The 235,946-nt window shown below is 43.8% G+C and overlaps 1 protein-coding gene across 1 annotated transcript; it reads right to left on the bottom strand.

Annotated features, from left to right (window-relative positions):
* Nucleotides 1-6,344: 6,344 nt before the first annotated feature.
* On the bottom strand, nt 6,345-228,928 carry TMEM163 (transmembrane protein 163). Its single transcript, XM_069473310.1, has 8 exons — nt 228,656-228,928; nt 223,228-223,347; nt 99,346-99,389; nt 97,861-97,952; nt 55,854-55,950; nt 15,001-15,112; nt 8,735-8,876; nt 6,345-7,361 (listed from the first exon to the last, which is right to left on the bottom strand). Exons 1-8 carry the CDS (start codon nt 228,861-228,863, stop codon nt 7,301-7,303), a joined length of 876 nt encoding a protein of 291 aa, XP_069329411.1. The 5' UTR covers nt 228,864-228,928; the 3' UTR covers nt 6,345-7,300.
* Nucleotides 228,929-235,946: the final 7,018 nt, after the last annotated feature.

Genomic DNA, 235,946 nt, shown 5'->3' with positions numbered 1-235,946 from the left:
AACACAGCCAAACTCTGCAGGGCATTGTTACAGACGGCAGCTAGAGGATAGGCACCCCCCGGGCACAGGGGGATGTGCCTGTGTTGTCCAGAGAGCCCAGCCAGGGACAAAAGATGGGGTGGACCCCTTTCTTCCATGTCCCCACCCCTGGGCACATGCCTTGGCCCTAATTTCTGGTTAGAATCCCTTTAGGAAAGAAATGGGGGCTTGGAGGATTGAGGAATTTTGCTACTTTCTGGTAAATTCTCCCTCCCTCCCCTGTGCCACTGTGAGGAGAGAAGCAGAGATGAGGGGCTCGCAAAGCTGCTCTTGGACTTGAAAGGCCCCAAAGATGGTTGTCTTTGAACTGAGATTTGGACAGGGTGAAGCTGGTCTTTAAAAACTGGTGGCATGACTGGAGATGGGCCCCTGACAGTGGCCTTGTGTTATGTTCCCTCTGATATCACCAAAGTCCAGGGAATGGGCCTCTCGGAGAACGAGATGTTCGCTGTTGGGAGCAGGGCAGCTCAGCATGAACAAGGTGTGGTGGCTGTCCTGGCTGCTTACCTGTGCGTGCATCTTGCAAGGGCTAGGAGTCTGGGGCTGGCTCTTCCTTTAGGTGGGATTGTTCTAACAGGGAGGAGCCGCTCAGCGGTTGGCCTTGTCACACACATTGGACCCCACCCTCCAACCTGGAGCCCCCATGCTCTGCCTCTTTGCTGGGCCTGGACAGAGCCTCCCTCTGCCCGGGCCCAGCAGTGAGAAGGGCAGAAATCCAAAGGAAACCTTGCTGGGTAGAGGGAGTTTCTGCCCCCCAAAGCATTGCTTCCTTCCACGCTGTGTGTGTGAGTTCGTGGGTTTCCTGTGAAACCCCTGACACCTCCAGGCCAGGGGGAGGGATCCCTCTTCCACCTCTTGCAGATTGTCCCCCAGAGGAGCTGTCAGCATCATCCAGCCCTTGCAGGGCACCTTGGCTGCTTGGTTCTGTGCTCCACGCCTATGCCCTGCGGTTCCTAGCACCCTGCCTGCTGTCGGGCTGGGCGCACAGCAAGGTGCAGCCTCTACCGGGCAGAGCAGAGGGCCACGGCCAATGGCTGGGTGGGCGTTTGGGGAGTGAGGGAAAGGAAGAATTCTGCTTCTTGGTGACCGGGGGGAACGTGGAGCCCTTAAGTCTGGAAAGTTAGGTTCGTGCTCCTCCTCGGTTTATACCCCGGTGCATGGATAGTCCCAAACGTAGAGCCAGCCTTTGTCCTTAGGCCCTGCTGAGTGTGTCTGAACTGCACCTCCAGTCCAAAAGAATGCAGAGGGGCTGGGGCGGAGCACCCGGAGTCTCTTCCATCATCACAGGGGCCCCTTGAGACCTGGCTAAGCATAGCCTCTGCCCCGGCCCAGCAACGAGAGAGCAGACATCCAAAGGACAGAGTGTGAGAGAGAGAGTGCGTGGGTGTGTGTCATTCTTTCAAGCTTTGCAAGGGCAGTTTCCTTCAGTAGGAGGGCAGCAGCTGGCATCCTGGCTGTGAGGAAGAGCTTTTCCCTGGCATGGGCCTCTTGGCTGCACCCTAGAGTGTGGGAATTGGATGGAGTGCCCGGACCTGCCATTCCTGGTCCAGCGCTGCCCTCTTCTGGGCTCTTCCGGGATCTCCGAGCACGGAGGCGGTCAGTGCGGGCGTTCTGCCAGCAGGGGGCGCCCGCGGGCCAGGACTGCCTGCCCCACCGCAACGGGTTCGCGCGCTCCGTGGAGGGCTGTTTAGACAGCACAGCAGCTGAGGAAGCGGGAAGGAAAGCTATGTGGTCCCTGCCTCGTGTCCCAAAAGCTGCAGGGATCATCTGCTGTCTGTGCCTGAGCCCAGGGCCTCTCCACCTTTCTGTTCTTGATTTCCAAGGCTTTGGAGGCAAAGAAATCCACATTGCAGTTGTTAAGGGCATTATCCATAGCGCCAGTAACCTCTAAACGTATGCTGGCTTCCAGGCTTCCCCAGACTTGGTCCAGGTCTGGTCATTGACCCTGGGGAAGAAGTTGGGAGAGGAGCTGCCATCTGCCCTGTGTGGATGAAGGCGCCCCTGACGGTATGCAGTGGTTTTGCCCTAGCTGGTCTTCATAGAATCCTAAACCGATTTGTAATTGATGACAATGCCACGGGGAGAGAAATCCTAAATCCAGATTAATGTTTTCCTGTGCTATAAACATGCCTTGCCTGGTTCTTGGATGATTTTCCCCATTATGATCCTAAGCTCTTAAAAACTTGAAGGAAAACATTTATCTAATTTACTGAAAGAGAGAGCTTTCTTTTGAAAGGTAAATGCTTTCAGGAGTTAAAACTCCTGAAAGGGGAAACACTTCTTTGAATGCCAGTAAACACCTCATTTATGTCATGTATGCAGTTTGATTTGCACATGTATAAATGGAGATGCATTTTGCATTTTTGCTTTGATTGGGTTTTCGTCACTGCTTACTATAGTTTGCTTTTTTGGGTGTTTGGAGATATTAGAGTCTGGGTTTTTTTTTGTTGTTTTTTTTTTTTTTTTTTGGGCGAAATTTGTTTTCCTGATGTGCTTTTTTTACTTTTCTGTGGGGTTGGTGTTTGGAATCTGGGTGCTGTTGAAGGACGATAGCAGACTCCTCCAGCTTGGAGACAGGATGTGTCCTTGGGTCACTGAAGCTGTTCAGGCTGGGCACAGAAGCACCCTCCAAGCCCCCTCGGCCACAGAGCGTGTGCATGTGCATACACACACCCCTCCCCAGGGAGGACACGAAGCCATGAGAACCCCAGGGAAGGGGCTGGCTTCCTCCAGAGCATCCCACGCCCGCCTGGACTGCTGCTTTGCCGTGTCTTTGGGTCTGTCTCGGGACTGCTAGTTGCCAACGTGCTGGCAGCCTGTGCTCCCTGCCGCCCGTGCGCTCGCTAGGGTGTGGTTACACCAAAGGAGTACCAGGTCCTGCTGAGCTCAGAACTAATTCCACTAGCTAGTATCATGAAAGGGAAAGAATGTGCACCCCTGTTTTTGTTTCCTTAGTGAATGCAGGATTTAATGAAGGTGATTACTGGCTTCCCCTTTGGGAGTAGAGTCTTAGTGCAACTCATTGGTATTGAAGACAGCAATGTGATGGATGAGACTGAAAACTGTGTGTTTTAACAGGTGGGTGTGGGCTTTCTAGAGCAGACCAAGGTGGTTTACCTAGATTATGTATATAATTAGACATTGCCACCCTCCCCCATGCCCCAAAATTGATTTGTTGTTTTTTTTTTTTTAAAAAGTCTATTTTGTTAACGACAGGCTCTGTTGTATGTGTTACTATCCCAAGCCTGGATTGTTTTATTTATTTAAAAATATTTTGATTTCCATATTGGCTTTATTCTAATCCCATCCATCACTGTGGGGCTGCAGAGCATCTTCAGGTGACTAGATGGGGGGACATAAATAGACTGATACTCATTTAGGAAGCTAGGAATTTCATAAAGGTGAGGGTGAGTTGTTCTTATTCTTGTTGGCTTCAACAAAAAGTAGAAAGCCAGGTTTTTATAGCAAAAGACCAAATTAGCTGTATAGTCTTGGATGCAGAAAAAAAAAATTACCCTAGCTTTCTTAGCACTTAGGGTTTTGTGAGGATTTAATGTTTAGCACAGTGCTGGCACCTAGTAAGCCCTCGTAAATGTTAAATATTGTTGTTATTAGTGTTTCGTAAAACTTGAGAAAGAGCTGAGCTCACTCCCTACCTGTTGACTCTAAAACAATACCCACATGAAAATATTACTCCACGTTGATTGAATGTTGTAGGAATTCCTGGTGTAGAGTGTCCAAGTTCTGTGCCTACCCTGCTGGCTGAAACTTTACTGTATCCCTCAATGCACTGATTTGAAATTATGCCAGACTTCAGCCCCCAGTAGAAACAAGGCTGCAAGAGTGTGTAAACTGGAGCTGAAAAGGATAAAGGTGACCTTTGGTCACCTACTGGGCCTCACCCCACTGATGTCTTCCGGAACATTCCAGGAGTTTTAAGGAATATTTTTGAGCTACAAATTAAAATGAGTTCTCTGACACTGTGCCCCTCGAATCAAAGTTAACACTATTCCTCTGAAATGCAATAACGGAGGCTTTGCTGTGTTACTCAAGGGGGAAGGAATGACCACTTGCCCGTCCACATTCCCCAGAGTGTCCTTTGCTGCCCCTGCTGGCTGGGGCGGCCCCTCTGGGCCTCGGGGATCAGACTGCCAGGCTGGTTCCCTCTCACGTTTCCATCAAATTATACGTCGATCCCCTGGCCTGTCCCAGAGAAAACCCACCCCAGCCCATGGGGGAAGCCAGCCGAGGCAGCAGGGCAGTGTTTTGGCCTCCTTCAGAACAGCTCCTAGAGGCTGTTCATGGTTTAATGTTTTCCCAAATCACCTATAATACCAGTTTGCTTTTTGTTTTGGGGGGGGATCTCGCCTCTTACTTCCCCAGTGGACTTGAAGTTTTATCCCCTGCCCTGTCGTGGCACAGCTCTGGATAGATTGCAGCTGTGGGACGTGGGGAAATTTGCTGGAGTTCGATGTCTTTTTCAAATTCCTTTGGATTCTCTTCGGCTGATCCAGCAGTCTTATAGTTCTACGGATCTAATGATCAGAATTTACCTTCTTCAAAGCATCACTCTCCATTCCAGATTTTGTGCAGCCTTAAGACTGTCCCTTACCACCGCCCGGACCCCCACGCCGGGGTGGCATGGCAAAGGGACGAATGGGGGGGCCTGTGCTTATGTGTTGGGCAAGGCCATCGTCAGTGGGGGTGGGGGTCAGGGAGAGTGTCAGAGCACGTGCGGTGCTTGGAGGTCTAAACGCCTTGCAGGTCAGGAACCTCAGCGCAATCTGTCACACCCGCCAAAGCTGAGAGGGAGCAAACTTAGGAGGCATTCTGCTCACTGTCCTGCCCAAGTATTAACAAGACAATAGCATAATCATTGATGCCAAAGGAGATGGTGATGTGTCCCTTCTACTGTAGTCGCTGTCACAACCGTGATGTCTTTAAGCTAATGGACATTCGCACCTGTGTCTTCAAACAGATCCTGGTACAACCGTTTTCTACTGTTCACTTCTGGGGTAAAGTAGCGCGGGATTCTGCAAATAAGATGTCTCTGTCCAAATGTACTGTACTGGCATAGAGAGCACTGCTTTGTTTTCCACTGTTGTAGAGAAAACTAGGGAGAACTTTATTTTTCAATAAACTTTTCTTGTGTGACAGGTGGAGGTGATTTTGCGGGGGCTGGGTGGGTGCAGGGTCACCGCCAGAACAGAGCTGAGCCGCTGTCCAGCTGCGTCACAGTTTGCAGACACTGTCGAAGCTGCTGGGGGGAGACAGGAAGGTGTTTGAGGAGTAGGGGCAGAAAAGTGTCACTACTGCGTGTTCGTCCCCTTGCGTCACACCCACCAGTACTGCTGTCACAGCCCTCTCCCTGCCCTGCGTCCACCTGGAAGGGAGCTGAATTAGAAAGGGAACTATTAGACTTTTTTGAGGTAAGTACATTGTACCAGACGTTTAAAACATCATTCAAGATAATCGTAAAACATCCCTGAAAGGACTGGGCACCAGCGCCCAATAGGCCTGGAAGGCATTTACCTCCTTCAAAAAGAACAAGTTTTGGACGAGCGATCAGTGGGCCAGGAGCCCTCGGTTAGGCAAATGCTCTGGCATCAGAAGTAAGGTCAAGTCCTGCCAAGCCGGCAGCTTATGTGCGGGTGACACTGAAGCCCCTGCCCAGTCCCTGATTAGCACGGCCTTTCTGAAGCCAGAGAACCTCCTGGCTTGATCAAGCCACGTAGTTCACACTGCGTGTCGGGGGGACATAAGTCCTGGAAAAGGCGCCAAGGGACCACTGAGTGCCTGAGTTTGGGGAATGCTACATCGTAGCTTGCCCCCGCTGAGCTTCCTCGGTGTGTATTAGATACCAGTGAGAGAACGTGCAGGAAAGAAACCTGTAGAAGCCTACACTTGGCAAACCCTGCTTGCTTCCGTGTAACATGTTAACATCCCATGGACTGCCCCTCGGAGCACTGCCGGGGGGAATCTCACTGAGAGCATCACACTGGACCACGGTTCTATGACCTCAGAGAACAAACTGTCTCCCCTTCACCAGCCCGGTGGGAGATGGGGCGGGGCGAGGCCCAGGGAGCAGCTGTGTCCCGGCCTCCAGTCCCACCGAGCGAATGTGTGGTCGGTGGGGGTGGACCTGGGCCACAGAGGCCACCAGGCCCATCTCGACAGTCCTTCAAGGGTCTCCATGCCCCCCAGGTACACATGACCTCTGCAGCCACGTTGGAAAGCCTGCCCACGACGGGACTCCTGTGTATCGGTGCCATGTGGTGACAACTCTGAAAGATCACCTCCCTGTACCATACAAACAGGTAAAGGTCTTTATTGGTCAGACACTGCTGCCCGGGCGAGCAGTGGTGTGAGAGGTACAGAATGTTGCGGGTTGGGACGTGTCTACAGACTCTAAACCTAACATTACATAAACCGAAAACATTTTGTTCCTTACAGAGGAGTAAACCATTTCTCACAGACTGTGATGTGGAGCATTACCACTTAACACAGCATATAGATATATGCATATACAGATAATTATTTATTACAAAGAAACTGTAGTTTCACATCTCTCAAAAATGGACCGTGTTTTCACGTGAATGTTCAGGTTCTGAATGTACGAGAAAGGGTCATGTGCTTATTTAGTTCGTCCATGCAAAGCTCATACAGGTATCACTAAGTACTTTAAAAAATAGAATGGTCTCCTTTTGAACAAACAAATCTGTTGAGGATTAGTAAAACTGTATGAAACTAATGAGATACGGTGATGGGAATTAGGAAACCACATACTGATGGTTCTGGGGAGGTAAAGGGGACACAAGGGCACGGTCTTCCCTTAAAATCTGCCAGGAGAGCAGAGACTTTGGAACGAGGAGGTGGCGGGGCCACACGCAGTCCCGAGGGGGTGGGACTGGTCAGTTGCTAACCGTGTCAGGCTCAGAGCACCACAGCAGGCCTCCTGCCGAGCAAAGATGTAGCCTCCCCAGGAGAACCATTTACTCCAGAAAATAGAGAATGTCAGTCCCAGCTGGAGAGGGGAAAGCGTGTCCCCTCCTAAGGGTGGTTTGATGGGGACAGCGGGGGAGGGGGACAGGGCCGATCCACCTGCGGGGGCAGACCTCGTCCCGTGACGATGAACGGTGAAAGAAAACTTCCAACAAAGAAACTGGATGTTCAGTTAAATATTGGCACCCTCAGCCCACGTGGAAACCTCGGGTCGTCTCGGTGGTCTCGCTCAGATGCGGAGCAGCCTGCACCGGCCCCTTCACTCAAACATCTCGTAGTGACGCGTCTGCCTCACCCTGGGCACCATGTCGATGAGGAGTCTGCAAAGAGACAGACAAGGTCACCTGGACGCCAGGCCCTCCACAGCCCGGGGGCGTGAGAGCTTGGGCAGGCGTGGAAGAAGTTGTTGGTATTTTGGATTTTTTTTTTTTCTGCATTAACTCACATACCGTAAAATTCACCCTTTTAACATGTAAAGTTGAGTGGTTTTTTAGCATATTCGTGAATTCATGCAATCATCTGACTATCTTAGTTCCAGAACATTTTTATCATCCCAAAAAGAAACCCCCACACCACTAGAGCAGTCACTCCCTGTTCTCCCCGCCCCAACAACTAATAATCCACTCTCGGCCTCCGTGGATTTGCCTATTGCAGATACTTCACATGAAAGGACTCATCCAGTAGGTGGCCTTTTGCGACTAGGTGTTTTCACTTGATAAAACGTTGAGGTTCACCCCCGTTGTAGCAGGTGTTAGCATTTCAGTCCTTTTCATGGCTGAGTAATAGTCCATTGCACGGATCCTACACAGTTATCCATGCATCGGTTAATAGACTGTTGGGTTGTTTCTACCTTTTGCCTGTTATGAATAACACGTACAAGTTTTCGGTGTGGATGTTACATTTTCGTTCCTCCACAGCATCTCCCAAGGAATGGAATTGCTGGGTCTAATGGTAACTCCATGTTTAACATTTTGGAGAACTTCCCAATTGTTCAAAGGAGCAGCACCGCCGTGCATTCCTACCAGCACCGGATTAGGACTCCAGTTCCGCTACATCCTCACCAACACTTGTAATCGTCCCTCTGATTATAGCCATTTTAGCGGGAGACGGGAAGTGTTTTAATATTGAAGAGCCCCGCAGCCTGTAGAAATGGCTCCCTCAAAGGCCAGCTCCAGCCTGGGTACTGAATGCAGAGTCAGCGATGCCCACACGGCCCTTCTGCAAGAAGTTCTCTAAATCTGGGGGTGTAGCCTCTGGCCACGCAGTGCTGCTTGCCCCCCACACTCACGGTAGCTGCCCCCCCATGTGTGGTGGGGGGTGCTTTCCACACGAGGAAACCACAGGAAGATGCTCTCGCCTGGGGCACTGTGCTGACCATGAGAGAGGAAGGAGCGTGAATGTTCAGGACATGAAGGGGGGTAAAGGGACCACCCTTTAAGTGGATCATAAAGACCTCAGACAAAGTAAAGGAGTTCCTTTGTTCCTTAACAGCCCTATACCACTTTTCAAAGTCCCTGCCTCACTTCTGTGCCAGCCACAAGCACATGCGTCACCGGCTGGGGGCTTCTCCAGTGCCCTGACATCAGTCAGGCTCAGGAGGTGCACAGGTCCAAGACTGTGACAGCTAGGGAAGGGGGGTGGGAAAGTGGCACTCGGCCACAGGGAAGGCAAAGCTTAACGCGCAGGGACGTACTTGACCCCGTAGGCAAATATGGTGAGGCCGATCAGCACCCCGATGCTGCCGTCCAGGTACCAGACCGCCGCGTTGTGCTTGAACACTTCCGCGCTCAGCAGAATGGAGAAGCCCATCACGCCGCCCACGAGGGAGTTGAACCCTGCAGAGAGAGCAGAGAGAGTCTGGTGGCAGTGCAAAGCAGTCTCTCTCAGCCACTGAGAAAAATGACCCCCGTGCCAGGCGTGCCTCCACGCTCTGGAGCACGTACCGGAAGGAACGCTGCCCAGAGCTCTTCCACGAGTGATAGCCACGACCTGGATGCCTGTGTGGCACATCAAGTCTGCTCAGCTGTCACCAGGGACCTCCCAGGATGGAGCCGTCACCCTGCACCAGTCTGCACTTGCTTTATTCCTCTTCCAAGCACTGACACCCGTGCATGGTTCGCTGCTGGTCCCTACCCACCCCCCGACTAGAACACAAACTTCCGGAGAGGCAGGGACACGGTTCCCTGTTGACGCCACGGTGCCCAGAGCTGTGCCTGCCACACCGCAGACATTCCAGTAGGGGGTGACTCGAATCTGTCGAATGTCTGCTGGGCCAACTTCCAAACTGGGTGTTTCCGATGTGCTGTCACCAATAAACCTCAGTGCCATGAAGGAAACTAGTATCGTCATCCCATTTCACTGACAAGAAAACTAAATAGAGTGACGTTAAATAAACTGAGGTTATCCAGATTGAGAGGTGCTGGCTGGGACTCTACTTACAGTAACCTAAGGGTTTTCCCCCCCTCCAGAGGGAGACACGTGAGGTACCTTATTTGAAGTACTATGTGAAGTATTAGCTACGTGGCTGGAGAAATGGTCCTATAATAAACACAGCACTGGAGCTAACAGATACTGATCACCTTCTCCTTTCCCATGTCATAAGTGCCCCCAACTCATGTACCACACCTTCCGTTTTGCCTGTGAGTTTGCAAAGGCCACAGGGAAAGGGAATGGCGTCTGGGGTCTCCCTGTGAAGGGAGGCACCAGGCTGTCCCCAACCTCAGCATCACAGTGGCCCCGAGAGAAGCTCCAGGTCCCTGGTGCCCTGGCCTGTGCAGGGCCACCACCTCTGCAGCTCCAGGCCCCGCCTCCTTCTTGGGCAACTGTACCTATCTGCTCAGGCCGTGCTTTTGCTGAACGCAAGAGCCCTAATTCTGGCTACAAGCAAGAAAACTGAGCTCAAAGCACTTGTATTTCTAGTAAGAGCAGGGAGAGGAAGACTGGGGGGCAAGGGTGGTCTGAACAAAGCTCTGCAAGAGCCCTGCTCAGAGGACCCAAGGAGGGACCGCGGTGGGCTGTTCCCCAGTAATGGGAACAAGGTGAGCCAGGGACCTGCAAAGGCAGCTTAAGGCCTGGCCTGTGATGCTCTACACCTGCCACAACAAAGGACTTGTGTCTTGCCAGTCTTCTCCCTCTCTCCTGGGTCATTCCCCCGAGGACAAACCTTCAAACTCCTGCCTAGACCCCACCCCACCCCAACTATGGCTCCTATCTGCTCCTGCCCCCCACAAAGCCCACTGACAAGGGTCTGCCCAAGCCATCTCTGCACCCCCCATTCTGCTCAGGCTCCTCCTCCCCACGCACTCCCTGAGCTGTCTGTGACTCCACGATGCCACACGTGATGGTGATGGGCACCTATTCTACCAGGACTCGCTTCTTGCGTCATCCTGAGAACTCCCCTCTCCAGCCTCATGCTCCCCTGGAACTCTTCCCGCCTTCTGCTCTCCCTTGCCGGACCCCACTCTGTGTCCCTCTGGGGTGCCCTGGGCTCAGTCCTCTGCCCTGTCCCTGTCTACGCTCTTCTCCAATCCCACAAGCCAGTGTCCCCTACAGTCCTGCGCTCTCCCTCCGGTTCAGGCGCTCACGCAGCATCTCAGACGGAACACATGCACGACAGAAACCTTGGCTCCTGCCCCAAGCCCTCACCCTCAGCTGCCTTCTCTATAAATGGTGCCACCACCCACCCAGCTGCCTGGGCCAAAAACCCATCAAGTAACTCTTGCCAGTGGTCACCACCACAACTCATCCTCAGCCTCTCTTCCTCCCACACCCCACTGCCCCGCCCAACAGCCAGAGACTCTCCCCCAACAAATGTCCCTATTTCAAATGCCATCTGAACTCTTCACACCAGCTGACCTGAGGCCGCAGCCCCCCACCTCAAGCCCCCTCCTCCTGGTTGGTTGTGCTCCAGCCACACGTGACCCTGTGCCAGCCACCTTGCCCTCCCTGCAAGGCCACCGTCCACCTGGACCCCTCTGCCTCGGGTCCCCCCACGCACGCAGCCCAACTTCTCTGCCCCAGAGCCCCCACTGCACTTCCCTCCACCCCTCCTGCCTCGTCCTCACTGCACCTCGCTATTTTTGCCATTTTTTAAAGCCACCTCTCTTGCTTACTAGAAACGTAAGCTTAAGGACAGGAACTCTGTCTCTCTTCTTGCTGCACTCAAAGTCCCAGAACAGGACCTGGCACCCATCAGGGACACAGATGACTGTTGCATTAATGCATGAGTTAAACTTGGAGGAGGAGGAGGGAGACAGGCTGGCACGCGGCCCCGCCTTAGCTCTGCTGTCCTGGGGGAGAGAGCCACCCCCGGCCAGGCTCCCCCGACTGCTCTCCTGAGAGAAAGCCCCGCAGCCCAGGCCCTCGGGAAAGATGCAGCAAGAGCATAAGCTTCCCCAGACGGCCACCAGAGGTCAACGCAGCTCCACCATGTCACCACTCTGCCTGCCGATGCCCCGTCCCAGCCTGCAGTCCTCACAGCAGGTCCACCCCCGCACGCTGCCCACGGTGCACAGCCAGTGGATTTGTGGCATGTTCACCTGTTCACCTGCATCAGCTAGGAGGGGCTCCTACCTGCTCTGCCTGGCTCACCTGTGATGACAGGGCCTGACTCAGTTCAGCTTCACTTCTAAGCGCACACAGGAGTGCACAGGGACTGGGGGGCAATTCCACGGCTGCCCTGCACACCCCTCGGAATTCCAGAGCCTTCCCAGCCGCAGTCTTCCCACGTCAGGGGCCCGAGCCCCCTACCCAGAGCAGCACGCGTCTCTGCCGGTCACTCACCTCTGGAGTCCAGTCCCCGCAGCTGAGACCACAGAGCTGCTCTACAGAGTAAATGCTTATCTGTTTAACAGCATACAATGGCACAAAGCAATGGCTGAGGCCATCTGGATTAGAGGCCGGCTTTACCAACCAGATCAGAATCTCTGTAATGAACCACAGTAATTTTATGCAGAATATTCTGATTAAAAAGTTTTCCATGTGCTTGGAAAATCCTCGCAGGCTCTGGGTATTTTAGAGTTGGATGTGAGCGAGAGAACGGGCCCGCATTTCAGAGGGGGTGGCTGTGGGTGGGACAGCCCCCTGGCCCTGGTTCAGCTCCTGCCCCCATGTCCCCTCGCCATCTTCCTCTGTCTGATTTGCAGTGTTACTTTGTTGTACAAAGTCATTCTACCTTAAATCATACAAAGCAAGCTTCAGCCTAGGCGAGCAATAAACGCTTGTTGACCAAATAACCAAAGCAACAAAACCAAACGAGACAAGGGCATGGAGTGGGGAAGTCTGGATTGCCCACAGTCCCCGCCACCCACGGCCTGCTGCCCCCCTTCCCTGCGATCTGCTTCCTGGCTGAGGACACACCCCAGCAGCAAAGGCGAGCCAGAGGTCACCTGGCCCAGTTCACACACGGCCCTGGCTCGGGAACACCTGCCCAGCCCGCCCCGCTGGAGGAGCAGTGTGCCCAACTCGCTTCCTTCCTGCAGAGAAGGTGCTGGCTCTGCCCAAGCCAGGCACTCCAGAGCCCCATCCTGCCCCGCCCACCTTCCAAAGTGAGGAAAGAACAGAGAGAGGATAATTAGATTGTTCCCTAGTTCTGCTAATCAATGAATGAGTAAAGCCCAGATCCCAGAAGATACAATTAGCAGGAGGCTGCAATTACTGCCGAATATTTTGCTGCCAACACCCCCGAGAAGAGATTGCAGAGCACACCAAGCACAGGGTAACAGGCTGGGGGAGGGGGGCGCTGCCTCTGCCCTCTGGAATAGCGCGCTCTCTCCGCCCCTCTCTGCAAACCCGCAGGGCGCAGTCAGTCCTAGCTGCCCAGGGAGAAAGGCACCATCTTGCAAAGGAAGAAACAAATAGCAGGCCCTGCTGGAAAGGGGTCACTTGAGGGAGGACTCTGAGGGCTCTGGGTCACACAGCATGCAGCAGTGCTGGACTCGGCAGGGTCCTCTGGCCCTGCAGTGACACTGTGCCCAGCCTCATTGTGCACACAGGGACTGGGGCCCCACCTCAATCCCCTGGAACCAGAATCTTCAGAGGTGAGCCCCAGAAATCTGGGTTTTTAACACACATTCCAAGCAATTTTGGTGTTGCCAGCCTGGTGGTGGTCGACTGACTAGCATCTAGGGTCCCCTCATTTTGCAGCCAGGATGTCAGGTTGTGTAATCCCCAACTTCCTCAGGCCTGTTCAGATGAACCCCCCACCCACATCCATGCGCACAGGTGACACTCTGCCCCAGGCAGCCATGGTTAAGAAGCTGGAGACCTTCCCAGAGACACCATAGCTGGCTCAGGAGTGGGGAGTGGCGGGGCACAGACACTACTGGCTCCTGGTCAAGGACGGCCAGCCCACGCATCAGGGGCCGCAGACCTCCCTCCACCCCAGACATGCCCACACATCTGCCAGCAGTTCTGCCTGCCTCTGCAGATGGAGTCTCGGGCCTGAGCTCAGTCCCAGAGTGGAAGCATCGCTTTGACATCCTGTCCCCCGCCACACTGTGCAGAGTCCAGCTCCACGCCTAGCAGGCCTGGGCATGGGAGGAGACAAGGAGCCTACACGCCGTCACCGTGCTCTGACACCTGGGTGTTCACACATTCCACATATGAAAGAACCTTGAGCGTTGGGGATGGGGCAATGTTTCTTCTCTTGAAAAAAGAATCCAACTATTTCTGCCCTGATTTGTGCAAATGTGCCCACCCACCCACGAGCTTTTACCCTATGACCACCCCCCACTTTACTGCAGACCCCCTGGATTCTGCACATGCTCAAGAATGAGTCAAAATAAAATGACCAGGTGGCACTGTTTGTCAAGGGTCTTCATTATAGGTCAACGCTAGTTTGGGGCCTGAAACACACTTTCCCCATGAAGGAGTTCAGGAAATTTCACCCCAAAATATGACTCCTTGATATAGAGAATTTTGAATTAAAGGTCCTTAGAGATCAAGAGGTATTGGAAGGGGTTTTTCCCTCTATCTACATAAAGCCAGACCCATCAAAAGAACAATCACTTCCCTTCCCCTTCCTGTTATCTCAATATATTACAGGAAAGAAGATCAAGAATGCAACAGGGCTGGCCCAGATCTAAATATAGTACCTGCCTCTCAGGTTTAGTTGCCAAAAAGAATCATAAGTCAATGTATTTCCCCCCATCCATTCATCCTCTCAAATATCTTTTCATCCTCCCTTGTAACCATTTATGGCTCCTAAACAGAACCACCTATATTCCTCATCTCCCCTTCCCCTTATATGTCCTCTAAAATGAGGACCCCAGTAGGGTATGGGGTAATCACTCTGTGATTCTCCCCATGTGCACGGTACATAAATCTCTTTCTCTTATTAATCTGCCTTATTGTGAGCTGATCTTTGGAGAAAGTTCCCCCTCACCCCCATACCTGCATGCCATACCCTTCTCTCTGTCACCCCAAAGCCCGCACAGGAAGCTCCTCTGGACCCCCAGGGACACACACGGACTTTCCTAGCTGGTTGGGACTGTAAGCAGAGGACACACGGGATGGTTTCCCCAGTGCAGGCACCTGGTAGTTGCAACCTGAACTCCCAGGTGAGCATCTACTAACTGGAGGGAAAAACAAGCATGGAGAATTCACAAAGGATACATTTATAAACTCCAGAAAAGGCATTTACCTGTTCTGCAATGCACATAAAACCCAAGACTCCAGGAAGCCCTTTGTGCTTCATGATTAAGAGGCTGGGGAGCCCCAACCCCCCATTAGTAGGTCAGGGTAGAGATATTCATGGAGAGTGTATTAAATTCTCAGGGCACATGACATCTGCCCTGATATGGAAGCCCTGAGAGTCATTAAACAGGTGGAGGAGTTGGTGAGGATAGATTCCAAACTACTGAGTTCCCCTGCAAGACAAGCAGCTAAAAGTGACGCAAACAGCACCTTCCCTCGCTGTGAGCTCAGCGCCCCGAGATCAGGCACACTGGCCTTACTCACCATCTGTTATGAGTGCTCTGCTGGTCAGAACCTTCCCCAGCATGAACTTCAACACGGCCAGGATGCTGCAAAGAATCCCACTTAAAATGGAGACACTGAACAGGAAATCATCCTAGAAGAGAAAGTTCCAGATTTCAACAGTTCACCTCCTGCTACAGCAGATCATCTGCAAACCACTTGCCTTAAAGATCAGCTTCGTTCCAAGTACAAATAATCAGTCGGGTACGCTGCCACTAGGTGGTGGTGTGCTGCACGCTTACATACCTCAGTTACGTGTGTCACTGGGAATTAGAAAAGATGATCAAAAACAGATAATCTACATTTACATTCATTTGGAAAACCATTATGCATTTCTTTTCCTGTAGGAGATTCACCTTCCCAATATTCTGCTAAAATGAATGGCAATCATTCATCAGTGACAGAGTTGGTCAGAATGCTAAGAACAGTGTCTTCTAAACAGAGTTTTCCACAAATAATTCACAAAGCAGTTGATTGAGAATTTTGGAACACATAAGTACACCATTGGCCTAAAAACTCCCCGACACAGAGCCAACTGAATTTGCTGCAGGGTCAACGATGGCCGGAGCTACTTACACCCGTTTTTGTTTTGTTTTGTTTTGTTTCCTTAAATTCACACAAGGCAAATGAGAGCTCAAATACACCCTTCAGGGTAGGGAAAAAGGCATCTAAAAATATAGTCTGCCATTGACGTTATCTTAACACTTCCTATAAGTTGTTACCTTACCTTTGCAAGCAAAGAGTGAGTCACCTACACAAAAGCCCTATCTCCTGACATCACGGCCCATCCGGCTCTGCTGCTTCCGGCTCCCATGTGTCACTCCATGCCACTCAGCCTCCAGACTTTGCAACGTTAAAATGCAACTGCCAGGAATCTGATACAGCGTCATATATACGCAAAGAAACAGGATTTTCCTTCAGCATTTTATTAATCAAATCATTAACCTCACAGCAGAACCTACGACAGCCTGTTTGCCTGAGCCCACTCTGAGCAAAGCCATTTGAAAAATCACCTCGCTGGAAACAGGATATCCGTAGAGTATCAAAGCATCTCCCCCAAATACTGATCGATGGCAGTGGTGGTTTCTAACAACACTCTCACGATTGCTTTGCTACTTTTTCCTCCAAGAGGTGGAGATTAATCCCGCTCCCCATCCCCTGCCCTTCAGTATGGGCTGGGCTTGGTGACTCAGATCTGACAAATACAGTACAGAAAGGGAAACATCGTAATTTCACAGTGGAGAAACCCTGCAGACACTACCTTACCCAAGTGGTCAAGGTTAACAGTACCTCTGATAAGTTGTGCTGGCATCACGTGCCCCCTGGTAGGATGTGACAAGAAGGGCACTTCACCTCCTTGGTATTCTACCCCCAAATCCATAACCTCAGCTTAACTGTGAAAATAACATCAAACAAACCCAAACTGAGGGGCAGTCTGCAAAATACCTGACCACTACCCCTCACATGTCAAGGTCATGAGAGACAAGAACAACCGAGAAACTGTCACAGATTGGAGACTTAGAAGATGTGACACTAAATGCAACATGGTGTCCCAGACTGGATCCTGAAACAGAGAGAGGTCATCAGTGGAAAATCCGAGGCAATCAGAGGAGAGTCTATAGTTTTGTTAGCAGTGCTGTGATCTCATGGCGTCCAGCTGAGCCGCAGGGTCACGCTGGCGAGGGGAGGGCACCCGCTGGATCCCCTCCTTCCGCTTCTCCGTGTCCTGAGCCAGGCATGTGTACAGCCCCTTCTGCAGGTCACCCTTCTGCAACCACCCTCTTGGTCAGAGGTGAGTTCAGGCCATCCCCATCCTCGCCCTCCACTCCACGCCCAGGTTTCCTGCTGCCTGTCCCTGCTGACCCCAGGCCCAACGCCAGACTCCAAGGCAACAGCCTGACAAGGACGTCTTCACCAGCCACCACTGTCGTGTGAGGTCCCACCCCTGCCATGAACCCCTTATTCTGTATCACAGCGGCCTGCTCCTCGGCTTGAACCCTGACATACGATTCATAGGCATGCGTTACAGGGGTGAAACAGTGCCCAGCATGGAGTGAATGCCACACAAGTATTTGAAAGCTGTTTTGTAAATGTGGAAAAGCCAATATGCCAAAGGCAGGTTTTTCCTGTATGTGGATTACTTCTAACGACCACCCTCTGCTCCCCAGACCAGCTCTGAAAAAAACAACTACTGTCCCCTGTGGGAGAACAGAGACTGTGGCCACCTTGGAGTCTCACCCCGAGTGCAGGGGATGGCTCGACACTGCTGAGCTGATCTGCCTCCGAATACAATGAAGCCTGCAGAAGAACCAGCGAGGGCCTGGGCTGGCACAGACCTGCCAAGGCCCCTCTCCCCAAATCAGCGTTCAAGGTCCTAGAAGCAGCTCTGTGATCTCCCCACCCAGAGCCCAGCTGGCTCCCCTGGGGTCAAGCGCTCCTCCCTCCACTTGGTTCTCCACATGCCACATCAACCATCAGCATGAACATGATGTCACAGAGATGTAGTCATCAGCCTGCTCAGGGCATCAGCCCCTGTTATGGACTAGATGTCTGGGTTCTCCCCAAATCCATATGTTGAAGCTCTACCCTCAACATGATGGTATTTGGAGATGGGGCCTTTGGAAGATAATTAGGGTTAGATTATGCAGGGCGTGTCATAATGAGACAAGTGCCCTTTATAAGAAGACAACAGAAGACCTCTCTCTCTCTTCCCCTCCACCCCCCACTAACATGAACCAAGGAGAGGCCACGTGAGGACACAGGGAGAAGGTGGCCGTCTGCAACTCAAGGAAAGACGCCTCACCAGACACTGACTCTGCTGGCACCTTGATCTTGAACTTTGAGTCTCCAGAACTGTGAGGGACAAATTCCTGTTGTTTAAGCCATGCAGGCAATGGCATCTGTCTCTGGCAGCCCAAGCAAAGACAGCCTCCAAGTTTAATCAAAGAAGTAGTTTTTGGGAGGACTCCTTCTCGAGAGTCAGGAAGCCAGAGCAGACATGGCTTATGATGAGAAATTGCAACTCTTGTAGGTAGGCTCCACTGATGACAACCTTCAGTGCGGCCACACCTATCACTTAGTTCTCAGACCCGTGCTGAGCAGGTATCTGACAGATGCAGAGAGGCTAAATGACTTGCCCAGGGTCACTCTGCTAGTGGCAGGACCTGGAATTGTTCCCAGTTGTAAACTGTACCAGGATATCTCATCTATGGCCTTATAATCATCTCTCATGTCCCTAAACCATGGACTCCATGAAAATAGAGACAGCCATTTCCTTGCGAGGTGGTCTGTTCCCACTCTTACCAGCACTGGGTCTCTAGTTTCTCACAGTTGGATCTTCACTGAATGATAAAAAAAATTCAGACAAAAATATTTAAGGGAATTAGCCACTCATTCAGAGCCAAGGATAAATGTTCATTAAAGGTAAACTCTGCATGAATTATGTCCATGCTGGCAAGCTCCTTCAAGACCTTGTAGTGGTGAAGGCCCTTTATAACCATCTCAAAAGCCACAAAAGTTTGATATACTTGGTGATATAAAAATTAAAACATATGCAGGAGAAAGGTCATATTCAAATACAAACTAGGACAAAGATCACAAAGGGTTAATCTCCTTATTATATAAAGGGCTCGTAGAAAGCTACAAGAAAAAGACCAAGAAATAATAGAAAATGGATAAAAGGCAACAGTTAAAAATAAAATGATTTTAAGCATATGAAAGAAGCTCAAACTCACTTATAAAAGAAATGAAAATCAAAACTACAGTAAGATCTTTTTTTACCTAACCAAAAGTATTACAAAGCTATGAGAAAACAGGCTGTCATACAAATCTGGTGGCAGTGAAAACTGGTCCAATCTGTACGCAGAGCAATTTGGCAATTTCTCTGAAAAGTACAAATCTACCCTTGCAAGCCATCCACTTACGTAAACCTATCTTACTGCTATACCTGTACACGTATGAAAATGATGCTACATACAGGAATATTCACTGACAAATCCAAAATTAAAGACAAAGATTATAACACTCCTCTCTGGGTAATTAATAGAACAAATTGACAGAAAATCAGTAAGTATACAGAAGACTTCAAAAACACTATCAACCAACTTGGCCTGACATTTCTGAAATATCTAGCCTACAAGAGTGGGATTCTTTTCAAGTGCACATGGGATATTTATCAATGTAGACCACATTCTATGCCATTAAATGATCTCAACCAATAAAAAAAATTGAAATTATACAAAGTATATTCTGACAACAGTGGAATTACACTAGGAATCAGTAACAGAATAACAATGATTCCACATATTTGGAAATTAAACAACCTAACACTCCTTAAAAGCTCATGATTCCAAGAAGAAATCACTAGGGAAGTTAGAAAATATTCTCACATGAAAGAAAATGAAAAAAGGGAGCACATTGAAATTAGTGGTATGTAGCAAAAGTAATGTTTAGAGGAAAATTCATAGTAAATGAGTTATAAGAAAATATTTAAAAGGCCTAAAATCAATGATCTAAAGTTTCACCTTTAAGAAAGAATTAAGAGAAAATCAAATTAATCCCAAAGTAAGGAAAAGGAAAGAAAGAATAAACACATGAACAGAAATCAATGAAAATGGATAAACAATAGAGAAAAGATCTTTATAAACATCAATAACATTAGATCAACCTCTAAGACTTATCTAGAAAAAAAAGACACAAGTTAACAATATCAGGAATGAGAAAAGGCATGTCACTACAGACCTAACCAGGATCTATTAAGAGGATAAGGAAATAATGTAATCAACTTTATGCCAATAAATTTGACAATTTAGAAGAAATGGACAAATCGAAGCTTATTCAAGAAGACATGGGTAACCTGAAGAGCCCTGTATCAATTAAGATACTGAATTTGTAGTTAAAACTCTTCTCACAAAATTTCAGGTCCCAGTGGCTTTACTGGTGAATTCTACCAAACCTTTAATCATTTAAGGAAGGAATAACACTAATTCTAAAACAAACTCTTCCGGAATATGAATGAAGAAGAAACAATTCCCAATTCATTTCTGAGGCCAGCATTACCATGACACTAAAACCAAAGCATTGCAAGAAAACTATAGACCAATAGCTCTCATGAACTCAGACCTGAAGTCCTTAACAAAACAAATCTAGTAATATATAAAAATGGTTATACAACATGACCAAGTAGGGTTTGTCCTGGGAAAACAACACTGATTAAACATTCAAATATCAATCAAAGTATTCCTCATATTAACAGACCAAAAAAAAAAAAAAAAACCCATGTAATCATCTCGATAGAGGCAAAAAAAAGTCTTTGACACAATTCATTACCCATTCATGGAAAAGGAAAGGAGGAAGGAGAACACCTCTTGGCAAACTAGAAATAGAAAGGAACTTCCTCAATCTGATAAATGGTATCTAGGAAAAACCTATTGCTAATATCAAACAGTGGTGAAAAATGAGTGTTATTCCTCCTAAGATCAGGAAAAAGGCAAGGTTTTCGTTACCTCTGCTCAACATTGAATGGGAGGGACTAGCCAATACATATACAGGAAAGAAAGAGGCAAAACTATTTTTATTTGCAGACTACATGATTTTGTATTTAGAAAATCCTCGGTAATTTACCATACACACATACAAAACCCTACTTACTAGAACTATACGTTAGTTTGGTAAGATTATAGGATATAAGGTCAATAAGTAAAAATCAATTGTATTTCTATACACTAGCTAGAAATAATGGAGTTTTTGAAAATACTGTTTAAAATCACATAAAAATACATAAAATCCTCAGGGATAAATTTAACAAAATATATGCAAGACCTACACATTGAAAACTACGAAGTATTACTGAGATAAATTAAAGAAGGTTTAAATACATGGAAAGATATACTGTGTTCAATATTATTAAAATATTGGTTTTCCCCAAATTGATCTGGATACAAAAGCCCTCCTACCCCAAATCCCAGGCCTTTTTTAAAAATCAGTAAATAAATAAATAAAAGTAGACAAGCTGACTTTAGAATGGAAACGGAAAGGACTTATTATAGGCAAAGCAATTTTGAAAAACAAAAAGGAACAAAGTTTGAAGGCTTGAACTAGGCCTGATTTCAGAATTTGTTATAAAGCTACCACAATCAAGACACATAATATTGCCATAAGGACAGACAGACAGACAGACAGATCAACAGGACAAAATAAAGTCCAGCAATAGACCCACTCATACATACAGTCATTTAGTTTTTGACAAGCACAAAAGTAGTCCAGTGAAGAATGTCAACTCTTTACAACTAACAGTGCTGGAACAAGTGGGTATGTGTATGGAAAGAAATAAATCCTGATCCTCATCTCACGCTAAACAGAAAATTTGAGATGGACTGCAGATCTCAAAGTAAGAGCTGAAACTATAAAACTCTAGGTTATTTATGAGCTTGAGTTAAGCAAAGATTTCTTCATACAAAAAACAAGCATTAACAATTAAAAAAATTGGAATTTATCAAAATTAAAAATTTTTGCTCCTTGAAAGACTATTAAGAAAATGAAGGTGAGCCACAGACCAGAAAAAAAAAATTTCTTTTTTAGTTTAGAGACAAGATCTTACTCTGTCACCCAGACTGGAGTGCAGTGATGCGATCATAACTCACTGCAGCCTGGAACTCCTGCCCTCAAGTGATCCTCCCACCTTAGCCTCCTGAGTAGCTGGGACTACAGGTGTGCACCACCATGCCCAGCCCTTTTTTTTTTTTTTTTTTTTTTTTTTTTTTACTTTTTGTAGAGATGAAGTCTCACTCTGTTGCCCAGGCTGGTCTTAAACTCCTGGCCTCAAGCATTCCTCCCACCTTGGCCTCCCAAAGTGCTGGGATTACAGGCATGAGCCATGGCACCTGACCATGCAAAACAGATCTGATAAAGGACTTGTATCCGGAATATATTAAGAATTTCTACAACACATTGAGAAGAAAATGGAGGACTCAGTTTAAAGGAGAGGGGTCAAAAGCTTTGAACAGATGCTTTACCAGAGAAGATATACAAATTGCAAATAAGCATGTGAAAAGATAATCAACATCATTATTAAATAGGGAAATGTAAATCAAAACCACTATGAGTTACCACTACATACCCATCAGAATCACTAAAATTGAAAAGACAGATAATCCCCAGTGTGGTGAGCATGTGGAGCAACTAGAACTCTCACATACTGTTCGTGGGAATGTAAATTGGTACAGTCACTTTGCCAAAGAGATTGGCCATTTCTTATGAAATTAAATATAGACTTATCATCGGACTCAGCAATTCTACTCCTTGGTGTTTATCCAAGAGGAATGAAAGCATGCATCCACACAAAGACTTGCACACCAATGTTCTCAGTTGCTAATTTCATAATAGACAAAAACTGGAAATCACCTAACTGGTGAATGGGTAAACAAATTGTCGTCTACCCATATAATGGAATATTACTCAGCAATTAAAAAGAATGAACTACAGATACATTCAGCAAGAACAGGGCTGCATTTCAGAAACATTATGAGATGTGAAAGACGACAGACACAAGAAACTAAATACTGTATGATTTCATTTACAGATCATTCCAGAAAAGGAAAACCATAGTGGCAGAAAGCAGATCAGCTGGGGAGAGGAGGTAACTAACAACTACACAAGGGCATGAGGGAACTTTGGAGGATGATGGCAACATTCTGTATCTCCATTGTGGTGGCAGTTCTCTGACAATATGTGTCTGTCAAAACCCACCAAACTGTACACTGAAAGGATGAATTTTATTTTATGTATATCTTGATAAAATTAATTTTTTAAAAAAATTTATCTCAGGGCCTCCTAGGTGACAATTACTGATATTTGCATAATCCAGCTTATGCACATTATCATTAGGTATGTGATGTTCGTTACCATGATGTGAGGCAGAGAACACAGACCAAACTACAACCGCTGCAAGGACTAAACCAGAGGCTGAGAGGTCGGTGGGGATGTCAAAACCACAGTAAACGAAGCCTTTTACCAGCAGTTTTATGGAAGATGCGGAAATGTTTATTCATACAGCAGTTTGCATCTTGACCCTTCTCTTAGTCTGTTGGAGCTGCTATAACAACAAATTGCCATAAACAATGTAGCTTTTCAAAAACAGAAATTAATTTTCAATTCTGAAGGCTGGAACTCTATGATGAAGATACCAGCAGACTCCGTGTCTGGTGAGGACCCACTTTCTGGCGCATAGACGGTGACTTCTTCCCGTTTCCTCACAAGGTGGGAGGGATGAGGGAGCTCTCTGGGGTCTCTTTTATAACGAGCACTAATCTCATTCACGAGGGCTCCGCCCTCATGACCCCATCATCTCCCAAAGGCCCCACCTCCTAATACCATCGCCTTGGGGGTTAGGGTTTCAACACATACATTTTGGGGGGACACAAACATTTAGACCATAGCAAGCCTCAATAAATGTCAGGAGCATAAGGTTAAAATGCTAACTCAGTAAAGACCTTCCTGGGGTAGCAGGACCAGGGACAGGAGATCTAATGATCAATCTGGACACTGGAATGTGCTCTAGGATGGGAAGAAACACCGCCCCAGGGACAGTCTTCTGGAGCATCAGCTGCTGCCTGGCCTTTGCAGGGAAGCAGGTCACCAGTGAGGGTGAGGCTGAACTGGCAGGAAAACCACAGGGCTCCTGGGTTGAGCAGACCCTCAAGGCCTTGCTCATGCTCCAAGACACCAGACCTGAGCTGGGTCTGAACACACCCCTCTCATCCCTATGAGTGGTAGTGGGGGCAGACAAGGCTGGCCTGCAACAGCCCCCATGCCCATGACTAGGGCTGCTGAGCTCCTCCCTGGGCAACAGCCCACAGTCCCTGCTAGAGACAATGTTTATGTCCTTCCAAAATTCATATGTTGAAATCCCAATCAACACATGCTGGAATGAGGAATTGGCCCCTTTGGGAGGTGATTAGGTCATGAGAGCATAACCCTCATGAGTGGGGTAGTGTCTTCTTTGTAAAGAGACCTCAAAGGACTTCCTTGGCTCTTCCCCCATGTGGGGACACAGTGAGAAGATGCCATCTATGAACCATGAAGAGGGCCATCTTCAGACACTAAATCAAATCTGCCAGCATCTTTTATTTATTTATTTATTTATTTTTGAGAAAGGGTCTTGCTCTGTCACCCAGGCTAGAGTGCAGTGGCATCATCACAGCTCACTGCAACCTCAGACTTCTGGGCTCAAGCAATCCTCTTGCCTCAGCCTCCCAAATAGCTGGGACTACAGGCATACGCCACCACACCCGGCTAATATATTTTTCTATTTTTAGTAGAGATGGGGTCTTGCTCAGGCTGGTTTTGAACTCCTGAGCTCAAGCGATCCTCCTGCCTTGGCCTCCCAGAGTGGTAGGATTACAGGTGTGAGCCACCGAGCCCGGCCTCGGCCACCCATTTTGATCTTGGACTTCACAGCCTCCAGAACCGTGAGAAATAAATTTCTGTTGTTTATAAGGCACCCAGTCCACGGTATTCTGTTCCAGCAGTCTGAATGAACTAAGATAGTCCGGCACCCCAAACTGCAGGGCAGCTTAGAAAATGCCACCTCAGCCTGCTCCCGACATGGCCCTACAGTCTAGACTGCATGTGACAAAAGCCCGTGGTCAGTACTTCTGAGTGGAGTGTCCTTTCCAAGAGCCAGTAATGCTCAAACTTTAATTTTCCAACTTCGTTGGTCCCAAGGTGTGAAAAGAAACACCTTATGCTTATACGGGAATTCCACGAACTGACAGACCCCTGGGATACAAAAAGCGTTACATCCCAAACTCTCTGGTCTACATGCCAAGACTAACCCTGTCTTACCTCAGAAAACAAGTCATAGAGACACACACACTCCTAGGACCCCAAATCTGAGCCCCACCAGACAAGGGAGAGCACCCCTTCTGTGAGAACATGAGGTGGTCTTAAAATCATACAGCATTACGACTGGAGAAGGGTTAGGGGGCATCTAATTCATCCTGCTAGTAATGAAAATGGGGCTGAGATGTGGGGAAAGGGGGTGACTCCCCCAAAGACAGCAGAGAGAGAGTGACAGAGCCATGTTCCAAGCTCAGGATTGTCAGCCATCCTCCAGCTCCGCCTTGAGCCACCCCTTCCAATTCTCTCAGCCCAGGCTGGAATGCGGAGAAAGCCATAGGGCTCATTTAGAATTCAAAGGCAATTATCGGGGAGCTGGCAAAATCTGACCTAGGTGAGGATTCTTGTGCGGACCTGCTATAGTGGTTATTGTACGCTAGCTCAGGAGGCCTTGGTCAGCCAGACCTGGCCTCCCTTGGCTTTTCTCCTGGAAGACACAGAGCCCCTGCACTGCCTTCCACCCCCAGGCTGGGGAGGTGGCAGGTGAGTCCCCACCACCTGGTGTACAGTGCCAGATGATATCTTTTCCACCTCCTGGCAGACAAGCCAAACCCAACCAGAGCCCCCCGCCCCACCCTCCTCCCTCTTGCCACTCTCCTCTCTCTGCTCCAGCCACCGTGGCCTCCTCCCTGTTCCTCACACTTGACCATGACAACCAATATGAGTGACTGAGGCAAGAATCTCAATCAGTCGAGGTTTATTAAGCCAGTTTTTGGGCACGTCCTGGAAAAACTCAAGCCACAGACACCTCTGTAGCTATTTCTTTCCAAAGAGGTTTCTAGGAGGTTTAGTATTTATCTATTTCCCCTAAGGGGGAATGGCACAGAGGAAGAGGGGTGGGCAGGTGCAGGGGTGATGGCTCTCACCCTGTCTTGGTTCTGCATCTGGGAAGATAAGCTTCTAATTGACATGATCTGTGTGAAACTGAACAGACTTCAGTTTCAGGAGCTAGATTTGGATTGCAGACCTAACTAAAGTTACAATTGGTACGGCCCCATTTATGGGAGGATACACATCTTGAAAGGTTTCGAGGCCATGAGGGATTTGTGGGGGCAGTCATTTGGAGATGCCTTTTGCCTTTATTTGGGGTTCTGACCACTGTATAATGTTTTGACACAGGGTTATGAAGTAACAGCTGTTAATTTGGAAGGCAGTGTTGCCTGACTCAGCCTCCAGGCTTAACTTTCCCTTGGCATAGCAGTTAGGAGTCCCGATAGTTTTTATTTCCTTTACAACAGGCACACTCCTACCCCAGGTCCTTTGCACATGCTGGTTCCCACTGCCTGAAGGCCCCCCACAGACACAGGGCTTACTCCCTCACCTCCGTCATCTCTCTGCTCAAATGTCACCTTCCCAGTGAGGTGATCCCTGATTGTAATCCCTCTCCACACCCTGATATTTTTGAATAGCACTTTTCACATGCAAGAAGATGTGCTTAAATTTAAAATTACTTTAAATTTGAAATTAATGAAATTGAAAACTCAGTTCCTTTTTTGACTAGCCACACTTTAGTGCTCAATACAGCTACTGGCTATCATATTGTAGAATGCAGATACAGAACATTTGCTTTATCACAGAAAGTTTTATTGTATAAAGATTTAGAAACAAGTTGGTTCTTCCTTCTGACCTTGGGATAAGGCCGCAAGTGCCTCGAAAGTGGCGTAGACAAGCTCAGGATGGGAGCAGCTAGAAATCATGACCCAGCAAATGGTCAAAAAGTAGTAGTTAGGCAAGGAGATGAGACCTTGAACTTGGCAAATCACAGGGCTAAAATTCATTGTGATTGACTAACACCCTGCCTCCAAAATGGACTTAGGGATTAGGTTTTTAAAAATTATTATATACTTTTTTATTGAGGTATATTTAATATACAATAAATGTACAGATTACAGACATTCAATTTGACAAACTCTGTCAATGGTAACACCCATATAACCACCCCCAAAACAAAACATAGGACATTTCCAATTCCCTAGAAAGATCTCTTCATGTCTCCTTCTCAGCCTCCTGCAACCACTTTCTGACTTCAATCACCATAATTTCTTCTATTCTTGAATTTCATATAAATGGAATCATACAGTATTTTTTTTTTTTGTTATTGTTTGGCTTCTTTTGTCAACATCATGCTTTTGAGATTCATCCACACTGTTGCAGGTATCAGCTGTTTGTTCAGCACCGTCCTTGAGTCTTATTCTAGTGATTGGTTGCCCAGCCCTCCCCATGAAAGGCTTGTTACAATTCAATCTAACTGCCTCCTGCTGACACCAGGCTTTCCATTTACGCTCCCAAGAAGACGGGCAATTGTCGATGCAAGGAACAGGCGAAGAGATGGGGGAAGCTGATGGGGTCTAATCCTCTCCCTTACTTAGGAGACCTGCCTTCCTGGGAGCTGTATCTTCAGGTCAAAGGGTCAGAGTGACAAAAGCTGAGGTGGAGGAGCTTCTAGCACCACCTCTCCCATCGGGGTCTACCCGCAGCCTCCAAGACGGCTGGTCCAGTCACTGAGCAAAACCTCAGCTGTCAGGATGTCTCAGCACAACTTTCCACCCCCTCCAACCTGCTGAGCTAAAAGTGCACCCCACCCCCTCCCCATCACCCCCACCCAATACCCCATGCACCACAATACAGGTGGGAATGCCAATTAACATCTGTAAGTCAAATTCTGTCTTCTGATGAACTCTCATCTTCAAAGAAGACGGGCAAGCCTTGTTTCTAGCTGGGCATGAGCCAGCACAGGTCGAACACTGCAAGTCCAAGTTTCTCCCCCTGCCACCACCCCCATGTTCCCATACAGTCTCATCTCAAAGCATTTTTATTCAGTGTTGCTCACAGGAAAATCTTGTGTTGAAATAAGATTTTTTTTTCCTGAAGTGCCAATTGTCACCTCCTACTTTGAGCTTATTCCTTATCAGAGGTGACACCAGCAGTTGCAATTCCAGATCACAATGAACTGTGGCCACCAACACCAGAGAGGTGTGTCTGAAAACCCAACCCATCCCTCCCCCCAAGACCAACATTTTCCTTTTTCATAAGATGTGCGACAGCAAGCAGGAATACTCGCTGGCTTATGCCTGCAAAAAGGCGTCCTTCGCCTTCCTAATGAGGACAAATTCAAACCATTTTGACACCACATGTGTTAGAGTATTACCCAGGGACATGCTAATGCTGGCTGAATAATAAATGAATATTGATTTACGGCCCCAGGTGAAATTAAAACAGTCACTCTCCTCTTCAGAACTTTCCATCACCACCCTTCCCTCCACCCCAGCGGCAGACGAGAAAAGCTGGCAGATGTGGAGGAAATTACACCAAGCACAAACCGTCAATTTCCCTTGGTTATTAAATTATATTGACAAATTGCCAGGGGTTCACATGCAATGGCTTTACAATTTTTAAATTAGCATCAGACCGTTTTGATATCAGGAGGGTGAAATTGATGTTAAGACAAGCAAGTTAGCAGCCTGGAGGTTCTGTCGTAGCCTGTGGACACTAAGGTCACAGTGGGCTCTCCGGTCCCAGTGCCTGTGGCCAGGCAGGTGGCCTGCCAGGTGAGGCCCTGCAGGACGTTGTGAAGGAGCAGACACCCAGCTCCAGGGGCACCATGAAGCCAAGAACAGTAGGGCCTCGGGAAGCCACAGCAGGGACCGAGCAGCATCTGCTGAGGTGCTACGGCTGCCTCAGTGACAAGGAGGGCACTCTGAGGTTCGTGGCTGCCACTCCACGATGTAGTCTGGCTTCTGTTAGGAGAGGCATCCCTCAGACTGCTGTTTTCTGATACAAGATAAGGAATGCAGAGGCTCGGGGACAAGCACTCCAATCCCTGAAGGTCAGTCACCATGGCATCTGAGATGAGCCACCCTGGCTGGGCTCACACACCTCCATCCCCTGGTGACCATCAGGCATTTAAAGGATACCTCTGGGGTTCCCTAAAACTGATGCCAAGCATAGCATCCCCTCAGCAAAACCCTCATAGCAGAGGCACTGCCATGCTGAATAGCTCTGCTCTCCAACAGGAGGGGACCTTCTGGCTGCCCGCTTTTGCTCCTAAGTTGGTATGAACACCGCACCAACACCCCAGTATCAAACTAGAGAGTTCCCTAAGTAACAGTAACAACACAGGCCAACACTATTTCCTAATGCCCATTAGACAGGAGGCTCTTTTCCAAATGCTTAATAAACAATTGAACTTTATTTTAAATATAACCATCACAAGAGCCCTACTAGGTGAAAATTACAACTCTAAAAAGAAAGGTTAACTCATCCTCCTAGGGTCAGGTCACACAGCTAGTCAGAGATGCTGAAGGCATTCAGACCCCCATCTGGCTGGCCGAAATCCACTGTCTTTCATACCCAAAACAACGTAGGATGCTCTTTCTCTAAGGTTGCCTGATGGCCCTGAATTTCAGTTTTTACCAAAGAAAAGAAAAAGAATAATTCACAATGCTAAGAACACCCCTTTATACTTTTAAAATGCCTTAAAAATCAGAAGGGATTCTAGTTAAAGACAGTGGACTGAACACACACACTTGGCTTTTTAAGCCCTCTAAACGGCAGCACAGGGATTTTTAAGGCAAGACTCCACAAGGACGATGAGAACAAGAGGACAACAGTCACAACATTGTGTGATCTGGGGAAGTAGACACAAGAGTGGTAGCTGCCTCCATGGAGCAGGGAATGGTGCAGTCCTAGGGCAGAGAGGAGAGGTTGAAAAACAAGATGTCACAACACTCCCACCCCAGGAAGACTCAGGAATGGATGTCACTAGGCATTCCTGGAATGGGGTTGAAGGAGGTGGAACAAAAAGCAAGAGCATTAATTGACTATACATCTTTAAGATGTCCAGACCCCCCTCCCACTACTGCTCAGAATGTGTTGACTGCTCCCAGTAGGGGAGAAAGTACATTCATGACAGAGAGTAGAACAAAGGTTCTCTTTACCTGCAGACTAGGCTAGGCTGAAGGCAGGGTCACTGCACTGAAGAGAGGGGGAGATTAGAGGAGTTCTCCTACTGTGGGGAATTTGCCCCACCCAGGAGAACAGAGAAAATGACAGTAAGTGCATAAAATAAAATATATAGACTTATGAAGGAAACCAATTATATTAGCATATAGTTAATAAAATACAAAAAATTGTGCTATAGTAATGAAATGCTTCTAAAGTAATGCATTAAATTGCAAAATCTAATAGCAAATCTAATAAACATAGTAGTTTTCAGTTATGATAAGCACAAATATTTTGAGATATCTGCCAAAACTAATCTCAGATGAAAATATCTGATTTTTCTTGGTGACAAAGTCACAAGTACTCTAATATTTATTTGTTGCCTTCACAATTGACAAAAATGCTAAATTTCAGATAAAGTCTAAATGAAAATAGGCACATTTTTTTAATTCAAGTTCATGGATTCCCTAAATTCTATCCATGTATCCAAATGCCAGGTTAAAACCCCTGCCTTAGAATTAAGATCACATTTAACAAGCATCAACTATACACAATCATACATATATTTTTCTTAAATATAATCAGCCAGCCCATAATCTTCAGACTTTTGGGAAGTCATCTAATATGAAAGACAGACCATAACAAATAGAATGACGTCACTTGGCAAAAATGGTATTCAGGGAGTAAAAAACTTTCAAAAATTATCATTAACATCATCAGAAAGAGGAGAGATATTGTAACTGTCAGACAAGAAAAGAAGTTTTAAAAAAGAACAAATAAAGAAAAAAGAATGTTCTTAGAATTTAAAAACAGGCCGGGTGCAGTGGCTCACGCCTGTAATCCTAGCACTTGGGAGGCCGAGGCAGGTGGATTGTTTGAGTTCAGGGATTTGAGACCAGCCTGAGAAAGAGCGAGACTCCATCTCTACTATAAATAGAAAGAAATTATCTGTAAAACTAAAAATATACATAGAAAAAATTAGCCGGGCATGGTGTCATATGCCTGTAGTCCCAGCTCGGGAGGCTGAGGCAGAAGGATTGCTTAAGCCCAGGAGTTTGAGGCTGCTGTGAGCTAGGCTGATGCCATGGCACTCTAGCCAGGGCAAAAGAGACTCTGTCTCCAAAAAAAAAAAAAAAAAAAAAAAAAAAAAACATAGTAGATATTAACTCAATAAAAGCATCAGAAGATAAAGTTGAGGAAATCTCTCAAGAAGTAGAGCAAAAGGAGAGAAAATAAAATATAGGAGAAAAAAAGAAGAGAAAATTATAGGACTAGTTCAGGAGGTACAAGTATGAATAACAGGAAGCCCAAAAAGCTAGATCAGAGAAAACAAGGGCAAAACAAAGCAAAACATGTAAATAATCTCACAAAAATCTCCCAGGACTGAAGAACATGAGTTCTAGAGTGAAAGGGTCTGAGTACCTAGCACAATGTGTTAAGAAAAAACAGGCAAAACAAAAAAATAAAAAGGAAAACCCGCACCAAGGCTAATCACTAAACTTTCAGAACATGAAGGACAAACAGAAGATCTTCCTTTCAGAGAGGAAAAACTGGAATTTATTTTTTTAAACAAAGAATTAGTTAAAGATCAGATGGCAATATGAGGATGGTTTTATCTTTGGGTTCTCCATTCTGATCCATTGGTCTATGTCTCTGTTCTTGTGTGCCAGTACCATGCTGTTTTGGTGACTATAGCCTTGTAGTATAGTTTGAAGTCTGGGAAAATGGTGCCGTGCTGATTTGTTCTTTTTGCTTAAGGTTGCTTTGACTGTTCAGGGTCTTTTCTGATTGCATATGAAGCACAGAATTATTTTTTCTAGATCTGCAAAAAGTGACAATGGTATTTTAATGGGGATCGCATTGAATCTGTAAATCATTTTGGGTAGTATAACAGTTTAACCCGGTTGATTCTGCCGATCCATGACCATGATATGTTTTTCCAATTGTTTACATCTTCTGCAATTTCCTTCCTCAGTGTTTTGTAGTTCTCCCTATAGAAGTCTTTCACCTCCTTGTTAAATATATTCCTGGGTATTTTATTTTCTTTGTTGCTATTGTAAAAGGTATTGAGTCTTTGATTTGATTCTCAGCTTGATTATTGTTGGTGTATAGGAATGCTGCTGATTTGTGTACATTGATTTTATAACCTGAGACTTTGCTAACTTTATTTATCAATTCCAGGAGTCTCTTGGCAGAATCTTTGGGGTTTTCTAGATATAAGATCATATTGTTAGCAAAGGGCAAGAGTTTAAGATCTTCTTTCCCCATTGGAATATCCTTGATTTTTTTCTCTTGTCTGATTGCTCTGGCTAGGACTTTCAGCACTATGTTGAATAAAAGTCTGGTGACAGTTGGAAACCTTGTCTGGTTCCCGTTCTAAATGGGAATGCTTTCAATTTTTCCCTGTTCAGTATAATGTTGGCTGTGGGTTTGTTGTATATAGCTTCTATAATTTTGAGGTATGTTCCATCTATGCCTATTTTGTTAAGAGTTCTTATCATAAAAGGGTGCTGAATTTTGTTAAATACTTTTTCTGCATCTATTGAGAGCATCATATAATCTTTGTTTTTGCTTCTATTTATGTGGTGAATCATATTTACAGATTTTTATGTGTTCAACCATCTTTGCATCTCTAAGATGAAGCCAGCTTGGTGGTGGTGGATTATTTTTTTGACATGCAGCTGAATTTGATTTGCTAGGATTTTATGAAGAATTTTTCCATCTATATTCATAAAGGATATTAGTCTGTAATTTTCTTTTTTGGTTGAATCCTTCCTGCCTTTGGTATCAAGGTGATATTGGCTTTGTAGAATGAGTTGGGGAGGATTCCTTCCTTCTTGATGTTATGAAATAATTTATGCAGTATAGGTACCAGTTCTTCTTTGTAGATCTGGTAAAATTTGGCTGTGAAACCATCTGATCTGGGACTTGTTTTTGTTGGGAGATTTTTTTATCACGCTTCAATTTTATTACTTGATAGGAGACAGGAGAAAAATTTCAAAAAAGAATATCGAAAGTGAACACTCCCCTAATGTTGCATCAATGTCTTGCTTGCTGGAAGGGGCATTTTTGAGGCAAGAAGGTAGCTGACATTAATCGAAAGATGATGATGGAGATGGTGCTGGAGAGGATGGAGTGGGTGCTGGAAAATCAGAGTTTGATTCTGTTGCTGGAAGAAGGGAGCTTAGCACCGAAGTTGGTTTCTCAAAAAAGGCTGTTTGCACATCCTGTTTCTTTTTGTCATCATAAATGGCCTTGTAGCAGCTGATGTTCTCACTAACTACATGGTAAACCATGTAACAGCTCAATATTAAGATCTTGCTCTTCAGGCTTAGCAAATTCTACTTCAATGAGATGAAAGTCTTTAGTCTTTTGTCTTTTGTCATAAATTTTCTTGGCTCTGGATTTCCTGATTCTTTGTGTTGTTGTGTTCCTATCAGCTGCTTCTCTATCTACCTATGAGACTAGCCACTAGCATAAAGATGCTGTACTAACAAACCACTTATGCCACGTGGATTTATTTACATGCGCAGAAGAAATCAGTTCCCAAATTATTAATTAAATTGTTCAATTATAAATTATCCTCGTGGGGAGGTTTGGGAGCCCATTCGTAAGTACAGAACACCATGAGTCAGGTTGTCTGCAACCCGGGGACTACCTGTGCTTACATGGCAAAGCATAAGTTAGGCCAGAATCTGAAAACCACTCCTAAACCTAAGAAATACAATGTAGAAAAACGCTATGCAGAACACACTTCTATGAAAATGGCCTTCGCCAGCTCCTTACATAAATGAATATTTCATCTCTCTTGCCATTTAAAATTGCAAGTGAAAAATGATTAAAATTAAATGCCAACAGCTAAAACTAAAAAGGAAAAATAAACAAATATAAAACTCATTTACCTACCCCCAAAACGAACTATGAAAAACCCCTAGATAAAGTGGGTAATTTGCTAGAAAAACAAATTTTGAAAATTGTTCCAAAAACATAAACAATATCCTCTCCAAAAGCCAACAGGTCCAGTTTTGCAGGTAAGTTCTACTACAATCTAAATGAATAGATAAATCTTACATTAAAGCCAGACATCAGAGCACATACAAAGAAGAGATGCTGCCTAAGTCATTATGTGTGGTACAAAGGACAGGCGCTTTAGACCAATGTTACTTATGAACATACATGCAAAAATCCAAAACAAAATAGCAAATTGAGTCCAGTAATGGATTTAAAGAATAATACTCTTTAACCAAATAGGGTTTCTCCCAAAAAATTCAAGCATGCCTTAATATTAGAATATCAGTTAATTTGAAATGTTAACACCTTAAATGAAAAGAAACATCTCAGTATACACAGAAAAAAGTATTCAAAATTCAACACTATTTATGACTTAAAAACCAAACAAACAAACCTCTTAGCAAATAAGGAATGGAAGAGTCTCTCTGAAGCCAGCAGCATACCACTTTTAGTGATGAAATTTAGAAGCAATTCTGTTACAGTAAGAACCAATGGAAGGATATATGTTATCACCCTTGCTAGTCAACACTGTACTGAAAATCCTGGCTCATAACATGAGAAAGAAAAGAAAAAGAAGCATGGACTAGCCCAATGGATTAAAAAAACACAAACCAAGTATCTGCTGTCTTCAAGAAACTCACCTAACCTGCAAAGATGCATTTAGACTGAAAATAAAAGGATGGAAATCGATATTTCAAGCAAACAGTAGCCAAAAGAAAGCTGGTGTGGCAGTCTTAATTTCCAATAACTTAGCTTTCAAACCAACAAAAGTAATAAAAGACAAAGAAGGTTACTATATACTGGTTAAAGGCACAATTCAACAAGAAGACATGACCATACTCAATATATATGCACCCAATCTAGGTACACCTAGATTCATAAAGCAAACCCCACTTGATCTGAACCAAATGATAGATAACAATACTGTAATAGCTGGAGACTTTAACACCCCACTGACAGTACAGGACAGATCCTCTAAACAGAAAATAAACAAAGACATAATGGACTTAAATAGAATGCTAGAACAAATGGGCATGACTGACATCTACAGGACATTCTACCCAAAGTCCACAGAATATACATTCTTCTCATCAGCTCATGGGACATTCTCTAAGATTGACCATATCCTAGGACATAAAGCATGTCTTAAAAAATTCAAAAAAATAGAAATTATACCATGCATCTTCTCAGATCACAGCAGAATAAAAGTAACAATGAACCCAAACAGAAACCCTCATTCCTACTCAAAGTCATGGAAGCTAAACAACTTTCTCCTGAACAATTATTCTATAAAGGAAGAACTCAAGATGGAAATCAAAAGTTTCTTTGAATTAAATGACAATGGAGATACAACTTATCAAAATCTATGGGACATAGCTAAAGCAGTCCTGAGAAGAAAATTCATATCCATAAATGCCTATATCAAAAAGACAGAAAACTTGCAAATAGACAACCTAATGAATAGACTCAAAGAGCTGGAGAAAGAAGAACAGAATGACCCCAAACCCAGCAGAAGGTGAGAAATTACTAAGATCAAATCAGAATTAAATGAAAAGGACAACAAAGAAACTATAAGGGAAATTAATAAAACAAAAAGTTGGTTCTTTGAAAAGATAAACAAAATAGACACACCTCTGGCTAGACTAACCAAGAGCACAAAAGTAAAATCTCTAATAACTTCCATTAGGAACATGAAAGGAGAAATCACAACCAATGCCACAGAGATACAAGATATCATCTATGAATTCTACAAAAATCTTTATGCACACAAACTGGAGAATGTGGAGGAAATAGACAAATTTTTAGATACACATAGCCTTCCCAGGCTCAACCAGGAAGAAATAGAGTACCTGAACAAACCAATGTCAAGCACTGAAATCAAAACAGCAATAAAAAACCTTCTCAAAAAGAAAAGCCCTGGTCCAGATGGGTTCACACCCGAATTTTACCATACATACAAAGAAGAACTGGTGCCCATCCTACATAAACTATTCTCCAATATTGAGAAGGATGGAATTCTCCCCAACACATTCTACCAAGCCAATATAACATTGATACCAAAACCAGGAAAGGATGCAAAAAAAATAGAGAACTACAGACCAATTTCTCTCACGAATATAGATGCAAAAATTCTCAATAAAATACTAGCAAATTGAATCCAAGTGCTTATCAAAAAAATAATCCACCATGACCAAGTGGGCTTCATCCCAGAGATGCAGGGGTGGTTCAACATATGTAAATCTATAAATGTAATTCACCACATAAATAGGAGCAAAAACAAAAACCATATGATCCTCTCAATAGACGCAGAAAAAGCATTTGACAAAATTCAACACCCTTTTATGATAAGAACGCTTAACAAAATAGGCATAGATGGAACCTACCTAAAAATGATACAAGCCATATATGACAAACCCACGGCCAACATCATTCTGAATGGGGAAAAATTGAAAGCATTCCCACTTAGAACTGGAACTAGACAGGGCTGCCCACTGTTCCCATTACTTTTCAACATAGCATTGGAAGTCCTTGCGAGAGCTATCAGGCAAGAGAGCAGAATCAAGGGAATCCAAACAGGGACAGAAGAGATCAAACTCTCACTTTTTGCTGACGATATGATGTTATATCTGGAAAACCCTCAGGATTCAACCATGAGACTCCTGGAATTGATTAATGAATATAGCAAAGACTCAGGCTACAAAATTAATAGACACAAATCAGAGGCATTTATATATGCCAATAACAGTCAATCGGAAAACCAAATTAAAGATTCAATACCCTTCAAAATAGCAAAAAAGAAAATAAAATATCTAGGAATATACCTAACTAAAGAGGTAAAGGACCTCTATAAGGAAAACTATGAAACACTGAGAAAAGAAATAGCAGAACTTGCAAATAGGTGGAAAACTATACCATGCTCATGGATCGGAAGAATCAACATTGTTAAAATGTCTATACTACCCAAAGTGATCTACAGATTCAATGCAATCCCTATTAAACTACCAACATCATTCTTCACAGATGTAGAGAAAATAATTATACACTTTGTATGGAATCAGAGAAGACCCCGTATAGCAAAAGCAATTTTAAGCAATAAAAACAAAATGGGAGGTATTAATTTGTCAGACTTCAAACTATACTACAAGGCTGTGGTTCTTAAAACAGCCTGGTACTGGCACAAGTGCAGGGACACAGACCACTGGAACACAACAGAAAATCCAAATATAAAACCGTCCTTATATAGACACCTAATTTTTGACAAAGCGGGAAAGAACATACTCTGGGGACAAGAATCCCTATTCAATAAATGGTGCTGGGAAAATTGGTTAGCCACATGCAGAAGACTGAAACAGGACCCATAGCTTTCACCTCTCACAAAAATCAAATCACGGTGGATAAGAGACTTAAATCTTAGGAATGAAACGATTAGAATTCTAGAAGAAAATGTAGGAAAGACTCTTACAGACATTGGCCTAGGCAAAGAATATATGAAGAAGACCCCTAAGGCAATCACAGCAGCAACAAAAATAAATGAATGGGACCTGATTAAATTAAAAAGCTTCTGCACAGCCAAAGAAACAGTCACGAGAATAAACAGACCACCTACAGAATGGGAAAAAAATTTTGCATACTACACATCAGATAAAGGACTGATAACAAGAATCTATTTAGAACTCAGGAAAATCAGCAAGAAAAAATCAAACAACCCTATCAAAAAGTGGGCAAATGACATGAATAGAAATTTCTCAAAAGAAGATAAAAGAATGGCTAACAAACATATGAAAAAATGCTCAACATCCCTAATCATCAGAGAAATGCAAATCAAAACCACAATGAGATATCACTTAACCCCACTGAGAATGGCCTTTATCAAAAAATCCCAAAACAACACATGTTGGCGTGGATGTGGAGAGACAGGAACACTCATACACTGCTGGTGGGACTGCAAACTAGCGCAACCCCTGTGGAAAGCATTATGGAGGTATCTTAAACAGATTCAAGTAGATCTACCATTTGATCGAGCAATCCCATTACTGGGCATATACCCAAAGGAAAAAAGGTCATTCTGTAACAAAGACACATGTACCCGAATGTTTATAGCAGCACAATTCACAATTGCAAAGATGTGGAAACAACCCAAATGCCCATCAATACGTGATTGGATTAGTAAACTGTGGTATATGTATACCATGGAATATTACTCAGCTATAAGAAATAACGAAGATACGACATCTCTATGGTTCTCCTGGAGAGAGTTGGAACCCATTATATTAAGTGACATATCCCAAGAATGGAAAAACAAGCATCACATGTACTCACCAGAAAATTGGTTTCCCTGATCATCACCTAAATACACATCTGGGAACGACACCAATCGGATATCAGACTAAGGTGGGGGGTGGGGGGAGGGGATGGGGGTATGCCTACATAATGAGTGCACTGCGCACCGTTTGGGAAATGGTCACGCTTAAAGGTGCTGACTCGGGAAGGGGGGGTGGGGAAGGGAGGGATATATACCTACATGATGGGTGCAATGCGCACTGTCTGGGGAACGGACATGCCTGGAGCTTTGACTTGGGGGGACAGGTGGTACATGGGCAACGTATGTAACCTGAAATTCTGTATCCCCCATAATAAGATGAAATAAAAAAAAAAAGGAAAAGAAAAAGAAACATGGAATTCGAAAGGAGAGACAAAACTATCATTATATAACAAATCCAAAATAATCAATTGATAAACAGAACTAATACTTTAAAAATCAGCAGTTACAGGCTAACAAGATAAATATCCAAATATCATTAGCTTTCTTATGCAGTAATAATTTAGAAAATTAATATAAGCACTTAAAGTAGCAATAAAACTCACAAAATATAAAGGAATAACCCTAATAAAAATTTCACTGAAAAGCATAAAAGAAAAGCTTACTGGAGAAAGATGGAATAGAAGAGAGGACTCAATAGTGAAAACAAGCCAATACTCTCAAAATTAGTAAGTTTAATGCAACCTCACACCACACCCCAACAGTGTTTTTCCCAACAGGATTTTTCATTAGATTTGACAAACCAATTTTGAAATCCGTATGAACTATACTATAAATGCAACATTAGTCAAAAGCACTTTGAAAATCCAAGAAAAGATGGTGAGCAAACATTGAGTCATTTTAATTACAGAAAGGTTAAAAGTATGGCTCTCGAACAAAAGGGACCAACAGATCCACAGACTGGAACAACAAATCCAGGGACAATCATGCGTCTACGGGAACTTGGCATAGAATGAAGGTGGCCTTTGAAATCATATTAGGAAAGTTGTATATTTGTCTGAGAAACGAAATCAACAAAATTGGGTCCCTACTTCATCTTAAACACAAAAATAAATTCAAGATGAATTAAAGACACAATTTTAAAGTCTAATTGTTTACATCTATTAAAACAAAACATAGGTATATATCTTCAGGCATCAAGGCAGTAGCTTTCTTATCCTCCCCAGCCCAACAAAAACAAATCACCACAACCTCATAAAGAAAAAGATTGGTAAATTTGATCATATCAAAATGGAAAGGGGTGGGGGGACTTCTTACAGCAAAAGATACACAAAATTAAAAGAAAAACTAATTAGGAGAAATTATTTGCCACTTATATATAACAAGAATGGTACTTGGAACATAAAAATAACTCCTGAAAACCAGTAAGAAAAAGGTAACAACAATAGAAAAATGGGCAAAGCACATAAAGCAGCAATGTACAGAAGAGGAAACACAAATGGACAAGTACTTATATAAAGGTATAATCAGCTCCCCCAATAACCAGGGCAAAGCAAATTAAAATGAGATACCATTTTTCACCCATTAGTCTGGAAAATTGTGAAAAGTTTGAAGATATCAAGAATGGTGACATTCCAAGAACATCAATTGGTGCAGCCACCCTGAAGGGGAACTTGGCAGTATCTATAAAAACAAAACATGGGCATACTCTACTACGCCAAAATTCCACTCCTAGGTATTTGCCCTAGAGAAAGACCATCTGCACACATTACACATTGCCATGGCAGTACAACAATGTTCATTCTAATCTCTTTGTAACAGTAAAAAATAGGAAACTATCCCAGATGTCCATCAACTGGGGAGTGTCTAAAGCACATGAATTTATATGATGAGCAATTAGCATTATAAATATCCTAGATCTTAAAAACATGTTGAATAAAAAAGTTGCAGCATGTTATGTACAATATCCACTCATGGAATAACACACACAACAATGTCATATTTCCTATGGATATAAATATGTATATAAATACAAAAATCGGGGGTGAGGGTCAAAGGAGCCATAAACAAGGTCTGTCCAGGAAGTATACAGTCATGTAATATGAAAAATAGAGACATTTATTGAGGAAGCTACAAGATACAAGAAGCATTGTACCCAGGACAATGATGCCTCAGTACCCTTCAAAGTAGGTGCCTTGGGACCTCACACAGTTCTCCCAGCGTGTCTTAACCTAACCCATACACGTTCACCATTCTCAGGTGTTCTGCTTGTTGCAGGCCTTCCAGAACATGGATCACTTTCAACAGATTCTCGATCATCTTTGAATCATTTGTGCCACATTTTTATTTGTCCTACACTCATTGCCCTCTGAATCATCTGAATAGTTTCTGTGGAGGAATGTTCCAAGCTTAATGCAAAATCTGAGGCAGATTTGTTGTTCTACTCGCCTAGTCATTTTGAATGCAATGGCCACACAGTGCACATGCTCACTCAGTGGCATCTAGCGCCCCACTGACTAGTACAGTGAAGTCACTGCCTGGTTACATCTGTGTCGTGCAAACCATCTTTGTTATATTAACAATGGCTGGATACTTTCTGGACAGACCTGGGGGGCGGGGGGACTGCCCCACCTGCGTATCACCTGTTCACACTTATTAGCACCATAGCACAGAGGTAAAAAAGAAGTCAAGGTCATGAACATGGGGGAGTAGTCTGGGACAAGCCCCCTTTGCTGTCTTTCTCCCACAGGTATGTAAAAATGTCCACAGAAAGGTCTTAGGCAGCCTGTGTTTGGGATTCCCCAAAAGACAAACTCCTCATGGTTACACCCCTTTCCTAAGTGCAGCACTAGCCTACTTGCCTGGTACGGCCAATGGTCACGTGCACATACGAATTCAGTCATTCTACAAACATTTATTGAGCTCCTGCTACATGCCAGGTGCTGTATTAGGCACTTTGTTGGACAGCAAGTTTTAGTCCTCAAAGAGTTTACAGTCTACTCCGGAGAGACAAGTAGACCAAAAATTATGCCACAGTGTACTGAGAGCTACTACAGCAATCAGCATGAGCTGTCATCAGAGCACAGAGGACAGATACCTACATTGGGGCTGGGTGGTATTTGGGGAATGCCAAATGGAGGGAGGATAGGGTTAGCTAAACCAGACGGCTAGCAGGCAGAACTTGGTGGCAATGCTCACAAATTTTCACCAACGCTGCTCCTCACCAGCAGTACGGGGAAGTGTCAAGGCCCGTGGCTCTTCACAGCTGGTTTCCCTTACAACCCTCTTTGGATACACCACCCCACTTTGGAACAGCTAACTGTACAGAAAATAAAGGAGCAGGTCTGCGGGTCCCTCCTAACACAGCCAAGGACCTGCAGCCAGCCTGGGTTCCATGTTCAGCCTCTCCTTGCAAAGCTCTGTAGTGAAAAGATCCTGTATGCAGTTCATCTTAGTCTCAGAATTTCTCAACTCTTGCAGGAAGACTGGGATGATCAAAGAACCCACTTTTTTTTTTTTTTTTTTTTTTTTTTTTTTTTTGTTGAGACAGAGTCTCACTCTGTTGCCCAGGCTAGAGTGAGTGCCGTGGCGTCAGCTTAGCTCACAGCAACCTCAAACTCCTGGGCTTAAGCGATCCTCCTGTCTCAGCCTCCCGAGTAGCTGGGACTACAGGCATGCGCCACTATGCCCGGCTAATTTTTTCTATATAGATTTTTAGGTGTCCATATAATGTCTTTCTATTTTTAGTAGAGACGGGGTCTCGCTCAGGCTGGTCTCGAACTCCTGACCTTGAGCAATCCACCCGCCTCGGCCTCCCAGAGTGCTAGGATTACAGGCGTGAGCCACCGCGCCCGGCCCAAGAACCCACTTTAATAGGATTGTTTAAGGGTTAAGAACTTTAACAAGTGCCCCAAAGCTACTTCCCAGAAAAGTATCAAATGTTTCCCTCACAACTCAGTAATGTGTGGCTTTGTTACAAAATACTCATATTCCAGTCTCGGGTAGAATATTCCAAAGTGATAGCACTGCTCATGTGATAGAAGGATGGAGCACAATTTATAGGAGGAGCCTTCATCACTGGAAAAACTCACTCCCCACTGCTCTGCTGTACTAGGATGTATTGTATGTACCACATAAACAGGGGTATTTTAATCAGAGCTTGAGAAATAAGAAAAAGCATTCAGTATGATTCTCTCCATTAGCTAAACAATAAACAAAAAAGCAAGAGAAGTGTTATGAGGATTGCATTGTTCATATTACCCTTAGGGAAGTGAATGAAAAAAATATTTGCCTTAAACTGTTAAACAAACACCTTTCAAAAAATGTTTTTCTTTCTTCAAAAGATAAGAAAGTGCTCTCAAAGCCTTGCAGAGAGGAACAAGTGCTAAGTTTGTTCTCACATTCCAGAGGGGAAAAAATGAGTACCAAGAAATTAAATAAGTTTCCCAAGGTCAAGTACAGAGGCTTTTGAATAGCAACGTACTCAGCCTTGAACACCATCGTTGATAAACACCAGTATCTTTAAACACACAGACACCCCCAGAGCAGGCTGTGGGGTGGAGGGAGGATGGGGTGGTTCACTCCCCTTCAGGAGAGTGTGGGAAAACCCTGGGCTTCGATTTTTTCCGGAATCTTCTGAGAGACAGAATCTTCTGGGCCATATTTCCTCCATCAGGAAACTGAGCCAGTTGTATTAGCTTTTCATGAAGGCTGACTTTCAGATCTCAATTCTGTGGTACTCCAGGAGGCAATCCATGGACGAGAGCGAGCCTCCACCAGTTGTCGAGAGACCTGGTTCCATCCGCCGTGTCTCTGACATTGACATTATGTAGTCCAGAGGAAGCCATCTTATGTCTTTATCTGAGAATTTATTTTCTCATTATAAAATGGTGGTGGGTCTAACACCTCTGCCTTCTTCAGAAACACGGTGAAGGTCTAATGAGGTATCAAGCTAAAAAGCACTTTTTTGAAGTGGAAAACACAAAGAGGCATAACAGACAGTATAGAGCAACATGGCAGACTGCTCACAGCCTGCTTAAAATCCATGGCTTCCAGAGTGAGGAAAAGAGAACCAATCAGGGACTCTCACACAGTCATTTCCTAGGTAACGCACAAGCTGACAAACAAATCATACTGTATGCAAGACACCAACAAGATAAGCTGCCCCTGCTTCCGGAGGCTTAAACTCTCTGTAGCCTGAGCTACCACCCTGCACTTCACCGGTGTTTCTGGCAAGTGCATGAGACCAGTCATGTTTCAGCAAAGGCTCCTAGTGACAGCTGCTATATTTAGCCTACTATTTACACTTTCCCCTCTTATCATACACTTTGTCTTATTATTGTCTATTTATAGTATAATTTTTAGCAGTGAGGTCAACATCCCATGTGCTGAACATACGGGTCACAGACAGGAAAATAAAACCTCACTTCAGTCTGGGCATGGTGGCTCATGCCTGTAATCCCAGTACTTTGGAAAACTGAACTGGGAGGATCGCGTGAGCCCAGTAATTTCAGACCAGCTGGGAACACAGCAGGACCCCATTCCTACAAAAATTTTAAAATTAGCCAGGTGTGGTGGCGCATGCAATGTAGTCCCAGACACTCAGGAGGTTGAAGCAGGAGGATCACTTGAGCCCAGGAGTTCAAGGCTGCAGTGAGCTATGACTGCACCACTGCACTCCAGCCTGGTCAACAGAGTGAGACCATATCTCTAAAAAACAAATAAATAAAATTTAAAAACACCCTCACTTCACAGCAACTTAAACTATTTATCCTATATGGATCTTAGCAGGATTCTGATCTGGCACCGTGATGTGAGGTCATTTGTGGCCAAGCACAGGCCCTGGACGCACTTGAACTGAATATATTTAAAGAGCACGTTGATCAGCATTAACATATCTTTATATAGCAAAACTAACACCAAAAGCAAGAGAATATTTCCACCACCCCCAAGTTTCCTTGTGATTTTGTAATAATTCCTCCCTCCCTCCACCTCTATCCTCAGGCAACTGCTATCCGCTTTGTCACTATAGATTAGTTTGTATCTAAAAATTTAAATAAATGGAGTCATATAGTACATACTCCTTTTTGCATTGCTTCTGGTACCCACCTTAACTATCTTGAGATTTTTTTCCGTGCTGTTGCATGGGTCAGCAGTTCCTCTTTATTGTCGACTCGTATTCTGTTGTGTGAATGTACCACAATTTCTTTAGCCATTCACCTGTTGATATATATTTAGGTGGTTTCCAGTTTTTGACGTTAGAAATAAAGCTACAATAAACCTTTGCATCTGATTCTTTATGTAGATGTGTATTTTCATCTCCCTTGGGTAAATACCTAAGGATGGGATGGTTAAGTCATGTGGTGAACGGATGTTTGACTTTTTAAGGAACCTCCGAATTGTTTTCATTTAACTTCCTCACCATCAGTGTGTAAGAGTTCCAGATACTCTACACATTTTTCAGTCTTTGAGGGTTTTTCTTCTTTCTTTTTTTTATTTTAGACATTCTAATGCAGCAGTACCTAACCTTTTTGGCACTAGGGACCGGGTTTCATGGAAGACAATTTTTCCACAGACTGGTGGGGGCAGATAGTTTTAGGATGATTCAAGCACATTACATTTATTGTGCACTTTATTTCTATTATTATTACATTGTAATATATAATGAAATAGTTATGCAACTCACCATAATGCAAAATCAGTAAGACCTCTCAGCTTGTTTCCTGTAACTAGACAGTCCCATCTGGGGGTGACGGGAGACAGTGACACTTGAAGCGTGTTGCTCACGTCCAGTCTACTCCATAGTCTCGTTTTGGTTGCTGTCACTGCAGAAAATCCTGCTTCACAAAGATAGGATGTTGTAAATAGAAACAGGCTTTTGAGTGCTTTTGTGGCACTCTCAGGATATTCCGCTTTGTCTTTAATCCAGAACATATGGAGATTTGAAGTTGTCTCAAACATACTTTTAAGGGGCCACCGTCATTTGCGATCTCAAGCAGTTGATCCTCATCTAGCACAGACAAAGTTGATTCACCCGGCTTATTCACAAATGGGTCGCAGATCCATTCTTTCCCAGTTTGGGGGTCTTTTGTGGTTGGGAAGTAATGCTCAAACTCTTTGGAAAGTTGAGGTAGGTGATCTTGCGCCAGCTGGGACAAAGAAGGCCCTGGCTCAGTCTCTTTCAAAACCTCTGCTAGTGTTTGAAACATGTCAAAAATCCCAATGTTCGCTTGTTGCCCCCATAATTCCAGTTTGACTTTGAACGAAGCCACTTTATCTGCCTAGGTAAACACAGTTGTCATTCTCCCCTGAAGTGACAGATTGAGCTCGTTGAGCAGGTTGAATATGTCACACAAGTAAGCAAGGTTTGTGCCCCATTCTGTGTCACTAAAATGTGCTGCAATTGGTGACTGTTTTTCTAAAAGAAATCTCAGGAGTGGCTCCCATAGTAACTCAAGAACTCTGGCCAGTGATCTGCCTTTAGAAACCATCTCACTTCTCTATATAAGAGAAGACGTGTGTGCTCTGTGTCCATTTCCTCACAGAGCTGCGTGAACAGATGTTGAATTAAAGGCATGTACTTTAATGTGGTTAATAATTTTAATCACATCCTGCAAAGCATTGTTTAGTTCAGGTGACATTTTTTGGCTAGCCAACATTTCTCCATGGATGTCACAGTGTGTAGACGCACACTCAGAAGCAACCTCCTTGACCCAAATAGTGAAACCAAAAAGCCATCCAGTCATGGCAGCTGCTCCTCCCATGCAAAGACCGACACAAAATGACTAATTCAGTGTTCCTGATATGTAATCAAAGACTTGAATAGTTCTACAGCTGTGGTGCTGGTTGGCCACAAAAGTGCCCATAACATATCCTCATGCACATCCTCCTGAAAAATATGTCACACAAAAACAAGCATTGTTGCCTTGTTGTCAACATCAGTAGAGTCATCAACCTGGATTGTGTACCACGGTGACTCATTAATCCTAACAATTGTGCCTCAATATCCTCTGCTATTTCATCAATTCATCTAGTTATGGTGCTGGCCGAAAGAGGAACATGTGCCACCTTTTGGATTGCAGCCTCTCCTAAAAGTTCACTGCAAATGTCCTTAGCAGCCGGCAGGATCAGCTCTTCACCAACAGTGAAGGGCTTCTTAGCTTTAGCAATGTGGTCAGCCACTAAGAAGGATGCTCTCAGTGCAGACACATTTGACGAAGTGGTGGCCTTCAATAATTGCTTCTCATCTTTGTGTTCACGTTTTTTTCTTTTGATAAACTCCAAAGGCTTTTCTTTTAATGTGGGCTGCCTGGTCTCCATGTGGTGAAGCAGTTTTGAAGGTTTCATGGCTTTGTTGGACAGCCGGTCACCACATATTATACAAAATGGGCTTGGAGAATGTGAATCACCTGTTGCAATGAACCCATAATTTAAGTAGGACTCTTGGTATTTTCTTTTAAATGCATCGTTCATTTTGTTGGTAGTCTTAGAGTCTTCTGCTGTCTCATCATTGGGTCTTTCCCCCTTTTCAAAGAAGCTCTCCAGTGACGTTGGTTTTTACTCATTTTTGTTAGGGTTAGCTTGTGGCCTTACCAAAACTGTGACTGAGACAAGTGTGCAGTGCGGGAAAGAAGTGCGGACAAAAGTGGCAAATAAAATAATGGGCACGTCACACACAGACTAAAATAAGTATCGGATTCTGACTTAAAGCCTGCCACCAGATGCAGCTTACTTGTCACTTGCCACTCAATGATAGGGTTTTGATGTGAGTCTACAAGCAACTGATTTATTATGGTCTCTGTGCAAACCTCTCTGCTAACCATAATCTGTATTTGCAGCCGCTCCCCAGCACTAGCATCACTACCTCAGATCATCAGGCATTAGATTCTCACAAGTAACACACAACCTAGATCCCTCGCATGGCAGTTTACAGTAGGGTTCGTGTTCCTATGAGAATCTAATGCCACTGCTGATCTGACAGGAGGCGGAGCTCAGGCAGTGATGCAAGTGGTGGGAAGTGGCTGTAAATATAGAACCTTCACTCACTCTCCCGCTGCTCACCTCCTGCCGTGTGGCCCAGTTCCTAACAGGCCATGGACTGGTACCAGTCCACAGCCCAGGGGGTAGGGACCACAGTTCCAACGGATATGTAGTGGTTTTAATTTGTAATTCCCTGATGACTAATAATGTTAAGCATCTTTTCATGTGCTCATTAGCCATTCATTTATCTCCTCTTGTGAATTTCTGTATAAATCTTTTGCCCATTTTCTTACTGGGTTGTTTGCCTTCTTATTAAACAATTCTTTATACATTCTGGATACAAGACCTTTGTCTGATATATGCTGTATCTGCGCTCTCGTGTCATTTTCTTAATGATGTCTTGGAAGAGCAAAGGGGTTTTTATTTTAATGAAGTCCAATTTTCAATGTTTTGATTCATGGTTCATGATTTTGGTGCCATATTTAAGAAACTTTTGTCTATCCCAAGGTTGTAACAATTTTTCTCTTTTTTTTTCCTTCTAGAAATTTTATAGTTTCAGGTTTTACATCGAGGCTTATGATCCATTTTGAGTTAATTTTTGCGTAAAGGTTGATGCCCGTGTTTGTCCGTATGGCTGTCCGGTTGACACAGCACCATTTGTTGAGGAGAACTTCCTTTCCCCCACTGAATTACCTTGGCACCTTTGCTGAACACCACTTGGCTAGCTATGTGCAGGTCTATTTCTGAACCCTCTCTTCTCCCTGAACTCACTCAAACCACTAGTAATCCACTTTCATCTGTGCTCGGTTCTCTTCTGTTTCAAAGCTGGTAGGTTCTTGGCTCCAGGATGAATCAGAGGCCCATCTTGCTGAAGTCATGGAATTATTCTGTCTGAAGTAACAAGAGTGGGACGCCACTGATGGTCTGACACCATGATTTCTGCCTTCTCTGTGCAGTGCTGGGGAGATGGTGATGGGCAGATGCTGAGGACTTTGACCACGTATAATTGTTTTTTTTAAGTATTAGTTCAATACAACTCTCAAATTAGAGCTACACTTGACAGCGTGTCATCCTGGAAGATGAACTTCTCTACTGCTGATGGTGCACCCAGGAATTAACAGGTTATTGTATAAGAAAGAGATTACAGCATTACCTGCCTGAGCTGAGAAGAGCATCCTTGAAGGCATTTCCTGGACAGTTCAGTGCAGCCTAACCTTCTAGACCTAGAGGCATGCAAGCTCCTTAGAAGTCTCTTCTCTAGTCCAACAGCAATAATGTCAGCCAACATTCCTTCAACAGTTATATGCTAAGCACATCCCCTATATCTTTTTATGTTCTTAATAATCTCATAAAGAAGATATCCTTATTATTTCCATTTCACAAAGAACGTGGAGGCAGGAATTGAAAGATTAAACAACCTGCAGAGTTGGGATCTCCCAGACTTTAGCTCCCATATCCTTAACCCAGTGCTACATGGCCTCGGAGCACTCACTCGTGCCAAGGGAACCTTTAGAAACTCACTCACCATGGTACTTGCTTCAGAAGCCCCCAGGCAGACATGCTGATTGGGCGGGCAGCAACTCTAGGAAACTACTCACCTGGCCCCAAACTGGGCCTTGACTGCACTCCCCCACCATTCTCCCTCATTTCCTCCTCTTAAATGTTTTCTACCTCCACAGGGTGCCATGACCAATCTACTGCCAGGGCAGGCTGGGGGGAGGCAGGGTTTGGACTTGGGTGTCAAAAAGGGGTGCAAAGGAAGGGATGAGTGTCTTCAGAGAGAGCAATGGCAAGAGTGGCAGAGTCAGGGAGTGGGGCCCGAAAGTCAATGCCTGGGAAGGAAGTAGCAGGCAGGCAGTGACTAGGAGATAACAGAAAAAGAAGGAACGAGTGTAGATGCAAGATTTCCAAGGAGGGCAGCACACAGGAAGCTCAAAGCCTTAACTGCGGGGAGGGGAGAGGCCCTGAGTAGGCAGGAAGGACAGGGGAGAGGACAAACCGTAGCTTGTACTAAAGACAGGGCTGTGGGAAGAAGGGAGGTGTGCTGTCTCTATCCTCCTACAAGGCAACACTCACTGAGAGCGAGAAAATAAACACCTGAAGAAAGTATAAATACCTCCTACCAACCCAAGATACAGGCCGAATGCTAAACACTTTGCATACTGAAAAGCCTACAAATCCAAGAATCACAGTGACCTCTGCAAGTAAGAAATCCTCGGGAAAAGTTCTTGGCTGTGGACTTGCAAATTGTTAAACAAAACTGGCCGGGCACAGTGCCTCATGCCTGAAACCCTAGCACTTTGAATACCGAGGCAGGAGGATTGCTTGAGGCCAGGCGTTTGACACCAGCCTGGGCGACAGAGCAAGATGCTATCTCTAAAACAAACAAACAAAAAATGATGGGAGGCCACTGTTTTGGACCGAGCTCCTGCACTAAGCCCAACAGACCAGACCAAAACAAAATGGAGCCACTCATGCTAAACGTCACATAATCGAACTGAGACTTTAAAGACACAGATGGATCTCCAAACAGACTAGTTTTTCCCCAGAATAGAAGAGTCAAGTCTAACTAAGTTAGCATAATATGGAAGTCCCCTCTGCTTTAACCCATGCAGAGAAGTAACCGGAAGTAACCTGATGTTAACCAGTTGGCTTCTCTTCTACAGTGGTTTCCTCGCTCCTGCCTCCCCACGCCCACTGTCCTGCCCTTGCCCAGTGGGAGCTCATTCTATTTTGTGGGGTACAGGCTGCCCCAATTCATGAACCACAAATAAAACCCATTTAGCTCTACAACTAAATTGGTCGTAATATCATCTTTTGACAAAATCCAAATCTAAAATATGCCTGCCAAGTTTTATTTCCCATTTTGTTCATGAGAGTGGAATACCATCTGAGGCCCTGGCAGAACACCGTGGATCTCAGAGAGTCTGCAGCACCAGCCCAGCCCGCAAGAGTGGGACACACCCGGCACCACGTGTTGCAGGGATGCTCTCCCTGCAGGACGTGGCCACCCCGCCAGACACCACTGCCACCACCTCCAGGTACCAGAAACGAAACAGAGCTAACGACTGGCTGCAGGAAAATGAGCGACTGAGAGGAGCTCCCGTTTGTTGCTGGAGTGAAGCTGCTTGGTCTTAGTAGACAGGATGGAATTTGGGGCAAAAGTTGAGGGAGGAGATAGACAAGCGGAGCTGGGAAGGGCGATATTGCTACTCAAGGAAGAAGAAACTAACAAAATCTTGCTGGGCATCATTGTGGACTTACAACAAAAAGTCACTTTCCTTTTCTTCCTTTTGCCTTCTCCTGCTTTGTGTTTTCCTCTCTTCCTTCCCTCCTTCTACTCAGAGACTCTAGTATAAACAGGAAGCAAAGACACGATTGCAGACACAGGCTCACACAGAACCTGTGGCCGTGGCCCTGCCTGGATGCACTCCCTCCCGTGCCTGGTCCCTCTCCTCTCCAGCCTTGCCAGCAGCCACCCTTCCTTCAGATGTCACGCGCAGGGTCTGCTCCTCCCGGAAGGGCCTCACACTCCCCCACCCCAGGCTGGACACAACAGCCTTCTCTGTGTGCTCATGTGATCGCCTCTAGTACAGCCCTTACCACCACGCAGTTAATGAATCAGCTTAGGGGTCTCTCCCCAGCTGGGAGCTCCCCGGGAGCAGCAGCCACATCCTCTGAGAATTAAAGCACTTTGCAGAGCGATGAGAACACTCTGGCCATTATCCCTATCAGACTTTGGACTTTGAATGCCCCGTGCCTAGGCAGAGGGTTGGTCTGGAGATGAGCAGACGTTCAAATGGCAACAGTTATTATCAGTAACAACATACTGCTGCGTATCATTTACTGCCAATGTGTGACTATTCATTATTGTAACCATAATGGTAACCTGTGTTATGGCTACATGGCCACTTAAGGAGATGGGGCCCAGACACTGGCCACGAGCTCACGGTGAAGAAGTCACGACTACTCAGGGCAGAGGCAGCTAACGGGGTGGTCACCAATCAGGACACAGAGAGAAAGCTCAGGGTCAAGAATGGACTTCCAGAACCAGGGAATCAGAAACGGTATCATCTTCTTCCCTTGTGAAGCGTGTGAGAGTTTATAAAGCACCTCCATGTTCATCACTGACGGCTCACCATGTCTGCGGTGGAGTAGGTGGTACGACGCCCCTTTTACAAATGAGGAAACTTGCTCAGAGAGGAGGAGTGATTTGCTGAAAGTCTCCTAGCCCACGAGGGTGAGGTAGGCTCAGAGGTCGGGTCTTCCAATGGCTTGTCCAGTGTTCTCCAAGAGATTGGCCCAAAGTGAGCTGCTGCTGTCTGAAGTCTGAGAGAGAGCAACACCAGCTCTGCCCAGGGAACCAGGGCAGGACCCCCAGAGGCCAGGGGGCCCCCCCTAAACCAAGCATGAGAGCAGCCACAACTGGACGTGTGGTGTCCACGGTCAGGGGGAGCCCAGGAGGCAGGGAGGCGGGGCTGGGGAGCCCAGCCTGAAATGACCCAGGTTATGAACTGGGGTGACTCTGATGGGCAACTCAGCCTCACCGTGCAGGGCAGCTGCGGCCTCCACAGTAGCATCGCCTCCTAAATAACTGCCCATTCGGTCCTCATCCTAAACCTCTGATGTAGGTGTCATCTCCGCTTTGCACATGAGGAAAGCGAGGGAGACAACGTGACATGCCTGTGGCTGTGCAGGTGAGAGGAGGCAGAGGGACTGCACCGGGGACAAGTCTGCCCATGCCAACCTCCCGGCCACCAGGCTCAGCAGCTTCACTGCAGCACCACCTTCCACGTGTCCCAGGCACCCCGTGATCCCCCTCACCCCTTGCTGTCCTACCGCAGGCCCAGCTGCTGCTCGGTTCCCCTGCTTGTGGGTTTCCAGGGACGAGACAGTGGGGCCACACCCTGGTCGGCGGCACAGAGTGCCAGGGGCCCATGCAGAAAGGGGTGGAAGTAGCAGGAAATATCCAGGAATGCTGCGGACCCTCCCTGTGGGACAGCCCTTGGCAGCACTGCCCTCGGGGAGTGTGAGGAGAAGAGACAGGAGGGCCAAACCCCAAACACCAATGGGCAGCAGGGCCCTCGAGGCCCACAGCACCCGGGCCAAGATATCCCTGGACAAGGAGGGCAGGGTTCCAGTCCAGACTCTGCCACCACCAAGTTGACAGCCTCAGGAAGATCACTGCAGCTTTCAGAGCCCCCCGGTTCTGGTGAAAAGCAGCACGCCACCTGTCCAGGGTGTGGCTGGCGGGGATAAGGACAGGAAGAGTGTGATGTTTCTTTTAAAGCCACCTGTATTACCCACTCCACGATGTGTACCCCTAGCAAAACATTACACTGTACACCATAAAGGTATTTACTTGTCAATTAAAAAAATAAAAATAAATTTAGAAAAAAGGTGTAGTTGGTGAGGCAGACAGAGGGTAAGTAGTGTCATGGATTGCTGGAACCTGCTCATTCAGGTTTAAAACTTTTCTTTCCAATGAAATGATGTCTTTTGCAGCAACTTGGATGGAACTGGAGACCATTATCCTAAAGGAAGTATTGCAGGAATGGAAAAACAAACACCACATGTTTGGAAGCTAAACGATGGGTAACAAATGGGCACAAAGAGATGTAAAGGACATTGGAAACCAGGAAGGGGGGAGGGTGGGAGCCTGGCGGGTATGATGAACAGTATTCTGGGGATGGGCACAATAAAAGCCCGACTTAAGCATGACACAAGCTATCCACGTAACACAAACATTTGCACCCCCTTAATATTTTGACATTTAAAACTAAACAAATAAAACTTTTCATTCTTGCTAAAATAAATAAATAGGTAGCAACCCATTGGCATAAGGCCAGTACTAGCACTACTACATTTGTGGCACTGCCCACTCTCCTCCCAACTTCCAGAACTGTAGCCCATTCAAGAGTTTCAGAGAAGGCTCTTCGGAACCTGTTTCATTAACCATCCAAGGCGACCGAAGGCAGGGTGTGAGGGAGCAGGCTCATGCCATCTGCTCATGAGACCCTCCAGAAGATTCTATAGAGCCCCATTCTGGGGCTCCTGGGAGAGCCGGGCTGGCCTGATTTCTCCAGCAAAACCCCGAGGGGCAAGCGACACCAGCAAGGCTCGTAGCCAAGAGACTTCACGGTTGGGAAATTCCTAACTACAGTCCTCTTATTCAAAACTTATCCATTCTTGCAATTATTTCCAGTCTGAGAACCATGCAGCTGAGTTAAGAAGGCTGCTGGGGGAAGGAAGATGTCGCTTCTGACAGAATCTATGGTCACAGCTGGACAGAAATCCCACGGAAAACGCAGTTCTGCAGTTGAGGGTATGGGTGGGTGCAACTCAGAGCTAAGTCTATGACATCACGGCCCTAAAGAGCAGCCTCCCTAGTCTCACCTGGATGCTACATGCACAGCCTGGTTTCCACCAGCAGTAGCAGCACCCCCACGAGCAGCCCAGTGACCCACATAAAATAATCCACCCACTCCCCACCAGAGCAGTCAAATGTTTTAATTAGTTGTCCATTTATTTCACGTTAAACATAGGTTTCTACTTTTTCTTAAAACCTCGGGAGATCTGACAAGGAGTCCTCCCTTCCATGTGGTGCACATCCGGCATGACAATTCCTGCATCCGGGAGCATGCTCACTCTCCAGTTGCCACAGACCCGGCCCATCTCTCCCATTTTTGTTTCAGGACAGGCTTCCGTGAGCATTTGAGTTTGTGACTCCTAATTTAGATGAGGCTTTGTGGACGAACGCTCATTTGGAATCACAGCAGGCCAGGGATCAGGGCCCGGCTTCCGCCTGCTGTCTTCGGCAAACTTCCAGGGCAGAGCAGGGGAATCAGGAGACCCAGGATGGAACCACCATGGGCTGTGACCCTGCAAGGCTGACCTGGCCTCCGTGCCGCTCAGCCGGTTAGACGGCCTCCCCCTCTGGAAACGGGAGCTCACCCAGCTTGAAAGCTCCTCTGAAGTCTTAAAAATCACAAAATACAACCAACAAAACCACTTTATACCTTTTTGGAATTCTGACGAGATGACCGTCAATAGATGTGGTTTTTAAGTCCCAAACGAGAACTGATAAAAGTGGTAGGCAGGAGTTCTCTAAGGACAGGGACAGTCCTGGTACAACCATGGAGTTCTTCACCCTCTCTGAACCCCACATCAGGCATTTATACCGTGAGGTGGGATTTCAGCCAGGGAGCTGCTTCTCAGAAGAGTATTTGCAGCATGGGATAGTAAGAGTTTGTTCCCAGCCGGAAGTGGTTCAGCTATCAAGAGAAAAACAAGGAGGCCCCTCTACAAGGGCCTGTGAGCACAGCTATCTATCCACACCAAGGTAGTCCTGCCAGAAATTAATTTTTAATGCCCAAATAAATGAATGTGTCAACTGGCACAGTGCTGAAAATTCCCATTTCTCAGAGTTGAGGCACATTTCCTCTCCCTGTAAAATGCAAAGATGTTTCCTGACATCTACCATGTATAATCACACTTGGCGCCCTCTTGTCTTCCCTAAGATTCAGATTCTGGCAGGGTGGGACACAGGTGAGCAAGTCTGGGGGAGAAAAAGGATGGAAGAGTCCAAGACACTAGGCAACCAGGGGGATCAGGGCGAGACTACGGTAATTAGGAGATGAAGAGCACAGAAGTGCAGTAATAGGAATATCTGCTTGAGCTCTCTCTTCCGAAAAAGACTAAATGCCATAAATAGGTACATTCCTATCCCAGTATTGATCTTCCCCCCGTCACTGAGATATGACAGAATAATCTTCTGGCCAACTGCAGGGATAAATTACAGTTAAGATCCTGGTGAATTATTAAAGGGAAGGCTTTAATCTCAGTTTTACAGGGTGCAGCAAAACAACTTAAAGCAGCCACTGTAATGCCTCTACTAAATGCAGGAGAACGCCCCCTTCATATTCATCCTTTCTATAAAAACACATATCCAAACACATACAAATACATCACCCCAAAAAGGATTAATTTATTTTTCTAAAAGTGAAATTAAAGGTCTAATCATTTTGGCCTTACATTAGGTGGAAGATGTAGCCAAGTGCAAATCAAATCACATCCTAAGAGAAGAGCCCATATTTTGCATTCAAATTGCTGCTGCAACTTATATACAGGGAATTATTGTAGCGGCAGCATCTTCCTCCCTTGTAACCAAATCAGCTGCCTTCTATGAAGACTGCATGATAGAAGATTGTAAAAAATATTTCTCTTCTCAGCATTCATAATGGGGCAGGGGGAAAGGATCAGAGTGTGGGTAAAGACTCTCACCTAGAGGACAAAGCAGTCAAAGATATATTTTAATAAGAAATTGTGTCCTCCAGTTTCTATATCCAAATGTCAGTTGTGCCAGAAAACTCAACGTAAATAGATTTACGTATTGAATTGAAGTGCAAAGGAAAAAACAGTTCGTAGTGCAACAATCGTTGAATGGACGCAGAACAACAGATGCAAACAACATGGATTGGATCAATCTGCTTCACAAAAGTAATCCCATTTCTCTTTACAAAATGGACATCTTGCTTTTAAAATTCTCAAGCGACCAAAGGAGAGGGACACAGGTTCCCGTACTTGCCCAATCATTTGCATTCCTGCAAGGAGATCTTCTGGACCCCCAAAACATTGTCTGTTCTCTCTCAACCTGCGCAACTCCCCCAGATAAACCTTCAGTGGGAGGCAGGGCAAGGGGCTGGCACTACCAGGAAGGATTATGAAAGAAGAAGAAGGACCTTACCACTTCTGGGAGCAGCCTAGTTGAGAGGTCATGGATGGCTTTGACCACTATACATATGGATGACAGAAGGAATATCACCCCCAAGATGACACAGGCTCTGCAAAAAACAAAACATTGAGAATCTTAACTGGGAGAGCTTCACACTGCCGAAGAGTCAGCACAGTCAACAGTGACAAGGACACAACCAGGGAATGGACTCAACTGAAAGCTGCCACACCCCCAGGGTGGCCACCCGCAGTCCCAGGATTGACACTAAGTCACCGCTAGGAAAATACAGTTCAGGGTGTTATCACCAAAGTCAACCTCATGGGAAACAGAGTCACCATCCTGCATCACCTCACAGCATCCCATGAATCCTGGTGTGGAAGGGTCTTCATGGCCATGAAATCCACCTCCACCCCCTGGCCTGGCAAACACAATATTTCATTCCTGCTCAAGCTGGAAGGTGCAGAGATTAATAGCAAAAAGTAGAGGGTCGTCATGAGACGTGCCAAGCTCTGCCGTTTAACTTGATGCATGATCTTGATCAAGCAACTGAACTTCTCTTAGCCTCAATTTCCTCATCTTTAAAATGGCAATATTTCCCACCTAAAGATGACATGAAATGATACCCAAAGCATTAATGTTGCACAAACAAAGGAAAAGTCTACGCTGAGTGTCTCTTTTGGATATGACGTGATAGACACCTTTGGATTTTCCCAAAGATAAGAAGGAGGAGTGATTAGGCAATGACAAAAAAGACGGAGAGATTCTAAAAAGAAGAAATGAGGGGAAAGAAGGAAGGATGAGGTCACCCAAGACACCTGGCACAGGAGGCAGTGGGAGCAGGTTGGGGATGAGGCTGGGGGTGAAATAGGCGGATACATGGCTGGGAACGGGAGCTGGGGGTGGGCAAGGAAGTCTGAGGGACTCGGGGCACAGGAGAAGCCCTCTGACAACCCAGACACAACTCTCAGGAGAAAGAAAGATGGAAAGTCCAAGGAAACACGAGGAAATGAGGATACTAACACAGGGGTCAAACTACCAAATGAAAATGAAAAGGGAGAGAAAGAAGAATACAAGAACGGCCACAGTTAGGTCCCAGTCTGAAACCTCCACCATTTGGCAGCTTCTTCAGCCTTCTTCCCCAGCTAGCAAATGAAGCCCCTTTTCATCATCCAGCCTGGATTCCTGTCTCTGGACTAACAGCATGGCTCCAAATCGCTCACCTAACTCAAGTGGCCCCTGCTCATACACCTGCAGAGAGAAACGACCCCCCAAATTTATAAGTCAGGAATAAAAGCAGGGAAACAAGGCTGCTTGGAGTCCACTCAGTAGACTTCTGATCCACACTCATAGGTTTTACCTTTTCAAAAACACAGAGAAGGAATCATTGCAGGTTAGGGCAAAACACACAAAAAGAAACAGAGATGGAGGGAAAAGGAATGAATGGGTTAGGGACCTTGGCATGGACTTGAGCAAATGAACATACATATGGATGATGGAAGGAATATCACTCCCAGATGACACAGGCTCTGCAAAAAATATGGGAGAGCTCCACATGGCCAAAGAGTTGGCACAATCGATGGTGACTAGGACATAGCCTGGGAGAGGACTCAACTGTAAGCTGCCATACCCCCAGGGTGACCACCCACAGTCCCAGGGTTGACACTAAGTCACCTTTAGGAGAATATAGTTCAGGGTTTTATCACCAAAGTGAACCCCCAGGGAAAGAGACTCAGCACCCTGCATCACCTCACAGCATCCCATCCATGCTGTGAGCAGTGTGGCACCACCATCCTATAATTCTGGAAATAAGTACACACTGCCATAGCTAACATGACACAGTGCACCTGGGGCAGGTAACCACAGTCCTAAGGGCAATCAGGGACAAAGGGGGCCACAGCTAGGAGAGAGTCATGGGGGAGTGCGTGCCTATCGGAAGGCCCTTCCGTGACCACATACTGGAGCAAGAGTGGGTGTTCCAGGGATACGCGAGTCGATGCTCCCAAAGCAACTGGCTCCTGAGTACCAGCTGTGCAGGGTGGAAGACAGCTATGGGCCAGTGGCACTTGGAGTAACCATTTTTACCTGCGAGCAAATGAGCCATGAGAGGTCCCATTGCCGAAAGAGAGCCTAAAGTCAAGATAGGCCTCCAAGGTCAGTTTCACAGTGTAGTTTTTTCCTCCATTCACAATACACCCGAGTGACTCACAGAGAGTATCTCTTTGATTCACTCTTTTAGGTAAATCAGCCACCATCTCAGCACTTCTCAGTCCTGACAGCACACTGTACCCACCTGGGGAATTTTGTTTTTAAAGTTGTCTGGGGACCACTCCAGTTCAATTTTATCAGAATCTCCAGGGCCATGTGTGTGAACCCAGGCCTCTGCATTTGTTTAAAAGCTCCCCAGGCAGTTCTAATGTGCCAGTGTTGAAAATGTCTGGCCTAGACCCAGGTGAGGGCCTGTCCCTAGGAAGCATCCAATGGCGGGTAAAAGCTGGAAGACAGTCAGGGAGGGAAGGGACGGCTCAGTTGGGGATAAGGGAATGGGTCCCTAAGAGGCCCTTACTGCGTTTGTTCACTGACCAGCTTTCTCTCCCTGAAAAACAAGTGGGACAGCCACCACTTGTGTGCTAGATGCTATCAGCAATTTGTCACCGCATCCTCAAGGGAGCTTCTGATCTCCATACTACCCTGGGGGACAGGGGAACAAATGTCTGCACTTCCTCTGCTTCTCTGGGACAGGGAACATGGTGAGGCTACAGGACTGTACCTCTCTCCAGGTCCCTGCAGGCATGCCGCAGTAATGCACAAAAGGTGTTTACATTCCTAAGGAAATGTGTGCAAAGGATGCAATGGCCTGTAAGGGAAATCCAGTTGTACAGGCAATAGGTTTCTTAGGCCAAACTAAAATGATTGCCGGTGGGCTTCCGCCAGCCTTTCGGGGAGGCATGAGTCAGTTCACTTGTGTAACCAAGGTGTTATCTCCTATGTGAACCCATGTGATCACGCTTTCCCATGGCATGTTGCCACTATTGTTCTGAGCCATATATAAGTGTCTCCATGTTCTCGGCCATGCTCTGGCCGTGGCTGCATCTCCCTCGGACAGTAAAGAACACGTCTCATCTCCGCGCTGCCGCCCGTCTTTTCTTTCAACTCCCAGAAGCCTGCCCCAGTGCACTTGCGAACCACGGAGCCCACTCCCCACATGGCATTGTTATGTAATTTTGTGCTTACATATCTGTCATCAAAACTACACTATAAATTGCTAAGGGCAAGACCTTATTTTTTTATTTCTGTGTCTACAGTAGCAAGAAGCAGGTGCTGCAGTGCACCTGAAGAGTGGATGTAGTCATCAACTGATTAATTAAACACTAACTGATCCGTAAGTTTCATCCCACGGAATCTAAGGTGGAACCAACCCTTCTTGCCTGGAAGGCAGAAGGAACACCTCAGCCAGTTCCCATGGAATAGCCCACATTGTAAAGCAATGCTGAAATTAAATGAAAATCAAAGGGAATTTGTGATTTGATTTATTAAAGTTGAATATCCCAGAACCGTAACCCTGTTGTCTTCACCAATATACCTATGGATATGCTCAAAAATATTTTAAAAACTCATTTTCACCTTCTTTTAAATGTGTTGCAAATTCAAAAACCACAGCCACCCCTCCTTCAACCCTGCTGGGAGCCTGTGTGCTAGAGCCAATCCGCCAGCCTAAAGCAGCTATTATTAGCACAAGGTGCAATGCTATTTTTTAACGCTTTATTAATAATATATTTATTGTGTTTACACAGCAGCTTTCTCCTCAGGCACTCAGAGTTCCACATATCGGCTCGTCAATCCCTCGGAGGCCACTCACCAGACCCAGGCTTTTGTTTCTCTGCTATTGTGTGTGTGGGGATGGGGACAGGTGTATTTCATAAACACGAGTGGTCAAAATGGGGGGAGTCAAGGAATTGGAGCCTTGCCCAAGGTCACCCAAGGTCACCCAAGGAGTGTGAAGTCCACCCAGAAATAGAATCCCGCTCAGGTGACTCCATCCCAGCAGCCAGCCCTGTCAACCATTCGGGGCAGTCACATGCTCACACCCCCACTGATGCCCTGGGATGGCAGAGGTCTCCAGGATGCAGTGAAGACCTGAGTCAGGAGCAGACACTGCAGATGTGACGGCCTCTGCATCCGCGAGTGTGAGCTGCCACCAGGTCTGGGGGGCTGGAGGGAGTGGTGGCCAAGGGTGATTGCCGGGTCAGCACTCCATGGCCTCCACCTGGCGAGGCTGGCCTAGCAAGTGGAGAGGGCTTTGCAGAGCCAGGTCAACAGAAAGAAAGTAGACTCCTCCTCCCTCCTGTCCAAACCCCTGAAGAAGAGAACTTTATGAGTCAGAAGAGGCAAATGAACTACCCCTCCTCCAAGGTATCCTCCCATCAACTTAGGCTGAAACAGAATTGAAATTCCCAGGGGAGCAGTGGTCATCTCCCTTCATTTGTGCTGTAATAGGCCCTCCAGGTGATTCCGACGCACACTCACGTTTAAGAACCACTGAATTGGCCAGGCGCAGTGGCTCACGCCTGTAATCCTAGCACTCTGGGAGGCCGAGGCTGGAGAATAGCTCTAGGTCAGGAGTTCGAGACCAGCCTGAGCAAGAGCGAGACGCCCCCCCCCACCCCCCCATCTCTACTAAAAATAGAAAGGAAATTATCTGGCCAACTAAAAATATATATAGAAAAAATTAGCCAGGCATGGTGGCGCATGCCTGTAGTCCCATCTACTCAGGAGGCTGAGGCAGGAGAGATCGCTTAAGCCCAGGAATTTGAGGTTGCTGTGAGCTAGGCTGACGCCGTGGCACTCACTCTAGCCTGGGCAACAAAGCGAGACTCTGTCTCAAAAAAAAAAAAAAAGAACCACTGAATTAAGGCACATTTGATATCTGAACGAAAGCTAGTAAAATCCAAACAAATTGTTAAAGCCACTTTAAAGAAATTATTAGAATTGGTTAAAGCCACTCCCCACCCTGTCTCCTAAAGGCTACAAATTACTAATTGTGCACAGCACTGTAAACCTCTGAACAACCTAGAAGCAAGCACTAATTTTCGCCTCTGAAACTACAAAGGCAAAACCTACTGACAGACATTCACATCTAAAATGATGTCCCCTTGTCAATTGTAGGTTTAAAGGCCTGTGGCTCACATTAATAAAGCCAGAGCCCTAGCATACCAATTCCAAGTTACCTCCCATCAGATCAAAAAAACCAAGCAAGAGAAATTTCTCCAATCCCCCTCTAATTTACAAGAGACCTAAAACACAAAGTTGCCCTAGTGCTTAACCAAGTCAGTCCAAGAGTTTAAAGTGTAATGTTTTATTCATCATCTTTCATCCTGGTCTTCAAAGCATTTGTAATCTGGGACATTGTTCAAATGTGACGCAAATAATGAAAAATGAAATAGCCAAGTGGTGTGATCGCACAACACAGTACTTACGGACACACAATTCTAATGTTGGTTTTTTCCAGCTAGGCCCTCTTTCCCTCCACGTGTTCTACCATTTCAGATAAAGCCACAAACCGAAATCAGTTTGGAGGCAGGATAAAAGGATGGACATGTTTTAAGCTCTGACTCGGTAGGGCGGGGAGGGGCAAGGGCAATATACATAACCTAAACTTTTGTACCCCCACAGTATGCTGAAATAAGAATAAAAAAAAAAAAGGATGGAGAAAGTGAGCAACGAATGGATGCGAGCCATTCCGTTCTCTATGACGGCCATGCCAAATAGCACCATTGACTCCGCCCCTCCCTCATCCCATCACCGTCAGACCCTCCTTCCTCCCATACTTCAGGAGCTCCTGCCCTTCGCACATTCTCACCCATCCTCATCTCCCTCCCCTGGCTCTAGACCCGAATCACCTCTCTCCTCTGTCTTAACTTCATCCACCTGCTGCGCTGTGACTAGATTGTGGACAGGACAAGGTTGACTTGGACCAGGGATGGTCGCTCAGGCCGGAGCTCTCCAGGCAGCTGGGCCATTCCCTCTCCACGGTTAGGTCATGCATCTCCTCACCATGCAACCCCAAAAACCTTTGCTTCTAACTGGAATAATACACCAGCTGAATAGAACCCGACCAACTGAAATCCCACTTAGGTAGGACTTTATTCCTGGCTTCAATTTCAGGGACAAAAGTCAACATGAGTAATCTGTTAAACAATCAGACCATAAGCAGAGCAGTCCCATAGCATTTTCCGCGATGCCGGAAGTGTTCTATGCTGTGCTGCTCAATATGGTAGCTGCTAGCCACGTGTGGCTATTGAACACTTCAAATGTGGCCAGTGCAACTGCAGAAATGAAATTTCAATTCTGACTACTTGTAATTAAAATTCAAATGCCCACATGTGGTTAGTGGCTACCATACTGAACAGTTCAGCTCTAATGGTTGGGCTGAAAACATAGAGGCTCGCCTAAGGGGTCGCAGCCCACAAGCCACTCCTCAAGATCAGGTACGTTTATGTGGGCTAAAGGGTCTGCTCTAGGAAACCCTGTGAAGGGGCATCATGCCTTTGGTACCTCCCACCAAACAATGCTTCATTTCCCTCCCTCCAATCAGCCCCCCAGGCCCCCAGGTTTGCATGCCAACTCTCACTCTTATTCTCAACAACCTCATCAACCAATGTCCAGACACACACACTACTCCACCAGGAGTGACTGCATTTTAGAAAGGCATTTGAAACTTCAGGCATTTATATTTTAAATTCTCCACACCTGGCCCTGAAACTAAGGCAAACAAAATCTATATCCACCTCCAGAGAGCACCAATCTAGGATAGAAAACCTGGAAATCATTGCAGGATGGTCATCCCTTGTGAATGTGAAAATAGGCAATGGACCAGGAATAAAATGGAGAAAGGGCTTAGCATGACAGACACAACCTGGGGGGTACTGGGCTAGGAAGGAAAGACGGCTCTGCAGCATGACAGCCAGGCTGGGCGTGGAAGAATGGATGAGGATTTTCAAGCAAAGAAACCAGAAGGCTGTGGAGGGTACTCTAGATGGAAGAAACTTCATGAACAACAGCATGAAGACACACAGCACTGCAGGGCCCTATTTCAGTGGAAGTTCCAAGTGGAGAAGCTGTTTCTGGAGCATTGTGCCCAAGGGGAGCAGCAATGCAAAGGCCACCGGACGAAGGCCCCGAGTGTCCTGGAAGCTCCCTCGAGATGGCAGGCACATCACCCATGGTACCTACACACAGTGGATCTCAGGTGCTATATGGACCAGTGTGTTGTATTTAACAGTAATATTTTAATGTACATTAGAAAAAAACCTGATTATCACCCCATAACTTCAAAGATATTATTGCTTAGGGAAAAAATTAAATATGAATACATTTAAATAAATATTAAGTAAATAACAGGACGGGTGGTACCTGGATAGGAAAAAAATCATTGAGGTGGAACACACACGTCTGAAGTTGGGGAAACATATGGCGGTGACAGGAAGTCACTGAAGGGTTAAGCAAAGGAGCCCCACGATGTGATCTGGGCTTTGCAGAGACCTTCTGACTGTGGCTGGGGTTGGGAGGGTTGAAAGGACAGAAAGAAGAGGCAGGGGAATCTGCTGGGTGACAATGTCAGTAGCCACGAAAGCAAAGAGATGACTCCCTGCACAGGGGCCATGACAGCTGAGAAGAATCAATATGGAAAGACGCCGAGAAGAGACGACAGAACTGGCAAGACTTAGGACTGACTGGACGTGGGCAGAGGAGAAGGACGCAAGTGCAACCCCAATTTCAAAACTGGCTAAAAAGGCAGAGGTGGTAGCACATCCAAGGTCAGTAGTGAGTCTAGCTGGGGGCTTGCTAAGCTTGAGAAGGAACGTCCAGACAGCCAGATACATTGACCTGAGCCCAAGACGCATCTCGTGAGCCTGGGTCCCCGGGTCTCACACTGCTGGGGTGGAGGGGAATGGGCAGAGAGAACATCCCATTTACAAGTTGCCAAATCTACCCAGGACCTCTACTTCCAATATACACAGCAAGGGGAATGCAGGCTGAGACTCTTGCTCAAAGAGCCCAGGCTCTTTCAATCAGTCAACAAAACGCTGACTATTATGTCCTAGGCAAGCAGTCAGCAGTGAACAAGACAGACCCACTGCCTGCTCGCACGGAGCTCACATCCAGAAAGACAGACAACGAACACGGGACTGAGTGAGCATGTTATGTATAGAAACATAAAGCAGAATAAAGGGGGAGAATACTGGGAGTATTATGCTATGTCCAGTAGTCACGCTTCTCTCTAGTAAGGGGACATTTGATCAAGGACCTGAAAGATAGGAGAGCTAGCTCTGCGGCTCCCTGGGGACAAGCCCTGTGTTTCCCTGGCAGGAAGGCGCACTGCACATTTGACAGCTGGTGACGAGACCAGCATGGCTGGAACTCAGTGGCCTGCAGGGCCTTACAGCATAATAAGGACTGTGCTTTTACACTGAGCAGGACAGGAAACCATCAGAGGACTGAGCAGAGAAATGATATGATCTGACTCACATACGAAAAGCACACATTGCTCTGGCTGCTCTTTTGAAAACAGACCATCGAGGGACACGGTTAGAAGCCGGAAGTCCAGGGGAAGGAAACTGCGGTGCTCCCGGGAAGAACCGATGCCAGGGTGAGCCAGAGAGGGGCAGTGTGGGGAGGGGCGGGTTTTACAAGCTCCTGCAAGACCCAGAGCAGACAGGCGGGCGGACATTCCGTATCTATGACCTAGTGAAGTCAGTGCACTTGTGGGTTTTAGAAGATTTTAAAACTGCTCTCAAGGTAAACCTATTTCTCAGGAGAACACAAATATTCAGAAATCTTACTACCTCAGTAAACTGGTTATTCAAGGTGAACCCACTTAAATATTTTTAAAAACAGGGCAATTTCCTGCATCAATGTCAAATGTTTCTTAAATATTTGCTGAACGTATAACTGCTTATCTACGCATAGAACATATCCAGGCAGATGACCAAAGAGAGTGATAACAGCTTCTGCTGAAAACACACGGGGGACAGGGAGGCTCTCTCTTCCCTGTAGCCCCTACCATGGTTTCTGTAGTTGTGTGTGTTCATACGCTGCCCATTAAACACAAATAAACACAATCCGGAAGTTGACACTGAGGGAAATACTGAGTGAGGGTCTACCACGTGCCAAGAAACCTGCTGTGCATTAGCTACAATGACAAAAAAGACACAGTCCTTTTCTTCCAAGAGTAGAGAAAGGGGTCATTTAAATCACACAGGAATCTCCCTAGAGAGGCTGAGATTTCAGCTGACTTTGAATGAACCAAAAAAAGTTAGCTTGGTCAGGGAGCGCAGAGTGTGTTCTGGGGAAAGGCAAAGCGAGTCCAAAGGCACATCAGGGTTCATTCATTCAGCACATTTTCACTGCGCACCTGCCCTTGCCAGGAACCGTTCTAGGGGACAAGCCATGCAGAGATCTGGGGGAAGAACCTTCCAGGCTCTAGGGCAGGAGTCTGCCTGACTTGGAGGGACATCAAGGCAGCCAAGGAGCCGAGGGCAGCGAGAACGGAGCATGAAGTCAGAGGGTGAGGGGCCTATCACATAAGGGTGTGGAGCCATTGTAAGGACTCGGCACTTACAAAGATGGGAAACCACAGGGGCTCGGACTTGCAAATGACACAACGGGGTGTGTTTTAACAGGACTGTCGCTGCCTGGCAGAGGCAGACACAGGGAGCACGGTCAGGAGGCTGTTGCCCTGACCAGGCCAGGTGAGAACGTGACAAACGATGTCTTGGGTCAGGATGGCGGCACTGAAGGGGAGTCGTTGGAGATATTCCGATTCTGAGTTTTGGTCTGTCTATATTTGGAAGATACAGTTGACATGTTTTGTCAATGTATGATGTGAAACAAACAGGAGTTGAGAATAACTCAAAGCTTCAGACCTGAGAAAAGAGAAGGATGGAACTGCATCTCCTAAAGTGGGGAAGGCTCCAGGAGAAGCAGGTTTTGTGGGAGAAAAGATCAGGAGTTCAGTCTTGGACGCAGTAAGTTTAGGGTATGTCTGTGACACATCCAAGTGGAGGTGTTGAAAGTGGAGGCAGTTGGAAATACGAGTTTAGATTCAGATAAATGCTCAGGCCAGGACATAAATTGAGAATTATCAGCACACTTGAAGCCTCAAAAGTAGACAATTTTGTTTCAAGAAATCACACATGCCCTAGTAAGGCTAGAATGAAGGTTCCATGAGGGACCCTGGCTGGGAAGCTGAGCTGAGAGGTGGGCCAGGCCCAACCCTGCAGAGCCTCATGTGCTAATAAGCTAAGGGTTTAAGTGCTCTTATGAAAACCATGCAGAGCCTCTGACAGCTTTGGAAATGGTGAATTAAAATGATGAGATTCCCATTTTCAGAAGGTGACCCAGGCAAGCATCTGTGGGGCCTGACCTGCCCCCACGCCCCCGTCACTGGGAACGATCCTCAATCCTCCTCTCAGTCTCCCCTGACTGACACTCACAGTCACTGCCTTGGACAAAGGCTCCTGATCCAAGACTCTCTGTCCTTGGACCTTCAAGCCAAGGTGGATAACAAGGACTAAAAATCGAGATGATTCATCCCACAACGCGGATGGCTGGGAGGCCAAGCTCAGCTGGGACTGTCAACCAGAGTGCTGAACCAACATCCCCGGGGAGGGCCTCCAACATGGCGCTGACTCCCCCGGGGCACGTGTTCCACGAGAACCAGGCAGAAGCTGCAAGGTCTTGGAAGTCATGCAGCATCCTTCCAGAGCATTCTGCAGCCTGTGAGTCATAGGCTTGCTGAGATGAAAGGGAAGAGGAACGGGGCACCACCTCTCGATGGGGGAGCGACAGGGTAACACTGCAGAAGAACGTGTGGGAGGGGGGCTATGGCTGTGGTCATCCTCAGAAAACACCATCTGCCACAGGAACGAAGTGGCCCAGCGCTGCGTCAGTCACGTACCAGGTTAGCAAGCCCTGTGCTCTTGGTGACTCTCTCACACTAGGGGCAAAGTAGTTCATGCACTGAGCCAAGTTCTGGACGGACGTCAGAAGAAAACGAGGAGGCCAAGTCCCAGTGGGCCTGTGGACATTGTGTCATTGCTCACAGCAGTTTGCTCTCAGCTACGCACCCCTACCTCTGCCACATGATTGGCAGCCCCCTGTGTAGGGGAAGCGCACATCCCACCCACTGTCAGGCTTGGCCATGTGACTTGTTTTGGCCAATAGCACATGAGGGGAGATGATCTCCACTGCGCCTGGGCAGATGGCCTAACTGTGCACAGTTGGCTTGGCCTCGTTTCTGCCCGGTGGTCCTCAGAGAGGAGCGGTTCCTCCTGTCTAGAATAAGAACTCACGTGGAACAGGCCACCACCAAACCTCGGCCTGCATAGAAAGTGACTGAAAAATGTATGTTTGTGGGACAAGTCGCTGAGATTTGAGGGGTTGTTATTGCAGCAAAGCTGGCAGATACCCATTCTTGATAGGGACGCATCATAAGCAGTGGCAGCAAAAGCCTGTCTCAAAAGCACAGTACTTGGAACCAGGGGAAGGACCTGCCCGCCTCAGGCCCCTTGGGGAACGCCTGTCTGCTTACAGCAGAACGGAGTCACCCGGAGTTTTAGTCCATCCTGAAAAGCAGGCAATCCCAATGCCATGGCACGCACAGAAAACCACTTCTCGGATGAACAATCTCACCGAGTCGCAGAGACAGACCAGAATGGGCGCCCCCGTGGGACCCACAGCACCCCCGCCCAGGGTGCAAGCCGCGGCACCCTCTGATCGGTCTCCATGGGAAATGACAAGCTCAGCACCTTCTGAACACGGGCTTCTCCGCAGGACCTGGTTAATTAAATCTTTTCTTTCTTTTAACCCCTGCAAAAATACTCTTATCATTTCCTTAGTAACCTATTCTCGAGTGTTTCTAACCTTAATTACTGTATTTAAAGTAATTGGCTTAAATTGCTCATTCGCTTTGATCCACTTCTGGGAATCGATCCCTAAAGAAAAACCTGCTTGCAGAAGAATGTTCACAGCAGCAGTTTTTATATTTAAAAGTGGGAAATTTAAATGTACCACAAAAGCAGTGTTTAAGTAGCTGTGATACATCAATTCAGTTGACTATCTGGTGCCATTTAAAAAAAAATTGTTGAGAGATAACAAGTGTCCAAAAGATAAAATATTAAAAAGTAGGATATAAAATTGTACATATACAAACTAGAAAAATGTAAACAATATATCTAAACCTGGGGGAAATTTTTGAAAGGAAATATTCTATAAAGTAACAATGATAAGATGGACTTTGTTCCTTTCTACTTTCCCGGATGCTGTACTTTTATAGTGAAAAGAAAATTTCTAGAAATGTCTTTTCCAGCTATATCACCTTTAACATTTCCCTTTATTTGTACCCTTCACAAGATGTGAAATACTGGCCTCTATCAAGTCTCAAACTTGATGGTGTAAATTAATCAGGTTTTCATGAGCATATCTACTCTATGCCCTGTACTTTGAGACTGCTCAGGTGCATCAGCTGTGGTTTGAGTGGGTTATAGCACTACTTCTGGGGAAAAGTAGGAGGCTTACACCCAAGCTCAGCTGCTCATGTCTCCCTCTCCAACACTCAGTTTCCTCATAAGAAAAATGGGAGTGACAAAAGGACCACTTCCCCCAACTGGTAAACATAAGAGGGGGAAAATTTCATTACAATGATATTAAACGTATATAAAATATTAAAGATAACATTTCTGATTTAATCCTCTGGCATCTTCCTCCATCACTGGGACTGCTCGTAAAAGCCATGAGAGCATGTTGAAGCTGAGGCTCAGGGCCAAGTCCCAGGGGTGTGAATTCCCTGGGCCAAACACCCCTCAGCATGTGGGTAAGGATCTGTCGTTTGCAGAAAACTCTCCTGGACTCCTTGGTGGTTTTCATCCATGCTGCCGTGTGGAATATGCATCCCCTCTCCCATCTCACAAGCTAAAAGGGCCGAAGGAGGGGGTTCAAGGAGAAAGAGAGAACTGGGGAACGTCTCAGATAAGTCTGTGACCTACCCAGGGTTATAAAGCTAGTCAAGGGCTGGGCTGGCACTCAAATCCAAATCTAAGGCTTGCAACACAGACGAGCTGGAATTTCCTTTACCTGGGTGTCTGCCTATCTAAACATACACACATGATTTTTGCACATGGTTTTGTGTGAAATTTTTTCTCACCGAAACAGCAGTATTACTGGAGTCACTATGTTGGAGGTGGGGCTCAGGACTTCTGGGTTCTAGATCCATCCTCGTCATTAACTTGGAGACAAATAGGAAAATAACTCTAGACCTCAATTTCCTCATGTTGAAAATTAACAACTTTGACTTAATCACCCAGGTCCTGACACTGTATTAATAAATTTCTAGTCTAGCTGCAGCAATGAGAATTCTGGCTCATTAAAGATTTTTATTTTAAATCAACAGGTTTAAGGCACAGATTTATTTGCATAAACAAAATGTAAGAATTGAACAGTAGATATTATTTACCCACTGGCAAGTTAGGGGGGGAAAATATGTTTCCCACTTAGCAATCCGCAAATTGTAAGTTTCCTTTCATATATCACCGCAGAGTTGTCAGACGGCAAAAAAAAAAAAAAAAAAAAAAATATATGCACCACGTTTTTGGCTGAATCTTACTTATGTCTGCAACTTCTCTGTGACCTACACACTCTACTATTTTGAAGGGCTGACATTTCCCAGAGTAAGAGAGAAAAAAATAGATAATCCAGAAAGAGCATGTTTAAAACAAAATGTTATTCATCCACTGAGTTAGGAAGCGGAGTTTCTAAACAGAATGATCTAAAATTATTTGAAGAATATCGATACACTGGAGCCTCGTTACATTGTAACTTGGGGAAAGCACATTAATGATTAATCCTAAAGCTTTCACACGGAGGGGCTAGTTCCTAAAAATGCTGGAACTTTAAAAATACACCAGTGACAGAGAAATCTGTTATTAGATTCACAAAATGCTAAGGCTTCCCTATAAAATACAGATCTTCCCATAAACAGACTGTAGATTTGGTCCCTAAATCAGTAGCACAAACTAAATACATTACCAGTCACACCATCTCCAGAGAGAAATGCCATCGTTTACATAGCCATTATCATCCTGCTTGTTTTAGAAATGGGGAAATTAAGGAACCTAAATGTTAACTTGCTGCAGTGCTGAATAAATACAAGGACATCCCACAGTAAAGACAGGTAGGGAGGATGTTTTCTTAAACCACTGGAGGTCACATACATGACTGCAGGGGACAAGGAGGTAGAGCAGATGCTTTTGATGCCACATCACATTCCCTTGGCCAGCTCAGATTTCCTTCCACGGCCTGGTGGGCGGCTCCCCGAGCTCTCAGACACTGTGTCACTCAGCGCCCACTAGGGTGGCATGGTGTCCCTCAGAGCCAGAGGTAAAATCAAGGCCCCGCAGCCTACAAAAGTGACTCTGGTAACTTACCTTAATTGGCTTTTCCATTTTTCCTGTCTAACTCTCCCTACTTCACCCCAGCTTCCTGGATCACCCAAAGAATCACTGCCAATCAACGGCCTGCAGCCAGGTCCTCCCTTGCCTCGGGGCCCAGTCCCAGGCCGGGGACATTCCAGGAAGAACTTAGGGCAGGGACAGTCATAGTATATTGTCAAAGAAAGAGCAAGATTGGGCCAGCTGGTCACGCCTGTAATCCTAGCACTCTGGGAGGCCCAGGCAGGAGGATCGCTTGACGTCAGGAGTTCAAGACCAGCCTCAGCAAGAATGAGACCCCATCTCTACTAAAAATAGAAAAAAATTAGCCAGACAACTAAAAACAGAAAAAAATTAGCCAGGTGTGGTGGTGCACACCTGTAGTCCCAGCTACTCGGGAGGCTGAGGCAGGCGGATCAGTTGAGCCCAGGAGTTTGAGGTTGCGGTGAGCTAGGCTGATGCCATGGCACTCTAGCCCAGGCAACAGAGTGAGACTCTGTCTCAAAAATAAATAAATAAATAAAAACAAAGGGATGTACAGGAAAAAAACCTTGTTATAATTTATCTAACTCTACATCTTACCCCATTAGAGAAGCCAGGGAGGGAGAGACCCCTATAACAAGACAACCTGTCATTCTATACTTGATAGAGCCACACATTCACGCAATAGAGAATCAAATCACTGTCCTAAAAATGACCGATTGTCAATTAGTTAAGAATGTGGACACCACTAATAGGGAATTTTCATGCACAAGAGTTTCCGTGAAGTCCATCGAAATGCAGTAACAGTGGAAGCTCTGACTGAGCCTTCACTCTTGCGACGAGAAGCGTCAATAATGTGCCGCTCAAAGCACAGCCCTGGAGCCAGCATCTGGCTGCACCACGGCACCAGCGCTCACTAGCAATGCAAGATGCCAGGAAAGCTATTCTTTTAAAGTGACTTATTTAGATGATGCACAAAATGCAACTGATCCAAACACACAAATTTCTCTCATTTTCTTGGCCCACATCCCATCTTCCTATGGCAGGACCTATAACTCACCCTTAAAGTCCACAATGCCTTCTCATCTACAGACTCACTTCCAATTACTAACCCTGTGAGTCAACACGGGCAGATACTGAATTCATCTTTAGGATTAGACTGTAACAGGCAAGGTCACCCAATTGTAACAGAGGGAATGGCCTGAAAAGGGTATAATGTTTTATGAGTTGTCTCTTCGAACACCACCCCCCCACCACACACTCTTTTTGAGAATTAAAACCTGCATCCCTGCTCAAGGACAGTAATCAGAGGGGCAGGGGAGTGGCCTTTGTTCTTTGTACCATAGGAGATGGCTCAATGGAATTGTCCAGGCAGAGGTCACCAGATTGTCTTCCTCGGAGGTGCTATAGTTAAACAGCAACAGCCCGAAGCTGAAAACTCCCTTTAAAAGCTCGATTTTTCTGCTTATAGATAGGACAATGGCCCTTTAAGACGAGAGTCTACCATCCTTCTCATTTGCTGAGAAACTAATAAACTTTTCTTTCCTTCTTCTCAAACTACTTGTCCTCATTCTTCTGATGCAGCCTCTGGGACAAGTGCCAAACTTTTGGTAATGTACTCACATAGGGACCAGGACAGGGTAAGTCTCTTCACCCCCAAATTGCCTGCTCACCAGACCCATCTATGGGGCTCATGAAGAATTCAGATTACAGGGCTCTGCCTTGGAGTTTCTGACTCCATAGTCACCATTAAAGCCTAGGCAGGTGCCATTTGTTAGCTTTGTTTTGTTTTTACAAAGTTCTCCAGGTATCCTTTATGAAGCAAGAGGCTTGGGAATTTTTTCCTAAGACATAGGCATGGCTCTAAGTCATGTCCCATGGTTCTCAACCTGGGACAATTTTACCCTCCAGGGAACATGGGGTCATTTGCAATGTCTGGAGATATTTTCTATGGTCATATTTGGGGAGGGGAGTTACTGGCATCTAGTGGTAGATACCACAGATGCTGATAAACAGCCTACAATGCGAAGGACTCCTCTCCCACCCCTCAACAAAGAATTATCTGGTCCAAAATGTCAACCACACCAATGTTGAGAAACTCTGCTCTAAGTCATTTTAGGATGTGGCTTTCTCTTGTTGGGTGCCAGGGAATGGCCATCAAGTTCCCAAGTCCATCAAATGGGGCCAACCCACAAAGCCAAGAGAACCAAATTGGGTCACACATGGACTGATGACTAATGAGGGAATAGTTTTGAAGGAGTAGTGATGAATTCACAGAAAGGCCGCCATAATCTCCGTGCACACAGGGTGAACCTAAACCTCATTTAAGAAGAGCATACCAATGATCCCAACCTTGGAGACATGTCAGGGTCAGAGCTGCTCCTTTTGGTCAGCAAGTGTCAGCTTCACCTGCTGAATACCTCCTAAGTGGCAGGCACAGGGCAGACGCCTCACCTATGTCAGCCTATTTACTCCTCACAACTGTCCAATAAGACAGACATTCCAACAGTTGAGGAAACCCAAATTCAAAGTGAATAAGAAAAGTGTGTAAGGCTTCCAGACTGGGCTGTGGACTCATCCACTCGTACCCCATGGGCGGGGCCTGTGCTCCAGGCACCACCGTCCTACTGCTCTTCTTATTCTGTCTTTGCTTCTCCAGAGCATGCTCTGAGGCACCTGTTACATAGTGCATTCTGTGGCCCCATCCCAGATCTGAGGATGATTTCTACAGGAGGATGGGCTCAGACTCTGGAGTCTTTATATGTTCCATGAATGATTCTTGAGCATCCAGGCGGGGTGGGGAACCTTGGCCTTGGGGCCATATGTGGCCTTCTGGATCCTCGAGTGCAGCCCTTTGACTAAATCCAAATTTTCCAGAACAAATCCCTTTTAATAAGTTTGAATTCGGTCAAGGGGCTGCAATTGGGGATCTGGAGGCCACAGGTTCCCCACTCCTGGTTGGTCTGGGCACACTTACTGCCAGGCCAGCTACCGGGGGTTTGTTTTCCACAGAAGGGAGAGGCTGGCTCTGAGACACAAAGACCACCATCTGATATCCCTTAAGAGAAATGAAAACAGAACACACTGGCTCAGTTGATCAAAGAGAAATAAAGCATTTGAACCTGCTTCCTCTTATTTGAGGGAAGCTAGCTCCCAGAGAGCTCCTAAACTCTGAACTAAGCAGGTTAGTCACAGGCACTAAACTATTTGGGAACTAACAGCACCTGAAGTGCCAGCACTTCAAGGTCTTGTGGACTCATGGATTGGATAATTTGCTCCCCAAAAGTCCCACAACCACAAATTACGAGGGCATGTTTGTAAATAACCCACTGTGCCTGTGTTAGGGGCCACAAATCCAGAAATGACTTTACCAACAGTGGCCTTTATTTTGCCCAGATCAGAAACAGCCTTGTAAGGACAGGTTGCTAGTCGCACAGGATGCATGATTATGGGCACAATAAAGAGGAAAGTTACTATTCCCATCATAATTATTCTACTGGCTTATCTAAGGCTCATCCCAATTTGCCCTATTGCTGCAAGTGCCCCATTTTGCTCTAGTTTGCCAGCAGAAGGATTTTGAATTAAAGTAACCTGCCATTCCCTTTTTTAAACAAGGGTGGTGGGGATTGCATCCTATGCAGATTGAAAGAAAACTGCCCTGTGGCTTTGAGCAGCCCTTGCAATGCCCATCCCCTCCCTAATTACCAGTCCACTGGCTTTCTGACAGATGGGAAAGAGCCACACCGCCCTGGACAGAGCTTGTATAATGAGGTCCTGGGTAATCACAATTCCACATCCAATCTGCCCCATTAATGCCAGAGGTGGTTCACCCAAATTAGAGAATTTGTAGATAAAACTGATGCATGGGTACACAGTAATTTTATTAACCATTAACATGCTTTGTGTAACAAACACTTCCAGTTCAAAACCGTGAAAGATTTTTGCAACATTCCCTGATCTAACAGCCTGTGGGTGGGTTTGCAGGTGGGGGTCAGAGTGCGTGTGTGCTGTTACTGAACTGCAACTACACTGAGCAATGAAAACATCACCAGCCAGTCAATTAAGGGAATTATTCATGGGCCTGTTAAAAGGTCACATGCCAAAAACTTCATGTAACAGGAAAGAACGGAGGTATGGTGCTCAGTTGTTTTGTTGTCTTATTAACCCAGAGATGATTAGAAATGGGGACAAGCAAAATTTCATTTAGAAAAAAAAGGCTAAAAATAATAAATAAATAAAAAGCTATTACTGAGGTCTTTCAAAAGCCATTGTTGAGAAAATCTAGAAAAGCATTCTGTCTTCCCCAATGAGCCCCTCCTCCACCCTCTCCAGCGTCTACTGCCACCATCCTGCCACCTCTCTCAGCCTTAGGCAAAGGAGCTGATGGTTAATTTAATTCATCTTGGTAGGAATTACTCTAATCGTAGTGAGGCCTCTTCCAGGAATTCAGGACCAGTCTAGAGGCGGATAAATGGTTTTATACTGATCAAAAGAATAAAGTTTAAACAGAGAAAGGTGAAGAAGTGGGAGGGGTCCTGAAAGCCAGAGGTGGTAAGTAACCTTACCCCAGTGGTTCTCACTCAGATTTTTACCCCCCACCCCCACGCCTGGGAGACATTTGGGACTGTCTGTAGACATTTTAGGTTGTCACAACTGGGTGGGTAGGGGGTTAGTAACATTTAGCAGAGGCCAGGGAAGTTACTAACTAAACATTCTACAATGCACAGCAAAGAACTGTCTGGCTGAAAATGTCCACAGAGCTGAGGTTGAGACACCCTGTTCTACCCCAACATTTTAGAGCCCTGCAACCCAAAGTGTGGTTCTTGGACCAGCAGCAGAGATATTAAATATATATCACTCCAGATCTCGTTGGAAGGTCAGGTCCTTCCCCAGACTTCCTGAACCAGAACCCACCTAAATTTTTACAGCCCAGAGCGATTTGTAAGTGCATTAAAATGTGAGCTGCCCTCTCTTAGAATAAGGGTTATCAAAGCCGGTCTCACACTGGACTCATCTGCCTAGCTTGACAGTTGGGTCTCACACGCAGTATAATTGGTCTGGGAAGTGGCCTACAGGCATTAAGAGTTTCAAAAGCTTCCCAGGTGATCCCAATGTGTAGCCAAGTGTAAGAACCACTGTCTGCAAATATGTTAAATCAGTGCCAAAGTGTGGCCCCCAGACCTGCAGCCTCAGCGTTACCCCGGAGCTTACCAGACATGCAAATTCTCGGCCTCACCCCACCGTCCTGATCGGAGACTCTGGGTGGGCCTGCAGTGTGTGCTTTAACAAGCCCTCAGCGGATTCTGAGGCCCCTGGGGTCTGAGCAGTGATGCATTAAGTGATACGTCCCCAGCCTCCTTGTCATTTATGATCATTTACAATCAGATCACTTTGTTCTTTGGCAGGTGGATATCACAGTCACTTTGGGATTAAAGAAGTCTCCACTTTGCAGAAATTCAACCACAAAATCAATCTCTGGGCAGTACTGTAAGGGCATTGGTTTCCTTCATTGTGACATTATAAGTGTTGTATGAAGATGACACCTCAGGGAGTGGATGTTCTGCTTTTGAGACTAACCTTCTGGGCTAAAGGGACAAGTATACTACAGTTTGGAACCACTCACAGGAACTTTCCAAGTTGGTATCTGGGGAAGAACTCATTGAAAAAAGTCTTGCCTTGCCCTGCCCAACACTCCCCAGAGCCAGTGCTGCAGAAGCCTGCCTCTGCCATCCGGCCGGACTGAGAGAGCGTCTCTCCCTAGTCAGTCTCCCAGCCCTGTGGTGAATGGTGGTTCAGAGAAGCTCTCCAGAATCTTTCTGGGCAATGGGGTTAAAATAAGTGGAATGGGAGGCAACAAGAAGAATAGTTTGAGAACAAGGAGGCAGGAGTGCTGCAGGTATTCATACCACACAGCAGACTTGTTCACCAGGCTACTGGAAGAGATTCCTGCAAGGGGGAACAGAGAATAAGACTGGAGAATTGGTTTGGTCCAGGTCTCAGGTGAGCCCCAGGTGTGACTCCAGTGCCACCCACAGTTCTGGGCACTGAACCTCTCATAGCTGCTTCACAGCTATGATTTTCCCTGTGTGCAGTAAGTCAAAAAACATGGTCACTTTCACTCTTGGCATTTAATACTAAGTTTTCTGAAGCCAATGGGGAGGAAGAAAGGCGTTTTCCCCCCTTTGTAATCAAAGAAAAGAGAAAGGACACTTCAGGATACATTTAGCAGGACAACTGAGTTTTATAAAACCACCCAAGATTAGTAAAATATTTTAAGTAAAATAGTTAACCACATCAAAAGCCTGAATTAAAATCTACAATTATGCTAGAGAAATCAACTGCCTGACAGGAGCCTTCAGGTAATTAATAAAGTTTCTCCATCTAAATTAGCTACTTCTAAAATCATAGGTGAAGCTTCTTTACCCCCAGCAGGGAAAACAGCCCAGCAATCCAGAGTGGGGACGGGTCCCTTAGGAAATCACTTACAAAGCATCATCGTTTCAAGTTCCATGTCTGCTTTTTGTCCTAATTGGGCCATTATATTTCAAGAAGAATGTGGCAAGTACTCATACTCCAATCCTTGCTTTTACAAACTCCCAAAAAATGTTCACTAGGAAAACCTAATAATAAAAACTTAAATAAAATACCTCTAAATGACAGCAAGTTTCCATATATGTTGTTCTAGATGGATAAATAGATGATGCCTCCCATCATCCAGTCTAAGCTATGACACCTGAACAAAGTCCCTATAAAAATACCTCACCTCAAAACAAAAAGGGCCAAATAATTAGTTTTCTAGAGCATTATCAATTAATTCTGGTAATGACATCTCCTGTGTTTCTCCTTTCCCATCATAACAGACTATTTTTCAGACAAGACTATTAGGTACAACTAGAATCAAATCTTATCTTCTGGGTAATGCAACATCATTAACTCTCTTCTACCTCCCCACTCTCACTTCACCTGACTCCTCTACAAATCTATCTGCTGTGCATGCTTATTTACATACATGTATACACATATATGTACATGTATACATGTGCTTATACACATATGTTTACATATAAATGTGTGCTTGAGTATGTCTGTGTGTGTATACACACACACACACACACACATATAGAGAGAGAGAGGGAGGAAGGAGGGAAAAGAGGAGTGAGAACTTTAGAAAGTTTGTAGAAAATTTTAAAAAGATTAAAAAAAACAACTTCAGAAAAATGCTCCGGAAGAAAATATAACACATCCTTAACAACTGCAAAGGATACTTCCAGGAAAAAAACAAGTCCCAGATTCCCAAACCCTCCTATACTACAGCTTGGGGCTGGGGAACGAAGGGGAAGAACAGCTATGGCAGGAAGTTTTCAAGGTGTGAGGGCTTTATCGCTTCCAGAAGAGTATGTGGCAACGAGACCCACAAGGCTCTTCAATTCCTGCTCTTCCAGCGTCTCGAGCAAGGCTACAGGAGTGACCTGTCTTGACCTTGGGAGTCATTCTGCTCCTGGCTGAAACCACGATCGCTGCCTGGGAAAACGGCACAAAGGAGGGAAAGGATGCCCACAGAAACATCACTGACAGCATGAGAAGCTGTCTGAGGAGGTGAGATTTACGAGGAACATACGAAATCATCAGTTAGTCAAAGACACAATCAAAAGACTAGCGCAAACATATGTATTAGACATAGGTCTGAAAAGGGCTGAGCCTTGAAAAACATCCTTTTGATATTTAGGCCAAAAGAAAAAAAAAAAAATCTTTTCAAGTCCCACTGAGAGAAAAATTCTCAGATTGGCTACAGCCCAAGACAAATGGTCAACGTTAACGTGAGACAAAAGACGGAAGAGCACCACATCCTAGTTTCTTTCAACTGCACAAGGTACAGAAAAGAAAATTCATTATGAGGACACCGAAGTCCAACAAGAGGGACTCAAACAGAAACACCTGATCACTCTGACAGCATCCATGCCCTAAACCCCGTGATCCCAAATACTGAAAGATCATTCAATGTTATGATGGCAAAACTGCCAGCGCTCTTAAGAATCAGGGCAGACAGGAAACTAGTCTAAAAGGCCAGAAATAGGCCTTGATATTTATAAGCAGATCTTAGAAACGAAAAGGCTTACTTCAAATTCTTTGATGGCTTATTCAATAGATTTATTATAAATATTCCAAAATTTAAAAGATTTTGTCCAGCTAACCTAGGTTCACCAGGAATAAATCAAACTGCCCTAACTTCATTTGCTTTTTAGATGGCTTCTCTAGCCTAGGAAACCAGAACGTTGCATTGGATGGTATATTTTGAATTTATCACAGCATCTGTCAAGAGTTTCTTACTCTTATAGAGAAATGAGGGTACAGTGAGGTGAACTAAACTCTGGTTAGACAAACATTCCAGAAAATCCTGATTAGACAATGAACTTGGAGTGAGATTTCTAGGCTCAAAAGCATTTGAAAAGTGAAGAAAGTCATAAAGGATATTGTTTTGCCTCTTACATTGTCAACTCTTTGAAAGGACAATACCCAGTGCTAGTTGGAATATATCTAAATTGTCATCATCTTCTCACAGGACAACTTAGTAGCACATATCACACCTCTGAGTAGAAATTCCATTTCAAGAAATTTTCTTCCTAAGGAAATAATCAGATAGATGCAGGAATGTACAAAGCTCTTCACTGCTGTGTTATAATGGGGAGAGCCACACATTTAAATATTTAATGAAAGGGGAATAGTTAGTAATGATGAAGTCTATCAAGATTTTTCAATGACGAAGAAATGCTCACTCTAGAAAGTTAGTGGGAGAGAAAGCAGGATGCACAATAGAGCACATTACATTAACTCGGTTTTTATAAAAATGTATGTAAACCTGTGTATGTGCTTAAAAGAGACAGAAAAAAAATCTCTAAAAGTTAGCCATTTTCTCTGGGTTGATTTTTTTATTTTTATACTTTGAGATTGATTGTTCAGTTTTTAAATCGTGAATATGTATTCATTTTAAAATCACGAAGTGTTATTTAGAATATACAGGGTGTCCCAAAAGTCACCATACATAGGGAAAATGGGAAACTGCAGCTAAATGTACCTTTATTTACAAAATATTCATTACAAAATTTTTCCTTTGTAAGTCTGCATTTTCCCTATGCATGGAGACTTTTGGGACACCCTGTATATTTTTACAATTGGTTTTTAAAAGCCATAAAAAGGAAAGTTTCAAGTACCCACGCAGAGGCTGAAGGGCCACCATTTGGAGCTGCAACAGAAATGCAGTTGGGCAGGTTCTATGCTGGAAGGAACAGGGATGGCCTTGCTGCTCCTCAAGGCCACTTCCCCTGTGGCAGCCAGTCCAGGTCCTCACAGGAGGATCGTACTCATGCAGCTTGGGAAGCCCCTGTCCCCGCGTGAGTCTCACACCAAAAGCAAGAGATATATACAGGCCGGGGAGAGGGAAGCATCTGTTCTTCCCCCTTAAAGTTCCTTCTGCAAATGCCTCTTTTGTTCAGATGCTGCAGAAACACCCCATCCTCCACTGTGGATGACACCCTCTGATTATTCTCTCTAGAAGGCAGTTAGAGGAAAAAATGCCCCTTGATTGTGTAAAATGGTCCCCAAAGAAATTCAAAGAAGGTCTTCCTGGATGAATCTACCCAAACCATTTTTAATTCTAAAGAAGAAGAAGAAAAAAACCTGAAAGACTAGTTTAAGGGTTTTTTTGTTTGTTTGTTTGTTTGTTTGTTTGTTTTTTAAACTCAGTGACACATGCCTTCTTTGGAGCTAACTCTAAAAACCTGGGCTTTCCTCTGGGGTTGGACGGGGAAATCAAAGTAATTATTTCTGGAAAGCAGCTAATGTGCAAATGTATTTTTGCTGATGATAAAATTCCCCAACATACACATGTACGGGGGCAAGTGCGTACACACAAAACACACCCCTCCTTTGAAATGGGCTAATCCGATATCACAAAGTTTAGGATCCAAAGAGAAACTGATTTATATTCTTTGCTGCATTTCCTCAACTATGTTTTGATTCTTCCTGGCCTCAGCTCCAACAGCTTTTATCAGTTTATATTATTAATATGGGGTTTTTTGTTTTGTTTTGTTTTAAAGAGACAGGGTCTCATTATGTCATTATGTTGCCCAGCCTGGCCTCAAACTCCTGGGCTCAAAGGATCCTCCTGCCTCAGCCTCCTTTCCCTGAGTAGCTGATGACAGGCACACGCCACTGCCCCAGCTCTCAGTCTGGTTCTGAAGTAGAGCAGAGAGTAAAAGGGTTTATGTTTGTCCTACTTTGCCATTAGGGCAAAAACCCTTTTGAAAGGCGATTGAAATATGTACTTTGTCTAAAATCCTGAACCTAGCCCCAAAGCCTTTTCCATGCAAGTACTCACCTCCCTTGCTAGTGAATGGGCAGGAAGAGGACCGACTGTAGCAAGGTGATGTGTAGATGCAGAAAAAAACCAAACTCAGGTGATTTTCCTATTCTCTCACTCAGCAACAATCCTCACAGATTTCTGTAACCTCTGGTCACGAAAATGTGTTGAGCGTTTTCTCTACACACCGAGCAAGCAAGCGATTCGTCGGCGGACACCAGCCGAGTATCCTCCAATTCAATTCTGACTCTACCTGGAGAGAGTGTCAGATCCCACAGGGTGAGGGTGAGGGCTCCTCCTACAGGACGGCCCCCATTTCTGAGGCCAGTCCCAAGCCCCGGGCTGTTTCACCTGTGCTTCGGACCCACTGGCTACAAATCAGGGTTTCCACAACCACCTCCTTGGGTTTGATTAATTTGCTGGAGCAGCTCACAAAACTCAGGGAGATACAGACTTAAGTTTCCTGGTTTATTATAAAGGATATGACAAAGGACATATGCCCTATGAAGATACACAGGGCAAGGTGTAGGTGAAGAGGTGCATAGTTTCCATGCCCTCTCGGTGTACCCACCTCCAGGAACTGTGTTCAGCTTTCTGGAAGCTCTTTGAACCCTGTCCTTTTGAGTTTTTATGGAGGCTTCATTGCCAGGCATGATTGATTAAACCATTGGCCATTGGTGATCTACTTAACCTTCAGCCCCTCTCCCTTCTCCAGGGGTTGGGGGTGGGGATGAAAGTCCCAACCCTCTAATCAAGGCTTGGTCTTCCTGGTGACCAGCCCCAACCAGAAGCTACCAACGGGCTGCCAGCCACCACTCAACTCATTAGCATATAAAAAATCATTTATCACTTTGAAGATTTCAAGGATTTTAGGAGCTGTAGGCCAGGAAATGGAGATGAAGACCAAATATATGTTTTACACTAGCACAGGTAGGATGGACCCAGCTGGTTTCAGAATAAGATTCAGGTATATACATTCAGCACAAGACCATGATCTTGTATCCTTGACAAGCCAGAAGTGAGAAGTCTAGCCCATCTATATCTGGGAGTTGGCCATTGAGGCAGAGATGCCAATCTGGGCCTAAATCCTGGCTCAGCTATTAGAGCTGGATGCACCATGAACAACAAATTATTCTCCAAAATCTGCACACAAGGCCTAATGTCGAAGCAACACACAATAAGCCCCAAGTGCTGTAGAATTCATCCCAAACATCTCAGTAAAGCCAATCTTCTTGGACTGTCTTACGGATTGGGTATAAAAACAGATGCAGAAATATTACTCTTATATCATTTTTCTCCCAAGATCTTTCATCAGCCAAATCCTCCTCCCTAAGCTCCTTTGCTTTTGATAGGATGTGATATTAGCAGAATGTAGATTCGCTAATAAGGAAACGTGTACTTGATCCTGAATGTGCTTGCCACGGCCTCAAACAATCACATCTCTGGAAATGCAGAACTACCGGTTAATTATGCAAAGGGCAGACCCAGCTTTGTGTAGTCTATTGTTTGTAAGCCTGTCCCTGGCTTTAGTTACTCATGATATTGGGAAAAGCAACCTAATACAGACCTGCAGCTGTGCCCACACAGTGAAGGGCGCTTGGGGAATACTGCCAGCTTCGTGTGCATACAAAATAGGAGAGCTTACATTCCCTACATATGTTCCTCATTCTTCCGTGCATTTGTGGCTGGCAGCGTTTCCAATCACAGCAGCCACTCCATGAACAATCAGGATTACAGATCAGTGGCCAACAACAGCCCCGCCACACTTGGGGACTGACAGGTCCCCAGTGTAATGTGCACCCTTGCCAACAAACCAGCTTTCACTCCTAGTCAGAATAGATATTGTGCTGGGACGCACTTAGCGTTTTTAAAACTCACAGTTTATTTGTCTTTTGTTTTTTTTAAAAAAAAAAAAATACCCCACAGCTCAAACATAGGACCTAAAGGAATAAACAAAGAGGTGTGTGCAGATTCACACACAAGCGGTAAGTGGCATCACAGCATAAAATAGCAAAAGCTGGAACAATTCAGATTTCCTAATAGGTTGTTAAATACATTATGGTACAGCCAACAGCAGAACTCCGTGAGAGCATTAAAAAGAAGGGGTAACATACATAGACCAGAGATTAAACAATTTTGGGGGATTTGGGGGAAAGAAGTAGATTCTAGAACAGTATGTACAGAAAGATCGTATTTTCACTTACACCTCGTCGTGTGTGTGTAAAGCATATGGGTATCATATTTTATTTGCAAAGAAGATATCCTGGAAGCACATGCACCAAACTGTTCATTATGATTATCTTTTATGGAGAAGGGAGGAGAGGATAAGGGTAAACATGAATGAGAGAAAATGTTCACTTTAAAATTTATATTAATTTAAATGTACTTGTTCTAAAAAATATGCGCCACCGTTACCATCGGTGAAATGAGTGAAAATATTTTCATTTGTGAAGAAACACAGGCCCTCACATATTCACGAGAATGGCAGGGCTCTCATAACCAACCACCTGAGCTCTCCGACGTTAATGACAGAACCAGATCACTCCACCCCGGGGCCTTAATAACTCGCCCATGGCTTCCCACTGCTCCTGTAATCGAACTCCCCCCACGGCCCCAGCGGCATCCTCCCTTGCTCCCTCGCTAAGCGGGCCCGGCCACAGGAACCTGTTTTTCTGACTCCCGAGCACACCACGCTGGTCCCACTTTAGGCCCCCTGTTACAGCTGTCCCTCTGTCCAGGCATGCTTCTTCCCCAGGCTACTTCCTGCCATCCAAAGCCTCAGTTCAAGTGTCACCTCTGCACTGTAACCTTCGTAGACCCCAATGTGGAGTAGCCCTCCTCACGTGCTCTAGTTTATTTTCTTCACAGATCTCACTACTGTCTGCAATTACCTTATTGCATATCTCCTTTAGGTGCATGAGAGCAGGGAGCTGCTTTGGTGCCTCAAAAAGCACCCCCACCCAGTGGGCACTCAGTATTCTCTCAGTGGATGCAAAGCACGGAGAGTGTTAGAACATGCATCTCTTGATAGGAATCTGATGGGTAAAATCAGACTTTTTTCAAAACAAATTTTACCTTCTCACGTATGAAACAAAATGCACGATACAGTGACAGAACACCTATCCAACCAGAAACCAAGGCCTAGATCACCACTCACCATTCCAGCAACGCAGACCACCTAGAATTTAAAACACGGATGGAGTTTAGATTCACTAACGTGTCGTGGAAGTCCCTCAAGATGGTGTATCCACTAATCCTTCGTGGGGTTGGAAAAGGCCATAAATTCTGTGACCACCGTTCCTGAGTTGTCGGCCCAAATAGCCAAATAAACCCCTAAAAGGAGCAGATATTTTGTCAGATTGGTCTTAACTGAAACCAACAAAATATATTGCTCAAAATAGGGGTAAGAAGGGAGTATTGAGACATAGGGACCTAAATGTGTCATTTCCCAAACTCCCATCTGTTCTCTCCGACAGGACCTGTCAACAGGCCTCACATGGCTATTTTTGAAGGACACTCAATTTCAGACTCCGATACACGCCTTCCTATTCCAGAAGGACACACCTATATTAACCTAGTTTTTCTGCGATATCAGCCACCGTCACCTTGGAAGAGGAGAAGGATTTGAATGTGGATTTAAAAAGCAGGTAGCATTAGCGTACTGTCTGTTTATAGGTGACTTCCACACCACCGGTGTATCATGCACACCAGTTTGCTCATCAAACACATACATGCGAAAAGAGAAAAAGATTTTCATGGCTGAAAATGTCAAGGCACAAATTTTGGTGGGTGCTGACACCCACACTAATGATCCCTTGTAGCAACAAACACGGTAACACTTTGAGAAACAGTAATTTGCCTGCTTTGTAGCCCTAAGACAGCTCAAGCGCAGGGTTTTTCACTCTTCCATTTCAAGCACGGAGCAACCTGCCTATCCAAATACTGAAGTCCTCTCAGAGGTGTTCCCCTCTAGTGGCTTGTGTTTAAGAAGTCAAAGGAGAGGGGCAAACGGGAGCTGCTCGTCAAAGAACAAAACGTTCACTTGTACGAAGTGAGTAAGCGCTAGAGGCCTGCTGCCCAGCACAGCGCCTACAGCTAACATGCTGTATCCTACACTTAGTTTGTTAGGAGGGGAGATCTCACGTTTGCACCATGATAAAATAAGTTTTAGAAAAGAATTTAAGTGAATTTAATTGCATTTTGGAACATATATATTAATACTACTTCTATGTATATTTTTTCTGTATATATTTGTGTGTATATATACATTTAGAGAAAGAGAGAGAGCACGTGCAAATACATACACTTTTCAAGTCTTCATGAGACTTCACGAGACCTTTACAAGGTCTCTTCTAATCCTTTTCCTAAGATAGGTAGTATGAGAAGTTTCAACCTCAACCAACAGATGAGGAAACATCTGTTGGTTTGGAAACAAAGTGGAGTTATACTATGTGTGACAGAAACAGACCTAAAATACAGATTTTTTTTTTTTTTTTTTTTTTTTTTTTGTACCTGCAATTTGGAGAATGACTTTCTTCAGGGCTAGAGGAAAATGAAAGGAGTCCCCTCACCAACCTCCTCCGGCTCACCCTTCCCGGGGGCTGTAAATCCGTGAGAGGGGCTGACGAGCACTGAGGTTCTCTCTCCCTCCTCTTTGCTTCTGAGCCCACAGTCACACCTGCCCTTGGCTCACTGTGAATCCATGGGGCTTCCCGCCCGGGCAGGGCACACACAGCACTGCCTAGAAACGAAGGTGACACCAGGCTTTGGAGTCCCGGAGGGCGTGCTTCAAATCCCTGCTCCGGCGGCTTTATCCTGGCTTTGCCACTCTGGGCAGGTCACTGTGTCCCTCTAAACTTCCGTTTCCCTCCTATAAAGTCAGAATAGTGAAACCTGTATCTCATAGGATTGTCCTCATGAGAGAAAACATAGAAACTACTTAGCATAGTGCTCAAAGCATAGAAAGAAAATCAGTAATTAAGACTGTCCTCAGAGTTAAGCTTTGACTCCCAGGCCACGGTTCCCTGCCAGACCGTAAGATCCACAGCTCCATGTCTGGGGCCTATAGGCACTCAGAAAATACGGAATTTAAAAAGAATAGGAAGCCTCAATTATTAGCAGATGGTGACAGTATCAACATAGCCAAAGAAAAACCTCATAAATCAGAAAGGGAACTGATCCAAAGGTGGTTACAAGGGCAAACAGGACAGATCACTCCAAAGTGTGTTACCCAAAGGAGAAGGAATCGTAGACAGTATCCTGGTCTCAGAGTTGGTCCCTTTTAGACCCAAATAGCATCTCTAATATACAGACTGATACATCAAGTTCTCAGAGGCTGATGCCACTAAATACCGTATCTACCTAACCCCTGCTGTTCCAATGCCCAGGATTGCTGCCTGGGTCTACCCATGGTGGGAAATGGAAGATCCCACACAGATACTGTCTCAGTTGGGCTGCTAAAACAAAATACCACAGACAGGGTGGCTTAAACAACAGCTATTTTCTACCAGTTCTAGAAGCTGGAAGTCTGAGATCAGGGGCCAGCAGGGCCGGATTCCAGGGAGGGCCCCTTCCTGGCTTCTCACTACTTCCTCAAAGAGAGGCGAGAGAGCAAGCTCCAGTGTCTCTTCCTCTTCTTATGCCCTCATGGGGGCTCCACTCTCATGACCTCATCCAAACCTAATTACTCCCAAAGTGCCCACACTCCTAAAACCATCACACTGGGAATTAGGGCTTCAACATATGAATTTGGAGGACACAAACATTAGTCCATAATAGACACCCAGACAAGATCTTATAATGGAGGCACTTTGCACCCACTAATAAATTGATATCCTGTTTTTACATGTCAGTTCTGTGAGCTTGATTAATCTGAGTCCCCTGACTTTGTGCCATTAAAAATGAAACCTCAGTCTCCGAACCCCAAAACCAGGCTCTGCAGAGTTGTAACGAGGCCAGGAGGACAAAGCACAATAAGGTGGAGGCCCCTGGGAGGAAGCTTTCTCCGAACAGTGACATGCTACTTTAATAGCTTGGGTAAACAAACTTCTAAAGAGTCTGTGGGAATCAAGACAAAACTCAGAAGAGGGAAGAAAAAGGTGATTTTTTTCCAAAAGCATAAAAACTCTCAAGTGCAAATCAAAACCACATAGAGATACCATTCACATGCAGTAGAATGGCTAGAATCAAAAAGACAGTAACAAGTGTTGGCAAGGATGTGAAGAAAATGGAGGCCTCATACACTACTGGTGGGAGTGTAAAATGGTGCAGCCACTTTGGAAAACATTTTGACAATTCAACATTTTGACATAACAATACGTGTTAAGCATAGAGTTATCATATAAGCCAGAGCATGGTCTGAATGTCTATGTCCCCTCAAAAATTCCTATGTTGAAATCCTATTGCCCAGAGCAATGGTATTAGGAGGTGAGACCTTTGGGAGATGATTAGGTCATGAAGGCAGAACTTCATGAATGGGATTAGTGCCCTTATGAAAGAGACCGCAGGGAGCTGCCTTGACCCTTCTACCATGTGAGGACACATTGAGAAAATGCCATGTCTGAACCAGGAAACAGGCCCTCACCAAACACTGAACCTGCCTTGATCTTGGACTTCTCAGCCTCTAGAACAATGAGAAATACATTTCTCTTCCTTATAAGCTACCCAGTCTATAGTATGTTGTTATAGCAGCCCAAACAGACCGGGACATACAGCAGTTCTACTCCTAGTTATATACTCAAGAAAAATGAGAACATATTTCCACACAAACACTAGTGCACAGATGTTCACAGCAGTATTCTTCATAGTAGCCAAAAAGCAGAAACAACACAAGTGCCCATCAGCTGACCAATGGATACATGCAATGTGTTCTATCCATGCAATGAGACGTGCTACGGTGGTAAAAAGGAATGAAGTTCTGACACGCCACACTACACAGGTCAATGCTGACAATGTTATGCTGAGGGAATGACTAAGCGACAAAGGACCACAGAGTGTATGATTCCATGTATATAAAATGTCCAAAATAGGCAAGTCTACAAGGACGGAAGGTAGACAGTGGTGGCCTTGGGCGGGGTGGTGCCGGGCGATGAGGGCTGACGGGAGTGGGGCCCCTGTGGCACTGAACATGCCCGCAATGCACCGGGGTGGAGGAAGCATGACCCCGCGAATACACTGACAGCCACTGAACTGTGCCCTGGAATGGGAGACTAGTGTGCCATGTGAATTGCATTTTAATAAAGCTGTTTTGTGGAAACCACCGATCTCTATTTTGCCTGGAAAGCCTGTTAAAAATAACCCCATTTATCAGGTACCCGCTATGGGTAGACACGGTGCCAAGCAACTTTACTATATTATCTCATGTGTTTCTCATAACAATTTTATGAGGTAGGAAGAAACTATTAAAAAACAACACTCAAGTATTCCTTTAAATGCCTCCTATTTAGCGAAATGCTAAATAAGCTGATTTATGGTACAGAGAGATGCTGGTAAAATCTATACTGCCTAACAGCTCCATGGGTACAGCTCCTTAGAAAAAGGCAGGAGATGGAGAGAAAAAAAAAAAAAAAAAAATCACCAGAATTTCATTCAAAGCAATATCATGGAGCCCCAAAGGCAGGCTGCACGCACCATGGTGGGTCCTTTCATAAGAGAAGTAACGGCACATAAAAACACCCGGCGGGGCTGATGGTTTAAGTACAACAGCACCCAGTAGCACAATCACAGGAAGGCAGTATCAATGCAGAGGAAATAAGAGCTTTATTCTTTGTTCCCAGACTGGCTTGCTTTTTTTTAATGTCCCAAAAAGGGAAAAAGTATGTTTGATAGGATTGCAAAAATAATATATGGACCTTATACAATTTTTCCCCCCAAATTCAAAAAGATAAAAAAGAAAGTAAACATCAGCTACAACCAAGATCAACATTTTGGTGTTGATCAGCAGTCAATGGCAAGGACTATGCAAAGTCAAATTGAATTAAAAATGCCCAAGAGCGAACACACAGGATGAAATCTGGAGACCAAAGCGAGAAAAAATACGCCATACAACTTCTCTGACCCTAAAACTTCAAAGACAACTGGGGAAAAAACAAGCCCCCAGAGCTTTCCTCTAAAAATAGGACACCTCAGAGAAGGGAAAGAGCTTGCCCCAAATCCCCACTGACAAACGGTCACAAGGGGAGAAGAATGTCATCCTCATCTGTCTTCCCGAAATCTGGCCACTCCAAAGAGGGCTCCTGAACTGAGGTCCGTTCACCTCCAAGCACAGGCAGCAGTTCACTGAGGGCAGAAGATGGAAAGATGACAAACACCAGGACCAACGTGGGGTAAAACAGGGTCCCCCTTCCAGGGTGCTGGGCCCTGGCACTCTCGGGACAAAACACTCTACTCTCGGCAAATGCTTCCTGGCAGCAGGTGCCAGAGGAAAGGCCAAAGCTGAGAACAAAGGCCAACTCCTGCCCCTGATGGCAAAGCCACAGGGCCCTCAGCCCAGTTTCATGAAAGCAGGAACCAACGCTTCAAAGGGCACAAAAGAAGTACAGGCTGCAGCTAAGGCAAAGGAGACTCATTTGCAAGGACTTTGAGACACAGGGAGGGCTGCAATGCTTACCGTGACAGCCATTTGCCAGGGGACCCAAGAAATGAATGCCAGCTCCTAGGAAAGCCTACCTGGCCGCTAGGCTGCCCTGCGGTGGGCACAGTTTAATCTGTGGTCAAGTGCCAGCCGTTTCCCCACCTTGCACAGTTAGAACCAAAGCCCAAGACTGCATTTAGAGTTGCGTAATTTTACAGTCCTTAATTCTTCTGGATCCACAGCGACTTTGCTTCTCCCTCCAACTAATTTTGGGCTACAGCTACTTGCTAGGAAGGCGCATTTCTAGGAGGAAGGACAGGGCAGGCAGAAAGACAATATGGTCAAACCAAGACACGCAAATGATCATTTGCAGAGACAGCACTATACGTAGTCATGAGCAGACTGCAGAGCAAACAAGACCTATGTTTAAATCCCAGTCTATGCACTACTGGCCACGAGCCTTCGGGAACAATATTCACCTTCTGTGCCAGGTACTCAATAACACCTCTACCGAGCACAGAGCCCAGAATAATACCTGGCACGAGTCAGGTGCTCCGTAGATGGTTATCACCATCATTTTAATAAGGGCTATCAAAACTTTATACATAAGATGATGAAATTTTATAGTTCAATCTTTCATTCTGCAATTCTTTAATGAACACCTACTAAATGCTAGGCATTAGTCTAAGCGTTGGGGATAAAAAGAATAAGACATTTAAGGAATATCCTTGCCCTGGTGAGCTGAAAGTCTTGTAAGAGAGATGGACAAATATACCAATACATAAATTAAATACAGGTAATTAGATCTACGAAGGAAAAAAACATCGTGCTGCCCAAAAAGAACATGGATGGCGGGGCCAAGGCAGAAACTACCTGGTCAATTATGAAGTTGTACTGCCTTAGTCACCTGAGTTCTAGTAGCCAGAGTCTGGGAACTGCCCCAACATGGAAATAAAGGCTTCTCACTCCCATCTGAAATTCTGGCAACCCATTTCCCAAAAGAAATGCAAATGCCCCAAAATCGTATGAGAATACGTTCAACTGAACTAAAGAAAGGCACATTAACATGGAGAATTCGGTTTCCCACCTGGACAACCCGTGAAGATCACAAAGAATTATAACACTTAGTACGGCAAAGGCGAGTAAACAGACATCTTCATTCCCTGCTAGTGAGGACGTAAATTACTGTGACCCTTTTTGGAGCACAGTGTGACACAGGTCATCAAAATTATATTGGCGTGTTCTCTGACCCAGCCTTCTAGTAATCTATCCTAAAGAAGTAAGAGAACAAGCATTAAAATACAAATGTGTAAGGACAGTTATTTCAGGTTGTTTCTAACCCCAAGGCATTGGAAATAACCCATATCTTCAGCAGAAAACTGCTTAAAGAAAATAGGCTAAATCCATACATAGCATACTGCATAGCTGTCAAAAATAACATAGCTTTATTTACCCTAGGATGGAAAGATGTCCAAAATATGCTGTTAAGTAGAGGAAAAACCAGTTTGCAAGAAAGTATATGTAGGTCATCTCTATTTATGTAAAAAAAAAAAAAAAAAGCAAAATGGATATATGTGTAGCCATGTGCATGTGTTAGCTCTGGGTATGCCTGGGCGGCCCTCTGATAAGCGAGTTGTACTGTATTCTTTGCACCTCTATGAATTACCTTAGCTTTTAACAATAATTATGTATTACTTTCTCTTGCCCCCATGAACCAGATTTCTTGGGGTAGGGACGATGGGAGTGAAATCAAGGAATCCAGGAACAATCTTTTTATCCCTCACTACAACCATCCCTTGTTGCTAGGGCAAAAGAAACTTTCTAAATATGCTGCAGTGTGTGGTTTTAAAGTTTCCTTTACAGATTCTTTTATTCCATGCTCTTGAAAAGCAAAATGAAACAGTAGCATAGACAATTTCAAACTATTCCAGTACAACAAATAAAAAATATTTTCACAATTCTAGGGATGGAAAATAAGCTACTTAACATTTTGGGGGCAGGTTCCATTCAATTCCATGTTTAATCTTGACCACAATGTCAGGCGGTAGCTGTCACGACCCTCCTCCCCCCATGTTCACAGAGGAGAAAACAGAGCTTTTGAAAGATTAATGAATCACTTAAGGTCACAGAGCACGTGAGTGGCAGAATGAGCTCTGTTACAATACTCGTCTCAGGGACTGTATCAGTGTCCGAGGGCTGCCATAACACAGCACTACAAACTGAGCGGCTTAAGCAACAGAAACTTATCGTTTCACTCAGTTCTGGAGGCTAGAAGCCTGAAATCAAGACATCGCCAGGGCCAAGCTCCCTTTTACACATTTAGGGTAGACTCCTTCTCCGCCTCTTCTAGCTTCTGCTCTTGGCTGCAATTCTCGGCATTCTTTGGCTCATAGATGCATCACTCTAATCATCTACCCCCATTGTCACAGGGCTGTCTACTCCCTGTGTGTCTCTGACTCTCTGTTTTCTCTTCTTGTGGGGACACTTGCCATATTGGATTAGGGCCCACCCTAATCAAGCATGACCTCTTCTTCAGTTGATTACATCTGCAAAGACCCTATGTGCAGACTGGAGGGTCTGCAAATATCTTTTTGGGGGACACAATTCAACCAATAGCAGGGACCAAGTCTACACTCTAGTACCTCCTGCCCACAGCACCAGCACGCATTAGTGCCATGTCTGTGTCGTGGCTGGTTTCATATGTCTTTCCATGACAGTGGAAGACAAACTCCTTCTGCCTTTAGGCAAATCTACATCCAAACTATTCAAGGCAGGTGAACTCATGTCCTGCTATCAAGGTGCCACCTTCTCACCTGGAATCTCATCAGTCATTGAGAGCATCTCTGAAGTTATTTATTCTTCTAGCTCAGGTTCTGCTCTTGAATTAAAACACATTCAAGCACTTTGTAAAGTTAAGAGCGCTAGACAAATGTGGAATAAATGGGATTCACTTTCCCAGAGCCTCTGATTTAGGGCCAGATCAAACATCCCTTTCGAAGAAGGGGGAGATGTGATACTATCTTAATATGTTCTTGGTATAAACGACTTATTGCCTTTGCAGTCCAGTTAGATCGAGCACCAAAAGCAAATTACCAATGCATCATTTCTTGACCGAATCCCAGTTCCTTTTTTAATTTCTGGAGTTGTTTCCGAAAGCAGCCAGGATGCTACCGAAGCCAGTAATCAAAAGGCTATCAAGCCATCCTGTCAGCTGGTAGTTTTCAGGCCAAGGCATTTGGCTCAGCAAATTGGAGGAGAAAGCAGAGCAAGAGCCCTGGGTGACAGCCAGGGTGCCCCACTGACTTCACACGAGAAGACACACACACAAAGGATTTATGCCTCTCTAAAGACATCGTCCCAGAGCCCTCAAATTCACCTTCCAGTGTGATGCGGAGCAAGATGCTATTGGGAGGTGCATTCGGAACAGGAGAACAACCTCTCAGGCTGTGTTGCTGACGCGGCCTTGTAGAATTAGAAGCCTGTCAAGGTGAACGACGCCTCCCACCTGCTGCCATGTCCCTGTCTCAACGAGCTGACTGAGGGCCCACAGAGACAGCTGGGACTGGGGCGCACGGCCCCACCTGTGCTGCAATCATATGCAAAATGGCAGGGGCCCCCAACCAGTGTCCAGCTGCACCTTCCATGGCAAGCACCCGATGGCCCTCGCAGCTGACGGCAGCAGGAGGCTGTCCTTCCCGCAGCCTTACATGGTACACGGGGCTGAGAAAAGTTAAGACAGGCGTGAAAATCCCTGTGTTATTCAGCTCTGCCAAGTTCCTCCCACACTGATTCCTCCCCATGCCTTCCTCCTCCTCCTCCTCCTTCCTTCCTCGATATCTTTCTCTCCTTTCCAAATGCCCTGAACTTCGATTTATTAACAGCTTTGTTTCTTAAAAATAGGCTAAAAATTATCAAACTAAAGAGGCATTGTCTGATACAGTAGCCACTAGCTGTATGGGACTGTTTAAATTCTTTAAGATTAAATAAAGTTAAAAATCCAGTTCCTCAGAGGCTCTAGGCACATGCCAAGTGCTCAATGGCCACATGTGGCTGGAGGCTGTCACAGTGCACAGCAGATACAGAACATGTCCATCATCAGCGTCTGTTGGACAGCTCTGGTCCAAAGGATGTGAAGAAAACTGTCTCCCCTCCTTCCTCTGTCCCCAGTCCCTTCCTGGCGGGGCGGGGACTCTGCTGCCAGGCTCCGCTGTATCCTTGCAGAGATCCTTTATATGCCCAAACAAATATGTGGATGTTAAACTCTTTTGTTAAAACAAATGAAAAAAAACCATACACACTGATTTGTGTCATGCTTGTTTCACTTAATGAAACTTGGGAGTCACAATGTAAGTGTACAAATGGTACTTCATTCTTCTGAGTGGCTGCATGGCGATCCACTGTCACCAGGCCAACGTCACCACCCCCACTCTCCTGTCACACCCTGCGTGGCCCTGCTCCCTTCCCTCTCACTCTGCTCTCCCAGTCTCCACAGCCTCAAACCCTTTCCTGACTGTTCCTTTCCCCTTCTTGCCCTAATAAAAACATAGCTGTCCCCCAGGGAAGCTTCTCTCCTCACCTCTGAAGTAGAGGTAGCTCTCTCTCATCTCAGAGCCTCATCTTCCTGGTGGCCACTGCAAACCACTTCTGCAGCATCCTGCCAATCCCTGGCCTCACACATGTCCCTGACCTTTCATCCCACTCTAGCTCAGCCACCCTCTCCCAGCCTAAGTCTATACCAATAACTGAAACACCCCCTGCTCTCAGATTAGCACCCCACACCAATAATTGTTCAACTAATCAAAACTTTTAGTCCATGGTGGCTATTCATTACTCTTGCCACTCTCCCTCCATCCCTCCATGCCCAGCTTGCATATTCTCGTCTATGCTTAGAATCCCTTGCTTGAAAACATACTTGACTCCCTTGTCCCTCCTTCTATCATAAAAAACTTATCTGGTGAAAGTCCTATCCGTGCGTAAACCTGATGGTCTACCTTCTCCATACCTCTATTCCCCACCACTAATCAAATTTTGAGTTAAAAAAAAAAAAATAACTAGTTGGTAGGATTATAAAATGGTGCAAACACTATGGAAAATAGTATAGAGGTTCCTTAAAAAATATAAAGAAGAATTGTCATACGACCCAGCAATCCCACTTCTGGGTATATACTGAAAAGAATTGGAAGCAGAGTCTTAAAGAGACATTTGCATACCCATGTTCATAGTGGCATTATTCACAACAGTTAAGAGGTAAAAGCAACCTAAATGTCCATTGGTGGATGAATGAATAAATGATATGTGGCATATACATACAACGGAATATTATTCAGCCTTTAAAAAGAAAGAAATTGTGTTACACACTACAAGATGAATGAGCCTTGAAGACACTATGCTAAGTGAAATAAGCCAGTCACAAAAAAGACAAACACGGTATGATTCCATTTATATGAGGTATCTGAAGTAGTCAAATTCATAGGAACAGAAGGTAGAATGGTAGGTGCCAGGGGCTAGGGGGAAGGGAAGATGGGGAGTTGTTCAATCGGCACAGAGTTTCAGTTCTGCAAGATGAAAAACTTCTGGAGATCTGTTTCACAATAATGTAAACATACTTAACACTACTGAACTGTACACTTAGTTAACAAATTTTATGTATTTTTTATCAAAATAAAAAATGCAAAAAAAAAAAACTATTGGGGCTACACTCTGCAGTGGTGCTGAAGCCATCTCTCTCCTCCTCTGAGCATCACACTCCTTCACAGCCACAGTGAGGACACACAGCCATTGGGTGGCTGAGGAAGGTTTCGACTCTCTTTGCATTGGCAATTCCAAGCCAATATTCATTCTGAGGCTTTGGGTCCAATTCAAAAAAAATAAAAAGAGTTAACTAAGGGCCAGTTGGATATTTCCAAATTCCCTCTAATATTATTCTACAACAACTAACTGAAAGCCAATAGCCTTTGTGGCTATGCCCCTCATAACTTATTTATGTTCATTAATATGCAAGCATCAGCTTCTCAGCTGGCAGTGATTTTTATCAATTTTAAATTTACATGGGGTGAGCCAGAAATCAAAACTTCAAACCAAAGCCAACAATATAGAGGATTGTGAGTATCATTTTAATCCCTAGATTAGGAATCTCCAAGTGAATTGATTGCCATCATCACATGAACAATTACCTAGGAATTACCAAAGCAAGCCCTCTGTGAGTTTTTGGCTTTTGCATAATAATATATGCTTTTTAAAAAATGGTACCTGTTTAGGGATCTTTAAAAACAGTGAAACCAAAAACATTTCTTGTCATCGATTTTCATCTTGGAAAACCTCCAGGCCACCTGGCAAATTTTCACACAGATCCAAACATTAAAGAGAAGCCACAATAATTTGTGGCTTTGTGACTAATATGTATGAAATGCATTTCGGTAGAAAGGAAATCAGATAAAAAAAAGCAAATTAGAAGAAAGAAATTGGGAAACTCTGAACGCAATTCCTTCTGGAATTGCAAATCAAATTTTGTATTATTAACTCTAAAACAAGAAAGAAAATGCAGAGGAAGAGCTTTCTCCTTGGACGGCGCTGCCCAAGAAAAACAGAATGCGAGCCACATGCTCAATTTTGCATTTCTAGATGCCACATTAGAAAAGCAAACATACATTTAAAAAATTAATTTTAATAGTTTAACCCAATATTTCCAGAATATTCTGATATCAACATTAATCAATATCTTAAAAATTATCAATAAAATGCTTACTTTTATTCTTACTAAGTCTTTGGAATCTGGTGTGTATACTTATAACACATCCCAGGTCAGACAAGCCACATATTAATGCTAAAATATTGCACTAGTGGCAACCGTATTGACAGTGCAACTATAGAACCAACAATTACATGTTCTTCTGGTAAGACAGTGGCTGGATCTTGAAATGTGAGCATATCTCTACATGACACTCTCTGGACTGTTCTCATTGAATTCCTCAAATACTTAGAACTGCTTGGTTGGATGCATTAGCTGCTCCTTCAGCTAGACCAGTGTTAACTCAATTTCAATCACCATGGTATAGGTTGAGTATCCTCTATCCAAAATGCTTGGGACCAGAAGTGTTTCAGATTTCAGATTTTTGGGGATTTTAGAACATCTGCATACACATATGTGGAATTTTCTACTGTGACATCATGTTGGTGATCAAAAAGTTTTGAATTCTGGTGCATTTCGGATTTTCAGATTAAGGATGCTCAACCTGTAACATCATCTGAAATTTTTAAAAAATCTGCTTACAGCTATGCTATTGTTTTCTTAATTTTTTCAACCACAAATTAACTCACTTTTAAAAATTAACTTTATCCTAAATTATATCATCTGTGATATCCCAAGTTTGATACTTTGTTAAAAGAGTTAATGCACATTAAAATAAATATTTAACATTTAAAAGAAGTTTTTCTGTGGACTAACTAAAGCCAATAATGGAGTGAAATAAAATTTGCTGTCATTACTAAATAAGTTATGGTGTCAACTTTCAAAAGGTTTCCACCATTTGGCACATTCAAACTCAGACACATTGTCTGTATCCCTTGGCCCCAAAGAGATATCTCAACATTAGCATGTTTGAGTATGGCTTAACATCCCATTCAAGAGACTCTTCTATGCTCCCAACTTCCACCTTTGCTCCTCCTTTGCTCCTCACTCACCAGCCCCCTCCCCCCCCAAAAAAAAAAAAAAAAAAAAAGAATATCTTCTATTCTATCTGGGCACCACCACAAACCACACAAAGGGGAATTTACTCATTTGTAGTCAACTGTCCAAAAGCTGCGGAGTCAGGGTAAAACTCTTGCCCTGATATACACACAAGCGTATGTATACATATACACATGTATAAACACACATGTCTAGATACACAGAGATGAGTTAATATATGTATATGCGTACGTGTGTGTGTGTGTGTGTGTGTGTATGTATATTCATCACAGTAATCCTGTGATTGGTTGGTTTCTTGCTTTTCCAGATACGGAAATGAGGCATAGAGCAGTTAGCTTCCCACTGTCACAGAGCTAGTAAGTAGTGATATTCAAAGCCAAGGAGAAATATGAGGTGGAAGTTGGAAAAGACATACGTTTTATGGTTGCAAACACAAGTCCCTAAAAGTCCAAATCTTCACCCATGGGATGTGGAAGCTGGGTGAGCAACATCGTCCAGCACACAAAGGGATGGAAGGCAAGCAGAGTGACTCGGGGTGCCCATGAGATGTCCCTGTGAATTACAGTGGGGAGCTCATCTCGCTTAGAAGGAAGGAAAAACAACACAAAAATCCAAGAGAACATGGGCTCCACGAGCAAAAGGAGAGAGAATGGATGGATGGACAGACGGACAGAAGGACAGATGATAAGCAAACAAATATTTGCCCTGACTCAAGAGCAGAGAACAGAGAGAACTGTAAAGGTACAGCCTCTCTCCAACCATCCCAGGAGGGGCCTATCACGTGGCTGACATCACACCAGCTGCTCTCAGAGGCAACCTGGGGACCTTAGTCTCATCACTGGGACACAAGCTGCAAGGTGAGCTGTGCTTAGAGTCTAATTATGTGGCCTTCATTTGCAAGGGTTCTGCAGTCTGGAAAAAGATAAGAATCCACTTACATGTACTCCCTATGGGCAGAGTGTACAGCGGCCGCATTGCTGTAACGCCACAGGACAATCGCCGATGACAGGACATCAAGAATGGCATCAAACTAGGAGAAGAAGAAACAGTATTAGTGGTTTTCCAGAGTTAATAGGGCATGACTGTGAAGACACAGGGCAACTGTGCTGTGACTCAGAATATCTGAACGAGTGACCTCAGAGCAAACAGGCGCCCTATTGTTGCAACACAGCCACTGAGAGCCCTCACGGTGGAGCCTGCGGAGTGTGGAGCCCGGGGTACCCAATGGGCCGGCCTGGTGGCAGCACTACATCCCTCCTAACACCTTGTGTTGCTCCCCTGCTCCCACGACCTGAGAAACCGCACTCTGTTGCGTGGTGGGCTCTGCTCCCAGGGCCCCCGGCTCCCAGCACTCTGGAGACATGGGGCGGGTCTGGGGGGATACACTGTTCCGAAATACCTGGAATTGGTTTCCCCATGACAGGCAAGATAATTGTAGCACTTTCCTGCATATCCTAAGTAGAAGATTCGGGGTAAGAATTCTGTGTTTCTGGCTCTCAATGGCATCGTTCTACCTGGGGTCCAGGGATAAGGGTGGGGGCCACCCAGGGGCTGCAGGAAGTCTGCCAACACTTGGAAATTGTACACAAAGTTCAATGCTTTGGTTTGAATGAGAGCGAGCGCCTCTCGTAGCAAGCTAGAGAGAATGAGGGAGAAAATGTACGTATGTGTTTGTGTGTTTCTAGGGTGGCGTGTGAACACGTGGCGTGTCTGGTGCCTTTTTCTGGACAGTCCACATCTTTCATACGATTCTGAAAAGCATCCCCCGTGCCCCGCAAACATCAAGACGTCCTCACAACAAAGGGCAGAAGTGGGTTTGGGAACAGGTCCGGGACACCCTAAAGCTACCGCAGGAGGGGTGTTGAGGGGCGCTCTCTGAGTCATCGCACCATGCCACTTCTCCACTGCAAAGTCACAAACACTGGCAATCTCTTGAAGGGGTGCGGGAAACTTCACCCAGTTTTTCAACACGCCCAGCCTGTGAAGCAGAGAGCTGATTTCTCTAAGCAACTCCCCTCGGGAGGCAGGCTGAGAAGCCAGGTCACCTCTAAGGGGGCTACAGACTGATTTATCTCAGCACGAGTTGCCCAATCTTAACTCCCAGCACGTCTGCCCACACCAGCAAACGCCTCACTCCAGTGCGTGCCAGGCCTACGCACAACCTGCAAGGGCAAAAGGGGCCAGACTCCCAACACATCCTCTCACCCGACCACACTGCGGGAAATGCGGTCCCCCAATTTGTGCTTGAGAATGACACGGTCTCCTTGCCGTTTAATTCTATTAAATTGTAATTTTGTCATAGAAGTAGTTTCCATAGAAGGCACATTCCTTATGCTAAATTCTCATATGCTAAGCACCCTCTCATTTGAGGGCTCAGGAAAAACGTGCAAAACTTCATGAAAGTACATTTTCAGGTTACTTACTGCAAACCCAAAAGCAGAGGCGCTGTACCTCATAACGGAGACAGCTAAAAAGAAAGAAAATATTATTCAGAATATTTTAAAACGTCTCTCATTCGTGAGTATATTAATACATTTGACATGGCCTTTTAAACATCAGTGGAAAAATTCCAAGAGAATAAAAGTAAAAATTAACTGTACTTGTAAAATCTAAGAATTAAAAAAAGTGAAGCATGAACTCAAAAGCTTCCCCGCCTCCACCTGCAACAACTTCCTCTCCAGCGTCTTTTGAAGCACCCAAGGGCCAACTTCAGAATAAAATTGCTTAAGCAGTTGTCAATCAAATGACTTCCGAGACTTTGAGAATTCAGCAACCGGGAACAGAGAATCAGGAACTACATCAAATTTTTCAAAGTGAAACTATGAAACCACCCTGACTGTTCCCATAATAAGGTAATTAGTGGTGGTGTCTAAGGCACACACCATTGCTGCCATGGTTGAAAAAATCTTTTGCCCACCAGAGTTTAAAATCTAATGTAGACACCATACAGCTGTTTAGAAAAATAACAAATGATCTTAAACAATAGATATCTACAAATGTAGATGCCATGATTATAACTAAGGCATATTTTACAAACTCTATATGGCAAAAGAAAGATATATTTTATTCATATTTAAAAATTTGGGGCAAGTCAGTTGGGCAGCATTTTGCCTAATTCTATGCTGTCCCAAAGCAGCTACAAAGACTGTTCTCAATTGATGTAATAAAGGCAGATCTCCAGATGAAAGTCATATTTAACAAGCAAGTGCACTCCCTCCAGCAAAGACTGAAACCCCACCCCACGGGTCAGCAGAGCTTTGAAGCGGCTTGCGCCCGGGCCCAGGTGCTGCAAGTGCTCATTCATGGAGCACGAGCCGCGTGGGCGAGAGGCGCAGAGGTCCACACCTACGTGGACTTCCATTCAGCTCATCACAACGTCCCTTTTCTAGGACCCACTCGCTGTCCTGTCCACAAGGCCCAGAAACAGACCCTGGGCAGCCATGCTGTGCTGTAACCTCTAAGGAGGTCACCTGCCCCAATGTACACCAAACATAGTTCATTTTCTGTGATTTAGGAATTGAGATTGAAAGAGTCTAGCTGGTCAATTTCTGTGGTTAGAACTGAAATTCGTAAATACTGGAGCTGTCATCAGCCCTCATTGGCTATGAAGACCAAGGAGCAGAAGGCAGGTACGGGGTACACACAGCACTAGGGGGAGAGAGACACACTGGCTTCTTGTTCCCATGTCCTTCCTGAAACTCAGCCACATTCTGCTCCTCGGGCTGCGTGAAGCAGATACAATCCGTTAAATCCCTGACCACCTGTTTCTGACACAAGTTGCTCCAGGTGCTCCTGTTGCTACTCTTACTGGCACAGGGAGGGGACAGAGCCAGCTGTGCACAGTGACGAGCTACAGCTTTCATGGGCCACATAGGTGTGGCAGCGTAAAGGGACACTGGATTTTCTCAAAGAACATCAACTCACAGGCCACCCTGACACGTGCAAAAAGGGGCAGCTGACCCTGGCAGGGCTGCTCTGGAAACCAGGATGTCCTGCAAAACACTGAGCTGGCTCACAGTAAGCACTCAGTACCTAAGCCTAACAGAATTCCAGAGAAACAAGTCAAAGAGGGTATCTGTGTTTTTGTTTTTCGTTTTTTTTTTTTTTTTTTTTTTTCCTTACAACCTGTTTTTAGAATACCTGAGCTGGGTTTTTTGGGGTTTTTTTTTTTTTTTTGGTTTTTTTTTTTTTTGTGGGTTGCTTCTTTATCAGCAGTGGAAAACTTCTAACTCCTAACACCTTGCATAATGTTCAATATCTACAACAGACCAAAGAAGAACTGCCTGCTGGAGCTCCCACTCCGTCTCCACCTGCACTCTCTGGCCTGGGCACCCTGGAGCAGGCACGGCTAGAACAGCGCTCCCCTCCCCTCGCCAGCATGAAGACCACCTATTTTACAAGCAGTAAACCATCACTTCAAAACGTTTTCACCTGAGCCATTTGGTAATGCCAGACATTTACACAGTGGGCTACAGACTTCAAGAGGGGCAGACACCCACTTGATTCTACTGAGAACCCCGAGGAGCCTTGTTTCGGGGATCTGGAATCCAACAATGGAGATGGCCCCGGAATGGTGGGGTTTCCCCGACTCCACCGGAGTCCAGTGTCTATGATTTCAAACACTCCAGGGATTGTACTGGAAAATTCTGCTTGTGTGAGTTAAGCCTGCCCAGCGGATGGATAACCTAGAGCATAAGTGGAATATTAATATTGTTCTGTCCCCCGTGCACCAAGGAAAATGCGAGCAAGACAGGTCCAGATTAACCTCGAGTCCTTCAGAGAGATGAATAATTTACTTATAAATTGGTTCCATCTAATTTTCTTGATGAGATGGAGAGAGGGAAATGCCAAAAATTGCACGGGGCCTCGAGAGTACTCTGAAGGGCCCTCCACATGGCCTTGGCCCTGGCAGCTGCCTTCTGTGGCCAACTCCTGGGCTCTTGCTACTAAATTACAGCAAAAATAGTCATTAGCACAGGACCCAAATGGAAGAGTTCAGATGGCCTTTTAGAAATTTCTGAAGTAACTTCATTTTCTTTGTCCCATAACTCACCATAACACATCCTAATTCGGAGATAAGAACAAACTCAATAGAAAGGGTCAGTCTGGTTTAGACAGCGCCTGCTCCCATGGAGAGACAGAGCAAACTGGTGTTTTCATCAGGACGTTTTCAACTTCCTTTGGGCTAAAGATGAGGCCCACCTGGGGACAGCATCCTGGGCTAGGATGACCGCCCCAGGCAGAGATTCCACGGTAGGGACCGAGGGACTGTGGAGCTCCACACACATGTGGCTGAGTGCAGTGGAAAACCTACCACAGGGCCAAAAAGTCTGGTGTTGCCTTTAAGAAAGGTGCTAGATCCAACAGTGGACCACAGACAATTATGCTGCAGACCAGCCATGTACATCAAGGGATGGGCAACCAGGCAGCTGTGCAGAGAAGCTGTCCCATGAAGGCTGCGCTTGGTCCCACCTCTTACTCCCCCATGGCGAGAGTGGAAATGCACTGCCATGTGATCAGGCTGCACTTACACGTCCAAAAATGCATGCTTAGGATGCAACTGGCTTCTCTCTCTGTCCCTGCTGGCTTTTTGTTTTTTTTATTAAGACACAGAGTCCTTAAAAAGTTCATACGGAAAATGAAGATGTGTTGTTTGAGGTCTGCCCAGCACCCATTCCCCATCTTGGTAAAAGTACCCCATTTTCCCCTGGGGAACAGCCCCTGCCCTATCCTCAGGCTGAGTGATTTGGGTGGGATGACATCCCTATGCTAGTACATCCTATTATTGTCCCATGTCTAAAGTTAATGATTCAAAGACGGCACGATTCAATTTGAGTCAATGAGAACCTGTCCAAAGTTTTTTGCTGAAAATACTGGGAAGGAGATATCTTCCTAAAAGGGGATTTTAGAGCTAGTAGGATGAAAACAGATTTATAGGTAGTGATTTTGACATAAATGGATAGACACTGCCTCAGAATAAAGCCAGCACAAGAAGAAAGTAGATATTAAAGATAAGAGACCCTGATCAAACCCCTGATAACATAGACTGAACCTCTGGAATAGGCCCTTTGTCTGAAATCTTTCCCTCCACTCCGCAAATACATTAGCCAATAATTTCCTTTAATTTGCTTAAGCCAGTTTGAGTTTCTATCACTTGCAGCCCCATCTGAGTCTTAATACAATATACCTTGACCCAGTAATCCCATGTCCAAGAATTTCTCTAAATGTCTAAGAAATGAAAAAACACCTTTTAAAAGGTTTATAATAGGTTCGTGTGATTTATAATAGCAAAATAATAGATGCAGTCTAAATGCGCAGAAGCAGGGCAACGATTAAAGTATGGTCTACTCAAAGAACAGGCTATATGCAGCTATTTTAAAATGTTTACAATGTTCACTGTTGCTTAATGCTTATATTAGCATATTAGATAGAATAATTTTTTTTTGAGATAGCATCTCCACCTGTCACCCAGGCTGGAGTGCAAGTGGTGCCATCATAGCTCACTATAATCTTGAACTTCTGGGTTCAAACAATCCTCCCACCTCAGCCTCCTGAGTAGCTGGGACTACAGGTGTGCATCACCACGCCCAGCTAATTTGTTTGTTTTTTGTAGAGAGAGATCTTACTATGTTGCCCAGGCTGGTCTCAAACTCTCGGACTTAAGCAATCTTCTCACCTCAGCCTCCCAAAGTTCTGGGATTACAGGCGTGAGCCACTGAGCCCAGCCAGAACAGTAATACTGATAATCAACAGATAGGAGGCATGTTGGGTGCCATGGGAAAGGATCAGTCTGGGATGGGGGAGTTCTAGCTAGTGTGGGTGCAAACCGAATGGGAAGTCAGAAGATGCTCCATTGAGATCAGGTGACACTTGAGCAATGACTTGAAGGAGGGGAGGGAGTAAGCCATGCTGTTACCTGGAGGAAGAACCTTCCAGATCATGGGAAGTGTCGGTGCAAAGACCCTGAGGTGGAGCATCTGGTATGTTTGAGGCCATTTAGGATAAAGTCAAAAGGGATCAGGAGGAGAACTATGTGAAATAATTAGGGCAAGACACAAAATGATGTATGTAATATGACTAGCTTTACAGTACAATCGTGTTTAAAAAATACATGTAAAAACACTAGGAAAAAATGCCTCAAATGTATTAATAATAGTGGTTAATCCTTGAGGCATGAGACTATTTGAGTGGTTTTCTTTCCTTCCTACTTTTTTGTATTTTCCATATTTTCTACAACTATTGCGTATAACCATTCAAATCAGAAAAAGAATCAATTTGATTTGGTGAAAAAATTACCCAACTCACAAAAAAAAATAACCAAAGGTCTAAAATAGAATAGAAATCAGATTTGTGATGCACATCTGCGAACAGGCTGCACTGTGAGCTCAAGAATGCTTCTGGCGAACAGCAAAGCACATTACCATACACGTTTTATTACATCTAAGTTTCAGAGATCCATCTTTGTAGGTCAAATCACCTGCACAAATGAGTTGCAAATGGCCCAAAGGGCTCATGGGAGTACTGTGGAGGGTCAGGGCACTAGGGTGCGGAATACAGCAAAGTGTCACGCCCAGTCCAAGGGACCTGCTGCCTGCAGCTAGGATGCTGCCTGTCCTATATTCTACTTTCATTTATGTGTCAAGGGGGTAATAACAACTATACTCCCAGAAGCACACACACAACAGAAGTCTTAAATAAATGTTTGCACAGGTCTGGTTAAAAGACCAGACCTTCGTTAACTAAGTCACACTCCCACCAAGCCAGAAAGCACATCAGCTGGAAACTCAAACAGAAAGACAGCTGGGAAATGGACCAGACCCAGGCAACTCATTGTTAAGGCAAAGCAAAATGCAAATCACGCAGCTGAATCAGCAGCAGGCTTTGAGGGAGGGTTGTGGGAGGTTGAGACAAAGCGCTTTGGAAATGCATGGAGAGGTGAGGGTGCCAGCAAGGCTACAGGGGCGCAGGATCAACACAGAGAGCCCCACAACAACGTCAAACAAAGAAGGCCATTTCAGGCACTGGCTAGATTTGCAGCAACAATGAGGACCCATCTGTCATTCTCTCCAAAGCCAGGCAATAATTGTCCTGAGCCTTAGCACTCTTTAACAATGCCCCAGGCCCCATAACACCTCCAAGTTGCTAAATTATGGGACCAGTAAAGCTAGGTTAATAAATCAATCCCACTGTAATTAGATTGCCTCTATCACTAGACACCTGGCAACAACCTCACCCACAGCCATGTAACTAACCCAACTGGAGAACCATCTTTCCAGCACCCGCCTTGAGCTGGAGGCTCTCGTGCCTGCCAGGACCTAGGCAGCAGAAGAGGTGAAGATGAGAGGGGTCAAAATGTATTTACGTTCTAACTCACTTCAACAGAACCTCCAGTAGCCTCCAGACTCTTCCTCTCCTGCCCAAACAAGATTATGACATACTATAAAAATTAGTGATAGGATGCTGAGCCCAGTTATCGCTGAAGAGGAAGAGGGAAAAGCTGTTTTGAAAAACAAATCAACAAAACTATTGCTTAGCCCATTCAACTACTCATCTTCAGCTGTAGCACAGTGAGTGGCTTGACATTTTATTTTCTTGTCTGTCTAGAAAGACTAGAATTTGCCATAGGGGTGCCTGAAGTTAAAATCCAGTTTTTGTTTGGCCTACACAGTATTATTCCAATATCAGAATTGGCTACTACATTGGTTTTTAAATCAGACTTCACATTCAACAAAAACAAAACAACAACAACAAAACCAACCTGGACTTTTGTCTTCTCTCAAAAACTGAGATCTGCCCTCCCTGGGCTGTCCCCTTCTCCCAGCAGGGCCACATGCTGCACCCAGATGGGGCATGCGCTCTTGGGTACCTACCGCTCCTGCAGCGTGAGAGCCAGTTGGCCTGCCTCACCTCCGCCATCGGCCTGGCCCCTGTGGAAGGCTAGAGTATGGGGCCTTACAGTGGCCCATGAGCAACTTGAGGAAAAGGACAGTAGCTTTACCTCCACATCTGCCGTCTCCAGCAAAGCATATTCATTGCACTGCATGAACAGTAGCCTCTAGCGTTTCCTACTGTAAGGTCTGGCTCTCTGCAAATTACAAAAAGCTGTAGCATGGGCCACATTCTCAAAGCCAAAACCTTTCTTTGAGGGCTCCTAGTCTTCCACAGACAACCCTGAGAACCATTCATGAGTCCCAGGCAGGCTATGGGCACGGCCCACTCACCCTGCAGGGCTCTGTCTGTCTGTGGACAGGTGAACCCTTGCCAATACCTCAGGGATGATCAAGTCTGTCTGTCTGTCTCTCTCGCTCTTTCACATGATGAAGAGGTGGTTATGTACAAAAAAGTGACTATACAGCCCCTCTCCCAATCTCATACCCACAATAACCTGTAAATACCCACAACGAGCATAGGCTTGAAGAAATTAAAAAATATTGCCCTTGATCTGCTGCTATGGGGGCAGGGAGTGTCATTTCAAAGTGTCCTGGGCAACCATGATGATGCCTCCTACCTGTACCCCTGCCTCTCCCTCCACATCTGCCCCCACCCGTTGTCGGCATGCAACCAGAGGACTTCTGCACATCTCACTGGCGTCAAGGCCAAGGTCCTTATGATGGATGAGGCCCCCATTCCCTGCCTCCTCCCCTGTGGCTGCACCTGCTTATTCCACTCCAGCCACCTGGGGCAAACTTACCCCTGGCTCACTCCCTCACCTCCTCAGGTGTGCACTCAAAGCTTACAGGCCTGTCCTGCCCACCCCATTCAATACTGCACCTAGCCCCAGCTCCCACATCTCACCCTCTCTCAACCCCTCTATGTTCTCTCTATCCAACGTATTTATTACTTACCACACTGATTGATTTATGAATATGGTGTTTCATCTGCCCCACCCCACTCCCACCTATTAGAATATAAGCACTGGAATGGCATAAGCTTTGAATTTTTGTTCCCTTAAGTCTCCCAAATGCTAAGATCAGTGCCTGAACACATGAAAAGCATTCTGATTGATTGACTGACATAACACCTTGCCAGTAACTCCAGCTTGCAGCAAGCAGAGTCTGCTGGGAGGAGGCAGATGGGACTGAGGCTCAACACCAAGAGGCCCAGCTACATGGCCAGGCAGCCCTTCTCCAAGCAAGTAGAGCAGCACCAGCACTTTGTGGGGCATAATGGAGAAACCACCTCTAACAGGATCGTTCCTTTAGGGAGAGCTTGAAGCATCCGCAAACCGCAAAGACCTAGGACTATGGAAAGTGTAAGAATAGCCCTGACCCACAAAGCCACGAGCCCGAAAGGGAAAAGACTCCAAATGCAAACCACCCAAGGAGACTCCAGCATGGACCAGGGCACCCTCGCCTCCCTCCACCACACCCCTAGGTTAGTGTAACATGAAATGCATGTGACTACCATTCTGGAGCAGAGGTCATTTTTCCTGGGACGTGGGCAGGACAATTGCCACTGAACAGGGAGATACCTGGGTTTCTAGAGGTTCTCAGAGGTCCCACACAGGAAGCACTGGCTCAGGGGGAAAAAAGCCAAGACTCCAGCTTTTAGTGCTGAAATTTCTTCAGCATCACAGCGCACTTTCATTTTGCTTCTTCTACAGACCGGGACTAGAAAGGAGAAAGAGCCCTTGCAGTTGTGAGTACCCAACTTTTATGAACATTTATGGACTGTCTCCAAAGAAGTAAATGGCCCAGCCTCACTTGTTGCCACACGTGTTCCACAGACTTTGCTCGCTGGAACTAGTGGAAGAGCAAGGTTCTTGCTGAACGTCCCTCCCACGTCTCTAACACTCACTCTGACATACAATTTTGCAACCCCTGTGCCCGGGTTGCCCGTGACGGCAGCACAGCTATCGAGCAAGCAGTCTCCTGCCTGCGGGAGGCACTTGGCCGCTGTCCTGCAGCCCACCCTGTCCGGACCACCGCACACAGCCCGAGCTTGCCAGCCGTCCTTTCAGTCAGTCAGGCGCTCACAAAGCACCCAGCACGTGTCTAACACTGTTCCACTGAGCTGAGGATCCAGCAGTTACTCGCCCGGCAACGTGATAACACACACCTTTCACAGCCCTAACTGTCCCTCAATCTCAGAGTGCTGCTATTGTAGCCCAGTAAATAAAGCGCTCATTGGATAAACAGAGGCAGGGACAAAATTCATAGAACAGAACTTCCACATTTTGTCTTCTCTCACTCCCTGTTCTGAGCACCTGTGTGGCCGCTGGGAAGGTGAAGCTTGTTTCCTGTTCCCGTTCTCAGCCCATTATTTCTGACGGGCTCAGCGTCCCTCCTGTGGCCCCAAAGCCCTCCCCCCCCCCCCCCCCGCCCCTGCCTCCCTTACCTTCTCCCAGCCAGCGCACAAAAACCTGAAGCCAAGGGTTACATCACATTTGTCTCTATCCTCCTTGTTGGTGCTTAATAAATGCTTGTCAAACTAAACTGAACAAGACTTGAGGAATCTCTAACCCCCGATAATAACTTCTGATTTTTATTTAACAAGCTTTGATTAATTCATGCCGCAACCAAAAGCTAATGCTATGGGCAGCTAGAGCTAGCAACGGCATGCACATTGTCATCCAAGGTCATCCTTGCCAGGCCGCTAAGATGGCCCTCAGCCTGGCACTGCTGATACCATACTACACACTGAACCTGTCTGCTTTACAAAGTCGCTAAAGGAACATTTTAAAGAACAACATATTGTGAAGAAGAGGAATATACTGAATCCCAAGCCTTCAAAGACCTGGCTCATCTGAATTGAGTCAAAGTCATTAGAGGATCATTAACATTTTCACTCAGGAAATAATAGTTACACATGGGGGAATAAAGTCCTTCCCCTGCCCCTACCATTCTCCTCTATAAAACCCATCCAAGCAACGTGAAGCACGGAAAACTAGAGAAAGAATACAATGATCAAAGCAACTAGGACATAGCCAACCCCCCCAAAACCCTAAATGATAAAAGATGTCTACCAAATACATTAAAATTTACACCACGCTAAGAGAAGATGCTGAGAGCTGATAACTTACCTCAGTCAACTCTCAGGCAGAGCTCGGACTTTCCCACAGTGAGACGGCACGGTCATCAAGAGCCCAAACTGCCACCCCTCACGTGCAACAGCAGACTCGGAGCTGAGCTGCCGCATCTACTCCCGAGCCCTTTCCCCTTATTCCACACGCTAGAAAGCGAGGGAGTGAAACCAGAGGAGTCACTGCTCAGACAGCCACTGGGACAAGACTCCCACAGGAATCAACAAGGAGCCAAGCAAGGCTCCACCATCAGCCAGGCAGTCTCTGGCTTCCAAAGCAGGAGGACGTTCCTCGAGTTGACCACAGAGGCCAGGTGTAAAGTGCCCTGAGAGAAAATACTCCAGTTAAAGCCGCCTGCTGCTCCCTTCATGCCCCGCTCTCCACAAAGCCACAGTTACTAGGGCAGTGAGGTGCTAGCAAACTGGCAAGGGAACTGCAGAGAATTAAGAAGTGAATTCAGCAAGGCCACGGATACTAAGTCAATACACAAAGAGAGTTATTTCTATATTAGCCACTCATGGGAAGGAAATGCAATTTTTAAAAGTTACTATTTACAAAATGTTGAGTACCTGGGAATAAACTAATGAAACTAATAAAAAATGTGTAAGACCTCTACCTGGAGAAACAATAAATTAGTATTAGGAGAAATTAAAGATTACTAAATATATGGAGGGAGATACCGTGTTTGTGGATTGGAAGTCCCAATGTTTTCAATCAAAATTCTAGCAGATTTCTTGGAAGAGAATTGATAATTATAAAGTTTATGTGGAAAGCAAAAGAACCAAGAACAGCCAAGACAATCCTGAATGACATCAAAAACTGGAAGAGAGTCACTACCAGATATCAAGATTTCAAAGCTACAGTAAATAAAATAGTGTTGGCACAAAGATAAACAAAAGGACCATAGGAAAAAAAGAAGACCCATACACATACAGTCACTTGATTTTTATATAAGAAAGGCACCCCTGAAGCACATTGAGGAAAGAAAGTTTTTTTCAATAACGTACTGGGCCAAGTGGATATCCATATAAAATGACTGAATTGTGACCCCACCTGACTCCATATACAAAAAACTAATTGTAGATGAGCTGCAGATGTAAATATGTAGGGTAAAAAACAACATACAAGATATTGTAAATATAATATTGGAGAATTTTTATAATCTTGGGGAAAGGAAAAGATTTCTTAAACAGGACATAAATGCATTCATCATAAGGGAAAAGATCAGAATTGAAGTACATTAAAAGACCCCATTAAAAGAGCAAAACAGCAATCTATAGAGAGAAGATATTTATAATACTTATAAATATACTAGGGGACTTATATCCAGAATATACAGTCTTACAAATCAGTAAGAGAAAAACCACCCAATAGGAAAATAGGCAAAAGATTTAACAAGCCCTTCATGAAAGATGATATACAAATGACCAAGAAACATATGAAAATATGCTCAATTTCATTAGTAACAAGGGAAAATAAAATTAAAACTACAAAGAGATACCACTACATACCCAAAGAATGGCAAAAAAGAAAAAAAAAAAAGCTGACCATTTCACATGTTGGTGAGAATGTAGTACAACTGGAACTCTCAAAAACTGCTGGAGAAAGGGTAAATCTGCACAAATACTTTAAAAAGCTGGTTGTCAGTGTCTCGAAGCTGCCCGTACTCTATGACTCAGCTATCCCACTCCTAGATATATGCTCAACAGAACTACATATACATATGAACACCAAAAAATGCTTGCAAAAATGTTCACAGAATTATTCATAATTGCCAAAACTGAAAACAACTCAAATGTTTGTCAACAATACAATGGATAAATCAGTGGTATATTCATCCAGTGGAATATGATACAGCAACGACAAATGAATTACAGCTAATCACAGCTACACACAGAAGTCTCAAAAATGATGAGACATTAGAAAAGGAAAACACAAAAGCATTCACTGAATAATCTGTATATGATTCTGTTTGTGTAAAGTTCAAAAACAGACAAAATAATCCATGGTGGTAGAATTCAGGATAGGGGTTACCTCTGGGCAGGGAGCACCACCTAGGAGGGAACAGGAGGTGGTCTTCTCGGGCAGGAAGATGAGTGAGTGTGAGTGGTGGTTACAGAGGTATGTTCACTTTGTGAACATTCATTAAGCTATACAATTTTGATCTGTGACTTTTCTGTATGTCTATTATACTTTAGTTTTTAAGAATACTTGCAAATCAATAATTTTTTTTAGAAGTCTGAGAGTCTAAAAGATAAGTGAAGAAAGAACCATGAACAGGCAATTTCAGAAGAAGAATTTAAAAAGTCAATAAACATAGGGTGGCAAAATTGACTTAAAAAAGAAAATGAAATAAGTTCCATTTTCACCTACTACGATGGCAGAAATAAAAGGATTTTGTAAATGCTGAGTGTTGGTGAGAGGATGCGAACACAAGCCTTCTCATTCACTGTCAGTGGGAAACCTCTTTGAAGGGCAGCTTGGAAATGTTTATTAAGACGTAAAATATACTTACCCAGCAGTTCTACTCTGAGAAATTTATTCTGTATTTGTATTGACAGAAATGCAGAAAGAATACATAAAAGAGTGTTTATTACAGATGTATGACGGTAAAATATGAACCACTTAGGCGTCCATTAATAAGGGAGTAACTTAAATTATCATACATCCACACTATAAGCTATCATTAAGCTCTTGAAAAAGATAGGAGTATAATGCTGCAAAATGCAGTGAGTGAATAAAACAAGGTAATTAACAGAATGATTATCAAAGCTCATGTGTGTGTATGTAAATTCATACAAAGGCTGTCTGGAAAGTATCCAGCCATCGTTAATATAACGAGAAGATATTATGTGGCTGGATACTTTCTGGACAGCCCTCGTATATATGCAGATAAAATCTCAGAGAAGCTACACAACAAACTGTGGGCACTGGGAGTGCAAGGTTGAAAGGGAGCTCTCATTCCACTGTACATCCTGTTGTAACCTTTGTTTTTCTTACTTTGTATAAGTACCTGCACATATTTCCAAAGCAGAAATAGAGGCCCATGTGCCACAACCAAAGAAAGCAGCCTAACCACTTTTCATAGAGTCATTGAGAATTGGTTACTATGTGGTTGCTGGCCATTGTAGGCTTGAAGTAGATTTGGCCAGAAAGAGTTGGTTCAGATAAATAATTAAGTTGCTGGCATTTTAGACAACCTAGGTCTACTCTCCACTTACTCAGGCACAAAGCAAACCGATCCACTATTTGTCAAAATCCACAAAATGAAATGAAAGAGTCAAGGTCTACCCAAATTAAAATCCCCAAGACAGCAGCTTTCCCCATTTGCAATAAAACCTTTCCTTCTTAGTTGGGAATGATGCTATTAAAGAATCAAGAGGAAGAAGGACAGATGCAAACATTTTCAGTGATATAACTACCCCAGACATTCACTGGGTAAATACAAATGTCAGAGAACATATTCTGCAGTAACTAAAAAGGTCCAGTTGGCTACATCGTCTCCTCTGCTCGGAGTTGAAAACTTACATGTTCCCTTCTGTAAAGGTTGCCATCATACCTGAGGCAGTTAATTGCATAATCTTAACATTCTTCTAACTTAAAGAAAAACTAGACTCAAACAGATTTATAATAGAATAAAATACTTTACTGGACAAATATGACTCGCTTTATTTGGAGGCCTGTGTTAAATGGTATGTTTTGGGGTGCTCCAGATCTATCATGTTTCAATAGATTTTTGCCAGCTTTCATTAACCTTAAGCATAAGTCTGTATGGAATACACAGAGGTAGAAAAAAGAATAAAGGAAAGAAATCTTAAACCTGGCTTCTAAATCAACAAATGCATTAGTTACACATGTGCCCTGTGAGCATTCTAAAAGCGAGGAGAACACAACAACAAGGATGTCATCGTCAGATCTGCCAACCAACTGACAACTTCCCAAGAGAATGCTGGGGAATCAGTCACCACAATATTGAAGATACAACTCTCAATTGTGAAATTATAGACACTCCATGATGTCACTATGCCAAGGACCCACAGTGCCACTGGTTACTCAAATACAAACAGCCTGGACTGAGCTCTCATAGGATTTTACAGATGGATGGCTGTGTTTTGGACACTTTACATGAACCGGGGCAATTTCCCAGTGATATTGAGCTATAAATCAAAGATGAATCAGTGTTGATGCTCCAAAAGAAAATAAAAATAAGGAGTCATGGTTTTTCTTGATCCAATGACAATAATTCTTTCCTGATAGCATCAGCTTTATTTCCACTCAGTGCTGATAAATAACTCATAACTAGGTATCGGGACAGTGAATTAAACATTTCCAAACTCTCTGCCATGGTTGGATCATGTACCTTATGTTTTTTCAGAATGAGCTCCTTAGACCCTGTAGTTTAAGCCTTTAGGGACGACGCTGGGCCTCCCTTCCCACCCCCACCTCCTTTCAATCAGAGCAACTTCCCTCTAACCTCCACTGAGAATTAGGGTTCTGTCAAAGATTTACCTGCAAATATTTAACTAAAAAGAATACTTGGAGAGCACTTAAGTAAATGAAGACTCCCTATCCACATTCATAAGAGGATAGCCTTCACACCATAAACCATCCTTGCAGGTAGGACTGGAATTCTAGCCACAATCTCATCCCCAGCCCCTGGCCCAGATGAAGCCTCCAATAGAATTATTATCCATCAGGAAAATAAGGACATATTCTGTTTCCACACTCAGAGATGGTTCTCAGAAACATCCATCTACTACCACCAACCAGTGGGGACCCACCACACTCAACTTCACAGATGCCACGTTACCTTTTCCTGGGATCCACATACAGTAGTGCCCCCTTATCTGCAGTTTTGCTTTTGTGGTTTGTTACCCATAGTCCACTGAGGTCTGAGAATATTAAATGAAAAATTCCATAAATAAATGATCCATGAGTTTTAAGTCACACACCATCCTGGGTAGCATGATAAAATCTCATGCTGTCCCACTCTGGGCATAAACCATCCTTTTGTCCAGTAAATCCACACTGTAGACACTACCCACCTGTTAGTCAATGAGTAGCCCTCTGGGAGATCAGATTGACTGTGGTGGTATGTCGGTGCTTGTGTTCAAGTCACCCTTGTTTTACTTAATAATGGCCCCGAAGCACAAGAGTAGTGACACTGGCAATTTGGATATGCCCAAGAGAAGCCATAAAGTGCCTCCTTTAAGTGAAAAGGTAAAAATTCTTGACTTAACAAGGCAAGAAAAAAAAAATCATATGCTGAGGTTGCTAAGATCTATGGTAAAAATGAATCTTCCATGCGTGAAATTGTGAAGAAAAAAAAGAAATTCCTGCTGATTTTGCCGTCACACCTCAAACTGCAAAAGTGCCACAGTGCATGATAAGTGCTTAGTTAAGATGGAAAAGGCATTAAAAGATATGAGTAGAAATGTGTCCTGATTGACAACAATCAGGTTTGGTGCTGTCCAAGCTTTCAGGCATCCACTGGGGGTCTTGGAACATATCCCCCCATAAGTGGGGGACTACTGCATATACATATACTACACAGTTATTTTTGCTCATTCTGCCTGCCTGCCTTCTTCTAGTCAAATAAATCCTCTTCTTCTTCTTCTTCTTCTTTTTTTTTAAGGGAAATGCTGTTCCTTCTTAGCGGGATAGTTGACACTAAGATAATCCTGTCCTCCCCTCCTTCATCGGAGGAAGACATATGACGAGATTGCAGAGTGTCCTATCCCCTGGACACAGTGATTGGACAATCAGAATCCCTTTTCAGAGACTGCAAATAAAAAATGGTGGGACAGAAAAGGTTTTTCTCCTTCTGATATTATAAGGGCTAGGACCCTTCCACGGTCAATGTGAAGCCACCCAGGTGCAGAGCCCGCCTGAGAGTGAAGCTGACACAGAAGAAAGGAGACCAGAGAGGAAGAGGAGGGAGGGAGAAAAGCAGAATCCTGACATCATTTGAGCCCATGGATCCAGCCAACCGTATTCTGTAATACAGTCTCATTTATTTTGCTTAAACTGACATGAAGGATTTCCATTGCTTGTAACTGGGACACTCCCAACTGCTACAACAGACATATGTCTCTTTTAATCAGAATGCTCGATGCTAAGGCTCATACTACTCCCCCACTCGTCTTGGCATCACCTCAAAGACAAATTAGGAACAGATTCACACAAGGATTTCTTCAAACAAGCTCCCTTCACATTATAGACAGCCTTAGTCTTAAGGATCCAATTACATCTAATTCAGAAACATAGAAGGACACACCAATATGTAAAATATGCAGCCAACAGAAAAAGGGCCGAAATGGTATTGCCTAGTTACTTGTCTCCCCCTGCACTGCCCCCTTCTCACTTGTATTTATTTTCTCACAATCAAAAGCAGTTATTGGCCAGGCAATGGTGGCTCATGCCTGTAATCCTAGCACTTTGGAAGGCTGAGGTGGGAAGATTGCTTGAGGCCAGGAGTTTGAGACCAGTCTGAGCAAGAGCAAGAATGAGACCCCCATCTCTATTAAAAAAAAATATAAAAAATTAGCTGGGGGTGATGGTGCACACCTGTAGTCACAGATACTCAGGAGGCCGAGGCCGGAGGACCACTTGAGCCTGGGAGTTTGAAGTTGCAGTGAGCTATGATGATGCCACTACACTCTAGCCTGGGAGACAGAGTGAGACCCTGTCTTAAAAACAAAGAAAATTTAAAAAGCACTTATCTAATGGCTAATGAGGCTACAGTCTGACCACAGAATAGGGGAGTTTCTGCTAACTCACTCCCACTTGCCCCTACCATGACCCTTGTCTCAGTATCAACGTCAGGGGGGCAAACACCTACAGCATTGAAATAATTTTTACTTAGAAAAAAAATCCAAAGAATTCTACTTACAAAATACATTTTCAGAGAGTTTTAAAGTACCTATGTTAGGGGGTCTCACTCACTAGGACTCACTGGCTCGGGGACTCACTAGGATCCATGGCTAAGATTTATTACAGCACAAGGACGGAAAGCAAAATCAGCAAAGAGAAAAGGTGCACAGGGAAAAGTCTTGAGGAAACCAGGCACAAGCTTGCAAGAGTCCTCTCCCAGTGGAGTCACAGAGGACACGCTTAATTCCTCTAGTAACAAGTTGTGACAACATGTGCAAAGTGTTCTGTACCAGAGAAGCTTGATAGAGACTCAATGCCCAGAGATTTTATTGGGGGCTCACTGCATAGGTCATGTATTGCCTAGCATGTACTAAAACTCCAGACTTCCAGAAGGAAAGCAGGTGTTCAGCATAAACCACATGGTTTGTACAAATGGTTTAGGCACAGTGAGCCAATCTTATTTAGAGAAAGTTTAATATTAGAAGCAGGGAACTGTTTACTAGCCAAGTTCCCAAACATCACCCGAGGGCCAACCTTGCAAGCAGGCTTTTCTAAGCATAGGCAATCCCAAGCCTGCTCTGCTAACCTTCTCTGCACAGGACCACGGCTTAATTCCTGAGCCCTGAGACATGAAGCAACTTGCCCAAAATCATGCAGTAAAGCTAGAACTAGCACTCAGGTCTCCAGATTTACAGAGAGGAAAATATAGCTAGTCCCACTCTCAACATCCAGACACACGCACGCGTCTTCCAAAGTCGGTCCACGAAGGGATGCAAAGACAGCTCTGTTCTCAGGCCACAAAGTCTCCATGGCAACGTTAATTACATCCGTTGCTTTAAAGTTCCACTGATGAAAATATAATTTTTAATATCCTACCACTATCCCTCCTCTTAGAAAGAGATACCTCTCCAACTCTATTTAATTATGTTTGAAAATACCCAGTTCATTATCACCTTAATTAAAATCATACATTTTCACTCAAAGCTGGAAGAGTCCTTAGAGATAGTCTTTCTAGTCCAACATCTCTATTTAAAGCACTGGAGTCCAGGGAGGAAAGCAACTTGATGGAGGCCCCATCACCAACACGTCTAAAAGCTAGGGCCAGAACAGACTCCTCCTGTCCTAAGTCACATGCCCTTCCTTGCCCATCTTGCTGTCCTATCAGTCCTGGATCTCAGAGCTCAGAAGACCATGTGCTCATTATAGACCCTTCCGTGTTTAAGGATCGGAAATGACTTCCCCTTCATGACCTCTGCAAGGAAGCCTGCACAGCCCTGCAAAGAGCCAATATTCCTCAAATTAGAGAACTAATAAAAATGATCGCTGCACTGGAGGAGATTTCATATGACATTTAGATGCTATTTATATGCATCTCCTTTTAAATCTACACAGTCACCCAGAAATACAACACAGTGTTGGATCTGCAAAGATTCAATACGTCTGGGACATCTACACCCCAGGATGGATGCCCAGGGACTTCACACGCTGTCTAGCTCCGGAGCAACCTGCGATTCTTTCAAGCCGAAAGAAAATTAGAGGCTTATTTACATGGCCCAAGGAAACAGAGATTCAGTCTTCCCAGCACATTTTCATTATCACACCACACAAAGAGAGCCAGAAAGGCACACACAGAGAAGACTAGTCATTTCTCTCCAGAACAGATTCTCATTGTGCATAATCCAGCAACTAGAAAAACCCAAACAATGAGGATGTTTCCATAATCTAATGTGAAATACATGTCACATCAAAAAAGCTGATGGATAGAAGGGGCTCAGTCTAGAAAGTGACATTGGAATGTATCAGAAAGGTACAAATCAGTGTTTCTCAACTGGGGGCACTTGTGGCCCCCAGGGGATACTTGGAAATGTCTGAGACGTTTTGGTTGTCGCGGCTGGAGGAGAGGGGCTTGCAACTGGTGCTAGTGGGTGGAGGCCAGGGATGCTGCTAAACACCTACAAGGCACAGGACAGCCCCCCACAATAAACAATTACAGCCCAAACTATCCACAGTACCGAGGCTGAGAAACATTCCCCCAAACAGATAAAGGCCAATGCACAGTTCTTGATAGTATATGGATAGATGGGAAGCCTTCTGTGCTGTTTTAGTGTTAAGCATGATGATATATATAAAGATGTGAAAACAATTAAAAACATAGTTTAATTAACCAGAGGATTCTAGTTCTCATAAATTTTAGACGGAGTTTTAGTTTGTTTATGTCACTCTTATAAAGCTCGCGTCATTGCTTCATTCTGCAGCACTTCAAATGTCTTTTGTCTCCAACGTTGCCATTGTGCTTGGGACACCAGATGCAGCGCTGCCCCCACTTCCAGAGCCCGGGGAGCCGAGGGCCCTCGGGGTCTCCAGGAGGGCCTGCAGAGCAGAGCTGGCCCAGACAGCCGTCATCTATCATGTGGCCTCTGCTCCAGAGCCCCTGGCTACCGCCCAGCAGTTTGTATTTTTAATTATGTTTTTAAGTGTGTAGAGTAACATTTTAGAAACAAATGTGAAAACACTAGTAAATCAGGACGGCAATTAGGAGTAAGAAATAAAACCCATTTACCCAAGAGTGTAGCAGCAGATCCTGATAACCTAGGAGACAGGGTGGCTGAATACTACAAAAATGAACAAATTGTGTGTTTGTAGGGAAAACATGGCCAAGCATTACACATAAAACAGAGCTATGGCACAGAACACACTGAAAAATCTAGGAAGATGGGTTCAAGTGTCACCTTCCCCAAAATTATTTCATCCCTGTCAGGGTCTTTTGCTGGTCTTTGAATTTGCACCAAGACAACACCCATCTAGATGGAGAAATTACCTGAAGACCAATGGGAGGGTTAAGCCCATTAACAGGACCCACTGTGCTTATGGGTTTCCCAGCTCCAAGAAGGGAACAGACTGCTTTGGCTCAGCTTGATGTGAAGCCGACACAGACTGCTGTGCAGGCTGTTCACTGCCCAAGGGCTCCCTGCCCAGAGGTCAAGTAGGTGCTGAAACTCAGGCCACTGGACTCACCGAGCTGAGCACCCTGGCATGGGGCTGCATCCACACACAGCAACGAGGGCTTTTTCTAATGCGCACAGAGGTGCCCCCGGGCCTAGCAGAGTTTTGACAACATGGCAGACAAAAAGGCAGCATCCATTTGCCAAGCCCAGACATGTGGGGTTGGGGAGTGGGAGGTAGAGGGACACTGTGGTGGTCCTGAGCATGCAGAATGCAAGGCCAGATAGAGAGAAGGAAGGGGACAGTGGTTACCTTCTTGGCCGTGCCACATTTTTTAGCCCAGCTTGTGGGGGCAGAAGCACGAGGAGGAAGTGATCACAAAGCTCAGGTGCTGAGAGTTGTGGACTTTATAAAGATGGTTGGCCTTGGTTTTTCAGCCACAAAATAGGACCTGGTTAAGCAGTTCCAGAAACAAATCCCTCTGAACCATGGTCTGGTCCTCCTCCCCCACAGCCCACCATTCCTTCCACTATGCAGCTGAGAGCAGGGCTGAGAACTGCCCCTGGGCTGTCAGGCCACACTCTAGTGTCACGCTCACACCTGCCTTCATTTCTGAGGGCCTGCTTCCTGTGCAGCGCTGCCAGCACAGAAGTGCCTAGAACAATCTCAGTGCATTAGCTCACGATTTGGTAGGGGAGACAGACACATATGCAGGCTTCCTGAGCGTTTCCTAGCGCCATGCCATCCCTCTGGGTCACAGTTCCATGAGATGGGTCACTCGCCATGTGGAGTGACTGCCCAGCCCCCTAGGAAGGCAGGAGAGCTTAGCCATAGCAGCACAAAGGATCCAGTTTGGTGGGGAGAGGACACAAGATTTCACAGATGAACCTAGTTGGATTCTAAGGAAGGCAGATTTCAATAGGTGAGTGGCAGCAGGTGGCATCCCAGAACAAGGCATGTTTGGGGAAGACAGGTCTCAAGCAGGACTGACCCCCAGAAGAGCCACTGACTCCTGGTGGGCCTTGGGACCCAACCACACAGAGGGAGCCCAGGGATGTGGAAGGAGAGTTTTCTGAGCACAGAAGGGTGAAGAAGGACCTCAGACAACACCTGTGCTTATGAAATTGGGCAAAGATGGAAGAGCCAGTGAGAGAAACCAAAGATGCCATGGCACAGCAAGAAGAGAATTTGCAGGTACAGTGCCATGTGGTCAAGGGAGGGGTTTCGGGCCACAGTGTCCAAGAACAACTTCTGAGGAAAAAGCATTTGGCCAGCTGGCAGGGGGACCAGGGGACACAGAGGAAGACTAGAGGGAATATGAGAATTTTGAAAAGTCCTAGAGATCTTAGGGAGAAAGATGCTAAAATTTAGGTTGTGGACTGTGACCTGCCTGTGAAATTCTACAAAGTGGTTTTAGTCATGAGAAGAGCCTGTTGTATCTTTCCGGACACCCTAAATTAGGAAAACAAAAGTGCCAATAGGGCCTATGGTAGCCACCTTTGGTTTAGGGGAAAACTGCCTCCCCAGTGATAAGGGTTTAATCCCAGATGGGCCTAATTTTAGCTTGCAGAATAAGCTCCCCCAACATAAAAGAGCCACCCATTAAGTGGCCATGAGAATTTTAACCTTGAACAAATGGCCCAGCAGGACTCCTTTGCAATCAGGCAGAATGCCTCCCAGAGGCCAGGATTTTCTTTTTAGGAGAGAAAGGTCTCCCACACAAAAAGGAACCAGCAGGAGAGACAGATAATGGCCTGGCTTCTGAGCCTCTCTGCTTACAAAGCTGAGGGTTTTAGGGCCAGCAGGGATCACAACTTTCTCAAAATCTAATGCATCTGCAAGTATTTTCAAGTCCCAAAAAGAAAGGGCAAACTTGGCACCTTGCAGACAGCCCACTGTCTTTCCTCTGATGCACAAAACTTCCTTCTTTCCCCTGCTATAAAGGCTACCTTAGGACAGGAGGTGGGGACAACCCTTTTGAACCTCCTAAATGGAACTATCATTAAACAAAGACACTAATGTTTATTCCCTGCTGATATACTGCAAAGCCAACTCTTTCTAACCCCATTAACACCTTTATCTAGCACATCTCATCCAAAGCACTGTTTGCCATGTTTGGTTCCTCTGGCCTGGAAGCCCCCTGGGAGCTGCAACTCTCCTATTCCTATTTGTGAATCCCCTCTCCAACCTCACCCCAGTATAAGGCCGGCACAAAACAGACACTTGATAGATGTTTCCTTAAAGAAGGCAGCTGCCATTTTATGAGTACTTCTAGATAGACATGACATATATGTCTCATATATACACATATACACACACACACACAAAGACACGTGTGGCATCAACCAATTCAACTCCCATCCCCTGTACCAGCCAAGGTCCTAGCACGGAACAGAAGTCACCCGAGACTTGAAAATGAAGAGACTTTAATTTACTTTAACTTGCAGTGTTAAAGGAGCAAAACCGGGATGTTGAAGCACCAGAAACACACAACCCTGGAAGCGCTGGAATCCGTGTCCCCAGAGCCCAGGAGGGAGCTGGAGCCCAGCAAGAGGAGCTGTCCAGGAGTCAAGTTAGTACAGAGAGGCTCCAGCCAGAGGCGCAGAACGGGACAGAGAGAGCAGGGAAGGGCCCAGCCTCTCTCCTTCTACCCAACAATCTCCCAGTCTCCACAGGTGTTCCCTGCTACCCCCGACACACCTATTTCAGCTGGGAGGCATTTCTCCAGCCCTCCTCACCTGTCCCTGTGAGCCTCCCACGGGATATTACAATCAGCTCTCCATACCCATGGGTTCCTCATCAGTGGATTCCATCAACCATGGATCAAAAATATTGGAAAAAATAACAATACAGCAATTTAAAACAATACAAATAAAATATACAGTATAATAACTATTTGCATAGCATTTAATTTTATTAATATTAGGTATTATAAGTACATCTAGCGATGATCTCAAAGGACATGGGAGGATGTGCACAGGTTATATGCAAAATACTATGCCATTTTATACAAGGGAGTTGAGCATCCGCGATACCAATCCTCCACTGGATACCGAGGGACAGCTATACTTCTGTCATAAAAAAGGGGGAAATTACGGCGGAATGACTCTTAACCCTCCAAGTTTCTTGCTTTTGATAATATGGTTATACTAGTTTCATAATCCAAAAATAAGAGGAAAAGAAAGGCTAGTTTTCAGATGAGATATGCAATATTCTGGCAGGCTTTCATTAAAAGTCTTAACCACAGGAGTTAGCTTAAAAAAGAAAAGTCCACTTATAGATTCTGCTCACACTATATCCTATTCTGGATTTGCCCCATTTCGAAAGGATTACTCTCACCAAAGCCAAATAGAAGAACCCAGACGTACCCACCTAACAAAAGAGCAGATCCTTGTGTTTATGTTAATGCCTCCACTGCACTGGTATTGCCTTTCTAGAACCAGAAATGTAGTGCTAGACATTCATGTCAGCCCGTCACATTTCCAGCTTGCCATGCACATGAACAGTGAAGTGTTTACCATCGTAGTTCACTTTTGTATGTGTAATGTCACATGCAGCCATTTGGAAAAGATTAATTTGATAACGGACTGCAAAAGGCATGGGAGGACACTTCCCCATGGTACAGTTAATATGAAAAATACTATGCACAACCAAAACACTAACATGCAGCTGTGATTACTCTCTTCTCAACTTGCCCCAGTCATCTAACACACAGCCTAGATTCAGTAATTCTGACCATGTAACAGCTCACAGCCTAGGTGGTAATAACTGGCGTGTGTGTGTGTGTGTGTGTGTGTGCGCACATGCATACAAAGCAACAATTTTTCTACTGCTTAGCCAAATGGAGCCTGACTGTATTCTGAGGAAGGGAGGTAAAAAGAGATTGCTCTATTCCTCAACCCCTAACTTACTATATTCCATCCATCCCTAAATTCTCTACAACAGAGATACAAACCTCCATCCTGGACATGTCCAGAATTTACATGGAGAGATAATCACAAAAGGAAATAGATAGTTCAGTTATTCCTATAGGAGATGAAAAGAAGTTTCCAGTGGGTATAGTGGCAGGACGGTATCAGGCCCTCCCAGACGGGAATGGGGGTCACATCAATCATAGCCCACCCCAACTTTCTACAGCAGGCTGTCCTGTGACTGGCTTCCCCGAAAACCGCAATTTGACCCAAGTCCATTCAAAAGGACACTGTTGTATCTATAAAGGGTCAACTATTCCCACAAGAGCTTTCAATACAAGGATTATTGGTAACTTTCCAGTTTATGAAAATATATATAGTGTGGGACATAGAATTCTTTCACAAAGCTCATTTATTTTCTTAAGCTACAAAATAAAATGTATTTAAAACCATATCACCATAAATCTATTCATCTACAAGTATGACTCTAAAGATATAATTGACTCTGGTAATTTTTCAGGATAATTCCGCCATGATTTTCTTAAAATAAATTTGAAGTCTCTAACACGAACAAGCTTTTGGGGTTTAAAAAATGAATAGATTTGCTGAATTAAAAAGTTCTGGATTCATCCAAGTTCTGAATGTTCCTGCTGTCATCACCTGAAAATACTTCCATCCCTTTTTTTTCTTAGTTGTCTCCTTAACAAGGAAGCTAATGGGGGTGGAATCAAGTTGGTGGTTACACAAGGCTTTGGGACAGATACACCTGGAATTGAATCAAATTGTGCCCATACACCAGCCATAAGAGCAGGGCAAATTGTTTAACAATGTTTCTAAACCTCAGTTACCTCATCTGAAAAGTGAGATACTAATTCACGAAGTCGTGGGGGAAATTAAAAGGAATATATGTATCCGTCACTTAGTAAACAATTTACTGCTTACTGCCCCAGTATTTCTTGCCAACAATTTGGCCTTTGCACTAATGGTGATGATTTCTTCTGTTATACAAGGCATGAAAGATCTCACATGATACCAAACTGGGAGATCCAGCCTTAAAAAATAAAATAATGACAAGAAACAAGTAAAAAGTACTTTATGTATCAAAGATCAATTATCAAATCAGGGTACTTCGTAAGATTTGGTACTTAAGAGAAATATCAATCATCAAGCACTTTAGTAAAAAAGGCAGAAGTAGTTTACCTGCCCAATTACATGGTAATAAAGGAATTTTCTTAAATCGAGAAGATACATTTTCATGGCACATTAAATTCTTGCTGTCTGCACTGCAACGACTTTTGTATTGAGGGAAACAAAGGTGAAGAGAGTTAGAATTCATTAAGGGTTGAAAATTAATTAGGCCATCTCAACTCTGTGAGTCACAGCCATCAATTTTAAGAGACACAACACCATCACCATACACTGGATTTTAATTAGGAGGGTTACAAAACTGTTTAAGAACCAAACCCAATTGTCAAGCCCAATTAAGCAGGTTGATGGAACATACTATGTGGTGCTATAAAGTGTTCCTTTTGTAAAAGAAACATAAAATAAAACCCTTGTTCAGAAGCTCACTGGCTCCCCCACAAAATATATACCATAGTAGTAGATATGTAAAAAAATTCATTCATTCATTTATTGTGCAAAGGATGTCAGCCTTTGAGACAAAAAAATTAATCTGGAATTGGGCCCAAGATCAATGCATTTACAAGTCAAGAAACACCCCTGGGACAAGGCAAGCTGTGGACGGTGGCTCAGGCTCAGTCTGGCTTTGGCTAACCAATCTCCCCAGGAGGGGCTGCATTCTGAGGCTCAATTCAGTTTCGAGATCCTACATTAAAAACTTGAACTTTCTGATCATCACAGACGCTGGTGCCAAAGAGAACAGAGTCAGGGCAGGAAGATGGTGAGTTACAGTCACAGACACACTGGGCAAGTCAGGTGGAAAGGGATTTGGAGTCCAACATGTGCGATTAGCATCCTGAGATACCACCAGGGTTGACCTGGGTCTTCCTTTTCTTTTTTTTCTTTCTTTCTCTTTTAAGCCAAATTTCTATCACCCAAAGTAACTATTTGAAAAATAACTCAATCTGTCTCCTCTTAAAATGCCAATTAATTTCTTTAAATTAACAAGAAAATACATACCAGAGAAACAATTTTCACACCTTCTTCTTAAGAATCTACATGCAAATAGCCTCAACAACACGTCATGCCTGTCTCTTTCAGAATATATGTGATATTCTCCACTTCAGTTTGGTAAGAGAAATTGAATGTCAACATTCACATTCATTCCAGAACCGGATCCATTTCCTTCCAAATGTAAAATAGCAGCCACCATCCTACTCTGACTGCATGGATCCTCCCCCAAATCAGCCCCCCAAAATCCCCCCACCCGCAGGAGCCAGGAACATTCTTCATACTCTTTTGGGTGGGGGTGGAGGTTTACCTTTTATGAAGTTGATGAGGAAACAACTTTGGGAACCAGGTCAGCTCATTTTGAAGGGAGAATATTCTACCTTTAGTTTCTATCCTTGCCCACTGTACGTGTCAGCATGTGTATACATATGTACAATGACTATACCATATTTGCTCAAGAACACTAAAGAACATGACTTTACATGAAGACATAGGACCAAAAAGGCAACTACTCATCAGTCTCCCTTCTGCCCTTGAACCACTGATTATCCATTTTAAATATTCAATCACTCAAAATACAACCACCTATAACTGAAGACTCTGTCCTTCCTGATATGGGGTCATGAAGCTGAGGGGTGACCCTGCCACCATGGGTGTGGGTAGAAGTATCCAGGGTGCTGTAACCAGAACTGCCGGGGTTCACACACACAGCTGAGGGCCGTGAGAGAGCACGAGAAATGCAAGAGCTTGAGAAAGCTTTCAGGGAGTTTCCTAGACAGTAAGAGCATTTCAAAACAGGAAGAAAGAAAGACAGCCATGTGCCATGGGAAGACGCTAGACCAGAGAGAGAAAGGAACTAGAGAGGGCCAAGGCTGGGAACAGGAAAGGGTGAGTTTTGCAAACGCATGTCAAAGGTTCACTCAGACTAACCAGAAACCCCAACCCAAGTTAGTGGGTGCTGGTGCTGGGTCCCACCACACTATTACTGTGACTTGCATATCACCAATTAGTCATCATAAATGCTCAGTCTCTGAGACATGGAAGAAAAAAAATAATCTTGCATCAAGTTGGAGCCTTACTTTTTGGTGACATTAAGGAACTAGCTGGTGGTTACGTCTCAGGTGAGGGGGGGCAACCTCCACCCTGAAAGGAGCAGAGACAGGGGGCAGAGGAACAACTCCTGGGGTCCAATTGGCCTAAATTCCTAAGTAGCTGCAAAGAGTAGAGAAGAATCCATCTGCAGGAACACACTCCCCAAGATAGCTCTACTCTGGGACCATTCTTCCTATAAAGATGGTACTGAAAACATATTTCTCTATTTTAAGAGGCATCTCTGTGCAATGATTATTTGGATAAAAATGTATTAGAATAACTTCCCTTCTGCTTCCTCCCGTGGAAAGAGAACTGTGGGGCTTCACTAGAAAGTTACTCTCCGCATAGCAGTTACTCACAGCGCCAGCTTTGGAGTGACTGGAATCCTCACCCCCTGCCCCCGGCCAGCCATGGAAAACTGGGCAGTTTATTTAACGTCTTGGTTTCCTTACCCGTAAAATGGGAGCGATAATCTCCAGCTCATGGAGAGGGAGGGTGCAAAGCATGTAAAAGCGCCAGCACCCACAGCAATTGCTCACTGGCATGTCAGATTTCAGTAAGTAGCTCTCCTCATCGTTACCTTCTGAACTCTTTGTCTTTGTCACTTATGGTGACAAAAGTTTTGGATAATAATCTGAGAACAGGCTCCTAGGATTTCAAGGGGAAAAAAGCAATCAAACCAGGTCCAGGGCTACGAGGTCTGTCACCCCGTGGAGAAGGCTGCGACCCCTTGATCTATGGTGGAGATGGAACTCCAGGGCCAATAGGGAAGTGGAAGCCGGTGGAATTCTGGGGAAAGGCCTCCCCATATCCATGGGGCGGCCTTCAGCCTGTGCTCTGAAACCTCTGACAGACTTTTAACAGCGCAGCACCCCGATGTGTAACCACCTCCCAGACCCCGTGACCCCCTCTCGCCTCTGCTCCAGACACACTGGCTGCCTGGCCGCCATGACCGCCTCCCCCCTCCACCCTCTGTGGGGACAGCTCCGTCCGGACACCCGGAGCCGCTGCCCCAACCCGCCCCTTCTCTGCAGCTTTCTCCGCGAGGCTTCCTCTGACCACATTATTGAGCACGTAACTGCTATTTCTGTCCTCCTCCATTCCCTTTCTGGCCCCATTTCTCCGTAGCACCCCTCCCCTCACAGTTGAATATGATTTTCTTTCTTTCGAGAGCCATAAGTGCAGGGATTTCTGTCAGTGTGTTCGCGGCTCTATCCCCAGGGCCTAGAGCAGCACCTGGCATAGAATAGGCTCTGAATAGATGGGTTGCAAGATCTCTGCACAGGAAATGCACACTGTTGCTTGGCGGAAATAAAGGCTAAATAATATAGCAAGCACAACACTAAACTCTGCTTGCCCTGCTCCTAGGAAGAAGTCACTGCAAGGAGCAGAGCTAAGAAATAGTGTAAACCTTTGAAATGAAAAACATAAACACGTCATGCTACCAAGAGAGAACTGGATCCGGGAAGGGCATCAGTCTTGAACAAAAACCCCAAACTCACTGGCTAGCCATAATGTTTGAAGCAACATCCACAAAAGCATGTGTCCACTGAGCTCCCATGAGGCCAGGTCATGGAATGAATGCTTAGAGAGCGCTAAATATGGTGGTCAGGTGGCCTATACTATCACCGCATACTGTCACCCATGTGAAAATCCCTCTCCGCAAACTGGATTTCATGCCAGACATAATCCTCAAAGTTTATATGGGAGAACCCAGAACTCTGAACTTCTTGACCATTTCATTTTAGAAGACCTCTCTGAAATTGCTTGTACAAAATAGTCCAAAAGCACAGGATGAAGACCCACAATTCTTGCTAAGGAAATGAGAGTCTGGGTGGCAACTTTTACTGGATTTAGATGTGACTGTTTGCTAAAATTGCCTACAATGTGAAAGTGTCTACAGGGTGCCGCCCTGAGCTTGCCATCTCAGTGAAGGGTACCATTTCCATTTACAGCCAAGGAAGCTGAGGTTCACCGAGGCCAGCGATTCATCCAGAACCACAGAGCTGGTAAGCAGCAGAGCCCAGTGCCCAGCTCTGGGCCCCAACTCCATGCAGTGACCTCCCAACTGCCCCACGGACGATTCGTCACCAAGACCCTTCATGGACACCTGGATGTTCTTTAGCTAGAACTTGAGCGACTGGCCCCAAAACTGCAAGCTCTGCCTGCAGACATTTTCATTCCATTATAACCACATCCCATGTACAGACATTTATCAACCGTGTCCATTAAGTTTCTATCCTCCTAGAAACAGGAATAGAAAGAGATGGCAACTTCACACTCTTGACCTAATGGATTTTCAAGTGATGGTTGCAAATCCAATCATCTGGTAAAACTCTCAGGCAAGTTACTTAAATTCTCTGTTCCTTCCTGCCCTCTTAGAGAGTTAATACTCATTAACTCATAATACTGTTAAGTGCTTAGAACACTAGCTGGCACATCACCACGCGTGATGAATGTTAGCAATTATTATCATTAATAATTCGTATAAACATAATGTAAAATTGGGATGTTTAATTAATCAGCAGTAATTATGAAAAGAGATAGTTGTTTTTTCAAACGTTTATTAAATACAAATAAAGCCAAAATTGTAGTATAAAAACTTCATCATAAATGTTCCTCCAACACAAGATTTTTGTGCATAGACTTTAGACTTTTTGAAACAAGCTCTCGAAGAAGTCTGTGATGAGGAGCAGGCAGGGCCCCAGGGACCCCCAAACAGTGTTCAAAAGCTGGGTCGACGATCGTAAGCAGTTTCACAGTTGAGTCAAGGTACACATATGCCACTGAAATGCTTCAGATGGCACTTGTTGCAGAAAGGGCTGTTTCCAGGGCAACGTCCTTTTCTTTGGGGATCCCTGAATCTCAGGCCAAGCTTATATTAGTTGGCTAGGGTTGCCGTAACAAAGTACCATGAACTAGGTGGCTTAAACACAGAAATTTACTACCTCAGTTCTAGAGGCTACAAATCACAGGGTTGGTCCCCTCTGCGGGCTGGGAGAGGGAATCGGCTCCGGGTTCTCCCAGCCTTTTGTGGTTTACTGGCAATCCTTGGTCTTCCTTGGCTTCTGCACCACCCTAATCTCTGCCTTCATCCTCACACGGCGTTCTCCCTGTCTGCGTGTCTGTGTCCACATCTCCCCTTCTTAGGAGGATGGGAGTCGTGCTGGATTAGGGCCCACCCTACTCCAGTATGACCTCATCTTAAGTAGTTACATCTGCAACAACCTTATGCCAAACAAGGTAACGTTCTGATGTACTGGGGGTTAGGACTTCAACATGTGAATTTTGGAGGGACACAATTCAACCAATAGCAGAGCTGCTGACCAAACCCAGGCCTCGTGGACCGGGGCTGCCAGTGGGATGGGCGCAGCATCAGCAGAACTCCTGACGCGGCCACCAGACGGCAGTAAGTACCAGTGTTGGCTGTCACTGAGGGCTTTAGTTAACTAGAGAAACGTAGTAAGTGGTAGGGGTTATTAGAGCAAGCCATCTTAAGGCAAGCATCACCTATATGTGGATTAAATAGGTGCAAAAATCCCAGAGGCTCCTATTATCCTTTCCATACCTATAAACAGTAGACAGAGGGACATTTCCTTTCCTTTGAGACCTGGGCCAGATGGGGAGGTGGGGAAAATCGGGCCTAACAAGGGTCAATCTTTGACTTAAGATCTAATCTGTGAGTCCTGAGAAACCATGGCCTTTAAAGTTCTAAAAACAGAACTTCAAAAAGAGGTCTGCCCTTGACCCCCAATATCACTCCCATCTGCCATCTGGGAAGCCAGGTTGAGAACACCATCCATGCAAAATCCAAACCGCTCACTGCACAACTCACGGTTCCCAACAGCAGCCTTTGTGCGTGTCCAGGTGTATATGACCATGTCAAAGGCCAGTGGAGACACAAAAGAAACCAGACACATGGTCAAATCACATAATCAGGGCATCAGGGGAACTCTGTCTCCTAACTGTGCCAAAACCGGAACACTGACTCTCAGTAAAAAAGCAGTTCCTTACCCAAAGAAGAAGCCCAAACGCTACCCCAGGGCTCCTGGCCAATGGGATTCCTTTCATTGGTAGCAAACACTCAGTTTAGCCACATGATGTTAAAAACCTGGAAGGCTCCAGAGACATCCTCCTGGGCACTGATGAAGAGGTAGTCAAACAAATAACAAGAAAGCATGCACTTCAAATCCAATTACTGCAGAGTGTTTAGATTTAATTTACTTTTAGGAAGAAAGCAACTTCATAGTGTTCCCTGTTGTGTTGTGTGAAAAATAACCCTGTCAGTTACAATCTCTCTATAAATCGCCACATCCAAAAGGAAGGAAAACATTACAGAGGCCCAGGAAAAGGTTGAGCATAAGTCCCTTCAACGTCAGCTAGGTCCTACCCAACTTGTGACATCCCCATAAGCCAATGTCCACATACCTTCTGGTCCTAGAATCGACGTTTCTGGAACCAAGAGAGTTCACCATATGAACATGGCAACTGTTGGTGTCTTTCCCAAAATCCCACTCCGCGTAGAGCTCTGAGCAGAACCTGGATAATCCGCCAGGCCCCAGGCCTGGAAAGCAGTTACGTTGTTAACGAAATGAAAAAAATGATTCTCAGGCAACTTCAAAAGAAAAGAGTGAGTCAGAGAATAAGAAAGAAGGGGGTAAGGGATATGTAATTCTCCAATACAAGCATCCTCCCGCACTGCTATGCTGTACCAATCATGCCTTGTCACATCATCCTTCAGGCCAGAGAAGCAAAGCTGAACAAAAGGGACAATTATCACCTTGGGGTCCAATCTGCAGTTCCTAAATCAGATGAAACTGGAGTGGCATCGCAGCTGAGAGAAAAGACAAGGCCATCCACCGGGACAAGGAGAGGGCACTGAACCAGCATGCCCCAAGAAAACACCACAGCTCCGCCCAGAAGGAGAGTCTTCATTCACATATTTATTAGATGCCTACTGTGTACAAAGAATGTATGCTAAAAGGTGTAGAAGAAAACCAAAAGGAGATACACAAGGACCCTGATCCCTAGAAACTCACTCCAGCAAGGCAATGCACTCCTCTCACAGGAGTACAGGGGCCATTGGATTTAGTCCTTGATGAAGGCAGAATCAAGAAGGACTGCATGGAAGAGGTGACATTTGAACTGGTATGGAAGGGCAGCAAGTAAATAGGTAACAATTGAGAAAGGACAAGGCCATTGCCAGTGGCAGGAAGAGGACCAGTTAGACTGAAGTATAGGGTTCATGAAGGGTCTTAATCAACAAAGAAGTAGGGACTTTATTTAGTAGAGAATGGGGACCATTTCTTGTTAGAGAGAATAAGCGATATACCTTAAAAAGTTTATTATGGGCCAGGCACAGTGGCTTAGCCCTGTAATTCCAGCACTTTGGGAGGCTGAGGTGGCAGGATCGCTTAAGCCCAAGGAGTTCGAGGCTGCAGTGAGCTATGATCAGGCCACTGCACTCCAGCCTGGGTGAGAGAGCGAGACCCTGTCTCTTTAAAAAAAAAGTTTATTCTATTATCTAGCAACCCTAGGATGAATAGGAAGGGGCAGAAATTGAAGGCAGAGAGCATAATGATGAGGCTATTGCAACAGCTCAGGCAGGAGGTCATGACATCCAGAAGCGACAGGCAGCAGAAAGACAGCAGGGACTCAGGTGAGCTCTGAGGTACAGACAGAAAACACAGGACCCACTGACAAGGGAAAGAGAAAAGGCATGATCAAAAAAGAGGCCAATACTCCAAGAAAAATGGCCCATTCAACACTCCTTGAGTGCCTATTGTGCATAACAGCCTGGTGACACAAATATGAACAAGACACATCCCAATCCTCAAGAAACCTGGGGGACATAGAGAATCAACAGCCACAGTACCAGTGACAACAGCTATATGATTTGGGCTGTAAGGACACATAGACTTGCTCTTATTCATTAGTCACCTAGATTTAAAATTTCCATCATCTTTTATGCCTTCTCCCACCCTCCAGGCCCAAGCTCAACTGATTCTAATTGTTTCTACTAAGAGTTGTTGACAAGCTACACCCAATCTAATCCTATGAAGTTTAAGGTCGGGGTCTCCATGTTTAGACAAAGACCTAATGGAGATACAGAAAGGTTAAGTAACTTGCCCAAGGTCACACAGCCAGTTAGAGGCCAGACCAGCTTCTCTGTCTCTAACCCTGTGTTATCTGCCTGCCCTCCCTACAAACTTCCACTCACCCTTCCTCCTACTCTCTGGGCCCCCAGCTCAGCCCAGGCACTGTCCCTCAATATCCGGGCTGCTGTAGCTGTTCCTTAATGACACTGCCCTCATCTGGTTTCTCCCAGTCCTCACCCAATGCTTCCAGACAAACCTGCCCCAAACCAGGTTTGCATGACACCGCTCTTCCATTTACAAATGCTCACAGCTTCCCAACGTCTACCACATAAAGCTCAAATTCCACAGCCTGACATTCAGGGATTCCAACCACCCGTCAAATGCCATCACTTAAATAGGCCACCGCCTCCCGTTTAGCTCTCAGAAGCAACAGCCATCTTATGTTTTCCTGCAGCTACCATAGCCCATAAATGTGCACCTGCAAGGTGGTCGTTCGGATAGATATTTATCTCTCTGTTTATAAGTACACATGCATATATATAGAGAGAGACATATATACAGCTACAGATACATATATAATTAATATATATCATACATCTTTGGAAATGAGAGATTTAGAAAAGCAATGCCACAAGTATCATCTATTCCCATGTGTTCTTCTCAGCCTTTTTCCAAAGTTAGCTAAGCTCCAGGAGCTTCTGTTTCATCAGGAATACAAGATTTTGTTTTTAGGAAGACAAGACAGTAAGTGATCAATACCTGAATTGTGTGGTATAGATTAAACTGCTGTGAGCTCTGAGAGGAGAGAAATCCATATGAACGGGCAGGACCTGGCTTTGGAGGTGGATTGGAACCAGAGCTGGCCTTGAAAACAGAGGGCAGAATTTAGACAGGTAGGGAAGAGGGAGAAAGGCACTTTCAACTTCTTTAGAAACCATGAAAATTTCCTAAAAGTCCCACTGTGATTCTAATTGCGGTCACTTAAGATTATCTTCGGAAGCCCCTTTCTGTAGCACAGCCTGACAGCTACAAGGAAACCAGACGTAACACCACACCGTCCCCTGAGACTGAAAAGAGCAGCCCAAGCACACAGTCCCCGCTCTCTCTGCCATTAACACGTCCCAGGAACTAGGCAGGACTGGCCGTGACAGCGCGTAACAACGCACACGCCCCAGTGCTCTCTGCAGCTCTATTTGAAGGAGATCTCCTAAGAAACCGCTCTGATGAAAAGCCTTGTGTTCTGCGGGGCTGGGACAATGTGAGGACCTACGGGGGTGAGAAGGCCGGGAAGGGAAGCCAAGTCCAGAAATCACTGTTAGCTATTGCTTCTCCAATCAATCACTCTGGATCCAGGCAGCTCAGAGCACGTGCTACTGCAGGGTTAATGGCTTCTAGTGCCTAAAAGCTTGATTCATAAAATATTGAAGACCATGATGCTGACTCTGGGGTTTTTTTACACGCAGAGGTTTAACTCGGGAAGATGCTGGCCATCTTATAGCGATGCGATTAACCCCATGAAGGCCACTCGGCCTCCATGCAGCCTTCTGGAGCTTTCCTGCAGGGGAGGCATAGAAACCGACATGCCAGACAGAGCAAGAGGGTCTTTAATGAAGTCTTCTGGTCCTCTCGGTGCAGAATTTAAAGATTGTGGGGAAATACATAAACAAAGAGGCAAGAAAAAAATCCAGTTTTAGGTACAACCCTTGAACAGCAAAAGAGCCAAGACACCAGAACTTCCCTACCCAGCCTGGCAGCAGAAAAACGTGTGCGTCTGCTTACGCCAGAAACATTTTAAATCTGAGTCATTCCGGTTTTTAAGACAGAAAGGAAGGACTTGGAGAGAGGGAGGGAGGGAGAGAGGGAGGAGGGCTGGGGGAGGGAGGGAAATGTTGAACACTGAGACAGCCTAAAGGTTCTCTATTTCATCACCAGGCTTATTTTATTCCATTGTATGTGGACTTTACTGAGAGTTTCCAATAAGTGTGATGCAGTCTGCCTTCTGCTAGGTGGTAATTACAGCCCATAACTTATTAAATAAGAAATCCCATTTCAAAAAAAAGTCATTACCACTAAAAATAAAAATGGAAGCTGCTATTTACATGCTGCTGTCACTGTGCCCTCTCACACTCACAGCGGGATAAAAACAAAGACATATGTGGCACAAAAGCTACTCTCCAGTTCCCCAAGAGCCCAGGATGCGGCAGAACTGTAAATTGGGAGGCACACCCACTGGCAGAAATCCTGCTCACTGAGTTGTTAATTTAGGTCTATTTCCATCTATGAGTTTAGATGATCAGCAAGTAAATATCATTTCATCAAACATACAAATGTGCCAAATTCAGAAGAAAGCATAGCGCCCAATTCTCTGAATCCCATAGAATCTGCAGAATATAAACTCTAAGGTACAATGTGCTGTGTGGGCTCAAGTTCTCTCGAGCATGTTCTGTCTCTGTTTCTTTCTCAGGAGAAGAAAGAACGACAAGGAGAGGTTTTGGGAAAATGGCAAGATAATGGCTTTCACTGAACAATAACAACAAAAAAAGACGGAAAATCTATTTCCAGGCAGCTTGGCATATATTCTCAATTATAGTATGTGCAAGAGTATGATCAATTATACACAAAGCAAAAACTCTTTCACTGACCTCGACTTACCCACTTGCCAGAAAAATATACACTCTTCACTCTGCAAAATGTTCTGGCTGACGTAGGCTACCTTCTGAGGGTACTCACTCAGTCCTACTTTTACCAGTGTTAAGCCAAGAAATGCTGGTGTCTGCTCCCAAACCTGCCTGTGCCAGTTGTACCTGTTAGTACAATCCCATAATACTAAATATTTACAGTACTAATAACAGCTAGCACTTACCAGACATTGTTCTAAGAACTTTATTTGTATTAACTGATATAATTCTCACATGATCCAGTGAAGTTATATATGATCATTTTAGCCTTAATTCTAATGAAATGAAAAAAAATGAGGCCACAGCCCAGTGTTGAGCTAGCAAGTAGCAGAGCTCAGATAAGAACCCAGGCAGTCTGGCTCCTCTGCCTGCACTTTTAACCACTAGCCTTTGCTGCCTAAATATTAGGCAAACTGATATACATGGTGGCAAAAAGAAACAGAGTGGCCATTCCTATGAACTAGTTGAAATGCTTTGGAAAGGGTCACTAAAGTCATTCTGTCAAAAAAAAGTTGACGTCACACCAGGTGTGAGCAAGATAATTGTGAAGGACTAGGAGAAAAAAAAGTCATTAAAAATTTAGAATTCTGGGCTCAGATGACCTTACAAGTATGTATGTATTTACCCCAAACAAAGCGGAAACCTGAGGCAACACGTTCTCAATATGGTTCATGAAGTTCAATTCAGAACTTCTGTCACTGAATCCACATTCCAAGAAAGGGTTTGCATGTTTCAGGCATAGACATATAGTGTCTTAAACATATAGTGCATGGACTAAATGTTTGTGTCCCTCCAAAATCCACGTTGAAATCCTGATCCCCAATGTGATGGAACTGGGAAGTGGGGCCTTTGGGAGGGGATTAGGTCATAAGGGTGAAGCCCTTGTGATCAGGAATAGTGCCCTTGTAAAAGGGGCCCCAGAGAGCTTTACGCCCACTTTCCATCATGTAAGGATATAAGGAGAAGAGGGCAGTCTGCAACCCGGAAGAGGGCCCTCACAGGCCCTGATCTTGCACCCTCATCCAGCACTTCCAGCCTCTGTAACTGTGAGAAATAAAGTTCTGCCGTTTATAAGCCACCTAGTCTTACAGCCACCTAGTGCTTTGCTATAGCAGCCCAAACCGACAAAGTTACAATAAACATTGAAGATATCCATGTTTCCGCTTTACCCTACTTTTTCATGTGCCAAAAATACCTGGTCCTAATAGCATCAGGTAAGAAGGCTTCTACTGTGTATAAGTGTATTTACACACACACACACACACACACACACACACGTTCCTAGAGGCATCAAGAACCTCAAAATAGGCCGGGCGCGGTGGCTCACGCCTGTAATCCTAGCACTCTGGGAGGCCGAGGTGGGCGGATCGTTTGAGCTCAGGAGTTCGAGACCAGCCTGAGCAAGAGCAAGACCCCATCTCTACTAAAAAAATAGAAAGAAATTATATGGACAGCTAAAAATATATATAGAAAAAATTAGCCGGGCATGGTGGTGCATGCCTGTAGTCCCAGCTACTCGGGAGGCTGGGACAGGAGGATTGCTTGAGCTCAGGAGTTTGAGGTTGCTGTGAGCTAGGCTGATGCCATGGCACTCACTCTAGCCTGGGCAACAGAGTGAGACTCTGTCTCAAAAAAAAAAAAAAAAAAAAGAACCTCAAAATAGAAGCTGCTACCTAACCAATTCTGGTGTCGCCCCCACTGGAAAGCAAGTTCCCTGAGAGCAAGGGTTTGCCCCCTCTGTTCACTTCTGCACCCCTAGACCCTAGAAAAATGCCCACAACTGGAAAACGCATCAGTCAGTATTTTTTAATGAATGACTACATAACTGAATGAACGAAAATCATGTACAACTATGATACTGGCTCAGTGACATGAGGTCTATATATGCAAAATAGTGAGTCTGAAATGTTCCTTAATTCTCACAGGTAATAAAGGTGAATGTGGCTTTATGTGACTTAGTTGTTTAGCAGTGTAATCTTCACTGATCTCTGATCCAACAGGGTAATGGGCAAGCTATGGCATAAAATATAACATGCACAGAGAGCTAAAAATGCAGTGTAATAAAATGAAAGGAAGGGAATAAATTAAAACCTGAGGGCCTACTAAGTACCAGATGCCTTCAGATACATTTTCACCTTAAATCACAAAAATCAGCAGAGCAGGTCTTATCCCTTTTTAAGGGTTTTATCTACTTACCTAACAGACCTTATCCCCATTAAGACTTTGTTAGTGCTATGGTTGAACCATTCTCCCCTCCAAAAAAACTCATGTTGAAACTTAATGCCCAAAGTAGCAGTGTTAAGAGGTGGGGCTTTTAAACGCTGATTGGGTCATGAGAGCTCTGCCCTCATGCGTGGATTAATCCATTCATGGATTAATGGGTTAATGGATTGATGGGTTACCATGGGAGTGGGACTGGTGGCTCTGTAAGAAGAGAAAGAGAGACCTGAGCTATCATGCTCAGCCCTCCTGCCATGTGACGCCCTGCACCAACTCTGGACTCTGCAGAGGGACCCCACCATCAACAAGGCCCTCACCAGATGTAGCCCCTCGACCTTGGACTTCTCAGCCTCCAGAACTGTAAGGAATAAAATCCTTTCCTTTATAAATTACCCAGTCTCAGATATTCTGTTATAAGCAACAGAAAGCAGACGAAGATTATTAGTAAATTATATCCGGCATGACTGAAGAATGGGATGACATCACAGTCACTCATAGGTGACCTCTTTACAAATGACAGCAATGGAGCATCAATAAGCATCTGCTGAATAATTAAAATAAATGAGATGTACTTAGAAACCATACTCACGTAGGTTACTTCTTCAGAAGGTTTTTCGGGGAAAAGAGCACAGCACACAGCAAGCACAGCAGCCAGGGTTCAGGACGCCTGCCTGTGTCCCCCACAGCTCAACAGCCATGCAGCCTTCAGCCCAGCACAGCCTCTCTGGGCCCCGGCTCCCTCATCCATCAAAGAGGGGACTAAATTTGTCCCATGAACTCAAAGACAACTCTAGTTCTCAGTCCACCACATCCTGGGTGACCTCAGGCAAATCATAACTGGGCTGTGTTGCAACTTTCGTGGGCCCTGGGCACTTTTGCCTTCATAGCAAATATATATATATATATATATATATATATAAAGTATCCATTTAGAAATATTAAATATCCATTTAAAAATTAAAAATTATATTTTATAACTGCCCTGGAATAAAAATGAGCATTTTGAATCATTTAATATTACAAATTAAAACATCTTTGACCTAAAACCTCTTTTTTTCCTTCTGATTTTAAAAGAAATTAAAACATTTTTGTAGGTACAATGCAAAAGTATCATAGGCCCTGAGCACTTTGTCTGTCATGGCTAGAGGATATGTCAGCCCTGGTCACAACCTAAACTTACTTCATGGGAACAAATAGCAGCCCCTCTGTCAAACCAGACAATGCCCAAGAGCTGTGTTCATACAACACGACCATGGGATCAGAGTGACACTGTGGGCAGATCCACCTGGCAGCAGGTTCCAGGTGGGCAGGGGAAGACAAGGCGGGAGCTCTGGAGGCCAGTGAGGTGGAAACCAACCCAGCAGCCTAGCAGGAACTGCACGCTGAGCATAACCCACACAGATGCAAGGTGACTGCTGAGGCAACTCTGCCAGGCCTGGCCCCCACCCGTGTCCTTCCTGGCCTCCTAGCTCCTAAACTGGTTCCAAGATTTTCTGCTCTAAGTAATCCAGATCCAGTTCACTCAACAAATGCTTATGGAATGGGAATGCCTACTGTATGTCAGACACTGTTCAAGACACTCGATCAACTCCATCAGGGAAATGAAAACAAAGAACCCCATCCTGGCAACATTCTTCTGGGACAACAATGAGCACAGCAAACAAACATATCATACATCCAAAGCTGGTAAGAGCCATGAAAAAAGGAGAGTGAGTAAGCAGACAAAGAAATATCAGCTTGAGCAAAGACTCAGCGGTAGGAATGTGCCTCCCTTACGACCCCCAAATTTGTCCTTCAAGGAGAAAATTAAAATGTCACCTGCCACTGAAAGCAATCTCTACCTTAAATGGAGGATGGGAAGAGTTAAGATCCAGTTTGAACAAGTTGAGTCTGAAATGTCCAGCAAGGAATCATAGGTGTAGACCCTGTAACTAGAGAGGGTTCTGGCAGAGGTGTGCCTTCCCTGGTGTGGCAGAGACGGGTAAGATGCTCGCCAACCCCATTTTCTATTCTTGGCTTTCCTGTGCAATTAGGCTGGGGTCAGGTGACATAGTTCTGGTTAATTACGCTGCTTTGGCCCCTGGCCATAAAATCCCTGCACGCCTAGCTGTGCTCTTCCCCTCGCCACAGCACCTGCAGCGACCTTGGTTTTAAGATGTCAGCATCATGCAAGAAAAGCTCTCAGATTCCCAAGTCACTGCGCAGAGGAGAGTTGCCAGGGAGGACTGCCCAACCCACACAGGGTGCAGTGTGAGCGAGAGACTGTTAATTGTGTGTAGCCCCTGAGATTTCTGGGGTTGCTGTCAAAGCAGCGAGGCTGCATTGCCCTGACTGATGCAGGAGACATCTCTGCAGAGGAGGTACTTAAACAGTGGAAAGGAGCAACATCATTGAGGGTCATTCCTCTTTTGAAACCACGTTGAAAAGGGATAACGAAGACATCCTGATTTCCACGTACAAAGGACACTAATTAAATCTTCATCTTACTGGATATGTCAAAATTACTTCATCCTCTCCTCCTTGAAACTCTGTCTTCCCCAGGCTTCTAGAACCCAGTTTCTCCCAGACCCTGTGCCTGCCTCCCAGGGCGGTTCCAAGCCCTCGCCTCGCCTGCCCACCCTGAGAGGGAGTGTGCCAACTCAGCTGACACGTCTCTCTACATCTCCTCCCTGGAGACTCCACTGGCTCTCAAAGCTTCAGCCCCCACTTACACACTCAGGAGCCCTCTGCCTGTACCTCTGGTCCTCAGCTATCTAGTGAGCCATAATCCCTATTGGACACATCTGCCTTCTGGGGTCTGGGCATTGTAAACTTACAACTGCACGTCCAACACAGGACTTATCTCACCTCCAATACATGCTGCCCCCTCTGTAGTCACTTGGATTAGAAACAACACAATCTTTCTATGAATTACAAGCTCAGAGTCACTCTTGACTCTCACTCTTCTTTCCCAGCCCTGTATCTACAACATCAAATAATTTCAACCTTATCTCTGGGGGGAGGTCACCCAGAAATCCCCCTTAAGGATCTGGGCAGATTTTACCTTTTAATGAAGCTTTTTCCGTTTTATTACCAGACTCTTCCCTAAATTAGTTCATGTTTAAAGACCACAAATATTATTTTAAAACATGAAGGAATTTCATTATATTAAAATAGTTTGGATTTGGCTCATATTTGAACTGACAATCATGAGGGATTTTATCAAAGTAATTTAAGACCATGAGTAGAGACCCTATAAAATCCCAGATGCCCAGGCAAAGAAGCCCCATAAAAGATGGGGTCTTCTGGTCTTCTCTCCTTGGCAAGTTGAGGGGACAAGACACACACCCACTGCAGTGGCACCTCCTGAAAACCACTAGTAGAACTGCTGTCCCTTCCCTGACTAAAGGAGCCATATGGTGGCTCCTCAGGACCCACGGGTCACTGGGATGACACACACACACTCAGCACATGCTATATCCCGCCTGGCAGGGTGAAGGCTGTAACCCTTAATCCCACCTCCCAGGGTAAGGACCCTCTCTTTCTTCCCCTGGGACTAGCAATGGCAGGGGACACTGGCATAGCTGGCAGCGCTTTGCTCACGTCTGGTGACTCTGTGTAAGTGGGGAGGAAAGGAAGGAAGGAAGGAAGGAAGGAAGGAAGGAACTTTTGTCTCAACTTCTGAACTCTGCAGTTAGTCTGTGGACAGTCTAACACACTCTGCGACTGCATCTCTCCATGTCCACCGCATCCACTCAGATCCACTTTGTTTTTTCCTGGACTATCGCAATAACAGGAGTTAGGTTAGTTCCAACCTAACTCCTTTTCCTCACTCTGCTGTCAGAGTGACTTCTGACAAACATCTCTGATCTGAGTTCTCCCCTGCTTAACCCTTCCATGAAAAATATTGGTGCGCCCAAGGAGCCATGCCCAAGGATGCTCACTGCAGCACTGTTTACAATACAGGAAAAGCTGGGGGAAAACTGAATGTCCACCCACGGGGAATGTTTAAATAAATTCTGTACTACATATAGAATAGTATGCAGCAGGCAAAGACAACGGGTTTACATGTGGTAACAAAGACAGACGGGCCAGACACACTGCTCATGAAAAACAAGTTTCAGAACCTGAAGCACGTCCTTAGCATTTACTGAAAAGCAAAACCCTCAGAAGAATGCGAGAGATTTCCTCTAGGTACCTATGCGCGCGTAAAGGGAGAGAAGGGGTCTGAAAGGTCTGGTAACAGGTGAAGTTCTGGGGAGGGGGGAGAGGAATGGGACTGGGGAACTGGAAGCACAGCTACCGGCAGTAGGATTCACATGCCACATCTGTATTGAAAACGTTAATGAAATTAAAATACAAAATTCAAATAAAAGGACAACACCTAAGATATTTTTTAAACTTCCACTCATCAATAAGAAAAAAAGCAACCCAAGAAAAATAACAAGCAAATGATACGCCAAGGAACTTCACAGAAGAAATCATGGGTTAATATTCATAGTAAAATATTCTCTATTTCCCTAATACAAGGAATACCTATTAGCATATTTAAATGCTTATTTTTCCCCTATCAGTTTGGCAAAGATTTGTTTTTAAGAACACGATCCTCATCCACTACTGGTTAAACCACCAGGGGCATTTTGATTGAGCTTAATCTTGGGCTTGGCAATTTCTCCTCTGTGTTCCATTCTTCGAAAGTTTACTTGAACACAAAAGAGCAAAGAAACATGTACAAGGGTGTTTGCTATTCTCTTGCTCATAACAGTGAAAATTCGATAACCTCAATGCCCATCAGTAGGAAAATGGTTATACGAGACACAGGAGACCGGTAAAATGAAATGCCACAGGTCTGAGAAAGAATAAGGCAGGTCCAAGCATGCTGAGAGGTAAAGATATCAACAATATATTGTTTAAGTGACAGAAGCAAGCTGCAGAATAGTTTGTAGAATATGATCCCATTTTAGAAATTTACATAAGCATACATACACACACACACAAGTCTGGGACATGTACAAAATTGATTAACAGAAGTCACCACTGGGGTGGTTTTGGCGGGAAAGAACATTCACTTTTACTTTTAAATAATTGAGTACTACAGGGGGGAGTTGTTTGTGTTTTAGAGGGGGATATAATGAAAATGGATTGGTAACTTAAAATATGTATTTTTACACTCTTGGGGTAAATCACACATTTCTAAACACAGCATGTTACATCTTTCTCTGACACTAAAACCCTCCTCGAGTTCCAACACCTGCCCTCATGCATCCCATACTCCAGCACGAGGACTTCTCTGCTCTCTGAAAATGCCATGTTCCTCCCTCTGCTCAGAACGAACAATTTCTTCTCTGCTCTCACAGCAAGCAAATTCCTGGGCATCCTTCAGACCCTGCCTCAAAGCCCCTCCCTGGGAGTCGCTCGGCTCAGCCCTGCAGAATCACTCTGCCCGGGGGGTTTGCAGAGCCGGGCCACCTGCCTCATCACAGCTCCTACCACCCTGGAAGAGCCGGGCTGGGGACCAGGAGCTCCATGAAGACAAGGGCTGTGTCTCGTGTGTCGTCACACCCGCAGCACCACGCAGAGTTCTGGGCTCAGAGCGGGTGCTCAGTGTCTGATGAACGAGCCAGCAGAGGACACAGCTGTCGGGGTAGCAGGCGGAAGGCAGGGAAGTCAGGAGGGTAGATGGCAAGCGTGTCAGTCAGGAAAGAGGTTGACTGCACCAAATATCACAGAAAATTCAAGAGTGACCAGGATTGATGGGCCGGGGGGGATCTTTGGATTTGATAAACTTCAGTTTGGTGAAATGCAGTTTCAATAAAACAGTGGCATGATGTGTTATGGGCAAGTAGGCTGGAGTGTGGCACAGCAGTGAGTGCAGACAGCTGGGAACTGTGGTGCTGAACAGGGCACAGAAGGCTGAGCGAGAGTTGTATGGGCTGCCAGGAGGCTGGCGCTGCCCACAGGCGGAGGGGAAGACAAAGCAGAGACAGAAAAGCAAAGATGCTGGGTGGAGTGAGGCAAGAGGGGTGGACAGAACAAGATCCTGGCAGGAGCAGGAGGGAGAGGAGGATCAACAGCACAGGCCAAAGGGAGACAGAGAGCACGGGGAGACACAGACCCCTCTTCTGACGAGGGCGGTGGAAGGGAGAAAGAGACGGCTGGAAACAATACGATTCCATGATGGATCTTCACCTCCTGAGCGAAGACTGAGCCAGTCCTCTGCTCTGCCAGGACAGAGGGGACAGGGAGCCTGAGGAGAACAGACTCTCAGAGCCACGACTGCCACCAGCCATTGCACAGCCTGTGCCCTGGAAGCTCAAGTCCAGCCTTGGGCCTGCCCAGTCCAGAGCTCCTCCTCCAACACTCGCTGTGCATGAGTCGCCTTCAGAACTTGTTAAAACAGAGTGCTGGGCCCACTCCCTGAGTCCCGACTCAGTAGTCTGGGGCAGAGGCCTAAGGATAGACAGTGCTAACGGACTCCCAGGCCATGCTGCTGCCACTGCTCTGGGAACTACACTTTGAGAACCCCTCCTTTAATTCATCTGCCCTAAGCGGGTATTTGCATTCTCAAGCACACACACGCTGAGCCGTCTCAAGCATCCGAAAAAGCCCCATTTTCAAGACACAAACATTATTTGACCTGACTTGGAGATCTCTCCAGGGTGTTTACTGAAAACAATCGGCAGCAACTATTCAACATCACAGCTGCCCACACTAGTCGAGGCATAAAAAGATCTGCCTGTACACTCAAAAAGAAGATCTAGGAAATGGGAGGTCCACAGGGGACTCTGAAAAGCTCTAACTTTCTGTGGGGAGACAGAAGGCTGCTCATATGTACAGGGCTGTGTGCATGCCCAGGAAAGACCTGAGAGCCCCAATCCCTCACCTATAGCTGATTTTAAGACCACACAAAAGCAGCTCCTTGGCAAAGGCTGGAGGACTTATTAATTAAAGGCATTTAAGGAAGTCCCTGACCAATCATTACCAGACATCTAAGCTAACTGAGCAGAGACCTCAGTGATTACACAATGTAGGAAATAAAGACATTATCTAGAGTATGTCCTAGAAAGTCACTAAAAAAAAGAAACAGCAGCAAAAACACATCAGCAACAACAAATCCTGGGGAGAGAAGAGAATTTTATTTCCAGAGTTGCTACATTATATTATTTTAAATGTCTAGTCTTTAAAAATATATATATTAATAAGAAGTTGTGAAGAAACAAAGTTTCACCCATACATAACGGGGAAAAGCAGTTAATAAAAACTGCCAGATGTTGGACTTACTAGGCAAATACTTTAAATGAACTTTTATAAGTATGTTCAAAGAACTAAAGGAAACCATGTCTTTAAACTATCACAACAATGTCTAAACAAATAGAAAATAGTAAAGAAACATAAATTATTTAAAGGAAGCAAATAGAAATTCCGGAGGTGAAAAGTTCAATAACAGACACGAAAATTTCCCAATAGGTGCTCAACACCTGAGCTGGCAAAGAAAAAAATCAGCAAACTTGAAGATTGGTAAATTGAGATTATATTGTCTAAAGAAGCGAAAGAAAAATAAAGTTCAGAGACCTGTGAGACAACATTAAGTATATTAACATATGTACAACAGGAGTCCCAGCAAAAGATAAGTAAAAGAGACCCCCCCAAAATGGAGAAATAATGGCCCCACCTGTCTAAAATTTGATGAGAAGCATTAAATTGTATAAAAATCCAAAATGGTCAATAAACCCTACATAGCACAAGAGAAAGGTATCTGTACCTATAGACAAAGCAGAGGCCAAACATTGAAAGCCAAAAACAGTAAGAAAATTTGGAAAGCAAGAGAAACATGGTCTATCACATATACTGGGACAACAGTACAATTAATGGTGGACTTCTCTTCTTTATGATAGAAACAAGAAAGCAGTGGAATGCCATATTCAAGGTGCTGATAGAAAAAAAAAAACTGCCAATCTAGAATTCTATATCCAGCAAAACCTTCTAAAATGAAAGCAACTAACAAGGTAGAAGCTGAAATAAAAAATGAAATATCATTTACAAATACTCTAAAAAAATAAAATAGGTATAAATCTAGCAAAACATTTATATAGGCCCTACATGCTGAAAATTATAAGATGCTGGTAAAGAAACCAAAAGACCTAACAAATAATTAGAAAGTTTTATCATGTTCCTGGTTTGGAAGACAATACAGTAAAGATGTCAATTTCCCAAGATTTATTTATAGTTTTAACTCAATTCTGATCAAAATCCCAGTAAGGTTTTCTACAGATATAGACAAGGTTATTATAAATTTTATATAAAGGGGAAATGTCTTAATAGCCTAAACAATGGAGAAACAAGAATAATGTGAAAGTTTATTATAGAGCTATAACATTCAACACAGTATAGTACTGGCAGAAAGACAAACAAATAGATCAATGAAATAAAATAGACTAGAAATAGACCCACACACATACATTCAATTGTTTCTGATGAAGATACAAAAGCAATTCAATGGAGAAGGGACAGTCTTTTCAACACACAATGGTAGAGAGATCAGACATCATGGGGCAGAACAGGAAACCACAAACTCACACCTTATACAAAAATTAAATCAAAATGGATCATGGATTTTAATGTAAAACTTAAAACTATAATAATTTTAGGAAAAACATAGGTGAAAATATTCAGGATCTATGGCAAGGCCAAGAATTCTTAGACCTGAGAACAAAAGAATGCTTATTAAAAGAAAAGATTGATTAACTGAACTTCATCAAAATTACAAACGTTTACTCTGTGAAAGACTGTTAAAAAAATAAAAAGATAAACTACAAACTGGGAGACAGTATTCACAAATTATATTTCTGACAAAGGACTTGTATCTAGAATATATAAGGAACTATCAAGACTTAGCAGGAAGAAACAAACAATCCATTTAGAAGATGGGCAAATGATATCAACACACACATACAAATAAGTGCATGTATGAGGGATCTTCAAAAAGTTCATGGAAGATGTGTATTATGAAAAAACTGCATGGATTTCTTTTTGGGGGGGCAACAAAATAAACTCTCATTAACTTGTTATAACATGTCTGAACAGAATCTAGTTTGAGGCAATAAAAAAGCTAAGATATCAGTTTGAAAAGATCCCCCATGAGAGCAACATTAATTCTGCTAAAATTGAAGCAAGAACAAACATCAAATTTTTGGTGGAGCTCGGGTGGAAGAATGGTGAAATCACTGATGCTTTATGAAAAATTTATAGGGACAATGCCTCAAAGAAATCAGCAGTTTACAAATGAATAACTTTTGTAAATGGAGGGGACAAGACAATGTTGAAGATGAAGCCCACAGCAACAGACCATCTGTATCAATGTGTGACGAAAAATTAATCTTGCTCATGCCCTAATTGAAAAGGACTGACAATGAACAGCAGAAACAATAGGCAATACCATAGACATCTCAATGGGCTCAGCTTACATAATTATGACTGAAAAATTAAAGTTGAGTAAACTTTCCACTTGATGGATGACAAAACCATTGTGCCCAGGTCAGCTGCAGACACAAGCAGAGCTTTCAATGAAATTTTAAACAAGAGAGATCAAGATCCTGAAGCATTTCTTCAAAGAACTGTAACAGGAGATGGAACATGGCTTTACCAGTATGATCCCGAAGGCAAAGCACAACCAAAGCAAGGGCTACCAAGAGGTGCAAGTGGTCCAGTCAAAGCAAAAGTGGCCAGTCAAGAGCAACAGTTTTTTGGGATGCTAGAGGCATTGTGCTAATTGACTTTCTAGACGGCCAAAGAACAATAGCATCTGCTTGTTATGAGAGTGTTTTGAGAAAGTTAGCCAAAGCTTTAGGAGAAAAATGCCTGTGAAAGCTTCATTAGAGTCCTTCTCCACCACGACAATGCCCCTGCTCATTCCTCTCATCAAACAAGGGCAATTTTGTAAGCGTTTCAATGGGAAATCAGTAGGCACCCATTTCACAGTCCTGATTTAGCTCCTTCTGACTTCTTTTTGTTTTCTAACCTTAAAAATCTTTGAAAGACACCCATTTTTCTTCAGTTAATAATATAAAAAGACTGCATTACCATGGTTAAATTCCCAGAATCCTAAGTTTTTTAGAGATGAACCAAATGGCTGGTATCATTGCTTACAAAAGTATCATGCTGAGAAATAAAGTTTATATTTATATTTTTATCTTTTAATTCCATTTTTCCATGAAATTTTGAAGTCTCCTCACATAACTAGTAAAATTTGAATGAGTTCTGTATATTGCACCAATGTCAATTACCTGATTTTGATATTTTACTATAGTTATACAAGACATTAACATTGGTAGAGGCTGGAATAAAGGTGCATGAGACTCTCTGTATATATATATATATATTTTTTTTTTTACAAATTCTTGTGAATTTATAATTATTTATAATTATTATAATTATTTCAAAATAAAATTTTGAAAAATGAAGGCAAAACAAAAACATCCCCAGCCACATGAATATTGAGAGAATTTGTATATAGCACACTTGCTTTAAAGAAATATCAAGGGAAGCTGAAAAAAAATGACTCCATATGGTAGCAAGAATGCACAGCAAGAGACAAAGAACACTGAAAATAGTAATCATGCCGGCAAAAATAAAAGACTGTATGAATATTTTTCTCTTTTTGTCTTTTAATATCTTTAAATGGCATAAGGTTATATAAGTATAATATTTTGGGGTTTGCAACAGATATATAAGACAATTAATTGCACAATAAAAAAAGAAGGAAATGGAACTATTTGGAGCAGTTTCCATACTTTACTTGGATTTAGTTAGTATTAATGTGAAGTAGATTATGATACCTTAAAATACATATTGTAATCCCCAAAAATCCCCATTTGCACCAAAAACTCAATAAATGCAGTTTTAAAATCAGAGGAATTAAAATGATACACTAGAAAATATTTTATTAATATAAAAAACAATATGGAATGAACAAAAGAAAAACAACAAAAAAGATATGAGACCTAGAAAACAAATAGCAAATGACATACATGAAATCAATCATACCAATAATTACATTAAATGTGAATGGACTAAACACTGCAATCAAAAGAGATGGGCAGACTGGATTTAAGAAGTAAGCTCCAACTCCATGCTATCTAGTAGAGACACACTTTCAGTTCAAATGTACAATTAGGTTGAAAGTAAAAGGATGGAATATGATATGTTATGCAAACAGTAACCATAAGAGACCTGTAGTGCCTATCATAATATCAGATAAAATAGACTTTAAGGCAAGGACTATTACTAGAAACAAAGAGAGATATTTTATTATTAAAAAGGGTCAACACATAAGGAAGATATAATAAATATATATGCATCTAACAAAAGATCTACAAAACACAAGAAGTCAAACTGACAAAATTAGCAAGAAAAATAGATAATTCAAAATTATACTTAGAACGTGTGATATCTTTTCTCAATAATTAATAGAATAAGACAGAATCAGTGAAGAGATAAAAAAAAAAACCTTGAATAACATTATCAGTCATTATGACTGAACATTTATGGAACACTCCAACAATAGCAGAATGTCCAATATTTTCAGATGCATATGGAACATTCTTCAGAATAGATCACAAAAAAATGTCTCAATACATCTGAAATAATTAATTCAAAGTCTGTCCTCCAATGACAACAAAATTAAATCAGAAATCAACAACAGAAATACACTTGGAAAATCACCAAATATTTGAAAACTAAACAACAAATTTCTAAATAACACACAGGTTGAAGAAGTAAATCACAATCAGAAAACATTTGGAGCTGAAAAAATGTATATATATATAAAAAACATATCAATATGTATAGGATGCCACTATTTAGCAGCATTTAGAGGAAAATATATAGCTTTCAATGCCTATATGAGAAGAGGGAAAAAAGTCTCAAATCAATAATCCAAGCTTCCACCATTAAAGAAGAGCAAATAAAACCCAAATTAAACAGAATAAAGGAATAATAAATAAAATAAAAATTAAGAACATATAGAAAACAAAATCAATAGGGAAAGAAAGAATTGGTTATTTGAAAGTTAACAAAATTGGTAGACCTTTAACTATGATGATAACAGGCCTCCCCATGGAAAGAAACTGAATTTATAATTAAAAATCTATCCCCAAAGAAAAACTCGGGCACAGATGGCTCCACTGATGAAGTCTACCAAACATTTAACACATTAACTGCCATGTGAGTTGTGTTTAACTCACGCTAGTTTTGAGCCCAGGACCTCATGAAGCACACATAACTCACACATCTCTTCACCTTGGGTGCCACAAGAACTATTCTTCAAGTTGGGTATAACTCACATACAGAAAATAATAAAAAATAACAAATTTTTCATTAAAGTAGAAAGGATCATTTTGTCTTCAAAGTTTTTACTCCATTTTTGTAGTAAAACACCATGGCCCCAAGGAAAAGTTTTTTTTTCTACTGTGGCAGTCAGTGTGTTAAATAACAGCTACTATAATCCCTTTCCAAAAAATGGAAGAGAAAGGAACACTTTCTAACTCATTTTATGAGGCCAGTATTACCCCAATACCAAAGCTAGACGGACATCACAAGTAAAGTACAAACCAATGTCCTTCACAAATACAGACTCAATATTACTTAATGAAATATTGGCAAATCAAACCAGCAACACATAAACAGGATCACACATTATGACCAAATAAGATTTAGCACAGGAATGCAAGGTTGGTTTAACATCCAAAATCAATGTAGTATATTACCACATTAATAGAATAAGAACAAAAACCACATAGTCGTATCAATAGATGCAGAAAGAGCATTTGACAATATTCATTCAAAGAAAAAAAACTACTCTCAACAAATTGAGAATAAAAGCAATATTCCTTCACTTTATAAAGAAAATCTATAGGAAGGCTACAGAGAAGCTGTAGTCAAATAGCCAAAACAACTAACAACTATTGGAGGATGACCTAATTTCAACATTATAAAACTATAGTAATCAAAACAATATGTCAATTATGTAAAGACAGAAATATTTATAAATGAAATAGAATTGAGAGTCCAGGGGGAAAACCTTTCATTTATGATGAATTGATTTTTAGCAAAGTTGCCAATGCAATTCATTATGGGGAGTGCCTGGTCTCTTCAATAAATGGTGCTGGGACAACTAAAGACCCATATGCAAAGGAAGAAAACTGAACTTAGACCCTTACCTCATATCACATACAAAAATTAACAAAAATGGATAACAGACCTAAATATAAGAGCTAAAACTACAAAACGTATGGAGGAAACCATAGGAAAAAATCATCATGACTCTGGATTAAGGGCCAAGATTTCCTAGACAGAACACCAAAAACACAATCCATAAAGGAAAAAGTTGATAAACTGGACATCATCAAAACAAAAATCTTCTGTGCTTCAAAAGATACCTTTAAGAAAATGAAAAGTTAAGCTATATACTGGGAGAAAATATTTGCAAATCATATTTCTGATTTCTGTACTTGTATCCAGAATATCTCACATCATTTAATAAAAGAAGTTAAACAACTTAGTTTTTAAAAAGGCAATTGAATTTATATTTTACTAAAGGCAATACACATGTGGATAAATAAACACGTGAAAAGAAGCTTGAATGATATTAGTCATGAGGGAAATACAAATTAAAACAAGATACTGTTACATACCCATTAGAAAAATGACTATAATCAAAAGACAGTAACAAGTGTCAGGATACAGTACAGAAAAAAATGGAACCCCCCCCCCCATACACTGCTGGTGGGAATGTACAACGGTATAGCCACTTTGGAAACCAGTTTGGCAACTTCTTAAAAAGTTAAATGTAAGACTTACCATTCGACGCACAATTCCACTGCTAAGTATATATTCGAGAGAAATGAAAATAAACATCCACACAAAGATTTGCATGCAAATATTCGTAGCAGCATTATTCATAACAGGCCAAAGCTGGAAGCAATCCCAAGTCCATCAACTAAATAGCTAAACCAAATGTGGTGTATCTGCACAATTGAGTACTATTCAACAGTTTAAAAGAACAACTACTGATACTTCCACAACATGGATGAAACTCAAAAATTCATTATGCTAATTAAAAGAAGCAAAACACAAAAGACTACATATTGCATAGTTACATTTGCATGAAATTTCCATAAAAGTCAAATCTATACAAACAGAAAGCAGATCTGTGGTTACTTGGGGTTGAGAGTAGGGACTGAAAGCAAATGGGCATCAGGGATCTCTGGGGGGTGATGAAATGTTCTACAACTGGATAATGGTGATGTTTGCACAAGTGTATAAATTTTACAATTGGCAAATGTGATATGTAAATTGTACTCTAATAGAAACTACGGCTTGGATGGATACAGCAAATATGTTTGCTTCCCATCCTTGCAGTGCCTCTGTTACACACTCCACAGCAGGGGTCAGTGGCTTCCCTTCCATGTAGACAGGATACTAATTGCTGTAATGAAACACATGAAGATCCTTTTGCTAAATTACAGTAAAGGCTGTGTCTTCGCATCATCAACATACTGTGTTGAAATTGAGTGATACCAAAGCATTTGGCTTCAGTGTGCAAGGACGCCAAGAGCTCTGGTTATCCTATGCTGGGCAAATGAGACTGGCCCCTCCTAATTCCACTGACTTAAATTCCCAACAGAAAGTATTAGAAGAAAACTACAAATGCAACACAGACAGACACACTTAAATTAGGGTTTATGCTGATTTCAATTATATTAAGTCATTTCCTCAAGTCCTGAAAACTTGCAGCCTGCTTGCTGGATGGGGGACTGTCGCATGGAAGCACAGGGCTGGCCCTTGGGTATTTCAGTTGAATTCACCTGCCTCATATTAAATAAAATCTCCACTTCTCACCACAGGAAGAAGGTAGGAAGAAGGAAAAGCAGAGAGTAGGTGTTGAAAACACAAAAATGAGCAAGCAATATTCTCTAACCTCTGACCCAAGCACCATTAATTTCCTAAGGATCTTCAGTGGACAGCACCAATTCTTCCCTCCCATGCTATTTTCTATCTGCCTCTTCTGAAGGTTTCTGATGGTGGTAAAAGGAATTGAAAAAATGAACAAAAAGCAAAAAAAATGGAGCAGAAACGTCATTTTCTCATCAACGCTGGCTTTGGGTATGTATGGTTTTTTCTTACATAAAATGCAGACCTCAGACAAATTCTAATGGTAGCCGCTCACCTAAGACTTCATACCCAATATTATACTTGAATTAACATTATGACTTCTATCTGCATTTTATCAGGCAGCACTCACATTCAAAGACTAGATTTTAATAACAATGCTAGAGTATTAGACATGGAAAAACCCAGAAAGTTCACAATGTCCAAACTCCCCTTTTTATTAAAAGGGATATAGGTATATGGGGCCCCAAGAGGTGAAGCAAGTTTTACAGGTTCAGTTAGCAACAGCCTAACAGTAAGAATTCTAGCCTTCTGACCCTGAGTTTTGTGTTCTTTGCATTACCCCATGCTGCACTTTTAAAACAAAGAAGAGAAAACCATCTGAGACCAAGAAAGACAACTGGTGCGTAGATGACCACTTGTTCTTACCCATTTCACCCCATAACTAGAGTTTCTTAATCCAGACATTAAAATAAAGAAATCACCGGTTGAAGATGGGAGGCAATCCCTGGTCTGTATGTAACTTTCACGAATGCTCAGAAACAAGAACTCCCAAGCACCACCATCCCTCTCCTCCATGATTTGGGGCCAGCACATAAAGGCAGGTCTTGAAACAAATACCTGCATTCTGCCTACACTGAAGGAATGAATGCTCACTGCTGAAAACTATCATCAGGTAGTAGAGTTACATAGAAAAAAAGCATCAAGTACATACAAACTTCTCACCTTTCCTTTAAAAAAAAAGTACTGTTATATTTAAAGAAATCAACACATGTTCATTGCCAAAAGTCAACTAAACAAAAGGGTATAGCCAAGAACATAGAAATAACCTCTAACCCCACTACCCAGAGTCAGTCTTTAGTCTTTTTCCTGCCTAGAACTACACAGAGCCATTTCTTAATGGAACCACGCTGCACACACGTATTTACTGCTTTCTGCCAGGGAGAGGAGCAGCGGTATGGTCACAAGTCACATGTAGTTGTGTGTCAGAGTCCAGAGGCATGGTAGGCAAATAGGCATTTGGGGATACCAGGAGGTCAGAAGCAGAGAGACCTGGATAGTGGTCTCACTTTTCCTTTACATGAGCTATGGCTTCTACTGATGCTAAGTTTAGCTCAAAACCCAGATAGGTCCTGAATGGCTGCAAATGTTGTCTATTGAAAACAGACCAGTTCATATGTTGCTCCTGAATAGTGACACAAAAGGTACAAAAGGGACTATGATACAGGACAAAATAAAGCCTAAGCTTCTGTAATCTGGCGAGTCTGTACTTCTTTCTGGCAGGCAGGGTCAATACCTTATCGGCGAGAATGCTATGGGGGCAGCACCTCACCCCACCAATAGCCCCACTGTGATGATGTCCGTCTCCCCAGCTCACTCACAGTATGTGAGCTATCCCTAGCATATGGTTTTCCTATGGCTGCCACAACAAATTACCAAAAATTCAGTGGCTTAAAACAACACAAATTTATTATTTTACAGTTCTAGAGGTCAAAAGTCCATAATCAGTCTCACCGGGCCAAAATTGAGGTGTTGGTAAGGCTGCATTCCATCTGGAGGCTCTGGGGAGAATCTGTTTCCCCACTTTTCCCAGCTTCTAAAGGCTGCCCACATTCCTTGACCGGTGGCTCCATATCATTCTGTCCTCTGCTCTGTCACTGTATCACCCTCTCTGACCTCAACCCTCCTGACTCTCTCTTTAAGGAGCTTTGAGTTCACGTTGGGACCACCCTTAGATAATTCAGGATAATCTCTTCATCTCAATATCCTTAATTTAATCGCATCTGCAAAGTTCCTTTTGCCATGTAAGACAAGATACCCACAAGTTCTGGGGATGAGGAGGACACAGACATCTTGAGGGAGCCATTATTCAGCCTACCACACCTAGCCATGAAACATTCTTCAGGAACATGAATTTTGACGTACACTTAGTATTCCATCTTATGGGTAAATCAAACATTCTCCTATTGTTTTGTTAGGTTATTTCTAAATGTTTTGCTATTATCAATAATGCTGAAATAGAAACTATGCTGTGTAAATATTTAAAAATTGCTATATTTATTTTCAGAGCTAAGGATCTGAACACATGTTTCAGGACTCCTGAGAAATGCCTGCAAACTGCCTCCTGGAGAGACTTTTTATTTACATGCTCACCCTCAGCGTGTAAGAGTGCCCATTCCACATCATTCCTGCCAACACAGAATATTACACTTTTTTCAAATCATGGCCAATTCCACAGGAAATGCTAGCTTAATGCTTCAATTTGCATTTCTCTTCTTTCCAGTGATGCTGTATACTATATACCATATTTACTGGTAACCTGTATTCCTTCCTTTGAAATTGTCCACTCCTGTCCTTTGCCTAGTTCTCTAACACAGTAGGGCATTTCCTGTTATGCATTGGAAAAATACCTATCTTTAAGATTGTTACACTTTTAAATTTCATCCCTTAGAATACTTTACAAACATCTAGTTCATCATTTTTGTTTTGTATTTTATTTATTTATGTTTGGGATTAAATAGTTAAAGTCTTCATAAAAATTTTTTTTAAACTATCAGGTTTTCTCTTTGGTACATATCTTGCTTTATGTTGACTTCCTTTATTGCTGATAAGTTTAGGATGTAAGAGAACACTGAACTGCAAGTAGAAAACTTTATATATTTGAGTTTTACTTAAGACAAAACATTCTCATAAAACTGATAAAAACTATATAAGAATCAGATGACGTATTTTTTACATTTAAATATTTAAACAAGCAACTAGCAAAGTATGGCTTACCATGTATTTTTATGTGGTGCATGAGCTATTTGAGAAGGAAAAAAGATGGATACGCAACAGAGACAGTATATGACCCACAAAGACTAAAATATTTACTGCCTGGTCCTTTACAGAGAAAAATTAATTCATATGAAATGTATTTTAGTGTATATGGGGAGAAACATGAACATACTTTTTCAAAGAAATTTAACTAATTGCCCTAACACTGTTTATTAAATCCTTCTATTCTTCAACTCAAAGAAGAAATGGAAATGACCAATATACATATAAAAGATGTACAATCTCCCCAATTTCAATGAATTGCAAATTAAATTAACAGGATGTCACTCTATCAGATTAGAAAATATAAGAAATGTTTATTATAAATAATATTGGAGAGGATGTGGGGAAATGTCAACTCTGATTTTCTGGGTGGAAATGTGAGGTCAACCTTCTTGAGGGCAATCTTATAAAAGCTGTCAAAATTCAATTTTATAGTATCTTTGACTCAACAATTTAAATTTTATGAATTTATCTATAGAAACACTCAGAGAATTTCACAAGACAAAATATATACAGCCACTTCTTGAAATACTGTTCATAATAGCAAAATACTAGAAAATTCCTAAATGGTTCTTTCTGCGAGATAGGGTTTCCTCAACAGGCCTGGATTGCTCAAACCTTGCACAATCCCAAAGAAAGACCTGCCTTCAAGACTGGCCCTTGGCCAGCAGCTGGGAGATGAACTCCTAGCCCTTGGAATATCCTGCCTGATAAGAGTGTTTTTGTATGCCTGAGGCCTGGGGCTATGCAGAATCATTTTTACCAATTTATACTAACAATGGGATATAGGGTTGACATCTGTTTTTGCTTTGAAAGGCTGGAGTGTGATTAGCGTTGTAGGCCAGTCATACACACTGTCTGCCTACATAGCTGAACCCCAGTAAAAACCCTGGACACCAAGGCTCAGCAGAGCTTACCTGCTTGGCAACACTTTGCATGTGCTGTCAGACATCACTGTTGGGAGAATTCAGGACATTTATGTGACTCCACTGGGAGTTCATGTGGAAGCTTGCACCTGATCTCTCCTGACTTCACCCTACACACCATGTGCCTTTCCCCTTTGCTAACTGTACTCTGCATACTTTCACTGTAATAAACCGTACCATGAGTAAAGCAGCTTTTCTGAGTCTCGTCAGTCCTTCTAGCACATCATCAAGCCTGAGGAGTAGTCTTGGGGACCCAGCATACTATCAACAAGGAATTTTGTTAAATTGATATAATAGAACAGTATATAGCCCTTAAAAGGAGTGAAATAGGTATATGTATATGAGTATACACTCACCGTAAATGCCTACAATATATTCTTGAATGATCAGTTGTTGCAAAACATGGTTGGTATGACCTTACCTTTTGTAAAACTTACTTTTATTGAATAGTCATGATGTGCCGGGCCGTATTTAAGTGTTTTGCATGTATTATCTCATTTTTTTCTCACAACAACCCTATAAGTACTATTATCATGACCATTTTAAACATGAGAAAATTGAGGCACAGGGAGGTTAAATAATGCACCCAAGTTCACACAGACAGGATTTGAAACCAGGCTGTCTGACACCAGTGTCAGCTTTATTAACCAATACACCATGCTGCCTCTCTTCCCAAAAGTGTGCATATCTGTAGGTATATTTGTATCTTTTTGAGACTGAGATTACATGAAGAAAAAGTAATCTTTCCTTTGAACTTTCACATATATTGTGTTTCTGACATAACAAGCATGTATTAATGATATAATAATTTTTTGTAGATTAGAAGATCTGACTCGTCATATGCCCAGTTTTTATAGAATTATTGGGAGGCTGTTTTTGGTCTTTCTGTTTCCTTTCACTTATCAGCCCTTGCACCATTCTGTTTTAATTGAATATCTTCAATTTAAACTTCATTGTAATTCTGACTATACTATTCCCTCCCCGCCAATCTCTGTCCACACTCTAGGTTATTTTTGCATATTTACTTTTCTAAATAAACTTCAGAATCACTCTATCAAGTTCTCCAATAAAATTCTATTGGCGTATTAGTTGGAGTTATGCACATAGGTTTCACACAGGAGCACATCCTCATTAATAAAGAGAATACCAATTCAGAATTTGTGATTCCAATGGGGCTGGCTCAAAGTTGACATCTGCTGTATGTAAAGAAAGGATGTGATGGACAAACTGACCAGCGTTAACCAGGCATTCCAGATAGACATATAAACTAATGGGAACAGCTACTACAAAACATCTAGGACTCTGCCTTTCTAATTAGAGGGCATGCTAAATTGTACATCAATATCAGCATTCACAGGCTCTCTGAAGACCTCACCAGTAGCAACTGAATTCACTCATGCAACATACTTACTGCATGCCTAGTGTCAGGACTGTTCATAGTGCTTGACTGAGTAACACTCTGGGTTTAAGCCCTGCCACTTGGTAGCTGTGTAATGTTAGGCAAGTACCTGACCTCTCTGGTCCTCATTTTTCACATCCGTATGATGGGACTAATAATTCTATACCTTTGGGGATTACCATGAGGCTCCAATGAGTCAACACATGATACATTTCTAGAACATGGTAGGTACCTAAGAAATGGAAGGGACCATCAGTACCAATGCCACTGCCATGCAACAAGCCTATTTCAAAGTTGTAACTTATCTCCAAAAAGAAAAAAACAACTCTAAAGAATACTTCTTTTATTTCCAGCATTTTCAAATCAGCAATGTCTTCATATACCTGAATTTCCTTCATCAGGCCCCTTGTAGCCAGTGGAGCACTGTGCAGGCAGGCAGAGAAGCAGGAAGAGCGGGAAAAAAGGCACGAGCACACCGCCTGGCCGTGAGCGCAGCCAACAAAGCTGCCTCTACGTGGACACTTCATCGGGCTCTCAGAGAGTCAAATGCCGATCCCAAGAGCAGGGTAGGAAATATGTTTCTGCGGGACTGAGCCGGGGTCTGCCAGCCAGGTCCTGGTCCCCAGGCCCCTCCCTCCCTGCCCAGGTTGAGCTGGCCTCCATGCGTCGCCATGGCAACCATCTGTCAGAAGCACACCACCTCCAGTCCTCTTCAGCGCTGTGAAATGTCTAGAATGCTTTCTGAAAAGGATTTAGTAATATATGTGTTCTGTATGGGAGATGTGTGAGGGACAGAGGGGGAGTTCTGGCTGTTAATCTGTGGCTCAGCAAATTAAACAAAAAACCACCACAAACACACACAATACTGAGCTAAGACAGACTATGCTAATGATAGAAGTAAAACATTTTGACAGCCTCACTCAGCTAAGTGTCAAACACTTGAGAAGAAGAAAAATTGGTTTAAAAAAGGAAAAATTGGCAACCAAGTAAAATAAGAGCCGAAAGGAATGGATTAAAGGCAACCCAGACGTCTTCCAGGCATGCAGAAGGACCTTCTAATAAAAGGGAAAAAGGGGCCTGCAAGGGGCTGGCCAGACCTCGGACCAGGGCAGGAAGGGACACAGCAAGGAAGCGCCGTAGTCCTGACTCTCGCAGGCAGCTGAGAAGGGCCATGAACAAACACAGCATGTTAACTTCTTGCTGCGCTGCTTGTAAAACCTTCAGCGCTCAGAGCCACCATGGAATGCACACCTCTCCATCACCACTCACCAACTGCCACAGCACTGCCAACCTGCTCCATCCATCCGGGAGGAGAAAATTCCAGAAACACAGGTAACCTGGGCAGCTGGGTCATCTGTCCCTCACAGAACATCTCTCCATACACTGAAGTGGCGCGAAATTAGAAAAGGGCTTGTGGCCCTCTCTGCAGGTCAGAAAGTGACCCTGGTCTTCAGCCTTTGTCCAGGCAGCAGCATTGAAAGCCAGACACATGCCCAGAGCGGGAAGTGAACATGGTCGTCCCGGCAGGGAAATCTAACAGCACAAAGATGCCGCACACACCAAAAGGCAATTTTAATGTCTGTCTGGCAACAAAAAGCAACATAATCCAGGACAATAACTTTTAATCTAGCCAGTGAAAGGAGAAAGCAGCAAGGAAACACAACTTTACTAGGGTAATCTTTATTTTTCGTGATCTACCTCTTCTAAGCCCACAAAGAAATGAATTTGCAATGCCTGAGAATGTCTGTTGGGAGATAGGCAAAAGTACCAGCGACAGACACTCCTGTTGCCTCCCTAAGGTCCATTCTCCCTTATCCCTTGCCACTAGAACTCTGATTCCCATAGGACAGCAAAAGGCCAGTTTAAGGCTGCTGGTTCCCACACTCCCTTGCGACTAGAGGTGGCCACACAGAGCCGAGATAGCCAAGATGTAAGCTGAGCACGCTCTGGCCTTCCGTACTCAGCCTTCCCTTTTCTGTCCACAAGGCAAGCGGGATGCTGAAACAACTAGCCTGTGAACATGAAAATGAAACTCACATACTATTGAGAACGGAGAAGCCAAAGCTAGGGAGCCCGCATCCCTGCCAGAATTGTGGACTGCCCTCTCTGGATTCATGCAAGGAAAATCACCTCCTATGTGGCTAGGTTGCCCTAGTTAGACATTCTGTCACCTGCAGCTCCATGGCCTCTCTAACTCACAGACCAGCAAGGAGGAGGAAACCACTGCCGGGATTGCGCCAGGGAATCTCAGTGGCTGAGAGCTCTCTCATTATCATCAGTTAGTGGCACTGCGGTACAGATCAGTGTGAACGCCAGATCATCTGATACTTTCAAGCAGTACATACTTTTCACTCTTCCAATATATGTGTTATTTTTATGTTTTTGCCAACCACTGCAATTATGCCAACTTCCTACTAAGTTCTTAGAATGAGGTTCTGGGCTTATTTCGAAATTGCAATTCTCTATAAGTTAAATTACATTCTCTTTTCTTTTACCTGGGAGCTTTCCAAAGCTCACCTGTGGAGAGAAGGATGGAGGAAGGCAAGAAGCAAGAGTAACCGATCTTGTTTTCCCAACTTGCTTCAACAGCATCCATGGTAAAAAAGTAACCCCCCGGGTCTGCAATTGGCAAGCAGTCCCAACTGTGTTGTTAGCATCCTGAAGAAACAAGTGCTCTACCCAGTACAGGATCTGCCTTTGTATACTTGAGCAGTCACACTATCTCACACCAGCTTTATTTCTTTGGTTGGCTCTGGTATTAACGAAAAAGAAACTTTCCAAACTATAAAGTACTATTAACTGGGAACATTTGCTGGCCCCAAGGAATGGCAAATATTCTTGTCTTCAAGCTGCCCAGGTTCCAGCCTCACCAAGCCACAAGAATTTCCTCAGACAACACCTGTAAATGTGGTGCTTAGGGGAAAAAGCAGGGGAAAAAGTTTCACTTTTCATTCATCCAGTTATTTAAAGCCTGTGTTCACCCCACATACATGTGGTTTCCATTTCTTCTGACTTTCCTCCCTGCAAATCCTTTCAAATGTTCTAACAGTAAGATAGGAACTTGGGGAGTTACTGATCCAGTATGATGAAATGGATATGATTTTACATTACACATATTTTGTCTCCACAATAATGTTAATTGTCTCCATTTGCTTAAACACAAATAAAATGCAAAAAAAAAAAAAAATTGAATCCCAGAACACCTTTTGGAAAAAGAACGTGTCCTACTAAATTAAATTATAATTTAAAATATCAGGCTTATCATAGTCATTCGATTAATTAAAATAAGATTTTAATCATAGTATGCTCTACCTTAAGGTTTCCCAACCTTGAACTAATACATTTTGGGCCAGATAATTCTTTGCTGTGGAGGCTGTCCTGTGCGATGAGGATGTTTAGCAACATTCCTGGCCTAGTAGTACCCCAAGTATTGACTACCAAAAATGCCCCCAGACATTGCCAAATGGCCCCTGAGGAATAAAATCACCCCTGGTACTCCTACTCTACCTGAAAAGTATATTCATCCAGACCCACTTTACAGATGAGAAAACTAAAGCCCAGAAAGGCCAAGAGGCAAGCTCAATGCCATAGCACTGAGTCAGTGGCCAAGACAAGGCACCACCTGTCATGGGAGCTATTCCTGGATTCTTTGTGTTCCATCACTATATGTTGGGACTTTGGCTGAAGATGACAATATTTTAATTTAAAATAAATGTTACCAAAGGCATATTTTGAAGACCTCAGCACTCCTTAATTCAGTAATAGTATATTAAGGATACTTGAACAAGAAGACTGTTAAATTTCATGGCCAACAATATCACTTTCTCCTATAATTCCATTCAGAATAATTCAACAAATATTTATTGAGCATTTCCCAGGCATCTTAAACATTAGTTAAGCAGAGAAGAGTTCCTGCTTTGGTGGGTTAGCAGTAATAATAGTTCATCTCTCACCATAGCACATGTAAGAGCCACGTTCCATAAGAAAGTCTCCAACAAAGTAATATGGAGGCTCAAAAGAGAGAAAATTCACATTAGCCTGGAAATCAGACACCACAGAGGAAACAGCAATTGAAAAGGGCTTTGCAGGATGTAAAAAGCATTCTAGAAAGAACTGATAGCATGAAAGTGGGAAGTAAGGGACCACTTACTGGGACCACTGAATTGCCTAACTGCCTGGGACTGACTTAGGGAACATAGAGTAGGCAATGATGCTAGCAAAGAAACTAGAGGCCATATAAAGGCAGGCTTTGTACACTCCTCTGGACATTTGTTTGTAATTTGTTAGTCAATAAAGAATCATTAGTTTTTTAAGCAGATAAATGATATAAATGAGAGAAATTATTTCACCATAACTGCATAAAATAAATTGGAGAAGGGATGTGCTGCAGTGCTATCACAGACTGTGTTGAGAAGGTATCTCAGTCCATTTGAGCTGCTATAACAAAATACTTTAGACTGGGTAATCTATTAATAATAGAAATGTAGTGCTCACAGTTCTGGACGCTGGGAAATTCAAAATGAAGGCGCTCGCAGGTTTGGTGTCTCAAGTGGTGGAAGGGGAGGAGGCTCCTTTCAACGTCTTTCATAAGGGTCCTGATCCCATTCCTGGGGGCAGAGCTTTCTGTCTTAATCACTTCCCAAAAGGACCCACCTCTTAATATGACCACAACAGGGATTCAGTTTCAACAGGAATTTTGGGGGACACATTCAGACCACAGCAGAGGGCTTCTGAGTACAGTCAGGTCAAGTGGAGAGAGCACCATGAGGCAGTCTGTTGTTCCCAGCCTGGAGCACTGAGGACAGTGACAAAGAGGCTAAGTAAAAGGTATTGTGAAGGCTGGCCTGAGATAGAGGGGCCAGAATGGGCACACTGGGACAAACACACAAGATGATGCAGACAGGGCTGGTGGCAGGAGGAGAATGAAGTAAACATGACCACCGTCTTTTGAATCTTGGTGACTGGGAGGACCATGGTGCCATGAGCAGAAACCCTGAGGTCAGGGGAAGAACTGTTCCTAGGGAAGAACAGGAGTCTGAGATCTCAAGGGGGACCCTGATAGAGGTCCCATGAAAAATTAGAAAGTTGGGGTGGAGCTTTGGCAAAAGATCAGGACCACAATTTAGTTCACAAAGAAAACCAGGTTATAGATTTGGAGTCTTCTATGTAACAGTGACTCTTCAGGGTTTAACCATATAGATTACAGAAGGGGGGTGGTGAATAAGAAGAGATTTAAAGAATGCCCAGGTTTAATGCAAAAGAAAGAGGAAGAATGAGGAAGAGAAGCCCCGAAGGAATTTCTAACTCTCTAAGTGGAAGAAGTAGGGGAGCCAGACAGAGGCAGTAAAAGTTCAAATGCACCAGAAAGATCAAGACGCAGCAGGAACGGAGCCCACGTGCTGCACATCTGGGCTTGCCTAGATGAGCAGCAGCAAAGCAGAAGAGGAAACAGGCCTCCCTGCAGTCAGACAGACGCGATTCATACGCAGGCTGGGGCGCCTGCCAGCCATGACACCTGGGACAGGTTTTCCTGGATAAGTCAAGGATAATACCATTCTATCCATGTAAGTCGTGGGGAGGTCAAGCGTGGAAAGCACTCAGCTTTGTGCCTGGGCCCACGAACAGTAACAGCTGTCCAGGGCTAGCTCCTCCTTGCCCCACCATGCTGGAGGAGAAGAAGGCTCATCCCAGAGCCAGGAGAGGGGAGCACCGAGGACGGTCCGCACACCTCCAGCTGGTGCTATGTGCCGGGTGGCTGGATATATGTCGTAACATGAACACAACAGAAGAACTAACTGAGAAGAACATATTAATATGATCATGGTGGGGAGAAGGCAGAGAGTGCAGTGACAATTGAACACAATGCAGCAGGGATCCACAAACTTTTTCTGAAAAGGGCCAGGCAGTAAATATTAAATATTTTAGGATTTGCGAGCCATATAGTCTTTGTCAAAACCACTCAACTCACCCTTGCATTGTGATTCTGTGAATGAATGGATGTGGCTGTGTCCCAATAAAACTTTATTTACAGGAACAGGCAGTGGTTGACCCATGGGCTTTGCTGACCTCTACAATAAACATGGAATAAGGCCAAATGAGGCAAGTGTTCTTAAACCTCTAACTCTAGAATAACTGCTAAGTGTAGAGAAAAAGTGTATCTCATAACAGAGATATGAGAAAAATACACTGAATAAGCAAGACCACATTTTAAAGAATCCCAGTCAAAAGAATTTCAATGTGACAACTGACTTCACGTGTTTAATGTTTTATTGGTGTTGACAGGAAGGCAAGGAGAGGAAAGACAAAGAGATTGCCTGGAAAACATGAGAAGTTCTCCTGCAAAATAACAAGCAAGCAGAGAAACACGTAAGTAAAAACATTTATGAAAATCCCTCTACACTGCAAATTGGGAGAATTAGAGTCTGAGTCCTTGCTAAGCTTCCTGTGCTGATCTGGAAAACAAGAATACCGTTACCTGATTTTCTGGTGACAGAGACTTGTAGGATCTTCTACCCATGGGCTCTTGCATCCCTGAGCCTGCCCCATGCCCCGCCCCACTCCGGAATGGCCCCTTAAAACGCCTCCTACTTCCTTTGCTAGAAGAACAGCAATCCATCCTTCTCTATCCCTTTTCCACCAATCATCGGTTGCATTACCATGTGAAGTATCTCAGAGTGACAAAATCTTCCAAGATTTTGGAAGGGACAAAAACCAAGCACTCAACACTGCAGGAGTCCTGGAAACCCCTTCACTGCAGTAGAGAAGATAAAGATGAAGGACTCTTCTCTTATCAGCATGTCAGTCAAGTCTTTAGCCAGAGAGATAAGACCAGGAAAAAAAGAGTAAGCCCTGTGGAAAGAGATAAATGTGGAAACCCAGATACAGATAAAGGCCTCCCAGCTTCAGAGAGCAAAGAGTGAGTACTCACAGCCAGGGACAAGGAAAGACAATTTCCCAGCCAGCTTTGAAGGGTGAGTAGGATCTGGAAAAGCAGGGATTAGAGAAGGGTGTGCCAGGTGGAAAAGACCACGTGGGCTCAGACACACATTGGGGTCAGCATGCAGAGGCCCCATAAAGGACATCTGGGGTTGACATAATGACATTAAGACAGAAGAATGGCCACACTGGTGTTAAAAATTGCCCAAACCTCCATCCTAGAAAGTGTACATGGCAGCTACCCTCACCCTCCCTCTCCTGCCTTCAGCAACTCTGCTCCTTCCACCCTGGGCACCCTCTCTCCTCCTTCCCCCATGGAATGTCCCAGGTTTCTTCAATCTACTAACTAAAAACTTTCTGCATGTCTCTACGATCCAGTAACTATTAATAAAATGACAACACACAGAGCAGCGGGACCACCAGGATCCGGCCCAGCACTATGGTGCCCATTCTGTCGGGGCTGTGCCTGCCCCACCCCACACCACGGCACGCCACACCAGTGGCTAGGGGGCAGTGCCTTTCTTCACTGGGTTCAGGCTGCCTAACAAAGATTGTGCAAAGAAAAAGGAATGAGAACAAGGCTAGAGACACCCCTAGGTGCCAAATCCAAAGGTCCTCTAACGCAGAGGTCCCCAACCTATAGTGAGCTGCATAATTATTTCATTGTATATCACAATGTAATAATAATAGAAATAAAGTGCACAATAAATGTAATGCACTTGAACCCACCTGAAACCATCTCCAACCCCCCCTCCCCGGTCCATGGAAAAATTGTCTTCCATGAAAACAATTTTTGGCCCCTGGTGACAAAAAAGTTGGGGACTGCTGCTCTAATGGAAGTCTGAGTAAGTCCATAAGACGTGCCTGCAAGGTTTTGTTTATTTATTTATTATTAATTAAGTTTTCTTTAGGAAAAATGTAATACATATACACGGTTTTAAGGAGTAAACTATACAAAACAGTGATAAGTAAACCTTCCACAAATATTTGATGAATATTCAAGGTTGAATACATGTTCATCCTGCTTTAACACAAAAAGAAACATATTAATATATACTCTGTTACGCTTCTTACCTTTTTTTCCAATTTACCAATGTACCTTGGAGCTTGGTCCATATCAGCAAATATATACATACCTCATTATTATTAACAGACACAGGATATTCTATTCATTATATGGCTCTACCTTAATTTATTTAAGCAGTGCCCTACTGATGGACACAGAGGTCACTGTCCACTTTTGCTGTTACAAACAACATGGCAGTGAACTCTGTGTCAGTCTGCACACGCACATCTGCGTAAATCTGCAAGATAAATCCTAGTAGGAATGGAAATGTCGATCAAAGAGTGTGTCCCACTGGAGGTTCCTGATGAGTGGGAAAGGCAAGAAAGGGGGGGCAGGATTAGAGACAGTAGCAAGGTGGGGAAAGGATGCAAGGAAGCGAGGTGGTGGAGAGAGACCGCGGAGGAGGCCCTCACAATGTGTGGCAGAGAGAACCGGAATGAGGGCAAGGGTAACACAAGGGATAGAGGGAAAGGGATTCAGGACCAATGGGGGAGAAACCACAGAGGAAAGAATTAAGTGACTTAGTGACTGATGATAAGGGGACAGGAAAAGGGGGAGAGTGGGTAAGACAGCGAGGAAAAAAGAGGGAAGAACCAAGGGCTCATGTGGCGTTTCCAAGCCTGACATATCAAGAGAGGACATGGGTGCCAAAGCACAACCCGCATCATGGCGGGTGCTGGCTTGAACGGAGGTGAGCTCCATGCTGCATGTGCTGACCTTGAGATGGCTATGGGACAGCCACGAAGAGTAGGAACTATGGCTAGAAATGTGTCCTGGAGCCCAGGAGAACGGACAGGAATGGAAACAGGGATGTAGGCATCACGGGCAGAGTGATGGCTGAAGCCTGGGATGGGACAGGACCACCAGGGAGAGAGGGGTGCAGAGCACCAAGTGCCACCTCTCTCCAGATCACCAGCATCCAGGCATCAAGGACAAGGCAAGAGACCAGAGAGGTCAGGGAAAAAAGCAAAACGACGTGTCATGGAAGCCAATAGAGGAGCAAGTCAAAGTAGAAGGTAGCAGAGAGGAAGAGGCAAGCCCGCAGCAGTGAAGGAAAGGGACAAGCTGGTAGCCCAGACTCACAATCGTCTTTCAGCACAACCTGCGGAGACACCAAAGGAAGAAATGGAAGCAAGACTGGAGCTGAACTCAGCCAAGCTGACGCTGAGCAGAATTGACCCAGGAGTTGCAGAGGAACCAGAGTGGATTTTATAGGACAGGGACACTGCTGGGAGCTCATAAGCTGAAGAGAGGGTTTAGGCAAGAAAGCAGAGAACTGAAGAAAAGACAACGGAGGTAACTGATGTAGCAAAATCTCAGGACAGCTGACCCCAAATGCCTCATCATCACGACTGATGAGAGATTCTGGTCATCTGAAAATCAGCCCACTGTCGTTCTGACTCTCTATGTAGATACTGCCATGGTCTCTTTTAGTTGTGGTTTCTGGTGCCAACTCCAATTTCCTACTTTCTGGTAGCTTTTGCTTCCACTGAAGATCCTTCGAGCTACTAATCCCCAGTGGTGTTTCTGCAGTAAGAGAAGCTTCTAACCAAGAGGCTCACAGCAAAATGTCACCAAAACAGGCTGCCATCTAAATGTGCTGCTTGTGTAATCTGATCCATGGAAGACTCTTTTGTGTAGTTATAGCAAACCATCTGCTAAATTAGAAATAAAGATCTAGAAAATGCCACAAAAACAAGCAGCAATGCAAGAGATGACACACAACTCTTCCCAAGGCTCAGGGTATTAGATACTTTTCCAACCACTGTTAGAAATGAAATGAAAATATTTTTTCATGTCTCCCAGGGAAGGAAGACATTAATGTCTCTTTGGCTCATTCCTTGACTGTCTGGTCAGTAACAGCTTTAAATTCAGCAAGTTACTTCTTTCAGATATTAAATTATCTTCTTACTCACTTCTTTCCTAGACACAATAAGCACTTACAACTCAATTTCCTTTAAAAAAAAAAAAAAAAAAACTCATTTTCCCCAGATCGTAGTTTATTCAAGACTTTGGTTCTCCCCACTGTCACTTCTATTTACCAGTATCAAAGCCCTAATTTTTAAAGAACTAGTTCTGCAATCAGTACTTGGGCAGAGGTTAAAATTCAAGTCAGTAACATAGGACATGAAATGCAAAACCAGAAGGTAAAATTATAAATAGTCCCAAAGATTGGAAAAGGAGGGATGAGCCATGCTGGGAGACACCTGGGTTCAAAATGGCAAAGCGCAAGGACCAGGGTCCCTCCCTGCATTAATACCTAACAAAATGATGCAAATAAAGCTCCTTCATCCCCAAAAGAAAAAAGAAATAGTCAAAACTTCATCTGTCAACCTTACAAATGAAAAGAACAGAAATGAGTCTGCAGGTGCCTGGCTTGCACAAGAGGATAACATGCTGAAAATTCTCACCAACACGCTTCAATTTCCAGAGAAGCAAGGTGAGGAAATGGATGATAGCCTAGAAAAGTCAAGCAAAATGGCATTGGCAGAGATGAGTTTTAACCACCACTGAAGTATCTCTAGACCTCAATGAAGACTATGAAAGCCAACAGAGCGTGTTCTTTGGGGACCTCTGCACGAACTACAGACAAGCTTCAAGCCTGAGAGAAGCCCCCACCCCATGGGTACAGACACACCCTAAGTCTGAGAGGACAAATCCTGGTTTAAGACCTTTAACCAAATCTCAAAAGAGAAAGTACAGCTCAAGCCGTTCAAAACAGGTTACACTTAGGCTCAGCCACGTTCCATCCCCATTCTCCTTACAACTACCAGGCACGTTCAGACCACAGAAAACTTACATACTCAATGTCCTCAAAGTGCAGCTCAGCGAGGAACGCAAACAGGTCTCACTTAAGACAGGAAATGTATTATGCAGAAATCAGCTTCACTTTATTAAAACAAAGCATAGGTATAGATAAAGCTGTCCATGCTAGCAAACAGCAAGCAAATGTGCAAACATACTACAAACAAGAAAACAAAAGGTTCATGGCACTCTTGAGAAAATGTATGAAGGGGCCGGGCACAGTGGCTCACACCTGTAATGCTAGCGGTCTGGGAGGCTGAGGCGGGAGGATAACTTGAGCTCAGGAATTTGGAGACCAGCCTGAGCAAGAGCGAGACTACATCTCTCCTAAAAGTGGAAAAATTAGCTGGGCACAGTGGCACACACCCATAGTCCCAGTTAACCAGGAGGCTGAGGCAGGGGGATCACCTGAGCTCAGGAGTGTGAGGTTGTGGTGAGCTACGATGACGTCGCTGTACTCCAGCAGGGATGACAGAGTGAGACTCTATCTCAAAAAAAAAAAAAAAAAAAAAAAGATGTATGAAGGATGCAGTCAGAAATAAAACATAACTAGAAAACCAAAAGGAAATAGCCTGTGAGTGGAAAATCTCAGTAGTAATCAAAATTGATACAAGGATAGTTAAATAAACAATGGCCCAGAACATAAAATGCAGAAATAGGCCTACATGTATAAGGTCAATTGATTTTCAACAAAGGTGCCAAGGTATTTCAGGGCAAAGAAGAAAATCCTTTTAACAAATGGTGGTGGAATAACTAAATAGCCAACTGGAAGAAGAAAAAGGACTCTGACTCCCATCTCACGCTGTATACAAAAATTAACTTGAAATACATTGTGCACATAAACAAAAAGTTTAAACTATAAACTTCCAGAAGAAAACATGAGAAAATATCTTTGCAAACTGAAGGTGGGCAAAGATTTCTTAACTAAAATGTAAAAGGCAATGCCATTGAGAAACTAAACTTTAAAACTTCTACTCAGAAAAAGACATTATTTAAGAAAATAAAAAGGCAAGCAACATACTGATAGAGAAAATATGTGCAATACATATATCTGACAGAGGAACTACTGAAAATATATATACAAAGACATAGTCAAAAACACAATAGTTAAAATGGAATACTCATGTCCAAATAAAAAGGGCAGGAAAGGACAAACGAACAAAAAACAGATTAAAAATGGCATATCTAAAGGAAAGTACATCAATAATTATATTAAATATGAATGCTGTAAACACACCCATTAAAAAACAGGTAATCAAGATTGATATTTAAAAACAACTCAATTATGTGCCATCTACAGAAAACTCACTTTAAATATATCAATAGGTTAAAAGTAAAATGTCAAAAAGATACACCATGTCAACATGAATCAAAAAAAAAAATAGCTAGAGTGGATATATTAATATCAGACAAAGTAGATTTCAGAGCAAAGGCAACTACCAAGGATACAGAGGGACATTATATAATGGTGAATGGGTCAATTCTCAAGAAAACATAGCATACTAAAAGCATATGTGCCTAACAGCAGAACTTCAAAACACATGAAAGAACTGAAAGGAGAAATAGACAAATCTACAATTATAGTTGGACACTTCCATACTACTCTCTCCATAATAGGCAGAACTAGTAAGAAAATTAGCAAGGAAGTAGACCTGAACAACACCAATATCCAGCTGGAACTAAGGTAGAATACTCTACCCCACAACAATAGAATATACATTTGTTTCAAGTGCACATTAAACATTCACCAAGTTAGATCACATCCTGGGTCATAAAACAAGTTTTAACCACATAAAATAACTGAAATTCATATGACACATGGTCTCTGACCATAATGCGATTAAAGTAGCAATCAATAGTGGAAAGATGACAAGAAAACCTTTCAACATTTAGAAATTAAACAACACAATTTAAATAATCCAAGACTTAAAGAGGATGCCTCAAAAGAAATTGGAAAATTTTTTGAATGGAAAAAAATGAAAATACAGCACATCAAAATTTGTGGGATGGAGATAAAGCAATGCTTCAAGGGACATTTAGATCATTAAATGCTTATACTAAAAAAGAATGTAGGTCTCAAATCAATAATCTTAGTTTCCATATTACAAAAATAGGAAGAGACAAACAAAATAAGCAAAGCAAGCAAAAGGAAATAAATCATACAGATAAGATCAAAACTCAATGAAATTGAAAATATTAAAAAGAGAAAAATAAATGAAACCTAAAGCTGATTCTTTGAAAAGGAATAAATATATCAACCTCTAGCAATGGTGACACAAAAAAGAGAAAGAGACAGAAAGAAGACACAAATTACCAATATCAGGCATGAACGAGAAGGAGACATCATTACCCCACAGACATTAAAAAGAATAATAATTTATATATATATTATATAAACCTCACAGACATTAAAAAGAATAGTAAGTAATACAAAAACAACAAAAACTTTATGTACATAATTTTTCCAATTCAGATAAAACTGATCAATTCCTCAAAAAAAAAGACACAAATGAGAAAACCTAACTCAAAATGAAAAAAATAAACTGAATAGTACTATAACTGTTATAAAAAGAGGATCTGTAATTAAAATACTTCTGAAAAATAAATATTTAGCTTCAGATAATTTCACTAGCAAATTCTACCAAACATTTAAAGAAGAAATAACTCCAATTCCACACAAAGTCACCTGGAAAATAAGAGAGAATACTTCTGAAATTATTTCATGAAGCAAATGTTATCCTGATATCAAAACCAAAGAAAGTACAAAAAGAGAAAACTACAGACCAATATTCTTCATAAACATAGATGCAAAAATCCTCAACCAAATACTAGTAAAAAGAATCCAGCTAATCATATGAAAGAACAATACACCATAAACAAGTGGAGTTTATCCCAGGAATGCAAGGCTGGTTCAATATTCAAAAATCAACCAAATGTAATTGAACATATTGACAGCACAAAGAATAAGAAACACATGATCACATCAATTGACATTGTCAAAATTCCACATCCATTCATGTTTAACTACAAACTACAAATAGAACGAGACATCTGCAACCTGACAATGATGTTCACTCTCACCATTCCTATTCAACATCATACTAGAAGTCTTAGCCAGTGCAGTAAGGCAAGAAAAAGAAATAAAAGGCAAACAGATTGTAAATGAATAAATAAAACTGTCCCTATTTGCAGATGATATAAGTGTCTATATAGAAAATCTCAAGGAATCTACAAAAAAGAAATAAAAACTCCTATAACTAATAAGTTAGCAAGTGTACAGAATGTAAGATCAACATACAAAAATCAGCCATATTTCTATACATTAACAATGTATAAATAGAAATAAGTGTTAAAAAAACAAAAAATTAAATGCTGGTAAATCTAATAAAATATATGCAGTAACAGTTTGCTTAAAACTTCAAAACGCTGATGAAAGATCTAAAGAAGATCTAAATAAATGGAGAGACATACTGTGTTCAAGAATTAAAAGACTAAACATAGTAAAGATGTAAATCTCCCTAAATTTATCTATAGATTTAACACAACTGCAATCAAATTCCAGCAGGATTTTTTTCAAGATAAAGACAATTTGATTCTAAAATTCATAGGGAAAGGCAAAGGAACTAGAATAGCTAAAATAATTTTGAAAAAGAAAAACAATGTTAAAAGAATATACTAAGTCAAAGACTTACTAGAAAGCTATAGTAGTTAAGACAGTGTGGTATTGACAAAAGGGTAGACAAGTAGACCGAACAGAACAGAGTCCAAAAATACACCCACACAAATATGGCCTTATGACTTCTTTCAAAGGTACAAATGCAATTCAATAAAAAAAATGTAGTCTTTTCCACAAATGATATTAGAACAATTGGACATTAATATGTAAAGAAACAAGCTACAATTTATACCTCATATATCATACAAAAATTCACTCAAAATGATCATAGATCTACAAGTAAAACACAAAACTATCAAAGTTTTAGGAAAAAACATAGGAGAAATTTTGCGGGACCTGGAGTTAGGCAAAGAGTTTTTAGTCCTGACACCAAAAGCATGCTCCATAAAACTAAAAATTAGTAAACTGACTTCATCAACATTAAAAACATTTTTCCTGCAAAAGACACTATAAACAGAATGAAAAAAACAAGCTACCCACTGGGAGATAATGTTTCCAAATCACATATCCAACAAAGGACTTATATCCAGAATATATTAAAAACTGTCAAAACTCAACTGTAAGTAAACAACCCAATTTTTAAAAATGGGTAAAAGAAAAGCCACTTCACTAAAAAGAATATGCAAATGGCAAATAAGCACATGAAAAAGTGTTTAGCATCATTACCCATTAGGGAAACCCAAATTAAAATCATGGTGAGATACCACTATACCACTACATGCCTGGATAACTCAGATTCATGAACAATTCATCCTCACAACCTGCGTCCACCTGCAGTTATATACCTGCTAGAGTCAGATCAGCTGAAGTTCATTCCCAGTTTGGGTCCCTTCCTCCAGTTTTTCAGAATGTTTTGTGACCACTGACAAAAAGTACAACACCGCAAGGTTCCAGTTTGAGAAGAAACAGGAAAACAGGCTCAGGAAAGACAGACTTGCCAAAAATCACTGTGTGCTCTTGGCCAAGTCATTCAAACTTTGCATGCCCCGGCTTCTTTATTCATACAAGGAAGATTCCCAATATCCTCTACATTTCCTTCCAGCTCAAAATGAGTGTATGTTGTTATCATCCTCTAGCCTATTAGTCAAAATGTCTAGGAACTATATTTATTAAACATTAAAAAGAAAACTGATACAGAGGGAACATTTTTGCACAAAAAGAAGTCATAAATGAATATTCTCAGCCTTTTTATAAAATTTAAACAGGAATACTCTTGTTTCCCCCAGCTATCCCTCACCTCTCAAAAGGAGCTAGAAGCTAATGGTCTCTGAATATCCTACCAACCTGTAAAATCACTTACGGAGGATCCTCTTGGACAATTCCTGAGCACTCAGGTATATGGAGCTTAGACCCTCATTCTGTCCAGAGTGTACATCAGACAATCAAGTTCAATGTAAAATGCCAAGGCTAGATCTTCACAACTGATAGAGGGATTTATGTTCTCTACACCCCACAGATACTAAGAGAATAGCTGATAGATCAAAATCACATCACCCACAACCAGTTTTGAGCATTTGGAAAACCCACTTGATGAGCAGAAAAGATACACATTAAGGCTGTGAAGAAGAATCACCATCCAGCTGGCAACAACAAAAAAATATTGTATTTACATTTCTATTTGAATTGTATATACAAAGATATAAAAGAAAAGGCAACCCCACCACACAGACTTGTAACTAGCTAACCTGTGTAAGCATTGTTGCTTCTAATTATAATTAGGCTTTCTGAAATGGGAAGCATGATTCATGGTGCTAAGAGCATGCTTCCTGCCAACAGTATTAAACTGTAATATTTCTTATATCCATTTATCCCCTGCTAATATGGGAGGTAAATGATTCACTTCAACCAGAAGTAAACACCTCCTTGGGGTATTACCACAGCTGATGGCTCATGGCTAAAAACTTCCCTGGTGCTGAAGAATCATTTCAACTACCAAGCAATCATTACATATCCATTTATCTATAGTAGGGGGAAAATGAAATTGAAGACGACTTCCAAGGAATCATTATATATCCATTTATTTGTAGTGGGGAAAAAAATGAAATAGAAGAAAGAACTGAATGCCAGAACTCTGGAGACATAATTCTCCAACCTGTGATATATCAAAAGAAAAGTCTAACACATTTGAGTCCATCAAAATAAAAAAGTTTGTGCAACAAAATAATAGGCAAAAAGGTTGAAGAAAATATTTACATGAAATATAACAAAGCATGATATCTATTACAGATATAAAATTCTCAAACACAAAAAACATCAAGGCTTCAAGAGACAAATGAACAAAATAAATTCACACAACTCACAAAAAAGGAAATAAACACTTGGAATGTTCAAGATCAGCTAATAATCAAAACTTTGGTAGAACACAAATACTCACTTCCCCTCTGCATCCCTCTCATGCCACAGTGCTCACGACCAATGCCAGTGGCCAACACACCCTCAAAGTGCTAACTCATTGGAAGGATTTATAATCCCTTTTGCAAACAATGGTGCAATGTAGCCCATTGAAACACTCCCTATAGAAGTGAGAAGGAGGAAGTTAGGAGCATAACAGCCGGGTAATGTTTAGGTACTTTTTGGGCTGAAAGATGTCAGTCTTAAATAATAACTATGAAATAGAGACATGAATAAATGTTTACAATGATTTAAAACTTGCAAGTACACTGAAATTACATTAAAATATGGATGCATATTTTAATAACCAAAAATTTGAAACCACTTACATGTCAACCAATATTGGAATGGGTAAAATAACATAAAGTATCTCTGTAAAACACTATGTAGCCATGATAAAGAATGCCGTAGGTCTGCAAGTTCTGGCATGCAATGACCACAATATATTACTGGGTGGAAAAAAAAATGGTGTAGGGCAATATGCACAGTATGACCACATTTTTTGTGTAAAAAAAAAAAAAAAAAAAAAAACTACATTATATTATACAAATTCTGTCCAGAAAGTATCCAGCCATGTAATAAGAAAAATAGAGACATTTATTGAAGAAGATACCAGATACAAGAAACATTGTACACAGGACAATGATGCCTCAGTCCCCTTCAAAGTAGGCACCTTGGGACCTCACACAGTTCTCCCAGCATATCTTAACTGAACCGGTACACGTCCAACATTCTTAGGTGTTCTGCTTGTTGCAGGCCTTCCAGAACGTGGATCACTTTCAACAGATTCTCAACCATCTTTGAGGCGTTTGTGCTAGACTTTTATTTGTGCCACACTCATTGCATCGTCCCCAAAAGCCTTCTGAATCATCCAAATAGTTTCCATGGAGGAATGTTCGAGCTTAATGTAAAATTTGATGCAGATTCATTGCTCTACTCGCTCAGTCTTTTTGAATGCAATGGCCACACGGTGCACACACTCAGTCAACAATGTCTAGTGCCCCACAGACTAGCACAGTGACGTCGTCTTGTTCACGCATGCACATTACAACCCACTCGCCTTGGCTGCCAGGTGACATCAATGTCACACAAACCGTTCTCATTATATTAACAACAGCTGTATATACATTCCAGACAGACCTCCTATATGATTTATTATGATATATATATGTGTATAAAAACATCTGGAATTATATATTTCTAATCATTAACACATAAAAAGGAACTTGGAAACTTAATTTTTAACTTTATACCCTTCTCTAGCATATATATTTTTGACAACATGAATAACTTTTAAATTTTAAACAAAAACCAATTATTTGTATATTCAAATATCAGATAAGCAAAAATTTAAAAATAATGTTGAAGCAGTGAGATTATAGGTGATGATATAAATCAAGCTTGAAATGTTTATTTTTAAATAAATGTTTGTTTTAGAAACAAATAGTTATAGCAGGTAGAAATGGGAATCAAATATTTTATTGTTACTTTTATCGGCTGGTCACTGCTCTCCACTTGCAGATTCCTGCAGACGACAGGAACCTGCTAGTATGCGTAGGTAGAAGCCTATGAGAACAGGAAGTAATGTCGTGAACAGCAGAACACACAGAAAGAATTCAGCTAAGAAAAAATTTAGTAACAAACACTGTTCCAAATTAACAGCTCGAAGATCACAAAATCCTAGTTTTCAATTCGGGATCCTATTAGCTTTACAGAATAAAAGCAGCATGAAAAACCTTTGTGAAGTTTTGTTTAAATGACAAATTCTCCCACCAGCACTACGTAGAAAGGTAGTCAATATGTAAATCTGAAAAATTAAATGTTTTCCATGAGTTTTCAGAACAAATATCTTGGCCTTGTTCTGAGTATTGGCATGAGCAAAACAGAGCCTAGGCCCCAATTTTCGTACTAATGGAGGAAAAGTGAAATGAATATTCCAAAACAACAGATAACAAATAAACATTTTTTTCCCTGAAACGTGTCTTTATGAAGCTCTGCTCTGCAAAGGAACTCAAAAGACAAGTCATATGTCTCTTAACGACAGGGATACATTCTGAGAAATACATTGTTAGGTGATTGCATCATTATGCGGACATCATAGGCTGTACTTAGACAAAATTAGGGGGCACAGCCTACTACACACCTAGGCTATGTGGTACAGCCTATTGCTCCTCGGCTCCAAACCTACAGCATGTTACTATACTGAATACTGTAGGCAACTGTACCACAACGAGAAGTATTTGCACATCTAAACATAGAAAAGGTAATTCCTTGTGCTATGAAGTCACTACAGTATTTTTAAGCTCCATTATAATCTTATGGGACCGCCATGGTATTAATATACGTGATCCATCATTGACCGAAATGTCATTATGCAGTGCATGACTGCACTTCAGAAAGAATGACAACAAGCTCTGAAGTCTGAGAGGCCAGGAAGATCATCGGGGTCCCCTGCCTCCCCCTCCCTCCATCACCCTGTGCTGAGCATAGACCCCATACCGACCTCTCAGCTAAGCAATGGGGGTGACTGCAGCAGCTCTGGGCATGCCACCACACCCAGGGAGCTCCTCGCCACCTCCTGCTGGCACGTCAGCCTGTTCACCCCACAAACGTTGACCAAGTGCCTGCTATTTGCTGTAAGCTTTGCAGACGCCAGGGCGAAACGGAAAGAAAAGTGCCTGCCCTGTCGTCAGGGAGCTTACATTCACGTGAAAGGAGACAGTTAAAAAGTCAACAAAGACAAGAAAATAACTTCACATAATGTTTGGTTCATGGAGAAAACACACAGGTGATTTGATCAGGTGACATGGCAGGGGCATCTGGGAAGGCCTCTCGGAGGGGGGATATTTGTGCTGCGTCCTGAGTGAGGGAAGATCTGGGCATGTTGGAGGATCACAGGTGGCAGCTGTGGTTGGAGGGGAGGAGGACGCCAGGGGAAGTGTTCCTATGAGATCCGAAAGGTAGACATGGGCTGGACCACTCGGGATCTGGAGGCCAGGGTGAAGAGCTTAGATTTCTGTTGCAGCACAAAGGAGAACCGCTGGAGACTTTTAAGAGAGTGGGAAGATTAATTTCTAACTAAAAAAGATGACTTGACCCTGTCGTGGTGGAAGGGGTAAGCCAGCTCGGAGGGGCCTGGAAGCAGGGCACGTAGGAGGCCACCAGAACGGTGCAGGCAAGAGATGATGGTGGCCCAAAGCAGAAGAGGGGGAGAGGAGGGGGAGAGGAGGGGGCAGATTGGGGACACATTTTAGATTACTGCTAACAGGATTCACAAATGGACTGGACATAAGGATGAGAAAAAGGGCTAGATCAAGGATGGCACATGTAGCATCTCAGCGGCTACTTTGAAAGGATTTGTTTTTTAAACAAAAATAATGACTTTCCTGCTCCAAAACTCAGCAGTGCATGCTTTGAGATGTCTCTCTGTAGAGGGTACAGCCTCTGAATCTGTAGGTCTGGGGTCGGGTCTGCGAATTTACATTTCTAACAAGTTCCCAGGTGTGGCAGTCTGAATAGTGGCCTCCAAAGATACTTAGGTCCTAATCCCTAGAACCTGTAAATGTTACCTTGTGTGGCCAAAGGGACTTTGCAGATATGATTCAGTGAAGGACCCTGAGGTGGAGAGATTGCCCTGGATTACCTGGGGGGCCCCAAATGGAATCTGCAGGGTCTTTATGTGAGGGAAGCAAAGGAAGATTAGATGACTGAAGAGAAGGCAATGTGACAGTGAGAAGAAGAGACTGGAGTGATGGGGTCACAAGCCAAGGAATGCTGGCAGCCACCAGAAGCTGGAAGGGGCAAGGAATGGCAGATTCTCTACTGGAGCTTCCAGAAGGAACCAGCCCTGCTGATCTCTTGATTTTAGCCCCAGGAGACTCAGCTCAGACTTCTGCTCCCAGAACTATTAAGAGGATAAATTGTTTTTTTAAGCCACCAAATTTGTGGTAGTTTGTGACAACAGCCACAGGAAACTAAAACTGCAGGTGATGCTGGTATTGCCAGTTGAGGCCACACTTCGAGAATCACTGCACCTCTACTCCTGGCCACACCTAATGCCACTGTGAGGATCCCAGTCTGTGGGAATGGTCCCCTGGAACACCTGATGACTCGGACTGTGTACTACCAGGTGAGCACATCCCTCACCTCACCTCACCCACAGCAAGTGGCTACAGAGCTGAATTCCAACCCTGCCCCCCGCTCACTGGCCCTATGGCTTAGCCGGTCCCTCAACCTCTCAGCCTCAGTTTCTGCACCTGTAACTTGGGTATAACACTACCAGCCTCAAAGCATACTCAAGAGCATTACACAAAATAGCGTGTGTAAGCTCTGCCAGGCTCATAGCAAACACTCCCCACCCATCTGCTGTTAGCACTCTTTCTGTACTTGCTTTTCCAGTGGCTGAATGCATATGCCCCATTCGGATCCACGGGAGCCCCTTTCTGATGATGTGTGTTTCTTGACCCAAATTAGTAAGTAGCTCCCTGAGACCCGATCCTGTCATCTGTGAATTAACAGTGAGGATAGTAACAGAACATAATAGGAAGTTTAAAAACAATCATAGCTTCTACCTTGCACAGCACACACAGCTCAAGAGACTAAATCCTGCCCACCATCACCGTCCTCTAGCCGGGCCACCACAGCTGGGTTCTGCCTGCCCATCCCTCTCGCCTCATCTCTCCCCAATCCAATCCCACACCCCAAGCTCCCCGGCGCAGCCTGGAACCTCTCCAACACTGGTCTAATTTCTCATGGCTCTCACCTCACTTCCAAACTTGCTAGACGACTCCCAGCTCCTCAGAACCCACTGTTGTTTCTGCTTCCACGAGTGCCACCTCCTCTGCCTCGAAAGCCCTTCCCGGGTCCGCACCTTCTCCACCCTCAGCACAGCCACGGCGGGCTGAACTTCTCCAGAGGGGAATCCTCCACCTTCCTGCCTGGGGGGTGGGATAAGCCTGGCTGTCCCTGTTCTGGAACCAAGTGAGAGAAGTGGACTTGGGGGCTTCACCATGCAGAGGGTGGACTTTCCCTTAAGGCTGAGAGACTGCCTGGGTTCAAAACCTAGTTCCACCAACTCCTCATTTTATGACCTCAGGCAGTTGACTCCAGTGTCCTCAACTATGAAAAGGAGATCAGCATAGTATCTGCCTGCAACGTAAGGATTGTCTGTGGATTGAATGAGGTAACCCACATAATAAATGATGCTAGCACAGAGTACACGTCCAATAAATGTGAACTGTCAGCAGAGTTTGCACAAGCTGAGTGCTGCCTTCAGAGACACTGTTGACACTGTCTTCTTCCCCATCAAAGCTTCCCCTCCTCGGAGCACCACGGAAGCCCCTCTGTGGTGCTGTGGCTTGCAGAACCAGTGTATGAGCCACACTAGAAAAATCCACTCCTCACTCACAATTGCCACTTGTTTATCCCAGCAGGAATGCGACCTAGTGCTTGAACATCCTTGTTCACCAGACTTGGCTCAAGTGTTCTAACGATACCCCAACCAAACCCCCACCAAAGAAATGCTCCTTCTGAGAATAATCTAAAACAATCTGTGGCAGAGGCTGCTAGTTACCTTCAATGTTTGTTACCTCTTTCTTCTATAGTAATAGAACCCCAATTTCTAGCGGGGCACAGGCATCCAGAATACAGACTTCACTTCCAGCCTTCCCTGCAGCCGGAGACGGCCATCTGATGACGTTCTAGCCCACGGGATCGGAGTGTGGACTGCATCTTCCAGGTGGTCCCCTCACAGAGAAAGGACAAGGTTTCTCCTTCCTCTTTGCCCTTTGCACTAATTGGCATGTAACATGGTGGACATGGAATGTAAATATGGAGAACTCTTCCAACCCCGTGGATGCAGTCAATGTTCCAGAGAAAGCAGAGCATAATGGAAAGGAACAGCGTCTCTGATGTCATGGAGTCAACACAGCAGCCCTGGGCAGCTTATGCTTGGGCTATATGTTTAAGCCATGACTATTCCAACTAATCCAAACATATAACAGCTTCTAAAAGTATCTGCAAAGGAAAAGTTTTAAATATATTTTAAGCAAGGGTAACACTACGTGAATTCTTCCATAGTGACTTCTTAGAAAACACTCATTGAGCTAGAGGATGTGTGTGTTATTTATTTAATGAGTCACACAGTGGACAGATAATCATTACATCTCCTGAGACAGGAAGAAAAAACAACCCAATGAACCCACCAATAGCACTTAGACATGGTCAGTGACATTTGCCGTGTTTTCTTCTAACAAACTTTTTGAACAGCCCAGCGGGATGAATAGAGAGACCACACTAACAGACGCTGGGAGACCTGGGCTGCGCACACAGCCCTGCCAAGGCAGCAACACCTGCCGGGCCTCACTTTCTACATCTGTAGCTACCAAGGCCCAGGGACTCAGGAGGGGCCAGGGACAAAAACTCTACAAACCAAAGAAAGAAATGGCCCAAAGGTAGCAACTTGGAGGAGAAACAAAACTACTAAGGACAGAAAATGAAAAACCTGAACCTGAAACAGTTGCCCATCAAACCTATAGGCTGCTACCCCATCGTTCCCGCTTGTCCCCAGTCAGCACACAACCCTCTCCTGGAACGGGCTGAGTTTCCCTCCATGCTCTCCACTGGCTGCGTCCTCCTCCCACCGCGGTACTAGATGGGGTCAAGGGGTTGGAAGGGGGAGGATGGGGGTGGGGAAGGGGCCGACAGAGTCCCCTCTCCTGCTCATGGTATTAACATTCTTCCAAACACTCAGACCCCAAGTCCAAGTTCCCGAGGCCCAGAGAGCCAGCCCTCACTTTTTGGGGGGTCTTTTCTACCACTTCTGGTTCCTCTTTCACTGGGCTTAAAGAATGCAGAGGTAGTAAAAATGGGCTTTTTTACACATAGGCTAACACATATTAATAGTAAGCACATAGTTAATTTGACATATTTTAAACCAATGACTGATCCCCTAGGAACTGAATCAAAAAAAAAAAAACAAAAACAACCTACAAAGGGGGTTGAGTGTACACATCATTTTCTCTTGGAGGAAAGACAGGCTTGTGTTCACACGTTACAAGGCCAAAAGCTACTACGGTGGCCATTTCTCCCCTTCAGGTACTGAACAACTGCAGCATTTCCTACAGGAGCTCTCACAGCGAGACTCACTGGTTCACAGCTCCAGCGCGTGCTGTGTGAAAGGGACCCCCACTGAGGGGTGACTCGAACAGGAGGTCGGGGCACCCCCGTCGCTCCCTACTCACAGAGCATGGTTCAGAAGAGGCTGCTCCCCTCACTTCTGAAGGACAGGAGGGTGGGGGACTGAACGAAGGGAAGAGTCTTTTGACCCCTGCCAGGACATGCTGGCACCAGAAGGACCAAAAGTCCCTTCTCAACACAAATACCAACCCCTTTTGATGCCTGCTCACATGCTCCTGGGCTGCTTTTTCCCCTTGGAGATTCCTTCCCACCTTGGCCACAAGGTCTCTCTCCCAGTGACAGGGAGTGTCTCTAGGCCTGGGTCTGTCCTCCTGTCATATGGAAAGGAAGGAGCAAGAGTCAGGTGCCCGAGCTGCCTTTTCTTTTTGCTTTCATTTCTGATCACGTCCAGATGGAAGAAAGAAACCACACTCCTAATGCAGGTTCTCTGACACTGTGGTTCCAAAGCTCATCAGCTATCACAGGATAATTCCAATGAAATTCCCCATCCCAGGGTGTGGCAGATGGTTTTTGCAGAGACAGCTACACCAGTATCTTTCCCATTCCATGTGCATCTCTCACAATATGACATTGACATTCCACCACTGAGAGGTGGGTCTAGTTCCCTTCCCTTGAACCTAGACAGAACTTTGCAACTTCTTTGGCAAGTCAATGTGGCAAAACAATGCAGCACAACTTCCAAGGGTAGGTCACTCAAGGCAAATCAGCTTCCAGCTGTTTCTCTCTTGGGACTGTACCTTCAGAGCCCTGAGCCATCATTAAAGAAACCTGGCAACCCCAAAGCCACCATGCTGGAGAGATGGCGTGGAAAGACCACAAAGGGAAGTACAAAGAGCGCCATCTGCTCCAGCCCCCAGCTGTTCAAGGGCTCCCTGACCAGGCACCAGTCATGTGAGTAAAGAGACATTTGTGATGACCCTAACCTTAGCAACCCTCTGACTGCACCCTTTACGAGGGACCCTGGGCCAGAACCACCCAGCGGAGCTGCTTCCCAAATTCCTGACCCACAGAAACCATGAAAGATAACAGCGATGATTGTTGTTTAAGCCACTGTGCTTTGGGGTGATCCGTTAGGCAGCCATAGTGACCAGAACACGGGATCTTTAGTGGACATGGCCCCTTCTCCCAAGATGGCAATTTACCACCTCTGGGGTAGGTCTAGAACATCTTGTCAGTGTTTAATTTCACAACCCTACCTTCTAGTAGAGTAAATGGTGCCTATCTTTTTTGATAAGAGTTTACATTTTTTACTTCAAGAGCTTGAGAATTTCACAATACCTCTCTCAAGGTCACTCGAGATGTTGCAGCATCTCAAACAGGAGTTGGGCAATCCCCACGGCTAGAGGTGTGTGGCTCTCTCATGCTTCCGCAGGCCAGACCCAGAGTTGGGGGCTGGCAGAGCTGGGCCTCCCCACTCTCTCTTGAGCCCTCTTGCCCTGACACCACCCTTCCCCCACTGCAACAGCCATACCGAGGGAGCACACTTCTAGAAAACCAGAATCAGGCACACTTATCAATAAATAAAAGCAAAACAGGACTGGTGACAGTCACCGAGTTGGCTGAGAGCTGCTAGAATCCAGTGGCTGAGGGCAAGAGTGGCAAAGGACACACAAGGGGAGGGAAGGCATGTTAATGAGCTCAGGGAGAGCTGGGAAGAAGGGGCAAGGGGACGTGTCACGGGAGCTTCGATTTCAGAAAACCAAAAGCTTGGCCTTTTAACTGAGTTCGGCTGGAAGCTGAGATCACCTGCTCCCCATTTGTAACTGGAAACCTTTCCATAAAGAGCCAATTACTAGCCATGAAAATCCTCAGTTTTACAGGACCTTGAAACCAATATCATGTAAGTGCTTGCATAAACGAAATATCCACCCATGATATTCTGGCTCACTCCAATTTCTTCTAAGCACTGCCCTGTTCTTCCTGTTGGATGCTGTGTCTTCACAGGACTCTAGGAACCCAGAGTCGCTGGCCTGAGGGAGGCCCACGCCCTGCACACCAGGCTGCTCTCAAAGGCTCGCTCTGGACATGCTGTCTGTGCTCTGTGCAGCCGTGTCTGCAGCCAGCGCTGGGGACTGCGTCCCTTCTCCTTCCTGCCTCACCAGCCCTCAACAAAAGCTGACAGCAATAACACAAAGGCCCACAGCTCTCAGGTTCCCGATGGCTGGAATGCTGCCACATTTCAGAACCCTGGTTTGAGCAGCCAGTTCAGCAGGCCCAGAGACAAAAAACTGTTCTTAGGAGCAGACGCCCCTCTTAGGCAGGCCCAAGCTGCTCCTTCAGCAGGGAAACCACACTCCCTCCTCCACCGTCCCTCACCAACTCCTGTCTCCTGCAGTCTCTAGAATCAATCACTACGACTCCTTCCCAAACTATTTTGGATCCAGCCCCAGATGCCCAAGGAGACACACTTCCTCTGCTGTGTCTGGAGAATCTCTCTGGGTTAAAGCCCCAAACCAGCTCCTCGGCCATGGATGGAGACCAAGGCAGCTCCCCCATCGTCCTGCAGACCCCAGGGATGCCGCAGCTCTCTGCCCCTTGCTGACACTGCCCCAATCCCCATCTTCTGGGGTCCCTTTCTTCCCACCAGTGGTTATGAAGTCCCATTGTTAACCCCCCTCATGCGGCCCACCCAGCTCCCCACCTCCCTGGAAACACGGTGTGGCAGGGCAGAAGGAACACAGGCAATGGGGTTGATGGGCATGAGTACAGGCCAGAGCCCCACCCCTCATGGCCAGACACAGGCTTTGGAGCCACACCCAGCCACCTGAGTTCAAAGCCTCGCTCTACCCCTCACTCACTGAGTGACTTAGGGCAAGTTACTCAACCTCTCTGGAACTTGGCTGTCTCATCTGTAAAATGAGATGATAAAAGTAGCTGTCTTATTGAGCTATTGTGAGGATGAATTCAACTAGTAAATGCCTAGCCTGGCATGGTAAAAGTTCAATATATGTTATCTATGACAATTATTTATTATTATCATCCTATGTCAGTTACAGTTCATCCACCACTCCTTACCACATCGCTATAATGACAAAATGGGATTTGCTTTGTAAAAAGTATCCTATAAATTATGAAAAATATGAAAAATTTATTAGCTGTTGCTATTTCTGCCTAAAAAGGATTCTTAACCTAAGTCCTGCTCATTTTAAGAGGTTAGCAGCTTTACTGTAGAGGAACAGAGTGAGGGGTATTAGGGAAGAACAAATAAAAATATAAGGAGATAGTTCATAAATTTCTGTACGCCTGGAAATTGCTATGACCATATACTATATACACTCGCCTCCATTTGAATGTCCCAAAGCTCCGTGATGTGAATATGTACAAAAATGAATTGATCGTCTTCCTCCACGCCCCTACACCTGCTCACCATCCCATATCCCCTAGGTCCACCCATAGGGCCTTGATCCACCCAGAACCCCGGCCAACCATCCTCTACCTGCCCGTCCATGGAGTCATTCCAGTGCTGTCAGTTCTCCCCCAACCCCGTCTACCCTAGACCCAGTCCCACTGCTCTGCCCCCACTACCTGCCCTGCCCTCCTCATCTCTGGCCCCCATTACTGGGGCTCCCAAGGATGGTACTCATGTACCCCCAAGCCCCACCCAGGGCCAGTGTGCCAAGGCCCCGTAATTTAATTAAATCTAATGAAATCAAACTTTCTGGAACCATAAGATAATATAACTTTGTGCTGTTTTAAGCCACTACACTGGTGGTCATTTGTTACGGCAGCAATAGGAAACTAACACAAATTACTGTACAGAACTATATTGTTATATATTCTCATTCCATAACTGTTTAGGATTCTAAAACTGCAATATCCTGAGCAACCATCAGTTGTGGGCTGGTTTCATATATCATGGTGCACACACGTGAGGAAGCACCTTACAGCCATTAGGAAGGAAAAGGTTGCTATTTGTCTTTTGCTCATTTATATGCACACACAAACACATACTTCTGTCAAGGGTATAAATTCTTCCATATTTGAGGGTATCCTTTCTGTACTAAATCAGATCGTACTCTACACACTGCTCTCTAACCTGCCTTTTGCACTTGATACACTACATCACAGGTTTCACCCCGGGTTAATATAACAGTATCTCACGCTCATCACTGGAGGACAGGATGTGCAAGTTGCCAGAATGAAAATGGAGTCACTAATGTTAAAAAGAAAAACCCTGACAAATAGAGCCAGCAAAGGCCATGGAGAGAGGGTTCTCATGCTTGTATGCCTGATAACAAAAACTATCACAAAAGACTCTGCAAAAATCACAGCCTTGCACAAAGGCCATTACAATCTTACACAAAAAATACCTCTGCAAGGACATCTGCCCAGCAACTGCCTGTCTAACCACAGACCGGTGCCACCCTTTTATTGATCTCTGTAGCCAAGGATAATTATCTCAAAACAATTATATAATCCTCATTTTTTCCTTAAAAAACATTTGTCTTCCTTTACCTCCCTGAATACATGCATAGTTTACTATGGCACACACATTCCCATTGCAATGTTCTCTTCCCAAATAAATATCTTTTTTCTTGTACAGAGCCTCTCTTTGTTTGTCATTTAGGTTGACAGGGTGAAGCATCAACTTTTACTTTCTGTGTACTAAGAGGATTTTATAATACACATTATCAAAAAGAACTACATAAATACATTTCCATTTATGGAAAAGACCCATTCTCAGAAAAGTTTCATGTGAAAAGTTCATTTTGATCATTACACAAAGAAAAAAACTCAAACCAAATATTAGCAAATTTTAATGAAACACTCATATCATCCAGCTACTTTTGTTTTAAAAAAAAAAAAATCAGCCAGTGAAAGAAATATGACCCATGTAGTCATAAAAAGAACTATATCTGGGTTTAAATTTTAGCCACTTGTATCACCTGAGGTTTTTCCAAAACCTCTATTATTTCCACAATTTCCAGTGTAGCTGACTATCTAATTACTAATCTCACTGAGAGATGTTGACAAACTAACACATGGGAACAGCAGTACGATATGTAGCAGTGATTTCTCAACGGACCTATATGCCTAACTCATAAGGGAAGGATATGAATAATTCAGATATTTCCTGCCTAGAAAAAAATGACTTTTAGATATCTAAGCCTAAATCAAATTGAATTAATTAAAGAAGTTGAATAAGAAGTAAAGCAGATTCTGTTGCTTAGCTTCACAAGTTACTGTTCCAATTTTCATCTAGTGCTCACAATAGGGCAGCCTCCTAGTGAAAGAGCAGCGCTAATTAACAAATTTGGTCCCAGAATTTGGGAATCAAATTTTTCTTTCTCAAAGGCAGAAAAGCCATGCAAAAGCAATCACTGATTATTAGCAGACAGTCCACAGAGCATAGCTCCCCAAAACGAGGAGACCCATCAGGTTAGCCCCCAACCCTAAAAAGATCTGTTAACCAGATACTTCCCACAGAAGGAATGCATGAGGCTCACAGAGTCATACGGTGAATCCTCCTAATCCGCCCATAGAGACAATTCTCCTACACTCAGCTCTTAATTCAATTGACAAGAGGAAAGTGACCTTCTGTGATTTAAGGTACATTGGAGTGGGTTGGGCCCCGTGGTGTGATGAGAAACGTTTCACTGGCTCTCTGGGAGAAAAAATAAGGCCCTGACTGGCAGCATTTGCCAATTTCTATGGTGTAAATACACCCACCCTTGGCCAATTTCAAGCAACCAACTTGATATTAACTAGCTTGTCAAAATCCTGAAATTTTAACAATCCACTCTTGTGAGTCAGCCCACTCCAGGTGATATTGAGTAGCATTCTACCCATCCTGAAAAATATAAAAAATAATCTTCAGATGCCTGAATCTCCACTCATTCTTATGGGTATGGCATTGTTTGTGTGTATGTGATCTCTCTTTAAGGGACGTGACCTTCCAAGGGGTGATGTACTAACTGCATTGTTTAGTACTGCAGTGGACATGCATATAATCAAACATATTTTATCTAACAGCTTTATTGATATATAATTTACACACCATACGATTCACTGATCTCAAGTGTACAATTCAGTGGTTTTTAGTGTATTCAGAGTTGCACAGTGATCACCACATTTTGGAACACTGTCATCACCCCAAAGTGAAACCCCTCACCTCTTAGGAGGGACCTTTCACTTTTTCTCAACACCCCCAGTCCAGGCAACCATCAATCTACTTTCTGCCTCTATACATTTACTGACTCTGGATATTTCACATAAATAAAATCAATATTTCACATAAATGGAATCAGTATCACACCATCATACATACACTTTTAAACATAAAAATATTTGAGATGCACAGAACATAATGAATAAGCACCGTGTAAGGTAGTACTAAGTGAGAAAACTGACTACGCTCGCTGTTATCTCGTAGAACCGACTGATAAACCTCCATAAATGGGGTAGAAAAAAATACAGGAGGGTCTGACACATCCATGCTTTTTGTCAGCAATTTTTCTTGCACAGTTCTCTGAAGAAGACATTTTAACCAGACACAGCCCTCCCAAGAGAAAGAGATGTAAAATACTATGAAAACGTCCACATTCCATGAGTGTAACTTGTGATGCTCTAGAATCAAAGCAGGCCAGCTCCTGGTGCCCGGCTCCTCTGTCTTCCTCCCGCAGACCTCGTGGCTCTGGCTGTGCAGAGTGATGGCTTTGAAGCTTCGGGGACGAAGGCTACAGAACAGTGAGGCCTGCTGGACTGCAACACGGGGCTATTTTTAAAGGCGTCTCTGAAGTGTCAGCAACTGATCTTGCCATAACCCCTCCCTCAGAACAAAATCCCACTCCTTGTAAGAGAAACACTACAGACAAAAAGCCTATGCAATCTAAGAGGCATGGAGAAGACAAAAATAAAGGTGGCAGTGGCCTTTTGAAGCATAAAGAAACCACTGGCTTTCAATATAGTTTGATTTTTTTTTCCACACCATGTATTACTTTTATAAGCAAAAGAAAAAAGTTAAAATTCATTTGGTGAGGGTGGAGATAGTTTCAATTCCTAGAAGGTCTTTTTGTAATAAAGTCACCCAAAACCAGGAGAACATAAAACTATATTTATAATATGACCATAGCTATATGGAAGAGTAGAGGATTACTTTCCAATATTTTTCAAAATGATGTGTTACTTTTACATTATTTTGTAATAATTACCTTAGTAATTTTAATGAAATACACCCGTGTCACTCGTTCACAATGAAATGGATGTCAGTTCTTCCAGTATCACTAGACACCCAGGAACAAACTAAGGAGGCCATGAGTTCTCCCCCCTGGCGTGAGAAGCCCCTCCATCTTCCCGGACGCCCACCTGTGGCCAAACACAAAACCGGGGGAGGGCACGCGGGCACACCAGTGCTGCCCAACACGGCCTCCAGGGCCCTCTTTGTCATGGTTTCTTTCTGGTCTCAGGAAAGCAGATCAATCCTAGCACATTGATTCTGCTGTTTCGGTTCCAGAATGTTCATTTTCCAGGACAGCCCTGGGCTAAAGTGGTTTTTAACACATCTGCGCCTTCCTGCATCCAGTTGCAAATACCCACAGGTAAAGGGAGCCGTGGGGTGACTCCAGGAGCTCCCAGCCCTCCCATCCAAGGGCCGCGTGCACCAGGACAGGGAGGAGTCTCTCTGTTAAATCCAGGCAGGTGACAGTTGAGCCTCAAGGTCAAAGCAGCAGCAAAAATACACCCTGTCTCATTCTCAAGCCCATGTTAGCACATGAATTCGTTACCCTCGCTGCCTGCCTTCTCAGACCTTATGGGTTGCAAAGGTTCCAGAGAAGGAAAACAGGAAAAGGGTTTTGTCTTGTTTTAAAATAACATGCAATTGTGGGGGCTATTCACGTTTCTATATAAACCATCCCCACTGGCAGTGGCTCTGGAACTTCAGCCTGGCCCCAACACCCACCCCATTTCTGCTATTCACAAGCTTCCTCACCCTGAGAGTTCTTTCACATCCCAGAACCAGTAAAACAGGAACCACAGCACCGACACAGAGCTGCAAGTACCAAAAGCAACAGCAAGCCTCTGCACATTCATATTATTTCTCCAAGCACAAAGCAGGTGATCAATAAATGTCTGCTGAATAAACTAATCCTTTCAAGTTACTGGTTTTTAATTGCTTTAAAATGAATTTTTAAACTGTTTTGTTCTAACTTCAAGTAGATAAGCTACATTTTAATGAGGCTACTGTATTTGGGAATAACTATTACCTCAACTGCTGAAATGTCAGCCTTTCACCAAGTAAAAAAACCTCTTCCAATATCTACCTAGATATGAGAAAATTATGGATTTGTACACAGAGGTGACAATCAACATATCTGACAATGTGCAGATCTCCGGCCCGTATCGGGCATAAGGGAGAGAGTCTGCTCCCGGCTGGGCCAGGTCCTGGCCCCCACGCCAGGCATTAGCCCTTTCAGCTGCCGGCTGGTGGGTATGTCCAGAGGATCTCAGGGGTGGACAGGGAGCAAGGGTAGAGGTAGAGGGGTTGGGCAGGGGCGGATTACCAAATGGTATCTTAGGAACCAACAGAACCATCCTGGAATGTACCCCCCCAACACCAGCCCTGTGGTTACTATATATGTGTGTATGACTGTACATATATGTTCAGCTTCATTTACCTGTTCCACTGGCTTTAGGACAAACTCATTCACTTTAGGTCATGTATCCCAATATTAGGAAAGGTTTTCTTATATTAAAGCAAGACTGGCATTTCAAGTAGGTGACAGGTGTGTGCCATGGCCCCCACCCACTGCACCTATTTCAATCATTTTCATACCTGCCTGGCCCCTGTGAGAATTTCTACTTGGAATCATTTTACCCAAGCAATAGACATGAGTGGCAAAGTGCTCTGGGCTTGAAGGAAGAGCTGAAGGTGAGGGACTGCAGACTGATGAGGAACTTACCAGGGGCTTTCTAAGGCATTTTATTTGATTCTTACACCTGTCTTGGAAAGGACCTATGGGGAGGATTTTTACACCCATTCAACAAATGATCAAAGGCTCAGAGATATTCATTGTCTTGCACAAGGTCACGAAGCTAGTAAGAGGTCCCTGTTGAGAAACACACTTTCTAAGGTCCCCTCTCCCCATAGCTGAACTACAGGAGGGTGACAGCTCTGGCAGGGTCCCCACCCTCCCAGCCCAGCCACTCAGCCATCACTTCCTTCTCTAACCACATCAGCTTCCCCAGCAACCGTACTGACCCCGCCCTATACCTGCCAGAGTAGACGTATTTTAAGTTGCTCTTTAAATGCTATTTCTAACAAAAAAGAACCCAGTCATACAGCAGGCGCCGGAAACACAGGCAACCTCAGATTCCATGGCCCTGTGCCAGGAGCCATGATGGCCAAAGGACGGGTGTTGCTGGGACAAGACCCTGACTGTTTGGGAGTTTCTCAACTATGTAAATGGTTGCCCGAGAACATGAGGCTTTCCACATAATGTCTTAGAGAAAAAATTTAAAAGAGGCCTCATAATAACTTTTCATTATTTTCTAAATAATTAATTACTGTTTTCTTTTCAAAGAACTTCCATTTTAAATGGATATTTATCCTCAAGGGATAGATAAAAGGATTAAATAAAAAGACTAAAATCAAAGGATTTAACACACAAAGATGAGACCTACAAAAACCAGCCTTTAAAGTCACTGGTTAAATCTAAACATCCACCTCCCATAAATATTTCACTTTTTCCTTAACTAAATCATCAAAACGTTCAATTCTCTAGTGCTGTGCTCCTCAAGGCTCACTACGGGCCACGTGAATGTGCCAGGTTACTCTCAGCTGTTCTGGCAGCTGATTTGCATGCTGGGCAGTCACCCACCCATCGTCCAGGTTGAAGCAGTGGGGCCGGACTCCCCGTCCCCGCCCAGGGAGTCAGAGGAGGCTTAGGGGGAGCAGGGCTTTGCATCGGGGCACGTGGAGAGAGGATGGGCCGTGGCTTTGGAGCCCAGCTCCACCATGGTCAGGTGTGTGGCCTTGTGTGAGTCACTAACCCCTCCATGCTTCCATTTCTTCATGGGGTTGTCGTGAGGACTACACAAAAACACATGGGAGACCACCTGGCGCATAGTCAGTGCTGCAAAGATTAGCTTTACAACCCCTGTGGGCTGCTTGAATGAAAACAGTTCAGCAGAGCACACTTGCTAATCCTGGATGGAAATGGAGTAGCACATGTGTGCCTCCACCCAGCTTTGTAACCACTTGGGTCAGCGGCCTAAGATTCTTGGATCATTTAAGGTTGCTTTGCCACTTACCATCATTTCCTAAGTCGCCCTCTTCTCCCCATGCAACTCACACTGCCTGCTCACTGAAGTCCCTCCGTTCTCCAAACATCTGCCTCAGCCCCCCAGCAGGGCACCCCGCTCCACCCTCCACGTGGTCGCAGTGCTGCTCTCTGCCATGGCACCTCCCTCTAGTCTGGCCTCTTCGGTGACCCTGCTCAATACTGACAGAGCCGAGCTCCACGCCAAGCAGGCAGGCCCTGCGTTCCCTTCACTGCCTGCCTCCCTCCTCTCCAGCTCAGCTCCCTGCAGCTCTGTCTGCACAGACTCCATCCCAGTGTTCCTGCCGACTGACCCGACCCAAGGCCTTTGAGGAATTCTGCCTCCTCGCCCACCGCGCGCACACACACACACACACACACACACACCATGCACACGGGAATAGAAGGCTCCATCTGTGAGTCCTACTACTCGGCTTCCACAACCAGGCACAGGTTTCATGCCTTCTCTTAGCAGAGCATCACCTAGTACACAGTATCCTCTTGGTTTACAAATCATCCCGCCCTGCATGCCCCCTGACGAGCCTGCTGTCCAGCATGTCATGACCTCAACCGGGGTGTGTGGAATGGACAGATAAACAGGTAACCAGCAAGCACCTTTTCTTCTAGAAACAAAACACTCTGATGTCTGTCTGCTGCTAATTTATTAACAGTTTTCACATGCCCAAAAACATCCCCACGGTAGCCATATTTTCACAAGTGTAAATTCAGAACCCAGATACAAAAGAAACTTTATAAACTGTTAGTTTGGGGAAAAGGACACACATTACACGTGGCAAAAACCTCACTGCACCAAATATTAATACTTATATAAAGGTGCCTGAGAAAATAAATACGGAATCTCCATGCAATTCCCCCAAAAGATGCTACTTAGTCTTGCAATCTTTCCTAACCAGGATTCCTCATCTGAACCACAGAGCACAGAAGATGGTTGGAGTGAGTCTTCTCAATTCTCCCGAGCATGCTACAATGGCTACTACTATTCTTGATGCACGGGACAGATGTTAATTCAGTGCAGACAGCACGCTTCTCAGGGCGTGAGAGCTTAAATCTCGCAGAACCCAGGTTGAGAAAGGCTGGGGGAGGAGAACCTTCTCACAAATTTTTAGTCACTTTTCTTTATTACTTGACAAAGCTTAAAGCTTCTTTTTCTCTTTGGGGAGAGGCCATGACCCATACAGGTCATGCTCAGCTTGTTTTGCAGGGTGGAAGGCATGCCCCAGCCGGCTGACCCCTCCATGCCTCAGCCGCATGGTGAGTAAGCAGAGCAAATGGCGTCCACCCCTTCTGAGAGAAACATGGAGAAAACGCTAATGACAAAGTGGGCCCAAGTCCTTCGAACCACAGGCTGTTAGAGTGGGAAGAGCATGTGGGAGAGTTCTTCATTCTCACACTCACAGAAGAACAAGGAAAACAACAATGACACACCACTGCACACCTATTAGAATGGCCAAAATCCAGACCACGGACAACACCAAATGTAGGTGAGGATGTGGAGCAACAGGAACCCCCGTGCATTGCTGCTGGGAATGCGAAACGGTACAGCCATGCGGGAAGACAGTTTGGCAGTATCTTACAAAGAGAAGCACACTCTTACCAACAATCGTGCTCCTTGGTATCGACCCAAAAGAGTTGAAAATGGATGTCCACACAAAAACCTGCACACGATGTTTATAGCAGCTTTATGCACATTTGCTAAAACATGGAAGCAACCAAGCTATCCTTCAGTAGATGGATGGATAAACTTTGGTACGTCCAGACAATAGCATATTATTCGGTGCCACAGAGAAACGAACTATCAAGCCGTGAAGAGATGCGGAAGCACCTTAATTGCATAGGACAAAGTTAAAGAAGCCAGTATGAAAAGGCTACACACTGTACAATTCCAACTATATACCATTCTGGAAAAGGAAAGGCAAAACTATGTGAATAGCAAAAAGATCAGTGGTTACCAGGGGCTTAGAGGGAGGGAAAGATAAATAGGTGGAAGATGGGGGATTTTTAGGACAGTGAAAATACCCTGTATAATACAATTAATATAATGGTAGATACACACATCATTATACATTTGTCCAAACCCACAGAATATACAACACCAGGAGTGAATCCCAGTGTAAATGATGGACTTTGGGTGACAGTGCTGTGACAGTGTGGGTTCATCAATTGTAACAAATGCACCACTCTGGTGGGGGATGTTGATAATGGGGGAGGCTAATGCCCAGGGGGAAGAAGGTATACGGGATATCTCTGTACGCTCCTCTCAAATTTACTGTGAACCTAAAATTTCTCTAAAAAAATAAAGTCTTTAATTGAAAAAAAAAAAAAAAAAAGAAAAGAAAATGGAAACCAAGTCTCAAGGAACCAAAATGCATTCAAGAGTCCCAATGCTAGGACCTCCAATCTCCTGACTCCTAGTTCAGGACTCTTTCCACTGCACTCAATTCCTTAATTTAAAATAAAACTCATTTGCTAAACCATAAACAACCAGAACAATTTTTCTGATCATAGAGCAAACAATTATAAAGTGTAAACAACTTGGCACTAGAACCTAAATGTCTGCTTATTAAAGGTTCTGCAACTCCACTGATTAAATCTGTCACAAGTCATGCTAATTTCTGGACATGCAGAACGGCTGGCAGCGTGTCTCACTCATCCCCCTGTCCCCGGCACAGGCCCTGGCTTAACAGCAGGTGTTTAGCAGGGTGCGGGGGAAGTTTGTCAGATTTTGCTACGAAAACAAATATGGCCGGAAACAGGCAAAAGGGCAATGAAGGCACTAGACTGACTTGTTTCTGCAATTCCCTAAACTTGGCGTGTCAACACCAAGGTCATCATTAGTGGGAAACACAGGGGGAACACCTTTTTAACACTGGTGACTATGGATGCAACATGCCCTCAATTTCCAGTGGTCTCAGAGGGTGACGGTTTAACTTATGGTAAATTCAAAGCAGTAAAATGGGCAATTTACTAACAACGACTAATGATAATCAGCTAATGAACCAAGCAGTTGTGTATTTGGTACTAATACATCCCTGAAGTAAGTCCTATTATCTTGCTTTACAGAAGAGAAAAGACCTAAAAGAAGGTTCATTCATTTGTTCAAGGCCACAGAGCAAACAGACTGCTCTTGGTCTCTGCCTTATGATATACACCCCCTGCCCGTTCTCTTAACAAATGTTGAACTGAACAACTTCCATCTACTAGTAAATGAAAAGATTTATCAAGCACAGCCTTGCCATCAAGGTGTCTTTAGTGAAGATGACAGACACACCCAACTACCACCCACAGGGCAAAATGAAATGAGCCCCAGCTAAAACCATAAGTGGCAGTGCTGCAGGGTAGTAATTAATTCTGTGAGCATAAGCAAAGGCTCAGGCAGGGCCTTGAAGGCGCTAAAGGTTCTTCCAAGGCCAAGGACAATGGGAAGAGCATTTTTTCCGAAGGAAGGCCAGGAGTGTGGGGCACCTTTGGGGCCAAGCCATCAGCTGATGAAGCTAGACTCTAAGGGTACCGAACAAAAGGGCACAGGAACAAGATGTAGCCCACAACCACAACGTTCTGGAAACACAGAAAGACACCCTAAGAACAGAATGAATCAGCTCCCAAGAACAAGGCCCTCAAAAGATGGCACTCCAAGAAGGTCCACTTTCTCCAAGCTAATTCTCACACTTCAGGTGCTCACCTCATGATGTCATAACTAATATGAAACAGGAACAGCTTCTCCAAACCTTCCCTTGGGTGCTGGCTTGACAACGTAATTGACGGAATGTGTATTCTCTCAGGGGTCAAACAGTATTATGTTTACAGATCCTGGCTGAGTCAGCTCCCGAAGCCAGTCACTGTGTCTCAAAGACATCTAACCCTCAAAAATAGCTGTTTCCAAAATTCCCATTTCATTGTCCATGATTTCCACTATAAGTCCCCCACTCAGGACTCTCTTTCTCTATACAAGTCATCAAAATAGCCTGAATCCCACATTAATTTCTAATCCGGAAAGACCTGTGAGTAGGTAGTAAACGACAGGCCAACAACCCAGCCAATAACTTGAAGTCTTTTATCATGAGTCGTTTGGGGAGAGGCATGTACTCTTTACTAAGAGCAGCAATTCCGAATGCTGGGAATATTAAATTATGGAAATGAATTATTTACAAGTCAGAAAGCATAATTTAGCATCGTGTTACTATTTGAGTTATAAAGTAAAGTGTTTTCGAGAAAAGTTACTGTAAGATCCAGGAATAGCCTAATGCTATCTGGAGCCCCTGCTACCAAAGCCCTGCGCTCCCACCGTCTCCACCAGCATTTCACGCAATCATGATAAAACTGTTTATAAAAGGAACACAGTAGATGGAAACAAGGAAAGGATTCTCCGTCTACAAACCAATCCATAATCATCATTAAACCCATTTTCTGAAACTACCACCTCATAGATTCTTGACCACAGACCACACTCTCCATTACCTACCTATTCAGGGATGGCAAATAGGTTTTGCATCCATTTCGACTTTGTCATTACAAGGGATGTAAAATCCAACCCAAATGGGCCTACGCAAAAAAGCAACGGTACTGATTCATGTCACACGCACACACGAAAAAGCCTAGCGCAAGACCAGCTTCAGGTATGGCTGCCAGCCTGTGAACCCATATGTTCTGGTCACAGAAATGGCTGTCACAGGTCCTGGTGCCGTGCCCATGGTCCAGCCAGGAGGAAAGGAGTGCCCTCTGGGCTCCACTTGTCCCTTTCCCCAGGAAAGCAAAAACTTTCCCTGAACCCAGCTTCCCTCCCTGCCCCAGCCTGGTAAACCTCTGCTTACATGATCCTCTGCCAGGTTAACGTGGCCACCCAGACATCTGGAGAAGCCGGGGAAGAGAAGAGGTAGCTTACGCAGCCTCCAAAGCAGATGAGGAAAGTGCGGGAGGTTGTAAGCCGGGGCTGGGAAGCCTGCCCCAGGCTCAGCCAAAGCAGCACAGAGCCCAAAAAGCAATCAGTACCTACTTGAGCAGGATGGTTGCAGCTCCAAGGGGCAGATGTCCAATAAAAAGGAAGAACTGCTGGATTATGTGACATCTTATTCTTAAATTGTGTTTTATCTATTATAGAGCTGTTAGAAAGCAAGGGAAGACTTGACCAGAGATTAAAAGAAAATCTGTCAACTGAAAAATTTTCAATGGCAATTATAAACTTCAGGAGCAAAAATGAAGATAGAATCATAGCATGCTACTTACCTCCTCATGATACAATTTTTATGTAGTAAAAATTATAAATATACTAGATACAAATTTAACCAAAAACTATAATACTAAAAAAATTGGGGAGGTAGAAGTGAAAGCTGTGAAGGGTCTGAGATTTTACCCAACTTGCAAGCTGACAAGTTAGTCTGCCAGTTTTATGAATGTTGGCAGAAGATGTGAGATTTTTGGATCAAAGACAAAGGACAATTTATTACTCACAGCAATAGCAGTAGCCAGGATATCAACATTTTTGCTTTGGTTCCCCAAGCCCCATTCTCCCAGCCATCCAAAGAGGTCCAGGTGACACCTGTACATCCAGTGGGCTGCATTACAGGACAGGAACCCCAAGCCTAGGGACGCTGAATCCTGCATAACGGGCAATAAGGATGCCTGATCCTTGCTCTGGAAGAAGACTATATTGTCCAAGGCTAGTCACTATACAAATACCCTTGAAAAAATAGTCTGAAACAAAGACAGTACCACTGCTTGCAAGATGTACAGAAAGGTGTGAGACCAGGAATAATTGTCTTTCAGCAAGGAAGAGAGTTAAAATCTCCAACTACTAAGTAAGTCCATAGAAATGCCAAAAAGCAATGACTTTAGAAACGCACAGGTTTGTAGAAAAGCACAGATAAAACACTGGGGAGGGTTGCCTCTGGGGTAAGAAGTAGCTATACGGGGGCAGGGCCCACAGGGGACAGTGATTTGTCATCAACTTTAGCACTATTTGACCTAAATCATGAACATGTATTATTTCGATAAACAAAATTAAACTATGTACAAATTTAATAGCAAAATACAGCCAAAGTGCATTCATTTCCATTTATAAATTCAGCAGTGTCATGCGAACTCTGAATGCCAGAGACCTCTCTAAAAATGATGCCGTGTGGCTGTGATAAAGTACATACCACCAAGGTGGCAAAACTCATTCTTAAATGGCATTCAACGGTGAAATGCACGACCCAGGTGACAGTCAAGCAAAGCTATTACAAGTGGAGGTCAATTCTTTATCAACCACACACTCTGTGATCGACATCCCATTTCTGTACCCTGTGCTCTCTCCTGAGAAAACAGATTAGTGGTAAAAAGCAGAACCTAGTTTATCAACCAACAGTAGAATGCTTAACTACGCGCAAAACACCGTGGGATGATACAAAGTAGTATCCAAACAATTCCCAAACTCAAGGAGCTTAATTCTTGGTTGCCAACAACACCCACCAACTCAGCTTAGCAAACAGAAAAGGCATTCACTTGGGAAGGAGCTCTGAGTTCCGATGACTGGAAGACTGGCAAAATAAGCTCAGGAAGCTGGTGGGAACCAAGGGAGGCCAGATGCTGAGGACACGGGCGAGGGCAGGGCCACATCACTCCAGTGACCAAGGCACCCCTGGACACTCAATACCAAGACACCTGACTCCTGGCTAAGCGGCCAGCTCCACCACTGAGCACCAGGCACTGCTGTCATCTTCAGTGCTGGAGGGAACCTCAAAATGTGCTCCCTCCAGACTCAAAGCCCCAAGCGTGAACTTCTAGCTGGTTCTGCTTCAGTTATGTGCCTCGGCCTGGCTGCAAGCATCCAGGGAAAATAAGTTTCTTCCAGCCAGAGCCCTACCTCCCCGCCCACCAAGACATAAATGGTGGGTGTCTCCAAACACATAAAAGGGATTCAAAGGCTGGAAGCCAGAAAATAAAACTAAATGAATGTCACCATGGGGGCTTTATAGAATACACACAAAAAGTCAACGATCAACCAATGACAAATGAGAAGTAAAAAATGCTCTATTCCTTATAGATTTCCTCTTTGTATAAATTCCTAGATTCTCTCAGTCCTTCTATATGTGAATACATTAATCCTCAAAATATTACTTTAACAGGTAAGAATAATTAGGTCATATATTACTTGGAGTTTAGAAAAGAAATAATTTTAGCTCTCCCATCACCCAAATTACTCAGCTATAACTGTTTCTCCACTAGAAGTATACATAGACCCTCCTCTTTACATATTTCCAGGGAATGATAGACATTTAGCAGCAATGGAAAAAAATGACCTTCAATTTTCATCAAAGTATTAATCCTACCTGAATATCTTATAAAGCTAGACAACAGGACACACACACACGCACACACAGTAGAAGGATGGCATCCAGTATGGTATCCACTAGCCATGTGTAGCTGCTAAGTACACGAAATCCGGCTGGTCCAAACTGAAATGTGCTGTACGTGTAAAGCACACACTGGCTTTCAAAGATTTCCCATGAAAAATAGAATGTAAAATATCCCCAGAATTCTCATATTTTTATTACCAAATATTGGTATAATGGTTTGGATATACTGGGGTAAATAAAAAATACCACTAAAATTAATTTTGTCAATTTCTTTTTACTTCATTTAATGCAGCAGCTAGAAAATTTTTAATTACACATGTAGCTCACATTTGTGACTAGAATGATCTTCCAGATGATCAGCGCTGTGACATGCCCTCCCACCTACTCCTTCTCAAAAGGGAACTCAGGGGCCCGGAAACTTTCAGGGAGACCTGTCCAGGGCTGGGGCCTCCAAGGAAAAGGAAAGAAAGACAGGAGAGGTGGGGGAAATGTTTGTAGTTCACCTTTCCCTAGTACATATCAATGAGTTCAGAGGGAAAGATGCAATTAGAAAAGCTCGTAGCCTGGGCTTTTATGACTGAAGATCATGGCTTCCTAAATTTCAACAGCCAAACGTACCATCAAGTTACTACAAATAAACTTTATTTCAAACTAATGCCCAAGCAAATATAGGCCCCCTTCAAATATGTGGTGTCGCCAAAGTACTGCATGTATAGCCCAAAAGTAAAGTCCACCTGCCCCTTTGCTTTTATACCCGCGGGCTACCCAACGATGTGTCAACGTTAGCTACATCCGCTACTTACGAGAGAAAAGTCACTAATCAGGTTGAAGGATAGATTTAATTCATCATAGGAAAAAAAAAAAAAAAAAAACACGGAATTCTTCAGAGCCCTGTGCAAACTATCAGAAAACCCAACCCTCCCTCTGACTTCATCCCAGCACAATTAAAAACTTTATGACTTGGGCTGTCTTTACACAGCTCTTCTCAAGGCTAACTAATCAGATCTCGTACAATCACAAATGTGGCTGTTCCCACCAGTGTAAAGACTGATACTGGCACAATGCAAATACCAATGGAACTGAAATACACTACTAAAATAAAGACAGTGCCCTGAATAACCACTCTGGGAGGCAACGTCCTCATTAACTTGTTCAATAAACCTTGACTTCCCCTCTACCTGCTCCAGCCAGGCAGTGCCCCAGGTGCTGGCTCACAGTGTGGCTGGTGGGAATGGCAGGCAGGGGGACACTCTGACAACCAAGGGGAGGCACGTGAGGGTGGTGGTTCACGCCAAGGGCAGTGAGGGCCCAGGCAGGGAGCAGTCAACTCCCCCAGAGCAAGGTTTTGGGGAGCACAGGGGAGCAACTGAAATGCCTGGTGAGTTCCAAGAACAAGAGGAGCGAAGCCCTCTGCTCAGATAAAGGTCTCCTTGAGTCAGCTCCTTTCAGTCCATGAGCTGAGCAGGGCAGAACCTGCATCCCTGGAGCAGACAGCCACCAAGTCTCTACGTCTGTCTAGTTTGGTCACCAAGTGTAAAGAAGCCCCTGTAGTTGCATGGAAAGCCCCATTCTCCAATCTGGGTTTAGCAGCAATAAAGCTGATGTTTTTCTTTCCATCCTTTTGACTCCTCTGTGGCCTTCTTTCTACTGGTTCTGAATTTGGGAAGAAAAAATGGGTGTTATTCTTTGGATCTCCAAAAAAAACTCTACTGTAAACACACACAGGCATGTGCCTACACACGCATGCACCCTTTTTATACAACCCTGGGGTGCCCCAAGCTTCTCCGGCAGACAGCACTGTGCTCACAGTGCCTTTCCTTCCCTGTGCTCACACCCATCTCCTAGCAACCTGGTTTCCTGGTTAACTACCCCAACACAGTGTTTCCACAAGGTAACGAGTGACCTTCTGAACACGAACTCCAATGGACAGTCTCCTCAACCTTGGCCCTGGGCAGCATGGAACATCACTGGTCGCCCTCCTTGAAGTGTTTTATTTGGCTTTCCGTATCCTTGTATAATTCTTGCTCCCTGTGCAGGCTGAGAAACAGCTCCCCAAAAGACATCCACATCCTAATCCCTGGAGCCTATGAAAGTTACCTTATATGGCAACAAATGGGGGTGGGGAGTGTCCTTGCAGATGTGGTTAATTCAAGAACCTTAGATGGGGCTATTATCCTGGGTTATCTGAGTGGGCCCTAAATGCCATCACAAGTATCCTTACAGAAGGGAGGCAGAGGGAGATTTGACAGCCAGGGAGATGGTGACTTGAAGATGGAGCACACAGAGACTGAAGATGCCAGCTGCGAAGAATGGAGTGATGAGACCACAAGCCAAGGGATGCCGGCAGACACCTGAAGTTGGAAGAGGCAAAGAACGGTTTCCTCCCTTGGGCTTCTGAGGGAGCATGGCCCTGCTGACACTTGACTTCAGCCCAATGATACTGATTTTGGACCTCCGGGCTCCAGAACTGTGAGAGAGTAAATCTCTCTTGTTATAAGCCACCAACTTTGTGATAATTTGTTACAACAGCAACAGAAAACTAAGACATTCTCTCCAACTCTTCTGACTTCTACATCTTCCACTCATTCTTTGTCATCCTCCTACCCCAAAACAAGTCATTCTCCAAATTCTGTCCTCTGCCCTCTCCCCTCCTATCTCAGTCTGCTTGGGTTTCCATAATAAAATACCACAGACTTCATGGCTTCAACCACAGGAATCTCTTCCTCACAGTTCTGGAGACTGGAAGTCCAAGATCAAAGGACAGTCAGGGTTGGCGTCTGGTTAGGGCCCTCTCCTTGGGTCACAGACGGTCGCCTTCCCAGCGAGTCCTCACACGGTCCCTCCTTGCTGCATGCAGGTGGAGAGAAAGGAAGCAAGATCTCTGACTTATGAGGGCACAATCCCAGCACAAGGGCCCTACCTTCATGATGTCATCTAAACCTAACCACCTTCTAAAGGCCCCACCTCCAAATACCATCACTTTGTGGGGAGAGCTTCAACATATGAATTGGGGGGAACACAATTCAGTCCATAGCACTTCCTCTCCCTTCATCATGATCCCAGGCTGTCTTACCCACCCCACTCCCTCAATCACTGTTCTAAAGCAAAACACTCCCTAAGTCCCTCTTCCTTCCTGCACCTACATCACCCCCCAGTCCCGGGTTTCCAGCTTGTCACCAGCTGCCCCCTTCCCAAAGCTTTGCCAGGCCATAAACTAGGCATTAGCAAACTGAAGTCACCTCCTGACACCCCTCTACCTCACCCCAACCGCTGCCACTAGAACCATCATTTTTTTCTCTAATCCCTTATTTTTGCTAAGGATTCTGCCATTCCCCAACATTCTCTGGAACTCTTTTACTCTCCCTCTTCATCCAGAAACCTTGAGTGTCAGCAGGGCTAGTAGGGGCTCTGACTGAAGAGTAAGACATAAAAAATAAAATTTAAAAATTATTTTAAAACTCCAGAAATTTTAGATGATCAAAAATCGAACCAGAGCTTGCAGCATAATGAAGCCTCTAAAAACTGGTGCAAACTTTACCTGCGTTAATATGAATTAGTGTGAATTCCACACCTCTGGTGGTAACAAGTCCACTATGTTCCCTGCTGCCAACATGACTTAGAGGACAACTGTTGGCATTGCTTTAGACAGGACACCTATAGGTCCAGACAAGGTTGGTCAAGACAGTGAATTCCAAAACCATCCTACACAAGGAATAGCTGAAGAGTCTTGGGATGCTCAGTCTTCAGCAGAGGTGACAAGACAACACAATAAGCTCAGGCTAAAGATATGTCTTGTGGAAAAGGGAGATTGGTCCTGTGGTTGAGAGCATGGACTCTAAGCCAAGTAGACCAGGATGTGAATACAGACTCTCTCTCATACTACCTATGGGATCTCAGGAAAGTTCCATAACTTCTCTGAGTCTTAAAATCCCTATGTACAAAATGGGAATGATGATGCTACCTCAGAGCAGTGGTGTAAGAATTAAGTATAATCATGTATGTAAAGCACTTAGCACAGTGTCTGGCTTATATATGCTTGCTAAATGTTAGCTAAGAAAAGAATAAGAAGCAGTAGTTAGAAAAAGGCAAATTTCAGCTGATCATTTTAAAAACTTTCTGAAATTAGGATTAGGCAACATAAACTGGGCCTCACTAAATTACTAGCATCACAGTACTAGATGTATTTAAACAAAGGCTGGAGAACTAGTAGAATTGACCTAAAGAGGGTAAAGAATCTCTAATGATGGCAATTTAGACATAATGGTATCTGGAAAGAAAGAACCTTCCCACTGCCCATGGCGCTGCCAATACTGGAGCACTGAAGGACCAGTGTTGTTAGCATGGTAACTTCATCACTTAAAGGTAATGAGATTTACTTACAACTAAGAACTTATTTCACCAGAAATAAATTACATCTGTCCTTGCTTAGAACAAAAAATAACCATCTTTTGTAATTTAAAAATCATTCCCTAAGAATGCTCTCTTTATAGGACATGTAAAGTTCAAGCTTCTGCTTTCAGGAGACTGGCACATAAATTACTCTATAATAAATATCTATTCAGTTCTGATATCACATCTCCTCATTCACACTCAAGAATAACCTGGGATTAGATCCAAACTCTTACAAAATGACTACATATACACATTACTCTTTTTCACACACACAAAAAAGCAGAAACCCTCCATTTTTAAAATGTACTTTATCAAGTGAACAAAGGTTACTTGCCATCTAAAAATGCTACAATGTTTCTAAGTGCAATTAACTGGAATGCCAGAAATCTCTCTGGTTAAATAAAGGTATAATGGAAAAGGTAACCAGGTAACAAATACAAACTCCATGGTTTTCTGGATAGAAATCATGGTGAAATAGTTTTTGAATCTGCCTAAAGTCCCTCATAAAGACATCAGAGAAACTAGAATATAAAACCAAAAACTCAAGTATTTACAACAAAACTGGGTGAAAAGCATTGCCACAAAACATAAAATAGGAACAACAGCAGCAATAAGACCTGCATATTATCAGTAATGATCAGGAAGAAGCAAAGGGAAGGAAAGAAGAATCCCCAAATCACCAACAGATAATTACTGGAATGAACAGTAAGTCAATCTAAGAAAAGTTGTCAAAACTGAGAGAACGCTTTGCAAGCTTCAATTTGTGAGTACATGGAGACAAAGTAAAGTCTGAGGGTGCAGAAGCAGTCTGTGCTCTACAAATTGACAAGTCAAAGCTCCCTTCCAGGACAGAGCCACGCTGAGAAGAAATTACACGAAGTAGAATCCAAATTGAACAGGCCAGAGACAAGTGAGGCAAAACAAAGCTCAATCATAATGAAAATGGGAGCAAAGAAGGCAGACTCAAAGAAAGAAGCCGTATTTTTTAAATCTCTTTCTGTGGAAAAAAAAAAAAAGAGGGAGCTTGAGGGAGCTTTAGAGCCATGATGTTCAAAAGGCTCTCCAAACTTACCCTTCCTCCTAAAAGTACAGGAAGAATCATTTCGCTTAAACAAAAGTAACAGGAAAAAAAGAACTCAAATATCATACAATTAAGTAGAAAAGAATAAGAAGCTACACATGATGAGAGCACACCAGAAAAACATGCTCACAAAACTGATACAAACTATTAACATAATATCTTAAAGCAAGCAAAAAGAAATAAAGAAAAATGATACATAGAAAAATATGTAATCGGAATTTAAAACTTCAGAAATGTAGGAGTGAAGAAATGAAACATTTAAAAACATAGAAAACAGAACTCACAAAAGGCAAAAAAAGAAAAAAGCAGCAAAGAAAATTTTGATTTCAGCAATGAAGACAAAACTAAAGGGAACACAAAAACAAAAAAATAGATAATGCTTTTAGAGAACTAAATGATGGAAAAGAGGAAAAATTTTTAAATCAAAACAAAATGAAAAATAAAAATGATTTGAGATGTGACCTATATAAATGACAGACAAAGAAGGTCCAACACACGTATGTTAGAAATCCCTAAGGAATTAAACCAAAGCAATTGAACAGGACACATACTAAAAACTATAATTCAAGAAAACTTTTCTGAAATAGAAAGACATGAAATTACACCTTGTATCTGGAAAAAGTTGACCTAGAATAGCTATCACCAAGACACAGTTTGACAAAACTCTTGGGTATTAAAAAATGAATAATTATTTGGGCATTCAAGGAAAAGATCAAGTCACTTGTAAGGGAAAGAAAATCAGATTGTCATCCAACACCGACAGCAATGCTTTATATCATGATACAAAGGAGTGATATATTTAAGATACTTGAGAAAGAAAATGTAAACCAAAGATGTTATATTCAGCCAAAATTCAAGTATAAAGACCACTGAAAAAATATTATAAAATGCAAGAGCTCAAGAAATATTATTCCAATGAACTCTCCCTGAAGAATTTAGTGGAGAAAGGGCTGAAATGAAGCATGATTTCAGAGATTGGCAGTGACTATGAAAAATTTATTTACTTGTAGAACTAAATGATGGCTCTAAGGAGAACAGAATATGTAATGTCTACATGATCTGACAATGTAGATGCTGTCTAATATTTTAAAGGAGGAAGAAGCACTGAAGAGGGCATATGAAAAATGAAAAATAATAGATGAAAGTATATGAAAATATTCATAGGAAGTACAAGAAAAATAATAGATCCACTAACTATCTTATAGGTAGACTATCAGTAAAAGGTTATTATTTAGGTCATTAAATATGAAATGTCTGATTTCAAATCAAAAGTGTAGTTTATTATATCTCAAATAAGAAGCAGTACAATTAATCAAAGTATGTGCCTAAACTATCCACAGTTTTGCCACCTTAACAATAGCTTGCTTATGCTAGCAGCAAAGAAGCCTGCAGAGTGAGTGGTGATGAAATCGCAAAAGGCATTTTCCACAACTTGTTGAGAATTGAATATTTTTCCTTGCAAGAAGTGGTCCAAAGCCTGGAAGAAGTGGTAGTTAGTGCAAGGTCTGGTGAATACAGTGGATGACGGAGTTTCCAAGTCCAGCTTCTGTGGTTCGAGCACCATTGTTTGTAGGACATGTGGTCAAACGTTATCTTGCAAGAGGATTGGCCTGTCTCTATTGACCAATCTAGGCTGCTTAATCACAAGCACCCTCATAATTTCATCCAATTGGTTTCAGTAGATATCCACTGTAATCGACTGACCAGGTTTCATGAAGCTGTAGTGGATAATACCAGAGCTGGACCACCAAACAGATACCATTAGCTTTTTTTGATGAATATTTGGTTTTGGATTGCGTTTCCACATTTCATCTTTATCCAACCATTGTGCCAAATGCTTGCAATTGTCAAAAAGAATCCATTTTCATCACACATAACAATACAGTGTAGAAATGGTTCACCTTTGTCATGACAGCAAATAAAGGCAACCTTCAAGATGATTTCTCTTCTGACGCTCAGTTAATTCATGCGGTACCCAACTACCCAGCTTCTTTACCTTGCCCATTTGTTTCAAATGGTCCAATATTGTTGGAATAGTAACGTCAAACCTTGTTGCTAATTCACGCATAGGTTGAGATGGATTCACTTCCACTACAACTTTCAGCTAATCATTATCCACCTTGGTCTCAGGTCGCCCATGTGGCTCACTTTCAAAATTAAAATCACCAGAAGAGAACTTCTCAAATCATCCACATACTGTGCATTCATTAGCCACATCCTTTCCAAACACTTCATTGATATTTTGAGCTGTCTGCACTGCACTGGTTCCACGATGGAACTCATATTCGAAAATAACATGAATTTTTACTTACGCATGCTTGGTTTTTCAAAAATTGCTCTTAAAAAACTTTGACAGATAATCATAAGCCAAAATGTGCATTTGCAAGACTGAGGATGTACCTTCACAATAAACATAAAACAAGAAGTGTCAAAGTGAAAATGTCAGAGACATCAACAGTCAAACAGTACATAAGGAAATTGGACATTTCATACTTAATAATCTAATATTTCAAATTAGATGCTGTGGGAAAGAAAGGGGAGAGGAAAGAAACGTTCATAGTGAAGAGGCAACAGACAACAGCCAAAATAAATAGAGGAGGGGGACAAAGGGTATCATACAAAGGTACAGATATAATGGTAACCATTCAACTGAACTTTATGTTTTTTAGCTTTCTATGTTATTGTCTGATCTGAGATTGTTTTGCAAGGTTTTTAAGCACATGATGAACTACAGAGTAATAAAAGGACCAACACCAATATATTCTCCACACAGTTTTGACAAATCTAACACTTTGCCATATTTTCTCCAGAACATTTAAAAATAATAATAATGCAGTTCTGGCTGAAGCTTTCTGCATACCCTTCATGGATCCCTGGTCTCTGTCCACCCCACAACATCTACTATCTTGAGTTTAGGTCATCACTCCTATGCTTGTTGTTAGACTCTACTTATGCATCCACAAACAATGTATTTACTACTTAAGATTATCTAATTGGTAGGATCTTACAACTTTTTTTATTCCTCAGTATTATTTTTCAGATTCATCCATGTTAGCAGTTCTAGTTCAATAGTTCTCCATGAGACAACACGACATCCTAGGAGGCATGTTGGAAATTTGGCAACCTGGTTGCTACAACTTTGGGCTGGGGAGATCACGGTATTTAGTGGGCAGGAGGGAGCCAGGGATCTTAATTTCCTGAAATATTCAAGTTATGCACAATGAAGAATTTTTTCTTGTCCCATAGGACTTTCAGACAACCGAAATGATACTCGTTTAGGTAAAAAACTATCTGTGCCTAGAACTCAACTGTATTTTACCTCAATAGGAGAGTTGTTTTGTTTTGCATTATTTTAAATATATACTGCTTTTTCCAGGAATGTAACTATTAATACCATGTAAATCGAGAGGAGAGTATGTTTGGTTTTACTCAAATCTTTACAGAATTATAAACCAATTCAAAAATAAGGTCATCAATGGCAACTCCACTCAAGGTATTCAAGTCACACTATGAAATATTTGTATTAATCTATTCTTGTACTCATTACATTCATGATGATTCTACATATGTATACCAATATACTTATTTAGCCCTTACTTCAAAATGTCATACAAAGAAAAATATCAACAATTCAGTATGACCCTTTTTTTACCTCTCTTAGATCCAAACTTATTGCAGATGTAAGCAACTAACTACTTAGTTGTATCTATTAATATCATCATACCAAACAAACATTTGTATATTTAAATATATACTACTTTTTTTCAAAATTATCTTATTTTATCTCTCCATTGTATTATAGTTAGGATATAATACTATTTTTGTAAATGGTGTGTATAGATAGAAGTTCATTTTAAGATACTAAAATATAATACAAAATGCTAGTTATAAAAACGGTTTATTGGGTCTGATAGAGCTGAAAACTATTGCTAACTGTAGATCCACTGTATTAAGACACTACAACATATCTATCAAATTTCCTGTTAATGGACATCTGTCTCCCTCCTAGTTTTTTGCTGTAACAAACAACAGTGCTAGAATAGTCTTTCATATCTCCTTAAACACATATAAGTTACATGCTTTGTAAGTATCTTTCCCAGTCAGTGACTTATCTTTTATGGTTTTATATGGTGTTTTCTGATGCACAAAGCTTTTAGTCTGCTTGTAGTTAAATTAATTGACATTTTCCTTCATGGTTTGTGCTTTCTGTTGTAAAATTTTAAAATCTTTCTTTACTTCGAGGTCAAATGGATAATCTCATATTTTCATCTGAAAGTTTTAAATTCTTGCTTTTCAGGTTTGGTTTCTTAAATCACATGGAATTTATATTTGTATATGTGGGAGGTAGAAATTTATTTTAGTTTTTCTGTGTAGACAGCCAATTGTCCCAGTATCATTATTTCTCTACCCAATGTGTGATGCTAGCTCTCTTATCCATCCAATTTCCATATACACATGGTACTATTTCTGGCCTCCCTATTCAACTTCCCTGGTCTATCTGTCCCTAAAAATATCACAATCTCAACTGCCCTAGTTTTAGAAGTTTTGACAAGTACATGCACCTTGTTCTTAAAAATTATCCTGACTATCCTTAGTCCTTTATTCCTCTGTATACATTTTACAGCTTACCAATTTTGTTGAAAAAAAGAACTATTGGAATTCTTAGTGAAATTGCATGCATTCAGGTTAATGTAAGGAGAAATGACATCTTTATTATATTGCCTTCCCAATAGTGAACATGGGCTTTCTCTTTCTTTGGATCTTATTTTATGCATTTTAATAGTATTTTATAAATTTCTCCATGAAGGAATTATATAGTAGATTTATTCCTTTTGGTTTGTCACTATAAGAAATGGTATCATTATGAAAATTAAAAGTTCTACTAGGTATTGCTGTTATATAAGAACACATTTTATTTTGTATATTAAACTTTTACCCATCCACAACAACCTTGTCAAAATTTGTCACTTCTAATAGTGCCTGCAGAGTCCCTTAGCTTTTCTATGTAGACCAGACTATAATATCTGTGAGCAATGATGGTTACTTTTCTTCCTCTCCAATCCATGTACAGTGCTTTTATTTCTTTTTCTTGCCTTATTTCATTGGCTAGGACACCATGTATAATGTTGAAGAGAAGTGGTAATAGCAAGCATCCTTATCTTCACTCTAGATTTTAAAGGACTGCTTCTAATATTTACCACTTACAATTGTTGATGTTTTAGGTTAGATATCCTTTATCAGGTTAAAACAATTCCTTTCCTAATTGCTAAGTTTTTATCTTGCCTTGAATTTTATCAAATGCTTTTTTTTTTCCTTGTTTTTTTTTATTTCAGCTCATTATGGGGGTACAAAAGTTCAGGTTATATATATTGCCCATGCCCCCCCATCCCCCCAAGTCTGAGCTTCAAGCGTGTCCATTCCCTAGTATCAAATGCTTTTTATATATCTATTGAGAGATGCTGTGGTTTTTCTTCTTAATTTATGAACATGGTAAATTATATAATAAACGTTCTAATTATATCATCCTATACTCCTAAGACAAACTTATGTGGTGAGGATGTATATTTATTTATTGTTTCATTATATAAACACAGAGATATTTAGATTGAAGATTTTAGATTGAAGTATCTATATTCATGAGTGATACTGACCTATAAATCCTATTGTCTTTGATTTGGTGTCAAGGTAATATTAGTCTCAAAATGATATGGGTGGCTGGGCGCGGTGGCTCACGCCTGTAATACTAGCACTCTGGGAGGCCGAGGTGGGTGGATCGTTTGAGCTCAGGAGTTCGAGACCAGCCTGAGCAAGAGCGAGACCCCATCTCTACTAAAAATAGAAAGAAATTATATGGACAACTAAAATATATATATACAAAAAATTAGCCAGGCATGGTGGCGCATGCCTGTAGTCCCAGCTACTCGGGAGGCTGAGGCAGGAGGATCGCTTAAGCCCAGGAGTTTGAGGTTGCTGTGAGCTGGGCTGATGCCACGGCACTCACTCTAGCCTGGGCAACAGAGTGAGACTCTGTCTCAAAAAAAAAAAAAAAAAAAAAAAAATGATATGGGAAGCTTTCCTTCTTTTTCTATGGAACAGAGTGCATGAGATTGGGATTATCTGATACCTGAATATTCAGAAAAGCACCTGTAAAACCATGTTGGCCTAGATCAGAGTTTCTCAACCACAGCACTATTGACATTTTGGGCCAGATGATTCTTTGTTGTGAGGGGCTGCCCTGTGCATTGCAGGATTTTTAACAACATCTTTGCCCTCTACCCACTAGATGCCAGTAGCACCTCCAACAAAAATGTCTCCTGCCATTGCCAGATGTCTCCTGGAAAGAGAAGGGGTGCGTGATCACCCCTGGTTGTGAATCACTGTCTTGGATAAATGTTTTCAGTGGTCATAGGTCACTTAGGTATTTTTTTCCCTTGAGCCAATCATGGCATGTTATTATTCTAGGAAACTACATTTCATCTAAGCTTTCAAATTTATGGGCATAAAATAGTAAATAATTGTCTCATTTCCTAAATTTTTCTGTATCACTGATTACACCCCTCGTTTCATTTCTAATTACCTTTCATTCATACCTTTTTTCAAAATCAATCTTACCAGAGTTAAGCCTATTTTATTAGTGTTAAAACAGTTTTTAGTTTTGTTGATTTTATCATGTTTCGCTTTCATTGTTTTGTATTGTTAAATGTATTATTTCCTGTCTTCTATCTATCTTGGATTTACAGTTTTTCAGTTTCTTAGCCTCTTGTTTTGGCCAGTTTTGTTCATCAATTTTCAATTTCTCATCTTAAGTTCTAAATATTTTTAATATTTAATATAACCTTCATCTTTGAGCTACTCAGAAAAGTGTTGCTTAATGTCCCAACATATACCAATAAATAAATAAAATATAGGAGTATTTTAGCAATATTTGATCTCCAATTATTATTGCACTGTGGTCAAGAGAAAAGTGTAAAATGTAGATTCTTAGAAATTTTATGAGATTTCTTTTGTGATGATGGAAGTGGTCACCGTTTATAGATGTTCCATGATGTTGAAACATATTTGTTGAATGCATGGCCCTATACGGACCCATTGGGTCAGTGTTCGCTAAACTAAAGGTTACAACCCATTAGTGGGGCGTAAAATCAATTTGGTAAATGGTGATCAGCACTTTTAAAATGAAAGAAGCTAGAAATTATCAAAGTTAATTTCACATTTTAACAACTCTGAACTCAAGTGGCTCATGCAATGAACATCATGATACAGTTCAATGGCAGCATCTTTTAAAATCTACTAGTACAAAAAATCGGGTTGCATATTATAATCAAAAGTGTCTTAAATATGATGACATATAGTATATACACACATAAATTTATATATTCCAGGTCACATATACATTTCTTGCCATGGATAGCAGTCAACAATGTTTGAAAAACACTGAATTGCATGAGGCAAATAATAACTTCTCTAATTATTTGTCTTTTTATCTATCAACTAGTAAAAGACGTGCATTAAAGTCTAGCATTATAATTATGATATGTCCAATTCTACCTATAATCCCATCAATTTTGGTTGGGTGTTTGGGGCTTTGTTGTTTGGTATATACAAATTCCTAAGTGTTTTATCTTCCGGGTGAATTGAACCTTTTGTTTACATAATAACACCCTATATGTCCAACAATGCTTTTTGTCTTCAAGTCTATTTTCTCCAATTAATATAGCTACACCAACTTTCTTTTGTTAGTATTTGCTAGATACATCTTTTTTTATCTCTATACTTAACCCATTCTGTGACTTTATGTTTTAAATTGATCTCCTGTTAATAGTATACAACTAGATTTTTTAATGCAATCTATCTCTGACTTTTATCTCATGGATTTAATCCATTTATGCTTTTTGTAATTACTAAAGTATTTGGATTCATTTCTACATTTTATTTTGCACTTTCTATGCTTTCTTTCTGTGCCATTTATTTCACTTCTGCTGTCTGCTGAGTGATATAAGTTCCCTAATTCTTTTTTTCCATCTAATGGTTTGATCCCTTCCATCAATCCCAAAACAGTTTCAGACACCTCTAAAAACATTGACTATTCTCTATTTCCTCTCTTCTCTGCTTTTGGAATTTTTATTTGTTTATATTGGAACTTATCCTATCTTCCATGTCTCTTAGTAAATATGCATGTAAGGAATCACTTTGTCTACATTTTGGATAAGTTCCTCAGATCCATACTTTGGTTCATTAATTATTTCTCATAGGTTTCTGGTTCCTGTACTATATTTTTCATTACAAATTGTTCTGTTTGACATCTCCAGAGAAATATAGCAGGATGATTCCTCACATTTGTTTTTGTTTTCTCTAAAAACTACACAAAACTAAGAGGAGAGGGATGTTTTTAAAAGATAAGCTCATTAGAAAAACAAAATGGAAGAAGCTCCTTAGGGAAACTGGACTGACACAGATGCCTGGTGCATAGGGACTATCCACATGGTCTAACAGGTAGTTGGGAGTAAGGATCTGGAGCTCAGAAGATGTCCAAAAGCACTAAACACATTGCTTTGGGACTCCAAAGTAAATTCAAAACAATGTAAAGAGTTAAATACAAAAAGTAAAATCATAAAAAATTAGAAGGAAATGAGGCCGGGCGTGGTGGCTCACGCCTGTAATCCTAGCACTCTGGGAGGCCGAGGCGGGTGGATCGCTCGAGGTCAGGAGTTCAAGACCAGCCTGAGCAATGAGCGAGACCTCGTCTCTACTAAAAATAGAAAGAAATTATCTGGCCAACTAAAATATATATAGAAAAAAAAATTAGCCGGGCATGGTGGCGCATGCCTGTAGTCCCAGCTACTCGGGAGGCTGAGGCAGTAGGATTGCTTAAGCCCAGGCGTTTGAGGTTGCTGTGAGCTAGGCTGACGCCACGGCACTCACTCTAGCCTGGGCAACAAAGCGACACTCTGTCTCAAAAAAAAAAAAAAAAAAAAGAAGGAAATGAAAGGGAATTTAAAAAAATAAGAAAATGGAAAAGGCAACAAAAACAATTTTTAGAAGCTAGAAAACATATGGGCAAGTGGTAATTGATTTAACAGACTCCACAAAAGTAAATCCCTAAAACACAGTGTGAAAGCAAAAAGGCAACCCAATTTACACCTCGGGGCAACCCCAAAAACAGGAATTGGTAGCACAATATAATAAAGAACAGACAGACAATACGGAGGTTGGTTCAGAGCCTATTTTAAACTCAGTTCTCCAGATTCCCTCCCCAACTCTGCACAGCAGGGCAATACCACTCTCGGCCAACTCTCCTATCACATCACTGGATGTTTATTCTCTGGAGAAGGTGCAACTGTCTCCTCTGGGAGGAACACCAGACTTAGCCAAAGATGGGGGAACCAAACTGAAAAACTGAAAGCGGCTGACCAAGTAAAGAATTTCAAACAGAATGTTGAAAGCTCAAGCCTCATTCCCAGCTCGGCTCCCAAAATTCAGGCAGTCAGAGATTCACCTTCCAGGCAGAGGATCGGAGCACCCTTCTCTGGGGAGCCTGGAAAGTCCAAGAAGGTTCTGGAAGTACCAAACTGGAATCTACCAACAAAACTGCCTGACCACGTCACCCCACAGTGAATGCCACCCACACACTCAGAGCTCCAGTCAGCCTTTTAACGACCCATTTTTACCATGAGCCAACCATCCAAGACCACCACTCACAGGATTCCTCCCCAGCATGAACAATGAAGTCCAGAGCAGCAGAGGAAAAAAGCACTTTGGAGGAAGATAACGTGGGAAACAGAAACCATTTTTTTTAATTGTCACAAATATTTTCAGAAAGATAAGAAAAGATCTGTTAAAAAGATCCATAAAACAAGAGTTGGGTGATTTTTCCCCCCAAAGGAACACATTCAGACAATTTAAAAAAAAAAAAAACTGGACAGTGGAAATGGAAAGCTCAATAGAAAGGTAGGAATATAAAGTTGAGGAAATTTCCCAGGAAGCAGACGAAAAGACAAGGAAAGTGGGGGCACGCAGGGACAAGAGACACCCCTGCCATAGCAAGTCCCGTGTAAAGGGTTAGGGTTCAGAACAGCTCAGAGCTTTAATATCAACACCAGAAATTACAAGGAAATGGAGCAAAACCTCCAGAACTCTGAAGGAACATTACTTCCTACTGAGAATTTCCCACCCCATTATCAATCAAGCGTCAGTTACGTTAAAGACATTTCAGCCATAACATGGCTTGAAAGCTCCACCTCCTGTGTGCCCTTTCCTAGAGAGCTAAGAGAAGATGTGTTTTCCCCCAAAAGAGAGTAAATGAGAAAAGAGAGGAATGTGGTATCCAGGAAACAGGGGGCCCAACAGAGGAGAGAAATAAAGGGAATCCCAAAAAAGGTGGTGAAGGGAGCCGCCAGGACACAGTTGTGCACCAGGTACAAAAGGCACCAGAGTGGATTACAGGACATCAGAGGCTCCAAGAGAGATTTCATCAAGAAGAAACTGATAGAATTATCTATGCATCTGGAAGCATCACAGAGAAGTGGAGATTGGAATGGAAATGCTGAATAAGAGCTTAGTAAGAAACAAATTCACAGAGAAGTAAGCACTGGAGTAAAACACATTAAATCTAGAGAAAATCAAAAATTTTGCAAGAAAGAAGTAATCATGCGTCACCCTATGGGCTCAATGAGCAGGACTTACAGTCATCACAGTGAAACCATCACTAATATGGGAGGACGGAAATTCAGGAAGTCAGCCTGTCTACGTGGGGCCAGGAAGATAAAAGAGTACATTATCTCCTTTTATTTTGGAAAATCAACAAATAACGCCTAAACTTGAAAAAAAATCAAGAATTAGCATCAGAAGCCTGTCATTTATACAAGTCTAAGTAAATTAAAAAATCAATTACAAGAGATAAATTGTTCCTGGGAAGGGGATGAGGGGAAAATAGAGAGGGAAACAGAATGGTAACTGCTGTGGTTCTTAACATTTTTATAACTACATCTGTGTTAGAGCTTCAATAAAAATAACAAAAATATATTTATTTGGTTTTTTCTAGTTGCTCTTTTCAGGGTCTTTTTTTTCATGTGTTTGATTCCTTTTTAATTATCTGCTCATAATAAACATACTTATTTTACAGATTTTGCCAGGCAATCCCTCCTCTGTAATTTCAGTCCTACTCATGCTGTCTGTGTGACCGTCACTCATGGTGGGCCCTGTTCTCAGGAGCTTGCTAACGCAGCACTGTGCGGCCATCGTTGGGGAGGCTGCCTCCACCGACCGGACACTGCTGGGTCTTGGTTCAGGTTCTGCGCTTTGCTTCTTTCACGTGCTCCAGGGGTATTTCCAGCCCAGGGTCACGGGCATGTGACTATCTCAGGTTGAGGGTTCCCAGGCTAAGTGGAGGGTGCAAATTCCTAGAGTGGATGCCACAGCATGTCTCCTGTATCCCCCTTCGGGACCTGGGAACTCATTCCCCCAGCTGCCAGGAGTGACAGCTGCTGAGGGCTCCCTCCCAGTCCTGGAACTGCCCTGTACTGAAGGAGTTACCTGTCCCTAACACACTAACGCAGCCACCTTCCGTCCCGGTGTCACATCATGACCCGAGCCCCCTTACTGAGACCAGCGGCCTTCCCCCACTCCCACCCAGGCCAGCTCTGGTTTTCTTCTCATTCTTTTGGGGGCTGCCCTTCCCTGAGCATCCCTGCATGTCTAAGGGGGGGCGTGGCCAGGTTACCTGTGCTGCCACTGCCCTGTCGTTTGCTCTGACAGCTAGAGAGTTCACCGCCCACTTAGACCTGAGCTCTGCAGGGGGACAGACTGCTCCACTTCCTGCTGTCCTCTGTGGTAGCCAGCACAGCAGACTGTCCTTCAATGACAGGCGCTCACTAAGTCCTGCATGGACACATTCACCCGCAGGGAGGAAGGATGGCTGGCAGGCAGAGGTGATGGTGGAGAGTGACGAACACAACACGTTCCTCTGCTGGGGGGAACGGAGGTTCTCGCCCTCCCTCTGGCTTCCTCTGTTCCTTCCAATTCTCAGTGCTTCTACATCTCAGCCCACAGCGCAAGGCACACGAAGTAGCCTCTCATCCAGGAGGGGCTACATCAGAAATGCACCATAAATTCCCAGGGGACCCAATCACAGCCCCGGAACATAAGCAGACCAGAAAACCCCTTCCATCCACTGTCTAACAAATACGACTGGGAAAATAATGAGAGGCAGGAGAGAAAACCCTCACAGATTTCCCAAGGGGCCCCTGCCAGTGAGGACCTGAGCAGGAAGGGATGAGGACCTGTAGGCAGGATGAATCCAGCTGGGGCTTGCGGCCCAGCTACCCTGTGTTGCTGCCACGGCTGTGTGACAAGGACACCCTCCTGCTAATGCACCCTGGCCACACTCGTAATTAAACGCTGTGTGCAGAATGCACCGGGAAGGGCAGCGGAACACGCAAGCAGCTGCTGAGACCCCTCCTCCGCTCCAGGCTGCAAACAGCCGCTCATTGTGAGCCTGGAGACTCAGGAAGACGGTTCTCCTCACACAGTCAGGCGCGTCCCTGTCAATAGAAGCCTGGATCCTCCAGTCCAAGAGGAGGCGGAGGAGGGGGGAGAGCGGGGAGTGGGGTCGGGAGGAGGAGGGAGAGAGGGAGAGAGGCTCCTCCATCCCAGCTGTTTGCAAAGTTGAAGATGCCCAAGTTGCAGCTTCCCTCCCTGTTTCCATTCACCCGGAAAAGCTGCTATTCCTTTGTCTGGGATCCACAACTATACATCCTCAACCTGCTGCAACCACAGTGGCCTCAGCAGGGAGACGTCACAGCTGACTCTAGTCCAACCAATATCTGAATCCCCAACTGTGTTGGGGACCGAGAACACAGCCCGGGGAGGACAGGGCCCTGGCGTTGTATGTACTTAGCACAGAAAGCAACGACATGACGATTCAAGTTTCTGACGGACGGGTGTCCGTGCGGCTATGAGGTAAAAAGGAGCATTTATATTAGCCTGGAAGACTTCCTGGAAGAGGCAATCTTTCATCTTGGTTTTGAGGGAGAGGTAAAATTTAGCTGGAAAAAGAAGGGTGGGGGCCAGGAGCAAAAGGCACCTGAGACCAAGGGAGGAGCGGGTGTGTGGGTGTGGGGCAAAGAGCAGATGCAGCATCCGGGGGCTACCAGGGGTGCTGGGGCTAGAGCAGGCAGTGGGCCAGGGGTGGGAGGACAGGAGTCCAGCCAGGAGGAAGGGGGTGAGATCATCAGGGACCTCGTGGTAAGCAAAGGGGCCTGATTAAAATACGATGCCATGTTCCCCATGCTGTCAGTGAGCTAGCAGCACGGGGGTGACAGGCACAGAACCTTTGATCATATGACCACGGGGTACAAAGGAAGAGCCCAGAGGCAGGGAGAGTTGCCAGGGTGAGCTTCCCAAACCACATGCCTGCCTGTTCCTCCCTCCGGGTTTCCAGCTCTCAGAGGCAGCCTGGGCAGTTATCGCTGACCGAGCACACAGGCGGGGGCAAGTTATCCCACGGAACACCACCAGGATGTGGCCCACAGACTTCCTGCCCACACCACCCACCCCACTCGTCGTCACCCGGCTCAGCGGCAGCAGGCAGACGGCCATCGGGGGGTTATTCCCGAAGATTCTCCTCACTGGTTCCACTTCACACAGGGCAGTGAAAACAGTAGCTTGTGAAGAGGCCCGTGCTGTCTAAAAGACTAGCAAGGGTAAGATACCACCTGTACCAGAAGCAGCAGCCAGAAGTGTGTGGAGGCACCACACCTGGGCGTGTGCATGCAGAGAGGACGTCTTGAAGAACACAAGGCGCTGGTAACCAAGGCTGTCTGCGGGAACTGGGAGAGAGAGACTGTAGGATGGGACAGAGGTTTGCACTGTGCACCTTTGGTCTCAGGAATTGTTATCGTGTACATATACTGCTTTTTGCAATAAAATAAATATGAGACCAGCAAATTCCACGAAGGATCATTCCACAGGCAGAATATAAGCTGCATGTTTAAGTCTTTGGTTCACAGAAGCATTTCAGGGGTACAGGCTCTGAGGAACACAGGCCAAGAGACCAGGGCTTCACCAGCATCCTCGTCTGACGGAGCAGGGGCACAAAGGCAAGAACTGGGATGAAGAAACCCGCAGTGCAATGGGTGAGCCTACACTGGGGGACGGTCCATGCCGGGGGCAGGCCTCTTCAGGAGGTGCCCTGCCAACGAGGAATCTGTCACCTGTCACATGAGATCCCTGAGAAGATGAGTTGACTGAAGGACCCGGAATCCAGTCCTGAGGAGAAGCTCAGGGGACAAAATCCAGGTCAGGCCAGACCTTTAAGGCCACTGTACCGGTTTGGATGTTACTCTCAGGATGCCAGAAAGCACCTGAAGAGTCTTATCCATCTTCTGCCTCCCCGTGTGTCTGTCAGGAAGGAAACCAAAGAAAGTTCCCAGACCTTTTTTGTTGAGCTTATAGAATAATCATGTAATTTCATTTTATCCCTCTCTCAACTCTTGGTCTCACAATTTAGAAATGAAAAGGATTAATACACATATCTTACCATTTTTAAGGGTCACGAGTTTACACTAAAATCAAATAAATTATTTTAAAGTTCCCACATATAAAAAGAAAATCGCTCTGTTCAGAGATTTTTTCCTAATTCTTAAATCTGCTGCACTAAATTTTTCAGTGAGCTTTTTCTGAGAATATCTTGGTTTGGAGTACTTTGTTTTTAACGGAGCTGTGTATCTTTGAAAAGGTTTTCCCCTGAGAATGTTTCAAATATATCTTCATTTCCCACAGAACATGTATTGACTGTCCAAAAATTACACTCAAACCTCAAAAACAAAGTCAGAATGCATTTTCCTAAATCATTCTAACAAAGACATCAATGATGTCAAAACCCTGAGTTTTGAAACAGAACTTCTGTTCTCCTTCCAGCCTCATTATTAAAACAGACTTTTTTTCACGTTTGTTCATAACAGGATTGCCATTTTCCATGCTGCCTACCGATTATAAACAGAATCAATTTTAAAACCAAACTAGGGCTCTCTCTGAAATATTCAAGATGTATTACCATCTGGTTTTATATCAGCATTTGAACAGATCCAAAATCACTATATTACCAAGTATGATCAAAAATAGTTCATATCCCTTTGAAAACACTTACAAGGCACAAACTTTGAAAGTCCAACTTAATTTTTCAAATTATACCAGACATGTCAGTATCAATCATAATAATATACATCACTTATCACAAATAACTCGGTAATTCTGACCTAAGCTACTTTTATCATTAGGTCTTTTAGAGACTACTAACTTGAGAAAACACAGCATACAGATTACCTGGGTACAGGGTTTACTTACAATGTACATGTTATGTAAAAATATGAATCGTTCTAGTTGCCTGAGAAAAAAAATGTGTTCCCCAAACCTATAAATCCATCCCCCTCATTTCCAAACACCAAAGAGACAACAGCATTTCTTCAGAAGATGCTCAGCTAAAAATCAGCATCACGATTACACAGAAAACAGTAGTTGAAGTAGGTGAAATTCCAACTGACCTCAGCAGATGCAGCTCCAGGACACTGCCCTTAGCAAGAGAATGGCCATAAGGACAAGGCGATTGTTTCAAAAAACTGTAACTGTTTATAAAATACATGAGACCTAAGCCTGATCTCTAAACCTTTAGGTGAAGTTTATCATTTTCCAAGAAATATCTTCATCCATCAAACTAAAAATAACAAACTGTTTTTTAAGATTTCTCTCAGTTCATTCATTTAAAAGTCTTGAGGACTCATTCCATGCAAAGATGGATACTCCTCCTGCCCCCAATTTTTTTGTCACCCAACAGTGGCAAGAAGACATGACCATAAATACAGTCAATTTCTCTTCATCATGATCAACACCCCTGCCAGCACACACACGCGTCACGTGAGCACATGCTCCAAGCCTTCGCTGCCATACCAAAGCATTACATATAGTGATTCTGTTAGGCAGGCAGTGAGGGATTCCGGGTCTCCTAGGGACGACAGTGGGTGCTGTTGCCCCCATCTGGGTCCTGCCCCACCCTAATTCTCCACACCTGGGGGAGGAGGGAACACCCTACTAATCTGCCAATCAGAACTTGGCGTGCCAGCTGCAAAAGAATGCAGAGGACTCTCTAGCCCACAGGCCAAGCAACATAGGTACCACAGTGTCCAGAAATTGAACTAGAACAACCTGCACGGGTAGTTAAGGCTCAGATCATGTGACTCCCAACTGTCCAATCAGAGTGGCTCCATGGTGATGTCTGAGCCACAAGGAGGTCCCTATCCGGGCACTATAAAATAAGACGCAGATCATAACCAACTCTCTTTTTTTGGCGCCCTTCCTTTGCCACTCCCTCTGCTGTGACAATGGGTGCGGTCATCATCTGTGGTGTATATATCATGCTCTGTAAACCTATATCTTGCTCTTGCCCTATAATCCTATGTTTCTCTCCTCAATAAACCTCATTTGCATGCTTGCCTTACTTTGGCGTGTCTGGTCATTCTTTGGCCATGAGAGTGCCAAGAACCAACATTTTCAGACTAAAACCTGACGATTCTATAGCAATGCTCTTAAAAATACTATTAATAATCTGTTCAATCTGCCATTTCAATGAACAGGACAGAGGTTCACCAAGCCAGAGTATTTATTCCATTTCATCCATCTCTGTCAACCACCTCTTTGGAAAATAAGACAGGGGCTCCTTGTGACACTTTTTTTAAAAATATGTTTATTGCCATTCTGAAATATTCCATTTTTCTTTAGACACTAATTTAAATGTAACTTCAAAAGTAAGTTTATATTGCTTAATCTCTATTTTCTTTCCATTCAAAACTAGGAAAAGGATCGCACTAAAGTCTGTCGACATGTAAATGATGTTTTGAAAAGGATTTTAAATATTTCGTATTATAAATACATTTAGGAAACTGAAAAGTAAAGCCAACATCCCTAACACAATGAGAGACCACCCCAAGGGTTTAAAATATGAAACACACACACACACATACACCCACAATCAAGCTAATCTATAGTTAAAATGGGGAAAAATATAATTCATCTTCTAAATTTTTGAGTTGGACTAAACTAGAACAGTTGAAAGTAACTTGAGAACAGATTGAATGTACTACGGATAACACAAGTCATGACATTACATGCCAATGCCAACATTTTATGGGCAAGGAGATAAAGGACTTAAATTAAATACCTGCTGCAATAAAGATGTAAAATCATTTTAAAAAGAAAAAGAAAGGGAAATCCTTTTCATAAAGCAACATGCTAATTCTTTATGCATTATGCAAGAGTCTCCCTATTAAAGGACATGGAACAACATTTTTAAGATAACCTAACTGATCGGGTATAACACGCGAAACCAAAATTTCATCATAATTTTTCCCTATTATATGAGACTTAAGTACATCAAGCATAGTATTATTCTCCCAGAGGAAAGATTTGCTGAATATTTTTTCACATTCAGGTCCTCTTTCAAACACCCACATTATAAAGTCATAACAGCTTTATTAGGCACATGGACATGTCTGAGTAACTATAACTCTGTTTGTAAATCACCTCCCTTTATTCCTTTCCTCTTTCTTTACATATGTAAATTACAGTGTCTGATCCAGAGCCCTCCACCAACCACCACAACCAAATTATCCTCTAGGGACCTCAATGGGGCTTGTTATTCTTGTTTCAGCATTAAAAAAAAAAAAAAAAAAGAGGGGGGAGGGGAAGGAGTCAGTATTTTCAGGAATCAGAATTCTTCTTGATTCAATTTTTGGCTCACTAGTGGTAAAATGTTTATACCCTGGAATGCATTACCCTCTGCTTCTAAATGTTTGGCTTTTTTAGAGCCAAGACATGGTACAGTGTTTCCAATATAAATTGCTTCAAGTAATATATGCCTACTTTTGCAGGAAGCATTTGGTCAAATTTTAATATTCCCTCTTGGGAGCCAACCCCAACTTCTAGCAGCAGATCTAACCTTGCAGAATAGAATTTTAAAAAACACACATAGCCATATATTCTAGCGGACATGGTCTTTTCTTCTCCTACTCTCAGGGTTGTCACAGGAGACACCTTGTACGATGTTTATCACTTAGAATATAGATCCTTCTGTTACGTAATAAATTCATCACAAAATACACAAAATACATTCCTTTTTTCCCTAACATAAAAAATAAACCACGGTTTCCACCAAGGTTGAGCCATAGCTGTCACTGCCTAGGCTTGTGAATCATTGCACAATTCATAAGAATAAATAGCACATATACATTTCCATAGGCTGCAAATGTTAGTTGAGAAAACACATGCCACAAGGCTTCCTAACTCCCAAACAGGATTATTTGGCAGAAATTGTTCCATTTTCTTAGTCTTTCTACATTGTAATAAATATTTCTGTTTCTGTGGCCACTGAAAACTTGAGAGAAGACCCTCTCATTTTTCTTCCATTAAAATGTGCATATGATTTTATTGCAAGATATAATCGGGGAAAAGAAAAGGGCTCACTGCAATATTGCATCCATCTTGTTGCATTAGGCTCAAAATACGAATCTCAAGGATATGTATTTGTCACATGTCAGTCCAAGCTGAAGGCATCCACCAAGAGAATATCATCACTATTCAGCTGGCAGTCAGAATCTACTTCCACAAACCCGCATACTGATGAGAGTCCAGGCTCTCCATTTCTTCTTCTTAATACCTCTTCCCTCTGCAGCAGAGAGAAGCCATTTTACTAATTTATAAGGACCCTGACTATCCAACCATCTAAAAAAAATTTTACGCATCAATAATAGTCAACTAAAAGCAAAAGCACATCCCGCAGGAGTTAGAGAATAAAACAGGCAACACCAGCACATATCGATCCGCAAGACTCCGGATACTCACTAAAGGCAGCCACCGCAAGGGCCAGGGTGACAATAATGGAGAACCAGGACACCCACAACGCCTTCTTTCTGTAGTTCTGGGCTTCGTGAGGCTTCAGTCGGGTGCTGCTTTCTAGTAAACCTGACAAAAACAAGGAGAAAAGGAAGTTAGGCATTTCCTTACTCAGAAACCCACAGCCAGAGCTACAATTTCTTACCCAAAGACTGCAAACTGGCAGCCCATGGGCCAAGATGTGTTTTGTCTGGCCCACACTATGTTTCAACAATTAAGAGATTTCCCAAGAAAATCAAGCTTTCTGGCATGTCTTGGAAAATCACAGGCTCTGGGAATATGGGGCATGTGTTTCTGCAGGGTAGCAGCCGCTGTCCTCTTTAGGGTTACAGACCCCACCACTCGCTGACACATCACACCAGGCCATCCCTTGCCCCTGCATTAAGTTGCTTGGCTCAGGTGGATGCTGCTCTTTCCAAAAAGGTTTTTCTGTTAGGAAAACAGTGCAAATAGCCCACACTTAGTTGAGCACTCGGGCTCCTCCACTGTGGGCATTGATTGGCATTGATCCACCAGCACAGTCCCAACTGGTGGACTGAGTTTTGCCCAAAGCAAGAAGTTATGGAATACAAATGCCCTCACTGCTCGCCCTGACAATGAACAGGAAGAGAAGGACTATTTCTCTTTAACCACAAGCAACAAGAGCCGCCAGTCCAAAATTATACACCACATTTCCTTCCCTTCTCTTTCTGCCCTATAGTATATAATCCTTTGGACCAAACACTTGTCAAAAAATTCTCAGAATATTAAAGTGGGTTAACCTTGCTAAAACTGGAGGTGGCGTCCCAGGTAGAACATGTATAAGTTTTATTTTTGTTTCCTATGTTTTCAACATTGGGAGTCCTCAACAAGAGCAGAAATCCATGACCATTCCCAGACAATGCCCAAGCTTCAATTGCCTTGGGTCAAAGACTCAGATATCTTGAATATGATATTGCTTTGTATTTTTGCTTCTCCTTTGAAAATAGATCATACGTAGCATCTCTTAGTTGCACGGAGAACCAAATTTTCACACATGCATTCTATATAAACAGGAGGTTATTATACCATCTCTAGCAAAATAACCCACAATATACCTTACAGAGGCTAAGCAGCCTCAGCAGAACTGTTCCAAATTATGAAGGAATTGGTCCCAGAGGTAAAATATCACACGATGTGGGACATGTCACATGTATGCATCACATAAAAGACATCACCTCATTTGTCTGACTAGGTGCCACACTAAGCCTCTAGTTGCCAAAAATTGCATGCTGTTCAAATATTATAATAAAACAAGGACCCTGCTAAAACTTCTCAGTTCCATTTATAACCGAGACTCAAGCATCCCTGAACAAGTCCTGACTGAACAAAGCAAAAGGGAATGTCAAGAAGGCTGCTTAGCGAGCCCAGTTCACAGCCCAGAGATTTTTAAATAATTGAAACCTATAAGCCTACACAGGATCAAAAGGGAGATGAGAATGCAAACGTTGAGTATAACCACCATCTCCATCATCTCACTGTAAAAATATCCCCAAACCTTGCTTCATAAATGCACTTGGATGGAAAAAAAAGAAAGACCCTCTCTCTTGTCAAATTCTGCACCAGGTAGAAGTGATTTCAAATGAAAATACAGCATGTCCCTTTGTCTACTTCTTCCCTAGCTGCCAAAAAAACACCCCATTATAATTTTCAACTACGATCACCAGTTAAAGCCCTATCCAATATGAGCAGACTCCACACACCCTTAATAATTTATGTCCCTTTTCCCAAATGATATAAAAATCTTTCTTTCATCCTGGCCAATTGATTTTCAGGCAAAGTGATGCTATAACATTTAAGTACTGACTCAACTAAGCAGTTCATTTGCTGGGTATTTTGACAGCAACAATCTCCAGAGGTTTAGACACTGGGGTAAAAACAAGGTTCCTTTTAGAAGTAGATTTAGTTTTCTAAGAAGACAATAGTGATCGGGTTTTCTAGTCTGCCACATGACAGCAGCTGGTTCACACGTGCCTCACCCACCACTGAGACAGCACTCCCCGGCAGGAGTTCTGATGACAGCCCACCTGGGCTCCACTGCCCTGCTAAGGTGGCACTTGGGTCTGTTCAGCAGTAGGACTTCTTCAGATCTGATCTTGTGTGTGTGTCACCCATGAGATTTTTAAAATTAAAAAAAAAAAAAATTAGAATAGGTGCAATGGGAAGACTTTCCCATTTCTATCCAATCTTTGCTTATTTCCTGATGATTTTCCTTTCTAAAAATACAGCTGATACCAAGAATGGAAAACTTTCTACTCCTCAAAGGGAAGTGGAGTATGATGACCTACTAAAACCCAGCTCGTAAGTGAATGGCCCACACACAGGCGCCTCTGCACCCATGTTGAATGCAGGCAGACACACAACCACAAAGATGTGAAAATTCCTGAAGTTTTTGGGAAGCTGTGATTCAAAGGTAAAAGAAAGGCAGCCTGGAGAGGCAGAACAGCCTAGAAAAGCTAAGACACGCCTCAGATTTGCAGGCAGAGCTGGAGCCTCCACATTCAAATTTTAACTTCAAATTTCACATATTTGCAATTTGGGCCTGGAAAAAACTAAGCATCAGGCTGTATTAATGAAGGACTGATTCCTTATTTATTTGGGGGGTCAGGGGAATGCAAATACATGTGGAGAAGTTGGAGCCATCAGTCATTTCCATGGTTGGAGCCACCAGTCATTTCCATTCTAGTATGAATTAGTTCCATTTGCTTTCTCCTAAGCGTTTGTCAAGCTTGACTTCTCTGAAGGAAGGGGAATTTTTATTAGATGTGGAGGTAGTGGGAAGTGCTGAAGCATATAACTCTCCAAGGCTAAGCTGGGCCCTAAGGTTTGGGACAGAATGATGGAAAAAAACTTGTGAGGAGAACAGTGGATATTAAAAGGGGAAGATGACTAAGATAAACTTGGCCTATTTTTTGTGTTTAGTCCCTGTAAGCCTTAAACCACAGAGCTCCTGCTCCTTGAACTACAGGCACTACAAATGGCACTGCAGTTACTGACATTCTGAGCTAGCTAGGCTTCTGCAAACCAGCCCACACCACTTCTAAGGGAAAAAATGCCTGCAAAGTCCCAAAACACTAGATTATAAAACAAACCTTTGATCGGCGTTAGCCTCGGTCTGTAACAGCATCCTGATAGCTCAGAAGGAAGTTAGGACAAAAGAGAATGCCGAATATAGGTGCAGATCCAGGGTACCCGCTACACACACGCACCCTATAGGTAGTTAGGCCTAGAAGAAAGCAAGCCAGGCAGGATGGAGAGATGCACAGCGGGCAACTGCTGAGGTTCCTCCCCCTCAAATCCTCTCACTGGTAGGAAAGTGGTAGCTGCACTCAAACCATCCCCAAGAGATACAAAAATCAATATTGGAAAGATGCAACCCCATAAGAAAAAAAATAACACAAACACCAAATATTACAATAAACCTCCCCAGGTAACCTTCTGATTTAACAAAAATGACTCATTCACCATTAATTCTCTGCCATCAGGAATAGGTCAAACAAAAGAATGTCACATTGACTTTCAGCTCTCAATGCCACACAGCACTGGGTTCTTTGGGGGAGAGGGTTTATCCTAACAGAGAGGCTGTGTGTGATCCGCAATGCTTTTTTTACACAGTGACAGTTTATGAACAGTCAATGCTTTCATGCTATAATATAATAGAAAATGAAATTCTGTTGTCCAATTAAAAATAACCTTAAGAATGAATTCAGAACGGCTTTTTACACTTAAACATGAACTACAAAATGATGCTAAATATTAACTCATTCTAGCACTTTTTTCCCTCACATCGTTTGTGTGGGGTAGAGAAAAAGAGGCTAGCTCTTCAAGATGACCTGCAATGCTACAAAAATAAGCTCAACCCAGGCTTCTTTCTTCCATATGAAATTTACAAATCCTACAATACTAGTTGGAGGAGGCGACGGTAATTAACACACCCTATATAATAAAAGTGATAGGTTTTGCTGGGTGCTTGTGATGTCGCCAATCATCGGGTCTGAAACGACATCTAGTTATGGGAGAACAGGGGGAGAAACTGCAACATAGGTGCAGAATTCGTTGCAACTGGAGCCGCTCCAGTTCTCGCTGAGCATCTCGGCGGATTCTCTGGGAACTGCCGTTTCCATGTCATTCTATTTCATATGCTACAGTTTAGAATTCCTAAGGAGAAAGAGATCGTGCATCCGAACACTAAACCAGAATAAAAATGTACAGGAGATACTATGAATAGGACAGAAACCTGCTAAGTCTAAAATACATAAACCCGCCACAGCCAACAAACTCAGGCTTCCAAGAAAAGGGGGTGGCCGTGCAAAGAGCCGGCTTTCCCTGAAGGGCCTGGCTGCAAGAATCCCGCTTTGGCCACTAATCAGTTTTAGCAGAACCACAGACTCTTTCCGAGGGGGACAATGTGGATTTGGATTCACCAATAAGTAGAAAAGGCGTAGACGCGGCCAAGAACGGGGCTGGCTCCTCAAGGAATCCAAGCCGAAGGAAACGAGGGAGGGATGGAGGAGAGAAACGCGGGAATGAACAGGGGAGTCTGTCGCGTTCTATGCGGGCAACTCTAAGGGGCATCGGAAGTAGAGTTTGGCCTCCCAGGAGAGGCACGTTTGCGGGGTTCCAGGCCAGTGGTGGGGCCTTGGTTCTCAAGGGTCTAGAGACGCCCCCTCCGGAAGCTACCAGGTTTCAGTGGCATCTGTCCAGATGAGATTGGTAGCCCAAACCCAAATGTCCCGGTCCTCTGTCCCCATCAGCCGGAGGTAAGTGACCCACTGTGACCCGAGTCCCCGATATCCGGGACTACCCGAGTCCAGCGGCGGCCCGAGCCCGGCTCACTCCCCTCTTTGCGCCCCTCGGCGGGGCAGGCAGCCCGGCAGCCGCGAGGGACACCTCGAGGCTAAACCCGCACAGGGAAGTTCTCCCGGGGAGCCGGCGGGGGCCAGAGGGGGCTCGGAAAGGCGGACGCTGCGAGCCCGGATCCCTCCGAGCTGAACGGAGCCCGCAGTCCCCTGGGAGCGCCCGGCTCCGAAAGCAAAAAAATGCCTCTCGCAAACTTTTCCAGCGGGCGCCGGAGGGGCTGGCGCTGGCCGAGAGGAGAGCGCGGGCCCAGGCGGGGTCGACCTGGGGCAGCGGGTTCCGGGGTTCGGGGAAAGACCGGCTGCCGAGGCGGTGCCCGCCGCAGGAGGTGGGGCTGCCGCCCTGCGCTCGCCGCGCCTTCGCCGGGAAGTCCCGGCTCCGCTTCCCCGCGCGCTCGAGGCCCCGAGCCCCGCGCCCCGCCCGGCCCGGCCCGCGAGTGGAGAGGGACGGCCGAGCAGCGGCTCCTCATCGGCCCGGCCCGGCCCGGGCGGTGCGCGCTCACCTCGGTCCTCCAGCCCGTCGCTGAACTGGCCGCTCTCGCTGATCCGCACCTGCCGCTCCTCCTCGGGCTGCGGGGGCTCCCGCGCCGGGGAGCTCCGCGGGCCGGGGCCCGGGCCGGGGGCTGCAGCCAAGGGCGCGTGGCCCCGGGGCGGCGGCGGGACGGCGGGCCCCGGGTTGTTGCGGCGCTCGCTGCCCGCGGCCGGCTCCATGGCGCGGGGCTGCGGTTCGCGGCGGCGGCGACAACGAGCGCGGCGGGGATTCGAGTCAGAAGTGCGAGGCGCCGCGGCTCGGGCGGAGGAACGGACGGACGCGCCGCGTGGAGAGGGCGGGCGGGCGCCGGCGTGGAGGTGCACCGGCCGGGAAGCGGGGGGATGTCGGAGAGCGGCGGGGCTCGGCGGCCGGTGGCGGAGGCTGGTGCCGCGTTGTCGCCGCCGCGCTCCGCCCCTGGGGGCAGGTGCGGGCGGCAGGGACCCGCCCCGAGGCTCCGGCGCGGGAGCCCGCGCACCTAGGCGGGTGGGAAGGGAGGAACCCGGTCCCGCCAGCAGCGCAGAAGCTGCGGACACTATTTAGGGGCGTGGGGACCGGCTGGCGGCTCTGGCAGGGCTTGGCTAGGGCGTGACCAGGGACCCGCCCCACCCGCGCAGCAGGATGGTGCTGAGAGGGGACCCCTCTGACCGGATTCCTCTGCCCTCCCCGAAGCCAGCGGCCGCGCGTGGACAGGAGAGCGGACAGAGCCCTTAATTTGTCATCTTTCTGTTCTGGAGATGCACAGGCTTAAGACGCCATACAGGGTCTCCGCCTCGGCCGCCATCCTCACCGCCCATCCCAACAAGACGAGCTTCACCCGTTCGCAAGCCCGTCGGTCTGGGGCCTTCTTTTGGGGGCTTTAACTCTTCCTGGTTTCTATCTTGAGCACCAATTTAGCCAGGGGATGCGGTGTGTTTAGCACCGGCGGGTGCTCTGGAAGATGCAGGGACTTCAAGTCTCCCCCATTGCGACTATCCCTGGGCTTTTGTCCCATCCAGTTCCCTCAACAGCTCGTTATTTTCCCCCTGAGTTCCCAAGGCTCCCTCCTACGAGCAGTCTCCCCTGGCTGTCCCAGCACTATCAATGTTCCCACCCCTGATCGCCTCAGCTCTGAACTCTGGCGTGGTAAAGCTGGTCTCACCAGTGAGCCGGGGACCTCGTCCACACTGGCTCTCTTGCAGCCGGGAGAGGCGCGGGGGAGAACATGTCGTTTAGCAGATTCAGCTTGAATTTGTTGGGACTTAGAAAAGGATGGCGCTTGGTACATTGAGTACTTTGAACCAAAGAGGCCTCCGAAGCAGCCTCAGAAGCAAAGTCTCTCTCTGACCAACACCCGTCTCTCACCCCTCTTTCCCCTCAAGCTGTTCATAGAAACCAGATCCCCAAGTGTAGCCGTCCACCGAATCCAAACTTCGCAGAACAAATCCCTTTATTAAAAGGATTTGTTCTGTAAAATTTGGATTCAGTCAGAAGGCCACACTCAAGGATCCAGAAGGCCACATGTGGCCCCAAGGCCGCAGGTTCCACACGCCCTGGGAGGAAGTAATACTGCACAGAGAGGTCAAGAAGAATCTGGACAGACAGGCCCTGCTGTGTTTCCCCCCAGTCTATTGCCGTTAGATCGTACCCTCTTGACCAATCCCATCTCTGCATGGCTGTCCATGCTTCATCAAACCTAAGTATAAAAATGGTTTTCCCTGGGTCTTTGGGTCTTCATTTCTGAAGGCTTCCATGTCACATAAAACTTCGATTAAATAAATTTTTTACACTTTTCTCTTGTTAACCTATCTTCTGTTGTAGGAGCGTTAGCCATGACCCATATGATGGAGAGGAAAAGGTATCAAACCAGTTTCAATGGTATCAACATCCAAGCGCTAGAGTGTAGATTTCATCTTTAGATTGATAACAGTCTCTAAATTTAATCTGAGTACTCTAAAATGTCAATTCCTCATTGAAAGGAGTCCACCCTGTTTTTTGAAGAGTAACCCTTTTCCTTTCTCCTTTCTGCTTTGTTTGTGATTGAAATCAGAGTAGGATTTAAATGCCTTCATGGACAGTGGAAATATCACCAGAAATGGGAGAAGATCTCATTTTATTTTGTTCTTGTTCTTGTTCTTAGACTTGTTCTTCTTGTTGTCATTGGATTGGAATTAGAAGATCTGAGTTGACCTTGGCCAACTCACTTTACCTTTTGGACCACTAATTCCTTCAACTACAAACTGAAAGAATTGAACTAGGTCATTTTAAAAGTCCCTTCTTGCTGCAAAAGAAAAAGAAAAATGCTATGATTACTTGGATTAAAACAATAAAACTTTCTTCATCCTTCAGATGTTTTTGCAGAGCCATCCCTCCCCCAACTTTTTTCCTCCTGGTAATCCCCCTGCCAATAGCTGTCAAAGAATCACCTGGGGAGTCAGGGGACGAAAATACTCAGGCCCACACTGCTAGAGATTCTATCATAGCTGATATATCATAGTTGATGTGATTGGTCTGGGCTAGGACATTGACGTGGGTATTTTTTAGGGCCCCTCCCCATTCTAAGAGTCATCTGGGGCTTTGCTTTTTTTCTTTTTCTTTTTCTTTTCTTTTCTTTTTTTTTTTTTTTTTTTTGTCATTATTTCTCCCTGGATCTCTGAGATTCTGATTCACAGACCTGGAATTTGACTGGAAATCTTTCTTTAAACCCCTCTCCCATACACACACACAGACACACACAATTCTAATGTTGATTGTTGTGCGACCACTTCTGTGATTCTCTCAACCTAAGTACTCTCTGCAATTTGGCCATCTAGCTCTGTGCCACACACACACACACACACACACAAAGCCTGCCGCAGACTCTCTCCAAAGGAGCTAGTATCATTGTTCTTTCCTCTGGCTCCCTGGTTGGTTCTGTAGTCCAGCATGTCTCAACCCTGAATGTGCAGATGAACACCAGGGCTTCTTGTTAAAATGCAGATTCTAATTCAGCAGGTCTGAGATAGAGGCTGAAATTCTGCATTTCTAACAAACCTCCAGGTGCTGCTGATGCTGCTGGTCTGAAGACCACACATTGAGAAGCAAGGATCTAAGAGTTATTTCTTATTCATGGGATAAATATATTTTTCTTCATGTTCCAGCTGCACAGATTCAACAAGCTGCTACTGTCTTCTGTAGAAAGATTCCTCTGACTCCAGCTCACCCCTGGGTACTCCTTTTTCTGAACTGAAAGCGATTAATAATTCACTGCTTATTTCCTATGTGGGGCAGGGCCGGTGGTGCTTCCCTGATCCGCATTCCTCACTCACACAGCTACCTGGATGTCAAGGACACGGTGTTCCCCGACACAATCCGTGCCAGTTAACTGGAAGATCATGTTAGCTTACATTCTTAGAGGACATACCACGTGCCAGGAACCTGGCTAAGTGTTTTACATGCATTGTCTCCCTCAGTTAGCTGCTACTGCCCTCACTTTACCAAAAAACCAAGGCGGCTCTCGCCACTTAAGTAAGCTCTGTCCAACACCAGAATCCACAGCGGTACCGCCCCCTAGGGGGCGTTATGGAAATTTGCAGTTGCTCTCATTGGTTACGGGAGCCACTGGCATTTAGTGGGGGGGTGGCCTCAGATATGGGAGATTGTCTGTGGCCCACATGGCTTTCTTATGTCATATCTGACCTTTGGTTCATTTAAACTGTGCTTCTAGTTACATTAGAACTTTAACTCTGTTTTACATGTCAACACAAAATATTTTTGCACCTTTTGAATACACACAAAATTTTCTGGAAATGCAACTACTGTATAAGTCTAAGAAAGATGGTACTCTGTTTACCATTTTGGAAAGTCAGAACACTGAAGCCAGTTCCACTCATGGAATCTGAGTCAGTGATCAACACATGTCTATCAGCCACAGGCCCAATAATTCCCTATGTGTGTATTTATTTAGCTCTTGTTTCAAAATGACAATGGAAAAAGTGTTTTCTATGGTCTCTTAAATGGATAAAGAAAAAGAAAAAGTGTGAATAATATTCCAGAGTCCTGTCTATCTGCTATTAAATTATAAGTAGATGCAAATATCTGACTACTTCTTTATAACTTCTCATGTAGTTCTGAGTGAGCATTTATAAAAGCAAATATATACTAATTATGTATTGCCTTATTTTTATTCCTCTTCTATTAAAATTTAGGTCATTATATTGATTTTTAAACTATGCATGTATGTATTAGCCATGTGATTTCATAATCACAATAGCAAGTAATTCAAAATAATTGTTATAAAAAGGGAGACTTGGCCGGGAGTGGTGGCTCACATCTGTAATTCTAGCACTCTGGGAGGCTGAGGCGAGAGGATTGCTTGAGGTCAGGAGTTCGAGACCAGCCTGAGCAAGAGTGAGACCCCCGTCTCTACTAAAAATAGAAAGAAATTATCTGGCCAACTAAAAATATATATAGAAAAAATTAGCTGGGCATGGTGGCACATGCCTGTAGTCCTAGCTACTCAGGAGGCTGAGGCAGTAGGATCCCTTACACCCAGGAGTTTGAGGTTCCTGTGAGCTAGGCTGATGCCACGGCACTCTAGCCTGGGCAACAGAGTGAGACTCTGTCTCAAAAAAAAAAAGAAAAAGAAAAAAGGAGACTTAACTATTACAGCCAAGAAGATCCTAAGGAGACAGGACCACTAAATGCAACATGGCATTCTGGATGAGATCTCGAAATAGAAAAAAGACATTAGGTAAAAATTAAGGAAATTTGAATAAAGTATGGGCTTCAGTTAGTAAACGTGTCAATTATGGTTTGTTAGTTGTAACGAACATACACTAATGTAAGATATTTGCAATAGGGAACGCTGGGTTCATGGTATACAGAATTCTCTGTCTTCTCAATTTCATGCAAATCTAAAACTGCTCTAAAAAGCAAAGTCTACTAAAAAAAATTTTTAAAGGGAGGTAGGGAGGCTTATGTGTGAGAGATAGACACCCTCACCTTGAACTTTGCCCGTTGCAAAAGACAGACAGTGCAAAGACTCACAAACGTTAATACAGTCATGAAGAGTAAAATGTTTATTCAGTATTGGTGAGAAAGATGGAATATGACAAGAATTAAACTAATATTCATGATTTCAAACCTATTCCACTGGCTTTTATTGGGTCTTATTTTTAGTGTCTGTTAGGATTTAGGGAATTTTGTTAACTTTGTGAAATCTCAAATTCTTAAATCAGTGGGCTTCCACCAGGACATTTTAGAAAGTCACATATGGATAAAAACATGTGGGTAAGATGGTAAGAAATTCAGTGGTGTCCTTTTTTGTTCTTACCTATTCTTTTTACATTTTCAGTAAATGTCCCCAAAGCCCTAATTTAAGGAATATATGCAGGAAAGGGAAGAAAGACCAAGAAGTCAAAGGAAACAAAGTAGATGTGACAGCCTCAGCTGAGAATAAAAGTCACAGTTACCTGTGGAGCCACCTAAGGGTCGTGAGTGTTCCAAAGACACTGCACGTAAAAATCCACTTAGTCCTCAAAGCCCTATAAAGCAGTATTATTGGTATCCCCATTTTAAAGATAAGGAAACTGAGTCGAGCTGCTGAGGCTTGTTTTTAACTACCACGCTGCATGGCCTCTGTGGAAGAACCTAAAGATGACCCAGAGCATGGCTTCTACACCTGACACAGCTACAGCAGATTTCAGGTTAAGATATACTTGCTTTACTTTCTTACATGTGTGGGCTTTGGAAAACCAAATATAAACATATTCATCATTTTCAAGTCTTGAAGAAACATAAGGGATACTTGAGAGCCAGGATGCCCTTGTAGGCATGAACTGCAGGGCTGGAGCTAGGTGAGGAGCTGTCCAGCACTGGAGTGTCTAAGCTGCCAAGGTCAACCCCAACAGCATTTATAGGAATGGCCCTAAGATCTTCTCTTGGCAAGTGGGAAGTGTGTATGCACACATGCCTGAAGGTGTGAGTGTTAAATTTATAAACTCCCTTTCCCATTAAATAAAAGTATAAACTAGGGCATGACTTCAGAATATGTGGACAAACACCATATTGGTGATAGCATCATTAGGAGGATTCATGTGCAAATATACATATAAAAAGACATACAAAAATAATTTTCAAATGCCATCTCTGCCTTTAAGGGACTTGTAGTCTAAACGTGATGATATAGTTCTGCATTGCCAGCCTTTGCCATGCACTCGCTTCAGCAGTGGGTCTCAACTTCATATACACATTACAATCACCAGGGATAGAGCCACCAGCTCACCCTGGTTGGCCAGAGACATTCCTGGTTTTAGCACTGAAAATTCCATGTCCTGGAAAACTCCCCCAGTCCTCGGGAAATCGGGATGTTAGTCATCCTATCGGGATGCTTTTAAAAATCTTGATGTCCAAACCAACTTCCCCACCCCCACCAATTACATCAGAATCTCTGGGGGTGGGACCCAGGCATAAATATTTTTGGAAGATCTTCAAGTGATTACAATATACAGCCAGGCATGAGAAAGGCCAGGGCTTCTTAACTTGAATGTGTCCAAGGATCACCTGGCAATCTTGGTAAAATGCAGATTTTAATTCAGTAGGCCCAATTTTCTAGGGTTCCAACAAGCTCCCTGGTGATTGTAGTGTATGGATCACCCTCTGAGTGGCAAGAACACACGAGCAGTAGGTTTTGCTTCTACTTTGGAAGAATCTATAATAGAGTCAGGAAGGGAGAGATGTGGGGAGAAAATTAACATACGGGAAAAATCAAAGCAAAATCTAAGTAACTGGTGATGCAGTACGGAGAGGGAGAAGGCTCTAGGCTACACTACTCTCTTGGATTTCTCAGTGCTTAGCAAGCCGACCACACACAGTCGGCATCGAACAGATAAACAAGGTGAATCTGGAAATGCTTTGTGGGGGTGAGTTCTAACAGTGACTTGCAAGGGTGGGAGAATATCCCAGGAAAGGGCAGCGGTGGGCATGAAGAATCCGATGACAAAATGGGCTAAAACTTTGTATAAATGTGCAATCCATAATTCTCTCCAAATAATGGTTACTTTGGGGGCAAGAACGAGATTGGAATGGGGCATATTCAAAGAACATCTGGAGTGGCTGGCAGAGTTCTGTTTCTTGACTTGAGTGGCACTTGCTTTATAATGACTTTATCAAGCCATGCATTTGATCTGTGTGATTTTTAGTACCTGTGTTTTATTTTAGGATAAAAATGTTTAGAAAAATTTTTATCTAGAATGGTCAGATATATTAGGAGGGATGGATCTTCTTTGGCTAAAGCAGTTTGTACT

The sequence above is a fragment of the Eulemur rufifrons genome, chromosome 1 (genome assembly GCF_041146395.1).
Source record: "Eulemur rufifrons isolate Redbay chromosome 1, OSU_ERuf_1, whole genome shotgun sequence".
NCBI lineage: Eukaryota > Metazoa > Chordata > Mammalia > Primates > Lemuridae > Eulemur > Eulemur rufifrons.
This window is presented reverse-complemented; position numbering and strand designations above follow the sequence as displayed.

Excerpts from the sequence above, each read along its gene's own strand:
- TMEM163 (XM_069473310.1), bottom strand. The coding sequence starts at position 228,863 with ATGGAGCCGGCCGCGGGCAGCGAGCGCCGCAACAACCCGGGGCCCGCC. Across the intron at positions 223,348-228,655 it reads CGACGGGCTGGAGGACCGAG|GTTTACTAGAAAGCAGCACC; the intron begins GTGAGCGCGCAC and ends TGTTTTTGTCAG. Across the intron at positions 8,877-15,000 it reads CAGAGCACTCATAACAGATG|GGTTCAACTCCCTCGTGGGC; the intron begins GTGAGTAAGGCC and ends CTCTCTCTGCAG.